The sequence below is a fragment of the Thalassophryne amazonica genome, chromosome 4, assembly GCF_902500255.1.
Source record: "Thalassophryne amazonica chromosome 4, fThaAma1.1, whole genome shotgun sequence".
In the NCBI taxonomy this organism is placed as follows: Eukaryota; Metazoa; Chordata; class Actinopteri; order Batrachoidiformes; family Batrachoididae; genus Thalassophryne; species Thalassophryne amazonica.
This window is the reverse complement of record NC_047106.1, coordinates 51,438,327-51,696,855: the sequence shown is the minus strand read 5'-3', so window position 1 is coordinate 51,696,855 and position 258,529 is coordinate 51,438,327. Positions and strand designations below refer to the sequence as shown.

The window sequence follows — 258,529 nt, the reverse complement described above, 5'->3', positions numbered from 1 at the left end:
CCACAGCCGGCTATTTTGGGGGTAATTTTCAGTTCAACTTTTTAAAAAATGGTACAAATTTGTTCCGCATGTCATGAGGATTCAGAATATATATAGTTCTTAGGGCTACATATTATAGTTTGGGAGTTTATCCGGACAGACAGACAGATGTAGCCCTTTATGTGTGTGTGTATATATATATATATATATATATATAAATATATAAATATATATATATATATATATATATACATATATATATATATATATATATGTGTGTGTGTGTGTGTGTGTGTGTTCGTTCTCAAGGAATGGTTGTTTTTTTGTTCTCATGTGGCTTTGCAATGGAGCGTTGATGAAGGGTTCCAGCCTGAGGGGCTTCAAAGCCGGCTTTTTTCTCATCAAACCGACCCACATAAGTTGGTCAATAGACTAGTACATACACACATTAATCACCCTACTAATCACAGCTTTCAGGACCACAGGCACAAATGTATCCTGTGTTATTGGCTGTCTCTCTCTGAAACAGAATTGATTTTTACGAATATTATACCTTGTGATCAATGAGGGCCTTTCTGCACATTGTGACCTTAGAGGAGGGCAATCCTGCAGAGCATGTGATTGATGTTATTATTTTCCAAACAATGCAAAACCTATACAGTATTTGATAATGTTAAATCAAAGTGCACTGCAGCAGTCTAGATTTGTTCAGTCAAATCCATGAACATTATGTCACATTTACACTGAATTTGAAAATATTTGCACAACAGACATTATTCAGGAAAAGTATAATAAGCATTTGAATGTACAAATGTGTGAAGTTTAAAATAAATTTGTGTGCAATAAAAATGAAAAAATTTACTTCTGATATTAAGTGCGTCATTAAGTGGGTCATACTGAGCAAATTCCTGTTTTCTGCACTGCCTTTATTGCTTAATACAGTCAGAGTTTCATGTTCATCCTCCAAATCCCACAATTTTATAATGCATGCAGAAATGATAAAATAAGAATATATTATTTTTTATGATTATGTTTAAATTTCATTTCTAACATATTTAAAAATTTAGAAAACAATATTGTTCACATATACTTGTGTGTCTGTGTGCTTTGAAAAAAAAAGTATAAAAAACTATTTACTAGTCAGAGACAAAGACGTACAGACAGTCTGATGTTTATTGAGCTGTATTCTGTTCAAGCACATTTCTCATCAGACAAGCATCATTACACAGAGGTTCACTTGTGAATATTCACGTACAATTCCTGCCCAAAATGCAACCAGCTGGTCATCATATGTAAAGTGTAAATCAAGTGTATGAACATGTTTACGTCTGTGTACAAACTTGAGCACTGGGTACAAACACGGTTCGAGAAAGACAAAAGAGATGGACAGCGAGTGAAAGAGGCACATTTCCTGTCATGCTATCATGAAGAAGTGCGACGGTTAGTAATTTGTTTCATGTGGGGAGGCGGTTTGTGTGTGCGCTTGAAGGGAGGAGTGGAGAGAAGGTTGGACTTCATAGAGGAGAAACAGGAAGGTGAAGTTAGTTAGATGAACACGGTGGAGACGGTTTATTGCTGCTGTAAGCCTTCACTGAGGGCCAAGCAGGAAGAAGCCAGCCATTTCTTCGCTGCTTCCGGATCCACGGCACCCTGTGAATTGGTGAAGGCATCCTTCATGTCCTGGATGTAGTCCTGAGCGGCAGTCTTCATCTGCTCCTTGAAATTCTTTATGTCTTCAGTGAGCTCGGTTTGGATTATTGACATAATAGGCTCAAGGGCAGACTTCGTCTCCTCCAAATTGGCGGATACCTTCTTCATCATCTCCTCCTGCTTAGCAGCCAGTGTGGTTTTCATATCTTCCATGTTAGCTTTGCACGCGGTAGCGTAACTTTCGTAGATTGGAGCCAAATCGCTCTTGTACTGTTCGAAGTGTTTCTCCAGGACACCATGAAGTTTAGCACGATGGGGTTCCATTTTGGTCTTGAAGCTGTTGATTTCAGCGCTAGCTTTTTCAATCACTGGATTGAGGAAATCCTCAGCCTTCTTGAAGGCTTCATCAGTGTGAGGTGAAACCTTAGCCTGCCAAGCCTTAAAGTCTGCGAATGTCTTGTTGAGTTTGTCAGCCACACTAACCCTGTGGGGGGAAAACAAACAGTAAGAAAGGGTGGGGGGCGGCAGGGTTTCATCACAAATTGGTGAGTTTAATTTGGGGAAGGACTGTATGAAGGATCACATGATCTAGAGGCACTTTAGAGGCACCTTTACCCGTCACTGTCGTCTTTAAAGGTGTCCTCAATTTGTTTGATTCCTTGTATTCTGTGTTTCACAAAGGTGTCTACAAAATCCCGTAGGAGTTGCAGGATGGTTGGATCCGCCGACCTCTTCTGCTTCATTGAAGCAGCCTGAGAGCCTGATGAGGTAAAACAAAACCTTAAGAGGCAAGATCAACAAACATAAAGGAGCTAAGAGTGAAGAAGGAAGAATACAACATTCAGCACCTTGGGATACATTCCAGATTTCTTTTGAAAATATATCTAAAACAATTTCTTGTAATTAGAAATTGGGGAAAAGTCATAATCAGTACTCACCAACGGCCAGCAGGAGGGCAAGAGCCAGCACCAAAAACTTCATGATGGTAGTCTGAGGGACAAACATGAGGTACACGTTGTTGATTACGAATCACACTGTCACCCATCATGCATTCCATAAACACCCCAGTCCTTCCAGAATCTGACATGAAGTCCCGTCCTTCTCTGCATAAATAACTCCACAAAGCATCTGCCTGTCTTTTAAAATCACCTATAATCTGGCGAGTAAGAAACTGGGTTTCAAATTAAATTAACTGCTGCTTCATCTCAGATTAAGATTAACAGCAAACACACAAAATTCACAAAACCGTTATGCTGAACTCAGAGCTCCCTGGAATGAAGGTACAAATTGTCCCTTTGAGGTTTTGTCTCTGTGCCTGAGAATTGACAGAGTTCCAGTTAACTTCTGCACTTTGTCTTACCTGGTGGTGTTGGAGGAGAGACTGAACAACTTCAGCACAAACTGACCTTTTATAGTGCCGGGCTCAAACCTGCTGGTGTGGAAAGGAAGGGGGAGGTAGACCTCACCCCCAAACTGTGTCCCTTAGCAGGGGATCGGGTTCAGGGTTCAATGATCTTTAAGTTGTGTCAGCACTCAAATCAACAGAGACAGAGTTGATTCACCCTGGACATTTATTTAACATTGAGCACATATATAATCGTTGTGTTTCAGAAATAATTCTCAGTCAGAATTTTTCTTTTTACTTGTTTTTGGTGAGGGTGGGGGCACAGCACTGCTGCGTGCTTGTTTTGGAGCTGCTTTGGAGCTTTTCTGTGTCACAGAAAGAGATGAGTTTTTGTTTTTAATAATTAATATTATATAGGCACAAATGTGTGGAATGAAATAGTTCAAGTTTGATGGTGGATCTCAAGACAGCTCACAAGAAACCAATCCTGCCTTTGGAATATTGTCATTTCATTTAGGGGTTTATCAAATCAAATCAATTTTCAAATCAATTTTATTTATATAGCACCAAATCACAACAAACAGTTGCCCCAAGGCACTTTATATTGTAAGGCAAGGCCATACAATAATTACGGAAAAACCCCAACGGTCAAAACGACCCCCTGTGAGCAAGCACTTGGCAACAGTGGGAAGGAAAAACTCCCTTTTAACAGGAAGAAACCTCCAGCAGAACCAGGCTCAGGGAGGGGCAGTCTTCTGCTGGGACTGGTTGGGGCTGAGGGAGAGAACCAGGAAAAAGACATGGTGTGGAGGGGAGCAGAGATCAATCACTAATGATTAAATGCAGAGTGGTGCATACAGAGCAAAAAGAGAAAGAAACACTCAGTGCATCATGGGAACCCCCCCAGCACTCTAAGTCTATAGCAGCATAACTAAGGGATGGTTCAGGGTCACCTGATCCAGCCCTAACTATAAGCTTTAGCAAAAAGGAAAGTTTTAAGCCTAATCTTAAAAGTAGAGAGGGTGTCTGTCTCCCTGATCTGAATTGGGAGCTGGTTCCACAGGAGAGGAGCCTGAAAGCTGAAGGCTCTGCCTCCCATTCTACTCTTACAAACCCTAGGAACTACAAGTAAGCCTGCAGTCTGAGAGCAAAGCGCTCTATTGGGGTGATATGGTACTATGAGGTCCCTAAGATAAGATGGGACCTGATTATTCAAAACCTTATAAGTAAGAAGAAGAATTTTAAATTCTATTCTAGAATTTATTTGGTCAAATTTTGACTTAAGATTGAGCTCCTGCAGTTTGCTTGTATACCATTTGCTTTAAGAGCACAGGGCACTAATTCCATGTCTAATACTTCTAAAAGGCTACAAAAAAAAACAAATAAATAAAATCATCATGGTGAAGAAGGAGCTGAGTCAGGAAGCGAAGCTCTCAATTTACGCTCCTATCCTCACCTACGGTGATGAACTTTGGCTAATAACAGAAAGAATAACATCACAAATACATGTGGCAGAAATAAGATTCCTCCATTGGTTATCTGGGCTCACACTCCTGGGAGAGACTCCCAGACTTTGCATCGAAAGGAGCCAGTTGAGGTGGCTCAGGCATCTGGTGAGGATGCCCCCTGGTCATCTCCCTAGGGAGGTCTTCCAGGCACGTCCAACTGGGAGGAGGCTCCACGGAAGACTGAGGACACGCTGGAGGGATTACATTTCCCAGCTATCTAGTGAAGGCCTCAGGATCGTCCTGGAAGTGTTACAGGATTTGGCCAAAGATAGGGAAGCGTGGAATGAGCTGCTTAGTCTGCTGCAGCTGTGACCCGAACCTGGATATGTGGCTGAAAAAAATGAATGAATGAATGGAAAAAAGGAGGAAAAATTAGCAAAATATTTGTTGTAATTTGATGCAAGCAACTTTGGTCTCTTTCTGTCCCCTTTAACTGTGTTGTGACTGATAAAATGACATGCATATGCACTCAGTGACACGACTGCATGTCCAAATAAGTCTTTTAACACAGAATGTAATCTAGTGAGAGGTAAGAGAGCCACGACAGACTTTGGATTTCAGTTTTCAGATAACAAAACTGATGGCATGTGCGCATGCTTTTTTAATCATTCAAGGAGCAGTATGTGTTCTGCTCTTGTTTGTTGTCCCTTCACCTCTGGACTTTGTCAATCTGATGCTGTGTTATTTGAGAAATAGAATCATCACTGTAAAAAGGCTCTTCTCGAATTATACAGGACATATGTATAATACAATTACCACAATGTACACTGTAAAACCCAACAAGTTAATTTCACTAAAAAAATGTTGAAAATGATTACATAACCAATTTTAAGTGGCACCAATTAACTGTTTTAAGTGAAATACTAACATGTTGCCTGTGGGGATCCATGGGCTCAAGATTGGGTAGTGTTTATAAAATAGGCAGCTGACATTTTCAAGGGTGGTAATAAATTATGCAAAGTTTCAATGATTTGGAATGGTGTGTGAGTCCAGAATGTAATTATCAATGTCCATTGTTCACTGTCGTTAGCTAATATCACTAATTACTCCATAAAAATTAGTCTTATCAACTTTCCATTTTGGCGGCGTTCATCCTTGACCCAAAATACATAAGCACACCAAACGGCAAACGTCAGCTCTCCCCAGTTCCTCAGTGATCGAAGCCACACACGCACGCATACACGTACACAGAGGCCACTTGGCTTTTAATAGATTCCTTTCACTTAAAACAGTTAGTTAGTGCCACTCCACTTTTTTTGTTTAATTATGTTATCAGGCTTCAAGGTGTATTTTCTTGCACAACCATTTTATGACTTAGTTCTTAATAAAAAAAAACAACGTGATCAATTATTATTAGGAAAGCAAATGGTAATATTTACAAGCCTTTAAAGGTAAATATACACATATAAACCAATACTACCACACTTTAAGAAATTAATGCTCAATTTACATCAATCGTTCTACAGAACTTGTAATAAATGCAACAATTTCTTCTACTTAACTGTACAACTGTATTCTGTTTCCAATATAAACAACCAGGCTTTGTTGCCCCAGCTGACATACAGTGACAAGATTAAATAAACATGTATTTTTGTTTTCTGCAAGACCATAACTATATATTGTACTTGAAATATTTGAAATGTGAAACTGAAGAGATACTTAAAGGAACATATTCATTCATTTTTACATAATGAAAGTGATACGTCTAAGTGTTTATAAGATCTTTTACTGAGCTCTATAGTGCATATTTGGATTTTAAATAGCTCCACAGCAACACCCAAGAAATGTTAGCAGTGTATTTAAATAAAAGTTTGAGGGGATTATAACTCAAGAATCCTGAAACCGGAAATCCTGAAAACACACAGCTTCTAGTTTATGTTGTGTGGGTCGCCAGAAGAGGAGGTACTGCTGGCCCACCACCAGAGGGCGCCCTGCCTGAAGTGCGGGCTTCAGGCACGAGAGGGCGCTGCCGCCTACAGGAACAGCCGAGGTGACAGCTGTCACTCATCAACTATGACAGCTGTCACCGATCATCTGCATCTCACCCAGGATAAAAGCAGGATGACACCTCCACCACATCGCCGAGATATCGACTTCTGTGAGAGGTAACTTTCTCTGCCAGCATTCAGTGATTTCAAGAGCTATTGTGTTGCAGCTGTCAACCAGAGGACCGGCGTAGGTCACGACTGTTTCGTCCTACGTCCCGTCAGATAAGTGGTTAAACAGACGCTGCACGAGTGTGTGTTAAAGGTGGAGGTGGAATTCCCACCATTATTGTTACGGGGTGTACACACACCCACACTTGACTGTCCTTGTTCTCCGCCAGCAGTACCAGATCCGACACGCTGAGACGGTGGCCACCTGGGGACTTCGGGACTTGGCGGCTCCAGTATCCTTCGGGTTCGGTGGCGGTGGAAATCGTGTGGTTCCGGTTCATCTCCAGACGGGCGTCTCCTATCGTCGAGCCTGCCCACACGACACCTTCATTAATTGACTTGTATTTATTCTGTAATCTGCTGTGTGTGGTTGTGACATTCACAACAGTAAAGTGTTCAAATTTAACTCCCTCTATTGTCCGTTCATTTACGCCCCCTGTTGTGGGTCCGTGTCACTACACTTTCCCAACAGTTTACTCACAGTGCTTTCTGGTATTTTCATTACCAATGGCAAACTACTTAATTGAATCACAAACTAACCAGCTCATCCTACCTGATTACCACACAGCAGCAGAGTACATTATGTGGAAATGAGTTTAACAGGCTATTTTATGAGATGATTACATGATAACAATACAAGGAAAGACACTGTTGCAGCTGGATGTTTTTTTAAAGCCAGCCAGCCAGCATAGCCACTCTGATATTAAAAAACAAAACAAAACAAGACCCGTTAGAGACCATGCTTGCTAATCAACCAGAGCCTAACATGACCAACAGCTAATAATTAAATAACAATCACATAAATCAGTTTGTTCTGTTGGGTGGCCCAGTGTTTTAGTGGTTCACACTCACCTCACAGCAAGAAGGTGGTGGGATTGCTTCTCGCCTGGGCCTCTCTGAGTGGAGTGTTCTACCTCTGTTAGCCTGGGTTCCCGCCGATGCTACGGCTTCTTCCCACTGCCAAAGGCACGCAGGTTAGGTGAAATGGTGACTTTAAATTGGTCGTAGGTGTGTGTGAGAGTAAATGTGTCTGTCTATATGTAGCCCTGTGACAGACTCGCGTCCTGACCAGGGTTTCGCCATATGTCTGCTGGAATATGCTCCAGGCCCCCCATGACCCTTGATTGGAGCAAACAGGTATAGAAAATGAATGAATTTGGTCTATCAAGTATTGTCTTGTCACTGTAAACTATATATCAGTGTTATTTTTTGGAACGGTGTGTACTCATTGACTCCATGGTATGGCTATGTCATATGTTAACCTCCATTTTTGATGTGGTATAATTTCATAGTGATGAGGAAGATAGTCTCTTGATCAACTCCAGGACAGGATGGTGGATGCGTAGATGATTCAGAAAGCCCCGTCTTGATGCACACTGTTTCTTACAGGCACATGATTGCTGTGGGAAGCTTCTGCCAGTCAGGATATTGCTCTCTTTGTCTCTCTCCTTCCTCTTCTCTCTCTCCTCTCTTCTCCTCTATGTTGTTCAACTACATTTTTTCAAAGACTTCTGCTCCCGTGGGAATGATTGTTCACCAGCTGGATCAGTCCCTCACTTGGTCTTCCCAAGTCTTCATTTCAGTGGAGACATTCTTGAGGTTGTGCTTCAGGAGGTCCTTGTAGCATTTCTTCTGCCCTGCTCTGGCTCATTCTCCTTCGCTCAGCTTGGAGTAGAACATCTACTTGGGAAGACGCATGTCATCCATCCTAACGAAATGACCAACCCATCGAAGCTGGTTCTTGATGATGACACACTTCATGCTCTGGTTCTTGTCTTCAGACAAGATGCTGATACGGGTATGTAGTCTTCCCACTTGATGATGTTCTTCAGGCAGCATTGGTGGAATCACTCAAGGGTCTTCAGGTGTTGGTGATAGGTGGTCCAGGTCTCAGATCCATAGATCCATATGGTATGGTTGGCATGACAGCATCTTTCTAGATGAGGATTAAAACCTTAAAACCTTGCTTGAAGGAAAAAAAGACTTAAAACAATGTTTGCTATGATACTCAAAATATGCCCTAGTGCCAAATAATCTCTTTGTGGCACAATAATGTTGTGGTCAGAAAATTTAGGTTTTCATGAAACCTTTGCCAGTTATCCAGCAATGTTTCACTATTTCACAACATTTCCTCTTAGAAAAAGGCACAACAAAAACTCTAATTTACATGAAATTAATATTTCTTCCACTGCAGTTCTATTTTAGTTCAGAGCTTCCAGTGTTTGTCTTCAGCATCTTCACTGTCACATTTTATTCTGCCTTGTCTTTTGCCCCTTTCATTGCCCTTGTTATTTATTATTTGACACCATGGCATCTGTCTTTTTTCTCACCAACTGACTGCATGCTTGTTCATTTTATGTTTCTCTGGACAGGATGCAAGCTGAGTTTTTTGGGGCCACAAAGAGGGGTGACAGAGCGGACACCTCGATAAGACTCCTGCTGGCTTCATGCCGGTGTTATTAACTACAGCCACTTATCAGACACCAACTATGAAACTATAGCGACAGCAGCAAGTCTGAGTCTGAGTCTCTGAGTCTGACTCTCTACAGTCAAATTGATCAAAGGGAATAATGTGATTATTAACCATCAGATGACAAAGTCAGTTTAAAGCAGAAACAAGGTCGTTTTAAACAGAAACGAGGCGATAATCAGTGAATCACTGCTGACGCTCCAAAATGACATAGGCGCAGCAGCAGCACGTCAGACTCAGACGTGCTGCTGTGGCGCTGTGATCGCTCCCCCGTCTTTTATGATGAAATAATTCTGAATTAATGTGGAAATGATTGTTATACAAAAGCTTCAGATATCTGTCGCTGAAATAGATGATGACTGAAGTGCAGTTTGAAACAGAAAGGAGGCGATAATTGGTGAACTGCTGATGCAATGATGCATGCGCAGTGAAGGTGGGGGGGAGCACTGTTCGGTCGGTGACACCAGCTCTGGCTCGAGTGGCCAGAGAATACGTTAGCTACCGGAGGAGTGAGAGGCCTATTGACTACCACATGCACAGCGACTCCTGCTGGTCTCCCTCACACATACATGCAGACAGTACATATGTTGTGAAATGTAATATGTATCTGAATAATGCCCAGTATATACTGAACTTGGCAGCATGGTGACTTAGTGGTTAGCACTGTTGCCTCATAGCAAGAAAGTCATGGGATCGATTCCCACCTGTGCCCTTTCTGTGTGGAGTTTGCATGTTCTGTTTGCGTGGGTTCCCTCCAGGTGCTCCGGCTTCCTTCCACATCCAAAGACAAGCAGGTTAGGTGGATTGGAAACTTTAAATTTTCCATAGGTGGTGTGCATGTGGGTGTGACTGTGTTTGTTTGCCTTATATGTGGCCCTGCGACAGACTGGCGTCCTGTCTAGGGTGTACCCCACCTCACACCCTGACCCTATGACTGCTGGGATAGGCTCCAGCTTCCCTTGTGACCCTTATTTGGAGTAAGTGGTTGAAAATGAGTGATGAATGATACTTGGGTGCCATGTGATAGGATGTGGCCCATATAGTTAAATCAGCTCTTGGCCCTATCATAATAATATACATTTCTGGTCAAGGAGTCTTATTGTGTTTAAGTTAGTCAAACAAGCAGATAAACAGAAACAATGTCCATATGCTTGACAAAGCACCAAGCATCCATGAGATAAGCAACATATTGGCTGCTGTAAACACAGAGGTGCTGACCAGGAGTGAAAGAGGTCAGAAGTATGACTTTTTTTTATCAGGAACAGCAACCTTTGACACAGCTTGCAAGTCACAAGGAGTCTGCATTCCTCTTAACCATCTTTATAGATTAGTGTTATCATCATGGTTTGTAGTTGTGGAGAACCCCAACAAGACCTGGTCCACATAAAAGAACATTGCCCCATAAGCATACATGTCACTGATAACGACCTAAAAAATACCACACCATCGGCAAAATCATGGCTCCCAGTCTGGTCTGATAAGATGTGATGATGATCATGGTTATCAATAAGACCTCTGTACTCCTGTCTTCTACGGCTGTTTCTAAGGTTGCATGTTCCAAAATATTTTTTGAGCAGCCGAACTTTTGACAGTAGCAAGTAAGTAAAAGACCCAAACAGGCCCTGAGACTCATTGGGGTTGGTGCTTATCCCAGGATTCTGTAGAGTGAAGCGCATTAGAGTCTACGATTCTAACTGGAGGGGACACCAGTGTGATGCAGGTTATTTCTCCAGTCAAGACCCATTTACAGCTGGGTGGACTGGGATAATGCAGATGCATTTCCACAGGACACAAGTAGTGTGTGACCAGGAATCGAATCCAAGCCCTCCAATGTGTGAAATAAAAACTGTTACCTCCTCCACATGGATAACATGTAAGCAAAATGTAAGTTAATATAATTTCTAAATAGTTAAAACTATTTATTTGAATGTAAAGATTATTGGACCCTAACTCGTGATTTGACCTGACTGGTGTTCAACAACTGAGAAAATGCGTAATGATGAACAAACACTTACAGAGTGATCAACCATTGTTCACGCAGATGTGAGCTAAATACCTTGAACCAATAAATACTTCATCTGCAAATGCACCATTTGATGAAGCGCTGGCTGAGGGTCAAAGGTCGCATCATTGTTCCAGCTGCCTCCGTGATGGAGCACAGTTCCCAAACCCACAGGGGAGGTTATCTCAGCTGCAAGCAACAATGTGGAACTCTGGCTTTCATTCCCTTTACAGATTGTTATAATGAAACCTATTTAACTCCAGTGATGTGATTTTGCAATATAACATCTGCTGAGGGCACATCTGCCTTAATACTGATATTTGGATGAAATCCAAGCTTGCAGGGTGTCGCTGTAGGTTGCATTGTCATGTGTGTTTTCAGCTTGAACTCAGATAATCGAAATGTTTAGAGGGAAAACAACAATCTTGAGCAAAATGTAATGTAGCCCCTGTCATACACTATTATTATATGTGCAATAGCAAATGCCTGCACGACATACTCGTCTTTTGTTAAAATTTAAAACACGTGTACAGCATATTAATGGAGTAACAGCACTTTCAGGACAAATAATTTCATGAATTATGATTTAGTTTTACAGCTGTGGTCAAACGATTACATACCCTGGCAGAATTTTTGCTTTTTTGGCCATTTTTAGGAGAATATGAATGAATGTATCACCAGTTATCCATCTTCATGATGAAGTGGTATAGAGGAGAATTTTCTTAAAAAGAAGACCTGAAAGTTTAGCTACAAATTGCCAGAAGGTACATCTGAGATGCAAGCCTGGATTTGATCTGTTTTGGTGAAAGAAAATCCTTCTCTGCTCTACTCCACTATGAAGCTAAGAGTAGTGATGCAAAATGCAAAGCTTGCACTGTGCATAATTACTCCAATCACAGCCACATAAGCCTGTAACTTCTCCTGGGTTGTCTGGGTATCTTGGTGGCTTTCCTCACTCTTCAACTTCTTGCACAGTTTTTGAGAACTGTCTACTCCATGCAGATTTACCATAAAGTGCCATACTGTTTGTATTTCTTTGTAATTGATGTACAATAAAGTCCGAAACATATTCAGTGGCAGCTTTACCATCAGAGAGCTTCGTCCACAACAACCACAAAAGACTCCAAGGTGTCATTGATGTTAAAGGGGGCAACACACAGTGTTAAGAACAGTATGTAAACTTTGGATCAGGGTCATTTGGGTAGTTCTCTTGTCATTTTGATTTAAAAAGAGGAAACACAGTTATTTGCCAATAAATGGCTTCACCCAACCACTAACCATGAGTGAAAAAAAAGGTTTTGTGTTGTCATTCATATTCTCTTAAAAATGGCCAAAAAAGCAAAAATTCTGTTAGGGTATGTAAACTTTTGAGCACAACTGTACATTATTATTTGACAAACCAAAGACTCAAACTATTGTTAAAAAAACAAAACGTCAGTGTCTCTGTAAAAGGAGTAAATTAGAAAAGACACGCACATCCCAGTATAAAAAGGCGTGTTGGATCAAAAAAGACAGATCAAAACCAAAAAAATCTGCACAACCTGAACGCTCCCGTGCAAAAAGCTTTATTAGGTACACAGATAGTAGTGATGTTTCGGCGCCCTACTAAGCTGTGTTTGTTTTATGTAAACATGCGAGAAGCTCAGCTTGTTCCTCCGTTATTTTTAATGGGAATCGCTGTGATCACTTCCTGTTCATGTCATTAAATGAAATGGTAAATGGACTGCATTCATATAGCGCTTTTCCATCTGCTTCAGATGCTCAAAGCACTTTACAAATAATGCCTCACATTCCCCCGATGTGAGGGTGCTACCATACAAGGCGCTCACTACACACCGGGAGCAATAGGGAATTAAAGACCTTGCCCAAGGGCCCTTAGTCAGGCTAAGTCCAGTCAGGCTGGGATTTGAACCGGGGATCTTCTGGTCTCAAGCCCAACGCCTTAACTACTAGACCATCACCTCTCCGACTACACCATCACCTCCCCCATTCTGGGGGAAAGTGACGTTTGCTCTTTAATGTCCTGCTTATTGTCCAACACTGTTTGTCCTGTTTGTTCCTGAGTTATATATAAGATGTCTGAAATTTAGTTTATGAAGATACACACAGATTAAACGTAACAGACAGATTATTTGTAATGTTTGTTTTAGCAAGTTTTCAGGGTCTCATGCAGCAGTCTCTTATTAACATGATGAAAAGCATAACAAAATTAAATTTTGGTAGTATAATGTTCATTTGCAATTGTCATGTGGTTTCTCCATGTTATTTAGACTGCAGCAACTCTATGGCGCCCAAGGGATTATGGGATATGTCAATAGGGCGATTAGCCGGTTATAATGTGAGTGTCCCCTTGGTCTTCAAAGTAGGACCATTTTATTAAACAATTTGTATGAAGCCAAATTTTTGGATTTTATTTCTATAAAAAGTTTCTTTAATAACCATAATAGTCACAAGAGAGTTAAAACACAAAATGCCAGGTTTTGATTGAGTCAGTAGTTTCACTCACTACGTTTGCTGCTTCTTACAGAAACTCAAATAAGCTTCATTTTGGAAAGACAAGAAAATTTCACAGAAAAAAAAACAACAAAACAAAAAACAAGAGGTCAATGAGCATCGCTGCCTAGTGGTTTAATGACACCAAAGTGTTTTCATGCGTTCACACAGTGAGGTCCTAAATCTAAGTACCAAGTTTGGTTTTGATGCAGTAAAGCTTCACTGAGGTAGGAGCTCACTTCCAGTTTGGCAGCTTCAATACAAATTCAGCTCGCTGACAGACGAATGCTTTCAAAAATCAGCCACATTGAATTAAAGTCTCTGCCACAGATGCCATATTGTTTCCAGTCTGACTGCTGCCACCTTTTGGACATCAGCCATCATTACAACACTGGCTTTGAGGTTTTCAAATCTAACAACTCTAAATTAATAAATAAGGACGCTGTGACAGATCAGGTTCTTCCCTTGTGAGCTGCAGTTTTTCATCATTTCTGTTTGGAGTGCACAAATACTTTTTTAAAAAAAGTCTGGCATTTGTATGGCAGAATTTAGTCTTTCAAAAACCAATCCCCATCGAGCAGATAATGACTGACATGATCCCAGAGTCCTGCTCTACTGTAAAGACAGCAGCACTTTTTATTGCGGAGCCTATCGCAACAGTCATAGGGCGTGAGGCAAGGTACACCCTGGACAGGACGCCAGTCTGTCGCAGGGCCACATACAGACAAACACACACACACCTGCACACACACCTACAGACACTTTAAAGTTTCCAATCCACCTAACCTGCGTGTCTTTGGATGTGGGAGGAAGCTGGAGCACCCAGAGGGAACCCACGCAAACACGGGGAGAACATGCAAACTCCACACAGAAAGGCCACCGGTGGGAAACGATCCCATGACCTTCTTGCTGTGAGGCAAGAGTGCCAACTGATTATTTGACAAAGCTGTTTATCCACATCAACAGGTATTGTTTGGTTACCAACACAGTTTAAAGCCGTGATAATTAAGCATCGTAGCTTAGTTAGTTTGCAAAGCTTTGATTCAATGCTTTGAAGCCCACTGAAGATTTCAAATAGTGCTTCGCAGTACAATATTTGCTTTGAATTATGTGAACTTGTGGGATGTTTGCAAAAGTGCATAGACAAAATAAGGCAAAAGTAGCTGGAACACAGGCATACAATAATTTTTCACGGCAATACGGTCAAAGAGGGGCAAAGGTGGCCATGAAATTCCTACACTGGAGCGCAGTCACAGAGATTCTGCTCTGCAGACACACAGGACAAAGTCACAGCAAAAATTGTTTGGCTGACATCATAGGACGCAGATTCACATGTCATAAATGGGGACTCCACTGGCCGCTGTTGTTAACCCTCTGGGGTCCGAGGGCATTTTTTGGGCAGTTCACTCGCCTGGCATAAATATTTTATTATTGCTATTCAAAGCTCATTGTTGTGTGAAAGTGTAATGACACGGACCCACAACAGGGGCGTAAATGAACAGTCAATGGAAATAAAGAGTAACACTTTTAATGTTGTGAAATGTGCACAACGAATACAGATACAATTCAATACTACAGTCAGTTTGTACAGTTGGTGTCGTGTGGGCAGGCTCGAGGATAAGAGTCGGGACCCACACGATCTCCACCGCCAACGGATCTGGAACACACCGGAGCCGCCAAGTCCCGAGTCACCAGGTGGCCACCGTCTCCAGCTGTCAGATCGGGTACTGCTGGCAGGGAGCAGAAACAGTCAAGGGTGGGTGTGTGCACACACCCAGCAAACAGTCAGCAGAGTTCTGATAATGAAGGGAGAAAAACACCACCTCCCACTTCTCACAATGTCACAGTCGTGCAGATCCTACTCTCACTTAACAGCTGAGGAGCGGAAACGCCAACTCCTCCTGACCAGCTGCAAGTGTACTGAAATGTCTGCAAACTCAGAATGCAAAGTACAGCTTCTCGAGCTTAGTAGCAAAATACGTTGCAACAACAAGCTTAGCTGAAACAGAACAAAGACGGCTGAGAGTTTACCTGAGAACGTCAGATGATTTCTCGGCAGGGGTGTGGTGTCTTCTCCAGGCTTTTATGGATGGCTAGATGAGATGATGAAGGACAGCTGTCAGGGTCCCTGGCGGCGAACTGCGTCCTCTGGTGCCTGAAGCCCGTCTACAGGCAGAGCGCCCTCTGGTGTTGGCCAGCAGTACCTCCTCTTCGGGCGGCCCACACAACAGGACCCCCCCCTCAAAGCCAAGACCGGGCTTGTCGGGGTGTCGGGCGTAGAAGTCGGTCAGGAGGGCCAGGTCCAGAATGAAGCTCCGTTTCACCCAGGAGCGTTCTTCAGGTCTGTACCCCTCCCAGTCCACCAGATACTTGAACCCCCGGCCCCATCGACGGACGTCCAGAAGCCTGCGGACAGTCCACGCAGGCTCACCATCGATGATCCGGGCAGGAGGCGGCGCTGGTCCGGGAGTGCAGAGGGTGGAGGTGTGATACGGTTTGATCCGGGACACGTGAAAGACTGGATGAATCCGCAGTGAAGCTGGCAACCGCAGCTTCACTGCGGCTGGACTGAGGACTTTGATGATAGAAAAAGGTCAGATGTATCTGTCCTTTAGTTTATGGGAGTCCACCTGCAGAGGGATGTCCTTAGTTGACAGCCAAACCTCCTGCCCGGGCTGGTATGCAGGGGCCGGGGAACGCCGGCGGGCTGCATGGTCCTTAGCCCCTCGTCCAGGCAGTCAGAAGGGCAGAGCGGACAGTGCGCCATACCCGACGGCATCTCCTGAGGTGGGCCTGGACTGAGGGGACTTCAACGCTCCCCCCACGGCTGGAAACAATGGGGGCTGGTACCCCAAACACGCCTCAAAGGGGGAGAGGCCGAAGAACAGTGACCAGCGGGCTTGCCTGGGATTCAGCCGCTTGGCGGTGCTGATATACTCCAGGTTCCGGTGGTCAGTGAAAACCGTGAATGGCACGGACGTTCCCTCCAACAGATGTCTCCACTCTTCAAGAGCCTCTTTCACCGCAAGGAGTTCTCGATTGCCGACGTCATAATTCCGTTCGGCCGGGGTCAACCTGCGGGAAAAATAGGCACACGGGTGAAGGACCTTATCGGTCTTCCTGCTCTGGGAAAGCACAGCTCCTATCCCTGAGTCCGAGGCGTCCACTTCAACCACTAACTGGCGACTAGGATCGGGCTGCACCAGAACGGGTGCAGACGAGAAGCGCCGTTTCAACTCCTTGAACGCGGCATCGCAATGATCCGACCAGGTGAAGGGGACTTTTGGGGAGGTCAGGGCTGTCAGGGGGCTAACTACCTGACTGTAGCCCTTAATGAACCTCCTGTAGAAATTAGCAAAGCTGAGGAACTGTTGCAGCTTCCTACGACTAGTGGGTTGGGGCCAGTCTCTCACCGCCGCAACCTTGGCCGGATCAGGAGCGACGGAGTTGGGGGAGATGATAAACCCCAGGAAGGACAAAGAAGTGCGGTGGAACTCACACTTCTCGCCCTTCACAAACAGCCGGTTCTCCAACAACCGCTGCAGGACCTGACGTACATTCCGGACATGAGTCTCAGGATCCGGAGAAAAGATGAGTATATCGTCTAGATATACGAAGAGGAATCGGTGCAGGAAATCCCGCAAGACATCATTAACCAAAGCTTGGAACGTCGCGGGGGCGTTTGTGAGGCCGAACGGCATGACCAGGTACTCAAAGTGACCTAAGGGGGTGTTAAATGCCGTCCTCCACTCGTCTCCCTTCCGGATCCGAACCAGGTGATACGCATTTCTAAGATCCAATTTAGTGAATATTCGGGCTCCATGCAGGGGCGTGAACACTGAATCCAACAGGGGCAACGGGTATCGATTGCGAACCGTGATTTCGTTCAGTCCCCTGTAATCAATGCATGGACGAAGTCCGCCGTCTTTTTTACCCACAAAAAAGAAACCTGCACCCATCGGGGAGGTGGAATTCCGGATCAACCCGGCGGCCAAAGAGTCCCGGATGTAGGTCTCCATTGATTCGCGCTCAGGGCGGGAGAGGTTGTACAGCCTGCTGGACGGGAACTCAACGCCTGGAACCAAATCAATGGCACAATCGTACGGACGGTGGGGGGGGAAGGGTGAGCGCCAGATCCTTACTGAACACATCTACAAGGTCGTGGTACTCCACCGGCACCGTCCCTAGATTGGGCGGGACTCTGACCTCCTCCTTAGCCTGGGAACCGGGAGGAACCGAGGAACCTAAACATACCCGATGGCAGGTCTCGCTCCACTGAACCACTACCCCGGACAGCCAATCGATCCGGGGATTGTGTTTCAACATCCAGGGGAACCCTAAAATCACACGGGAGGTAGCAGGTGTCACAAAAAACTCGATCACCTCCCGGTGATTTCCTGACACCACCAGAGTTACAGGTGGTGTCTTATGCGTGATTGGAGGGAGTAGGGAGCCATCTAGTTCCCGCACCTGCACAGGCGAGGTAAGCGCCACCAGAGGGAACCCTATCTCCCTGGCCCATCTGCTGTCTAACAGATTCCCTTCAGAGCCCGTGTCCACCAGTGCTGGGGCCTTCAGGGTTAAATCCTCATAAAGGATTGTAACTGGGAGTCGTGTGGCAATGTGGGTGTGTCCCACGTGAATGTCTCGGCCCACCCCTAGCCCAGTTTCTATGGGCGGGCGTTGGCGTTTAACCGCTCGGTGCAGTCTCTTACCTGATGCTCTATCGAGCCACAAACAAAACACGCTCCGCGGGCCAGCATCCTCTGTCTATCTGGTGCCCTAAATGTGGCCCTGCTCGTGTCCATAGCTTCGTCAGCAGGGGGAGCTGTAACCACACAGAGCGCAGGGGCCGTGGAGCGTGGGGAGGGCGGAACGCGGTCGGAACCGGAAGGGAGAGGGACGGCGCGTGCCCGGCCACGCCCTTCGTCTCGTTCCCGACGGCGTTCTTCTAACCGATTGTCTAATCGTATGACGAGATCAATAAGCCCATCTAAATCCCGCGGTTCGTCCTTAGCCACCAGGTGCTCCTTTAGAACCAACGACAGTCCGTTTACAAAGGCGACGCGGAGGGCAGTGCTATTCCAGCCGGACCTCGCAGCCGCGATGCGGAAGTCGACTGCATAAGCAGTTGCGCTCCGGCGTCCCTGTCTCATTGACAGCAGCACGGCTGAAGCGGTCTCTCCTCTATTTGGGTGATCGAACACTGTTCTGAACTCCCTCACAAACCCATCATATGTCTGAAGGAGCCGTGAATTCTGCTCCCAGAGCGCTGTAGCCCAAGCGCGTGCCTCACCGCGAAGCAGGTTTATTACATAAGCTATCTTGCTTGAATCAGTCGCGTACATGACGGGACGTTGTGCGAAGATGAGCGAACACTGCATAAGGAAATCCGCGCACGTCTCCACACAACCTCCGTACGGCTCTGGAGGGCTTATGTATGCTTCCGGGGAAGGTGGGAGGGGTCGTTGAACGACCAGTGGAACGTCACTGTTACGCACAGGGTCGACAGGAGGGGGAGCCGCAGCAGCGCCCTGAGGGCGCGCCTCCACCTGCGCGGCGAGAGCCTCCACCCTGCAGTTAAGGAGGACGTTCTGCTCGGTCATTAAATCCAACCGAGCCGTGAAAACGGTGAGGATCCGCTGCAACTCACCGATCATTCCTCCTGCGGGCGCCTGTGCGCCCTGTTCTTCCATTGGCCGTTCAACAGCCGGTTGACGCCCCTCGGGATCCATGACGTTGGCCGAGATATCCTGTTGGGAAAGTGTAAGTACATGGACCCACAACAGGGGGCGCAAATGAACGGACAATGGAGGAAGTCAAATAACAATGCTTTACTGTTGTGAAACACGCACAACAAACACAACTGATTACAATAATGGACAAAGTCAATTCACAAGGGTGTCGTGTGGGCAGGCTCAAAGATAGGAGACGCCTCTCCAAAGTAGAACCGGAACCACACGGTTTCCTCCGCCACAGGACCCCGGGAATACTGGAGCCGCCAAGTCCCGAACTCCCAGGTGGCCACTGCCTCCGCGTGTCGGACCTGGTACTGCTGGCGAGGAACAAAGAACAGTTAACGGAGGGCGCGTTCGCACCCAGCAATCCATACGGCAGGTAAACTGCCTCCACCTCTCGTTGGAAAAGGAGTCTGTTTATACAACGCACAAAATCACAAAAGATGACTGTTTACACAGTGAGCTGAGGATATTACCTTCCAGGTAGAACGATATCTCGGCAAAGAGGTGGAGACGTCGTCCTGCTGATATACTCTTGCCGATCAGATGATTGGTAACAGCTGTTGCAGGTGATGCGTGACAGCTGTCACCCTGGCTGCTCCTGTGAGGCGGCTGCGCCCTCTGGTGCCTGGAGCCCGCACTCCAGACAGGGCGCCCTCTGGTGGTGGGCCAGCAGTACCTCCTCTTCTGGCGGCCCACACAACATGAGGAGCGGAAACGCCAACTCCTCCTGACCAGCTGCAAGTGTACTGAAATGTCTGCAAACTAAGAATGCAAAGTACAGCTTCTTGAGCTTAGTAGCAAAATACGTTGCAACAACAAGCTTAGCTGAAACAGAACAAAGATGGCTGAGAGTTTACCTGAGAACATCAGATGATTTCTTGGCAGGGGTGTGGTGTCTTCTCCAGGCTTTTATGGATGGCTAGATGAGATGATGAAGGACAGCTGTCAGGGTCCCTGGCGGCGAACTGCGCCCTCTGGTACCTGAAGCCCGTCTACAGGCAGAGCGCTGTCTGGTGTTGGCCAGCAGTACCTCCTCTTCGAGCGGCCCACACAACACTCATCCTGCATCCCACAATCAAGTGGTATGTCTGTTGTTGTTGTTTTTTTGTTTTTTTTTTCAGGATAACCTGTACTTTCAGAATATGTATGGTATAGTGGTGTTTTATAAGTGTAGTAAAGGTTTACAATCATAAATAAGAAAGGAAACAATAAAGCGGAAAATAATTTTCACACACATTTATTCAAAACACACAGCAAACTATAATAAACATCTATTTTGACACTTTATAAAGGTAGTTTGGGAACTTGTACAAAAGAATGTACAAAGTAAAGGTTCTAACAATAAACACAAATGCACATTTTGAACAATATATACAAAATGATCTATGCATTTTGTTTGTCTTTATGCCACATCTCAAAGCATTTTCTGTCTACTATTACACAAAGGCTTACAACACAAACTTTTTAATTCCATGGAGTTTGACTACCTCTTGGAATGTTTTCCTGCACTGTAAACAACCTATCTTTACAGTTTGAAGCCCTGTTAACACCCCACCTGATGGTGAACCAATTCCGATTGGACACTCAAATTGTGCACGTCATCACACAGCTTCTATGAGGAGTACAAACATGGTGGACAGCTGGCTCGAAAGTCCGTGGAGTTCACTTTTCAACCAAAAAAAGAATACGTTTCTATCTCATATCATTAAAAAGTTATTTATAGTTTTGTAAAACTTGTACTCAGCCGTCGTATACGATGGTGTTGGCCCCAGAGGGTTAAGGATGACACTAACGGTGGTGTCATTTTATTCAAATACACAAATTGGACTTACGCTTTCCCTCACACCCTTTTCTTTGTGTTTTCCCCCTTTATGAATTTATTTGCTTCCCATTATTGCATTCATCATTGTATGCTTCTCTGTTCAAAGAAGAATCCAGCACAAAAACATATGCTGAACATTGTCTTCAGAAGTTTAAAATAAATAAATAAATAAATAGAACGTGTTGTACGCCTCCACTGCTGCATACAAATTTTAGCTGCAGTTTTTCATTTTCTTTCCCAGACATGTTGAAACTAATTGCACAGAATTTGCTGATGAATTGGTTACTCCGTGTATGTTCTGTAAGCATCCAGTCACTTAGTGGTGTCAGATAGATAACCACCTCTTTTTGCCACTGTTTTGCTTTATAGTCCAACATGTACTTGCATGCTTTTATATTTTATCCTTTCTCCTGTCACACACATTTCTGGTGGTTTGTTCATACAGTAACAATGCCAGGACCCTAAAGACTTGAACCTTCACAGAGCCTGCATAGAGATCAACATGGCATTAAACAACTCTGTCCAGTAATTTAACCCACTGAATCTGATTCAGAGCATAACAAAAACCTTTCCCCGCCTTTTTAAGCATTTTTCTTTATTTGCCTCTCACATGCCTGGAAAAGCTCCTCACCATCTAACCATGTCATTTAGGCCCTTCAGACTTTTTTCAGTAAAATTGTTCTTTGGGAGATGAGCATGACTGAAACCTTTCAGCTTCTGGAGGGGCTCTGCCCCCCATACTCCCCACCTTTTTAAGCATTTTTCTTTTTTGCGTTTCAGCTGGCCCCCCTAATTACAGCCCTCTTAACCCCCTGCCACTTTAAGCATTTTTTTTAATGTAGATGTAAATTAATATTCAAAGTTTTCAGCTAGTTGACAGTAGGGCTGCACAATATGGCCAAATGATCGTATCTCAATATTGTCATATAAATTGTCATGTAAATGTCACTTATATACATGCTGTCCATATTCTTGAGCCGCTTAGGTGGGAAGGGAGAGTTCCCATGGGATAAAAAAGCTTTTCAAGCTACCATCCCTGGTTCTCAAGACCAGGCACCTAAGTGGCTCGACTCTCTTTTTTTTTCTTTAAACATATCTAGGTGTACCTTAGTAAACACTAGTCAAGTTCTACCTTAGATTTGTAATGTATAATAGACGATATATCAATCAATTCAATCAATTTTATTTATATAGCGCCAAATCACAACAAACAGTTGCCCCAAGGCACTTTATATTGTAAGGCAAGGCCATACAATAATTACGTAAAAACCCCAACGGTCAAAACGACCCCCTGTGAGCAAGCACTTGGCGACAGTGGGAAGGAAAAACTCCCTTTTAACAGGAAGAAACCTCCAGCAGAACCAGGCTCAGGGAGGGGCAGTCTTCTGCTGGGACTGGTTGGGGCTGAGGGAGAGAACCAGGAAAAAGACATGCTGTGGAGGGGAGCAGAGATCAATCACTATTGATTAAATGCAGAGTGGTGCATACAGAGCAAAAAGAGAAAGAAACACTCAGTGCATCATGGGAACCCCCCAGCAGTCTAAGTCTATAGCAGCATAACTAAGGGATGGTTCAGGGTCACCTGATCCAGCCCTAACTATAAGCTTTAGCAAAAAGGAAAGTTTTAAGCCTAATCTTAAAAGTAGAGAGGGTGTCTGTCTCCCTGATCTGAATTGGGAGCTCTCTCCTTCTAGTCCCCGTTAGTACTCTAGCTGCAGCATTTTGAATTAACTGAAGGCTTTTCAGGGAACTTTTAGGACAACCTGATAATAATGAATTACAATAGTCCAGCCTAGAGGAAATACATGCATGAATTAGTTTTTCAGCATCACTCTGAGACAAGACCTTTCTAATTTTAGAGATATTGCACAAATGCAAAAAAGCAGTCCTACATATTTGTTTAATATGTGCATTGAATGACATATCCTGATCAAAAATGACTCCAAGATTTCTCACAGTATTACTAGAGGTCAGGGTAATGCCATCCAGAGTAAGGATCTGGTTAGACACCATGTTTCTAAGATTTGTGGGGCCAAGTACAATAACTTCAGTTTTATCTGAGTTTAAAAGCAGGAAATTAGAGGTCATCCATGTCTTTATGTCTGTAAGACAATCCTGCAGTTTAGCTAATTGGTGTGTGTCCTCTGGCTTCATGGATAGATAAAGCTGGGTATCATCTGCGTAACAATGAAAATTTAAGCAATGCCATCTAATAATACTGCCTAAGGGAAGCATGTATAAAGTGAATAAAATTGGTCCTAGCACAGAACCTTGTGGAACTCCATAATTAACCTTAGTCTGTGAAGAAGATTCCCCATTTACATGAACAAATTGTAATCTATTAGATAAATATGATTCAAACCACCGCAGCGCAGTGCCTTTAATACCTATGGCATGCTCTAATCTCTGTAATAAAATTTTATGGTCAACAGTATCAAAAGCAGCACTGAGGTCTAACAGAACAAGCACAGAGATGAGTCCACTGTCTGAAGCCATAAGAAGATAATTTGTACCCTTCACTAATGCTGTTTCTGTACTATGATGAATTCTAAAACCTGACTGAAACTCTTCAAATAGACCATTCCTCTGCAGATGATCAGTTAGCTGTTTTACAACTACCCTTTCAAGAATTTTTGAGAGAAAAGGAAGGTTGGAGATTGGCCTATAATTAGCTAAGATAGCTGGGTCAAGTGATGGCTTTTTAAGTAATGGTTTAATTACTGCCACCTTAAAAGCCTGTGGTACATAGCCAACTAACAAAGATAGATTGATCATATTTAAGATCGAAGCATTAAATAATGGTAGGGCTTCCTTGAGTAGCCTGGTAGGAATTAAGTTTGTCCAACTTTGTTAAGTTACAAGTTACTTGTTAATTTGGATCAACTTCAATCATTTGCATGTTACCAACTGAAGCACTTTATTAGGTTGATCTAAGAATTCATTGTGTGTGTGTGTGTGTGTGTGTGTGTGACGATAGTCAAGGCAATCAACTGCTTGAGGCTAGTAATGGTCAAATGAGGCCTCGTGAAGTATTTGAGCACTTCTCCTTTCCTGAGATAATCCATCCCACCTCAGGTGTGGCAAATCAAGATGCTGATTAAACAGCATGATTATTGCACAGGTGTGCCTTAGGCTGGCCACAATAAAAGGCCACTCTGAAATGTTCATTTTTATCACACAGCACAATGACACAGATATCTCACGTTTTGGGGGAGCGTGCAATTGACATGCTGACTGCAAGAATGTCCACCAGAGCTGTTGTCCGTGCATTGAATGTTCACTTTTCTATCATAAGCTGTCTTCAAAGGCGTTTCAGAGAATTTGGCAGTACATCCAACTGGCGTCACATGTTCACCCCCCACCCCCAAATAAAGCAAAACTGTAGATTTCAGAGTGGACTATTATTGTGGCCAGCCTAAGGCACACCTGTGCAATAATCATGATGTCTAATCAGCATCTTGATATGGCACACCTGTGAGGTGGGATGGATTATCTCAGCAAAGGAGAAGTGCTCACTAACACAGATTTAGGCAGATTTGAGAGAAATAGGTATTTTGTGTATATGGAAAATGTTTTAGATCTTTGTTTCAACTCATGAAAAATGGGAGCAAATACATGTGTTGCATTTAGATTTTTGTTCAGTGTATATTTTGGTTTTATGGTTCATTTTCTACACTGCATGTACACACACACACACACCCACACCCACATATATATATATATATATATATATATATACTTTTTTAAGACACATTGTGAGATTTCTGTGCAACATCAGCAGTGAAGAAAATCCACAGGACTATGCTATATTGTTAGAATGAAGCAGTTTAAAAATCAATGTATTCAAGAAGCTTCAGCTGTCATTTTATCACTAATGTGTCAATGATTACAAAGTAGTTTGCAAGCATTTTGCATACATTATTTTGAGCATACACTAGATTTTTATAGCACACAAGAAAGCTGCTCACTCACACTCATACATTCATTCCTCAACTAATTAATAAAAAAAAGTAAAAAAGTGAACTCATTTTCTAATGAAGATTATTCAGGGGAAAATGGACCCTGTGCATTTGCCTCCCCAAACCCATGAGAGCCATCCTGGTAAAAATGGGACAGAGGCTACTGCTGAAATATCTTGCAAATAAAATATTTTTTTATTAATATACAGAATATCTGTCACACAAGATGACAAAAATAAATTGTTAAAATGTGATGCTCTTTTTCACTTTCAGTGTTTTACGCACTAATCAACAAAAAATAATATACAGGGTGGGCCAATAAAATGTTACCACTTTTTGATTGTACACAAGTTTTTGAAATGAGAACTTATTCAAAAATTTTATTTACAGACTTGTAACAGAAGCATCAAATTAACATTTGATACCAAAGGTTTCCCACTTTGTCTCTTGTTTTCCGCACAGTTCAGTAATTGACATGTTCAATTCACGCTCCTCTTTTTTGGATCACAACTGCAACACACACATTGAGGTTTGTGATGACATTGCCACACATCTCAAGAGGGATTCTCCGAATTTCTTTGTCATTTTGGAAATTGTACGAATTTAAAAAGTGGTAACATTTTATTGGCCCACCCTGTATGTGCATATATCTAAATGCATACAAGGACACAAACCTCAAATCGTGCCACAACATCTGCACAAACAGAGGAGAGCAGGGAAAAAAGAGCAGACAAAGTTACCACGATCTGCATTGTGGTTAACCAATATTTGGTGTGTACCCCCCAAACAATAGAAAATAATACATTTTGTTATAAACAGCAATGTGAACATGTTCTATATGTGCTATAAATATACAGCTGAAGGCTGTAAATGGAGAAAAATTGTGTTTTGAAACTTCCAGATGTGTGTGTGTGTGTGTGTGTGTGTTAACATTCACCTGCTGTTGCATCCGTGCCACAGTCTGCTCTCAGCAGATTACAGCCTTTATGTACGACTTCTCGTCACCTTTCACCTCACTGGCCCTTTTCTTCTATCTGCTCCATAGCTGACATGATATTTGCATAGGAAGGACTAGTGTAGGAAGTGAAGGACCAGAATTCAGGTCCGTCCTCAGATACAGAGCTGACAGATAATGAGGGTCATGGGAGTTTCCCCGTCTAATCCAAAAGTCCTGCTTTTTGGACTTGGAGAAGACGTGATCAGACCTAACATGACTGTGGTGAAAGGTGTTTAGGTATTGTGGACGTGACATCTACCATGTTCTCCAGAGGTGTTGGACTCCATCAGGTCCCTATTCTGTTTGTGATCTTCAGAATGTCATGGTGATGATTGTGGGACTGAATTCCTGCTCTTCACAGTTACTGTTGACAGAGAGTTAGTACCCCCAAATCTGAGAACATCCGACTCTGCCATAAGGTTTTGGAGTGAGTTTCTGCCTCAAGTGCCAGCGTTCAGCTACTGTATCTTGGACCTCATTCATGAGTGAGGTACAGGTTGCATGTGAGACTGGCAGTTGGACTGGAGCTGCTTCTACAATAATTCATCTGTTGGAAGTCAGGAGGTGGGAAATATGTAGTTTAGGTGGTAGTTGAGGACCAGGTTTAACAACCACTGTGCTTGATCAATCCAAAACACATCTTGGTTTTGCTTATGTAATGTTCCATAGACATGTTTGCCACCATCTACTTGCTTAGTGGATGCTGGATTGATGGTGGATCAGGAGCAGGCGTGGTTGTCAGTAGGCAAGACTTTCAGGGAATTAAACTGTTACTTCTTGATTGTTTCACTGTTATTATATCGTAAAACTAAAATAACACAGTCAACCTTACATGTTTGACTGTAATATATATATATATATATATATATATATATATGGAGACGGTTGTGTGAGTTATGCAGTGAGTGGGATCTCAAGAGACAATCACAAGAATAAATCCTAATTTGTTTGGATTGTTTAACAGCAATTACATTTCTAAAAGTCAAATAACAATCATAAGTCCACACAACCCTGCAGAAAAGATTTTACATTAATCAGGAAGAAACAGACACTTCTTCCTGTGTAAGTTACATATAACTTGTTATGATCTTGTTATTTTCTTTCCAAAATCTAGTAGGCCACCTCTGTTTGTACTTGCCTGTTATCTATCATAAAACTACTTGCAAACAACATTATTATTTTATTATTATTATTATTTACTTATATTATTTGAAATTATACAGGGAATTTGAATGTTATGGAGTTTGTGGATTATTTGACTAATTAGTTAATGAAGCGTGATCACAAGTTGTATTATTGCAGTGCCAAAATATTCAGTATTCTGTGAAAACCAAAAGACACACATGCAAAGTGGTCACATACTGTACATGTATCTCTTGGTTAGGTAACAGCGTGATATGCATTCATGTGTTATTATTCCCATGATCACAGATGAGCTTGTGAGTTCACCTGACAGCAGTGAAAACCTCCAGCTTTTTTCTTTAAAGTGACATAAAAAATACATTATTTCGACTATGAAAAGCTATTGAAGACATTCTCCCTTAATTTGCTGTGTGTGTGTGTGTGTGTGTGTGTGTGTGTGTGTGTGTGTGTGCGCGCGTGCACCCCTGGTTGGGAGAAACTATGGTATTTTATTTTTCTACAGTTGACATAGGTTAATAGTATAGTGCCACTGGGTTTTTGGAAGATTTGTGTCATAAAATTAATTTTTTTTGGCACCACTATAATTTTATTCCTTAGCATATAGATAAGGGATTCATAATATGATATTGACAATATGATCAAAATTCATGCTGTCTAGAAACAATTTAGAATTTCAACCCCTGAGGGAAGGAAATTCAAGGGATGAGATACTATGACCAACATTTGGTAGATTTGAAAGTGATTTGCAAGAAATCTTGTGGATGTTAACGTAAGATGGGTCAGATGTCTTCTGCATTAAAATGAGCTATAATTTTGCAACAAGCTACAAAAATAAACCTACATTATAATGTTTGGATTTCGGTAGAAAGTAAATTTTGCTCAGTTTTGTGGAATTTGAAAGGCCCTATAGCGTTAAGGTTTACAATCTAAAAAGTTTATCCTGATGGTTGAATAACACTGAAGTGGACAGGTCATGTGGCTGAAGGACTCTAGAGAAATCAGAACGTAAATATAAGATTAAAAAAAAGAGCGAGTTTGTTTAATCAGCTTTGTATTTTCTCATTACTCTGCCAGCAGTTATTTTTAACATTAACCATTCAGGGTAATTCTCACAGTACATTACTGCAAGACATGATAGTACACGAAGGACAGCAAGTACAGTAGTTAATATAAATTTTTTTTAATTTGAAGAATTCATTATCATGGCGAGTCGGGTACTGATGTAAAGGCACACAAAAAATTTGAATATGCACTAATACCGATACTGGCATCAAGGATCAGCATGATACTGATGATATCTGGCGTATCAGGAATCAGGTTAAAATTCCCAATGGCAATCAACAGAACTGAAGGGTAAGGTTGTTTTCAGCCGCAACAGAGTTGAATAAAAATACTGCACATATCCTTACATTTCCTGAATCTGAGAGAAAATAAAAGCATTGTAATGTAGAGTGCATGTAGGCCGCCAGGGGAGTTAATCACAACAGACAGGTGACTAACATAGCTTTTGTGACGCCAGAGTGTGCTGCAGTCTGTTGAAAACAGAGCCTGAGTTGCACAGTGATTCTCTCTCTTCTTTAGTTACCTCTTTGTTAATTGCAAGCATTATTTGGACTTGTAAGGTATTTTTTTTCCAACAATATATTTATTTGTTATTTTAAATTTATTTAAATTGCAAAGAAAAAAAACAACATCGACAAAAAAAAGCAAACATGTAAGAGAACATCCTCTCAGACACAGAAATCACAGCATTAAAAAAAACAAAAACAAAAAACATATCCATAAAGATAAAAAAGGATCAATCCAAATTTATTACAAGGACTGCAGGGACTGTCTGAAGGGTTCCATTGCTATCGTGAATAACAAAGGTGATAATGGACAGCCTTGCCTACATCCACGTTTAACTAAAATGGGTTTAGATACATTCTTATTTGTTAAGATCTCTGCTGTTGGATTTTGGTACAATAGTCATATCCATTTACAGAACACAGGTCCAAAACTGAAGCATAATAACAAGTTGAAAAGGTATACCCACTCGACCCTATCGAATGCCTTTTCAGCATCTACGGAGAGCAGGCCTTTATCTGTGTTTTTATCGTCCAATCCTTGAATGATATTGAGGACCCTCCTTACATTGTGTAGGCCTTGTCCTCCTAAGATAAAGCCATTTTGATCCCTGTGCATAATTGAAGGAAGAATTTCCTGTAAATGCACTTCTAAAAGTTTACAATGTATGGTATTTTGTGATATTGCTGCTTTTTCTGAGGCAAAATGGATCTTCTGCCACACTTGTGGGATGACTCGGTCATAATGATCTAGGCGCTCTTCATTGCCAGTCGGTGTGCGATGTTCATATTTAGACATCCAGGGCCTACTCATAGTCGAAAACGTGTTTGGTTCCAGACCCTCTGTTCAGTTGTAACTCAATGTAGGAACTGAATGACTCACACTGATCTGAATAATTCAGGGTCATTATTCACATCAGTGTGTGTTAGTATGAAACACGGCATACTATGTACCTTAAATGCTCATCTCCTTACCTTTGTCAGTGCTTGATGGACATTTTAACATGTGAAGAGAAATAATGTTGGAAATCATTAGCGAGCTCTAACCTAGCATGTTAACTGGATCATTAGCGATAGACTGTTAAAAAAAAATAAAGCCTCTATCATTACAAATTTTTGTCAATGTCCAAAAGATACATATTGTTATGTCATAAAGCCTTACATGGAACATTATTAACTGGGATTTCATTTGGTTCTAACTAGTTTTGGATCATTTTAAGATGGAACCTGTTGTGTGGGCCGCTGAAGAGGAGGTACTGCTGGCCCACCACCAGATGGCGCTCTGCTTGAAGTGCGGGCTTCAAGCACGAGAGGGCGTCGGAGCGACCGGGAGTGACAGCTGTCACTCATCATCCGTACCAGCTGTCACTCATCCACTACTCATCACCACCACCATAAAGGCCGGACTGCAACTCCACCTCCCCGCTGAGAAATCAGCTACTGTTCAGGTAATTCTCTGCTGAACCTTAATTCGAGTATTAGCCTGATCTCTTTTTGCAGCCGTTTTCCTGGGACGGATACCCTGTCTGCTGAGTTGGCGTTTGGTGTGGACTGCGACGGCTTCGCCTCCCACCCCACCCAGATAAGTGGTTATCTCAGGAGCTGCACGAGTGTGTGATTGGAGGTGGAGGTTTTCCCTCCTAACTGTATACAGACTGTGGGATTACTGAGTGTGCGAACTCACACTCATCAGGACTGTCTCTGTTCTCTGCCAGCAGTACCGGGTCTGACTGCTGAAGACAGCGGCCACCTGGGGCGCAGGGCTTGGCGGCTCCGGTGTTCTGTGGAAGCTGTGTGGGATCCGGCTCTTCTCTCGCCAGGCGTCTTCTATCGTCGAGCCTGCCCACACGTCACCTGGTGTATAATTGACATTCCACCATATTGTTATTGTCTGTACGTCGTTGTGCGATTCACAACATTAAATTGTTACTTTTGGCTTATCCATTGTCCGTTCATTAACGCCCCCTGTTGTGGGTCCGTGTCACGACACTTTCACAACAGAACCCAAAAGATGGGAACATTCTGCTCAGAATAAGCCAACTGGACAAAAATTCTTGCTTGAAGCCCCGTTCAGAATTACTGCAGCGTGCTTCACAGCGGTAGTGTGACAAAACTTAAAAAGAAGAGTATAAAATTAAACTTGTTCAACAAATATGTAAATAGTATACTAAATATGTATTTTAAGCACAAACTATAAATGTTAGCTACAAATGTAAGTTCAACCCAGTACCAGTCTCACAACTACCATCATGGGTACTTCGTAAAACACAGATAAATATAAGTCAAAGACAATAGATCTTCTCATTCAAGATAGAATCAGTTGATTCCATAAATAAGGAGCATGACAAGGAAACGTACTGTCAGTCACAGGACGGCAGTATTCAGACTCTGTGTCAGTGAATACTCACATGTATTCATACTTCTTATGGAAAAATCATGGAATAAATACATCAACCTTATATTTACTTCTTTACATATCACTGCACACAAAAAACAAACACACTAACAAACAAATAACATCTGTAATAGAATGTAAAATTAAAATAATGAAGAAAAACCATCACATTGTCCCTTACCAAAAAGTAGTATATGCAAGTATGTTTCAAGTATACTTCCAGTTTACTTTTTATATACTTATCAGTACGATTTTTTGGTAAGGGGTAGCCAACAATCATTATGCACTTTCACAATTATTTGGTTCTCCTGTTATTTACCTTTTATTGTAAATATGAAAATTGTCATGGTTATGTGTAAATATGTCATTAAAAAATATTGAAATTTTGAATCAGTTATTGGTTGTATGTGTTTTAATTGATTACACTCATTTGGACCAAGTACTTTAGCAGGTGGACTGATGCTGTTGCAAAAGACTACCTTTAGGTTGCAGTGTTGCATAATGTTTCCAATTTCACATTATTGTATTCCAGGTCACACAAGTTGTTGGTCTACCTTGAAAATAGTCATAGCATGCTGATGATTCAACTATTAATATAGACCATGTTATCAACACATTACAAGTTTGTATTAAACGGGAGACCTTCAATGTCATAACATGCATTCAAAGGACAGAGGGTGACAGATAACACTATGTAACAAATTTTTATTTTTGTTTTGTTCCTGGGTACACAGTGTGTTTTCCTAACCTGTTATGCCTTAAATAAATAGAAAATAGCTGTTATTCCACAGAAACTTTGCTTCTGAGATCAGGACAATGATATTTTGAAATTTGTCTGTTTTCAAGAATATTCTCGATTTGCCTTCACTACTACTGAGTAGTCTTCTAGAATATTCTTTAACTGCTAGAACTGTCCAGAATTTTCTAGAAGTTTCCAGAATTCTTTAGAAATTTCAAGAAATTTTTGATAAAACACAGTAGACCAATACCAGCAGATGCCATGCAACCCAAATCACCACTGACTGTGGTAATTTTACAATGGACTTCAAGTAACTTTAATTCTATGCCTATGCTTCATGCTTCCTCCAGACTCAGGAAATGGAAAATTTGCTCATCTGAAAACAAGACTTTGGTCCAACTTTTTCTCCTTTAGCCCACGTAAGACACGTCTGACGTCTCTGGTTTACGAGTGGCTTGACACTAAGGAATGCAACACTTGTAGCCCATTTCTGGACATCTACAGTAGTGTTCAGAATAATAGTAGTGCTATGTGACTAAAAAATTAATCCAGGTTTTGAGTATATTTCTTATTGTTACATGGGAAACAAGGTACCAGCAGATTCAGTAGATCCTCACAAATCCAACAAGACCAAGCATTCATGATATGCACACTCTTAAGGCTATGAAATTGGGCTATTAGTAAAAAAAAAGTAGAAAAGGGGGTGTTCACAATAATAGTAGTGTGGCATTCAGTCAGTGAGTTCGTCAATTCTGTGGAACAAACAGGTGTGAATCAGGTGTCCCCTATTTAAGGATGAAGCCAGCACCTGTTGAACATGCTTTTCTCTTTGAAAGCCTGAGGAAAATGGGACGTTCAAGACATTGTTCAGAAGAACAGCGTAGTTTGATTAAAAACTTGATTGGAGAGGGGAAAACATATACGCAGGTGCAAAACATTATAGGCTGTTCATCTACAATGATCTCCAATGCTTTAAAATGGACAAAAAAAAAAAAAAAAAAAACAGAGACGCGTGGAAGAAAACAGAAAACAACTATCAAAATGGATAGAAGAATAACCAGAATGGCAAAGGCTCACCCATTGATCAGCTCCAGGATGATCAAAGACAGTCTGGAGTTACCTGTAAGTGCTGTGACAGTTAGAAGACGCCTGTGTGAAGCTAATTTATTTGCAAGAATCCCCGCAAAGTCCCTCTGTTAAATAAAACACATGTGCAGAAGAGGTTACAATCTGCCAAAGAACACATCAACTGGCCTAAAGAGAAATGGAGGAATATTTTGTGGACTGATGAGAGTAAAATTGTTCTTTTTTGGGTCCAAGGGCCACAGACAGTTTGTGAGACAACCCCCAAACTCTGAATTCAAGCCACAGTTCACAGTGAAGACAGTGAAGCATGGTGGTGCAAGCATCATGATATGGGCATGTTTCTCCTACTATGGTGTTGGGCCTATATATTGCATACCAGGTATAATGGATCAGTTTGGATATGTCAAAATACTTGAAGAGGTCATGTTGCCTTATGCTGAAGAGGACATGCCCTTGAAATGGGTCTTTCAACAAGACAATGGCCCCAAGCACACTCGTAAACGAGCAAAATCTTGGTTCCAAACCAACAAAACTAATGCCTCGCAGACGTGAAGAAATCGTGAAAAACTGTGGTTATACAACTAAATCCTAGTTTAGTGATTCACAGGATTGCTTAAAAAGCAGTTTGAACATAATAGTTTTGAGTTTGCAGCGTCATCAGCAGATGCTACTATTATTGTGAACAACCCCTTTTCACCTTTTTTTTTACTAATAGCCCAATTTCATAGCCTTAAGAGTGTGCATATCACGAATGCTTTGTCTTGTTGGATTTGTGAGAATCTACTGAATCTACTGGTACCTTGTTTCCCATGTAACAATAAGAAATATACTCAAAACCTGCATTAATCTTTTTAGTCACATAGCACTACTATTATTCTGAACACTACTGTATGTGTGGTGGCTCTTGATACACTGACTCCAACCTCAGTCCACTCCTTGTGAAGGTTCTTGAATTGGTTTTGCTTGGCAGTCCTCTCAAGGCTGCAATCATCCCTGTTGCTTGTGCATCTTTTTCTACCACACTTTTCCCTTCCAGTCAACCTTACAGGAATATGCTTTGAGACACCACTCTGTGAACAGCCAGCCAGCCCTTTGACCTTATGTGGCTTACCCTCCTTATGCAGAATGTCACTGCATGTCTTCTGGACAAGTGTCAAGGCAACAGTTTCCCCATGATTGTGGTTGTGCGTACTGAACCAGACTGGGAGAGTCATGGTATTTATATTGCATAATCTATTCATCGATTTTCTGAACCCACTTATTCCAGTTAAGGTCACTGGGTGAGATGTCAGGGGGCCAAAACAGAGACAGACAAACACATTCACACCTACATTCAGTTTACAATAACCAATTTCTCTAACCTGTAAGAAAAGTCTCACAGCTGATCCTTGATGTAATCCCACCTCCACTTTGAATGCATTTGTCATTCTTACAGTGCAACTCGCCGCTGTCACGCTGTCCTTGTACATATCCTGCACCACCCTCACATACTTCTCTACCACTCCAGTATTCCTGACCCAATACCACAACTCTTCTCTTTGTACCTTGTCAGAAGCTTTGTCTAATTCCACAAAACACACAATGTAACTTCTGCCCTTCTCTATACTTCTTCATCAGCGTTTGGAGTAAACATTGCATCTGTACTGCTCTTTCTTGGCATGAAACTATATTGCTGCTTCCAGATCTTCTTTTCTAAGCCTAGCTTCCACTACTCTTTCCAATAACTTCATGTTGTAGCTGATCAGCTTCATGCCTCTGTAGATATTCCAGCTCTGCACATCACCCTTATCTAAAAATCAGAACCAGTACACTTTTTCCTCTACTCCTCAGGCATCCCCCCCTCACTTTCCAAAATTTTATTAACCCTTTGCACTCTTAAAGGGTTAAACAGTTTGGTTAGGAACTCCACTGCCATCTCTCCTAAACATTTCCATGCCTCCACGAGTATGTCATCGGGAACAACTGTCTTTCCACTCTTTATAGCGGTCCTCACTGATTTATTCTCTTCACATCATCAAGCTTTCTCTCTTTCTCTCTCATTTTTTCATTTCTCAACTCCTCAAAATATTCCCTCCACCTTCTCAACACACTCCTCATTTGTCAGCACATTGCCATCTGCATTCTTTCTCGCCCCAACTTGTTGTACATCCTTTCAAGCTTGATTCTTCTGTTTGGCTGATTGGTACATTCCTTTTCTCCTTCCTTCATTTTCTACTTCATGTGCAGCTCAATATGCCCTTTCCTTCGCCTTTGCCACTTCTCTTTCAGCCTACACTACATCTCCTGGTATGCCTGTATGTTTTTTATCATCTTACCAACGATCCCAATTCTTTTTCATCAAACTCTTTCTCTTTCTAATTTCCTGAACATGATAATTTCAGCACAAAGTTTCCTTGTCTTCATTTGTCTGTCCAGATGTCACACATAGTACATGCTTAGCTGTTTCCTTCTCCAAATCTGCAGTAGTTTTCCTTATTCATCTTTTGGTTGATCCCATTAGGGGTCGCTACAGCAGATCAATCATTTCCATCTCACCCTGTCCTCTGTATCTTCCTCTGTCACACCAACCACCTGCATGTCCTCCCTCCCCACATCCATAAACCTACTCTTTGGCCTCCCTGTTCTCCTCCTGCCTAGTGGCTCCATCCTCAACATCCTTCTCCCTATATACCCTGAGTCCCTCCTCTGCACATGTCCAAATCATCTCAATCTCGCTTCTCTGACTTTGTCTCCAAACATCCCACCTGAGCTGTCCCTCTCATATGTTCATTCCTAATCTTGTCCATTCTCGTCACTCCCAAAGAGAATTGCAACATCTTCAACTCTGCCACCTCCAGCTCTGCCTCCTGTCTTTTTGTTAGTGCCACCGTCTCTAAGCCATACAACATAGCTGGTCTCACTGCTTTCTTGTAAACTTTCCTCTTCACTCTTGCCTACATTTTTCAGTCACAAATCACTCCTGACACCTTTCTCCACCCACTCCACCCTGCCTGCACTCTCGTCTTCACCTCTCTACCACACTCTCCAGTACTTTGGAGAGTTGACCCAACGTATTTAAACTCATCTACGTTCACCACCTCTTCTCCTTGTAACTGCACTTTTCCACCAGGCTCAGTTTTATTCACACACATGTACTGAGTCTTGCTCCTAATGACTTTCATTCCTCTGCTCTCCAGAGCATATCTCCACATTTCCAAACTAAACAACTTGCTTGAATGAATCTGTCATTTCTACTGCACATCTCAACACTGTCACACTGTCCTTGTACATGTCCTACACTGCCCTCACATACTTCTTTGCCACTCCACACTTCCTCATACAATACCACAACTCTTCTCTTGGCACCCTGTCATAAGCTTTCTCTAAATCCACAAACAACACAATGTAACTCCTTCTGGCCTTTTCTATACTTCTCCATCAGTACCCTCAGAACAAACATTGCATCTGTAGTACTCTTTCTCGGCATGAAATATTGCTGCTCACAGATCTTCAACTAGCTTCTAATACTTGTTCCCATAACTTCATACTGTGGCTGATAAGCTTCATTCCTCTGTAGTTACTGCAGCTCTGCACATCACCCTTGTTCTTAAAAATAGGAATCAGCACACTTTGTCTCCACTGCCATCTCTCCTAAACATTTCCATGCCTCCACTGGAATGTCTTCTGGAGACTGCCTTTCCACTTTTCATCCTCTTCATAGCTGCCCTCACTTTATCCTTAGTCAACTCTTGTACTTCCTGATTTACTCTCTTCACATTATCCAGCCTTTTTTCTCTCACCTTTTCTTCATTCATCAGCTCCTCAAAATAAGCCCTCCACCATCTCAACACACTCTCCTCACTTGTCAGCACTTTACCATCGGTATCCTTTATTACCCTAGCCTGCTGTACATCCTTTCCATCTCAGTCGCTTTGTCTGGCCAATTGGTACTAGTCCTTTTCTCCTTCCTTACTGTTCAACGTCTTGTACAGCTCGCTATATGCTTTTTCCTTAGCTTTTGCCACTTCTCTTTTCGCTTTACTCTGCATCTCCTTGTAGTCCTGTGTACTTTCTTCATCTCTCTGAATATCCTAATTCTGTTTTACCAACTTAATTCTGCTTATACTTTCCTGAACATCTTTGTTCCACAAATCTTCTGGTCTTCCTTCCACTGTCCAGAGGTCACACCCGGTACCTTCCTAGCTGTCTCCCTCACCACATCTGCAGTACTTTTCCAGTTGTCCAAAATTGCTTCTCCTCCATCCAGTGTCTGTCTCACCTGTTCACTGAATTTCACACAACAGTCTTCCTCCTTCAGCTTCCACCATCTGATCCATTGTTGAGCTCTGACTCTTCTTCACCTCTAAAGTCATCCTACAAACCACCATTCAATGCTGTCTAGCTACACTCTCCCCTGCCACCACCTTACAGTCTCCAATTTCTTTTAGCTTGCATCTCCTGCAAAGAATGCAGTCTACCTGTGTTCACCTTCCGCCACTCTTATATGTCACCCTGTGCTTCTCCCTTTTCTTAAAGTAGGTATTCACCACAGCCATTTCCATAATTTTTGCAAAATAAACAACCATCTGCACTTCCACATTCCTGTCCTTGATACCATATCTACCCATTACTTCCTTATGACCTAAGTCCCCTTCACCAACATGCCCATTGAAGTTCACTCCTATCACCACTCTTTCATGCTTGGGCACACTCTCCACGACCACATCTAACTCATTCCAGAAATCTTCTTTCTCCTTCATCTCACAAACTACCTGTGGGGCATATGCACTGATGATATTCATCATCACCCCTTCAATTTGCAACTTCATAGTCATCACCCTGTCAGACACTCGCTCAGCCTCCAACAGACTCTTCATATGCTTCCTTTAAAATGACCCCACCATTTCGCTTCCTATCCACACCATGATACAACAACTTGAACCCACCCGTCTGTGCTCCTGCTCTTACTTCCCTTCCACTTGGTCTTTTGCACACACAATATGTCTACCTTTCTCCTCTCCATCATATCAACTTGCTCTTTCCCTTTACCAGTCATACTGCCAACATTCAAAGTTCCCACTCTCACTTCCACCATTCTAGTTTCCTCTTCTTCCGCTGTCTCTGGACATGTTATCCTTCTCTTCTTCTTCCTCTTCTTCTTTGCCCAGCAGTAGCCCAATTTCCGCTGGCACCCTGTTGGACAATGGCACCAGAGGCATCTTTGGTAACCCAGGCCTCAACTAATCCAGTGTGGTAATTTGATTTACTCTGCATCTTTATTTTGGCTTGTTTTATGCCGGATGCACTTCCTGACACAGCCCTACCCTCCAAAAAAGAAACTTCTGTCTCAACAAGAAAAACTGATGTAGCAATTTGCATAGATTTTTTAAAAGATTTTTAGTTAGTTAATTATTTAGTTATTTCAATTTTCAACTGAGTTAATACTACAAGACTTCTCTAGTTAAATTGAGATAACTTTAGTTAAGTTGAAATAACTTAAAAATCTATGCAAAATTGTTAGATCACTTTTTCTCATTGAGACAGCAGTTCATTTTTTAGAGTGTGCTCATTTATCCAGGCTTGGGACCAGCACTCAGAATGCACTGGCTGCACATCTGCAGTAGTTTTCCAGTTGTCCAAAATTACTTCACACCTTCCATGCCAAAGATCGTGAGTTGGTGTCACAAGTGGAGTGAGTGGGAGGAGTCATCCATCAAACGCACAATGCAGAAGCAGAGTGAGTACTAACCGCTACATTGTTGCTGTGGCCTGGATGAGAGTGAGGGTGAGTGTGACGGAGGCCAACAGGAGTCGCTGTGCATGTAGTAGTTAATAGGCCTCACTCCCCCGACAGCCAAAGGAAACTCTGACCGCTCAGGCCAGACCCTTGGTTTTAGTCGACTGGTCACAGGGTCTGCCTCCCATGCCAGAGATCATGAGTTTGTGTCCCAAGTGGAGCGAGTGGGAGGAGTAATCAATCAAACACAGTGCAGACGCAGGGAGAGAGAGTACTTGCTGTTGCTGAGATTTGACAAAATTCTCAGTGTACTTCCCTCCTCATTTACCCTGTGTTCAGACCTTCACTCAGAACGTACAGGCTCTACACCCCATGCAGCTGAGCTTCCCAAATAGGATTATTTCTAATACCCCCTCCCCCGACTCACTGCATAATTTACACTTTGGGGGTGGGTACGGTCTAGACACTCTTGTGTATAGCGCTTTGATATGACTATAAATAATTTTCATTAAATTTAAACATTACAAGAACATAACCATAAAAGTAACATTTCAGAAGCATCACAGCAACACAGTTCAACTTTCAAAAACAACATTAGGGCAAATGAAAATAATTCAATACAGACCAATAAGATTATCTACAGGAGCTATGAAGACCCACATGTCTGAATACTGAAAGCAGAAGAAGTCATATGAAATGAAAGCTATGTTAGATTGTCCATTTATTGGGTCAGATTGCAAGAGAATGTAAATACTTATTCCAACAAAGTCAGTTATGTACGTGTTGGAAGTACTCCAAGAAGGTAAAAGCGTTTTGGTAGAACATATGTCGACAGATCAGGAGATCAATTTAGGAGTATAATCCTGTAGGACCTATAGTCCTACTGGATATCTCCAGCACCCCCCCCCCCCCCCTCCCTGTCCTGAAGTCACTCCTTTGATATCTTGGCTGTGTGCTTAGGGTCATTGTACTGCTGAAAGATGAACCATCACCCCAGTTTGAGGCCAAGCGCGCTCTGGAGCAAGTTTTCATCCAGGATGTCTCTGTGCATTGCTGCATTCATCTTTCCCTCCCAGTTCCTGCTACTGAAAACATGATGCTGCCACCACCATGCTTCACTGGAGGGATGGTGCATGGTTTCCTCCAAACATGATGTATTCATGCCAAAGCATTCAATCTCACCAGACCATAGAATTTTGTTTCTTATAGTCTCAGAGTCCTTCGGGTGCCTTTTAGCAAACTCCAGGCAGGCTGCCATGTGCCTTTTACTAAGGAGTATCCTTCATCTGGCCAGGGGTCACCAACCCTGTCCCTGAAGAGCACCTGCCCTGCATGTTTCCTACTTATAACTTATGTTATACTTCCAGGCAATTGACTCCATCAGGTGTTCTCAGCAAATCAAGAGCTGGAAAACACCAATTTTAAAAGATCAGGTATGATTTGTATTGAATTGTGGATGTGCTCTCCAGAGACAGGGTTGGTGACCCCTGTTCTGGCTAGTTTACCATACAAGACATGCTGTCTCAGTGGTCTACAAACAATTCATTTGACTTCATGCTTGGTTAGTGCTCTGACATGCACTGTCAGCTGTGGGACCTTATATGTAGACAAGTGTGTGCCTTTCCAAATCATGTCCAATCAATTGAATTTACCGTAGGTGGTTTCAATTAAGCTGTAGAAACATCCCAAGGATCATCAGGATGCACCTGAGCTCAAGTTTGAGCTTCATGGCAAAGGCTGTGAATACTTATGTAGATGTGATTTTTTTTTTTTTTTTAGGTTTTTAAAAATTTGCAAAAACCTCAAAAACAAAAAAAAAAACTTTTTCACATTTTCATTATGGGGTATTGTGTGGAGAATTTTGTTTTTTTTGGGGGGGGGGGGGGGATTTCATCCATTTTGGAAGAAAGCTGCAACATAAAATGTGCAAAAAGTGAAGCACTGTGAATACAATCCAGATGTATTGTATAATACAAAGAACATGAAATTCCTGAAGCTAGTTTATGATTGTCAGTCAAGAAGATTATCACAAAAGGGATGACATCGCTTACTGTCATTCACCATGTAACAGCAAACTCTTTAAAATGAATCCAATATGTAAGTGTTAAAGCCTGCAGAGTGGCTCCAAGAGCAACTCAATGCCCACAGACCCCCATGTTAATATATCTAAGGCTATGGCAAAAAGAAACATGCTGACAGCCTGGTATGAAATAAGTTTTGGCCTCTAGTTTCCTCAGTCATGATAACTGCACAGGAGTGAAGTTTTCTTTTCTTTTTTTAATTACTAAAGTAAGTCTCTTTGGCTTCCCTCTTGTTTTACTCGGGATCGCCACAGCAGATACGAGGCAGGTCTGCAGTTCTCAATTTAACTTTTATCAAGCCATAAAATTATGCAAAACAAGGGGCATGGTTGATTTGAGTGACAGCTGCTGTCGACACTGACTAAAGAACCAACTGAAATGAATTGTTTCAATTGGTAACACCTGAATGAATGAAGTTGTTTGAACTTAATTTAGTAAGTTAGTTCAACTCTAACTTACAAACTTAAGTTCAAACAACTTCATTCATTTAGATGTTACCAATTGAAACAATTAATTTTGAGTTGGTTCAACGATTCTTTTTTCAGTGTAAGAGGCCATTGGTTCTTTTCTGAGCATTTTAGCATAAGACCATCTGAAAAGTATTCACAGCGCTTCACGTTTTCCACTTTTTTCACTTTTTACCGAAAAAAATGGTTTTCATGTTGTCATCATGGGGTCTTGTGAGTTGAATTTTGAGGAAAAAATTAATTTACTCCATTTTGAAATAAGACATACAATGTGGAAGCATTGAAGCTCTGTAAATACTTTCTGGATGCACTGCAAATCATAATCATATACAACATTTAAAAAGTTTGTGCTCAAGTATTTTCAGTGAGTGAAATTTAAGCCTTCTTTTTTTTATGAGATCACCAGTAGGTAGCACTATTTAGCAGGTATTGACAGCTAAGTAATGTTAGCTGCATCGATAGCGCTGTGGTTATTGAGGCTATACGCCAGTCGTAGTTTTTTAAAACCTGCACTCAAGTCATCCATTAATAAAGCCACAATCCAGTCCACAAAAATTACCTGAGTCCTAGTTACCTAGTGTTATTTTTTCCCCCCAGTTCTTTCTGTAACACTGCCCCTCACAAAATACAAACTCGAACTATTCGGCACTTTTAAATTTAATCAAAGTCACAGCAAAAATAATCAGGCCTGGGCCCTGTAGGAACTTCTCTCTAGGACGAGAGCCGCTCTTACAGAACCCTGAAAAATGGACACAAACAGTTTTTATACAGGATTACATATGCGTGACAAAGGTGGACCTTAGTTCGCAAAATCCTTCTCTTATTGGCCACTGTGAGCATTCGAGGGAGGTCCATCCCCCTGCCCGACACCCGCGCAGTAACGGGAGACATATGATTTATAATTATATCATAACTCTCTGTCTTAAATGGTACAAACTGGTTAAATCCAGTTCAACATGCACATACCGAAAGAACAAAGGTAAGTGAGAATAAGAATGAAAACTAAAAATATAATCCCAAGTAAAATAACTACTTAATGCCAAAACAAGTACAGAAAACAAATATAGAAAAACCACAATTTTACACACACATATATATCTAACGCTAGTGTTAGATACTATCTGTGCTAATTCTTTATTTTATGTTAGCTATCAACTATTTGTGTTATTTGTTTGGAAGTTCTGAGAAATATAAGTTAAGTTTTACTTTATCATGTGTCCAAGTCTCAGACACAGGGAGACCTCCCCCTGTTAGTGAGAGCCAGTAACATTAGAAATGTGAGACTAAACCACACCCATGTTAACACCCGCAAGGTATAAAATGTGGTGTATGACTCATTTTAGGGGCCTTTTCACAAGATGGACTCTGTCTGTGAGGGTCCCAGGCTTGGTTTCTAAAGTGACCTTGAATAAACTCAAAATGAGGAATACAGTGGTTTGGTTTTTGCTAAGGGGCACAATTTTACATAAAAGAACCAGGTAAATAACACTAGCTTATTAGCCTTAGCTTGCCTGGTAATACAGAAGTAGGCGGGGGTGTTCTGGCCTCAGTCGTCCTGCCCAGCTCACACTGGTCTTACCCATACTTCAGCTCTTTACTCATTTATGGATTCGTGGAGTCAGACACTGTCAAGATGGCGGCATGTCGAGCCACACCACTTGAGCTTCAAAATCGCTCTTCAGAAATGTTCTATGTGTGAAGTCACGGAAGGTTTGCTCATTATTTTTTAGTCTATGGTCCCAAACTGTGATATTTTCACACGGCACACTGTTGAAGTTGGTGTCCATGTGGCGTGCTGAACCTTCTTGGCCTTCATGATTTGGAGTTTGATTTACAGCAGGTTCTTGCATTTGGAAATACTAAATGTGACTGCCGAGCTGCTCAGGAGGGGGAAAAGGTGAGGCTACATCCTTCCTCACATTTACCTCTGTCTGCTCCAAGGACAGATGGCCAGACACACATCTGAGAACAGACAGAAGACAGACGGAGTGGAATTCAGTCACACTCTCCCCTCCCAAAAAAAAAAAAAAAAACCCTTACATTCCCAATATCTTCTCTCTCCCTCTGCTCCACCCCCACTCTCCCTTTGCCATTTTCTCTCATTTTTTTCATCTTTTTTAAGTCGCTTCTTTTCAGATGCATTCATACATTTCCAATATCTTTATGTATGAGTCTCTCTCTCTCTCTCTCTCTCTCTCCATCCCTCCTCCCCATCTCTTCTTCCCATGTCTCCCTACCTTCCTTCATGCCTTCCCTCCATGTCTTCCTCCCTTCCTCTATTCCATTACTGTAATCCATCACTCTTCCATCAGCCACCATGCAAACAGGCCTCCTGGTTACCATAGCAACCACCTCCAGCCCGGCAATGCGGAGCCACTCCGTGATTGGCTGGCAGGGCACAGGCAGTCTCACTATGTCTGGTAGATGTGGTAATTGGCTGGGAACACATAGTACAGTAGTCACAATGATGTACAGTATAGAAACCCTCACGCAGATATAAATACCAGCTTATTCTGGGTCTAAACAAAAATAAATGTACTTATTGCATTGGGCGGCCAACAGAAGCCCTGCACGAGCATCCTCAGAGGGAGACAGGTCAGAGTAATGAAGCTCATAAGAGCATGTGAGCTCGAGGCTGTGCACTGTACGAGTGTTTGTGTGTGGAAACATGTTTGCATGCACAGATTTCTTTGGGGTGGGGCTGGGGGGGTGGCATGCAGGATTTTTGGCTAAGAGTGGAGGTCTGCCAAAAGCATGGATGGAGGATTTTTTTTTTTTTCTTTCAGCAAATGGTTAAAAAATTCCTATATGCCCCTAAGGACCCAAGTGTACTCAGGTTTTCAGTTTCAGCAAAGATGGGGGGCAGGGTGGTGGACAAATACTTGATCAGTCTGATTTCACCCCTCTGCTGTTGCTCAGCCAGGTCTGGCTAACACAGCAGCTATGATGAATGTCTCATCTTCAGGAATACATCACAAATAGCAAACCTGTACCTGCCCTGAATAGCAAAGTATATTCTGGTCTGCAGCACCGGCAGAAAACAATCACAGCTCTTTTGTCCTCTGTTCTTCATTTTCAGGCCAGATGCAGAAGCGCGATAATGCTGTCCAGAGGAGAGAAGTTGTGCATTTGAGGCTGGGAATGAAATGTACTTACTTTTTTTTTTATTGCCCATTTCATCATGAGCTCTTTTCTAATTTTACTCTTAAAAGGCCCATCCTGTTCTACATGAGCATTATTCAGTACATTCTTACCATCCAGTTGTTTCAGAAAGCTCAGTTTGTTTTATGCATGGTTCTAATTACAGGGATTATGGGTTTTGTTTTTGTTGTTTGTTTGTTTTTTTTTTTCTTTTTAGGTATAATTAGCTTGGTATATTTTTTATTTTATTTTTATTTCAAATCAAGGACAAACAAACCCTTAACTCATAAGAATAAGTCAAGAATGTGTCAACAATGTTTTGGTTGTCATCAAATCAAAAGTTTAAAAAGTACAAGTTTTGCACATTTGTTTACTGATATAACTGATGCAAATCCTTAAAAAAAATACTTAAAAAAATCTTCAAAACTACTTTTCTATTTCTGCCTATTTATTGACAATTATATCACAAAATATCTGTGCTATAATAATAATAATAATAATAATAAATGGACTGCATTTATATAGTGCTTTTCCATCTTCCATCAGACACCCAGAGCGCTTTATAATAATGCACTCACTACACATGGGGAGAGCCTCTGGTCTCAAGCCCAATGCTTAACCACTAGACCATCACCTCCCCAAATAATAATAATAATAATAATAATAATAATAATGGCAAGCCGATTGCCATCCCTCCATGCGCACAGACAAAAACAAATAGACAAAGCGATTTAAACTGCAGGAACAAGAGCAAATTAATTCAAAAAACATACATACAAGCAAAATGACAACACGGATGTAGGGGTCATTTTTCAATCTCATCTTTTTAATGGAAAAAAAATGACTAGAGGGAGGGAAGAGAAAAAAAACAGGCAGATTGAGAAAGCCAGATGAATTCACAGAGAATGAGTGACAGCAGTGCGGTCACAGTCCACATTTCAAAGCTTTCTCAGGTATCAGACACACACACACACACACACACACACACACACACACACACACACACACACACACACACACACACACACACACACACACACACACACACACACACAGAGAGAGAGAGAGAGAGAGAGAGAGAGAGAGAGAGAGAGAGAGAGAGGGTGCGGTTAAAAAATGTCCGAGAAGATTTCATCTTCCTCCAAAGGTAAAAATACAAACTCATGGTTATCCAGTGTCGCTTACAACAGACAATCACATTGGAAAAATAAATAAATAAAATGCAAAGATAAAATTTAAAAAGTGCACTCACACTCAGGCACACACACGTACTTACAATTACTTTCTTCTTTTTGGGAAATGGGGGGAAAAAAAGTGCAAGCAAGATCACAGAACACTTTACAATGAGGGCCGGGGTGAGGCCCGAAGTCTCAAACCCTCAAAACGTGTCACCCTGACGCGACATAAACAATGGACGAAGCCTCCTCCGCACGTTTGTCCATTTGTACAAAAAGGGAAGGCTCGCGGGTCATTAAATGATCACACTGGTGCCCCCCCCAATAGTACAATCAACATGAGTTTGACTCCACCACTGTACTAATAAGTGCCAGCAAAGCCCCCCCAAAATAAAATAAAAAGGCGTTTTTGGGTCACCATTGACATCATCATCATTTTCATCGTATTCAAACTTATGACCAACATCTGTATCATCATCCAACTAAGTGTGGTCAAAACACGCCTCCAGTGCAGACGACAGAGCACAAATTCTGTACGGTGAATGGAAATAGAGTTTTGATGGGCTGTTACTGGTTTTGTTTCCCCACAGCAGTGCATGGTGATGCACATAGTACATGTCTGTGGTTTACGCTCGTGCTCTGCAGATTACTCCAGTGAGGAGGGGATGTCTGCACATTAATAATAACTCTTTTTTTTTTTTTTTTGGTTAAGTTTCCATTCCTCTGACCTTCTAGTAAATCATAAACACACACGGAGCGAGAAACACTGTTAGAGAGCAAACACAGCCACACTGTGCAAAATGTGAAAAGTACAGACTACAAAACCCAAAGATGGGGGAAAAAAAATACAAAGTAAATTTAAGTTAAAAATCATTTCTATTAAAAAAAAATAGACTGACAATATCAAAATATGAAATCACAAACATTTCAGGCTGTGGATTTGATTTCAGTAGGGGTGTAACGATACATTGTGAATCATGATAATCTTATCATGAAGCCTGTATCGAATTATGTTTTTTTTTTTTTTTAATTAGTATAAAAGAATCAACTACTGGACTGAAGAAATAATGACCTTTATAAATCATTTATAAACTATACAGGAAATAGATTCTTTAAAGTTAAAACATTTATCCACAATTAATTTGTATATAATTAGTGGGAACAGTGATGCAATTATATATTATATATTATGGTGTGTATTGAATTGTGATAGATGCATTGTGGATCTAGTGTATTGTTACACCCCTACAGTTTAAGGATTAACACTGTATTTGTCCTCAATGGCCTTTTGTTATTAGATGACAAACACAGCTACAGTTCATTTAAACGCCTTAAAAGACCTGTTCTCATGTTCCTGGATATCCATCCCGGAAGATCATGGATTTGAAACCTTCCACATTTTCGAAAACCTTCTGGGAGAGTGTCTGTGAGGAATTGGGATATTCAACGTGCAAATGTCATTAATCTACTGAGATTAAGATTTGACATTGAATCAGCATAAAAATATGTTGGACCATCCTTCAGGCATATCTGTGAAAGTGAGAACAGGACTTTACAAACCTTCTGACCACACAAGTTCCTTTTAGAAACATGGTGCAGCATTGTATGAGGTGGTCCTTCAAACCAAAGGGAATCTGAGCAAATTCATACTTTGATATGTACACAAGAAGAATACTGCAAGAAATGGCAATTTGTTGCCCTTAATTTATTTACAGCTATTGTCTCCCAGCTTAAAGCTCACAGAATATTGGATGGATCTACCTTCATTATATTAAAAAATATTTTAGAAATGCAGTTTAAAAACATCGCCCCTTCAAATCAACACGTGTACTTCAGCTGTCCTGTAACTTGACCATCAAGGTTGTCTTGAGTAAAGCAGTTAAACTGGCTGAAGATATTATAGCGCAGTGGGCCTTTAGGTTGGGAAAACGTACAAACACATGAATAGAAACTCACAAAGACTTTAAACATTTCTTTAAAGGGGTCATATTGTGCAAAATCACTTTTTAAATATGGTTAAGCATCCTTAAAGTCCCACTTTTGTACAACTGTGTGTATAAAGTCCTCTCGTATGAGCACATTTTAGGCTTGAATAGGCTCAGTTTGACTTCTGTGAGGTGCACTGAGCAGCAGATCATTTCCATTTAAAGCGTGATGCATGATGTTTTATTATGGTTCTCTTGTGCGACAAAAATGTTGCAATAGTTGTTGATTGCAATGTTGCCAAAATGTTGCTAGTAATAACCACTGACAGTGCAAGGACTTACAAATGCAATATTGTATTTTTGCTGTGTGTTTTGTCTACCTGTCTGTTTCTTTTCTGTATTTCCTGCCAACAGACATGTACGTGCACTGATAGTATGCAGCAGCTGGCAACAGCCTTGCAGTTAACATGCAAATAATTTGCAGTTTAACAACATTTTTTCGAACATTTCCAAAACTCAGTGATAATCCTACACGTGCAGCAACTTCACTGCAGCGTTGATGATAAGTACCTGCGACAAGCAACTTTCACAGATGGATTTTGGAATGTCCAAATATATGCAAAGACGTCACATTTTGAGCATAACATGAATCAGTGTCATCTGTCATCACCTTTAACCCAGAGTCCACCAGGCACACAGTGCACTATAATCGAAAAAGAAGTGAGGTTTTGTAACGTGTTAACACAGCTGTACAAACTTTTTAGGGTGCACCAGTGAACATTGGGCACCAAAGCTCCCTGAGGTGAAGCAGAAAGTTGACATTTTGTATTTTTTTAAAGAGTGTTTAATTTCTTTCAGTGGTGGTTATCAATTGTGTTCTGTTACATTTACAAACACGTATGTGCATCATGAATACTGAGTCCTGTGAACAGCAGAAAAGGCTAGACATTAGACCAGGTTCTGCTGCCAGACAACACCAACACACAGGCCCTGCGCGTGACCAAACCTCATTTTAAGGCCAACACACCTACAGTGCCCTCCAAAACGGGAGGATTTTCTTAAAAAAAAAAAAGACCTGAAAGTTCAGCTACAATTTGCCAGAAGGTGCATCTGAGATGCAAACCTAGATTTGATGTTTCGCTGAAAGAAAATCCTTCTCTGCTGCACCTCATCATGAAGCTGTATAACTGCTGGTACCAAATGTGAAACAAAAGCATGCACTATGCACAATTTCTCCAGTCACAGCCTGTAGCTATAGCTTCTTCTTGGTTGTCTGGGTGTCTTGGTGACTTTCCTCACTCTTCTCCTTCTTGCACAGTCACTCAGTTTTTTGAGAACTGTCTACTCCATACAAGTTTAGCATAGAGTGCCTTACTGTTTGTATTTCATCATAATGACGTAAATAAAGTCTAAGACATATTCAGTGACATGGAAATGTTCATGTATCCATCCCCTGACTTGTCTGAAGAAAACTGACAATAAAACTGATTATTTACAGGTATTATACCAAAGGGGCTGATTACTTATGCAACTCATCATCTTGCCTTTTATATTTGAAATTAATTTATATCAAGTTGAAGAGATTTGCTTTGAGCTTGAGTTTAAGAAAGATAATTTTAGAAATTTTTATACTGAGAAGCCTGATTTACATTTGTATTTGAAATGGCATAAACAAATTAAAATGTCTGAAATACCAAGTGGCCGAATACTTTTGGAGGACACTGTATGTGTGTAAGAATGAGCGCAATCCCACTTGAGATTTTCACGATGTGACAACCACAGCTACTTAAGGTGGAAACTACAAATGACACTTGTGTACCAGGTGGAAGATAGGGCCCTTAAGGTTTAACTATTAAAAAAATTACTATGTGATTTTCAGCTTGTTGATACCAAGCTCAGATATTTAAAATGGCAACATAAAGAATTATTTAACCTTCATACGACCGAGTGAGGTCACTTATTACCCCGGCATATATTTTTGTGCACCATTTTTCTAATTTTAATCTAACAAAGTTTCCTACCATGAATCTGTCAATCTATTTGTCCTGCATTTGTTCACAGAATTTTGTAAGGATCAAAGTAGCAATCCAAGTAGCAATTATAATCCAAACATCTGCACGGTCACTTATGACCCCGGGAAGATCTATGATATTTTCAACATTATAGCTTCAGGTAGTATTACAATTTGCCAACTCTAATCATTATATTTTACTGTTTAGCAGGGAAGCACGGCCAACAGACCAAGAATAGCAAGATTTACAGCTGCTCAAGCACTGAGACTGATTCTTGGTGCCGAGAGTGAGTATGAAAAGGATGACGGACAAATATATTAGAGAGTGAATCAATCATTTATATACAACCCCAATTCCAATGAAGTTGGAACGTTGTGTAAAATGTGAATAAAAACAGAATACAATGATTTGCAAATCCTCCTCAACCTATATTCAATTGAATACACCACAAAGACAAGGTATTTAATGTTCAAACTAATAAACTTTATTGTTTTTGTGCAAATATTTGCTCATTTTGAAATGGATGCCTTTAACATGTTTCAATTGGGGTTGTAGACGTATTCCAATATAAAGTCAATGAGGTCATAAACGACCCCACTCGGTCATATTAGTCACTAAAACAGCTTTTTGAGGGTTAAATTCAAGCTTTATTGCTTGAGCAAACAGAGGAAATTATATTATGGCTGAACTAAGCCTGTATGTAATGTGCCAGGCACACAGTTGTACACCATCAAAGTGGATTTTGTTGTGCAAATGATTTGATATCTGCTAAGAGAATTCTTTCAAATTTGCAGATGTGAGTATTTGATAGGGTATATCTTTGAATGAAGAATCACTTTAGACTCACTAAGGGCTCATAACCTTCAATCACTGAGTCCTCCGCAGCATCACTGTGATCTTTAACCAAGATAAATGCTGTCCTGCAAAATCTGAGGAAAACTTGAGATGAAAGGGGCTGAAACAAAATGCACTCACCTACATACCACAGACTAAACAAAAAGGTGACTGTGTATTTTTCATTCCTTAATAAAAGTTGGAGCTGGCTCATTGCCCTGGATGGAACTGCTGTTATCCATCACATTTGACTTTGTAGGCTTTGAGACTTGAGGTTAAAACTTCGGCTTGGGCTTGCTTTGGTGCTTCATTGCCAAACTTAACCTTTGACACATTGGCTGTGTTCACATTACCTACTGAAGTCACCTGAATCTGATTTTTTTTTTTTGCCAGATCTGATCATGTTTTCAGTACCATGTATGGCCAATATGGATTAAACATGTTAGAAGGGTTGTGCCATAGTCAAGGATAACGGGGTTCAATTTTGGACAGAATTAAACCTAATTAAACCTTACGTACCGGCCTGGGCTTTGGGTTCTCAGGGTGCAGGACTACTTTGTGTCCCTTGGGTGAATAAGAAGTCTGTGGGTCATAGAGCTTTCTCTTATTGTGCCCCTGTTCTGTGGAATGATCTCGGCCACGGCCTCAACTTTACCTAAATTCTGGGTCTTTTAGTGAAGCTTAGGGCTAGTGGCCGGCGATCACCTTCGTATTTCCTGTTTTTCTTGTTGTTTAATGCTGGCAAATTATACTGTATTTCTTGTCTATCTGATGCCTGATTCTGTTTTTTCTCTGTTTAAGGTGCAGCTCCATCCAGAGATGGGAGTTGTATTTGTGCTGGAGACCCTCCTGTTCTGTGCACCAACAGCATTTCCTGTATATTCATTTTGTGAATTGTTCTGTAATTTGTGTCTGTAGTATGGCCCAAGTAGAGGGTCACCCCTTTGAGTCTGGTCTGCTTGAGGTTTCTTCCTCAGAGGGAGTTTTTCCTTACCACTGCTGCTCTGGGGGTTAGTAAGGTTAGACCTTACCTGTGTGAAGCACCTTGAGGCAACTCTGTTGTGATTTGGTGCTATATAAATGAAAATAAATTGAAATTGAATTGAAAATTGATCAAATCTTCAGGTGACACACAACCGTACGTTACTGTATGATGTCATTGAATTACAAAGAAATCATTTTCATGAATTGGTGTCAATGTTGTGTTCTTTTAGTGCCCATTCTAGGACATTTGAGCAAGAGGTGTGAGGTTCAGGTGTTAAAGCAACTTACACCATGTCTCATTGTAAGTTTATGGGCTCAGATAATCTTCAAAAAAAAAAGGTCACCTGCAAAGGGGGGGGGGGGGGGGGGGGTAGATTCAGTTTACTTCAGATGAGAATGTAAATGTAGCCTTTGTGTGACTTCTGTCATTGTCAGATCCTAAATGTTTCTGAGGTGCATGTGAGCCTTTCTATCATTCACCTAGCCTCACACATCCTACATGGCGTGGAGCTGCCCCCCCCCCTGCCCACACACACACACACACACACACACACACACACACACACACACACACACACACACACACACACACACACACACACACACACACACACACACACATACACACACAAAGTTTAGAACACCCCAGTTTTGCCAAAACATTTCACATCACAAACACATTATTGCGAATTAAGTGTGCTTTTTTCTCAATTTGAATTCAAATTGTTTAAAAACAATTAAAATCACTACATGCAAATGAACAAAATGTTTAAAAAGAACCATAAAAAAGATGGTTTGGGGCCTTTGCATACAGGCCTGAAGAAAGATCTGCATTGTCCACACAGCAACAGTACATTCTCAACACACAGATGATAGAAACAGGGCACCAGGAGCATTTGTCTCACGTTGGCTTCACAGTCATTGTTTCATTGAAAGAAAAGACAAATAAATGACTTGTGAGAAGGGCGGGAAGCTGTAACTGTCATTTCTAAATACAGTGTTTAATAGTTTTTTGAGAAAATCCACCTTTCCTTTTGCTCGAGGGTGAGATCCAATCACTGAAACATCTCTTGTCAATTCCAAAATGCATCGTTAATTTGTGGAAATCTCATGCAAGGAGAAACGGTGGTCAGAATTCCTGACTAGATGCTCGATGTGTTCCAGTGCGGGAAGCTTTAAAGTCAGCCTGACTGCTGTACAATTCACTCCCCTTTGACACAGGGCAATAAGCCCTGTAGATAAATGAAAGAGTGGAGTGCCACGTCTCGGCTCTGCCGTACACGATAAAGGACAGAAGGAGTGAATGGAATTTTGGTTCGGTGTGTATTTCACAGTTGGCTAACACTGAATCATACCACTCCACGTTACTCAGGGTCTTCTGCACCCTGTCCTCTACCTAACACCTATCCATCTTATTAATTCTCACTCACTACTTGACTGAGTTGCAGCTGAAGATCATTAGGGCTCTTCCGAGGGCACTTAAGAGGGTTCCTGTGGAGTGGTGCATGCCTCTGAAGTGCCCTTGGTAGGCTGGAGTGTGTGTCTTGCTAGCGACCTTATTGCCAGCTGATGAATTCCTCTGTTCAGGCTGAGGAGTAGATGGGGGATTCAGGCGGAAGCACAGCGGGGAATCTGAGTGACACAAAAGGATGGAGATTCTCCAATATCTCCACAACAGTGAGGTTCAAGAATGGGCATCATATGTGCCAGGACGGTGTCAGGGGCCATGGGGGGACAGGTTGTAGAGAAGACCAAAGGAAAAGAGAGGGCAGCTGGACCACGTGTTGGAGGTTTGGGAGTGGATGAAGGGCTGACAGGATGAGGCACGGCTCCATGGATTAAGTGAGGGTGATGTAGGCTGAGGCCTTCTCCTTCAGTTGTCTCAGACACAGATGACAGCTCCAGCTCCCTGGCAGATGGAGACATAAAGAGAAAATCAGATGTCCATTTACTTGTTTCATACACAACTCAAGGTAACTCTTCAAACTAAAGCTCTGTATTAAAACTCTACACGTTCGTTGTGGTTTTAGTTGTTAAAATACACATCTCAACCTATACCTTTTTGTGTTGTGCAAGGCCTAGAGCTCTTCAGAGGTGCGAACTAGGTAGCCCAGGAGCCATAGAAAGAATATATATACATACGTACACTAGCATGTTGCCCGTCGGGATCCACAGGCTCTAGATTGGGTAAATGGTAAACAGATGGACTGCATTTATTTAGCGCTTTTCCATCTGCATCAGATGCTCAACGCGCTTTACAATAATGCCTCACATTCACCCTGATGTCAGAGTGCTGCTATACAAGGTGCTCACTACACACCGGGTGCAACTAGGGGATTAAGGACCTTAGTGATTTTCCGGTCAGGCTGGTATTTGAACCAAGGATCCTCTGGTTTCTGCTTCTTTCGCCCAACTTTGTGTTATGTGTGAAGGGGCCCTTATTGTTGTGCTCACAGCATTACAAATGTTGACACAGTAACGACTACCGCAATGCATTTGGACCCAAACCCTGCGCTGCATTTAGGGAATCTGACGTCACCGCCGACAAAGGGATGCATGACCAAACATCAGAACAACAAAGATTCAAATGTTCTTATTATTTCACTTCGTGTGAATCACAGTAATGTCGGTACTTTCCTTCTTGCCGCACTGATGGTTATGTAACTCTGAAGAAAATCGTGTCTCATAGATGCTTGTCACGGGTCATGGTTCGCATGCTTTTCTAAAGGGTTGACTGGATGCACATATGATGCATGTAAAATAACCAGCCAATTAACAGCTGCCGTTTTCTGACCTGTCCATAGCCTATTCTGAGCTTTTGGAGAGCTGGTTATCAGGTAGAGCTCGAGTGAGTTAGGAAGGACAAAACTGAGCTGAAAATAGACAGTCATCAAACACAGAGCCTGCAGGAGAAAGACATTCCCATTCCAGAACTGATGAGTGAGCTTATACAGTAACTTCTATTTGTTTCCTCTGCTGATGTTATTATTGATCCCTGTTTGACTGTGAGTCTGCCTATCTGTTCAATAGCATCATATCTCAAAATCAAGAATGTATTTGAATGAATTGTGTTGTACAGGTAGGCCTTGAGTCCAGGAAAAGTCAGATAAAACAGCATCCAGAAAGGGGTCATACTTATTACAAATTTTTTGGCCAAACATTCTTATGTCATCTTCTCCTTCTTTCGGCTGCTCCTGTTAGGGGTCACCACAGAACATCAATTGTTTCAGTCTCACCCTGTCCTCTGTATCTTCCTCTGTCACACCAACCACCTGCATGTCCTCCCTCAGCACATCCATAAACCTCCTCTTTGGCCTCTCTCTCCTCCCTGGTGGCTCCATCCTCAGCATCCTTCTCCCTATATACCCTGGGTTCCACCTCTGCACATGACTGACTTTGTCTCCAAACCATCCCACCTCTAATAAATTCATTCCTAATCCTCTCCATTCTCGTCACTCCCAAAGAGAATTGCAACTTTCAACTCTGCCACCTCCAGCTCGGCCTCCTGTCTTTTTGTTAGTGCCACCATCTCTAAACCGTACAACATACACACCGCAGGACTATGACAATATGACAAGCCAACAGTGCCACTATACACCACTTTCAGTCACGTATCACCAAAAATACACCGTAACAAACACAGTTTTGTCAGTTATTACGGCGCTTTTTTTGTCATTATTAAAAAAATATGTTTATCTCCTTGTTGATTTTAGGCATTTTATGCTCCTGATTGTAGCAGAGTGGTAAAGTTTCCCTCTGTTAATCTGAGTTTTTGTAAATTACAGGTTTGAATCCCATGAGTGGCATTTGTTTTTATTTAACCAGGGTTATTTAACCGCAGGGTTTTGTATTGCATCCCCTTTTATTCATTATTTATATCAACCCAGTGATTTTCACTAATTATACAGCTGTTTTTTATTTTATTTTTCTCCACATCAGCGGTGTGATGTGGTGCAACACATTCCAGCTGCTCACATTGTGTTTGTGCATGCTCATGGGCGTGCACGAAACCATCGCCGGTGTGTCGTGCACGCCTGAGCGAACGTGCGTCCCTCACGACAGCAGGTGGATGGTTCATGGATCCCCATTTCGTGTTTGGCTTGCAGATTTTCTTCCGGTTTCCGCGTCTTTCATGTTATGTGTGCAGAGGCCCTAAATCTTGCTGTTCAAGGTCTGCTGGCTGTGCTTCCCTGCTAAACAGTAAAATATAATGATTAGAGTTGGCAAATTACAATACCATTTGAAGCTATAATGGCAAAAATCTCATAGATCTTCCCGGGGAGTCATAAGAGACCCTGCACAAGTTTGGATTATACTTGCCACAAAGATTGGCTGATCCTGGCAAAATTCTGTGAATAAATGGAGGAAAAATAGACTGACAAATTCATGGTAGGAAACTTTTTTCTGATTAAAGTTAGAAAAATGGTACACAAAAATACATGCCCGGGGTCATAAATGACCCCACTCAGTGTTTCTACTTGTATCTGTTTGTTTTCTTTTTGGAAAGGCACTTAGCATGAGTCCAAGACAAATTTCCCTGAGGGGATAATAAAGTGTATTGTATTGTATCGTATCGTATCGTATCGTACTCCATTGAGGGTTAATGGACATCAACACAGAGTTGTTTCAAGACTCAATTGTATTTATTGCAAGAGAATTTATACCTGCATGCATGTAGAATTTTAGGACTTTGGGGATGTACGAGGTCTGTCCGTAAAGTATAGGTCCTTTTTATTTTTTTCAAAAACTATATGGATTTCATTCATATGTTTTTACGTCAGACATGCTTGAACCCTCGTGCGCATGCGTGAGTTTTTCCACGCCTGTCGGTGACGTCATTCGCCTGTGAGCACTCCTTGTGGGAGGAGTCGTCCAGCCCCTCGTCGGAATTCCTTTGTCTGAGAAGTTGCTGAGAGACTGGCGCTTTGTTTGATCAAAATTTTTTCTAAACCTGTGAGACACATCGAAGTGGACATGGTTCGAAAAATTAAGCTGGTCTTCAGTGAAAATTTTAACAGCTGATGAGAGATTTTGAGGTGATTCTGTCGCTTTAAGGACTTTTCACGGTGCGAGACGTCGCGCAGCGCTCTCAGGCAGCGTCATCAGCCTGTTTCAAGCTTAAAACCTCCACATTTCAGGCTCTGTTGTTCCAGGACGTCGTGAGAGAACAGAGAAGTTTCAGAAGAAGTCGGTTTCAGCATTTTATCCGGATATTCCACTGTTGAAGGAGATTTTTTTTAATGAAAGACGTGCGGGCGGATTGCAGCATCGGCTCACAGCCGCCGCGACGCTCCGTCACAGGAAAAACACCTCTGTTGGAAGCCTTGAGGACAAGTTGGAACATCTCCAGCTGATAAACAATTTCTCATATACTCACTCCACTGAAAGCCATCAAAAGCCAACTGGATTTTAACAAATGGTTATCAACACGGAGGTGTTTTTCCTGTGCCGCCGCGCCGCGTCGGCTGCGTCCCGACGCGCGGACCCGTCCGCACGTCTTTCATTAAAAAAATCTCCTTTAATCAATCAATCAATCAATCAATTTTTTTATATAGCGCCAAATCACAACAAACAGTTGCCCCAAGGCGCTTTATATTGTAAGGCAAGGCCATACAATAATTATGTAAAACCCCAACGGTCAAAACGACCCCCTGTGAGCAAGCACTTGGCTACAGTGGGAAGGAAAAACTCCCTTTTAACAGGAAGAAACCTCCAGCAGAACCAGGCTCAGGGAGGGGCAGTCTTCTGCTGGGACTGGTTGGGGCTGAGGGAGAGAACCAGGAAAAAGACATGCTGTGGAGGGGAGCAGAGATCGATCACTAATGATTAAATGCAGAATGGTGCATACAGAGCAAAAAGAGAAAGAAACAGTGCATCATGGGAACCCCCCAGCAGTCTACGTCTATAGCAGCATAACTAAGGGATGGTTCAGGGTCACCTGATCCAGCCCTAACTATAAGCTTTAGCAAAAAGGAAAGTTTTAAGCCTAATCTTAAAAGTAGAGAGGGTGTCTGTCTCCCTCATCTGAATTGGGAGCTGGTTCCACAGGAGAGGAGCCTGAAAGCTGAAGGCTCTGCCTCCCATTCTACTCTTACAAACCCTAGGAACTACAAGTAAGCCTGCAGTCTGAGAGCGAAGCGCTCTATTGGGGTGATATGGTACTACGAGGTCCCTAAGATAAGATTGGACCTGATTATTCAAAACCTTATAAGTAAGAAGAATAATTTTAAATTCTATTCTAGAATTAACAGGAAGCCAATGAAGAGAGGCCAATATGGGTGAGATATGCTCTCTCCTTCTAGTCCCCGTCAGTACTCTAGCTGCAGCATTTTGAATTAACTGAAGGCTTTTTAGGGAACTTTTAGGACAACCTGATAATAATGAATTACAATAGTCCAGCCTAGAGGAAATAAATGCATGAATTAGTTTTTCAGCATCACTCTGAGACAAGACCTTTCTGATTTTAGAGATATTGCGTAAATGCAAAAAAGCAGTCCTACATATTTGTTTAATATGCGCTTTGAATGACATATCCTGATCAAAAATGACTCCAAGATTTCTCACAGTATTACTAGAGGTCAGGGTAATGCCATCCAGAGTAAGGATCTGGTTAGACACCATGTTTCTAAGATTTGTGGGGCCAAGTACAATAACTTCAGTTTTATCTGAGTTTAAAAGCAGGAAATTAGAGGTCATCCATGTCTTTATGTCTGTAAGACAATCCTGCAGTTTAGCTAATTGGTGTGTGTCCTCTGGCTTCATGGATAGATAAAGCTGGGTATCATCTGCGTAACAATGAAAATTTAAGCAATACCGTCTAATAATACTGCCTAAGGGAAGCATGTATAAAGTGAATAAAATTGGTCCTAGCACAGAACCTTGTGGAACTCCATAATTAACTTTAGTCTGTGAAGAAGATTCCCCATTTACATGAACAAATTGTAATCTATTAGACAAATATGATTCAAACCACCGCAGCGCAGTGCCTTTAATACCTATGGCATGCTCTAATCTCTGTAATAAAATTTTATGGTCAACAGTATCAAAAGCAGCACTGAGGTCTAACAGAACAAGCACAGAGATGAGTCCACTGTCCGAGGCCATAAGAAGATCATTTGTAACCTTTACTAATGCTGTTTCTGTACTATGATGAATTCTAAAACCTGACTGAAACTCTTCAAATAGACCATTCCTCTGCAGATGATCAGTTAGCTGTTTTACAACTACCCTTTCAAGAATTTTTGAGAGAAAAGGAAGGTTGGAGATTGGCCTATAATTAGCTAAGATAGCTGGGTCAAGTGATGGCTTTTTAAGTAATGGTTTAATTACTGCCACCTTAAAAGCCTGTGGTACATAGCCAACTAACAAAGATAGATTGATCATATTTAAGATCAAAGCATTAAATAATGGTAGGGCTTCCTTGAGCAGCCTGGTAGGAATGGGGTCTAATAAACATGTTGATGGTTTGGATGAAGTAACTAATGAAAATAACTCAGACAGAACAATCGGACAGAAAGAGTCTAACCAAAAACCGGCATCACTGAAAGCAGCCAAAGATAACGATACGTCTTTGGGATGGTTATGAGTAATTTTTTCTCTAATAGTTAAAATTTTGTTAGCAAAGAAAGTCATGAAGTCATTACTAGTTAAAGTTAATGGAATACTCAGCTCAATAGAGCTCTGACTCTTTGTCAGCCTGGCTACAGTGCTGAAAAGAAACCTGGGGTTGTTCTTATTTTCTTCAATTAGTGATGAGTAGAAAGATGTCCTAGCTTTACGGAGGGCTTTTTTATAGAGCAACAGACTCTTTTTCCAGGCTAAGTGAAGATCTTCTAAATTAGTGAGACGCCATTTCCTCTCCAACTTACGGGTTATCTGCTTTAAGCTACGAGTTTGTGAGTTATACCACGGAGTCAGGCACTTCTGATTTAAAGCTCTCTTTTTTAGAGGAGCTACAGCATCCAAAGTTGTCTTCAATGAGGATGTAAAACTATTGACGAGATACTCTATCTCACTTACAGAGTTTAGGTAGCTACTCTGCACTGTGTTGGTATATGGCATTAGAGAACATAAAGAAGGAATCATATCCTTAAACCTAGTTACAGCGCTTTCTGAAAGACTTCTAGTGTAATGAAACTTATTCCCCACTGCTGGGTAGTCCATCAGAGTAAATGTAAATGTTATTAAGAAATGATCAGACAGAAGGGAGTTTTCAGGGAATACTGTTAAGTCTTCTATTTCCATACCATAAGTCAGAACAAGATCTAAGATATGATTAAAGTGGTGGGTGGACTCATTTATTTTTTGAGCAAAGCCAATAGAGTCTAATAATAGATTAAATGCAGTGTTGAGGCTGTCATTCTCAGCATCTGTGTGGATGTTAAAATCGCCCACTATAATTATCTTATCTGAGCTAAGCACTAAGTCAGACAAAAGGTCTGAAAATTCACAGAGAAACTCACAGTAACGACCAGGTGGATGATAGATAATAACAAATAAAACTGGTTTTTGGGACTTCCAATTTGGATGGACAAGACTAAGAGTCAAGCTTTCAAATGAATTAAAGCTCTGTCTGGGTTTTTGATTAATTAATAAGCTGGAATGGAAGATTGCTGCTAATCCTCCGCCCCGGCCCGTGCTACGAGCATTCTGACAGTTAGTGTGACTCGGGGGTGTTGACTCATTTAAACTAACATATTCATCCTGCTGTAACCAGGTTTCTGTAAGGCAGAATAAATCAATATGTTGATCAATTATTATATCATTTACCAAAAGGGACTTAGAAGAGAGAGACCTAATGTTTAATAGACCACATTTAACTGTTTTAGTCTGTGGTGCAGTTGAAGGTGCTATATTATTTTTTCTTTTTTAATTTTTATGCTTAAATAGATTTTTGCTGGTTATTGGTAGTCTGGGAGCAGGCACCGTCTCTACGGGGATGGGGTAATGAGGGGATGGCAGGGGGAGAGAAGCTGCAGAGAGGTGTGTAAGACTACAACTCTGCTTCCTGGTCCCAACCCTGGATAGTCACGGTTTGGAGGATTTAAGAAAATTGGCCAGATTTCTAGAAATGAGAGCTGCTCTCTCTCCCCAGAAGCTTTGCAATTATCTATGAAGCCCACCTCATTTTTTGGACACCACTCAGACAGCCAGCAATTCAAGGAGAACATGCGGCTAAACATGTCACTCCCGGTCTGATTGGGGAGGGGCCCAGAGAAAACTACAGAGTCCGACATTGTTTTTGCAAAGTTACACACCGATTTAATGTTAATTTTAGTGACCTCCGATTGGCGTAACCGGGTGTCATTACTGCCGACGTGAATTACAATCTTACCAAATTTACGCTTAGCCTTAGCCAGCAGTTTCAAATTTCCTTCAATGTCGCCTGCTCTGGCCCCCGGAAGACAATTGACTATGGTTGCTGGTGTCGCTAACTTCACATTTCGCAAAACAGAGTCACCAATAACCAGAGTTTGATCCTCGGCGGGTGTGTCGCCGAGTGGGGAAAAACGGTTAGAGATGTGAATGGGTTGGCGGTGTACACGGGGCTTCTGTTTAGGGCTACGCTTCCTCCTCACAGTCACCCAGTCAGCCTGCTTTCCCGGCTGCTCGGGATCTGCCAGGGGGTAACTAACGGCGGCTAAGCTACCTTGGTCCGCACCGACTACAGGGGCCTGGCTAGCTGTAGAATTTTCCACGGTGCGGAGCCGAGTCTCCAATTCGCCCAGCCTGGCCTCCAAAGCTACGAATAAGCTACACTTATTACAAGTACCGTTACTGCTAAAGGAGGCCGAGGAATAACTAAACATTTCACACCCAGAGCAGAAAAGTGCGGGAGAGACAGGAGAAGCCGCCATGCTAAATCGGCTAAGAGCTAGTAGCTACGCTAAGCTAGCGGATTCCTAAAAACACGCAAAGTGAATAATGTGTAAATAATTTAGAGGTGATTCAGCAGAAGGAGTGCTTTAGTTAAGGCACGTAAAGATTACACTGGGAAACAAATCGTAATCTAGATAACTAGATCAATCTAACTGCGCAGATTAAACAGTGGAATATCCAGATAAAATGCTGAAACCGACTTCTTCTGAAACGTCTCTGTTCTCTCACGACGTCCTGGATCAATAGAGCCTGAAATGTGGAGGTTTTAAGATTGAAACAGGCTGATGACGCTGCCTGAGAGCGCTGCACGACGTCTCGCACTGTGAAAAGTCCTTAAAGCGACAGTATCACCTCAAAATCTCTCATCAGCTGTTAAAATTTTCACTGAAAACCAGCTTAATTTTTCGAACCGTGTCCACTTCGATGTGTCTCACAGGTTTAGAAAAAATTTTGATCAAACAAAGCGCCAGTCTCTCAGCAACTTCTCAGACAAAGGAATTCCGACGAGGGGCTGGACGACTCCTCCCACAAGGAGTGCTCACAGGCGAATGACGTCACCGACAGGCGTGGAAAAACTCACGCATGCGCACGAGGGTTCAAGCATGTCTGACGTAAAAACATATGAATGGAATCCATATAGTTTTTAAAAAAAATAAAAAGGACCGTTACTTTACGGACAGCCCTCGTATATGATGAAATTCTGGCCAAATTTAAAAAGAAAAATGTGTCTGAAAGACAATTTTGCACAATAAGTGACCTGTTTAAGGACAGGAAAACAGATGACTTTTGGGTGTTGCTCTTTGAATGTCATCAATATTCATGTTCACAATCTAATGTCGTGACTGCACCCCCCCACACACCCCTTTTTTTTCTCTTATCACTTTTGAAAAATGGATTAGAGTTCTGCCTGGATGGATATGTTTGTGTGTTCAGGTGCACTGTTGTTTTGGTGTATGATCACTCCTAATAACCTAGCATTGATAGGGGCTCATATAGGTCATTTTTTTTAATACCTCCCTTGCTAACAAGTGTGTTTATGCATAATTGAGTTGCCTTTTGGTGGTTGGAATAATACCCCACATTCACACATTCAATATCATGTTTGTATGCTTCAGACATGTAAAAGAAAAAGTTTTAGAACAGCACAAACATAAACCTAGCCACTATGATTCAATTCACTTGCTCATTTATTTCTGTTGTGTTTATAATTGAGGCCCTTATGGGGGAATTGTGCAGATTTGTTTGCAAGTGTGATATTTGTCATAGATGTAGACAAGGACATACGTATAAAGTTCACTTTTGGAGTTTACCAAAATCAGTTATCTTTGGAATAATCCAAGATGGCCAGCAGTTGCCATTTGTTATTCGCCATAACTTCAAAACCCAAGTGTTTTTGCCCCAATTTAGTGGCCACAGTTTTCCCAGGGAGTTATTTAAGCATAGGTGCAGAAGTCTAACTTGAGTATGTGGTGTATATTTTATTGTCAAGTGGTTATTCAAGGTTCAGTAATCCTGAAATATGCATTTTGGCAAAATAAACCAGGACTGTCTGAAACACTGATGGAACAATCAATGAACCAATATTATTCTGCCTTGGCTCTATCCACACGTGGAAACAGGAACGATTTGTAGCTCTCATGTGACGTTATGAGAAAATCAAATGGGAACGGTAGCTAACTTGGATGTTTTCCAATGTGGCAACTATAACAATCATCCCCCAAAATTAACTTGGTATATTCTGGACTACATGTGTGGCAAAATTCATGCTTGTAGACAAATCAATGTAATACTCCATTCACGGTTCCTAAAGTCCTGGACCATGATTGTGCTGTGTGGTACATACCCTCCGGTGGTTCAGACATGGGAGGGCTCAGGCAGTACATGTGGTAGCCTCTGTCACAATCATCACAAAACAACAGCTGATCCTGCAACAAGAAGAATACATTACACTAGTAGTAATCTTTTCGTGGAGAGCATATTGCAAAGTTTAAGCAGCATTTAACACAATGAAACTATAAATATCATTCAAGAGGTTGTGCTGAAATGTAGTTTGCTTGTATGTTGTTTCTAAATGCAAATTATTTTACATAATGATGTTAGTCATGTTGATATTTGGAGGACTTTAGATGGAAAAACCTATCAATTACACAATAATTACCGGTACCGTGGGCTCTGCAGTAAATATAAGCAACCGTCTTTCTAATCTGATAATTGCATATTTTTGCAATACTCTTATGGGTTTTACATATACATGACCATATACCTTAACACGATAAGCTATTCTTCAAAGGAGCCATACTTTACAGAAGTTCAACAAGTCAATGGACATCACCAAGGGTCTCATTTATAAAGTATGTGCACACACAACAACCATGCGTATGCCTTTTCACATACATAAACTGGATGAAACTGGATGTCTTATATTAGAATTTGCAGTGATAATATGCATACTAAGGGTGCAACAATACACCATTCACACAGTGGTACGAATCACGGTTTCATGGTCAAATCAAAGTATACTCCTGTCAGGTTTCCTCACACAGATGTACATTAAAATACTTCTTTAATATTAAAAATATGGATTAAATTAACTTTTCAAGTTATTTTAATCCATATTTTCATGTTCAACAACTGAAGATCTACAGTTTCTTCATCCTGAATACTCTGCCAGAGGTTTTATTATTTTTCCATTGCATTTTGTAGAATCACATTAAAAACAAGTATCTAATGGGCCTTTCAGACTGAACGCGTTATCGGCTTCAGTTAATGCTTCTGGTGTGAAAGGCCCTTAAGAGAATATGATACATACATTTTCAGTTATGATTCCAAACATGCATAGTTTCATAAATGAGGCCCCTGGTGTTTTAAAAACAGATATTACAAGTTTTAATCAAAAATAATAATGATGTGATGTGATGGAAAATCAGAGCCATAAAAAAGTACATTTAAACCATTTTGCACAAAATGACCCCTTTCCAGTCAGACTCAAACCTTGCATATAAGCCTTGGACCACCTGCCCTGCTTAAAATCTCTTAATAAGTCAAAGAAACAATTCCTGCTCCTGGGCTCCAAGTTTTATTAGTAAATTTCTACACACACCCTCTTCAAGTAATTGCTCTATCTAAAATAGAGATTTGAAAAGGATAACCCAAACAAGAAGGTTTACCACAATCTACAGTGTGTGCATGCATGTGTGTGTGTGTGTGTGTGTGTGCGTGTGCAGCCACTTGTGTTCAGAATTAAAGTGTAGACACTTTGTCGCAGAGAGAGAAAGAGAGAGATCCTACGTCGTTTTCAGAGGTGCCACACAGGCTGCAGGACTTGCACTCGATGCACTGCCAGCGATAAGTCCTCACCGCAGCCGTCATGTTCACTGTGAACTGCAGACAGGACGGGTGGCCTGGGTGCACGCACACACACACACACATGCACGTACACGCACGCACGTACACGCGCACACACACACACACACACACACACACACACACACACACACACACACACACACACACACACACACACACACACACACACACACACACACACACACACACACACACACACACAACAATTTTCACCAGTGCTTTCTGAATTTTGAAACCACTCATCCATCATCTATAATGGTGTTTTCTAAATTGCTGGAGCTACTTGATGGAACATATTGGCACTGCCCCCCCCCCACCCTATACTTACAAGAAGGGCGCTCATTAAAGCACAAACATATACAGCAACTCATGATATCGTGTGCAGTGATGTTTTTCTACTTTGGCTGGAGGTGACCCAAAATTTGTTGGAAACTGATCCCAGTCAAATACATTTGTTTCATCAGCTTTTGTAGAAATAGTTTCTTTAGATCTTGAGAAATTCTATGAAAAACCCATCTACTTATCCAAACAGCATGCATGGAGAAAAGAGAAGCTCTTTGCCAAGGCACACGGTAACACAGAATCTCCACAAAATGGTTTATTTCAGTCGGATCAGCATTAATGCTTATTTATATATCTGTCATACTAATGTAGATATTGTGGTGCTCCTAATGGACGGAAGGAAGGAAGGAAGGAAGGCTCTAAAATAATGAAGTGATCAGAAGAGGTGAGAGCCTGAAGCCTTTGATGGCTGTTGTTTTTTTTAAAAAAAAAAAGAACTCACAGAAAAGCAACTGATGTTGGTTTCCTCAGCATTATTAAATTGTTATAACAACTCCAGAAAAAAAACTACTTAAAGCAACATTATTGTGTCCATAGTGCTGAAACTGCTGTACATTCTTACATTCAGTAATTAAAATATTTTGACTGGATCTGAAAATAAATGATTGCAATATTGTGAAATGAGGATAACATGCTAAGAAAGGCACTCTAATGTAATCTTTAATCATGACAGTGGAGCTTTGATGCTGACTGCTGAACTATCATCCTAATTACTGACCTTTGATATACCAGTTACATAAATTTTGATACTAGCCACTGATATTTGATCTCATTTACTGAACTTTTATTCCAATATTTGACCTTGTATCCTGATTGCTGTCCTTTGATCACATTTCTGACTTGTGAGCCTTGTCTCTGAATCTTTGATCCTCGTTCCGGCCATCGATCATGTTCAGTTACATTTGATCCTGAACGCTGAATTTCAGTCATGCTAACCTTTAATTCTGACTGCTTACCTTTGATCCCAATCCTGAACTTTAATCCTAATCACAGATCTTGTATCCATATTGAAAGCCTTTGATCAGGCTTATTGTCCTTTGATCTGCACCTTGATCCATATCTGCACCACATAATGAGTTCTTCTTCACCCAATGCTCCACCACTCCACCAAGTTTCATAAAAATTGTTTCAGTACTTTTTGCTAACAATCACACAAACAAAGAAATAGCTGCAGAGGAAAAATGACCTCATTGACAGAGGAAATTATGAGCATTTGCTTTCAGGTTTATGCTTGGATTCTTAAATGTCTTTCATCTACAGGCTCCATAGTGCAGCAGATAACTGAAACAATCCTGCAAATGGTGATACAAGCACCAAATTCAGCACAAATACCCCTTACACATTACTCTTTTGAAGAAAAAAAAAATCAATTGACCACTTCAACTTTCAATAGGCAACCAGGTAGGGGTCAATTGAATATTTACACAGGGGTCAAAATTAAAAGATGCTCCAATCATATTGAAAACTACACCACATTACTTGTCTCATGGGGACAAAGGTCAATTTCAGTTTATACAAGGGTCAAAAGTTAAAGTTGCTCCAATTTTAGTAAAACGTGGTGCAAATTATTGGTTGAGCTAATAGGATTAGTAAATAAAATAGTTTTGAATGTGTTGAGTGATTGGTCTCCAAGGTAAAGGTCAAACAATGTTGACGTGTTTGATACTGTGGATCATCATATTTTACTCGATAGGCTGGAGAATTATTTTGAGATTACTGGAAGTGCCCTTGTGTGGTTGACATCATACCTGTCCAGTCATTCTCACTGTGTTTTGTACAATAACACTACTTCTAATCTTAGTGATATGAAGTTTGGGGTTCCACAGGGATCTGTTCTGGGCCCTCTGCTTTTTCCTTGTATGTAGCACCCCTTGGGCGTGTACTGTGGCGTTTTAGGATTGCCTGTCATTGCTATGCTGATGATACTCAATTGTACATGCCGGTAACTGCTGGTAATCTCAGTCAAATAAAAACTTTAGAATATTGCCTTGCATCAGTGAGAAGTTGGATGTCTAGTAACTTCCTACTTTTAAACTCTGATAAGACTGAAATGATAGTTCTTGGTCCAGTGAGACATCTGCATCAATTTGACCGGCTATTGCTTAGCTTGGGTTCGTGTGTTATACATCATATGGACAAAGTGAGGAATCAGGGTAATTTTTGATCCTACATTGTGTTTTGACCTCCACATTAGGGACATCACGAGGACTGCTGTCTTCCATCTGCAAAATATAGTGAAGATTCATCCCATGCTGTCTATGGCTGATGCTGAGACCCTGATTCATGCTTTTGTTTCTTCTAGACTGGATTAGATTGCAATGTCCTATTTTCAGGGGTTACCGCAGTCCAGCATTAGGGGTCTCCAACTGGTTCAGAATGCTGCTGCCAGACTTTTGACACGAAGCAGAAAATTTGACCATATTACATCCATTCTGGCATCTCTTCACTGGCTGCCTGTCTCTGTGAGAGCGGACGTTCTCCTACTAGTCTATAAAATTGTTCACGGACTGGCACCTTCCTACCTGGCTGACTTACAGTAGTAAAACCCTACGTTCTGGTCCAGGCCTTGCGCTCACTGGGTGCAGGACTATTTTGTGTTCCTAGGGTGAATAAAAAGTCTGCGGGGCAAAGAGCTTTCTCCTATCGTGCCCCCTTTCTGTGGAAGAGTCTTCCAGCATCAATAAAACAGTCAGATTCTGTGGACACTTTTAAAGCCAGATTGAAAACGCATCTGTTCTCCCTCTCATTTAGTTAGCATATTTGTCACAGTGATGCCGGTAACGCGTTACTCTAATCTGACCACTTTTTTTTAGTAACGAGTTAATCTTTCCAAATCAGTAATCAGATTAAAGTTACTTCTCCAAGTCACTGTGCATTACTATTATTTTTGCATTATGGGTCGATAGCAGCATTAAACTTGGTCTGTGGGCAGGGGGTTGGGGTTCGACTGAACTACACACTTTAAGCGAGCTGTGAGCTTTTCATCCACGTTTTTCTGCAACAGCTACGACTCGTCCTCACCTCTTAAAGCACAGTGACAACAGCACATCTGCATTGAGCTATACAAAGACATTTTTATGCTTTTTTTTCTCCGAGCCGCTCCGTATCTGCTCGCTAAAAACAGCTGATCCTCCGCGACGCGTCAACAACTAACACTATTTTCCACTCAAATGCACCTAAACTCTCTTTCTGAGGACCACATGATGTGAAAACGCAATAAAACTTTCTTACCTGTAAATCTGGTCATGTTTTCTGCATAAATAAATGTTATCCATTCTTTGTGCTTAAACGCCAAAGCAGGGGCGAATCCAGATGGAATGGGGGCGTGGGGCAAGGATGTACCCCCCCCCCACAAAACCCCTAGATTAAAGGTCCAGTTTTGAAGCCTTTTTTTACTACAACTACTAATACTACTTAAAATAATAATAATTTCGACAAGTAAAATGTTTAGAGAGAATTTAAATGTTTTATTTATTTATTTATGTTATGTTTATTTGTTTATTTTATATTTTTTATTTATAAACAATATAGGTTCGAAATTGCAATTTTTACTGTTACAGTGCTGTCAACAGTTAAATATGAGGTCAAGAAAGACGTCTTTATTTTACTTTTTATTTTCATTGAAGCCAAGAAAGGGTGACTATAAAGTGAGTTTTGGCAAAACAAGTATCATTGTCATGTTGAGGTGGCAGAGGGTTGTTATCGGCAGCTGGGGAAAGTAACTAATAAAGTAACTAGTAATCTAACTTAGTTACTTTTCCAATTGAGTAATCAGTAAAGTAACTAAGTTACTTTTTCAAGGAGTAATCAGTAATCAGTAACTGGATTACTTTTTCAAAGTAACTGTGGCAACACTGTTTGTCACTATGCTTTTTATTGTTGTTATTATGCCTTTTATTTCTTTAATATTTAATATTTCTTTTACTTTTTTATTGTGTCTTTTAATTGTGTTTTTTTTCATCTTTTAATTCATTTTCATTTGTTTTCGGGTTGTTTTGTGTGAAGCGCCTTGGGGCGACGCTGTCGTGAGTTGGCACTCTACAGATTGAATAAATTGACACTGACGTACATTGGATGCTATGACATGTGAAAAATGTTACCCTGTAACGTGATAACTAAGCATGACACATGGTGTGAACTATTCCTTTTTAAAATCCTATGAACTCAATTAACTTTTTTTTTTCAAAAGAGTAACATAAGGAGTATTTGTGCTGAATCTGCTGCTTCTAGCGCCATTGCGCAAAAGTGCTCTGTAAATATTCTGTTATTTGCTGCACTACCACCATAGAAGACCAGTGGTTGATGTGAACGTATGTGGAGAAAACCATGGGCTGAATTACATGGAGAACTCTCTAATTAAGGATTGAAACTCCCAAAAGAGGTAAAAACAGCAGTTTTGGGTTATGTAGCAACTATATAATCCTTCTTGCCTATAATTGTAAATATTACAATATGCTGCCCATATTCATGTTTGGAAAAATCTAATATTATGATTTCAGATGCCCCTAATGTAGACCATTTGCCCTATTGACGTTTCAAATCCCGCAAAACTTCGGCGAGGTCACCCCGCTGTGAGATCTCAGTAACACTGAGAACTGCATTGAGACGCTCTGATCACACTGCACTTTAACCGCTGCACACGGACAACACCATTACGATCGCAACATAAAACAATTTTTATATTGTGCCTAAAACGCTCATGAATATATTCTCTGGGTTTATAGACGTTGTTATTGTGTTTGTTTTATGTAAACATGTGAGAATCACAGGCTGTCTCTCCGTTATTTTCAATGGGAGCTGCTGTGAGCTACAGTCGCTTCCTGATCATGTCGTTCTGGGGGAAAGTGAAGTTTGCTCTTTAACGTCTTGATTACTGTTCTTTATAGCACTGTTTGTCGTCTTTGTTCCAGACTAATATATATAATATGTCTGAAATTCGGTTTGCATTTATTAAATTCCACGCAGATTAAACGTAACAGACACGGATTATTTGTTATAATTGTTTTAGCAAGTTTTCAGGGTTTTCAGGGTTTTCATGCAGCAGTGTCTTATTAACGTGATGAAAAGCATAAAAAAATGACATTTTAGTAGTATAACATTCATTTACAATTGTCATCATGTGGATTCTCTATACGTTGTTTGACTGCAGCGACTCTCTGGCACGCAAGGGATTATGGGATACGTCAATAGGGCGAATACCATTTCTTAACCTAAGATGAATGTCTTGTCCTGCCCGTCTGACTACCATGATTGCAAGGACTCATTTAAATCTATTGTCTAGGACGTGGCACAAGCCAAAGGATACTGTAGTAAGTTAATGTAAGCCATTAACTAGCTTGTTTTAATACATTTTACTTTCTTCCCTTCAGAGGTTCTGGCTTAGACTGTGTCAAGTTCTAAAGACGAATGCTAACATTAGCTAGTTTCTCACTGTTGCTTTAACTTACAGTGTAGCTAACCATAGTAGCTAAATTTCCTGACCTGACATTAGCTAAGTGTTATTTGGTAAGGGGTCGTTAGCATAATATGAAGTGGAAGTGATTTGAATGAATGAATTCTTTTTAATGCTTCATATGTAACAGTAGGCTCAGCCCACTTGGGTTTAGAACACAGCTGTATGTTTTAGTTAAACTGGGTTCATGAACATGCTGGTGCCAAATGTCATCACCAAACAAGACCAATAGACCTTCTCACTGGAGTCCGGCCACCAAATCTGCAAGACAACAGAATCTGCTGATATGAGCTCCCAAATGAGCTGAAAAAAAAAAAAAAAAAAAAAAAAAAATCACCAGTATGATCTTGTTTGGCGGCACAGTGGATGAGTGGTTAGCACTGTTCCATGGCTTCGTCACAAGTAGACTAGATTATTGTAACTCTCTGTACATTGGCTTGGATCAGACCTCTCTAAACCGCCACCAGCTTATTAAGAATGCTGCTGCTCGTCTTCTTTTGGGAAAGAAAAAGTCCAACCACATTACGCCGGTTTTGGCTGCCCTCAGGCTCTCGAACAGTCTCCCCTTCAGTGTTAGATCATCCCTGTCCCTAGAGACTTTTAAATCCTCTTTAAAAACCTATTCCGTTTTTTTCCTGGCATTTCCTAAATAAACAATTGCATTTCTATTTTTTACTACTTCCTACTCTTTATTTATTTTGTCTTTTATTTGTTTTACTGCCTGTTGCAATTGTATTGTTATTTTTCATTTATTTAAATAAACTGGTGAAAGTGTGAATGTGTTTGTCCGTCTATATGTGGCCCTGTGATAGACTGGCATCCTCACACCCTGTGACTGCTGGGTGAGGCTCCAGTCAGGTATAGAAAATGAATGAATGAATGAATAAGCTTGTTCACTATAAAAACATTTTTGTCCTGCCAGTCATCCTCTCTGGCCGTGAACTACCTGAGCGTCCACAGTCGGCACAGGAGATAAGGTCTTCAGGACAGCCGGTCTTCTTTGAGCCTCCTAGGCAGAAGTCGCAGTAGCCGTTGGCAATCACTGAACCATCAGGTGCTTTCTTAGCTGGAAAAAGAAAAATAAGAGAAGCAAGTAAATAAAACTGGGACTTCGACTGGCTGCCACCTGACTTCCTTTTGTGTGGAGTGGGGGGGGGGGGGGGTAAACTCATAAGTCATCGTTATGAAATGTTGCCCTGGAGTGAAGGAGCTGCATCAATCTCCAGACAGCAAAAACAGACTAGAAAGACTATAAAAGTCATAATAGATCAACACAGCAGCCGTCACCAAGATGTGCTGAAAACGAGGAAGCACCATCGTTGTTATGGTGTCCTGATAGGAAGTGATGAGACATGAAATATAAAAAAGATGAGATGTAAAATAAAAAAAAAAGACAAGATCCCACTCGCCACTGCAGACCGTCCCAGGTGGGCTTTGTCATTTCTCTGCTTCCATCTGTTTGTTTTGGTGAATATAAACACCGGTGGAAGCTGACAGTGGAAACCAGGGACTCACTGAACCCCTCTCACTGGGTGTGAGAGAGAGAGAGACATAGAGAGAGAGAGAGAGAGAGAGAGAGAGAGAGAGAGAGACATAGAGAGAGAGAGAGACAGAGAGAGAGAGAGAGAGAGAGAGAGAGAGAGAGAGAGAGAGAGAGAGAGAGAGCGAACAAGATAGCGATGGGGAAGCAGAGAGAGGAACTCTGCTAGGAACGCTTGGGATTTTTTAAAATAAAGGAAAAGAGGAAGGAAAAGGAGGAACTGAAAAAGTATGGGAAAAATGCATACATGGCGTGACTTCATCCTGCACACGGCGAGGCGAGCACTCCACTTGAAGCTGTGTCACAATAATTCTTAACAGTGTGATACAGTAGTGTTCAGAATAATAATAGTGCTATGTGACTAAAAAGATTAATCCAGGTTTTGAGTATATTTCTTATTGTTACATGGGAAACAAGGTACCAGTAGATTCAGTAGATTCTCACAAATCCAACAAGACCAAGCATTCATGATATGCACACTCTTAAGGCTATGAAATTGGGCTATTAGTAAGAGAAAGTAGAAAAGGGGGTGTTCACAATAATAGTAGTGTGGCATTCAGTCAGTGAGTTCGTCAATTTTGTGGAACAAACAGGTGTGAATCAGGTGTCCCCTATTTAAGGATGAAGCCAGCACCTGTTGAACATGCTTTTCTCTTTGAAAGCCTGAGGAAAATGGGACGTTCAAGACATTGTTCAGAAGAACAGCGTAGTTTGATTAAAAAGTTGATTGGAGAGGGGAAAACTTATACGCAGGTGCAAAAAATGATAGGCTGTTCATCTACAATGATCTCCAATGCTTTAAAATGGACACACACACACAAAAAAAACAGAGACACGTGAAAGAAAATGGGAAACAACCATCAAAATGGATAGAAGAAAAACCAGAATCAAGCTCCAGGATGATTAAAGACAGTCTGGAGTTACCTGTAAGTGCTGTGACAGTTAGAAGACGCCTGTCTGAAGCTAATTTATTTGCAAGAATCCCCCACAAAGTCCCTCTGTTAAATAAAAGACGTGCAGAAGAGGTTACAATTTGCCAAAGAACACATAAACTGGCCTAAAGAGAAATGGAGGAATATTTTGTGGACTGATGAGAGTAAAATTGTTCTTTTTGGGTCCAAGGGCCACAGACAGTTTGTGAGACAACCCCCAAACTCTGAATTCAAGCCACAGTTCACAGTGAAGACAGTGAAGCATGGTGGTGCAAGCATCATGATATGGGCATGTTTCTCCTACTATGGTGTTGGGCCTATATATCGCATACCAGGTATCATGGATCAGTTTGGATATGTCAAAATACTTGAAGACGTCATGTTGCCTTATGCTGAAGAGGACATGCCCTTGAAATGAGCGTTTCAACAAGACAATGACCCCAAGCACACTAGTAAACGAGCAAAATCTTGGTTCCAAACCAGCAACATTAATGCCTCACAGATGTGAAGAAATCATGAAAAACTGTGGTTATACAACTAAATACTAGTTTAGTGATTCACAGGATTGCTACAAAAGCAGTTTGAACATAGTTTTGAGTTTGTAGCATCAACAGCAGATGCTACTATTATTGTGAACACCCCCTTTCTACTTTTTTTTACTAATAGCCCAATTTCATAGCCTTAAGAGTGTGCATATCATGAAAGCTTGGTCTTGTTGGATTTATGCGAATCTATTGAATCTGCTGGTACCTTGTTTCCCATGTAACAATAAGAAATATACTCAAAACCTGGATTAATCTTTTTAGTCAAATAGCACTGCTATTATTCTGATCACTACTGTATGTGCGTCTGTAATTCCTCCCTGTTCATTTGGCTCGTCTGCCTGTCGTCGATTACATAATCAATTTAATGGATACACCACATAAGCACTGCAGACCGTGTATGTGCACATTCTCCCATAATGCACTGGAAGCGGCTCTTCAAAACCACTCATCAGACAGGGCAGAGCAATAGTCGTCAGTAAATACAATGACGTTTTTTCTTTTTTTACAGAGATGCAAGGGCACACATATGCCAAGCACAAACAATCCAGATATGAACCTCTACATTCTTTGACATGTGTCACATGCGCACTCTGATTACCTCCAACAAAGAGCTCATGTTTTCACCTGCAGGTATGTAATTGTCTGTGTGATTGCCAACTGGATTGGTCAAAAATATATGGACCAATTTTTATGAAAGATGGCATTGAGGTGGGGCAGGCGACAAAGAAGACAGTAAGTCGATGGCCAGCTAGCCAGACAGACAGACAGACAGACAGATAGATACGGCCATCCCCTCCTATTTATTAACACAATAACTCAAAAACATTACAGGTAAATGCTGTTATCTTGCAACTGACCAAATTAAAAGGCCATATAATGGGATAAATTTAAAATTTGGTGAACTTTGATGCAAGATTTAACCTTGTCATTCCAATACTTTTGGACAGAACTGTAGATTGCTGTGATGCTATGACCCAGAATTTATGTATATTACACAGCTTGTTGTTAGTGCACAGGTTAGCAACTAGTAGTCAGATCATGGTGCAGTGCACTCACGCTATATTATAGTCTGAGCAACAGTTGTCTGTCTGTCTGTCTGTTCCCCTGCTCACCTCCCCAGCTCCTTTTTTGCAAATTCCACTAAACTTGACGTGTTGATGTTGGTCAACCCCAGAACTGTCCTTAAAGGGTTTGTTTTCAGAGAGGTCGAGGTGATTAGGATTAAAGGTTTAAAAAAAAATTCAATGTGGTGTACTCCAAGCTATTATAAGTGTGGAGGTGGGTTCCAGAACTGCCCAGGCAAGATCAAATTTACCAAAGGTCAATCACTGAGATCAAAGTTATTGGGGTCGGTTGTTAAAATTATGGTTTTTCCACTCTGACTTGCACCAAACTTGGCATACATAATGAGATGGGTGTTGAAAGTGACCAACACGGTTAACTTTACCAAAGGTCAGTCAATGGGATCAAGGTCATGTCTGCCTGTCTGTTGGGTGACTCCTCCCAGGCCCTTTTGCTGATGATGGTTGACCCGAATTTTACCCTTAAAGAGTTCATTGTGGCACTGGTCAGCATAAAGGAATTAGATTTTCAACCCAGTTTGGACAAATGTGGCACACAAGTGGAGCCCAGAATTACTCTGGCAGGGTCGCCCTGAGGTCAGTCACTTAGCTGAAAGATAAGACCATTGGGGTCAAATGACAATTTCTCCAATCACAGCCACAGAAGCCTATAACTTCTTCTGGGTTGTCTGGGTGTCTTGGTGGCTTTCCTCACTCTTCTTCTTGCACAGTCACTCAGTTTTTGAGAACTGTCTACTCCAGTACTACAGATTTACCATAGAGTGTCATGGTTTCTAATGATGTGATCAGACACATTGGGCAGGATAAAAGTCAGTTCATAGTGCACAGGTGGCACACATGCATCCATCTACCATGGACAGAAACATATAGAGAGACAGAGGAGGAAGAGTTGATGTGAGAGGTGTTGGGTGAGGAGGAGGAAGGAGATGAGGAAGACCAAGAACAGTCATTATACTGATGATATTCTGCAGCACTGCATCCTGTATATGTCATAGTTTGGGCATGTTGTCCTGATACTTGAGCGGTTCACCAACAACCAGCACTTCAGAAAGGTTTTCTTTCCACCTAACAGCCCTTTTCTGGAGCCACCAGAGGAGGGGTTTTTTTCTGTGTGGCGGTGGAAGGTCTGTGCCCGACAGCACTACATCAGGACAACTTTATTGGAGGCAGTGGAACCGGACTGTGATGATGTGACTGGAGTGTTGTCCAGACCAGGTTCGGCACACCAGAGGGGTTTCTCCCCTTTTGCCTGCCAAGGGAACATATTGCCTGTAATGTGGATGAAGTCCTCTGTCCGGACCACACACAAAGACATGATGTTGGAGAATGAATCTCTGTGACTTTGTGCAGTGATGTGCTCGATGTGCTTTTTATTTCAGTTTACCGTTTTTCACAATCGCTAAAATACTCTTTACCTTTTTCTCAAAACTGTGAACACAAACCCATTATTCAAACTACATACCTGAAACCCCAGACTCTTGTTACAAAACTGAACATTCACCTCAAAACACTTTTAACTGTGCTCAAAACCAACTAATGCTCTCAGAATCATTCGCAGTCAAAATTAAAATCTTGCTGAGCAGTGATTACACAATACATCACAGGCCCGGATCCAGACCAGTTTGGACCGATGCAGATGTTTTTACGCATCATTCGTCATCGGTAAAAAAAAATAAAAAAATCTTGAATAATCCCGAATAGTGCCGAACCTGTCCCCGCGATGAACACAGCTTTTGATTTGATCCCACAATGCACCACGCAGGTGTACACAGGAAAATTCAAACCGGATCAAAAAAACATAGCGTCAGTCCAGTCGAGTCGATGATTATGGCATCCAGGAAAAAAGTTGTGCAAGGAAAATTGGGTGCTTATTTCAGAAAGAAACGGTGAGTGGTTTATAAATAGTTTTCAGACAATAGTGTGTTTGAAAGGCATTCTATGATGACTGAAATTACATTTTCGGTGGTTTTCCGACCATAAATGTCAACCTGTACAGATAGTCTGTAAATTATACGGATCTTTCTGAGTTTCAGAGTCATACAGATGTACAAATAAAGCCGGATATTCAGGGTTTGGTCTGCAGCGGCTCTGTAATCAACTGTTTCTGCAGCGCAACTCCACCTTGAAGTGTGAACCATTGAAACAATGCTTCGATCCACTAGCTCATTGATTCTTTGATTCACTGCTCTTCAGAAACGGCAAGTCCACTTCTTAACCCCTCTCAAAGCCATTAAAATACTGTGAGTCACTTTTGTGTGGATTAAAGTCACTAACTGGGACTCTTGTCTTGTTGCAGTCAAGACACGAGAATAGTCCTCCGTTCCATTGTCACAGCTCCAAACGCTGTGTGGCTCTCTGCCAAGACAGAGTCCGGTCGGAATTAATAACTTCAAAATGAATTGCAGCTTTACATAAAATGACACCTCTTACAAACGTTGTATTACAGACAAGAAACTACAATCGACTAAAATGTTTTTTTCCTCCCAAAATGAGACGTACTGTATTTCTTTATAAATTACATCCTGACGTGCAGCACAGCAGCTGTAAGAGCTCAGCTCAGATATACGAGGTCTGTTAGAAAAGTATCTGACCTTTTTATTTTTTGCAAAAACCTGATGGATTTGAATCACGTGTGCTTGCATGAGCAAACCTTGAACCTTCATGCGCATGCATGAATTTTTTTACGCCTGTCAATTGTGTCAGTTGCTGGCAAGCAGCATTTGTGTGAGGACATGTGTTGTGCACTGGTTGGATTTTCATTGCAAGGAAAATGGCGGAACGACTGGAGCAGCGCTACTGCATCAAATTTTGCCAGAAACTGGGCGACAGCCAGGTGGAAACCATTCGGAAGATTCAGACGGCTTTCGGTGACGATGCTATGGGCATCACACAGATTAAGGAGCGGTACAACCAGTTTAAAGACGTCCGCACAACGGTGGAGACCAAGCCACGCTCCGGTCGGCCATCAACATGCCGAAATGACCAGATCATTTCCAAAGTGAAGGCTGTGGTGATGCGGGACCATCGTGTGACTATCCAAGAAATTGCGGAAGAGGTGGACATCAGCACTTTTTCGGCACATTCCACTGTGACAGAAGATCTGGCCATGAAAAGAGTTGCGGTGAAATTCGTGCCGAAGCTGCTAGCGGCGGAGCAAAAGCACGTTCGTGTTGAAGTCTCACAGGACATGCTGGACTCCAAAAAATGATGCCCACCTCTTCCACAATTTCTCGAATAGTCAGACGACTGAAAAGCCACCGAAAGCCATGTCCAGAGATCAAGGCTCAACCATGTCAATTTTTGTTATACAAGTAGTGTTGTTTTTTTAGGACATCATATTTATACAAATAAGAAGTGTTCACTATGGTCCATGAAGTATAATAAATATATTAAAAGAAGTTTGACAGTGTATGTTGCACACGAATAAAAGAATGAAGATTATTGAATAACAAAACGCATACGATTTTTATTTTACCATTGGGCAAAACTACATCTGTCAGATTTTCACTCTGGATCCAGCCCTGCATCAAACAATGGAAGACAGTGTTCAGGGCAAATAGCTCCTGAAGGATTTTTTTTTTATTATTATTATTATTCATTGTAATACAGAACTGTAAATGAAATAGGGGAAATGTGCAATCAAAAATAAAAATAAATAAGGAATCAAAAATAAATAAATAAAAAAGAAGCTCACTGAGCTTCATCACGCCAGGACTTCATCGACATCACAAGCGATATTCTCCCTTGGCACGAGTCTTCACGTATGTCGCCACAAGCCAGCTCTATGGCCCGCAGGAGGTCAAACCTGATATCGGGTTGCCTGTCATATACCTTCCACCTCCAACTTGAGAAAAACGTCTATGGGGTTTAGGAAAGGGGAGTATGGTGGGAATTGGGCAGTGATGTTAAACCATTCCCTTATTTGAGCAGAGCGATGGAAGCTTTCATTGTCCCAAATAATGCAATAAGTATATTGGTCATTTATTTCATTCTGCCTCTCCATCAAAACATCCCGAAGACCTGCAAGAAAAGTTAGAAGGTGCTGAGTGTTATATGGCCCCAGTGTGACATGTTGATGGAGAACCCCACTGTTGCTTATAGCAGCACAAATGGTCACACTGCCACCACGCTGACCAGGGATGTCAACAATGGCTCACTGACCAATTATGTTCCGGCCCCTCCATCTCCTCTTCGCAAGATCAAAACCTGCTTCATTCACAAATATATATTCATGGGGTCTTTCACTGGCACCCAATTCAAATATTCTCTATATGAAGAAATAGATAGATTGTTTTGTAAGTGAACAAGATAGGCAGATACTGTACAAAATATGATTTGTACTGAAAAGCCACTGAGTCTGATCGTAGTATGTATGCAGTAATATTGTACTGTGTCTGAATGTACACTTCCTCATATCTGAGCTCTTTCACTCTCTCAGAGTTGCGTCAAAGGGTACTCTATACACTTACTTCATGCGCTTGAGGACATGGTCAATGGTGGAAAGGCTGATGGTGTTTATTCCTTCAAAATTGACATTGTCTTCAATCACCTGATGTTGGATTTCTCTGAGTCTAATTGTGTTATTTTGTAAGACCATATCAACTATCAGGGTCCCCTGCGGCTGAGAGAACATAGGGGTCCTTCCACCTCCGCCCAGTAGTCTTGCAATTCTACACAAGTGAATATACAGTCAAAGAAAAGCCAACAGGACAGTGACACAGTAACCTTGTCCCAGTGAATTCTTACATGTAAACATCTGCTGTAACTGTGGACTTTGTACTGTGTAGCCTACTGTACGAGGTCTGTGAGAAAAGTATCGGACCTTTTTATTTTTTTCAAAAACCATATGGATTTGAATCACGTGTGATTGCATCAGCCAAGCTTGAACCTTCGTGTGCATGCGTGAGTTTTTTCACGCCTGTCGGTTGCGTCATTCACCTGTGAGCAGGCTTTGTGTGAGCACTGGTCCACCCCTCTCGTCGGATTTTTATTGCGAATAAATGTCTGAATGATTTGGAGCTTTGCTGCATCAATTTTTTTTCCAGAAACTGTGAGAGACCTCCAGGTAGACACCGTTCGGAAAATTAATATGGCTTTCAGGGACGATTTTATGGGGATTATACAGATTAAGCAGTGTTACTGCCACTTTAAGGACGGCCAACAACTACTGAGAGCGCGGCGCGCTCCCAGCGCTGATCGACATGCTCAGACCCCGCTGAAACAACCAGATCATTTCCAACGTGAAGGCTTTGTTGATCCGGGACCTCGTCTGACTTTCACAAAAAGGCAGGAGATGTGGACATCAGCACTTTTTCGGCACATTCTACTGTTACAGGAGTTTTTTTTCATGGAAAGAAAACCGGAGGGATGCGCCACGGAGCCATTCATTACGCGAGACAAAACCACCTCGGTGTTGGTCTCACGGGACGGCTTTCAGGTGGATTTCAGATGAATTCCGGTTGCTTTTCAGTCGTGTGATTATCCGATTGTGATTGATCATGAGCTGGACATGCCCCAACATGTCCTGGAAGGCTTCATCACGGTGTTACTTTGCGCCATGCGGCTCCACCGCACGTCCTCTTTCCATGACAAAAACTCCTGTAACAGTGGAATGTGCTGTTCATTTCTAAACTGGACGCTGTCTTGATCCGGTATGTCGTCTGACTAGCACAGGAATTGTGAAAAGACGTGGACATCAGCACTTTTTCAGCAGATTAAAACAGACGTGCGGAGGAGTTCCGCACGTCACGGTGGAGCCGCATGGCGCAAAGCAACGCCGTGATGAAGCCTTCCAGGACATGTTGGGGCATGTCCAGCTCATGCACAATCACAATCACATAATCACACGACTGAAAAGCAACCGGAATCCATCTGAAATCCACCTGAAAGCCGTCCTGTGAGACCAACACCGAGGTGGTTTTGTCCCACGTAATGAACGGCTCCATGGCGCGTCCCTCCGCTTTTCTTTCCATGAAAAAAACTCCTGTAACAGTGGAATGTGCCGAAAAAGTGCTGATGTCCACATCTCCTCCCTTTTTGTGAAAGTCAGACGAGGTGCCGGATCAACAAAGCCTTCACGATGGAAATGATCTGGTTGTTTCAGCGGGGTCTGAGCATGTCGATTGGCGCTAGGAGCGCGCCACGCTCTCAGCAGTTGTGGGCCGTCCTTAAAGCGGCAGTAACACTCCTTAATCTGTATAATCCCCATAAAATCGTCCCTGAAAGCCATATTAATTTTCTGAACGGTGTCCACCTGGAGGTCTCTCACAGTTTCTGGAAAAACATTGATGCAGCAAACCTCCAAATTGTTCAGACATTTATTCGCAATAAAAATCCGACGAGAGGGGTGGACCACTGCTCACACAAAGCCTGCTCACAGGTGAATGATGCAACTGACAGGCATGAAAAAACTCACGCATGCGCACGAAGGTTCATGCTTGGCTGATGCAATCACATGTGATTCAAATCCATATGGTTTTTGAAAAAAATAAAAAGGTCCGATACTTTTCTCACAGACCTCGTATACAGTATGGACATTTTACACTGTACCTGTTCTCTTGAGTCTCTGGATTATTGAAGTCACTGAGAAACGGCTGACGTTAGGTTGTACTCGAAGTCCTGCTTCTCGCATTGACATCCCATGAACTAGAATATGGTAAATGATTGTTGCCCGAATTTCATCATTGACAATAACTCTTTGTCTTCCTTTTCCACCTCTTCCTCCTCCTTCCTCTTCCTCCTACCCCACCTCTAACACGCACTCCTCCCCTGTGCCTCTGTTTTTTTCTCCATTGTTGAAATAAAACTCCAACCAGCCTGTTTCAACTCTGAGCTGGCTTATATTGGTTGTCACATCATTAGATACGTGTTATCAATTTTGAGTTGATATGTTTACCTGGTGTCAATTGTGCTTTAATTGTGTTTATCTTCCTCCTGGTTTGGTTGACAATATACAAGGTCTGTTAGAAAAGTATCGGACATTTTTATTTTTTTCAAAAACCATATGGATTTGAATCACGTGTGATTGCATCAGCCAAGCTTGAACCTTCGTGCACATGCGTGAGTTTTTTCACGCCTGTCGGTTGCATCATTCGCCTGTGAGCAGGCTTTGTGTGAGCAGTGGTCCACCCCTCTCATCGGATTTTTATTGCAAATAAATGTCTGAACGATTTGGAGCTTTGTTGCATCAATTTTTTCCAGAAACTGTGAGAGACCTCCAGGTGGACACCATTCGGAAAATTCTGTTGGCTTTCAGGGACGATTTTATGGGGATTACACAGATTAAGGAGTGCTCCAGCTGGTTTAAAGACCATCCACAGCTGCTGAGAGCGTGCCGAGCTCCTAGCACCAATCGACAGGCTGAATCAACCAGATCATTTCCAACGTGAAGGCTTTGTTGATCCGGTACGTCGTCTGACTTACATAAAAATGGCAGGAGACGTCACATCACGGAGTTGCTTTGCGCCATGCGGCACCGCCGCAACGCGTGGAATTCCTCCGCACGTCTGTCTCAATGTGCCGAAAAAGTGCTGATGTCCATGCCTTCCGCAATTCCTGTGCTAGTCAGAGGACATCCCGGATAAAACACAGCGTCCAGTTTGGAAATGAACGGCACATTCCAGTTTTTGTCATGGAAAGAGGAGCAGAGGAATTCCGCGTGTCGTGGCGGTGCCGCATGGCGCAAAGCAACGCCGTGATGAAGCCTCACAGGACATGTTCTGGCATGTCCAGCTCATCCACAATTTCTCAGTTAGTCACACAACTGAAAACCCACCGACAGCCATCTGAAAGCCATCTCAAAGCCGTCCTGTGAGACCAACACAGATGTGGTTTTGTGCCGCGTAATGAACGGCTCCGTGGCGCATCACTCCGCTTCTCTTTCCATGAAAAAAACTCCTGTAACAGTGGAATGTGCCGAAAAAGCACTGATGTCCGCGTCTCCTGCCATTTTTCTGTAAGTCAGACGACGTCCCTGATCAACAAAGCCTTCACTGTTATGTGTCGGATGCGGTCGGAGCACCGACCCAGTGTTTGACAGGACCCAGCATAAAATAAGCAGAGCACGGTTCAAAAGATAACAGAATTTAATAATCAGTGAGTTTAGTGATAAACAACCAAAAATGTCTGCGGTCTGGTAAGGTGAAAACACGGCGCGCTCTCAGCAGCGCAAATGGTCCGGAGCCACAGCAGTTCGGACCCAGGGACCCTGCCGACACCCCCCAGGTGGCCGTGACAAACAGAGTCTGTGAAGAAAGAAAACATGAGGTGAGTCCAACACTCTCCACCCAGAGAGACACAGCTCAAAAGGTGCACACAATCAGCAAACACTTCCTGGCTTAAATATATATATCAGCTTCTCACCCTGCAGGCACAGAACAACTCAGTTCAAATATCCACTGCAGCAGAAGCTGATTAGACAATTAGCATAACGTGACAGCTCAATAACACAAGGTGTGAGGGACACCAAATCCACTGTCATTACTTCATAAAAGTCACCAAAACCAAATTACCTCAGGAAGTGTGCTGAAGAGCGTGAGACCTCACCCAATCCTCCTTCACAGACTGTGGCGTCAAACCTGGAGTGGTCTCTGCGTCCGTAATGGTGAGATTGTTCTCCCGACGCCGATCTCACACGTCTGCTCACAAGGTCGAGTCTCTGGCAATCACACACTGTGCATTCAAGGTTTAAGTGCAGCAATCTCTGATCAAGACAGAATACACCACAGCTGTGAGCCCTGATGACCTGCAAGTGAAAACAAGCCTCAGGTGTTCAGGGTGAGGTCCTAATACTCAGCCACTCAGTCCTGAATGCATACCACCTGGTGGGAGAAACAGAAAAAACAAAAACCAAGCCAGCCAAACACCCCAGCACACAACAGTACCCCACCCACACGGGAAGCCTCCTGGTGACCACACGAACCTGGGCCAGAAAAACACCCCCCTCCAGGGACCATAGCTGGAATGTTGGCTGGGAGCAAAAAACACCTCCTGCAGCTTCAGTCTCAGCTCCGTGTGCTGATGATCCAGCTAGGAAAGCCTGTCTCCAAGAGCCGAGCGTTACTGCGCTCTGAAGACAACTCCGTCGTCAGCTGCTCAACCTACAATGTTAATCTCTCTTCATGTGGTCATTGATCATCTCAATGTTGAGCTTCTCTAGTTCTTCCTTCAGCTGGATAATGCAAGCTTCCAGCCGCCTCCTCTCCTCTGCCAACAGAGAACTTCGTGTTGAGACTATCAATCCCATCTTGGAGCTTATCTTTTCTCACCCTGAGCCTGTCTGCAGTAGACTGCTCCTCCTGGGTGTGTAGCATGTCTCCCTCCAAGGCTTTAAGCTTCTTATCACTGTCTCTAGCATCATTAACTGCTTCATCCCTGGACATTTGCAGCTCTTCCAGTCCTCTTATCTGATCTTTCAGTCGGGCCTGCAGTTTCTTCAGCTGCTATAAGACATTATCGCGATTTTCATTAGCATCTTCAAGAAGGCCTTCAAGCCCTCCCAGATCCAGCTCCCATGTCTTCTTGGCAGAGTGGGCCTGGGAAACATTGCCTGCATTCATCCTCCAGCTCAATCTTCATCTCCTCCAGTTGCTGCTCCATGGCACGCTTGGACCTCTCCAAACTGAACTCTTTCCAAAATCATCCATCTCCGTCTTGAGCACTTTGTTAAACCGGTCAAGTTCACCTTTCAGGTCTATAAGCGACTTCAACTCCCCTGCCAGGGTCAAGACTTTTGTCTCCTCCTCCCTGGCCTCCGCTTCGGCATGATAATATTCCTCTGCATATCGAATAGTGATGCATTTCTCTTTGGCCTGCATCTGGTCAAACTTCCTTTGCTTCCTCTTCAGACTGGAGACGATCTGCCGAAGGTGGTCCTGGTCCACCATGAGGTCATCCGACTCTTGCTGCAAACAGATTTCTGTCTTATCCAGTTTGTCCATAGGCTGAACTTTTCTACTCCAGCTGCCGCTGAACACCGTCCAAACTCCCATTGGACTCACTTGAGGCCCTCTTCAGCCCCCTCTACTGACAAGGCGTCCTATCCTGCCTTTGTCTTCCTTTCAGCCAGCTGAGTCTAGAGAGTAGAAACTGGCTTCTCCACAGTCTTCTTGCTCTCTTCCTCGTCGTTCAGCATCTCCTGCAAAATATTCCCCTCATCCTCCATCTGCCCTAGGCGGATGGAGAAGGAAGGTGTTCCATGGATTTCCTCTTGGAGCAGCTCCTGAGTATCCTGCAACTGAGACTCCAGTGCAGAGATATCTTTTGTTGAATTTGATGGTCTTGCCTTCTGCTTCAGTTGGCAGACCTGTTAGAGTCTTCACCTCTGCCTGCATCTTTGCATTCGTTTCTGTCAACTCTTGCTTCTGTCATTCACTTTGCTCAATTTTGGCCAGGAGTTCTTGAACCTGTGCATTCAGCCATCTTTCGACTATGTTTTAGAGTCTGCTTAGTCATAAAACAAAAAGAAAAAACCCCAATAACCCCCCCAGGGAACACCACAACCAAACCCCAGGGGTGCAAACTGGGAGAAAAGAAAAAAGAAAAACACAAACAACCATACCAACACCCCCCCCCCCCTCCCCAGAGGGCCGTCCCATCAAACCCTGGGAAGAGGAGAAAAGAAAAAACAAACACGACCCAAACTTAAGCTTGCAAAAAAAAAAAAAATCTAACCCCCCCTCCCCCGGACGACATGTAGGGACCAACACCCCCCAGAGGACATCCCGCCAGCTCCAGGAGTAATAACCACAGCCGAGGTCCCTCTGGGATCCAAAGTCACCCACGGGGGCTCCCAGTGCCTCCCAGAGGACCGGTCCATCAAACCCCAGGAGACACCCCCCCCATGACTAACAGACCCAGCCCCGGCCGTCTACGGCTAGATGGTCCCACAGTCATTTCCCCCCCAGAGGACACCACAGTCACACCCTGAGGGTGGAAACTGGGGGAAAAAACATACAAACAAACAAAACAACAACCCCAACCCCACCCCCTCAGCACAGGGGAAACTGGAAGTACGTCCAGTGTCACCAACCATGACTATACCCCAAAAGTCAACCGGGAGGAGTGGAACAGCGGTAATGGTGTATGGCACAAAACGGCGCCACCCCTCCGACTTTAAACCAGCCACGAGCTGCGGGTATATTCCACTGCCCCAAACCTCAGCTACGCCGATGGCGTACGGCTCAAAGGCGCGCTGAAGCCGGAGGTGGAACAGGGAATTAACAAAAAACACCCCTAAACCCCCCCACCCGGGTGCAGAGGTTACCTGGGAAACACCCAGCATAACCGAACTGCACCACCCCAGCAACGCCAATGGCAAACGGCACAGAGGCGCGCCAAGGCTGGAGGTTGTAAAGGGAATTAAAAAAATATAATACCCCAAACCCCCCCCGCTCCCGGGTGCAGAGGTTACCTGGGAAATGCCCAGCATAACCAAACTGCATCACTCCAGCAACACCGACAACGTACGGCTCAAACGGCCGGAGCCAGAGGAGAAGAGAGGGAACAACAAAACCAAAAAAGAGAAAAAGAAAAAAACAACCCAATTACCCCCCCCCCCCATCACCCCCCAGAGGACCGTCCCATCAAACCCTGGGAGGTGAAACCAAAAGAAATAAAAAAGAAAGACCAACAGACAAACATAAGGTCACCTGGGTCAAACTATGCTCCAGACAGCCTGCATTTTCAACTCCAGACCACAGACAGTGCTTTAAACCCACAAAAACAACAAATTAACCCCTGATAAAAACACCTCATACTAAAACAAGAAACAGATAATAGACCAATAAAAAAACTAACATTGGCCTACATCGTCAAGTGCAAAGAATAGAAAAACATTGTTTTCCATCCTTTGAACCTGGACGGTAATGTGACTCTGTCACCAACAGAGGGAGGCAAAGTGCCAAATAAGAAAATCCCCGTGGTAACAGAGTAAAAACCAATTCACACTGCTGTAAACAGCAGGTTATAACAAACAGCTTAAAGTGCAAACTAAATACCACCGGGGCTGCTACAACAGGCGTCGGAGCCAGCTGCACGGGAGGAGATGGGGCTACAGCCGTAACAGCGGGGTGCGACGCGACCCAAGCTGTGAACTCCGCCATGCGCGCACCAACGTGCACAACCCGGGCGGAGAGCACCCGCAACTGATCCCGGATCAACTCCAACATCTGCTGCAGCCTTCCCGGCAAAAATACCGTCTCTGCTTCCACTGGTCCATTGTTAAATGGCCAGAGACTACTGTTATGTGTCGGACGCGGTCAGAGCACCGACCCAGCGTTTGACAGGACCCAGCATAAAATAAGCAGAGCACGGTTCAAAAGATAACAGAATTTAATAATCAGTGAGTTTAGTGATAAACAACCAAAAATGTCCGCGGTCTGGTGAGGTGAAAACACGGCGCGCTCTCAGCAGCGCAAACGGTCCGGAGCCACAGCAGTTTGCACCCAGGGACCCCGCCGACACCCCCCAGGTGGCCGCGACAAACAGAGTCTGTGAAGAAAGAAAACATGAGGTGAGTCCAACACTCTACACCCAGAGAGACACAGCTCAAAAGGTGCACACAATCAGCAAACACTTCCTGGCTTAAATATATATATCAGCTTCTCACCCTGCAGGCACGGAACAACTCAGTTCAAATATCCACTGCAGCAGAAGCTGATTAGACAATTAGCATAACGTGACAGCTCAATAACACAAGGTGTGAGGGACACCAAATCCACTGTCATTACTTCATAAAAGTCACCAAAACCAAATTACCTCAGGAAGTGTGCTGAAGAGCGTGAGACCTCACCCAATCCTCCTTCACAGACTGTGGCGTCAAACCTGGAGTGGTCTCTGCGTCCGTAATGGTGAGATTGTTCTCCCGACGCCGATCTCACACGTCTGCTCACAAGGTCGAGTCTCTGGCAATCACACACTGTGCATTCAAGGTTTAAGTGCAGCAATCTCTGATCAAGACAGAATACACCACAGCTGTGAGCCCTGATGACCTGCAAGTGAAAACAAGCCTCAGGTGTTCAGGGTGAGGTCCTAATACTCAGCCACTCAGTCCTGAATGCATACCACCTGGTGGGAGAAACAGAAAAAAACAAAAACCAAGCCAGCCAAACACCCCAGCACACAACAGTACCCCACCCACACGGGAAGCCTCCTGGTGACCACACGAACCTGGGCCAGAAAAACACCCCCCTCCAGGGACCATAGCTGGAATGTTGGCTGGGAGCAAAAAACACCTCCTGCAGCTTCAGTCTCAGCTCCGTGTGCTGATGATCCAGCTGGGAAAGCCTGTCTCCAAGAGCCGAGCGTTACTGCACTCTGAAGACAACTCCATCGTCAGCTGCTCAACCTACAATGTTAATCTCTCTTCATGTGGTCATTGATCATCTCAATGTTGAGCTTCTCTAGTTCTTCCTTCAGCTGGATAATGCAAGCTTCCAGCCGCCTCCTCTCCTCTGCCAACAGAGAACTTCGTGTTGAGACTATCAATCCCATCTTGGAGCTTATCTTTTCTCACCCTGAGCCTGTCTGCAGTAGACTGCTCCTCCTGGGTGTGTAGCATGTCTCCCTCCAAGGCTTTAAGCTTCTTATCACTGTCTCTAGCATCATTAACTGCTTCATCCCTGGACATTTGCAGCTCTTCCAGTCCTCTTATCTGATCTTTCAGTCGGGCCTGCAGTTTCTTCAGCTGCTATAAGACATTATCGCGATTTCATTAGCATCTTCAAGAAGGCCTTCAAGCCCTCCCAGATCCAGCTCCCATGTCTTCTTGGCAGAGTGGGCCTGGGAACATTGCCTGCATTCATCCTCCAGCTCAATCTTCATCTCCTCCAGTTGCTGCTCCATGGCACGCTTGGACCTCTCCAAACTGAACTCTTTCCAAAATCATCCATCTCCGTCTTGAGCACTTTGTTAAACCGGTCAAGTTCACCTTTCAGGTCTATAAGCGACTTCAACTCCCCTGCCAGGGTCAAGACTTTTGTCTCCTCCTCCCTGGCCTCCGCTTCGGCATGATAATATTCCTCTGCATATCGAATAGTGATGCATTTCTCTTTGGCCTGCATCTGGTCAAACTTCCTTTGCTTCCTCTTCAGACTGGAGACGATCTGCCGAAGGTGGTCCTGGTCCACCATGAGGTCATCCGACTCTTGCTGCAAACAGATTTCTGTCTTATCCAGTTTGTCCATAGGCTGAACTTTTCTACTCCAGCTGCCGCTGAACACCGTCCAAACTCCCATTGGACTCACTTGAGGCCCTCTTCAGCCCCCTCTACTGACAAGGCGTCCTATCCTGCCTTTGTCTTCCTTTCAGCCAGCTGAGTCTAGAGAGTAGAAACTGGCTTCTCCACAGTCTTCTTGCTCTCTTCCTCGTCGTTCAGCATCTCCTGCAAAATATTCCCCTCATCCTCCATCTGCCCTAGGCGGATGGAGAAGGAAGGTGTTCCATGGATTTCCTCTTGGAGCAGCTCCTGAGTATCCTGCAACTGAGACTCCAGTGCAGAGATATCTTTTGTTGAATTTGATGGTCTTGCCTTCTGCTTCAGTTGGCAGACCTGTTAGAGTCTTCACCTCTGCCTGCATCTTTGCATTCGTTTCTGTCAACTCTTGCTTCTGTCATTCACTTTGCTCAATTTTGGCCAGGAGTTCTTGAACCTGTGCATTCAGCCATCTTTCGACTATGTTTTAGAGTCTGCTTAGTCATAAAACAAAAAGAAAAAACCCCAATAACCCCCCCAGGGAACACCACAACCAAACCCCAGGGGTGCAAACTGGGAGAAAAGAAAAACACAAACAACCATACCAACACCCCCCCCCCCTCCCCAGAGGGCCGTCCCATCAAACCCTGGGAAGAGGAGAAAAGAAAAAACAAACACGACCCAAACTTAAGCTTGCAAAAAAAAAAAAAAATCTAACCCCCCCTCCCCCGGACGACATGTAGGGACCAACACCCCCCAGAGGACATCCCGCCAGCTCCAGGAGTAATAACCACAGCCGAGGTCCCTCTGGGATCCAAAGTCACCCACGGGGGCTCCCAGTGCCTCCCAGAGGACCGGTCCATCAAACCCCAGGAGACACCCCCCCCATGACTAACAGACCCAGCCCCGGCCGTCTACGGCTAGATGGTCCCACAGTCATTTCCCCCCCAGAGGACACCACAGTCACACCCTGAGGGTGGAAACTGGGGGAAAAAACATACAAACAAACAAAACAACAACCCCAACCCCACCCCCTCAGCACAGGGGAAACTGGAAGTACGTCCAGTGTCACCAACCATGACTATACCCCAAAAGTCAACCGGGAGGAGTGGAACAGCGGTAATGGTGTATGGCACAAAACGGCGCCACCCCTCCGACTTTTAAACCAGCCACGAGCTGCGGGTATATTCCACTGCCCCAAACCTCAGCTACGCCGATGGCGTACGGCTCAAAGGCGCGCTGAAGCCGGAGGTGGAACAGGGAATTAACAAAAAACACCCCTAAACCCCCCCACCCGGGTGCAGAGGTTACCTGGGAAACACCCAGCATAACCGAACTGCACCACCCCAGCAACGCCAATGGCAAACGGCACAGAGGCGCGCCAAGGCTGGAGGTTGTAAAGGGAATTAAAAAAATATAATACCCCAAACCCCCCCCCGCTCCCGGGTGCAGAGGTTACCTGGGAAATGCCCAGCATAACCAAACTGCATCACTCCAGCAACACCGACAACGTACGGCTCAAACGGCCGGAGCCAGAGGAGAAGAGAGGGAACAACAAAACCAAAAAAGAGAAAAAGAAAAAACAACCCAATTACCCCCCCCCCCCCCATCACCCCCCAGAGGACCGTCCCATCAAACCCTGGGAGGTGAAACCAAAAGAAATAAAAAAGAAAGACCAACAGACAAACATAAGGTCACCTGGGTCAAACTATGCTCCAGACAGCCTGCATTTTCAACTCCAGACCACAGACAGTGCTTTAAACCCACAAAAACAACAAATTAACCCCTGATAAAAACACCTCATACTAAAACAAGAAACAGATAATAGACCAATAAAAAAAACTAACATTGGCCTACATCGTCAAGTGCAAAGAATAGAAAAACATTGTTTTCCATCCTTTGAACCTGGACGGTAATGTGACTCTGTCACCAACAGAGGGAGGCAAAGTGCCAAATAAGAAAATCCCCGTGGTAACAGAGTAAAAACCAATTCACACTGCTGTAAACAGCAGGTTATAACAAACAGCTTAAAGTGCAAACTAAATACCACCGGGGCTGCTACAACAGGCGTCGGAGCCAGCTGCACGGGAGGAGATGGGGCTACAGCCGTAACAGCGGGGTGCGACGCGACCCAAGCTGTGAACTCCGCCATGCGCGCACCAACGTGCACAACCCGGGCGGAGAGCACCCGCAACTGATCCCGGATCAACTCCAACATCTGCTGCAGCCTTCCCGGCAAAAATACCGTCTCTGCTTCCACTGGTCCATTGTTAAATGGCCAGAGACTACTGTTATGTGTCGGACGCGGTCAGAGCACCGACCCAGCGTTTGACAGGACCCAGCATAAAATAAGCAGAGCACGGTTCAAAAGATAACAGAATTTAATAATCAGTGAGTTTAGTGATAAACAACCAAAAATGTCCGCGGTCTGGTGAGGTGAAAACACGGCGCGCTCTCAGCAGCGCAAACGGTCCGGAGCCACAGCAGTTTGGACCCAGGGACCCCGCCGACACCCCCCAGGTGGCCGCGACAAACAGAGTCTGTGAAGAAAGAAAACATGAGGTGAGTCCAACACTCTCCACCCAGAGAGACACAGCTCAAAAGGTGCACACAATCAGCAAACACTTCCTGGCTTAAATATATATATCAGCTTCTCACCCTGCAGGCACGGAACAACTCAGTTCAAATATCCACTGCAGCAGAAGCTGATTAGACAATTAGCATAACGTGACAGCTCAATAACACAAGGTGTGAGGGACACCAAATCCACTGTCATTACTTCATAAAAGTCACCAAAACCAAATTACCTCAGGAAGTGTGCTGAAGAGCGTGAGACCTCACCCAATCCTCCTTCACAGACTGTGGCGTCAAACCTGGAGCGGTCTCTGCGTCCGTAATGGTGAGATTGTTCTCCCGACGCCAATCTCACACGTCTGCTCACAAGGTCGAGTCTCTGGCAATCACACACTGTGCATTCAAGATTTAAGTGCAACAATCTCTGATCAAGACAGAATACACCACAGCTGTGAGCCCTGATGACCTGCACGTGAAAACAAGCCTCAGGTGTTCAGGGTGAGGTCCTAATACTCAGCCACTCAGTCCTGAATGCATACCACCTGGTGGGAGAAACAGAAAAAACAAAAACCAAGCCAGCCAAACACCCCAGCACACAACATTCACGTGGGAAATGATCTGGTTGATTCAGCCTGTCGATCGGCGCTCGCAGCCGCTGCGACGCTCCACCACAGGAAAAACATCTCCGTTGGAAGCCTTAAGGACAAGTTGGAACATGTCCAGCTGTTAAACAGTTTCTCATATACTCACTCCACTGAAAGCCATCAAAAGCCGCCTGGATTTTACAAATGGTTATCAACACGGAGGTGTTTTTCCTGTGCCGCCACACCGCGCCGGCTGCGTCCCGACGCGCGGACCCGTCCGCACGTCTTTCATTAAAAAAATCTCCTTTAACAGTGGAATATCCAGATAAAATGCTGAAACCAACTTCTTCTGAAACTTCTCTGTTCTCTCACGACGTCCTGGATCAATAGAGCCTGAAATGTGGAGGTTTTCAGCTTGAAACAGGCTGACGATGGCACCTGAGAGCGCTGCGCGACGTCTCGCACCGTGGGAAGTCCTTAAAGCGACAGTATCACCTCAAAATCTCTCATCAGCTGTTAAAATTTTCACTGAAAACCAGCTTAATTTTTCGAACCGTGTCCACTTCGATGTGCCTCACAGGTTTAGAAAAAATTTTGATCAAACAAAGCGCCAGTCTCTCAGCAACTTCTCAGACAAAGGAATTCCGACGAGGGGCTGGACGACTCCTCCCACAAGGAGTGCTCACAGGCGAATGACGTCACCGACAGGCGTGGAAAAACTCACGCATAAAAAATAAAATAAAAAGGACCTATACTTTATTGACAGACCTCGTAGTCTATTGTTTTGCCAAAAGAGAGATTAATTCAATAAATGTGTTCAGGCATTTGAGAATTTAATTCAGGAAATGGCGTTTAGTGTTTTAACAACTGTGAAAAACTATTATTTTTTGTTGTGACATTGCTAAATGTAGATATCACATTGACTACGATAACTTTTTGCTAAATACATTTACAGTCAGCATTTCCAGTTCCCTACATACCCTGCATGCTGTGTCCTAAGTTATTTTATGTCGTGTCTAACGAATATGCTCTTTGGTGAATATATTTTTTCTTGCTGTGTGTGTGTGTCCGCTCTGAACACATTGTTTGGTTTTGATCACAGGATAACTCATTTTGAGGTGATAGTTTGATTTTGATAGAAGAGTTTGGGGTTTTGTGAATGGAGTTTGAATTTTTGGATTTGTGTTTAAGGTTTGGAGAAAATGGGTGGAGGTTTCAAGAAATGTGTTTTAGCAATTTGGAAAAACTAATTGCCATTATAAACAGTGAAAACTGGATGGACACCAACATTCAATGCATTGTTTCTCCATATTTGCACCAAGTTGAATGAAAATCACTATTAGAGGTTATTCTGTAAAACGGCACAGGCAACAAAAGAAGACCACACAGACGACGCATTAGCTCTGTGTGTGTGTGTGTGTGTGTGTGTGTGTGTGTGTGTGTGTGTGTGTGTGTGTGTGTGTGTGTGTGTGTGTGTGTGTGTGTGTGTGTGTGTGAAAGAGAGAGGGACGAAAAAAAGGAGCAATGGCCATAAACCGCCCTACACCCAAAACAGGAGATTAAACTGCTATGTCACTTTCTCCATGTAATATAACACATTTTATAGGACAGTATGTTTTTACACCGAAAGCACATTTTTTACTATTATTTCATACCCACACCTCCTGTTTACACATTTATTTACTGAAGAATATTAACTGTATGTACATGTTCTTAATTTTTATTTTTTGCTCTATGTAATAACACTTGCTTTGACAATGTTTTGCATGTTTCCCAAGTCAATAAAGCTCCATTGAGATTGAAATTGAGAGAGAAAGAGAAGGGGGGGGAGTCATTAAATTCAACCATTCCAGGGTGGAGTCTTGTTAGGACAAAAGGGGGAAAGAGAGAGAAAAGGAGGGAGAGAGAGAGCGAGAGAAAGAGAGAGATTTCTCATCTGCTGAGAAAAAAAAACTGATCAGGATGACAGACAGAGCGAAGGAGAGGACAGGAAGGAGAAAAGATAAGCTCTATCTGCTACTGCAGAATTCATAGTGGTTAAAGGTGAAAAAGAAAACCCCAAAACCCTTATGCATGTGAGAAAATAAACAGATTGGACTTTAGTTCTGGGCTGTGTTTAGTGAAAAAAAAAAAAAAAAATGATTTCCCTCCTTAAATAATCATATTCCAACATCTGAATCAAAAATCACTCAAAAAAGTCATATCACAAATGTAGTCAAAGAAAAAATAAATGCAATGCTGATTTTACAGATACAGATACTTTATTGTCATTGTAACCAGTACAATGAAAGGTAAGGTGCAAGCCTTTCAATGCAAATGTAGACCTGAGTAAACCACGCACAGACTTTAAGAAAAGAAAAATAAACATCAAATTTAACCAAATGAAAGAGGTATGAACAGAGTGCAAATTAAAAAAGAAAAAAAATTATAAGAATGTAGACGCAAAAAAAGAGATTGCATTTAAAACACACACACACACACACACACACACACATATATATATATACGAGGGCTGTCAATAAAGTTACGGTCCTTTTTATTTTTTTCAAAAACTATATGGATTTCATTCATATGTTTTTACGTCAGACATGCTTGAACCCTCGTGCGCGTGCGTGAGTTTTTCCACGCCTGTCGGTGACGTCATTCGCCTGTGAGCACTCCTTGTGGGAGGAGTCGTCCAGCCCCTCGTCGGAATTCCTTTGTCTGAGAAGTTGCTGAGAGACTGGCGCGTTGTTTGATCAAAATTTTTTCTAAACCTGTGAGACACATCGAAGTGGACACGGTTCGAAAAATTAAGCTGGTTTTCAGTGAAAATTTTAACGGCTGATGAGAGATTTTGAGGTGATTCTGTCGCTTTAAGGACTTTTCACGGTGCGAGACGTCGCTCAGTGCTCTCAGGCGGCGTCGTCAGCCTGTTCAAGCTGAAAACATCCACATTTCAGGCTCTGTTGATCCAGGACGTCGTGAGAGAACAGAGAAGTTTCAGAAGAAGTCGGTTTCAGCATTTTATCCGGATATTCCACTGTTAAAGGAGATTTTTTTAATGAAAGACGTGCGGACGGGTCCGCGCGTCGGGACGCAGCCGCCGCGACGCTCCGCCACAGGAAAAACACCTCTGTTGAAAGCCTTAAGGACAAGTTGGAACATGTCCTGCCTGTTAAACAATTTCTCATATACTCACTCCACTGAAAGCCATCAAAAGCCGCCTGGATTTTACAAATGGTTATCAACACGGAGGTGTTTTTCCTGTGCCGCCGCACCGCGTCGGCTGCGTCCCGACGCGCGGACCCGTCCGCACGTCTTTCATTAAAAAAATCTCCTTAACAGTGGAATATCCGGATAAAATGCTGAAACCGACTTCTTCTGAAACTTCTCTGTTCTCTCACGACGTCCTGGATCAATAGAGCCTGAAATGTGGAGGTTTTCAGCTTGAACAGGCTGATGACGCCGCCTGAGAGCGCAGCGCGACGTCTCACACCGTGAAAAGTCCTTAAAGCGACAGAATCACCTCAAAATCTCTCATCAGCTGTTAAAATTTTCATTGAAAACCAGCTTAATTTTTCGAACCGTGTCCACTTCGATGTGTCTCACAGGTTTAGAAAAAATTCTGATCAAACAACGCGCCAGTCTCTCAGCAACTTCTCAGACAAAGGAATTCCGACGAGGGACTGGACGACTCCTCCCACAAGGAGTGCTCACAGGCGAATGACGTCACCGACAGGCGTGGAAAAACTCACGCATGCGCACGAGGGTTCAAGCATGTCTGACGTAAAAACATATGAATGAAATCCATATAGTTTTTGAAAAAAATAAAAAGGACCGTAACTTTATTGACAGCCCTCGTATATATATATATATATATATATATATATATATATATATATATATATATATATATATATATATATATATATATACGTGTATATGCATTGAAGTATATAAAGCTGTGGATATTGCACAAAAACAAAACAAAATTCAGGGTAAATAAGCCTATTATGTGCAAGGATGAACAATTTTTATTTAACTCATGAGAAATAGGAGCTACAAAAATTTTGTTTTGTTCTCAATATCTAGTTTCCCCGTTCATGACAACTATATGAGGAGAGGGGGTTTATATAACATCAATTTAAGGTATTTAACCCATAAAATCATGAACAATTAGGGGAGTGGTCACTTTGAGTTACAGCCAATATGCGCCGGGTACAGGGCCCCTGCCCTGGACTGTATTTATCCTTTCTAAGCATTTTATTGAAAATATTTGAGATAATATGGGGGCAGCATGGTGGCTTACTGGCTTAGTTAGCATGGTTGCCTCACAGCAACAAGGCTGTGAGATCACTTCCCACTTGGAGTCTTTATGTGTGGAGTTTGCATGTTCTCCCCATGTTTGCTCCGCCTTCCTCCCACATCCAAAGACATGCAGGTTAGGTGAATTGGAAACTTTAAATTGACTGTTGGTATGTGTGTGGGTGTGCATGTGTTTGTCCATCTATGTGTGGCCCAGCAATAGACTGCTGGGATAGGCTCCAGCACCCCCGTGACCCTTAAATGGAGTAAATGGGTATAGAAAGTAGATGGATTGATATGAAAATAGAAAATTCATGAATATTTGAGATAATACAGCTCACTGTGCCGTTGGCTGTACTAACAAACCATCAAAGAAGTCTGTGCTCCAGTATTTCTGTTGAGTAAAATGTTAGTATTATTTAATTTATATGTTTGCACTTTTAGCACTAATTTACAGGTACCAATGTCTTGGTGATGTAATCTCCATTGTTACTCCACAGTTACTGAGGCAATGTTATGGTCATAATAATTTAATACCCTGACTCAAGCCACCAGTTATGAAAACAACCACAGTCTGAAAAAATTGCATTAATCAAACATTTGTCTGTGAGCTTAAACTTGTTTAGTAAATCAAAGGTAGGCCGTGATCAGGCTTCATTCGTTCTGCCCTGGTCTTGTCCACGCTCGAACTCTTGACCCGTGCATGGGTTGGCTGTGAGTTAAGCAGAGTCAGGCACTGCCTAGATGGCGACATTTTGAACCGCTCTGTTGGAGCTTCACCCTCACTCTTCAGAAACCATGGGTGATGTCACAGGGGGTTTGTCTAATAGATATATAGTGTATGATTGAAAGGAGCTTGTTAATTTCCATGACGGGCCAAAACACAGGGTGTGTGGGCCAAATGTGGCCTATGAGCCCAGATTTGGACAGCCCTGCTCTATAACTCAAATGTAAGAAATATAAGTAGGATCATGAATATGAAGTCATCTGCCTGACTGTGGGCTGAGTTGATGCTGCTGGTAAAAATAAATAAGAATAAGTGGGGGAAAAAACAACTGAAGGAGTGCACTGTATAGGCATATTTATTTTCTTCAGAAACCACCATAGATGTTTACTGAGACCAGCAGAAGGACACGTAAAGCTGCACAGACATATGCGGCGTACTGGCCTTGAGCAAATGCAAACACATTTTTTTGCCTTCTTATTCTGGTCAAATAAATTCCTTTTATCTCCACCGCTTTTATTTTGGCTCCGTGCTGCTGACTGGGCCTCACAATCCCTGTGGGACAAACTAGGCAGGCGCACCCGTGCAACATGCACACACATGAACCATGTGCAAGGTGCACTCTGTGTGTGTCTGTTTGCCTTTGTATTCATTTATGAGTTTGTGCGTGTCACAGGAGTGAATCAGCAGGTCCTGATTCATGTGCGTCAGGGCTGCCCGCTGGCCTGCCTGAACTAACCGGAAAAAAACAACCCTCCCATCAATGATTAAACGCCCGCGGTCATGTTTCAGAACCCGCCTGCAAACACAGACACACCATCACCAGCACACGACGTGAGGGTGGAGGGTATGCTAACAAGCAGAATCAAAAGAGGCACAAACCCGTCAGCGGGAGAGAACGGGAGAGTGATGAAGGACGCGACAGTCAGGTGCTTCAAACAGACAGGCTGCCCTTCCTTTTTATGTTCTTTGCTTATAGACCTCCTCTGCACTTGCACCTCTGCTCCTGTCCCTCCTTTTCCTCCCCTTGCTGATCTCCCTCTCACCTATTTCAGCCGAATCTCTCTCTCTCTCTACCTGTCCCTCCCTCCCTCCTCCCACTCCTCTTCCAATTACCAGGAGGAGTATGAGCAGAACCGCACACTTCACAGCTTTCAAGTGTTGGAGAGAGAGCCTCCTGGGAATCATCCAGCAAGAGATGAATCCTCAAATACCCCCCCACCACATCCCCCAAACACCACCTACCCTTACCCATATTTCCTCTCTCAGAACCTGGCTCTCATTTCTCTCTGCATGTGTCTCATTTTCTCTCCTCCAGCTCCTTCGTTACCCTGCGTCGTTAGTTTGCTCTCCATGGCACCTTTTGTCGCTCTTTTTTCAACCGAAGCCTCTTAGTCTGAGGAGAATGATTTAACCCCCCACCCCACCCCACCCCTTATATGTTCCATTTATTAATGCATTTAGGGTTTTAATGAAGCAAGTCTCAAAAATACATCGCAAATATTAAGTTTTCTTGGTCAACTGGAGAAGACTGAAAGAAAGGGAAATGCAGAGGGGAGGGCACAGTGAGACATTATCACCCCCTACCGCCCCCTAAAAAAAGATAATGCTGCATGCTGCAGACTTTAACATAAATAAGTAAAATAAATACTGAAATGATGAGCATTTACTAAAAACAAGTGGCTTCATAGCTGATTTCTTTAAAGCTACAGTGTGTAGGATTTAGTGTCATCTACTGGTAAGGTTGCAGATTGCATTATGTTGTTGTTGGTCACATTTGTGTTTCCCCTCACGTTTCTTTGGGGATGGGGTTTCTTGCTCCCTTGCCTTCTCTTGTGATAAGTAACATGTATGAAATGAGTGTTAGCCACACAAGCTAACAGTGGACAGGAGAGGAACCACTGACTCCTCTTCTTATTTCTTCAGTCTTTTGGCTGTGTTGCAAAATGCAAAAGACAGAGTAAATCTGTCCCTGTTGGGCTACTTTATCAACATGGTCCTGCAACATGGCAGCCTCCATGAGGGGGCATACTCCCCATATTTATATGAAGGGCTCTTTCGAAGCTGAAGAAAACACATCAATTCATTATTGCAGGAAATTATACACTAATGAACATTATGATTATGAACACTATATGACACATATTATATACTTCAACATGCCTAAATCATACACACTATAGCTTAAGAAAAACAGCTTCTTAAAAAAACAAGTTGTGATTTGGTGAGATGTCAGGACGTTTGTATATATGCTGAGATAAGAAGACAGACCCTGCCCCGCCCCCCCACCCCCACCCCACTCCACCCCTTCTCCATCCTGGCAAAACTGGTACTTCAGGCATTCTTCCTCAATTTCTTCTTCCAATATCTGCGTTTCTCTTTGAACCTCAAACTTCTCTCTTTTCTACTCCTCCTCCTCTTTCATCTTCCCCCTCCCCCAGACTCTGACCTGCACCTGCTTCGCCTGACTCCTGAGCCGGTCGATAATCCTGCCCTCTGGCTGGCTGAGATGGAGACCAGACAAACCCACACGTACATCTTATACGTTTGACTTGAACCAGCAAACAATGCACTTATAAGGATTCAAAAATTGAAAGACGGGCTTGCTTGACACCGAAGTGTCACTTGACATTGCGTTTGATTGTCCTTCACTCTTTGCGGAGAACACAAGGCAGAAGACCTTTGTGGAGTTTGCGCCATTACAGTTGCAGTTCTCTGTTTTTTTCTGAGTCTGTCATTATCATTGGTGGCACAGCGGAGGTCATTGTTGTAAATTGCACAGTTAGCTGTTGCACCCACAGCAGACGTACGGGCTAAGTGGCACTTAAACATTTGGCTTAAGGGTACAAATAACCCCATCTGTGCCAACAGCTGTTACAACTCAGACTTTGAGACCACTTTGCAACCTGTTTACTTTTGTCAAACAGATTGATTGATTTTGGTCAAAGAGATCTACCTGTTGTCTTTTTTCAGTTTGTTGACTTTGGTCAAACAGATCTACCTGTTGTCTTTTTTCAGGTTATTGACTTTGGTCAAACAGATCTACCTGTTGTCTTTTTTTCAGGTTATTGACTTTGGTCAAACAGATCTACCTGTTATCTTTTTTTCAGGTTATTGACTTTGGTCAAACAGATCTACCTGTTGTCTTTTTTTCAGGTTATTGACTTTGGTCAAACAGATCTACCTGTTGTCTTTTTTCAGGTTATTGACTTTGGTCAAACAGATCTACCTGTTATCTTTTTTCAGGTTATTGACTTTGGTCAAACAGATCTACCTGTTGTCTTTTTTTCAGGTTATTGACTTTGGTCAAACAGATCTACCTATTATCTTTTTTTTTCATGTTATTGACTTTGGTCAAACAGATCTACCTGTTGTCTTTTTTTCAGGTTATTGACTTTGGTCAAACAGATCTACCTGTTGTCTTTTTCAGGTTGTTGACTTTGGTCATACAAATCTAGCTGTTGTCTTTTTTTTCAGTTTGTTGACTTTGGTCAAACAGGTCTACCTCTTGTCTTTTTTTCAGTTTGTTGACTTTGGTCAAACAGGTCTACCTCTTGTCTTTTTTTCAGTTTGTTGACTTTGGTCAAACAGATCTACCTGTTGTCTTTTTCAGGTTGTTGACTTTGGTCATACAAATCTAGCTGTTGTCTTTTTTTTCAGTTTGTTGACTTTGGTCAAACAGGTCTACCTCTTGTCTTTTTTTCAGTTTGTTGACCTTGGCCAAACAGATCTACCTGTTGTCATTTTTTGGGTTATTGACTTTGGTCAAACAGATCTTACCTGTTGTATTTTTTCAGTTTGTTGACTTTGGTCAAACAGGTCTACCTGTTGTCTTTTTTCAGTTTGTTGATTTTGGTCAAAGAGATCTACCTGTGGTCTTTTTCAGGTTACTGACCTTGGTCAAACAGATCTACCTGTTGTCTTTTTTTCAGTTTCTTGACTTTGGTCAAACAGATCTACCTGTTGTCTTTTTTCAGGTTATTGACTTTAGTCAAACAGATCTACCTATTATCTTTTTTTCAGATTATTGACATTGGTCAAACAGATCTGCCTGTTGTCTTTTTTTCAGTTTGTTGACTTTGGTCAAACAGGTCAACCTGTGGTCTTTTTTCAGTTTGTTGACTTTGGTCAAAGAGATCTACCTGTGGTCTTTTTCAGGTTACTGACCTTGGTCAAACAGATCTACCTGTTGTCTTTTTTTCAGTTTCTTGACTTTGGTCAAACAGATCTACTTGTTGTCTTTTTTCAGGTTATTGACTTTGGTCAAACAGGTCTACCTGTTGTCTTTTTTCAGTTTGTTGATTTTGGTCAAAGAGATCTACCTGTGGTCTTTTTCAGGTTACTGACCTTGGTCAAACAGATCTACCTGTTGTCTTTTTTCAGGTTATTGACTTTGGTCAAACAGATCTACCTGTTGTCTTTTTTTCAGGTTATTGACTTTGGTCAAACAGATCTACCTATTATCTTTTTTTCATGTTATTGACTTTGGTCAAACAGATCTACCTGTTGTCTTTTTTTCAGGTTATTGACTTTGGTCAAACAGATCTACCTGTTGTCTTTTTTCAGGTTGTTGACTTTGGTCATACAAATCTAGCTGTTGTCTTTTTTTTCAGTTTGTTGACTTTGGTCAAACAGGTCTACCTCTTGTCTTTTTTTCAGTTTGTTGACTTTGGTCAAACAGGTCTACCTGTGGTCTTTTTCAGGTTACTGACCTTGGCCAAACAGATCTACCTGTTGTCATTTTTTGGGTTATTGACTTTGGTCAAACAGATCTACCTGTTGTATTTTTTCAGTTTGTTGACTTTGGTCAAACAGGTCTACCTGTTGTCTTTTTTCAGTTTGTTGATTTTGGTCAAAGAGATCTACCTGTGGTCTTTTTCAGGTTACTGACCTTGGTCAAACAGATCTACCTGTTGTCTTTTTTTCAGTTTCTTGACTTTGGTCAAACAGATCTACCTGTTGTCTTTTTTCAGGTTATTGACTTTAGTCAAACAGATCTACCTATTATCTTTTTTTTCAGATTATTGACATTGGTCAAACAGATCTGCCTGTTGTCTTTTTTTCAGTTTGTTGACTTTGGTCAAACAGGTCAACCTGTGGTCTTTTTTCAGTTTGTTGACTTTGGTCAAAGAGATCTACCTGTGGTCTTTTTCAGGTTACTGACCTTGGTCAAACAGATCTACCTGTTGTCTTTTTTTCAGTTTCTTGACTTTGGTCAAACAGATCTACTTGTTGTCTTTTTTCAGGTTATTGACTTTGGTCAAACAGGTCTACCTGTTGTCTTTTTTCAGTTTGTTGATTTTGGTCAAAGAGATCTACCTGTGGTCTTTTTCAGGTTACTGACCTTGGTCAAACAGATCTACCTGTTGTCGTTTTTCAGGTTATTGACTTTGGTCAAACAGATCTACCTGTTATCTTTTTTTCAGGTTATTGACTTTGGTCAAACAGATCTACCTGTTGTCTTTTTTCAGGTTATTGACTTTGGTCAAACAGATCTACCTGTTATCTTTTTTTCAGGTTATTGACTTTGGTCAAACAGATCTACCTGTTGTCTTTTTTTCAGGTTATTGACTTTGGTCAAACAGATCTACCTATTATCTTTTTTTTCATGTTATTGACTTTGGTCAAACAGATCTACCTGTTGTCTTTTTTTCAGGTTATTGACTTTGGTCAAACAGATCTACCTGTTGTCTTTTTTCAGGTTGTTGACTTTGGTCATACAAATCTAGCTGTTGTCTTTTTTTTCAGTTTGTTGACTTTGGTCAAACAGGTCTACCTCTTGTCTTTTTTTCAGTTTGTTGACTTTGGTCAAACAGATCTACCTGTTGTCTTTTTTTCAGTTTGTTGACTTTGGTCAAACAGATCTACCTGTTGTCTTTTTTTCAGTTTGTTGATTTTGGTCAAACAGGTCTACCTGTGGTCTTTTTCAGGTTACTGACCTTGGCCAAACAGATCTACCTGTTGTCATTTTTTGGGTTATTGACTTTGGTCAAACAGATCTACCTGTTGTATTTTTTCAGTTTGTTGACTTTGGTCAAACAGGTCTACCTGTTGTCTTTTTTCAGTTTGTTGATTTTGGTCAAAGAGATCTACCTGTGGTCTTTTTCAGGTTACTGACCTTGGTCAAACAGATCTACCTGTTGTCTTTTTTTCAGTTTCTTGACTTTGGTCAAACAGATCTACCTGTTGTCTTTTTTCAGGTTATTGACTTTAGTCAAACAGATCTACCTATTATCTTTTTTTCAGATTATTGACATTGGTCAAACAGATCTGCCTGTTGTCTTTTTTTCAGTTTGTTGACTTTGGTCAAACAGGTCAACCTGTGGTCTTTTTTCAGTTTGTTGACTTTGGTCAAAGAGATCTACCTGTGGTCTTTTTCAGGTTACTGACCTTGGTCAAACAGATCTACCTGTTGTCTTTTTTTCAGTTTCTTGACTTTGGTCAAACAGATCTACTTGTTGTATTTTTTCAGTTTGTTGACTTTGGTCAAACAGGTCTACCTGTTGTCTTTTTTTCAGGTTATTGACTTTGGTCAAACAGATCTACCTGTTATCTTTTTTTCAGGTTATTGACTTTGGTCAAACAGATCTACCTGTTGTCTTTTTTTCAGGTTATTGACTTTGGTCAAACAGATCTACCTGTTATCTTTTTTTCAGGTTATTGACTTTGGTCAAACAGATCTACCTGTTGTCTTTTTTTCAGGTTATTGACTTTGGTCAAACAGATCTACCTATTATCTTTTTTTTCATGTTATTGACTTTGGTCAAACAGATCTACCTGTTGTCTTTTTTTCAGGTTATTGACTTTGGTCAAACAGATCTACCTGTTGTCTTTTTTCAGGTTGTTGACTTTGGTCATACAAATCTAGCTGTTGTCTTTTTTTCAGTTTGTTGACTTTGGTCAAACAGGTCTACCTCTTGTCTTTTTTTCAGTTTGTTGACTTTGGTCAAACAGGTCTACCTGTGGTCTTTTTCAGGTTACTGACCTTGGCCAAACAGATCTACCTGTTGTCATTTTTTGGGTTATTGACTTTGGTCAAACAGATCTACCTGTTGTATTTTTTCAGTTTGTTGACTTTGGTCAAACAGGTCTACCTGTTGTCTTTTTTCAGTTTGTTGATTTTGGTCAAAGAGATCTACCTGTGGTCTTTTTCAGGTTACTGACCTTGGTCAAACAGATCTACCTGTTGTCTTTTTTTCAGTTTCTTGACTTTGGTCAAACAGATCTACCTGTTGTCTTTTTTCAGGTTATTGACTTTAGTCAAACAGATCTACCTATTATCTTTTTTTCAGATTATTGACATTGGTCAAACAGATCTGCCTGTTGTCTTTTTTTCAGTTTGTTGACTTTGGTCAAACAGGTCAACCTGTGGTCTTTTTTCAGTTTGTTGACTTTGGTCAAAGAGATCTACCTGTGGTCTTTTTCAGGTTACTGACCTTGGTCAAACAGATCTACCTGTTGTCTTTTTTTTCAGTTTCTTGACTTTGGTCAAACAGATCTACTTGTTGTCTTTTTTCAGGTTATTGACTTTGGTCAAACAGGTCTACCTGTTGTCTTTTTTCAGTTTGTTGATTTTGGTCAAAGAGATCTACCTGTGGTCTTTTTCAGGTTACTGACCTTGGTCAAACAGATCTACCTGTTGTCTTTTTTCAGGTTATTGACTTTGGTCAAACAGATCTACCTGTTATCTTTTTTTCAGGTTATTGACTTTGGTCAAACAGATCTACCTGTTGTCTTTTTTTCAGGTTATTGACTTTGGTCAAACAGATCTACCTATTATCTTTTTTTTCATGTTATTGACTTTGGTCAAACAGATCTACCTGTTGTCTTTTTTTCAGGTTATTGACTTTGGTCAAACAGATCTACCTGTTGTCTTTTTTCAGGTTGTTGACTTTGGTCATACAAATCTAGCTGTTGTCTTTTTTTTCAGTTTGTTGACTTTGGTCAAACAGGTCTACCTCTTGTCTTTTTTTCAGTTTGTTGACTTTGGTCAAACAGGTCTACCTGTGGTCTTTTTCAGGTTACTGACCTTGGCCAAACAGATCTACCTGTTGTCATTTTTTGGGTTATTGACTTTGGTCAAACAGATCTACCTGTTGTATTTTTTCAGTTTGTTGACTTTGGTCAAACAGGTCTACCTGTTGTCTTTTTTCAGTTTGTTGATTTTGGTCAAAGAGATCTACCTGTGGTCTTTTTCAGGTTACTGACCTTGGTCAAACAGATCTACCTGTTGTCTTTTTTTCAGTTTCTTGACTTTGGTCAAACAGATCTACCTGTTGTCTTTTTTCAGGTTATTGACTTTAGTCAAACAGATCTACCTATTATCTTTTTTTCAGATTATTGACATTGGTCAAACAGATCTGCCTGTTGTCTTTTTTCAGTTTGTTGACTTTGGTCAAACAGGTCAACCTGTGGTCTTTTTTCAGTTTGTTGACTTTGGTCAAAGAGATCTACCTGTGGTCTTTTTCAGGTTACTGACCTTGGTCAAACAGATCTACCTGTTGTCTTTTTTTCAGTTTCTTGACTTTGGTCAAACAGATCTACTTGTTGTCTTTTTTCAGGTTATTGACTTTGGTCAAACAGGTCTACCTGTTGTCTTTTTTCAGTTTGTTGATTTTGGTCAAAGAGATCTACCTGTGGTCTTTTTCAGGTTACTGACCTTGGTCAAACAGATCTACCTGTTGTCGTTTTTCAGGTTATTGACTTTGGTCAAACAGATCTACCTGTTGTCTTTTTTCAGGTTATTGACTTTGGTCAAACAGATCTACCTGTTATCTTTTTTTCAGGTTATTGACTTTGGTCAAACAGATCTACCTGTTGTCTTTTTTTCAGGTTATTGACTTTGGTCAAACAGATCTACCTATTATCTTTTTTTTCATGTTATTGACTTTGGTCAAACAGATCTACCTGTTGTCTTTTTTCAGGTTATTGACTTTGGTCAAACAGATCTACCTGTTGTCTTTTTTCAGGTTGTTGACTTTGGTCATACAAATCTAGCTGTTGTCTTTTTTTTTCAGTTTGTTGACTTTGGTCAAACAGGTCTACCTCTTGTCTTTTTTTCAGTTTGTTGACTTTGGTCAAACAGATCTACCTGTTGTCTTTTTTTTTCAGTTTGTTGACTTTGGTCAAACAGATCTACCTGTTGTCTTTTTTTCAGTTTGTTGATTTTGGTCAAACAGGTCTACCTGTGGTCTTTTTCAGGTTACTGACCTTGGCCAAACAGATCTACCTGTTGTCATTTTTTGGGTTATTGACTTTGGTCAAACAGATCTACCTGTTGTATTTTTTCAGTTTGTTGACTTTGGTCAAACAGGTCTACCTGTTGTCTTTTTTCAGTTTGTTGATTTTGGTCAAAGAGATCTACCTGTGGTCTTTTTCAGGTTACTGACCTTGGTCAAACAGATCTACCTGTTGTCTTTTTTTCAGTTTCTTGACTTTGGTCAAACAGATCTACCTGTTGTCTTTTTTCAGGTTATTGACTTTAGTCAAACAGATCTACCTATTATCTTTTTTTCAGATTATTGACATTGGTCAAACAGATCTGCCTGTTGTCTTTTTTTCAGTTTGTTGACTTTGGTCAAACAGGTCAACCTGTGGTCTTTTTTCAGTTTGTTGACTTTGGTCAAAGAGATCTACCTGTGGTCTTTTTCAGGTTACTGACCTTGGTCAAACAGATCTACCTGTTGTCTTTTTTTTTCAGTTTCTTGACTTTGGTCAAACAGATCTGCCTGTTGTCTTTTTTTCAGTTTGTTGACTTTGGTCAAACAGGTCAACCTGTGGTCTTTTTTCAGTTTGTTGATTTTGGTCAAAGAGATCTACCTGTGGTCTTTTTCAGGTTACTGACCTTGGTCAAACAGATCTACCTGTTGTCTTTTTTCAGGTTATTGACTTTGGTCAAACAGATCTACCTGTTGTCTTTTTTTTTCAGTTTGTTGACTTTGGTCAAACAGATCTACCTGTTGTCTTTTTTTCAGTTTGTTGATTTTGGTCAAACAGGTCTACCTGTGGTCTTTTTCAGGTTACTGACCTTGGCCAAACAGATCTACCTGTTGTCATTTTTTGGGTTATTGACTTTGGTCAAACAGATCTACCTGTTGTATTTTTTCAGTTTGTTGACTTTGGTCAAACAGGTCTACCTGTTGTCTTTTTTCAGTTTGTTGATTTGGTCAAAGAGATCTACCTGTGGTCTTTTTCAGGTTACTGACCTTGGTCAAACAGATCTACCTGTTGTCTTTTTTTCAGTTTCTTGACTTTGGTCAAACAGATCTACCTGTTGTCTTTTTTCAGGTTATTGACTTTAGTCAAACAGATCTACCTATTATCTTTTTTTCAGATTATTGACATTGGTCAAACAGATCTGCCTGTTGTCTTTTTTTCAGTTTGTTGACTTTGGTCAAACAGGTCAACCTGTGGTCTTTTTTCAGTATGTTGACTTTGGTCAAAGAGATCTACCTGTGGTCTTTTTCAGGTTACTGACCTTGGTCAAACAGATCTACCTGTTGTCTTTTTTTTCAGTTTCTTGACTTTGGTCAAACAGATCTACTTGTTGTATTTTTTCAGTTTGTTGACTTTGGTCAAACAGGTCTACCTGTTGTCTTTTTTCAGTTTGTTGATTTTGGTCAAAGAGATCTACCTGTGGTCTTTTTCAGGTTACTGACCTTGGTCAAACAGATCTACCTGTTGTCTTTTTTCAGGTTATTGACTTTGGTCAAACAGATCTACCTGTTATCTTTTTTTCAGGTTATTGACTTTGGTCAAACAGATCTACCTGTTATCTTTTTTCAGGTTGTTGACTTTGGTCAAACAGATCTACCTGTTGTCTTTTTTTCAGGTTATTGACTTTGGTCAAACAGATCTACCTATTATCTTTTTTTCAGGTTATTGACTTTGGTCAAACAGATCTACCTGTTGTCTTTTTTTCAGGTTATTGACTTTGGTCAAACAGATCTACCTATTATCTTTTTTTCATGTTATTGACTTTGGTCAAACAGATCTACCTGTTGTCTTTTTTTCAGGTTATTGACTTTGGTCATACAAATCTAGCTGTTGTCTTTTTTTCAGTTAGTTGACTTTGGTCAAACAGGTCTACCTGTGGTCTTTTTCAGGTTATTGACTTTGGTCAAACAGATCTACCTGTTGTCTTTTTTTCAGTTTGTTGATTTTGGTCAAACAGGTCTACCTGTGGTCTTTTTCAGGTTATTGACCTTGGCCAAACAGATCTACCTGTTGTCAATTTTCGGGTTATTGATTTTGGTCAAACAGGTCTACCTCTTGTCTTTTTTTCAGTTTGTTGACTTTGGTCAAACAGGTCTACCTGTGGTCTTTTTTCAGTTTGTTGACTTTGGTCAAACAGGTCTACCTGTGGTCTTTTTCAGGTTATTGACTTTGGTCAAACAGATCTACCTGTTGTATTTTTTCAGTTTGTTGACTTTGGTCAAACAGGTCTACCTGTTGTCTTTTTTTCAGTTTGTTGATTTTGGTCAAAGAGATCTACCTGTGGTCTTTTTCAGGTTACTGACCTTGGTCAAACAGATCTACCTATTATCTTTTCTTCAGGTTATTGACTTTGGTCAAACAGATCTACCTGTTGTCTTTTTTCAGGTTATTGACTTTGGTCAAACAGATCTACCTGTTATCTTTTTTTCAGGTTATTGACTTTGGTCAAACAGATCTACCTGTTATCTTTTTTTCAGATTATTGACATTGGTCAAACAGATCTGCCTGTTGTCTTTTTTCAGTTTGTTGACTTTGGTCAAACAGGTCAACCTGTGGTCTTTTTTCAGTTTGTTGACTTTGGTCAAAGAGATCTACCTGTGGTCTTTTTCAGGTTACTGACCTTGGTCAAACAGATCTACCTGTTGTCTTTTTTTCAGTTTCTTGACTTTGGTCAAACAGATCTACCTGTTGTCTTTTTTTTTCAGGTTATTGACTTTGGTCAACCAGATCTACCTATTATCTTTTTTTCAGGTTATTGACATTGGTCAAACAGATCTGCCTGTTGTCTTTTTTTCAGTTTGTTGACTTTGGTCAAACAGATCTACCTGTGGTCTTTTTTTCAGGTTATTGACTTTGGTCAAACAGGTCTAGCTGTTGTCTTTTATCAGGTTATTGACTTTGGTCAAACAGGTCTACCTGTTGTCTTTTTTTTAGGTTATCTACCATTTTACATTTTAATAGTTATGCTCACTTCTCAGATCAAATTAACTGTATTTATGCAGCACTAAATTATAAAAAGCATTATCTCATGACACATTTCATGTGGAGCAGGTAGACACTGTGCTGTAATTATTTAATTTACAGAGACCCAACATTATCACCAGAGGAAAAACATGGCAGCAGTGGTGGGCACAGCTAACCTAAAAGTTAGCTTCGATAACAGTTATTCCGCTGAATGAAAAGTTATGTTTTGTAAAGCTAAACCGATAAACCCCCTAAAAAAATGTTTGCGTAAGTTACAGATAAAAGCTAAACCGATAACTTTCAGTATTGACTTCAGTACACTGGCAGCTACTGATACAACAATGACCCAGCACTTCTGTGTCAGATCAGCCTTCTCTCAGCAAAAGAGACCTCTTGACCAGAGAGAAAGAGGAGAGAAAGAAAAAGAAAAAGAGGCCGAGGGAGAGGGAGAGGGAGAGGGAGAATAAAGACAATTTCTCTTCACACCATACAGACTCGCTGGCATATCACCCAAGTAATGCACAAGCACACAGTTTTGACTTATGGTTAAAATTTTTAACAAACTAATTCCAGACATGTTACTTAAATTAACATCAAGTCTGTCATTTTATAAAGTGAAAATATCAGCTATATGTTTTGGTTTTAAAGTAATGCATTAATTTAGAAGGTTTTAACATTTAGACACACATGCCACATTGCATTATGGGTAAATTAGTTTCCTGACAAACATGAGTGGTTGGTTGGTCAGAATAACACACACAACGTACTGAAACATGTGGTGAGTTTTTACAAATAAATCTGTATTTGTAATTTTTTTCATTTGTAAATAAAAAGGCAATTTCAAAAACTGAAAATTCTGTTTGTTAAGTGGATTCAGCACTTTTAGCGAATTCGCCCTATTGCGATATCTCATAATCCTTTGCACGCCAAAGAGTTGGTGTGGTCTACACAGCATAGAGAATCCACATGACAACAACTGTAAATGAACATTATACTACCAAAATACACATTTGTATGCTTTGCATCATGTTAATAAGAGGCTGCATGCATAAGACCCTGAAAACTTGCTAAAACAAATATTCCAATTAATCCGTGTCTCCTACGTTTAATCTGTGTGGAATTTAATAAACGCAAACCGAATTTCAAACATCTTATATATATTACTCTGGAACAAAGAGGACACACAGTGTTGTAAAGGACAATAAGCAGGATGTTAAAGAGCAAAATTCAATTTCCCCTAGAATGACATGAACAAGAAGCAATTGCAGCTCACAGCAACTCCCATTGAAAATAACGGAGAAACAACCTGAGCTTCTGGCATGTTTACATAAAACAAACACAATAACAATGTCTACGAGAGACATTCATCACGAAATGCCCTGCACGCAGTATTACTTTCCATGCAAAGTGCAGTAATATGTACTTGTATGGGGTGGGTATTTGGTTGAAACCTTATGTGTTTGATGTAAACTGGGATATACAATGACAAAATTGGAGATTTGCATAATATTTATTTAGAGGATGTGACAAACAGTGACCATAAAAAGTCAGTCACGGTCGCCAGTCTTCAAAACAAATGCAACCACTGGTGACCTTGAAATGGCAGTCAAGGTCACCGGCCTTTGAACCCATGTGAAGTACTCCTCCAAGGCATGTACCCACCAAGTATGAAGTTTATGCGAGCAATAGGTGCCGGGCTACTTTGCGGCAAAGGATTTGACAGTTGTGACCATTGGTGACCTTGAAAAGTAGGTCAAGGTCACCAGCCTTCGAACACATGCGAAATACTCCTCTAAAGCATGTACCCACCAAATATGAAGTTTCTGCAAGCAATAGGTGCCAAGCTACGTTGTGGCGAACATCCTTCTCCCTATATACCCTGGGTCCCTCCTCTGCACATGTCCACACCATCTCAATCTCGCCTCTCTGACTTTGTCTCAAAACCGTCCCACCTCAGCTGTCCCTCTGATATGTTCATTCCTAATCTTGTCCATTCTCGTCACTCCCAAAGAGAATCTCAGCATCTTCAGCTCTGCCACCTCCAGCTCTGCATCCTGTCTTGTAAACTTTTCCCTTCACTCTTGCTGATATTCTTCAGTCACAAATCACTCCTGACACCTTTCTCCACCCACTCCACCCTGCCTACACTCTCTTCTTCACCTCTCCACCACACTCTCCATTACTTTGAACAGTTGACCCCAAATATTTAAACTCATCTACTTTCACCACTTCTACTCCTTGTAACTGCACTATTCCACTGGGCTCCCTCCCATTCACACACATGTACTCAGTCTTGCTTCTACTGACTTTCATTCCCCTTCTCATCCCTTAGTTATGCTGCTATAGACTTAGACTGCTGGGGGGTTCCCATGATGACTGAGTGTTTCTTTCTCTTTTTGCTCTGTATGCACCACTCTGCATTTAATCATTAGTGACTGATCTCTGCTCCCCTCCACAGCATGTCTTTTTCCTGGTTCTCTCCCTCAGCCCCAACCAGTCCCAGCAGAAGACTGCCCCTCCCTGAGCCTGGTTCTGCTGGAGGTTTCTTCCTGTTAAAAGGGAGTTTTTCCTTCCCACTGTCGCCAAGTGCTTGCTCACAGGGGGTCATTTTGACTGTTGGGGTTTTTCCGTAATTATTGTATGGCTTTGCCTTACAATATAAAGCACCTTGGGGCAACTGTTTGTTGTGATTTGGCGCTATATAAATAAAATTGCCCGGTTGTGGCACCCCGATCACACTTGCCAGTGCGAACTGTGAATCGGTTCTCCCCCTTGGATTTGCCAGATGTGAATTCTCTGAGTCCACGCGTGACTTCCACTCCTGTCTCCAGGCCGAAACACCGGACTTTAGTGATAGGGGATTCTATCACCCGCAAAGTCAGGTTACAGATGCCGGCTGACGTTAAATGTATTCCTGGGTCCAGAGCTCCCGACATTGCATCTCATCTTAGGGTGCTGACGCTACAGAAGGGAAGACAGACGAAGGAACATGACATGAGATATAGTCACATAGTTATTCACATTGGCACCAATGATATCAGGATGAAGCACTCAGAGGTCACAAAAATGGACATAGAGAGGACTTGTGACCTTGCCAGAAAGATGTGTCGGCATCGATTAATAGTCTCTGGTCCCCTCCCCTCCCGGGGTACTGATGAGGCGTTTAGCAGGCTGACATCATTAAATAGGTGGCTGGCGAAGTTTTGTAGACAGCAAGGCTTTAGCTTTATTGATAACTGGCCTTCGTTCTGGGGCCGCCGTGGCCTGCTGATGCCGGACGGCCTCCACCCTACTGGGGAAGGCGCCGCCATCTTGTCTGCGAACATAGACAGAGCTCTACAGGGAGGGTAACATTAGGAATCTACAGCAGGCCACGGAGCAGGTGATTAGAGACCCTGCAAGGCTTATGACAAATGTGGGTGTGGAATCCATTAGCTTAGCGGGGAAATTAGTGCAGAAAATCCACTATGGTGATAGTGCAGTTTATCTGCCAGGGAGGGAATTCAACAAGTTGAGACTGTGGCCTGCTCCTGTAGACGTGTCCATAAAAATCATAGAGGGATATGCTTTGCAAACTTAATACCCATTACTATATTGGATCATGTTGAAATTGAGGCTGGCCCAATGGTTGTTCCAGCAATATCAAAGATTTCATGTCTGCTACCTACAATGCATGTGGAATGTCTCAAACCTAAACCTACTTCTAGGCATCTTATATATGCTACTCTGGAACCACTCCTAAACTCAAACAGCTCAACTGTCAACCCCACTGAGGTCCTTAGACTGGGTCTCATTAACATAAGATCACTGTCCTCAAAATCATTGTTGATTAATGATTTAATTATTGATCATCACTTAGATATGATTGGGTTATGTGAAACCTGGCTTAAACCTACAGCTGTCCTCCCCTTAAATGAGGCCTGCCCACCAGCATATACATTTAGTCACGTCCCTTGTGATGCGAAGCAAGGCGGGGGTGTAGCTCTTATTTATAAATCTAGGTTTAGCTTATTAGCGGTTGGGGGTCACAAATATAACTTGTTTGAGCATCTGATTCTCCGCTCCACTCAGGATATTATGCATTGCCAAGGTCAGAAGAATAAAAATCAGCCGTATTACTTTGTCACTGTATATAGGCCACCCGGCCCATATTCTGAATTCTTAGATGAATTTGGTGCGTTCATTTCTAACTTGTCAACGAGAGCAGATAACATTCTGATCATTGGTGACTTTAACGTTCATATAAATAAGCCTTCTGATCCCCTCTGCAAATCATTTATGGAAATTGTGGATGCATTAGGATTTCGGCAATGCATTCAGGATTCGACGCACATTAGTGGAAATACCCTGCATCTGGTTCTCGCACGTGGTATTGCTGTCACCAATATTGACATCATGCCTCTTACATCAGTGGTCTCTGATCACTCACTTATTAAGTTTACAGTTTCACTGCCGTGTTTAGTGGAACAACAACCTTATTTATCATTACGGCGATGCATCAACTCCTCAACTAAGACTGAACTAGAAGCTAGATTGCCTGATGTCTTAGCCTCACTTTTGACAAATACCCAGTCAGTAGACAGATTTGTGGATAGTTTAAACTCACATGATTGCACCACCTGTGTTGAAAGCGCGCTCCCCAAATCGCAGTGACCTTGGTTCAATGATTACCTGCGTGACCTCAAGCATAAAGCAAGAGGTCTAGAGCGGAAATGGCGTTGTTCAAAATTAGAAGTATTCCACCTTGCATGGCGTGATGCTATCTTAGACTATAAGCATGCACTTTTGGCTAAAAAGCGGACCTATTACTCTGATTTGATCAACAAAAACAAGCAGAACTCAAAGTTCTTGTTCAACACGGTGGCAACACTTAATCATGGACAACCACTTGTAGTTCGCTGTCCTTTTACAGCACAAGATTTCCTGGATTACTTTGAGAAGAAAATAGATAACATTAGGTTGAACATATCCCAGCATGCCTTAACCCAGCCACTACACCCTGCTATTGAGGTGGGCGCCACTACTGAGGTATTACCTAGATTTACAGAATTTGATGGTATCTCTCTAGACATGCTGACGAAACTTGTAACGTCAACAAAAAGCACAACCCGTTTAGTTGATCCTATACCAACAAAACTGTTTAAGGACCTTGGGCCGACTGTGCTGGAAATTATTAATCTTTCTTTAACTTCTGGATCTGTTCCTAAACGTTTCAAATATGCAGTGATTAAACCATTACTTAAGAAACCTAATCTTGACCCTAGTGTATTGAAAAACTATCGGCCGATATCAAATCTATCATTTTGCTCTAAAATTCTGGAAAAAGTGGTGTCACTGCAGCTTGTAGACTTTCTTACTGAGAATAATCTCTTTGAGCCGCTGCAGTCTGCTTTTCGAAAATATCATTCCACAGAAACGGCTCTCACTAAAGTGGTGAATGATCTTCTGCTTACAATGGATTCGGACACCACTACGGTTCTGTTGCTGTTAGATCTCAGTGCTGAATTTGATACAGTGGATCATCATATTCTACTTGATAGGCTGGAAAATCATTTTGGGATTACTGGGAGTGCCCTTGCATGGCTGACGTCATACTTGACCAGTCGTTCTCACTGTGTTTTGTACAGTAACACTACCTCTAACCTTAGTGACATGAAATTTGGGGTTCCTTAGGGGTCTGTCTTAGGCCCCCTGCTTTTCTCCCTTTATATAGCACCCCTTGGGCACATATTGCGGCATTTTGGGATTACCTTTCACTGCTATGCAGATGATACTCAGTTATATATGCCAATAACTGCTGGTAATCTCGTTCACATAAAATCCTTAGAAGATTGCCTTGCATCAGTGAGAAGTTGGACGTCTAGAAACTTCCTACTTTTAAACTCTGAAAAGACTGAAATGATGGTTCTTGGTCCAGTGAGACATCGGCATCAATTTGACCAGCCTAGGCTCATGTGTCATTACCTTGGGGTAATTTTTGATCCTTCATTGTCCTTTGGTCTCCATATTAGAAATATTACTAGGACTGCTTTCTTCCACCTGCGAAATATAGCGAAGATTTGTCCAATCCTGTCTATGGCTGATGCTGAGACCCTGATCCATGCGTTCATCTCTTCTCGATTGGACTACTGCAATGTTCCATTTTCTGGTTTACCGCAGTCTAGCATTAGGGGTCTCCAATTGGTTCAGAATGCTGCTGCCAGACTTTTGACACGAAACAGAAAGTTTGACCACATTACACCCATTTTGGCATCTCTTCACTGGCTTCCTGTCCCAGTGAGATCAGATTTTAAGGTTCTGCTGCTAACCTATAAAATTATTCATGGACTGGCACCTCCCTACCTAGCTGACCTAATTAAACCTTACGTACCGGCCCGGGCTTTACGTTCTCAGGGTGCAGGACTACTTTGTGTCCCTAAGGTGAATAAGAAGTCTGCGGGTCACAGAGCTTTTTCTTATCGTGCCCCTGTTCTGTGGAATGATCTCCCTGCGTCAATAAAACAATCAGATTCTGTGGAGACTTTCAAGTCCAGACTTAAGACACACTTATTTTCCCTTTCATATGGCTAGCATACTGGTGCAGTTTTGTTTTACACGTTTTACTCTTTTAATTCATGTTATTAGTAATTGAAGTGGGCCATGGCCTCAACTTCACCTAAATTCTGGGTCTTTTAGTGCAGCTTAGGGCTAGCGGCCGGCGATCACCTTAGTATTTCTTCTGTTTTTCTTGTTGATTAATGCTGGCAAATTATACAGTATTTTTTGTCTTTCTGATGCCTGATTCTGTTTTTTCTCTGTTTAAGGTGCAGCTCCATCCAGAGATGGGAGTTGTGTTTGTGTTGGCGATCCTCCTGTCCTGTGCACCAACAGCAATTCTTGTATATTCGTCCGTGAATTGTTCTGTGAATTATTTCTGTAAGTTATGTTTGTAGCATGGCCCAAGCAGAGGGCTGGGGGTTGGTAAGGTTAGACCTTACCTGTGTGAAGCGCCTTGAGGCAACTCTGTTGTGATTTGGCGCTATATAAAGGAAATAAATTGAATTGAAATTCTCTTGGCACCCTATCATAAGCTTTTTCTAAGTCCACAAACACACAATGTAACTCTTTCTGGCCTTCTCTGTACTTCTCCAACAATATTCTCAGAGCAAACATTGCATCTGTAGTGCTCTTTCTCAGCATGAAACCATATTGCTGCTCACAGATCTTCACCTGTTTTCTAAGCCTAGCTTCTACTACTCTTTCCCATAACTTCATGCTGTGGCTGATCAACTTTATGCCTCTGTAGTTACTGCAGCTCTGCACATCACCCTTGTTCTTGAAAATAGGAACCAGCACACTTTGTCTCCACTCCTCAGGCATCCTCTCACTTTCCAAGATTTTATTAAACAATCTGGTTAGAAACTCTACTGCCATCTCTCCTAGATATTTCCATGCCTCCACTGGAATGTCATCTGGACCAACTGCCTTTCCACTCTTCATCCTCTTCATAGCAGCCCTCACTTCTTCCTTACTAATCTCTTGTACTTCCTGATTTACTCTCACCACATCATCCAGCCTTTTCTCTCGCTCATTATCTTTATTCATCAGCCCTTCAAAATATTCCCTCCACCTTCTCAGTACACACTCCTCATTTGTCAGCACATTACAATGTGCATCTTTTACCACCCTAACCTGCTGCACATCCTTTCCAGCTCTGTCTCTTTGTCTGGCCAATCGGTACAAGTCCTTTTCTCCTTCCTTACTATTCATCTTCTTGTACAGCTCACAATATGCCTTTTCCTTCGCTTTTGCCACTTCTCTTTTTGCCTTACGCTGCATCTCCTTGTATTCCTGTCTACTTTCTTCATCCCTCCGACTATCCCAAAACTTTTTCGCCAACCTCTTCCTCCTTATGCTTTCCTGGACCTCTTCATTCCACCACCAAGTCTCCTTGTCTTCCTTCCACTGTCCAGATGTCATACCCAGTACTGTCCTAGCTGTCTCCCTCACCACATCTGCAGTACTTTTCCAGTTGTCCAAAATTGCTTCCCCTCCAACCAGTGCTTCTCTCACCTGCTCTCTAAATTTCACACAACAGTCATCCTCCTTCAGCTTCCACCATCTGATCCTTTGTTGAGCTCTCACCCTCTTCTTCTTCTTTACCTCTAAAGTCATCCTACTAACAACCATCCTATGCTGTCTAACAACACTCTCTCCTGCCACCACCTTACAGTCTCTGATTTCTTTTAGCTTGCATCTCCTATAAAGAATGTAGTCCACCTGTGTGCACGTTCCTCCACTCTTACATGTTACCCTGTGCTCCTCCCTTTTCTTAAAGTAGGTATTCACCACAGCCATTTCCAGCCTTTTTGCAAAATCAACTACCATCTGTCCTTTCCCATTCCTATCCTTGATACCATATCTACTCATTACTTCCTCATCACCTCTGTTCCCTTCACCAACATGCCCATTGAAGTCCGCTCCTATCACCACTCTTTCATGCTTGGGCACACTCTCCACTACCTCATCTAACACACTCCAGAAATCTTCTTTCGCCTTCATCTCACAACCTACCTGTGAGGCATATGCACTGATGATATTCATCATCACCCCTTCAATTTCCAACTTCACACTCATCACCCTGTCAGACACTCGCTTAACCTCCAAAACACTTTTAAGATACTCCTCCTTTTTTAAATTACTCCTCCTTTTTTAATTTAAATTTAAATTAAAAATTTTAAATTACCCCAAAACCATTTCTCTTCCTGTCCTCACCATGGTACAACTTGTACCCACCGCCGATGCTCCTGCTCTTACTTCCCTTCCACTTGGTCTCTTGCACACACAATATGTCTACCTTTCTCCTCTCCATCATATCAGCCAGCTCTCTCCCTTTACCAGTCATATTACCAACATTCAAAGTCCCCACTCTCATTTCCACCTTTCTAGTTTTCTTCTTCTCCTGCTGTTTGTGGAAATGTTCTCTTCCTCTTCTTCGCCATCTTCGCCCAGCAGTAGCCCAATTTCCACCAGCACCCTGTTGGGCAACAGCACCAGTGGCGGACGTTGGGCCACAACCAATCTGTTATGGATCTGTTATGGCACTATGGATTGGGATATGTTTGAGGCTTCAACAGACAGTCTAGATGACTACACGGACACTGTGACATCATATATTCATTTCTGTGAAGACAGCATCATCCCACAGCGCACCAGGGTGAGATATAACAATGACAAGCCCTGGTTCACACCTAAACTCCGGAAGCTCTGTCAGCAGAAAGAGGTGGCTTTCAGAGAAGGAGACAGAGACAGCTACAGCGGTGCAAAGTATAGATTTAGCAAGGAGGTGGCAAAGGCTAAATCCATGTACAGTTCACGTCTGCAGCAAAGGTTCTCTGCCAACGACTCGGCCTCTGTGTGGAGGGGGTTGAAAGAGATTACCAACTACAAGCCCAAAGCACCTCGTTCTATTGATGACCTGAAGCTGGCCAACGACCTGAACGTCTTCTACTCACGCTTTGAAGACAAGGACTCACACCTCCCCACCCCCCACACAACTGGATATTCACACACAATGGACCTCCCCCCTCTCACCGCTGCCCTCTCCCCGTTGCCCTCTCCGTCCAAGAGGAGGACATGAGAAGACACTTCAAAAGGCTGAATCCACGTAAGGCCCCGGGCCCAGACTGTGTCTCTCCTGCCACCCTGAGACACTGTGCTGATGAGCTGGCCCCAGTCTTCACAGGGATCTTCAACACCTCCCTGGAGTCATGCCATGTTCCAGTCTGCTTCAAGTCCTCCATTATCAATCAATCAATCAATTTTTTTATATAGCGCCAAATCACAACAAACAGTTGCCCCAAGGCGCTTTATATTGTAAGGCAAGGCCATACAATATATATGGAATTATAGTTCCAGTCCCCAAGAAACCACGCATCACTGGACTTAATGACTACAGGCCTGTGGCTCTCACGTCTGTAGTCATGAAGACCTTCGAATGCCTGGTTTCATCCCACCTGAAATCCATCACGGACCCCCTCCTGGAAACCCTGCAGTTTGCCTACAGAGCCAACAGGTCTGTAGACGATGCCATAAACCTGGCCCTGCACTCCATCCTGCAGCACCTGGACTCCCCAGGAACCTACGCTAGGCTCCTGTTTGTGGACTTCAGCTCTGCATTCAGCACCATCTTTCCGGCTTTGCTCCAGGACAAGCTTTCTCTGCTCCAAGTGCCCGACTCCACTTGCAGGTGGATCACAGACTTCCTGACGGACCGGAGTCAGCATGTGAGGCTGGGAAAGAATGTCTCGAACACTCGGGCTCTCAGCACAGGATCTCCACAGGGCTGTGTCTTTTCCCCTCTGCTCTTCTCCCTGTACACTAACTGCTGCACCTCCAGCCACGACTCCGTAAAGCTCATCAAGTTTGCGGACGACACCACCCTCATCGGACTCATTTTGGATGGGGATGAGTCTGCCTACAGGAGGGAGGTGGACCGGCTGGTGACCTGGTGTAGCAGCAACAACTTGGAGCTCAACACCCAGAAAACAGTGGAGATGATCGTGGACTTCAGGAAAGCCACATCTCCCCCGCCCTCCCTCGCCCTCACCAACAGCCCCATCACCACTGTGGACTGTCACCGCTTCCTTGGCACCACCATCACCCAGGACCTCAAGTGGGAGTCAACCATCAGCTCCCTCATCAAGAAGGCCCAGCAGAGGATGTACTTCCTGTGGCAGCTGAAGAAGGCCAAGCTGCCTGTCCAGCTGATGGTGCAGTTCTACATGGCCATCATCGAGTCCATCCTCTGCTCCTCCATCACGGTGTGGTACGCCGGGGCCACAGTCAGGGACAGACACAGACTGCAGCGCATTGTGGCCTCTGCTGAGAAGGTGATCGGCTGTAGCCTTCCATCTCTCCATGACCTGCACGTCTCCAGGACTCTGGGCCGAGCAGGTCGGATCACAGCCGACCCTTCTCACCCTGCACACAGTCTATTCAAACCACTCCCCTCGGGCAGGAGGCTACGGTCCATCCGGACCAGAACCTCCCGTCATAAGAACAGTTTCTTCCCCTCTGCCGTTAGACTCATGAACTCCTCATAACTCAGTCACCTTAACCTTAACTCTGTCACTTTATCATTTTATCACGGGTCACTTTAGACAATGTACTTTGGTTTTAATTGCACTCCTCCCACTGCACTGTTTTTTTCTGTTCCTCTTTCTTTCTGTTTTTCTGTTGCACACAGCCTTTCATATTTCATATGTCATTTTTTATCTTATATTTTGTCTTATTTTGGCACATATTGTATATTTTATCTTAGCATTTTATATTGCTCTCTGTTTAATGTTGCTCCATTATATCGAAGCAAATTCCTAGTCTGTGAATCCTGTTCATTGGCAATGGCAATAAACTTCTTCTGATTCTGATTCTGAAATTTGATTCTTAGTCTGCATAGTTGGGTTGGCTTGTTTTACGCCAGATGCCCTTCTTGACGCAACCCTCCTCACTTATCCGGGCTTGGGACTGGCATTCAGAATGTACTGGCTGCACACCCCATGTGGCTGAGCTAATGAAAACATTAGTTTCGATAATTAGCAGCTAGCGGTTAGCGGATTAGCGAAACTGTGCCTACCACTGCATGGCAGTAATGGAAAGGAACAACCCCCATTTAACAGGAAGGAACCCCAAGCAGAATCAGAATCTACTGAGAGGCCATCTGCTGAGACCAAGTGGGTTGAGAAAGGAATAAGGAAGATCTGATGGTCCCACACCTCACTGCATCCACCACATTATTTAATCACCCTGGATCCTGGTTGGCATCACTCAGATAGACTAACAATGTATCCTAACCTCCCAAAAGTAGCTATTTATTTACCATAGCCAGGTGCTATGTGGGAATCAGCTTGGCCTTTTTTCAGTTGCTGGGCTCCTCAGCAATGAGGCATCTGCATGCTAAGGGACATGTGCCGCATGACCATAGTATCGGAGCTGGCGTTCTTTCATGATGTAAGTTGTATGCTTTGTTTCAGGTGATACTTGCACCGCATGCAGATGCAACACTGATCACAAAGTCCAGGAAGTCATTGAAAGCCTCGATCCTAGTCTTGATCCATCACAATCAAAAACCTAGATACTCCATCTCCTCACTCAGCTTCTCAAGTGCTGTAATAAGGGCATCCATTAGTTCCACAAAGATCACAACATCATCTGTGAAATCAACATCAGTGAACATTTCCTCACTAGCAAAGGCACCCAAGTTACTGGACTCCACAACCCTACCCAGCACCCAGTCCATACAAGCATAGATCAGTGTTGGGGCCAGAACATATCTTTGATGATCACCAAACGTCACTGAGAAGAAATCTGAAAAGCAGCCTGCAGTCATTTGTTGTACTTTTCAACAAGTCTCAGACATGTCTCCTGAGGAATCCCAGCCCATTCTTTAACAAATCTCTCACGTTTCTCCAGATTTGATGGTCTTCTGGCATGAATCTTGGTTTTCTGTTCACCCCAAAGATTTTTAATGGGATTCAAGTCAACAATGTTCACTTTGGTCTTCTGGAGGTTGTTCTTCACCGGGGGGACATATATTTTGGGTTGTTGTTGTGTTGGAAGACAAAGTGACGTCCCAGACTCAGTTTTGCTACTGACTGCTTGAGGTTTTCTTTCAAAATCTTCAAATACCCTTCTTTTTTCATGATTCCTCCCACCTTGAGGAACCTTGCAATCCAATCCTGTCCAGGGCTCTCACAATAGTCTTCTTTGAGACTACAATGGCCTGTGACTGTTTGAAAACAGTTGGAGATGCAAATTAGTGACCAAGCACATGAATGAGCAACAAATTTGCAGTTGGTATCTCACTGAAGAGGTACAAATGACACATTAGCACAAGTCGTCCAAATGTCACCTGAATATCACATGGACTCGTGGTGAAGATGTCTGCATACATACAGTTGTATGCAAAAGTTTGGGCACTCCTGATAATTTTCATGATTTTCCTTTATAAATCATTGGCTGTCTGGATCAGAGATTTCAGTTAAATATATCATATAGCAGACAAACACACTGATATTTGAGAAGTGAAATGAAGTTTCTAGTATTTACAGAAAATGTGCAATAATTATTTAAACAAAATTGGACAGGTGCTTAAATTTGGGCACCCTTGTCATTTTATTAATTTGAATAACCATGGAATTGATCAGCTGGTCTCTCAACGCTACTCACTACGCTTTTCAACAAGGAAATCAGGCCTGGGGCACCCTGCGTGCCCACAAGGAACCTATCCCTCGGGCTACGTTCTCGATGCCTGGGAGGAGTGGCGCGTAGCATGCTTGGCACCACTCTCTGTGGAAGACGTTGAGGATTTATTCTTATTTGTCTTTATGGTAGTTGGGCTTGTGCTGTCAGGATTATGTGCTGCCCTGATCTACTGGAAAATTGGCAAGACCGCTGCTACCAAAACCATAACCCCATGTCTGTCCGTCATGGTTATCGAAGTTGGCAATGCTGTACAGTCTCAGACTGCATTGACTCTTGAACTGAAATGCAAGTTGGAATGCATCTCAGAGCAGTTGTCTGCCCTGCAAAGGCATTGATGTTGGAGACCAGTGAATTTTCATATACACAATTGGATCTGGACAGTTAAGAGAAGCCGCATTTAGCTCTGTGCTTTTCTCCCTAACCCAAACATGGCAGCTTTATCAGCTACCAAACATCAAAATGCCCCACTTGTTTTTCCTCCAGAAGATTTCAACGGCCCTGGTGACGCACACGGCTCCCTTTCTCATCTGCCCTCCCCCACAGACTCTACGCACACACGGACAGGGACTGATATGAACCACTCACACACAAGGACGCCTGCTCCAGCCCCCATCCCTCCTTGTGTTTCTGCACTCACCATTCCCTTCTCCCTCCGGGAGGTCATGCCTCACGACTACAGCAACCCCCCCCCCCCCCCGCCCCAAGCTCAGTTGCACGGCATGAAGCTGCTGCAGCCCACACTCACATTGCCTCAATTTGGATGACGGACCGTTTCAAAGTTTAGCGTACAAAACATTTTTGTCTCCCATCGCTCACAATGTAGTTACATCTGTTGTCAACCCTGTACAAAGTTCCCTCACAATTCTCTCACGTTATGAGAGAACTATTAGAGAAAAAATTACTCATAACCATCCCAAAGACATATCGTTATCTTTGGCTGCTTTCAGTGATGCCGGTATTTGGTTAGACTCTTTCTCTCCGATTGTTCTGTCTGAGTTATTTTCATTAGTTACTTCATCCAAACCATCAACATGTTTATTAGACCCCATTCCTACCAGGCTGCTCAAGGAAGCCCTACCATTATTTAATGCTTCGATCTTAAATATGATCAATCTATCTTTGTTAGTTGGCTATGTACCACAGGCTTTTAAGGTGGCAGTAATTAAACCATTACTTAAAAAGCCATCACTTGACCCAGCTATCTTAGCTAATTATAGGCCAATCTCCAACCTTCCTTTTCTCTCAAAAATTCTTGAAAGGGTAGTTGTAAAACAGCTAACTGATCATCTGCAGAGGAATGGTCTATTTGAAGTGTTTCAGTCAGGTTTTAGAATTCATCATAGTACAGAAACAGCATTAGTGAAGGTTACAAATGATCTTCTTATGGTCTCGGACAGTGGACTCATCTCTGTGCTTGTTCTGTTAGACCTCAGTGCTGCTTTTGATACTGTTGACCATAAAATTTTATTACAGAGATTAGAGCATGCCATAGGTATTAAAGGCACCGCGCTGCGGTGGTTTGAATCATATTTGTCTAATAGATTACAATTTGTTCATGTAAATGGGGAATCTTCTTCACAGACTAAAGTTAATTATGGAGTTCCACAAGGTTCTGTGCTAGGACCAATTTTATTTACTTTATACATGCTTCCCTTAGGCAGTATTATTAGACGGTATTGCTTAAATTTTCATTGTTACGCAGATGATACCCAGCTTTATCTATCCATGAAGCCAGAGGACACACACCAATTGGCTAAACTGCAGGATTGTCTTACAGACATAAAGACATGGATGACCTCTAATTTCCTGCTTTTAAACTCAGATAAAACTGAAGTTATTGTACTTGGCCCCACAAATCTTAGAAACATGGTGTCTAACCAGATCCTTACTCTGGATGGCATTACCCTGACCTCTAGTAATACTGTGAGAAATCTTGGAGTCATTTTTGATCAGGATATGTCATTCAAAGCGCATATTAAACAAATAACAAGAAGGTTCTGACAGCGGAGGAAGGTGACGATATTAAAAAATCTCTGGACTTTCTATCAGAGGAGATTTCTGTTGTGAAGCAGCAACAGAAATCAATCATGGATCTGGTGGAGGAGGTGAAGGCATTACGGCTCCAGAATGCCGAGAAAGACCGGCATCTGGTGCAGCTGGAAAATAGAGTGGCTGAATTGGAGCAGTACACCAGAATTAACGACGTCATCATCACAGGTCTTCACATCAAACCACGGTCCTACGCACGGGCGGTAACAGATGAGAGCGGAGGGGAGCCCAGTGAACAGGAGGTCAGCTCTGTGGAAAAACAGGTTGCTGATTTCCTCCTATCTAAAGGTATAGAAATGGATTTAAATAACATTGAAGTGTGCCACCCTCTGCCCCGGAGAAATGACGGTGATAAACGAACCGTCATCATGAGATTCATCAACAGAAAACACAAAACAGCACTGTTAAAACAAGGAAGAAAACTGAAAGGGACAAACGTATTCATCAATGAACATCTCACCAAACGGAATGCCGACATCGCCAGGAAAGCACGCTTCTTGAAGAAACAGGGAAAAATCCAGCACACATGGACTTCAAACTGTAAAATATTCATCAAACTGAACGGATCACCAGAACAAGCAAAAGTCATGGCAATAAGGAACATCGAGGAGCTGGACAAATATGAACAATAGTGTTTCTTAAAGCGAGGATCTGGACAAATATGACCAATAAGGTATGAGGACACAAACACATCACAACACCATGACACAGACCAGAGGAACCTATTCATCTACTACCTATTCATCTACATCTGGAGACAAGAAGGATATAACTCAAAGGATTGCTGATCATGGAAAAGTAGAACTGAGAACATTTAAATACACAGACCACAATGTACTGGACTTGGAGCACGATATAGACCCGGACAATAATTTCTTCTCAAATATCAATGACAGTTGTTGCTATTATACAGATGAACAGTTTAATCAGATCATTAAAACGGATAACAAATTATCAATAATCCATTTCAACAGCAGAAGTCTATATGCAAACTTTAACAACATTAAAGAATATTTAAGTCAGTTTAAAAAAATATTTAACATAATTGCTATATCAGAAACATGGATCAATGAAGATAAAGGAATGGATTTTGAACTGGATGGATATGAATTTAATTGTGTAAACAGAAAGAATAAGAGTGGAGGAGGAGTGGCTGTGTATGTGGATAAGAACATGGATTATAAAATAGTAGACGATATGACAACTGTGATTGATAACTTATTAGAATGTATAACTATTGAAATATGTGAAGAAAAAAGCAAAAATGTATTAGTCAGCTGTATATATAGAGCACCAGGATCTTGTATTGAAACATTCACTGACTGTATGGGAAAAATGTTCTCAAAAACTAATCAAAAAACTGTGTTCATTTGTGGTGACTTAAATATTGATCTGATCAATCCAAATAAGCATAAAATAACAGATGAATTTATCAGTATAATGTACAGTATGAGTTTATATCCAAAAATCACCAGGCCAAGCAGAATTACATCCCATAGTGCTACCTTAATTGATAATATATTCAGCAATGATATTGAGAATAACACTGTGAGTGGATTATTAATCAATGACATTAGTGATCATCTACCAGTTTTCATCGTTTATAATAGAAACCATCGGCGGAATCAGCCAGAGGAGAAAATAAAATACAGGCGAGTGCGGACAGAGGAAAACATGAACACACTAAAGAAGGATTTACAGGAGCAAAACTGGGAAAAGGTATACAGTGAAAGTGATGTTGATAGTGCATATGAAACTTTTTTACAAATATTTACATCATTATATGATAAAAATTGTCCAATTAAACAAGACTACAGAAAACAAAAAATCCAAGCTCGACCATGGATGACGAAAGGGTTACGAAATGCATGTAATAAGAAAAATACACTGTATAGAGAATTCATAAAACTAAAGACTAAAGAGGCAGAAAATAGATATAAGAAATACAAAAATAGATTAACTAATATTATACGGGTATGTAGGAAGGAATATTATAGTAACATATTATATAATAACAAAAACAATATTAAAGGAATATGGGATATATTAAATAGCATTATCAAAAATGGTAATAAAAAACAGAGTTACCCTCAGTATTTCATTGATAATAATGTCAAGAAGGAAAATAAGGATGAGGTAGTCAACGGTTTTAATAATTTTTTTGTAAATATTGGACCAAGCTTGGCAGAAAAAATTCCCGATTCCCAACCTGAGGATTGGGATAATAATCTCATAGAAAGAAATCCCTGTTCAATGTTCCTCACAGCAGTGGATGGAAATGAAATTATAGACATTGTGAATAATTGTAAATATAAAACATCTACCGATTTAAATGAAATTGATATGGTGGTGGTAAAACAGGTCATTGAATGGATTGTAGAACCATTAACATACATCTGTAACTTATCATTTCAAACCGGTAAATTTCCCAATCAAATGAAAATAGCTAAGGTTGTGCCGCTGTATAAGACTGGGGATAGACACCACTTCACAAATTATAGACCTGTTTCTTTGCTTCCACAATTTTCCAAATTATTAGAAAAGTTATTCAATAATAGATTAGACAAATTCATAAATAAACATAAATTACTTACTGATAGTCAATATGGATTCAGAGCACATAGTTCAACATCACTTGCATTAATAGAATCAGTTGAGGAGATTACAAACGCCATAGACCACAAATTACATTCAGTTGGAATATTTATAGACCTTAAAAAGGCTTTTGATACAATCAATCATGACATATTAATCAGTAAACTTGAACAGTATGGGATTAGGGGGTTGGTGTTGCACTGGGTGAGAAGCTACTTAAGTAACAGAAAACAGTTTGTGAAGTTGGGGGAATATACATCATCATGCTTGGACAATGCTTGTGGCGTCCCACAGGGGTCAGTATTGGGTCCAAAACTGTTTCTAATTTATATAAATGATATTGTCAATGTTTCCAAAATATTAAAATTAGTATTATTTGCAGATGACACAAGCATTTTTTGTTCAGGGGGGGATTTGCAGGAGTTACTGAGGAGGATCAGTATAGAAATGGGAAAATTGAAAATATGGTTTGACAGAAACAAATTATCATTAAACTTAAGTAAAACAAAATACATGTTATTTGGCTATTGTAATACAGACATACAGGTTCAGTTACAAGTCGAGGGGGTAGATATTGAAAGGGTACATGAAAATAAGTTTCTGGGGGTGATAATAGATGATAAGATAAACTGGAAGACTCATATAAAACATATACAAAGTAAACTGTCAAGAAGCATTTCAGTTCTAAACAAAGCGAAACATATTCTGGACCACAACTCACTCCGCATTCTTTACTGCTCACTGGTTTTACCATATTTACAGTACTGTGCAGAGGTATGGGGTAATACTTATAAAGGTACAACACAATCACTATCAGTAATGCAGAAAAGAGCTATAAGAATTATTCATAATACTGGCTATAGAGATCATACAAATCCACTATTTTTACAATCCAAATTCTTAAAATTCACAGACTTGGTTCATTTTCAAACAGTACAAATTGTGTATAAAGCAATAAACAATTTACTTCCAGCAAATATTAAAAATATGTTTTTTAACAGATCAGGGGATTACAGTCTGAGGGGGAAATTTAATTTAAAGCATCAGTGGGCACGAACAACATTAAAAGGTTTCTGTATTTCTGTCTGTGGGGTGAGGATGTGGAACAGATTGGGAGTGGGGCTCAAGCAATGTCCAAGCATGAACCAGTTCAAACAGCGGTACAAAAATATGGTTTTTTCTGGGTATAGGGAGGAGGAAGGGTAATGAGGGTTAGGGTGTTTTTGTTGTTTGCTTCGGCTTGTAAATATATAGTATTTTGTATGTAAGTAGGTATGTGTAGGTGTATATTTATGTTTGTGTATATATACGTGTATATATGTATATGTGTATATATGTGTATGTTGATGTGTATATGTATGTGTGTGTATATATATGTATATATATATATATTGATATCGGTTTAGGTGTGTAGGAATTTATGTGTATATGTGGCAAAGGGTATTACTGGTTGTGGGGAAGAAGGGGTAGGGATAAATAAGCTGATGCTTCACCCTACCCCTTTTCGGACATGTTGGGTACACAGTAGGAACTTTTTTGTTGTTGTCTTTACTGATCTATCTTGTAATTGTTGTTGTATCAAATGTTCGAAATAAACAGTTTTCATTCATTCATTCATTCATTCATTCATTCATTCATTCATTCATTCATTCATTCAATATGTAGGACTGCTTTTTTGCATTTACGCAATATCTCTAAAATCAGAAAGGTCTTGTCTCAGAGTGATGCTGAAAAACTAATTCATGCATTTATTTCCTCTAGGCTGGACTATTGTAATTCATTATTATCAGGTTGTCCTAAAAGTTCCCTAAAAAGCCTTCAGTTAATTCAAAATGCTGCAGCTAGAGTACTGACGGGGACTAGAAGGAGAGAGCATATCTCACCCATATTGGCCTCTCTTCATTGGCTTCCTGTTAATTCTAGAATAGAATTTAAAATTCTTCTTCTTACTTATAAGGTTTTGAATAATCAGGTCCCATCTTATCTTAGGGACCTCGTAGTACCATATCACCCCAATAGAGCGCTTCGCTCTCAGACTGCAGGCTTACTTGTAGTTCCTAGGGTTTGTAAGAGTAGAATGGGAGGCAGAGCCTTCAGCTTTCAGGCTCCTCTCCTGTGGAACCAGCTCCCAATTCAGATCAGGGAGACAGACACCCTCTCTACTTTTAAGATTAGGCTTAAAACTTTCCTTTTTGCTAAAGCTTATAGTTAGGGCTGGATCAGGTGACCCTGAACCATCCCTTAGTTATGCTGCTATAGACGTAGACTGCTGGGGGGTTCCCATGATGCACTGTTTCTTTCTCTTTTTGCTCTGTATGCACCACTCTACATTTAATCATTAGTGATCGATCTCTGCTCCCCTCCACAGCATGTCTTTTTCCTGGTTCTCTCCCTCAGCCCCAACCAGTCCCAGCAGAAGACTGCCCCTCCCTGAGCCTGGTTCTGCTGGAGGTTTCTTCCTGTTAAAAGGGAGTTTTTCCTTCCCACTGTAGCCAAGTGCTTGCTCACAGGGGGTCGTTTTGACCGTTGGGGTTTTACATAATTATTGTATGGCCTTGCCTTACAATATAAAGCGCCTTGGGGCAACTGTTTGTTGTGATTTGGCGCTATATAAAAAAATTGATTGATTGATGAGTTGCAGGGACTACATTCAGAGGGCTTCCCAACACCCACGCTGGCTCTGGAAGTGTGTGGGACTATGTCGTGAGGACCTTGTCGCCTCGGCAAGTTTGAAATGTTTGAAATCCAGGCATGACATGTGCAATGTCATGCCACGCCCTGCAAGTCAAGTGAGGGAAGAGTGACACACAGCAAACATCGCGTGAAATCAAGTGATTTCCTTCGCAATTGCCATTTGCAGGATAGCACAGTGAGATATGACCTTAAGTCATTCGCTAGTGTCTTGGCACTTGTTCTGGGGACTTTAAACCCATCTCTCACTCGTTTTCTTTGCAGAGCTTTTGAAATCTTTCACTTCTTACCACTGTCAGGCTTCTTCTGTACTGTGTGGCTTTGAATTTGTTGATGATACTTCTCAATCCAGTTCTTGACACTTGGAAACTCTGTAATAACTTTGTATATCCTTCTCTTGCTTTGTGAGCATCAAGTTATTTTTCTCAAGTCTAAACTGATTTTTTTATGCTTTCTCAAGTGACAACTCAAACCCTTACTGAAGTTTTTGTACTCTGTGTACATTAGAAGATAACCCTCAGTTTTAACTTGATTTTACAAGCTTTGAGCATTACAAAGTTAAAGCACAGCATTGCACAACAGTATTTGTGCTGTGGCTCAACAAAAATGTCAGTTTTTAAGGGTGTGGGGTAGAGTATGGTGTGGTTCTCCATCTTTTGCATTCTGAGAAACCAACATTTCTCAAGAATGTGTGATGTTTTGACTCACTGGGTGCAATTTTGAGAAATGTTGGTTTCTCAGAATGCAAAAGATGGAGAACCACACCCTACTTTTTCTGGGTCAGGCTCAAAAGTTCTCAATTACAACCACGTACCATACAGACATTCTGTCCACATTCCTTATTTATGTTTGCGGCATCACTATTAACATGGATTTATTTATCACCAACAGAACCTGTGAAAATGTGCTTTTCGCTGTTATCAACTGCAAATAATGGAGGATCTATTTATAGGACAATTCAATTTTGAAGAGAAGTTCTCAATGTGGGGAAAGCCCGATGAATATGGATTGTAGTCCTGCTACGTTCTTCGTCAATGGCATTTTTAGCCTCTAATTGCCATTTTTGGCCATATTTCTATTCAACAGCTATATGGTCAGTAGTGCTTACTGCTGTCTCTTCACATCACATCACATGCACTAACTGCGTGCTCAAACTGAATGTAAAAATAGGGATGAAAAGCTCAGTGCACAGAGGGAGCGTTGCTTCACTCTGCACGACACCATTAAGCCACCAAACCTTTATGTGGAAAATTGTTGTTGGTTGCAATATTAATGTGCAAAAGGTAATTTAGGGCATTTATACAGACTCTTGAATTTGGTAGAAGTTGCATTTTTTTCATGTTTTGTCATATTCCAACAGGACTGGAGCAGGGAAGAGGGCTTGGGACTTGAGGATCCCCATCTAGCACTCTATAGCACTCTACATTTAGCACCTGGCTTGGCACCTCCCTGGTGATAGTATGTGAATGGGTAAATGTGAAGCATCATCTTCATTGGCTCCCTGTTAATTCCAGAATAGAATTTAAAATTCTTCTTCTTACTTATAAGGTTTTGAATAATCAGGTCCCATCTTATCTTAGGGACCTCATAGTACCATATCACCCCAATAGAGCGCTTCGCTCTCAGACTGCAGGCTTACTTGTAGTTCCTAGGGTTTGTAAGAGTAGAATGGGAGGCAGAGCCTTCAGCTTTCAGGCTCCTCTCCTCTGGAACCAGCTCCAAATTCAGATTAGGGAGACAGACACCCTCTCTACTTTTAAGATTAATCTTAAAACTTTCCTTTTTGAAAAAGCTTATAGTTAGGGCTGGATCAGGTGACCCTGAACCATCCCTTAATTATGCTGCTATAGACTTAGACTGCTGGGGGGTTTCCCATGATGCACCCAGTGTTTCTTTTTATTCACCTCTTTTTGCTCTGTATGCACCACTCTGCATTTAATCATTAGTGATGGATCTCTGCTCTCTTCCACAGCATGTCTTTTTCCTGATTCTCTCCCCTCAGCCCCAACCAATCCGAGCAGAAGACTGCCCCTCCCTGAGCCTGGTTCTGCTGGAGGTTTCTTCCTGTTAAAAGGGAGTTTTCCTTCCCACTGTCGCCAAGTGCTTGCTCATAGGGGGTCGTTTTGACCATTGGGGTTTTTCTGTAATTATTGTATAGCTTTTGCCTTACAACATAAAGCGCCTTGGGGCGACTGTTTGTTGTGATTTGGCGCTATATAAATAAAATTGATTTTTTTTTTTTTAAGTGTTTTGAGCATCTGCATCAGAGAATGCCTGGGGCCCACTTCAAACATCTATCTCTCCATCTATCTATCTATAGTACAAAACTGAAGATAAAAGATGCTCATTTTTAAGAACATCTCCTGGCCCACCTGCACTACTTCTGCGGCCCACCAGGGGGCTCTCTACTGGATGTCCTGCAGTGCCCATATATATATTTTTTTTTCTATTCGGCTCAAAGTTTAATGGTTCTATTTCAGATTATGCTCACCATTTTTACTGAGATATATGAAAATGGGTTCATTAGTTCTGAGTGATTCTGCACACCATTAGGTTCATATATTTGCACAATAGCAAAGTCTTTATTTTAGAATATTAAAGTTGAATGCAATCTTCGTGCAGTTTGTCCACTGTAATTTCACAAAAGTTACATCTCCCTGTGTGCCTTTGAGCAAACTGGAGCCTGGATTTCATACTGTAAAAAAGTAGAGGAAGAGGAGAAAATCGGAGGATGGAGGACAGGATTTGGAGAACAAAGAAAAGGTGAAAACAGAGGAAGAGGCAGACGAGAAAGCACAAAAGGGTAAAAAGGAGGGAGCCAAAAAAGTGGCTCTGTTGTATCAGAGCAGCGGTGTGTGAAAACACACACTCGGCACTCCTGTCGCTGCACTGCTTAATGAGGAGAGCGTCTCAGGAGTAACACACACACACACACACACACACACAAAGATTTACAACCAAGCCTTTGCATAATAACTTTTTGTCGTCCACTCTCATCCCCTTCCCCCACTCGCTCTTTTTAATGTGATGAATGAGAGTCCTTGTGTCCAGCCACACACACGTACCTACAGTCATGATCTATTGCTTTATGATGAAACAAAGGCACATCACCAACCAAAAGCACATACGTGCATATACACATATTTGAAAACCCAAATGCTCAAGGAGACATGATCTTTTTTTTCTTTTCTTGCAGAAATGCAGACAGATGGAAACTGTCAGTCACAGATGAAAAGTCACTGGCTTCCTTTTTGTCCCCTTCATTTTCTTTCTGTCTCTCCCATCCTCTTCCTCGCTCTTCCTCTTTGCACTTTCATGCATTCTCATTACTGCTGCTGTTCCCTCCATCTCCAATTCGATCGTTTCTCTGCGCTTCATTGTGCTTCTTTTTTTTTTTTTTTGGCTTCCATTTCCTTATTCAGTCTCACTATCTTTTTTCAATTTTTTTGCACTTTACTCTCAAAGAGGAAATTGGAAGCCTTTCCTGCAATCCATCTGTTGTCACACTGATGCCTGCACCAGTAACAACCTCTGGTCTCACTTTTTTCCTTCTTCCCCAATTCTGCTCATTCTCCTTTCTGGAAGCTGATCTACCCCACCCATCATATACAGATGGGTACTACTTTAAGCCATGTCCAGTCAGCAGGTTGCGTAACTCCCAATGCATTGTGGGTCTGGATATACGTGTGTGCGTTGTGAGCCTGGGCGCAGAGATGACATTGCAAAGTAAAGCAGACAGCTGCAGTTTTGGTGCATAATAAAACTTGATCTATGGCTGCTTTGTAATCACACTGACCCGCAGAGACACACGTGCATGCACAATCCATCAGGCTCTGCAGGCTGCTGATATGTGCACGTTCGGTGAACAAACACAAAGGCAAATAAATCACACGTGCATTCAGACACTGTAGCACATCATAAATCACGTGTATAGAAATTACATATCAATACATACACTCAAAAAACAAATTCACTTGCTGTCAAGGTACAAACACAGTAGCCATGTGCTAATACAAATTTGTGAAGGGTTTAAATGTAGTTTGTTCATCTGCTTTTGTTCCATGAAAACTTGATAGAAATGTTCAAGTTCTGGTGTTTAATATTAATAGACAGCCAGTTTTTTGACTCTGCAGTGAGTATATATGTTCTGATTGAAAATAGTGTTACATCAGCAACATGATTACATCATCAGCTACATGATTTAATAAGACAGAATAGAATAGAATAGAATAGAATAGAATAGAGCCTTTATTGTCGTACATATACATATATACAATGAAATGCCGAATGGTTCCCCCTAAAAATTGGTCTGCCGTCACTGTACATGCTTCATTTGGACCACAGCAGCACATCTGAGACTGAGACTCTTCACCCAAAGCGATCAAAGGGAATAATGTGATTATTAACCATCAGATGACAAAGTAAAAGGTCTTAAATCATTCTAAAGTCAGTTTTAAGCAGAAACGAGCCCATTTTAAGGAGAACGAGGCCATAATTGGTGAATTGTTACTGACGCTCTGAAATGACGACGGCGCATTGAAGGCAGGGGGGGCAGATTTTTAGGGGGAACCATTCGGTCGGCAACACCGGGTCTCTATAGAAAACCTATGGGTGACTTCATGCAGGCTTTGTCCAGTATATGTACAGCCTATAAGATTTTCGTTTCTCAAAATTTTGAGGGGGCAGCACCCTAACGCCCTCTAGTGACAGCTAACTCTGAAAATAGGAAACAGATAACATCAAGGATTACATTTTATACTTCAGAATAATTTGTTTCTTGAAAGTTCAACATTCACCGCACATTACTTTCTACATCATTAGTGTGGACAGCAAAGCAATCATGTATCACAATATGTAACGTATCGCGATGTGATTCGTGATACGTATGGAATCGTGGAGTTATGAGGTCATCCCACCCCTTGTCACTGTTAGATACTGTTTTTGTAAATGTACTGTTATATGAACGTGACATTGTAGTCCTGTGACAGTGTGATGTAACCTTTTCTTGAGTTATATTTGGAACAAAAAGTCAATCTGCAAGTGCCTTGTTTCGGGAACATGTGACAAAACACTGAGATACTTGTACTGCTGACTGTACAGCCTGGGCTGGAATTATCCAGTGGACACCTGCTGCTGTTCCAGACAAAATAACGTGCATTCAGTAAAGGTCTTCAGAGATCCACTTGGTTCTGAGGAGGAACCGAGACGTGCTGAGCTATGCTCGCGGACACACTCTCACTATTTGCTCTCTCTCTCTCTTTGTTATGTCTCTCACTCGTTTATAACAGCCATTTGTTATCTCCTGGATATGCAGCAAGGTGTCACATAGGAAAATGCACAAAGTGTGGACCAGTAAGTTTAGACTACATGAAAATTGTCATTTTAGATGGCAAAAATAGGAATGTAGAGCAAGAGATTCATTTGTATTAGTCAAATAAAAAGTATGTTTGCTGTTCCAATCAAATTAATTTCTTCTACATTGCTGCTCTTGTTGTTTTAGTGGAACATCCCACTCTGGGCAGAGGATGAGTCTCTCTATTTCCATTTGTTCTGGTCTAATTAATTTTGGAATGGATATAATTATCACCGGGTAGGTTTCCAATTTATGCACATCAGGTTAAAATAGGAATTCCACCTGTCTGAAGAGCTTTAATTTTCAGTCTCACATCACTTTATACCTCCCATAGAACTTCACAGACCACATCTACACTAAGAGAGAGAGAGAGAGAGAGAGAGAGAGAGAGAGAGAGAGAGAGAGAGAGAGAGAGAGAGAATTTCGGACCAACATAAGTGCTTAAATAATGGCTTAAGCTGAACCATATTAACTTAGGAGGTGGCTATACGCCCAACCGTTGGTTCAACATGCCCAACCACAACCGACCAATGAGCGCACTTGTAAGCTCACTTCTGGGACGGAAAAAAGCCGGATATTTTTTCGCCGGCTGCAGGAGGGTTCACACCCCGCGGAGGGGCTGTGATCTAAAGCGGTTCTGTCTGGCTCATCACACCCACGAAACTGTGTCAAACTAACACCATCTTACAGCCAACAATCAGCATTTTGTTCAAAAACTGTTTGGTCGTTGTTAACAGGCTTCCGTTCAAAATGCTTATGAAGTTTGTCTGTTTTCATCCACTGCGGTGTTTTCGCAGTAATTAAAGACGGCGCCATTAAATGTGTCAAACATAGGCCACAATACAGCCTTAAAAAGTGGTGTAAAAACGTAGTTTAGATGCACAAAATGTGTCAAATACACGATAATGGTTGAGTGATGAGACACTGTATTTATCTGCCCAACGGTTGTAAATGGTAAATGGACTGCATTTATATAGCGCTTTTCCATCTGCATCAGACGGTCAAAGCACTTTACAATTATGCCTCACATTCACCCCGATGTCAGGGTGCTGCCATACAAGGCACTCACTACACATTGGGAGCAATAGGGGAGGCCATGTAACATTCAGTGTATGACTTATCTGCCCAACGGTTGGGCGTATAGCCTTTGCCATTACCTTAAGTAATATTTGCGCCAGCTTGTTAACATAATTGAGACAGACTTCATTAATATGAATATCACCAGTCAAAGATATTAGAATTTAATTTTTCTTCAGTGTAAAACATGTTGGAATAGAACTACAGAAATCCTCTATGAAGAAATTTCTGGTGCTAACTTGAATGCTTGAAGACAGCAACACAACTCAAAAAGCAAAAGAAAAAAGTTCTTTTTTAACAGTGTGCGTGACGTCAGAATGGAAGTTGATTGTTAAAAATCAGAGGTCTGTCTCTTGGCTCAGAAAACTCTTCACCATGAAACCCTCATATCATAATATCCAAAATACTGCTGCAGCGGAAATGATCAAAAAGAACAAAACAAAAATGTTGTAGCACGTGAATTTCTGGTCATTTCTCCCAATCAAACCAAGCAGGGCACCGAATGAAAGAGAAAAGAATATTAGATTGTTGTCAGAGAATCAGGCAATAAGTAGAATGAAAGCAAAAGGTGGGTATGTGCACGCATGTGTGTAGGGGAAATGGGGGGCAATCTAAACACAGCCAAGAAAACTGAGGAACCACAAACCAAGCAGGCAGAAAGCCACAGCACCACGTCTTAAGACAGAATACCAAATGAAGCAGACTCCGGTCTCACCCTGCCTTCTGTCTGGGGGAATCTATATGATGAATCACAAGGAGAATTTTTTTTCTTTCCACTTTTGTGTTAATGCTCTGCTTCTTGCTCTGGTTCTCTCTTTGTCTGTTGTCTCGCTCTCCCTCTGTCCTCCCATTCTTTATGTTATTTTTAATGAACTCCTCTGCACACACACCCCCCCCCCCACCTCTGCTCCCCTCTGTCTCTTACTCCGATACTCCAACTTCTTCCGCTCTTCTCTCCGATTCCCTCTTCTTCCATGTCACGCTTCTCTTCCTCTTCACTCTCTTTCTCTCTCCTCTTTCACCTCTCTCCATATCTCTCCCAGCTCCTTCCCCTGCCATCTCTTTTCAATGTACATAACAGAGTACTCTTTAGGAGGGAGCCCTGGCTGTATCTATGGCAACCAGATTGCTAGGCAACAGTCATTTCCTTTCCTTTCCTGCGCTGTGTAAAGGAGGCAACAACCAACCAATTAAAAGCTCAGGAAGATTTGCATGGACATAAAAAGTTCAGAACACATTCAGAAAAATAATTCAGCTCATAGTTGTTTCCATATTTGCTGTCCTTATATGCAGAAATGTGAATTATATGAGCATATTGTCCGTCAGCAGCACTGTTCAGTACATGCCAAAAGGGTTGAGGTGACTTTAAAGATGATAAAAGCCATTTAAAAAATTTACATTACAATGGATTTCTTTCTGAAAGTGAGGACTAGAAGTTTTTTTTTTTTGTTTTTTTTTTTTGGTTCAGTATTTTTTTAATTGCTCTGCATGTGCACAAAGATTTTGGCACACATATGATCATGATAATGCAAAAAAAAAAAAATGCATTTCCCTGTTGCATCCCAAATAACTTCACACAGAATTATTTTTTTTTATTTTAAAGAATACATGAAATTTCACCTACAGTTTGCTAGAAGGCATACAAAAGTGATGATTTGTATGAAAAATAATCCTTATGTTTATTTTGTCCAACTTTGAGCTTTAAAAATGGAGGGACTCTGACTAAAAATGTCTGAAATTCCTCACTCACTGGATAATGTGATAATTTTGTTAAACTCCTTGAACTAAACCTGAAATTCTGCACTACAACCACATCTTGATTGTTTCATTTCAACTTCACTGCCGTGGTGTACAGAGAGAAAATTACAAAAATTGTCCAGTTAATTATGGATGTGACTCAAATGAACATATTTATACAGTGCATCGCGAAAGTATTCGCAGCGCTTCACTTTTTCCACATTTTGTTATGTTACAGCTTTATTCCAAACGGATTAAATAGATTTTCCCCCTTAAAATTCTACACACAAGACCACATAATGACAATGCAAGAAGTTTTTCTTTCCAGATTTTTGTTAAAACACTAAGAAATCACATGGATGTGCACCAACATTTCCCATCCAACCTGATGGAGCTTGAGAGGTGTTGCAAAGAGTAATGGACAAAACTGCCCAAAGATAGGTGCACCAAGCTTGTGACATCATATTCAAGAAGATTTGAGGCTGTAATTGCTGCCAACTGAGCATCAACAAAGTATTGAGCAAAGGGTGTGAATACTTATATACAAGTGATTTCTTAGCTTTTTTATGTTGTCATTATGGGGTGTTGTGAGTAGAATTTTGATGAAAAAAATGAATTTACTTCACTTTGGAATAAGGCTGTCACATAACAAAATGTGGCATTTGCATCCAATGGTACTTCTTACTGCAATCCCAATGGACTTTCTTTACAGGAATTCCTATAGACTCCTCCAAAAGGTCCTACAGGAATTCACATAGGACCTCTCTAAAAGGTCCTATTGAAATCCTATAAGATTGTTTCTTAAAGAAGTTTGTATAGGAATTCTACAGGATTTTTAATTATAGAAATTCCTGAAGGAAAATGAAATCCTACAGGAATCCTATCGTATTCTTTTTGACTCAAGAACACTGTTCACAATCATGTCAGAATTAAAGACTTAATGTGTAGTTTGTGCTAAAGGAAAGGTAAGAAAAAGAAAGTGGGCTTTCAGATGTGCTCCTGGTATTCTGGGGAAGGTCTACTAGGGTCCACTGGTCCTAGCATCCAATGGTCCTAACCTCTTTATATTATTTTATGGTGTACGTTACAACCCCAAACTGATTTTAAAATTCACAAATAAATGTAATACTTTCAAATAGCTAAAAAAACAGAACCAGTTTTGCTCAATTTATAAAAACAAAACATATGCTTCTGTTGACATACACAATTAATCACCTTTAATTGTATTGTAGTCTATAAATCTGTTGAATTGAAAATCAACAAATAATGGTAATTCACCATAATTAAATGGGTTTTTCTTAATTTTCAAACTTTTGTAACATTATTTAACCAACTTTAGAGCAACATATAGCCTACTATAAATATAAAAACAACATCAGTATGTTCTCCTTAATATAGGACTAGGACTAGTGGACCCAAGGACTAGTGGGAAGTTCCCAGTGTTGCCAACTGAACGGTCTCATCTAAAAATTGGTCCACCCTGCCTTCACCGCCCATGCATCTGAGACTGACTCTGAGTCTGACTTTCTACACCCAAAGCGATCAAAGGGAATAATGTGATTATTAACCATCAGATGACAAATTAAAATCTCTTAAACTATTCTAAAGTCAGTTTTAAGCAGAAATAAGGCAATAATCATTGAATTGCTACCAACACTCCGAAATGACGTAGGCGCAGCAGCACGTCAGACTCAGACGTACTTTATTATGAAATAATGCTAAATTTATGTGGAAATGATTGTTGTACAAAAGCTTCAGATATATGTCGCTGAGATAGATGATGAAGGAGGTTCCCTCATCATCTGGAGTGCAGTTTTAATCAGAAACGAAGTGATAATCGGTGAATCGCTGCTGATGCTCCAAATGATGCATGTGCAGTGAAGGCAGGGTGGATCTATTTTTAGGGGGGACCTTCGGTGAGTGTCAGCATTCCAACAGTCAATGACATGTATGTGCTAATACATGTACAGACCCTGCACTGGCTGCAGCCTTTAAATATGAAATTCAGGTGATATCTAACTTTTGAAATCATTCCCAGCCTCATGTTCCGTTCATTATCTAATTAGAGTTTGCCGTTCCTGTTCTACTTTATATCCCCACATTACATTTTCACAATTTCACACATTTTACAGTCAAAAATAAGACAAAAGTGGATGATACTCATGCATTCTTTTCACCTAAGTGCTGGCAATTAAAGTAGCATGCTAAATAGCAAGCCAGCTATCCTAGCCTCATCAGTACAAGGCCACTAAACTAGATGGCTAACTAGCATGTAACTAGTTTGTTTGGCTTGTTTGGAAGAAAACAGTATGTCTAGTTTATATGTGTTAACCAGGAGCTTGTCATTCAGTTAGTGGTTTTACAAAAAAAAAAGAGTATATTTGTACAAAGGAGGCACAATTCACTATTAGCAAGCTTGCAAACACAATGTAGTTATATTTGTAAAGTCTGAATGAAATTTGCGAGACAACTATTTTTGTCTTTTCAGGCTCTAAAAACAAACTAAAATGTAAAACCACAGAGCTGAATCCTGCCACACCTTTTTCCATATGCTCTTACTTAGGCAGAGAAAGACAGATGGATCGTGGGGGGGTGAATGACAAATGCAGAGAGAACAGAGGCAGTGGTGCAAATATTGTAGTGACAATAGACGGTGAGTGGGCGGTGGCCATTTTTGCTTTCAGCATTGTCTCATACGCAAGTCGTTTGATCAAAATTCATCCTTCATTCATTTATCTGCAGACAGCGGGAAAAAGACGAGGGAGGCCATTTTGAAGCATGAGGTAAAAAGTGGAACGAAAAAAGGGGCGAAAAACAACAATGGCTTGTGCAGGAACAGAGGGATTCTGACCTTCAAAGGACTCAATTACACCACACGCACACGAGCACAAAGTTTGGCATGGCTGGCCATACAGCGCGTTCACGCCACACAGCCGCACGTGTGAATACTGACGCACACCAAAAGAAACATACAGTAGGAGCGCGTGTTTCGCGCTCACACACACACAGCATCCGTGCTGCTTGGCGGCACAGAACCGTCTGTCTGTTCAGACAAAGTGGCCTCCGAATCTCTTTATTGAGAGGAATTTAATGACAAAGATCCTCTTGCTCGCTTTCCCGATTCTCACTTTGTCGTTCTTCCAATCTATCTATCAACCGTTTCACAAATTCACTTTTCACTCTGTTTTAATTTCTCTCTTATCAAATACCCACACATTGCTCCCCCCCCCCCCCCCCCAAACCAATTTTCAGGTGTAGACTGCAGGGCCGACCTCTAAAGTCAACACCCCCCCCCCCCCCCATTTCATCCCTGTCCGCTCCTCCTCTCCTCATCCTCCTCATCCTCCCATAACTCCCCACCCCAATGCACCATCATGTCAATACCCCCACCCCACTCACCTCAAACCTCTTCCACTCCCATTTGAAGGAAAATAAGTCAAAAAAGAAAAAAAAAAGTCATGAATTTTAATGGTGATTTTGGGTAAACAGAGTATCGGCTGGGATCCACACATACTGGGAGGTTTGAGGTGCTCGTGGCTGCTGGTTATTGGGACTGATGATGGCGGGAAAACAAAAGAAACAAAAAATAAATAAATAAATAAAAAGCAAGAGGATGGATGAAGAGAAAAACACAAAGGATGGAAAACAGCAGCAAGTGGCAGAGGAGGGTTCAGATGAGGATGGAAGAGAAGAGGTAAACAGTGAAAAATGGACAGAGAGAGCAGAGAAAGAAAATCTCATCTCCTGGTGGAATAATCTGTCATTTATCACACTGATGGGAAAACAAGGAGAGGTGCAGAGAGCTGGAGGTGGCTGTGAGAGTTTTATAGTTGCAGTGATAAGTTTGTGTGTTTTCTGCGCACACTTGTGCCATGGCGGTGGCAGCAGTGGTGCGCATATATTGCGTCTAGACAGTTTTGGGAGCCGGAATATAGCATGAATTATGCATGCAGGCTTGCTTTCATACTGGGGAGCCGTATTAACATTATTACATATGGGGTGGCAAACTCACACATTTCTGTGCACGTGTGCGTGTGCCATGGCGCTCACAGACCGACCAATAAGGCTCAGCTTCAGCAGAGGAGATTGCTTTTTGTGAATTTGCAGTGTGTGCGCGCACGCATGCGTACACGTGATTACTGACTTGTTGGGTGGGAGTGGAGGGGGATAATAAACGATTCAAACCGCTCGTCTCTAACACCCCTCACCCCCCCACCAACCCCAATAAGACACGGCCACAAACACACAAATATATACTCGACCAGACCGTTCTGTCAGACAACCCAATTTTTTAAAAACGCCAGCATAGTTTCACTGTGGACGCTGCTGTTCTGAGCTTGTGTAAAGTAAATAATGTAGATACATGTGTTTATCTGTGTTCTATTTCAAGGAAATTACTTGTTTTAAGACTGAGCAGAACAAAGGAAACAGTTGAATTGTCTGTTCTCCATTTTCCAATGTCCAGTGTTGTTTCTCTTGGGGTTTCTCAGTGCAAACAACTGCAGCCATTTAACTGCCGACTGCTGACTAAAACATAATCTCCCGCAGGATAAATGCATGCTATTGTTCTTAAAAGAAGTGTTCAAAAACAAACAAAGCATGTAGACAGAACACAACACCAAACATAAACCGCACGCTGATAGAAAACAGGCCCGTTGGGGTGAAAATAAATTGCCACAGAGAAACAAAGAGAACAAGCGATTTGCTTACTGTGGATGTTGCAGCTGACAGGACTGGAGGTTTGGGGTCTGATTCATGACCCCTTCATAGAAACCGCAGCAAAATGGAATATGTTCTCCACAGAGGCTTACTGCCATCCAGCAGCACCTGTGTTGCATTAGCAGAACCTTTGTAGCAACGTGTTAACTGCAGTCATAGGGATGAGTTCAAACCACTGAGCTTTATGCAGAAACAATCTACACTGCAGCTTCACCAAATCTAAGCAACAAACTGATAAAGTCCAGGAGTTAAACATAAGGGAACAGTCCCACAAGGAATGATGCAATCTATATCCACATTTACAACATTGTACCGTGCCGTATTGGAAATATGGTCACTGGCTGCATGATAAAACCTAATTGTACAGGAATGACTAAAAACACTGACAGTAATCCTACGGTCAAAATAGCTACAAATGTCATCTGTGCTGATGACTGTCAATGGATGGACGTTTCCAGATGCACCCAGCATCCAGTATCTGAAAACACGGTTACTTGGCGTTACAGTGCGCAATGTTTAATGATACATCAGCAGAGAGCAGAGCAATCCAAAACTGTCCCTATCAGCTTTCCCTTCAATCTTGAACGCTTGACAGAGCCAAAGATCAACTGATTTATTTTAGTAAAACGTGTGTCACGGTGATGCTCCTGTATCAATAATTAGCTTGTTGATTTAACCTCTGTGTTGTGCACTTTCACTCTCCATTGCTCCACCTTCAGGATGCAAACTTAAGATCTCCGGTGTGGGAGGTGGGCGCTCTGATCAGCAGGCTCTGGCGGCTGGAGAGTGAGGTCTACTGACTATATAAACAGTAACTCCTGCTAGCCTCCATCACAGTAATGTCTGGTTAGCGATACAATGATAGTTTCACAGTGGCAGCAGACCAAGCAGCTCATCCCACATTTCCCTATCCTCGGTCAAGTCCTGTAACTCTTCACAGCGGATCCTGTGGTGTTCCCAAACCAACCTGGAAGACCTCCCTCGGGAGATGATTGGGGGGCATCCTCACCAGACACTCAAATCACCTCAGCTGGCTCGTTTTCATTTGAAGAACCAGTGGCTCTACTCCAAGTCCCTCCTGGAGAATCGAGTTTCTGACCCTGTCCAGGACTGTAAGTCCAGATACCCGGCAGAGGAATCTTATTTCTGCTACTAATATTCATGACCTTATTCCTTTGGTCATTACTCAAATTCCAGAACAATAAGTGAGGATAGGAGTGTAAATCGACTGGTAAATTGAGAACCTCACCTTCTGGCTCAGGCCCTCCTTCCCAACAAGGCTCCAGTACAGCGTCCGTAAAACATCAGACACCACCCCAATCCATCTATCAATTTCACACTCCAACTTACATGACTCCGAGATACTTAAACTCTTCCACCTGGGGGAATAACTCCCCTCGATGAAGAGGGGACAATCCTCCCTTTTCCAACAGAGGATCATGGTCTCAGATTTGAAGGTGCTGATTCTCATCCCAATCTCTTCACACTCGGCCTCAAACCTGCTCAGTGAGCATCAGAGCTCCCTGCTCGATGAAGCCAACAGAATCACATCATATGCAAAAAGCAGAGATGCAACACGCACACAGTGGTGGGCACAGTTGCGCTACTCCGCTAACCGCTAATTTTGTTAGCGGATTAGCTTTTCAGCTAACATTGAAAATCATCAGCGGATCAATTAGCTTCCTCTAAACTTAGTTACGCTAACTTTTAGTCTGCTAACATTTTTTGCTGGCATAGGTAGTAAAACATTTGTAAACCCTAAAATCGTACATGTTAGTTCCTGTCTGTTATGTGTTTTGCAGCATTCAGGCAGCTGTGAGGAGCTGAGTTCAACCTTACCCCAGCAGAAAGGGCCTGACTGCCAGGCTAGTACAAACAAAATAGTAATTTACATTCAACATACAGTGCTTCAGACGTGGCAGAAGGCATCAAAAGTAATGCAGTTTTGACTTATGGTTTGATTTAAAACCAAACTAATTCCAAACACTTTATCGATATTAACGCCAACTCATTTCATACAAAGTGAAAATATCATACATATCATTTAGTTTTAAAGTAATGCGCCAATTCTGAAGGTTTGAGCATTAACACTCACAGCTGCCAAAAGGCATTATGGGAAAATGAGGCCATCACTGGTTGGTTGGTTTATTTATTTGTAAAAAAAACCCCCAAAACAACAAGTTAGAGTAACGTGTGTGTTGGTTTTTACAAATAAATGTGTATTTGTAAATATGTCATGTTTTCATTTTTTTTTAAAGGCATTTGCAAAACTGAAAATTCTGTTTAAGAGTGATTCAGCACAAGGAATAGTGACCGTGTGATAGTTGGATGCTATTCACACTCCCATCTAGTAGATGACAGTGTTCTATGGATTTTGACCCAAAATGCATTTACAATACAGTGCCACATGTTTGGGTCAGTGTATGTTGAATGTAAATGACTCTTCCTTACAGCAGTGGGCAGGGTGCACAAAGACAGAAGCGCTGACTCGTTGTTTGTGTTGGGCTTGTGATCGCCTTTGATTCTACTCAGAAGCGTCGGCAGTGCTTAAAACTCAAAACTGGCTTCTCAGTATAGCTAACTTTGTACCAGAGTCAATACTAAAAGTTAACGGTTAGCTGCGGCTTCCGCTAAATTTTTTAGCGGTTTATCGGTTTCGCGATATAAAAATAAACTTTTCAGTTAGCGGATTAGCAGTTATCGAAGCTAACTTTTTGGTTAGCTGTGTCCACCACTGAACACACACCAGTCCAACACACACCAGGAACAAGTCAGACGTAATGCCGAGAATGTGGACACAACTCCTACTTTGGTCATATAGAGACTGGATCGCAGCTTCTGTACCCTATAGTCCCACCTCTGCCCCCCCCCCCCCCCCCCCCCCCACAGGATACATCAACGGACTGCATCATACACTTTTCCAGATCCACAAAACACATGGTTGGTCATACCCCCAAGACCCTTCTAATATCCTTGTGAAGGTAATGAGCTGATCCACATATTTGATATTTTTACAAAATATCATAGAAAAAAAAAACAACAACCACCAACGTATATCCTGCTGCCGTTGTGTTACCGTCACTCAGAGTGGCAGTCGCAGTGTTGCATCACTCAGCATTTGCATAACATGGACTTCTCTTCTATTTTGACCTTGCCTAGCTAGCAGCAGAGCAACCACATGTCTCTTGTTGCTGTTACCTGTGACTGAATATGAATGGCAGCCGGTCACTTTGTCTTTGTCTTTGTTATAGCTAATGTGACCGATTAAACTGCTGATTCTCAAACATGAACCCATAACATCTAAAAATCGAGTCCAGTATGAACAAAACTAGCATTCCCCTTTAACATACATAGTTGTTAGAAATTAGACAGCGGTCAAGTTAGGAAATTCTTGGTGAACATGATAACTTGAGAACAAATAACAGTTTCACCAAACTGGGTATAGTCATGGCTCATGTGATGACCTCACGTTTCTATATGGCTAAACTTGAGTAACTTTACAAAATCAGAGGTCAGCTAAGCAAATTCTTGATAAACCTTGCTGACTTTAGCCATTATTTCATTTATGAATGCAGCACTATATGAGCCTACTAAAGTCAGCCTGATTTACTGCCTAATGATCAGTCACAACAGGTCAAACAGTCAATGAAATGTTTATGTTATCACGAGTCATATTTCTCAAGGAGGAGGGCATACCTCATGTGCCACTTTAAATAATAGTTTGCACACCCTGAGGTAACGAGACAAATGATTAGAGCTCTGTGAGAACTCTCATTCATTCAATACCATGTTATCTGAGTGACTTTCTCACTGGATAATTACCTACCATGTAGACACAAATTAAGGACAAATCATATAGTACTGTATAGTATAAGGCGAGTGATGTGGGTCCATCCATTGTTTTTCAACTGCTTATTCAAGCTCATACATCTTTCTCCCCATGCTTGTCCTCCAGTTCCTCCAGGGAGATCTCACTGCATTCCCGTATTTTCTAGGCATAGACCATGAACTTGTCACACCTGGACTTGCCCTTAAAACCTCTCCAACAAGATGCATACAGGAGGCATCCTAATTGGATCCCCACACTGCTTTAATTGGATACATTCACTGGGAAGAAGAAACAGTTCTACTCGTCCCTTTGGGATGTCAGAGCTCACACTGTCCCAAAGGGTGATTCTAATCCTGCAAAGCAAACTCATTTAGGATGCTTTCAGCCGCTACCTAAATATCATGACCATGGAGGCATGGAATGTAAAGTGGGAGATTGAGAGTTTCTTTGCCTTACATGGTAGTTCCTTCTTTACTACCACAATCCAAACCAACACCAGCATTAATTCTAAAGCCGCCCCAACCCACTTGTCAGTCACTTAATCCACTTTACCCTCAGTGAGGAATAAGACCCCAAGATACTTAAACTCCTTCACTCTGAGTAGTAAGTCACTGGCAACCTGGGTGGAGCAATCAACTGGTTTCTTACACAGTGGCATGCCTTCAATTGTTGATCCTCACCCCAACTGATTGACTCACAAGAAGAATTTTAGATTGAGCCTAGTTATAAATGGATTTACCTTAATCAAAAAATGCAAGATAAATTCCAGGAAGAACAATATGTTTCGACTGTCTTCTGATTATTAAGGACTGTGGGTATGACACCAATAACCCTTAATGACATAATTTTTGTGTGAAGGTACCAGATAACTCAACTACAAACAAGTGGAAAAGTGATAATTTTGATAAACCATTTAGAAATGATATGACTGTTTAACTTGAATGGACTTACGCTTGTGGTTGTTCTTGCGCTGGAAGGGTAGCGTGTGCCGCTCTGAGTCTTCTTCACCCTCCTCGTCTGCCAGGTGCGTGTGAGTGTAATGATAACTCAGACCTGGGCGGTTCTTATAGCGCTTTCCACAGACTGGACACACACCGAATGCAGTGTTAGTATGTGCAAGTTTGACAAACAAAACAGCAGCATGAGACGAAAGAAATGTTGAGGGGCTCACTGTCACAGACGTATGGCTTGTCTCTATCTTCAATGGTGGGCGGTTCTTGTCTCTTCCTCATGCCGCCAACACCATAGGCCTGCGGTGAACACACACACACAAGTAAATGCATGTAAATGTCTGTAATAGTGTTTTTGACAGTGTATAACTTTATCACATGACTTCTGTGTGACTTCATTATGAAGCCATTCATATCAATCCATCCACTTTCTCTACCCACTTACTTCAATTAATGGTCACGGGGTGGCTGAAGCCTATCCCAGCAGCCATAGGGCGTGAGGCAGGGTACACCCTGGACAAGACACCAGTCTGTCGCAGGGCCACATATGCACAAACAAACACATTCACACCCACACACACATCTACAATTAATTTTTAAAGTTTCCAGTCCACCTAACCTGGATATCTTTGTGTGTGGGAGGAAGCCGGAGCACCCGGAGGCAACCCACGTAAACACAGAGAGAACATGCAAACTCCACACAGAAAGGGCGGGAAGCGATCCCACAACCTTCTTGCTGTGAGGCATCAGTGCTAACTGCTAAGCCACCGTGCCAACCTTCATATCAATCAATCACAAATATTTTGTTGATCAATATACCCCGGGTGCTCATCCATCTCTTGGCTGTTGATATATATATATATATATATATATATATATATATATTTCCTTGGTCTTTGATCAAACTACTTCAATCTAATAACCTCTAGGTATCTACTCAAGCAATAATCCCACCAGGTTTGAAGGAATTTGTCATTTTTTAGTTATCTTGTCCACAGTCACACACAAAACACAGGGTTAATATAAATAAAACATTCAACTATGTTCAAATGTTCAAAAAGAGTTTGATTTCATCCATCGATTTTTATTTGGGGCCAAACTTCCCTTTGCCCAGTGACATTATCCAGCTCCTGCTGGTGGGGGAGCACAAGGCGTTCCAGGACAGATGGGATGTGTAATCCCTCCAGCATGTTCTGCTTCTTCCCTGGTGTTTCTTCCCAGCCGGATGTGCAGTGAAAGCCTCCAAAGGGAGGAACCAAGAAGACATCTCTATCAGACACCTGAACCAATCACATGTTAAAAACTGGAAATAACTGAAACTGATTCAATACACTGTTATGGATTGATTTGTTGCTGGTTTGTTGATACAAATCAGCCTCTTGTAATAACAGAAACTCCCTGAACCCACCTTGTGAATTCAAACACAAACACATTAATATGACCGCCGTCTGCCACACGCATACTGTTCAGCAGACTGAGAATTCCGGAACAATGTCCACTAGCTCTTCTGCAGTTCGGTAGTTGTTAGATGTAAGTATGTAGTAAATGTGCTGCATTTCTACAACACTTTTTTTTTATTGTGATACAGATACTCAAAGCGATTTCACAATGATGCCTCACATTTGCCTCTGGTAATACATGACGAAGAAATCAATCAGGTCAGCTTTTACAGGTATCTAGGCATTTACTTAGGATAACCAGTTTAGCTGGGAAACATGTCAATAATTTATGCTTCCGTTTACAGCAGAGGTTATATTGTCTGTGCAGTCTCAGGGTGTCTGGGGTTGATCGGAACATCTTGTTTCTGTTTTATCAGGCTGTTTTGGAAAGGATTATCTGGTATGGGATGTCATCTTGGTACGGTAATCTCTCTGTCCAGTTAAAATCTAAGCTTGCTCATCTGGTGAAGTTGTAAGGAGGACTGAAAACTCTTCCCTGCAGTCCATGTATGAACAGTCTGTTCTCAAACAAGCACAGTGAGCTTTGTCGGATCCTTCCCATATCCTCTACCCTGAGTATGAACTCCTACCATCTGGTAGGTGATACGGAGTCCCTCAATGTAGACTGAATTGCTTTAAAAACTCATTCGTGCCCACATTAATTAGAGTTTTAAATAATGGTTCTTGGGATAGGTAGTAGGATTGTGCATTAATGTCATTGTGGCATTACTATTCAGTATTATTTATTCATTGTCTTTTATTATACTGTCAGTATTTTCCTTTTAACCATATGTGGGAGACGGCTGTGCAATAGGGGTATGTGCAATATTGGTATGTGTATTAGGGATATGTGCAATATGAATGAGCTATCTGTGCAAGACTGTTGTGCAAAAGGGGTACATGCAGTATTGGTGTGTGTATTAAGTCATGTGTAATATACATGAGGTATGTAATGATGCACAATATAGGTGTGTGTATTAAGCTTTATTATATGGTATGGGATTTTGCCAACTCCTGATTGGCCCATTTGCCACTTTCTGAACTGTACCACAAGCCGAATTGACCGCTGGTGGAGCCGAGTACACCTCGTGTGCAGTGTAGCGCTAGCTAATCGAGCGATGCCTTCTATTGATAACAACCAATCAGATAACGCGATGCAACACCTACTTTGGCTGTCAGTTTGTTGACAAGATGGCAGAAGACAGGTTTGCATCTGTTAGCGACGCTGACTTAAAATTTATTTTACACGAAAAAGATGCGACGAACACCGGCAGAAATACACAGTCAGCAGCCAACCTGTTTCGCAAGTACGTCACTGAAAAGGGACACGTGCTCAACTTTGAAACTTATGAGAGACGGATGCTTGACAGAGTACTCTGTCGATTTTACGCAGAAGCTAGACAGGCGAATGGGAACTCTATAAGAAAACAAGGCTGATGACTCTTCATCACAGACTTAACAGGCATCTTCAGTCGATCGATGGGATGATAGTTGGTGCAGTATGACAGTAATAATAAAGAGTTGAAACGTGAGATTGATTTTTCAGTTTTAGTATGCTTGACAAACTCCCAATTTTCTTGTTTACCATATAATAAAGCAGTTATAGACTTTTGATTTCGGTGTACCTGTGATTATCCGGACCTGGTCAGGGTGGGGTTCACTGAGGCCTCGGTGAACCCCATCCTGACCAGGTCTGGATAATCACGGGTACACCGAAATCAAAAGTCTATAAGTGTATAATGTGCAATATGCATGAGTTATATAACTATGCCATGGCAGTTTTATTTGTGCAGCTCTTGGAGTCCATGACAAATTACCCGGAAGGGACAATAAAGTGTATCGTATCATATCGTATTTACCCATTCACACATGCACTCAAAAAGCGTCCAACTGCACAATGGCAGCAACCTGGGGAGACCTATACAGGCCCTGACATCTACCAGACTGGTGTTTTATCCACAGATACCACAGCATGAAGCAAGTAAACATCTACAACTCACCCAGAGGGGATGTCAGTTAGTTAGCTAGTTAGTTTAGTTTAGATTATTGACCCTGCGGGAAAATTCTATTCCAAATCACTGTACATTCAAATTCTCGTACAATGTGACAAAACATCATATGGTAAGCCATGCACCAAAACTGACACAACTACACAACAAAAATATGGAGAATTCTTTCTCACCACTGTCTGGATTATCGGTGGGTTACCTTAATAACAATGCAACAGCTGCGGGCGTTAAGCTTTTAGAAAAGGCTACACTGTTGCACCTCAGGGTCCTGTGACTGCTTGTGGAGGGCATTACGGCAAAGTAACAATTGAGTGTGTGTGTGTGTGTGTGTGTGTGTGTGTGTGTGTGTGTGTGTGTGTGTGTGTGTGTGTGTGTGTGTGTGTGTGTGTGTGTGTGTGTGTGTGTGTGTGTGTGTGTGTGTGTGTGTGAGATGTCCTGTACTCTTATCTTTGCATTACATGTGATGGCTTCACATTTCCGTAGCTCTCAGACATTGGGAGTGGGGAGACCTATAATCTTGACAGCTATTTGAGTTATATGTGTTAATGTTGTGACGGAGAGCATGAAATGACAGAATCCTTCGGGTTTCTGGATGACTCATAGTCTTTGATGACTCCTTTTTTGTGTGTCCTTCATGTATTGATCAAAGCAGAGTTTATTATCTAGGTATTTGAAGTCGTCCACAGCCTCTGCTGTTTCATTGTTGATCAGGGCGGGCTGCTTCTCCAGCCATGACTGCTGCCCATTTACAGCTGGGTGGACTGAGACAATGCAGCTGAAGTGTGTTTTCCAAGAACACAGACAGGTAGCATGAAACATATGCCTGGAATCAAATCCTGATCTCTATATTGATAATCCAATGCCTATCCCACACAGCCTCTATGTACTATACAGTGTATAGTTGTAGTCTTACACACCTCTCTGCAGCTTCTCTCCCCCTGCCATCCCCTCATTACCCCATCCCCGTAGAGACGGTGCCTGCTCCCAGACTACCAATAACCAGCAAAAATCTATTTAAGCATAAAAATTCAAAAAGAAAAAATAATATAGCACCTTCAACTGCACCACAGACTAAAACAGTTAAATGTGGTCTATTAAACATTAGGTCTCTCTCTTCTAAGTCCCTGTTAGTAAATGATATAATAATTGATCAACATATTGATTTATTCTGCCTTACAGAAACCTGGTTACAGCAGGATGAATATGTTAGTTTAAATGAGTCAACACCCCCCGAGTCACACTAACTGCCAGAACGCTCGTAGCACGGGCCGAGGCGGAGGATTAGCAGCAATCTTCCATTCCAGCTTATTAATTAATCAAAAACCCAGACAGAGCTTTAATTCATTTGAAAGCTTGACTCTTAGTCTTGTCCATCCAAATTGGAAGTCCCAAAAACCAGTTTTATTTGTTGTTATCTATCGTCCTCCTGGTCGTTACTGTGAGTTTCTCTGTGAATTTTCAGACCTTTTGTCTGACTTAGTGCTTAGCTCAGATAAGATAATTATAGTGGGCGATTTTAACATCCACACAGATGCTGAGAATGACAGCCTCAACACTGCATTTAATCTATTATTAGACTCAATTGGCTTTGCTCAAAATGTAAATGAGTCCACCCACCACTTTAATCATATCTTAGATCTTGTTCTGACTTATGGTATGGAAATTGAAGACTTAACAGTATTCCCTGAAAACTCCCTTCTGTCTGATCATTTCTTAATAACATTTACATTTACTCTGATGGACTACCCAGCAGTGGGGAATAAGTTTAATTACACTAGAAGTCTTTCAGAAAGCGCTGTAACTAGGTTTAAGGATATGTTTCCTTCTTTATGTTCCCTAATGCCATATACCAACACAGTGCAGAGTAGCTACCTAACTCTGTAAGTGAGATAGAGTATCTCGTCAATAGTTTTACATCCTCATTGAAGACAACTTTGGATGCTGTAGCTCCTCTGAAAAAGAGAGCTTTAAATCAGAAGTGCCTGACTCCGTGGTATAACTCACAAACTCGCAGCTTAAAACAGATAATCCGTAGGTTGGAGAGGAAATGGCGTCTCACTAATTTAGAAGATCTTCACTTAGCCTGGAAAAAGAGTCTGTTGCTCTATAAAAAAAAGCCCTCCGTAAAGCTAGGACATCTTACTACTCATCACTAATTGAAGAAAATAAGAACAACCCCAGGTTTCTTTTCAGCACTGTAGCCAGGCTGACAAAGAGTCAGAGCTCTATTGAGCCGAGTATTCCTTTAACTTTAACTAGTAATGACTTCATGACTTTCTTTGCTAATAAAATTTTAACTATTAGAGAAAAAATTACTCATAACCATCCCAAAGACGTATCGTTATCTTTGGCTGCTTTCAGTGATGCTGGTATTTGGTTAGACTCTTTCTCTCAGATTGTTCTGTCTGAGTTATTTTCATTAGTTACTTCATCCAAACCATCAACATGTCTATTAGACCCCATTCCTACCAGGCTGCTCAAGGAAGCCCTACCATTATTTAATGCTTCGATCTTAAATATGATCAGTCTATCTTTATTAGTTGGCTATGTACCACAGGCTTTTAAGGTGGCAGTAATTAAACCATTACTTAAAAAGCCATCACTTGACCCAGCTAGCTTAGCTAATTATAGGCCAATCTCCAACCTTCCTTTTCTCTCAAAAATTCTTGAAAGGGTAGTTGTAAAACAGCTAACTGATCATCTGCAGAGGAATGGTCTATTTGAAGAGTTTCAGTCAGGTTTTAGAATTCATCATAGTACAGAAACAGCATTACTGAAGGTTACAAATGATCTTCTTATGGCCTCAGACAGTGGACTCATCTCTGTGCTTGTTCTGTTAGACCTCAGTGCTGCTTTTGATACTGTTGACCATAAAATTTTATTACAGAGATTAGAGCATGCCATAGGTATTAAAGGCACTGCGCTGCGGTGGTTTGAATCATATTTATCTAATAGATTACAATTTGTTCATGTAAATGGGGAATCTTCTTCACAGACTAAGGTTAATTATGGAGTTCCACAAGGTTCTGTGCTAGGACCAATTTTATTCACTTTATACATGCTTCCCTTAGGCAGTATTATTAGACGGCATTGCTTAAATTTTCATTGTTACGCAGATGATACCCAGCTTTATCTATCCATGAAGCCAGAGGACACACACCAATTAGCTAAACTGCAGGATTGTCTTACAGACATAAAGACATGGATGACCTCTAATTTCCTGCTTTTAAACTCAGATAAACTGAAGTTATTGTACTTGGCCCCACAAATCTTAGAAACATGGTGTCTAACCAGATCCTTACTCTGGATGGCATTACCCTGACCTCTAGTAATACTGTGAGAAATCTTGGAGTCATTTTTGATCAGGATATGTCATTCAAAGCGCATATTAAACAAATATGTAAGACTGCTTTTTGCATTTACGCAATATCTCTAAAATTAGAAAGGTCTTGTCTCAGAGTGATGCTGAAAAACTAATTCATGCATTTATTTCCTCTAGGCTGGACTATTGTAATTCATTATTATCAGGTTGTCCTAAAAGTTCCCTGAAAAGCCTTCAGTTAATTCAAAATGCTGCAGCTAGAGTACTGAAGGGGACTAGAAGGAGAGAGCATATCTCACCCATATTGGCCTCTCTTCATTGGCTTCCTGTTAATTCTAGAATATAATTTAAAATTCTTCTTCTTACTTATAAGGTTTTGAATAATCAGGTCCCTTCTTATCTTAGGGACCTCATAGTACCATATCACCCCAATAGAGCGCTTCGCTCTCAGACTGCAGGCTTACTTGTAGTTCCTAGGGTTTGTAAGAGTAGAATGGGAGGCAGAGCCTTCAGCTTTCAGGCTCCTCTCCTGTGGAACCAGCTCCCAATTCGGATCAGGGAGACAGACACCCTCTCTACATTTAAGATTAGGCTTAAAACTTTCCTTTTTGCTAAAGCTTATAGTTAGGGCTGGATCAGGTGACCCTGAACCATCCCTTAGTTATGCTGCTATAGACTTAGACTGCTGGGGGGTTCCCATAATGCACTGAGTGTTTCTTTCTCTTTTTGGTCTGTATGCACCACTCTGCATTTAATCATTAGTGATTGATCTCTGCTCCCCTCCACAGTATGTCTTTTTCGTGGTTCTCTCCCTCAGCCCCAACCAGTCCCAGCAGAAGACTGCCCCTCCCTGAGCCTGGTTCTGCTGGAGGTTTCTTCCTGTTAAAAGGGAGTTTTTCCTTCCCACTGTCGCCAAGTGCTTGCTCACAGGGGGTCGTTTTGACCATTGGGGTTTTTACGTAATTATTGTATGGCCTTGCCTTACAATATAAAGCACCTTGGGGCAACTGTTTGTTGTGATTTGGCGCTATATAAATAAAATTGAATTGAATTGAATTATAGAGCAGGGGTGGCCAAGTTCGTTCCTCGAGAGCCACATTCCTGACACTCTTAGTTGTCTCCCTGCTCCAACACACCTGAATCCAATGATTCAGGTGTGCTGGAGCAGGGAGACAACTAAGAGTGTCAGGAAGGTGGCTCTCGAGGACCGAACTTGGCCACCCCTGGTATAGAGTATACAGTTAAATCTTTTCTCTGCAATATAACTAATCCATGGTGACTTATGTAGTACTCAGCACTGTTGCCTCATAGCGAGAAGGACCTGGTTTAGAATCTGACACGGTCTTTTCGGTGTGAAGTTTGCATGTGTTCTCTCCATGTGATCCTGCTTCCTCCTACTTCCAAAGACATGCAGGAAGTGGGACAATTGGAAACCCTGGAACTAACCAAAGCTGTAAGTGTGTGAATGCGTTTGTGTTGGGAAAGTGTAGGAACACGGACCCACAACAGGGGGCGCAAATGAACGGACAATGGAGTAAGTCAAAATAACAAGCTTTACTGTTGTGAATGTGCACAACGAATACAACCAATCACAGCAATGGACAACAGTCAATTCACAAAAGTGTCGTGTGGGCAGGCTCGAAGATAGGAGACACCTCTCCAAGGTAAGACCGGAACCACACGGCTTCCTCCGCCACAGGACCCCGGGAATACTGGAGCCGCCAAGTCCCGAACTCCCAGGTGGCCACTGCCTCCGCGTGTCGGACCTGGTACTGCTGGCGAGGAACAAAGGACAGTTAGATGGGGGCGCGTTTGCACCCAGGACTCCGAACAGCAGGGAAGTTACCTCCACCTCTCGTTGGAACAGTAATCCACAAACTAAGCACAAATCCAAAAAGATACACTCCGTAGCTTTGATACGTTACCTCTCTGGTAGAAACGATATCTCGGCGATGAGGTGGAGATGCCGTCCTGCTGATATACCCCAGTGATACTTGCCGTCAGCTGTCTCAGGTGATGGGTGACAGCTGTTACCGAGGCTGCTCCTGTGGGGCGGCGGCGCCCTCTGGTGCCTGGAGCCCGCACTCCAGGCAGGGCGCCCTCTGGTGGTGGTGGGCCAGCAGTACCTCCTCTTCAGCGGCCCACACAACAGTTTGTCTGTTTATATGTTTTGGCTTTGATAGACTGGCATCCTGTCCAGGATGTACCCCTCCTTTCGCCCAGTGACCACTGGACTAGGCTCCAGCTTCCCGTGAGCCTTACATGGAATAAATGGGCTCAGAAAATGAATAAGTGAATAGTCCAACCAGTATGACCAGTGGGAAGGTAACTTCCAGACCCAGCCAGCCACAGACCCAGAGGCCACCTCTACATCTGGAGACATTGCTTGGTCAAGGGCAGTGACAGGAACCCTGAATCTAATGTGCACGTTTTGATGGCAGGAGAAAATCGGTCTGCCTGGACTAAAACCATGAAGACACAGGAGGAACATTGAAATTCTACTCAGAAAGGAACTGAGCAGTGGTGGAACTGAACTGTGGACCTTCTTGTGATGAAGCAAGAGTGGTAAAAACTGTTCGATCATGTCGTGTAAACAAACTGCTTTAAGTGGCCATCGTTTTTTAATGTCATCCATAGCTGCTTGATCAAAACTGGTAAAAAACAGTCATTTATCTTCAGAACTGCTCATTACAAACATACATTACACAAACCTGCAGCAGGTTTTTAAAAATCAATGAATTAGATTTAATAGTTGTGTAGTGTTCGTCCATTAATTAACATTATTTTCAATTATTATCTTCCACCTGCCCAAAAGAAATGTTGATGAGGGATACAGTTTTGAGCACCATCTATCTGAACTTTTGCCACTATATCTCAAATGCCCTTGGGCCCAAACTAACCAAACTTGGCACATGATTAGTCCCAGGGGGAATACCAGTCACCATAGCAACAGTGGCCTGATTTGCATATTAATTAGGTCACAGAGTCAATGAGTGCCAAATCCTATTTTGGCTGATAGAGACTATATTAATGGAAGCAGATTGTTAAAATACTACTACTACCACTACTACTACTATTACTAATAATAATAACAATGAATAAATAAATAAATAAATAAATAAATACACAAATAGAAATCTGTTGTATTTATAGAAAAAAGTGGCACCTGTAGTTGCCAGAATAGTTCTTTAAAAAAATACATTAAAACAATGTAAATTCCTTTTTTGACCAAACACGTACATTTTACAGTGTCAAGCTGTTGTAATTTGCAAAATATTACAATTTAAACCAGGATAACCAACAGTCTTCATATTTAATTAATTAATTTAATTTAATTAGCTTATAATGTGCCACATCACAGCAAAGGCCGTCTCAAGGCGCCTTACATAAAACAATTCAACATAAAATTTAATAAATAGTTAAAAATGAATAAAAAAAAATTTCAAATACATAAATAAAAACTGAAGTAAAAGAATAAAACAGATAAAAAAAATAAAAAGTCCTTGTCTGTTGAATTAATATGATGGCACTGCTTTTAAACTAATTATTTCTGTGATGTTTTCATGGCGTTTTCATGCAATTGCTTATTGTGCACTGAATTTCTTTCAGTGAGATTTCATCAGTCTTCTATGTAGCACTGTGTCACCACAGGAGGTTTGGGATCCCCATACTGATTTGGCTTTTCTTGGGAGAGGCCTTGAACCAGGGATATTCTGTTTGGGTGGCCAGCACAAGAACTACTTGCACTGACATGCACACTGGAAATGCCTGAAAATGTAATGAATTACATATCATACTGCTATGGTCTTTTGGCCTCTTTATTCTAATGGAAATGTAATTACTATACTATACTATACTATACTGATCAATTTATCTAGTCTGTTTTAGCGTACTCATACAGCTTTCTCAATAAGGGAAGTCACTAATCATAAGTCAGTGTGCGCAGTGAATCATGGGTACGCTCAAAGGACATTCATGATAAATTTGACCCGGAAATGATAAGCTGCCAATGTTTTGAGTGCTTCACTTTTTCCACATTTTGTTATGATACAGCCTTATTCCAAATTAGTGTAAATTCAGTTTTTCCCTCAAAATTCTATTCACAACACCCCATAATGACAACATGGAAAAAGTTTTTTTTTTTGGCAAATTTATTAAAAATAAAAAAACTAAGAAATCACATGTACATAAGTATTCACATCCTTTGCTCAGTTCTTTATTGATGCACTTTTTGCAGCAATTACAGAATCAAGTCTTCTTGAATATGAAGCCACAAGCCTGGTATCTTTGGGCAGTTTTGCTCATTCCTCTTTGCACCACCTCTCAAGCTCCATCAGGTTGGATGGAGAGCATAGGTGCACAGCCATTTTCAGATTTCTCCAGTGATGGTCAATAGGATTCAGGTCTGGGCTCTGGCTGGACCACTCAAGGACATTCACAGAGTTGTCCTGAAGCCACTCCTTTGATATCTTGGCTTCATGCTTAGGGTCACTGTCCTGCTGAAAGTTGAACCATCGCTCCAGTCAGAGGTCAAGAGCGCTCTGGAGTAGGTTTTCGTCAAATTGTAAAAATTTTGTCAATCTCAAAAAGAAAGAAAGAAACTTTTCCACATTGTCATTATGGGGTGTGTAGAATTTCATCCATTTTGGAATAAAGCAGTAACATAACAAAATGTCGAAATAGTACACAGCTTTGAATACTTTCTGGATGCATTGTAGAAATGGTCATTGCAAAAATAGTTGGAAAAGTTGATTTAGGACACAGTTTTGAACAGAAAGGCGAAATTCATGGAAACTGATTATACAGGGATAAGTCTGGCTGATTTGCGACGATGAACAGTGGTGAATTTAAAAGCATTTTTGAAGAAACAAGGAAAAGAAAAGAGGAGCTGGTGGCATGATCGTTCAACAAATGAACATGGCATCTTGCCAGACTCGGAACAAGTTGTACAACAAAACCAGGCAGATTATGAATCACTACGTAGGACCAAAGATGGGAAAAGGATACGAGACCCCATGAAGATTAACAAAGAAAAGTGGACCAGGAGAAGGGCGGACTCTGGCATTAAACATCTAAATGTCAACAATATATTCTTAATTTATTTGACTGAATAAGAAGCTGTTTGTTATAAAATCTTGCTAAAGCAACTGTTATGATCTGTGTAAACAACCATGGGCGTTCATGTTTCCGGTAAACAGCTGTATCACAGCTCATTAAAATGTCACGTTTACGTCAATCAACAGCAGCAACTTCAAGCAAACAGTTCTAATAAGCTTCTCTAATGTATTACTGGTTAATTTCATGAAACAATGCATGAAATTCCTTGAAAAACAGTGATATAACAGATGGTTTTGATTGTCGTCACAAACATAAACAAATGTCTGCGTCCGTCTTTCCCAGAAACAGCGATCACTATATGCGCTAATATGCTCCACTTTCAGTAATTCTGCAACTAATTCACACTAAGTTTTCTAAGAATGGAAGCACAGACACCCAACCTTTCATGATTTTCACAATGATATTTTAATATGCCACAGATATGAAGCCTGTTAAGCATTGTCAACACGTTACACTAGCACTGTTCTATTCCCGACTGACCTTTTAACTGGAAGACGTAGCGGGACCTTTAGCCACACCGCACGTTCCTACCATCAATTTCTATTTACTCACTAGATGGAGGACCGGGGCGATCTGCTCATACGTTGGCTATTGCCAGAGCGCCGCCATGTTGGTTAGCATCTAATAACCAGACATAAATAGAAATCAGTGTGGGCATGATCAATGTTTTCAACAGAGTTTCACCATAAATCTGCATTTTCCGTGCTATTACTGTGCTGTTACATTTATTCAAAGTCAGTACCATAGTTGTACAGCCACTATTTGTCAAAACAAAAACAGAAGAGGATCAGACAATTGATATAATTCAATGAATTTAACTTCAGACATCAGACTTCAGACAACTTTATTGATCCCAAAAAGGGCAATTATGTTTACACTCCAATTACCTCAGACAAGATACAGCAATTAATCCACAATTACTACTTGTTTACCGTAATAATGGCACACATCAAAATTAAAGACAACACATTTGACATTGTTTATGTGCACTAAACTTGAAGCAGTCTGTCACCCGAATTGAGGTAAAGTGGGTGAAGGCCGCTGCAACTGTAAGTCGCGCCGCCAAGACCACCCTGAGAGAGGACGAGGCCTGCCGCAGGGAGGGAGGGGCAGAGAGTGGTCCAGTGTCCAGACAGACAGCCCGGAAGGCCGAGTGAGGCGCCATCGACAGGCCTTATCTGTTCATCCTGGGGGGGATCCCAGTCCTGAATCAGTCCACCAGAGTTTCAAGGTCCCACAGTCAACATCTCAGGACTGGGAAGGGAGGGAGGGGGGGGGGAGACGAGGAGCAAGGCTATCAGGAGTGTTCCTCGGGGGGAGGATTTTATCCCAGCGGCCTTGAAGGACAGCCGGTGTTTGGAAACCAAATACATATCCAGATTAACAGACGCCTGGCAGATTCCACAGTCTGAAACTTCAGAGTGGCTCCCAATACATCTGACTAGAGGAGAGATGTAGTCTTACAGACGATCAAAGCGGTTTTCCAGTGAAGCCATTCTCCCCCAGATGGATTCCAACGTGCGGTTGACACCCACCGACTGAGCTGACACTGCCCTTTCAATCGAATCAATCATGTGGGGCAGCCTGGACGGGCCGATTAATGCCGCCTCCACCTTCTTAATTTTCCTGTAGACCAGTGCTGTGGCCGCTCCACACAGCAGAAACCCAGTCACCACAGCTCCAAATAAGTAAACATCTTCAACGTCCTCCACAGACAACGTGTACAGGCACATGACTTGCCACCTCCAGCTGTCCATCACATAATCCGCCACATGTGTCCCGGCAGGACAGGTCGGGTCCTCTGCTCCCGAGTGTCTTGTGGAAAAAATAGTATCAATTGCGTTCAGAGACCACTAGATCAGATCCATTTTGCCGTTATCCAGAGGAGCAGGGCTGGCAGCCTAACAGACAAAACATGCTAAGGGAGCGTGGAGGAGATGCGACCGCCCTCGTCGGAGTCCCAAGCTCCTAGTTGTTACTCCCAGTCCAGATATAAATGAATACCATCAAACACATTATGTCTGTCACGACACGAGATACTAGTCTGATCCTTAATTAATTTTATTATAAAGTTAAGTTAAAGATGGGAAATAATCAGGGGTGAAAGTAAAGCTGTGCTGACACTTGCATGACTTTGATCGACGCACTTGCACGCACATCATTGTGACGATCCCACCTGCTGTGTTCCCAGCTGGACAACGTCCTTTGTTCCACCAGCTGCCATGCGCTCTATGTTGGACGCTGCGTATATAAAATAATTATTTTGTAGCGGATTAATCATTTTCTCTGCAAGTTGTCTGCTGAAAACAGTTGTAATCGCTTCATGAATCACAGAGGACTGCTCAAGCAGTGCCGTTCATGCAAGCGCGCTGAATAAGCTGGAGAAAACATTTGAGCTGTCTAAAAAGGTCATTATTTGTCATGTTTATATTGTCATGGCTTGGTAAAATAGTTGAATTTTCTTTCCTTCTTGTCTGCAGCTGTTAAAGTGTGTTTTTGATAGATTTAACATTTATCCGTGAAGGATTTTTTTTTAACATTTCAAAATACTCTTTGCACAATTGCACGCCCCTCACATTCAGTCTACACCTGTTCAAAATGAGTTTATTCTCCTGCACGACACACGTCATGCAAGTGTCAGTGCATCTTAAAAGCTTCGCCTGCTCACATTATATTAAAGATATGAATATTAAAGACCGTTCTTAACCCACCTGTGGCACCACTTTTACAGAGCGCTTCGCCGTGAAAATTTCAAATAATATAAATAAAATGAAACGGCCACACCAGCCAGGGTGAACTTAAGAATATTCAATAATATCTGGACCAAGTTGACCCACCAAATTGAGAGGAAAAGCATTTCCATTGTATGAACTTGCTCTTACAGAATATCACAGGATGGAAAACCTGATGTGAAGAAAAAAACAAAGCTAATTAAAAATGGATAAATTGAGCCTTATGAAAGTGAGACTTCTAATTGAATTGCTAAATGAATGGTGCGATATTTATCACGACAAAGCATTCAGGCAGTAAACTGAAGTCCCTGCAGATCAAGACAAAAAAATAAATCATTTTCTAACCTTATGTTGTGTGGGCCGCCAGAAGAGGAGGTACTGCTGGCCCACCACCAGTGGGCGCCCTCCCTGAAGTGTGGGCTTCAGGCACGAGAGGGCGCTGCCGCCACGGACATAGCCGGGGGTGACAGCTGTCACTCATTATCTCTTGACAGCTGTCACCCATCTACTCTACATCATCTCACTCCATAAAGACCAGACGTAATCTCCACCTCGTTGCCGAGATATCGTACTTCTTTGGAGGTAATATCCTCAGCCGTTTGTGTTACAATATAATCTGTATATTGTGAGTGTTTGCAGGAGTACCGGTACCTCTGTCGATGGAAGCTGAGTGAGTGCTGGACGGCACTCTTTTCCCCTGAGGAATCACTGCGGTACTCTGCAGAATATTGAGTGAGAGGTGGAGGTGGCATTCCCACCGTTGTTGTTACTGGGTGTACACACACCCCACACTTGACTGTCTTTGTTCTTCGCCAGCAGTACCAGATCCGACAGTCGGGGACGGTGATCACCTGGGAATTCGGGACTTGGCGGCTCCAGGTATTCATCAGGTTCGAGTGCGGCGGAAATCGTGTGGTTCCGGCTCTTCTCAGGACAGACTCTTCTATCCTCGAGCCTGCCCACACGTCACCTTTTTGGATTGACTGTTATCAGATTTCTGAGATTGTCTGTATGTTCGTTGTGCACCTTCACAACATTAAATTGTTATTTTTTTGGCTCATCTATTGACCGTTAATTTGCGCCCCCTGTTGTGGGTCCGTGTCACTACACTTTCACAACACTTTATTCAGCAATTTTAGTCATTTTCCCCACATCACTTATATTACATATAATACACGCTTATGAAAGCTTACTACACAATTCATTATTATTATTTTTTTTTTACTTATTCAACCTTTATTTAACCAGCTGATACTCCTTTGACAGCTTGTCACAGCACCTGAAAACTACACAAAACAGCATTTTCAAATCACTTTAACCCAAGTTTAAGTCAGCACATCATTGATTTCTATTTAATCTAATGACTTCCTTACATATTGAGTTATTATTTTAATAATAATTTATTAATGTTTTGAAAACGGCTGCAAATAAATAATTTTGCATTAATAATGGCACAGAACATGACATGAAATAAATATAAAATTTAAAATAAATAAATACAACCACCATTATTTGAAAATGTAATTAATAACTACAGTCTAACTACACTCAACAAAAATATAAACGCAACACTTTTGGTTTGCTCCCATTTTGTATCAGATGAACTTCTCCTTTGCTGAGATAATCCATCCCACCTCACAGGTGTGCCATATCAAGATGCTGATTAGACACCATGATTAGTGCACAGGTGTGCCTTAGACTGCCCACAATAAAAGGCCACTCTGAAAGGTGCAGTTTTATCACACAGCACAATGCCACAGATGTCGTAAGATTTGAGGGAGCGTGCAATTGGCATGCTGACAGCAGGAATGTCAACCAAAGCTGTTGCTCATGTATTGAATGTTCATTTCTCTAACATAAGCCGTCTCCAAAGACGTTTCAGAGAATTTGGCAGTACATCCAACCAGCCTCACAACCGCAGACCACGTGTAACCACACCAGCCCAGGACCTCCACATCCAGCATGTTCACCTCCAAGATCGTCTGAGACCAGCCACTCGGACAGCTGCTGAAACAATCGGTTTGCATAACCAAAGAATTTCTGCACAAACTGTCAGAAACCGTCTCAGGGAAGCTCATCTGCATGCTCGTCGTCCTCATCGGGGTCTCGACCTGACTCCAGTTCGTCGTTGTAACCAACTTAAGTGGGCAAATGCTCACATTCGCTGGCGTTTGGCACGTTGGAGAGGTGTTCTCTTCACGGATGAATCCCGGTTCACACTGTTCAGGGCAGATGGCAGACAGCGTGTGTGGCGTCGTGTGGGTGAGCGGTTTTCTGATGTCAATGTTGTTGATCGAGTGGCCCATGGTGGTGGTGGGGTTATGGTATGGGTAGGCGTCTGTTATGGACGAAGAACACAGGTGCATTTTATTGATGGCATTTTGAATGCACAGAGATACCGTGACGAGATCCTGAGGCCCATTGTTGTGCCATACATCCAAGAACATCACCTCATGTTGCAGCAGGATAATGCACGGCCCCATGTTGCAAGGATCTGTACACAATTCTTGGAAGCTGAAAATGTCCCAGCTCTTGCATGGCCGGCATACTCACCGGACATGTCACCCATTGAGCATGTTTGGGATGCTCTGGACCGGCGTATACGACAGCGTGTACCAGTTCCTGCCAATATCCAGCAACTTCACACAGCCATTGAAGAGGAGTGGACCAACATTCCACAGGCCACAACTGACAACCTGATCAACTCTATGCGAAGGAGATGTGTTGCACTGCATGAGGCAAATGGTGGTCACACCAGATACTGACTGGTATCCCCCCCCAATAAAACAAAACTGAACCTTTCAGAGTGGCCTTTTATTGTGGACAGTCTAAGGCACACCTGTGCACTAATCATGGTGTCTAATCAGCATCTTGATATGGCACACCTGTGAGGTGGGATGGATTATCTCAGCAAAGGAGAAGTGCTCACTATCACAGATTTAGACTGGTTTGTGAACAATATTTGAGGGAAATGGTGATATTGTGTATGTGGAAAAAGTTTTAGATCTTTGAGTTCATCTCATACAAAATGGGAGCAAAACCAAAAGTGTTGCGTTTATATTTTTGTTGAGTGTACAATAACTACATTAATTAATTAAACTCCTCTCAGAAAAACAAATGTTAAAATTTTTTCATGTTTCAGCTTTTAATAGGATTTTGTGCTTTTCTCCCAGTTACATCATTGTCAATTCAATTCTCTTTATATTTTTGGACCATTTCATGGACGAAACATCATAATGTCAATGTAAATTTTCACAAATATTTGACATTTTACATACTAAATTAATTCTGAAAAAATCAGAGTAATAATGAAAAGAATCAGCAGCTGCAGCATTACACGTGGCGTACAGAAATAAAACATTTAGCAGGATCTAAATCCTGATTTTGAAATAAAATGTTCAATTACACAGCAGTTAAGGCTTATGTAACATCAGTGTGCATGAGTGGGAATTTAATTGCATGTGGAATTTTAAGCATCAAGTGTTTCAGAGCCCTGGCTGTAAACAAAGGATCTCTGTAGCCTAATTCCAGAAAACATGATTCCAAAAATGATCACTAGACACTATTAAAGTGATGCAGTGGCTTAAAAAAAAAACATACAATCTGGATCTGGAAGATTCAAGGTCTTACATGAAAAACAGCAGAAAAAACACTTATTAATCTTCCAAGTCATTATACTTTCGCTGTCCTGAAATGTTAAAGAACAGCGTGGTTTTCTTCTTAAAAAAAAAAAAAAAAACTGGCAACATTCCGATGTGGCAACAATGATTCCAGTGCACAGTCCGGATCGTTACCTGCACGATCAATCAGTCCATGCATGTGGTTCTCCCAGGCTGGGAAAAGAAAAGAGCTTGGAGAGCCCCGCACTGTCGACAGTGTAGGGCTCTCCAAGCTCTTGTCTGTAGCGCATCGCCAAGACGCACGGGCCGCAGCACCCTTTATCATCAGGGGAAAACTGTCTGCTGTGACGCAGGCGGTGACACACGCACAGAGGCTGCCCATGCCTCTTCCTGACTGCGTGCCTCCTCCTCCGATTACGTTTGCTTATTTATACCTATTAACAAGGTTGGGTAGGATTACTTTGAAATGTAATCCAAAAGTAATCAGATTACAAGTAATCCAAATGTATGTACATACATACATGTAATCCACATGTATTCTTTCAAAGTAATCCTATCCAACCTGTGAGGATGATTTTTCACAAGCTTGGTTTTTGTGGTGCCCCCAGACAGCATGGGGGCACCACATTGCATGTGCAGAACGACGGCACTGCTGGTGACTCTGAGCAAACTAGGAGAAGTCCAAAGACATCTGACTGACTGCAATTCAATATAAATCAACAACTGCCTTTAATTTTTGTACAAAACTAATTAGTTTAAAAGCAGGACAATCAAGTCAGTTCAACAGGAAAAAGATATTGAGTTTACTAGTTAAAAACAATTTATTTATTTATAGTTTAGGCACACAAGTTCACAAACACAGAAAAATCGCTCACACACTCCTCATGGAGTTAGAAAATGACTCTGCGTGGGGTAAAATGTAACACGTGATGAAGTGGCTGATTAGAGAGAGAAGGGGTTTCTCAGTCATCTCTGCAGGGACAGGTAAACCACACAGCCATTTTGACCCCGCATGAGTAAAGCCAATTAGCGAATTAAGAGAGAGTGAGACAAGGTGTTTCAGTTATTTCTACATGGACAGTTCACAATCAGTGAGCATTGCAGTTTGGAGTGAATAGTTGTGTCCTTATGGTGGAAATGAGAGCTTTATTTTTGTTTTGAATAAGAAGCCTTTACAGTGTCAAATCTCGCGCGTAATCACGTTCTCACTGGGGAGGCCGAGATTTCGTTGTCAGTGTAAACAAGCGTTTGTGGCAACTTGTTTGCAACATTGCGTCGTTATGGAGGTGAGTTCAACAAAAATATGTACTTAGGTGTTTAACTAAGATAATTGTGAGTTTTTAATGTGAGTTTTATTTTTTTTTAAAAAAGCGTGTTGCTGTTAGGGTTGTGTGTCGGGAACCGGTTGTTTTCGGGTATCCTTAAGAAATGATTCAATCCATCGACATCAATAGCCTTTTGGCTTAACAATTCCCTTATCGGTCCTTCAGAGTGGCCGTTGTTTTTAGGGTGTTTGTCAGGAAAATGATCATTTCTCTACATTGATTACAGACCCTGCAGCAGGTCTGTAATCAAGCGTTTCTGCACTGCAGCTTTGCTTTGAACCTTGAACCAATGCAGCAGTGCTTCGATGTGCTGCTTTTTGGTTCTTTGTTTTATTTCACTTTATCTTAATTTTTCAACATTAAAACCCTAAAGAGCATATGTCTGTGAGTAATATTTACCTTTTTATGTTAAACCAACCTGTTACGGTCTCCTGAAACAGTTGATAGATGTATTTTATAACTTCAAAATGGGACTGATGCTAATGCGTTAGCATGTTTATGGCATTTTCAATGTTAAAGTTAGCATTAAGCTGAGCCATTATCAAGCCTCTAAAACCTTCAATACTGTATCAGTAATACAGTTGTATATTGTTTAGTTTAAAATAAACCCTTTCAGAGATGGTTTGTTTTGATTTATTATACTCCACTGTTGTTGTGGGTCACAATTTTTAAGCATTTAGAAATCAGTATTGGTATTGATACTGATTTGGTGTAGCCTTACTGGTGAATGGAAAGCATTTCCCTAAGTTTTGAAAACTTCCAATAGTGCAGCAGATGAGTGTAAGAATCTTTCAGTTGATGATACAAGCACAAAATTTGGTAGAAAGTACTTATGCGAAATCCTTTACTTCAAAAAGGGCATTAGCCACATGAAATATTAAAATGGTGGCCATTTTTTAATATGGTCAAAAATACAGCCTATTTAGGCAAATAAAACACATTGGCAAGCAAATCTAGGTATATGGAAGTACATAAATCTGTGCCATCAGAGTTTGAAGTTGAATGTTTAAGGTTGAATGTTTTTTGCATCAAAATCAGTTTGAAATTGAATTTATCACACTGAATTGTTTAGCATCAAAATATTCAGCCTCAAAAGTGTCAACCTAAAAAAAATTCAACCTAAAAAAAAATTTAAACCTCAAAAAAATTCAACTTCAAAAAATTCAGCCTGAAAAAAGCCCAACCTCAAAAAAGTAAACCTAAAAAAACTGTACCTCAAAAAATTTATTCCATCATCATCATCCAACGTTTATGGAAGTAAAACTGTGGATGACTGAGACAGGGATTGATTGCTTCTCCCTGCTTTTCTATTTTTTGAGATTGAACTTTTTTAAGGTAGAATTTTTTTTTTTAGGTTGATTTTTTTTTTTTTTTTTTAGGTTGAATGTTTCGAGGTTTAATTTTTTTTCGGTTGAAGTTTTTTTAGTTAAACAAATTTAAGCTCAGAAATTCAACTTCAAACTCTGATTTTGATGCTAAAAACATTCAACCTTAAAAATTCAAATTCAAACTCTGATGACATAGATTTACTTCCATATTTATTGTATTAAACCATTAAATGTGATGCTATTAAACACAAACTCAACATTTTAACATATAATTTTACTCATCTTCATTTTTAAAAGCAATGTTTTTTGCACGGTGGACCTATTTTATTGACAGCAATGTCAGAACAGATTAGCTGACACTGAACCCCATGATGAGTTACACAGCAGTGATTGCCACCAGTGTGCCCTGGTTCTGCTCCACACTAACAGTTTTGGGGGGTTATAATCTTAAAGTCATTGTTTCATCTATTCAACAGTCAATTCTGGAAGTTTCTAGTCTTTGTGCACTGATATGGGAGCAAAGCAAACTCCATCACAGAAAATCTCTCTGTGTGCTACCCTTACCTAGTTGAGCCCACAGTCTAATGCGGTTTACTGGGGTGTGGCTGCTGCTGTGTACAAGCAACTATTTGGACCCAAAGGTGAGAGTTAGGTAAGAAGTGAGGACTAGTGTTCATCCAAGGACATGACTGATTTGCAAGCAAAAATACTACCACTATTATTAAACCTTTATTAAACCCAAACACTATTGCACGGTCTGGAGAGTACACGGTCTACAGCATGCATGTACACTTATTAAAAACATATGCAAAGCATGAAAATATTGCCTGAAGTTAATTTCAAATCCCACCTACTCCACAGTACAGTATTTACCAGGTACAATGTGAAAATAAACCAAGATTGTGCAAATATATGAAGAAAATATATTATATATTTATATATTATGGGAGTGTCAGACATTCAGGAATACAGTGTTGAAGACTTGAAAAATATGATGTCTGATGTGATGAAAAGACATCAAAATTGACAGAAACTGAAATAACAAAATTATGTGAAAAATACACTTTTTGATGTCATAAGAAAACACTAAATGTTAGAAATTAACACTTCCAGTGAAGGGGAATAACACAATTTTTTTTCTTATAGAATACACTAGTGTTAGAAATGTCACACAATTAAAATGCTAAAATACTATCACTAATGAAAATGATCTGGCGCAGCACCAGCCCCCATAATAAAGACATCTGTGATATGACAATGATCCACAAACAGCATGTTGATATGACACAGCAATATGCAGATCATCACAAATTAAAAGAAAATACATTTGTGGGTTTTTAACGATATCTTAACCACACTAAAATGTTGCATCAATATTTCTGTTCAGTGCACAAGAGATTGAACGACACATTTGTCATGTAAGCATACATACAGTTAGGGTGCATAAAAACCTCATCCCCACTACGTTTAAGTACACGTGCACGCACACGCACACACACACACACACACACACACACACACACACACACACACACACACACACACACACACACACACACACACACACACACACACCATAATCATCTGCTGTCAGAATAAAGCTCAACTTGCAGCAGGAGACTGATGACAACTAGCAGGGGAGCAACAGCTCCAATTAGCAACTCTAGTGTGTGTGTGTGTGAGAGAGAGAGAGAAAGAGATTGAGAGAGAGAGCGTTTTCAGAGTACTTTGTTAGCACTTGATTATCTTCCAAAAAGATGCCCCAAAAAAGTAAGTACACACAAAAAAAAAAGAAGCAGATCAAGTCAAAGTTGTTCAAAGGTTTAATCTGCATGATTTAAATATATTGTATGTTAAAATTTACCTTCTGTAAAATTAGTTCACCACAACAATCCTTGACAATTCAAAAAAATAAATAAATGTCTCTCTCTCTCTCTCTCTCTCTCACACACACACACACACACACACACACACACACACAATAAAATAGAGTGTAGCTATTCCGAGTTCTCCAATAACAAAAAGTGACATTTCTTAGGTATTTAGGTGTTTAACTAAGATAATAGTGAGTCTTTAATGTGAGTTTTATTTTTTTTAAAATAAATAAATAAAAAGCGTGTTGCTGTTAGGGCTGTGTGCCAGGAACCGGTTCTTTTCGAGTATCCTTAAGAAATGATTCGATCCATTGACATTAATAGCCTTTTTGCTTAACAATTCCCTTATCGGGGACTCCTGGTCCCTGTGAGTGCTCGTTTTTTCTCTGCTTTTTTTCTCTACTTTGATTTCTTAGGATGTGCCTACCAGAGATTCTCACAGATGTAACTAAAACTGTGTACTCGGGGAGAGGACAGAAGGTGTCCTGCAAATGTCTTCTGCTTTTGGGGAAAAATGTGTGTGTGTGTGTGGGGGGGGGGGGGGGGGGGGGGTCAAATGGTTGGAGTTTGAAAATTCCAAGACTTTTTGACAAAAGTCACTATCAGCAGGTTCTTGAGAACAATGTTCATGAATCAGTGACAAAGTTGAAGTTGCGCCGGGGCTGGAGCTTTCAAAAAGACAACAACCCTAAACACTGCTCAAAATCTACTAAGGCATTCATGCAGAGGAACAAGTACAACGTTCTTGAATGGCCATCTCAGTCCCTTGACCTGAATATTATTGAAAATCTGTGGTGTGATTTTAAGCAGGCTGTCCATGCTCAGAAACCAACAAACCTGAGATGTTTTGTCAATAAGAATGGTCCAAAATACCTTCAACCAGAGTCCAGACTCTCATTGGAAGCTATAGGAAGCATTTATTTCTGCAAAAGGAGGATCTACTAAATATTGATTAACTTTTTCTGTTGGGGTTCCCAAATTTATGTACCTGCCTAATTTTGTTTAAAGAATTATTGCACACTTTCTGTAAATCCTATAAGCTTCATTTCACTTCTCAAATATCAGTGTGTTTGTCTGCTATATGATATATTTAACTGAAATTGCTGATCCAAACAACCAATGATTTATAAAGGAAAATCATGGAAATCATCAGGGCTGCCCAAACTTTTACATACCACTGTATGTTGGACAAAGTAAAGTGTGAGAATATTTTAGGGTATCATCTGTACCCTAACTATCCATTTGGTGCAACTTCAAGATAACACCCACCACACACACTTAGGATTCTTCATCACAGGTTGTGTTTATGTATCATGAAATTTCAATCTAAGTGCTTGTACATATAGTTAAGGGTCACAGGGGAGCTGGACCCTATCCCAGCACTCACTAAGCGAGAGGCAGGGTCCAAACCCTGAACAGGCCGCCAGTCTATCGCAGGTCGGACACAAAGAGACAGGCATACTCTTTGGTCTACCTTTGGTCAATTTAGAGTCGTCAATCCACCTAACCTGCGCGTCTTTGGTCATGAGAGGAAGTTGGAGCCCCTGAAGGGAACCCACACAAACATGAGGGGAACGTGCAAAGTCCACACAGAAAGGACCAGAGTGAAAGCGAACCTGGGACCTTTCTGCTGTGTTTGACAGTTTGTAGGCAATAACTCAAAAATAATAAATCTTGTAACTCACCAAAATAAAACAGCACATAACAAAGATGAATTAATTAGTTGGTGCTTAACTCTGATGTACCAGATCAACTGAAAACAAATGTTTGCTCTGTTTATGTAATATCTGGTAGATGTATCTGCCCCCTGCTGGATGGTTAGTGGGTGCTGGATGGATTATGGAAAATTAGAGAAATCTGTGGTTTAAACTTACAAATAGTTTATCTGCCACCTGAACACCCGTGTGCTCCTCTGTGTGCTAAACCCTTCACGTGAGCGTCAACTGACAAGTTAAGCTAGCGACGACAATATATAACAGAACAGGAAAGTAAAACCGGAATTAAAAAACAGATAAAGGGTGTGGCTGGGTATAATACCAAAGGTTTTCATCAATACTGCATATTAGTGATGACAAACTCAAAATGTTTTGAAACCTTTGTAACACCTGTGTTTTGGAGTATTGTCCCTTTCAAAAAGATGATATGATGTGCTACATTGGGCATCATTACGTCACCAAAAGTAATGAACAAAATGTTTTGAATCTTTCAAGGTTACACTGAGAGCAGCATGTGTACGTGCACAAGCATGAACTTGTCTTGTATTTACAGCCTGTCTGAAATGAAACATACAATTAATTGGTGCATTCAGCACAATACTGTGTATCTCTGAGGTTGATCTTCATATTCTCTTTTCAGTGATCGTTCTTCAGTTCATCATAATGCACTGATACCAAAAACACTTTCCTCTCTGGATACGAGCTCACCAGGAAGTCTTCTTGGAAAAACACAATCTCTGAGAGGAAAAAAACAATAATTGTAGCTGCTGAATGTGCAGAGAGAAGTTTTGTTGTCTTACTCGTGCTTTGGTACGGTTTTTGCGCTTTGGGACGTCTTCCTCCATCTCATCCACTTCCAGCTCATGAGGAAAATCTCCAACCAGCAACTTCTATGAATGAGAAATGGAGAGTGAAGTGACATAAAACATAACTCCAAAAGCAAGCGAGTGCCGGAATGACCCACTGCACACTTTTTTAATAAATCATTCTGAAAAACATAGTGGAAATTTGGCCTAGTTGGAGTTCTTTTCTTTTCCTTCAGCCATTTTAGCCTCTACCTTAACTCTGTACAGAAACATGGACGACCAGGGAGCTGTGATTGTCCATGTGGGTTATGAGGATCTTTTTAAACAAAATACAGGGGGGGAAAAACAGAGCAAGGTTGGAATTATCTTTAAATATGTCACCATTTCATTATATTTAATAATGTATAGTAACACACATTTCCTCATTGCATTCAGCACGACACAAAAGAGGGTGTGATTTGTTTTCTTCTTCAGGTTAGAGAAAGAAAGGCATCACTTGTTCCTGGCTGAAATATAAAGACAAGAATGTAGCTGTGTGTCATACACACACAACTAGGGCTGGGTATTGATTCCAATTCTTAAGATTCAGAATAGATTATTTTGATTTGATTCAATTTGATCAGATCCGATATAGATTTGAGTTAGTGTTATTAAAACTGTTTTTTGAGCTGTTACCTGATTGTCTAGTCATGCAACATATTAATACTACTTAACAAAATTTGGCCCTCAAAATGCAGGCAATAATGTTTCAGAGAGCTAGGAATTTAAAAATTTTCAGGGGGAAAATGGCCACAGTCTCCTCTACAAAACCTGCGTTTGCAGCTATCTCTGCGCGGCACACAGCAAGCCAGTGGTGAGCACAGTTCAGCTAATCCAATAGCAGATAATTATTGAAGCTAATGTTTTTGCTATCGGATTAGCTTTTCAGATAAGTTTTAAAACCATCATCGGACCAATTATCTTCCGATAAATTTAGTTCCGATAACTTTCAGTCCGATAACATTTTTTGCTGGTAAAGTTTAACAGTCAAAAATGTTTGTAAACCCTAAAATCAAATATTTTAGTCCGTTTGTTGTGTTTTTAGGAGACTGGCTGCCTGTCGCTTGCCAATGATGTCATCATTAAGCGCAAAATGTGACTGGCCACTCGACGCAGGGAGCATTGTGGGTAGTGTAGTTCAGGTTCACTTTGGATGCTAGAGTGACTCATCCACTCGACACAAAAACAAAACAGACTAATTTTATCTGTGGCTGTAATTTAATCGCCAATACTCGGTGTGGGAGAGGAGCTCTCACTCTGTGTACAGAGGGAAGGACTTTTCTTCACGTTTAGACACTGTTTTGGATTTTTAACAAAAGGACGTTTTATGTGGATTTTTTATTCAGATGAATCCCACTGAAACTAACAAGTAAGAATTTATATTTACTACATGTATTTTTTCTGCCAATCAATGCATTAATGGATGTATTTAGGTTGTTTAAGTCACGGGGTTCAAAGCGTGTGAAAAAAGCGGTAGCTTTTAGTTCGTAAATGATGGTGTAGCTAATACCGAGATAAACTGTGACTTCTAATAGTGTGTTTTACTGCTTTTGAAAGATGATGACAGTGTTTCGGGTTTTATTTTTTTATTCATTCATTTTTCATGTGTTCTTTGTGTTTGTGATCCTTGAATTTACCCAGCAGCCCCTGCGGCGCTTAAAGTGAAACTGGTTTATCAGATGCCGACAGTGTAATCTGATGTGGCTGCGTCCAAATCAATACTAATAGTTATCGGTTATCTGTAATAAAGATAAATTTTTTAGCAGTTTATCGGTTTATCGTCATAAAAGATAACTTTCAGTTATCTGATTAATGGTTATTGAATGTTTTTTGGTTAGCTGTGCCGACCACTGCAGCAAGCGCAGGAGAAGGGGGGGGTTCTCCTAAGTTCTTCTGCAGCAGGAGAACGCGGCTATGGGAAAAGTTCTCCCACAGACAATCCATACCAATGAATCTTATGCACAGTTCCACGGAAATGGCACATTATGAGGAACGGGAAAAAACCTTCTGCGTGAATTAAACGGTGGAGATTCTCCTTTTCTTTTTTTCCCCCGTCTGCATATATAGTAATGGTAAATGCCACATTGGCAGAACCATTTATGAACATTAATACACATATACGCAATTTATTCTTGCAGGACAGAAGGTATGTAGTGCGTGAGTGAATGTGGTGTGCGTGTGTGACCCCCATCAGCCCTTCCCGATCACCCTACAAGATCCTACTCAAAGCCGACTGACAACTTCTATCAGGAGGGACCGACCATCAAAACAACACGAAGACAGACAAAAATGAAAGACAAGTGGTGAAAGCAATAATTGTGAAGTGAGACACCGAGGAGACGGTGCCCCAACATAAAACATGCCAGAACAAACCACCACACATGAACAAGCAGTGATAGCAACAGTCTGTTGTCTAGTTAGTGATTATTTATTCCCTAATCTAGGACACCAGAGTCTTGATCCCCTTGAGAGCACCCAAAACTGAATTGTGGTGTCGGCCACGAACAAGTGACCAGCCCACGATTCTCTTTTCTTGCCCGCAACAACAGACAATTAGAGTCCTGTTAGTCATGAATGACACCTTTAAATGGATTTGACAAAGGTTGATGAATAAATCGTGGATGCACTGCTTCTAAATCAGAACCAGCACGTCCATAATCAATGTAGAGAAATGATCATTTTCCATTACACACCCTCAGAAACAGCATAACGGCCCAATTGCAGCATCATTTTTTTCAGGCATGCTGTTATAACGCTGGCGAGAAGTGCATATATATATGTGCATGCATATGCACTCATGGATGTGGCAGATCATGTTGAACTGCCACACAAACGTGATCAGATTGGTTCGAATGCCATTTTCATTCTGTATGAACATGTGCAAAACATTCAAGGCAGCCACATTAAGTTAGCCGACTGTTTAGACTGCTCTCAGACTGCTGCCGAAGTCCTTAAATGCACCACGACACCTCCAGAATGTGGGTCAAATTTTCATTCGGATGGCATTTGGCCTCTAGTCTAACAGAGGTATTTATATTCAGTGCCCCACCTGAATCATAAAAATCTGTTCATCCTTTTTTTTTCAAACAATAAACCGAAAAATAAACCTCAGACTATCAAACTAGAAATAACCTTAGAAGAGTTCTCCAATGCCATATACCAACACAGTGCAGAGTAGCTACCTAAACTCTGTGAGTGAGATAGATTATCTCGTCAGTAGTTTTACATCCTCATTGAGCACAACTTTGGATGCTGTAGCTCCTCTGAAAAAGAGAGCCTGAAATCAGAAGTGCCTGACTCCGTGGTATAACTCACAAACTCGCAGCTTAAAGCAGATAACCCGTAAGTTGGAGAGGAAATGGCGTCTCATTAATTTAGAAGATCTTCACTTAGCCTGGAAAAAGAGTCTGTTGCTCTATAAAAAAAAGCCCTCCGTAAAGCTAGGACATCTTACTACTCATCATTAATTGAAGAAAATAAGAGTTCCCCAAGGTTCTGTGCTAGGACCAATTTTATTCACTTTATACATGCTTCCCTTGGGCAGTATTATTAGTAAGCATTGCTTAAATTTTCATTGTTACGCAGATGATACCCAGCTTTATCTATCCATGAAGCCAGAGGACACACACCAATTAGTTAAACTACAGGAATGTCTTACAGACATAAAGACATGGATGTCCTCTAATTTCCTGCTTTTAAATTCAGATAAAACTGAAGTTATTGTACTTGACCCCACAAATCTTAGAAACATGGTGTCTAACCAGATCCTTACTCTGGATGGCATTACCCTGACCTCTAGTAATACTGTGAGAAATCTTGGAGTCATTTTTGATCAGGATATGTCCTTCAATGCGCATATTAAGCAAATATGTAGGACTGCTTTTTTACATTTGTGCAATATCTCTAAAATTAGAAAGGTCTTGTCTCAGAGTGATGCTGAAAAAACTAATTTGTGCATTTATTTCCTCTAGGCTGGATTATTGTAATTCATTATTATCAGGTTGTCCTAAAAGTTCCCTGAAAAGCCTTCAGTTAATTCAAAATGCTGCAGCTAGAGTACTGACGGGGACTAGAAAGAGAGAGCATATTTCTCCCATATTGGCCTCTCTTCATTGGCTTCCTGTTAATTCTAGAATAGAATTTAAAATTCTTCTTCTTACTTATAAGGTTTTGAATAATCAGGTCCCATCTTATCTTAGGGACCTCATAGTACCATATCACCCCAATAGAGCGCTTCACTCTCAGACTGCAGGCTTACTTGTAGTTCCTAGGGTTTTTAAGAGTAGAATGGGAGGCAGAGCCTTCAGCTTTCAGGCTCCTCTCCTGTGGAACCAGCTCCCAATTCGGATCAGGGAGACAGACACCCTTTCTACTTTTAAGATTAGGCTTAAAACATTTCTTTTTGCTAAAGCTTATAGTTAGGGCTGGATCGGGTGACCCTGAACCATCCCTTAGTTATGCTGCTATAGACTTAGACTGCTGGGGGGTTCCTGGAGTGTTTCTTTCTCTTTTTGCTCTGTATGCACCACTCTGCATTTAATCATTAGTGATTGATCTCTGCTGTCTTCCACAGCATGTCTTTTTCCTGATTCTCTCCCCTCAGCCCCAACCAGTCCCAGCAGAAGACTGCCCCTCCCTGAGCCTGGTTCTGCTGGAGGTTTCTTCCTGTTAAAAGGGAGTTTTTCCTTCCCACTGTCGCCAAGTGTTTGCTCATAGGGGGTCGTTTTGACCGTTGGGGTTTTTCTGTAATTATTGTATGGCCTTGCCTTACAATATAAAGCGCCTTGGGGCAACTGTTTGTTGTGATTTGGCGCTATATAAATAAAATTGATTTGATTTGATTTTGATTTAGAGTGCAGACCAATAGTTGCATAATTTTGGAAAACAAAAATTCTCTGAAAATAAAGCCCCCCCAAGTAAATTTGTAATCTGATCCACTGACTCCAGATCATTATCAAATCTGCACCAAACAGAAGACAGTCACAGATAATAACACATTAAACATGCCTGATTCTCTTCATTGAAATCTACACATTATTCCTTGAGAAAATTATATAATGTCAAAAAAGTCTCATCACTCAATGTTCACCAGGGAAAAAATATGAAAACCTCCTGAAACCACTCCAAAATTCATTGGGCTCCAGGCCCTCACCCACCCCTCTGCTGTTTCATGAAAAATCAGTTCAACAGTGTTTTTATTTTTTTTTTTTTCAATAATCTTGCAAACAAATCAACAAGCCAAAAGATGTGGATGAAAATGCAAACCCCTTGGTGAGGCTCATAAATAAATCACAGTGCACTTGAGAACAGGGTTTTTACTACGTGTCAGCAGAAAGAGATTAAAAAATATTCATTAAAAAGTGGACATAAGATGCAGACAGACTAAATTAAAGGGTAAGAAACCTTCAGGGGTTTCTGAACTTTGAACGGTCACTGTTTGATGGCTCCAGGCTGAATGCTGATTGATTGATTAGTTGCCGATCTGAACCTTCCAGGCGCACTGCGTTTTGGTGCACAAGATGACAAAAGTGACAAAGAGATGGATGCTAGCGTCGCGACGCATCAGATTCTCTCTGCTGCCACTGGGGGGGAAAAAACATGTGAAGACGGCGTGTATCAAAGTGGGCTCTGGCTGCATTGCAAGCACACGCATGCACGGCACCAGGAGGGAGATGTCAGAGCCGCAGGAGCCTGTGCCAATAGCAAAACACACAGAGAGAGACAAAGGCAGAGACGCACAAAGAAACACAAACGTAAAAAAGAGGATAGACAGTCTGACATGGAAGCAAACAAAAAAATGGAGGCACATCACAACAAAGAACTGAGGAGAAGTTGCAGTGAAAGAAAGAGAGAGAGAAAATGAAGGTCTGCCTCACCTGACACTCGCTCATTGGCTCTTCTTCCTTGGTTTCTACCTTCTTGTCCAGGGTTTCCCCGGCAAGCAGTGACTCCAGCACGGGGCCGTCCGGGATCCCCCCCTCCTTCTTCAGAGAGGCCTCGTAGTCTGGAGAAATAAAACACTCAAAATAACACACCAGCAGCGGGCTCGTGTTCATGCTGGGATTCACAGTGGCGCCGACGGTGCCGCGAGCAGATCAAATTCAGCTGCTTCACTCAGAATTGAGAGCTGAGCCTCTGCAGAGTTTACGGTAAAATATCACCTGATTCACTGATTCATCTACATATTAGACCATAGGTGTCAAACTGATTCCAGAAAGGGCCTAGAGGGTGCAGGTTTTCTTTGTAACCACCAACTCCAGCAGGTGATTTCACTGATGAACATCACTTTGAGCAGATGGGAAGAGTTCATAGTATTAGACAGAGTGTAAAACCGATTCCACAGTATAGCCAGTAGTTAAACTCTTAAACGGACCGTCCCATTTCGTCTTACCAATCTTGAACTCAATTGGTACAAGGCGTGGGTCTTCGAGGATGTTTAGCCGTCTCTTCTTGCGCCAGCAGCGGGCAGGATATGTGTACAGCTGACCTGGTGCATGACCTGAAACCAAGAAAGAGACACACACACATAGATCAGTGGTGTCAAACCTGCATGGTGCAGGCCAAGAAGGGGCCTTGTGTTCAACACAGACTAATTTTGTTGACTAATATAAGATAGGAAATCCCCTGATGATGTCATCAGTGTGAGTGAAAACCATCCTGATTTAAAGAATGATTTGAGACTAATGGCTATCGTATAGCCATGATTTGTAGAGCATTTATTTTTAGCATTTACACACACACTCATCTTCAACCGCTTATCCAAGGTTGGGTGGTGGGGGGCTGGAGCTATCTCAGCAGTCATATGTACACCCTGGGCAGTGGTGGGCACAGTTCCACTAATCTGCTAACCGCTAATTATCAAAGCTAATGTTTTCATTATCGGATTAGCTCAGATAACTTTGAAAAGCATCATCGGACCAATTATCTTCTGATAAATTTTGGGCCGATAGTTTTTAGATCGGTAATATGTTTTTGCAGGTGAAGTGAATAAAGCATTAACAGCTAAAAACCTTCATTAAGTCTGATATCAAAGATTTCAGCACTTATTTGTTAAAGGTTTTGTAGCAGGAAAACTGCTCTATCCGGTTGTTAAGCTCTGACGTAACGCATCACGTGATAAATCTGTTTCCGGGTCCAAAGACCTGCAAGTTTACAATTAAAGTTACGTCTGTATGATCCTTTTAAGGATCTACAGTTTAAGTTTAGTTTATGTTTACAGTGTGTGCAAACCTCCATCCCTCTGTTCTCCACCTTCACCTCCGTTAACCGCATTCGTCTGTTTCTAAGGTAAGAACACTTAATAAAACTTTTTTCTTTTAATTTATATATTTTATTATGCACAGATAAAATATACGTCTGTTTGTTAATAAAAAATATTTATTACAATAAACAGGGCGTTAAAGTGCAAACTCTTTCTATATTGTGCCTGAAACTCTCATGAATATATTCTCTTGGTTTATAGACGTTACTTGTTATTGTGTTTGTTTTAAATGTCAGAAGAAGCTCAGGTTGCTTCTCCAATATTTTCCTGTTTGCTCTACAGTCTCTACTGCCATCTACTGGCCAGTAGTGTTCATGGCAGTATTCGCCCTAATGCCGCATTCACACCGGGTGTGACCAGACGCCACAAATTTGCTTCGGTCGCGTGGTGACGGACGCGCCACCATTGCCCGGTGTGTCGCTCTGCTTTGGCTGCGAAAATTCGCCCCAATGCGTCACTAAATAGGAGGAGCTTCCATTCCGCTCGCCGGCTCCGGTTGTCAGTCAAGTTAACATGACGGACCTTGATCACATGAAGTGAGTTCTTGTGGAAAGCTGACAAACGTCATGAGACGTTAACGATTCGGGGAGTATCATCATTTGTTGCAGGAGCTGCGTCTGGATGACGGCCGCTTTCAGCGGTCCTTCCGCCTCTGCAGGACCCAGTTTGAGGACCTCCTGTCCCGTTCACGCACGTACATGTAAACAATTAAAAAAAAAAAAACCTCTGCTCCCCCTGCTGTGGGGCTGCTGCTCGCTCCAAAACTCTGTCATAATTGTGTTTAGAAAGCAGTCACCATTTGTTCTCCAAGTATTATACATCTGTGTAGTTACTTAATAAAATAATCTTCAGGGACGATTCGCTCGTGCATGCACGTAAGAGAAAAAAGAAAGAAACTCCGCTCCCCCTCCTGCGGGGCTGCTGCTCGCTCTTCCCCAAAAAACTCTGTCATAATTGTGTTTAGAAACCAGTCACCATTTGTTTTATTATACATCTGTGTAGTTAATAAGTAAAACAATCTCCACAGATGATTCGCTTGCACGCACATGTTAAAGAAAAAAAAAAAAACCTCCGCTCCTCCTGCTATGAGGCTGCTGCTCGCTCCAAAAACTTTGTCATAATTGTGACATAAAGGACAAAAGAGACATAGGTCCTGCTCACAGGCTGGCTACCAGAGACAGGACATGTTCACATCTTCAGTCAAACTCCAGACATCTCCACGTCACTACATATTCAGTCCCTGATTGGTCATCTCGGCGCGACAAGATGAAAAAGTTCAGATTTTTCAACTTGGGGAGGAGGGCAACGCAACGTGACGCAATATCACGCCACAAATACGCCAATCGCTTCACTCGCGTCGCTTCACGCTGCGTGACTTGGCGCTAAAACACGTCCTTCCATTGGAATTACATGGCAACCTGTCGCTGCTGTCGCTCGTGTCGCGCCCGGTGTGAACGCAGCATAAGTATTGAGATATCCCATAAATTATCATTCTTTGCGCGCCTGATAGTTGTTGCAGCCTCTTGCTGCAGCTAAAGAAAAAATATACATTTTGGTTGTATAATGTTCATTTACAAATGTCGTCGTGGATTCTGTTGTTTAAACTGCAGAACTCTCTGGGAGTAATAAAAAAAACCCTGTACTCAAAGGATTATGGGTAAGGTCTGAGCGTCTGGGCACCAGTAGATGGCAGTGTTCTATGCATTTTGACCCCAGTTACATCAGACCGTTGTCAAACCACAACTTGACTTAGTTACGGCTTTTACAAATTGCTTTTTGTAACATATAATTAAAATGGAATATTTTATAAAAACACATTTAAATACCAACACACACGTCATGTCACATTAACATGTTGGTTTTTAAATAGAATGAGTCAACCAATCAGTGTTAGTGGAGGCTCATTTACCCATAATCCCTTTGGCAACTGTCTGTGTTTGTTACAAAACTTCAGAATTAGTACATTATTTAAAACTAAAATGTATGTGTTATATTTTAACTTTGTACAAATGACAGAATTGACATTAATGGAGTTATTCTATCCATATTAATTTTATTCATAAATCAAACCATAAGTCAGCACTGTTTTATTTTCCAAGACCTCCGCCTCAGCGACACTGCTATTCAGTAGAGAGTTGAGCTTTGTGGCTCCTCTCAACTGCTTTGTTGCTACAAGCTATGTAGTAAACAGGAGCTTCCAGCAGTGGGCAGGATGCAGAGATACAAGTGCTGACTCATTGTTTGGGTCTGTGGTTGCCTTTGACGCTAACAGAAGTGATCATGGTGTTAAAAATCAAAATCAGCTTGTTAGTAGTTGCATGTGTACGGGAAACAATACTGAGAGTTATCGGTTAGCTGTAACTTCTGATATATTTTTGGGTGGTTTATCAGTTTAGCTTTATAAAAGATAACTTTTCAGTTAGCTAATTATCTGTTATCGAAGCTAACTTTTTTAGCTGTGCCCATCACTGACCCTGGGCAGGACGCCAGCCTGTCACAGGGCCACATAGAAACACATTCACACCCGCACACACACCTACGGGTAATTTTATGTTTCCAGTCCATCTAACCTGCATGTCTTTGGATATGGGAGGAAGCCAGAGCACCTGGAGGGAACACAGGAAGAACATGCAAACTCCATACAGAAAGGTGGGAATTGAACCTATGACCTCTTTCCTGTGAGGTAATAGTGCTAACCACTAAGTCACTGTGCTGTATAGCATTTATTGCATGACAATTTCAAAAGTCAGTTTTGTGCACAATTTGTTAAATACAATTTTCAATAGAAACCATTAAGTAATTAGAGTTTCACTGATCTAATATTCTGGATTGTATTATTCCAATATTGACCAAAATTACTCTGCATCAGATAGAAGAAATTAAATCAAATCAAATCAAATCAATTTTATTTGTATAGCGCCAAATCACAACAAACAGTTGCCCCAAGGCGCTTTATATTGTAAGGCAAAAGCCATACAATAATTACAGAAAAACCCCAACAGTCAAAAGGACCCCCTATGAGCTAGCACTTGGCGACAGTGGGAAGGAAAAACTCCCTTTTAACAGGAAGAAACCTCCAGCAGAACCAGGCTCAGGGAGGGGCAGTCTTCTGCTGGGACTGGTTGGGGCTGAGGGGAGAGAGTCAGGAAAAAGACATGCTGTGGAAGACAGCAGAGATCAATCACTAATGATTAAAAGCAGAGTGGTGCATACAGAGCAAAAAGAGAAAGAAACACTCAGTGCATCATGGGAACCCCCCAGCAGTCTAAGTCTATAGCAGCATAACTAAAGGATGGTTCAGGATCACCTGATCCAACCCTAACTATAAGCTTTAGCAAAAAGGAAAGTTTTAAGCTTAATCTTAAAAGTAGAGAGGGTGTCTGTCTCCCTAATCCGAATTGGGAGCTGGTTCCAGAGGAGAGGAGCCTGAAAGCTGAAGGCTCTGCCTCCCATTCTACTCTTACAAACCCTAGGAACTACAAGTAAGCCTGCAGTCTGAGAGCGAAGTGCTCTATTGGGGTGATATGGTACTATGAGGTCCCTAAGATAAGATGGGACCTGATTATTCAAAACCTTATAAGTAAGAAGAAGAATTTTAAATTCTATTCTGGAATTAACAGGGAGCCAATGTAGAGAGGCCAATATGGGTGAAATATGCTCTCTCCTTCTAGTCCCTGTCAGTACTCTAGCTGCAGCATTTTGAATTAACTGAGGGCTTTTCAGAGAACTTTTTGGACAACCTGATAATAATGAATTACAATAGTCCAGCCTAGAGGAAATAAATGCATGAATTAGCTTTTCAGCATCACTCTGAGACAAGACCTTTCTTGTCTCAGAGTGACAACTGAGACAACAGTTAAACACACACACACACAAAGCCCGATCCTACATAAATATTTTTCCTATGGGAGTAGAATATTTGTTCCACAGTTTGAGTTGATGTTTTGGTCAATGGCTGTGCTAGCAAAATACATCCAGACAAATGTATTTATTAAGAGAGTAAATGTTTTAAAATGGCGAACTTGTATCAGACTGGTAATATACATCAGTATCAGCAGATAATGAAGGTTCCAGTATCGATTTCATATCGAACATGACAAAAAATAGTATGGTACATTCCTAAAAGCAATGCTCCCATATTTTAGGAATCAGACCAATGGCATTTATTTTTGAATTACTTCCACCTACAAACTCAGGAGGACAGAGGTCACCTCCCTCTGTCTGTCCCTCTCTCTGTGTACATCTCAAAAAGTAATGGACAGTTGAAAAAGCATTGAGACAGGTGGACCTTGAGTCAGTGAAGAATATGACAATGAAATCCATGTGAAAACTTTTATCTCTTTCTTTTCATTTTCTGTCCTTTTATGAATAATGAATGAATGATGAATGAATGATGATTTATTCAGACCAACAAAGAAAAGAAAAGACAACATTATGTACTCAACTTAAAAAAGAAGATGCCATAAGCCTGCAGTATTCAAACAATAACTCTTGACCATACATCCAGTTTATCCAGTCCGAAAAGGAGTGGGGGAAAGTAAGAAACGTATTTATTCCCACTTCCTATTTCAACCACCACTACTGCAACTTAAAGGACGCAATCCTAATGTTACTGAACAATTTACATTCACAATATCGCAACACATAGAGTACAAACTCATATTTCTTCACCAGACACATATCGAGAGAACATCACCTCTTTACATTGATATTTAAACTGATTAATACCTGGACATCACTTGAGTTCCTCCGTCAGGTTATTCCATATTTTGATGCCACAAATGGAGACACAGAAACCTTTCCTGGTCGTCCGAGCGCCAGCAATTTTAAAATAATACACGCCCCTTAGATTATATTTTCCCTCTCTCTCTCTGAAAATTTCTTGAATTCTAAAGGGCAGTTGCTTATTTTTCACTTTATACATTAATTGAACAGTCTTAAATGCAATCATATTGTAGAGTTTTAATATTTTAGATTTAATGAACAATGGATAACCTGCATTATGAATTGTTCTTAATGCTCTTTTTTGGAGAATGAATAATGGTTGCAATGTAGTTTTATAATTGTTGCCCCAAACTTCAGCACAGTAAGTCAGGTAGGGTGCAACCAATGAACAATACAGAGTATGTAGTGCTTTCCTTGTATACTTATGTCTTTTTTTTAAATTTCCAAATAACCTTATTTTAGTTTTAGACAAATTTAGTGATAATTTATTAATATCTAACCATCTCTTTAACTTTATAATTTCAGTTTCTTAATCAGATAATAATTGTTGCAAATTTTCTTCTGAACAAAACAAGTTTGTATCATCTGCAAAGAGAAGTGCTTTAAACAGATCCAAAACTTTGCATAAATCATTGATGTACAAAATAAATAGTTTTGGTCCAAACATGGAACCCTGAGGAAGCCCACAAACAATGTCCAGATATGAAGAACAGTAGTCCCCGAGTTTAACAAACTGTTTCCGGTGTAACAGTTTATCTTCACCCCTGGATAACTTCCCCCCCAGGGGGAAGATATCCTAGGATATCTCACGCCCTGGGGTGAAGTTGTCCTAGGATATCTTACCCCCTACCCCACCCAATACCCCCCCAATATCTTGCCAAAACGAAGTTTTGCAACATATGTTTGTCAGTATGTATGTTTGTTTTTTTTTGTTGTTGTTTTTTTTCTGTAATCATTGCATTTTTCACATTTAGCTCAGTGTGCAGCACACAGTTTACATCACAGACTCTTGCAACTTCACAGATAGCACCTCTAGCAATGTACCTTTCAGTACACAAAAGGATCAAGCTCAACGTCAAAGGTCAAGCTCACAGGAAGGTCAAAAACTAAATTCAACTAAACAAATTTCTTGGTCACAATTTTTGAAATTTTGCCTCCAAATTTGGCATGCACATAGTGATAGGCCTTGTTTATAAGCCATTACCTTGGATGAGTGATTGACATTGACCCTCAGTGTTTCACTTGAGGTCAAATGTCACCTAAATTCAGTTAAATTTCAGATTATAGCCCGAGCGGATAAAAATGATTTATTGATATCTTTATGATATCTTTATTAATTCTTTCCCCTGCTGAGCTCCTCGTCCAGTGAAAATCACACTTTCAAATAATCATATTTTTCAATTTCATGCTACATTTATAACATGCATATGTCGTGGACATGAATGAGCAAAGCTCATCAGCATCTCACCATGTCATTTAGGTCCTTCAGACTTTATTTTGAGTAAATGCTTCAAGGGAGCATTAGCATGGCAAAAACCTTTCAGATGCTTCTTTATTTGCCTCTCACATGCCTGGAAAAGCGCCTCGCCATCTAACCATGTCCTTTAGGTCCTTCAGACATTTTCAGTAAAATTGTTCTTGAGAGCATGACCTTTCAATTTGTGGGGGGGCTCTACCCCCTATATTCCCCACCTTTTTAAGCATTTTTCTTTTTTGCTTTTCAGCTGACCCCCCTAATTACAGCCCTCTTAACCCCCTGCCATTTTAAGCATTTTTTTTAATGTAGATGTAAATTAATATTCAAAGTTTTCAGCTAGTTGACAGTAGGGCTGCACAATATGGCCAAATTATCGTATCTCAATATTGTCATATAAATTGTCATGTAAATGTCACTTATATACATGCTGTCCATATTCTTGAGCTGCTTAGGTGGGTAGGGAGAGTTCTCATGGGATAAAAAAGCTTTTCAACCTGCCATCTCTGGTTCTCAAGATCAGGCACCTAAGTGGCTCTACTCTCTTTTTTTTTTTTTTTAAGATATTTATGTGTATCTTAGTAAACAATAGTACAGTTCCACTTTAGATTTGGAATGTATAATAGAAGATATAACTTACTGATTGTCATATCAATATGATAAACGTTATGACTATGATTTGACACAAAGTGCAGCAATGGTGAAAATTAAACATTCTTAAACAGAACAGTAATAATACCACACTCATTTTACACTCATCATAATGTTAGGATACTGTGCCCTCCAAAAGTATTGGAACACTTGGAATTTCGCACATTTTAATTTGTTTATGCCATTTTAAATACTAGAAATACAAAAAAAAAAACAAAAAAAAAGAATTAAAATTTCTAAAATTATCTTCCTCAAACTCAAACTGAAAGCAAATCTCTAAAACTTGATAAAACCTGTAAATAATAATCAGTTTTATTGCCAGTTTTCTTCAGACAAGTCAGGGGATGGAAACATGAACGATATGTCTTGGACTTTATTTACATCAATTATGAAGAAATACAAAAGTTTCTTTCACCAAAACATCAAATCTCAGCTTTCATCTGAAATGTACTTTCTGTCAAATTGTAGCTGAACTTTCAGGTCTTCTTTTTAAGAAAATCCTCCTCTACACCACTTCATCAGGAAGCTGGATTTTATATTTTTATTTCATTTATATCAAGTTGTAGAGATTTGCTTTCAGTTTGAGTTAAGGAAGATCATTTTAGAAAAAAAAAATGTATTTGAAATGGAATAAACAAATTAAAATGTGTGAAATACCAAGTGTTCCAATACTTTTGAGGGCAACTGAGAAACACTGAGGAGCAGCATCTTACTTAGAGTGGAATCCTGCAAATGGTGATACAAGCATCAAATTTGGCACAAATAATCCATAGACATGAATGCTTTAAAAAATAAATAAATAAAATTGATTGGCCACTTGAATTTTCAGTAGGCAGCCAGGTAGGGTTCAATTGAAGAATTACACAGGGGTCAAAATCAGGGGTGGGCAACTTGTTCCAGAAAGGGCCAAGAGGGTGCAGGTTTTCTTTGCAACCACTGACTCCACCAGGTGATTTCACTGATTAACTAATTCCATCTGATCAAAGTGATATTAATCAGTGAAATCACCAGAAAACCTGCACCCTCTTGGCCCTTTCTGGAACAAGTTTCCCACCACTGGTCTAAATTAAAAGATGCTCCAATTATATAGAAAACTACACCACATTATTTGCCTGATCATAAAGATTGCAAAAAAAAAGGTATAGTTTGGCCAATCTGTGACTGAATGTTATGGAGTTATGAGGTAAAAGTAGCAAGAATGGTGACAAAGGTCAGTTTCAGTTTGTACAGGGGTCAAAGGTTAAAGTTGCTCCATTAATTTTTCTCCAGCTGTATTTGTGCTGAATTTGATGCTTGTATCATTATTTGAAGGATTGTTTCAGTTATCTGCTGCACTAATAAGCCAACATGAACAAGCTGCTGTCTTAGCTTTAAAATGTGTACAAAAGGCAACCCGAATTAAAGGAGAAATGCTGCTTTTAACAACCTGGACCTCATTTCTCAATCATCTGTGTCCAATCAGATTTCAGGAGAGTCCAGTGAAACCCCGGCCTCCTCTCTACCTCCACCCGTGCCAGGAAGTGTTTGACATTTGAACATTTCCTGTTTCACTGTGAGTGAGAATTTGGCACTTCCTGTTTGAGTGTGAGTTTGCCACTGAGTTCCCGCGAGATTCCATGAGATCTCGTCTGTCAATCCAGGAAGTGTTTGACATTTGAACATTTCCTGTTTTACTGTGGATTTGAAAATCGGCACTTCCTGTTTAGGACGCCCTGTACCGTGAGTGTGGCGCTTCACTCATATTATTCTGTTAATTTTTATCTGCCACTCTTTATATTTATCACCTAGTTTGCACAAAAGAGATCTGAGAAAGGTGGCAGACAGGCCTCTCATTTTCATTGTTTCTTAAACATATGTTTGTTTGCATACTATTGTGTCTGTGTGTATGTGTGTGTGTGTGTGTGTGTGTGTGCTATATTTATTTAAATGGTAAATGGTAAATGGACTGCATTTATATAGTGCTTTTCCATCTGCATCAGACGCTCAAAGCGCTTTACAATTATGCCTCACATTCACCCCAATGTCAGGGTGCTGCCATACACACTGGGTCAGCTTTGGTTGTAGTTAAGTGCTTTATAAATAAACATGGTATGGTACTGTGTGTTCTATACATACCCTGTGGATATTTTATGCAAAACTAAATTGGAGTATTTTCCATCACATCACATATTTCAGGTTGTCAATCAGGTCCATATATTTGTAGAGTATATTTGGAAGGGGGATTTAAAGATACTTCAGAATAGGAACTATTACTATTGTAGATAGCTACAGATACGTACAGAAACAATACCAATATAATTTACCATCAATCAAACTGCTTCATCTGGGGGCCATAAAACATCCATGAAATATAGAGTTTACAGGTTGTTCTATCCTGACTGGGCCTTATTAAGGTTTGGGTTAATCAGTGCTGCCCTGTAGGAATGTTGTTTGGGGGAGCATTGGGGAGGTATACTGTTACACTGGTTTTGTAAGTAACTTTTAAACCAGTTCATAGCCACCCCTCTGATCCCATACAGTTCCAACTTTTGAAATAATATGTTGTGCTCTATTGTGTCAAAAGTCTTTCTTAAGCCCCTGTCACAGTGGCATATTCATAGAGCTGCTCATTGTGGCGTTGTGTTTCATTTAAATACGCGCATACTCAGCCTTTTTCAGTGTTCATTCATACTTGCAGCCGCGTGTGTTCGCATTTTAATGTGTGCACACATTCGCGTGTGCCATGCCGCACCAGTACAGTGCTATTTTCTGCCTCTGTGGAAGTGCGCTCTGTTCTCTACTGCATCGTGTGGTGCGGCTCAAAAACACAGTCATTTAACATTATTATTATTATTTTTTTGTCTTGGTGGATCACTTTCATTGTGTCCAGATGCTGCTGAGTCTGGCTGTGGCAAAGGCTGCCCTGAACGAAACACTGTGACTCGTTAAACTGGTAGAGAGCGCTTTTATTGATAACGCGCAGTCTCACTCTCTCTAGAGAGAGAGAGAGAGAGAGAGAGACCGCGCGCCCTGTCAGACTCCTTAAAATAAAAAGCATGTGCGCTCTCTCTCTGTGTCACAGAGAGAGAGAGAGACCGCGCGCGAGAGAGCGCTTTTTTGAAATGATATCATGAGTCTAGTATGATAAAGTGAAGCAATGATCTTGCAGTATTTATAGCTCCAGAAGAACAACAGGGAGATGTGAAATGGCGCATAGTACCGTGTTGAAGCGTGGGCGGGCTCACAATAGCGGACAGTAGTACGGCGCTGTGTGTACTCGCGTGAAGGCTCCATGCTGTGCTGTACGCCGAAGAAAATTAAACATGTTTAATTTCTTCTGTCCTACACGTGTAGCCCTCAACATACTGCTGTGTATTGAGAAAAAACTCCTCGTGAAGTGGGCGTAGAGCTGCTCATTACAGCGTAGACGATACGCTGTAATGAGCAGCTCTACGAATATGCCACTGTGACAGGGGCTTTAGGTCAATAACTAAATCTACTATTTCCCTTTGATCCATACATTTATTGATCTCTTCTGTTGAATCGAGCAGTGCCAGTGCAGTGAATCTTTTCACTCTAAAACCATACTGACTTTCATCAAGAAAGTTGTGTTGTTCTATAAATTTTTCCAATCTGGTATTATAAAGTTTTTCCAGTATCTTTGAAAATTGTGACAATATAGACATAGGCCTGTAATTAGTAAAAAGATGCTTGCTACCAGATTTAAATAAAGGTATCAGTTTTCCCACTTTCATACAATCTGGAACAATTCCAGTTTGAAATGATTTATTGAAAATATGTGAATGGTTTTGAGATTGCAATAATTATTTGCTTTACTAAAGACATATGTACATTATTATAGTCTGTTGACTTTTTACTTTTACATTTAGTAACTACATTAATAATTTCCCTTTCATCTACTGGGCCAAGAAACATTATGTGCGGGTTTCTGTCAGTTAATTGAGAATTTTCCCATGGGCTGTGTGGAATGTCATCTGCCAGATCTGGCCCAACATTAGCTAAAAATGTATTGAAACTATTCAATACTTGGCTCATGTTATATTCATCTTTGTTGTTATAAGTAAAGTATTTAGGAAAGTTATTCGATTTGGGTTTATTTGATATAATACTATTCAGTATTTTCCATGTGTCTTTTATGTTGTTTTTATTATCGTTTAGTATTTTTTCAAAATATGATTTTTTACAGTTTTGCATAATAGGTGTTAATTTGTTTTTATAGTTCTTATATTTAATCTCTGCCTCTCTTGATTTACTTTTAATGAATTCTCTATATAGCATATTTTTCTTCTTATAAGCCTTTTGAAGACCTTTTGGCAGGGCTCGAAATAGTACGTGCATGTGCTAGTTTGTGCACGTATTATTCGAGCGGTGCACGTAATTTTATAATGCACTAGCACTTGTGCAAGTAACTTTATCCAAGTTTTATCAACTACACTCAACAAAAATATAAACGCAACACTTTTGGTTTTGCTCCCATTTTGTATGAGATGAACTCAAAGATCTAAAACTTTTTCCACATACACAATATCACCATTTCCCTCAAATATTGTTCACAAACCAGTCTAAATCTGTGATAGTGAGCACTTCTCCTTTGTTGAGATAATCCATCCCACCTCACAGGTGTGCCATATCAAGACGCTGATTAGACACCATGATTAGTGCACAGGTGTGCCTTAGACTGTCCACAATAAAAGGCCACTCTGAAAGGTGCAGTTTTGTTTTATGGGGGGGGATACCAGTCAGTATCTGGTGTGACCACCATTTGCCTCATGCAGTGCAACACATCTCCTTCGCATAGAGTTGATCAGGTTGTCAATTGTGGCCTGTGGAATGTTGGTCCACTCCTCTTCAATGGCTGTGCAAAGTTGCTGGATATTGGCAGGAACTGGTACACGCTGTCGTATACGCCGGTCCAGAGCATCCCAAACATGCTCAATGGGTGACATGTCCAGTGAGTATGCCGGCCATGCAAGAACTGGGACATTTTCAGCTTCCAAGAATTGTGTACAGATCCTTGCAACATGGGGCCGTGCATTATCCTGCTGCAACATGAGGTGATGTTCTTGGATGTATGGCACAACAATGGGCCTCAGGATCTCGTCACGGTATCTCTGTGCATTCAAAATGCCATCAATAAAATGCACCTGTGTTCTTCGTCCATAACAGATGCCTGCCCATACCATAACCCCACTGCCACCATGGGCCACTCGATCCACAACATTGACATCAGAAAACCGCTCACCCACACAACGCCACACACACTGTCTGCCATCTGCCCTGGACAGTGTGAACCGGGATTCATCCGTGAAGAGAACACCTCTCCAACGTGCCAAACGCCAGCGAATGTGAGCATTTGCCCACTCAAGTCGGTTACGACAATGAACTGGAGTCAGGTCGAGACCCCGATGAGAACGACGAGCTGGTTTGTGAACAATATTTGAGGGAAATGGTGATATTGTGTATGTGGAAAAAGTTTTAGATCTTTGAGTTCATCTCATACAAAATGGGAGCAAAACCAAAAGTGTTGCGTTTATATTTTTGTTGAGTATATAAGCACCAATAGAATGAACCAATAAAGGAATAAATAAGGAAAAAAACAATTTCCAGTGTGTTGTCTTCGTCTTCCCTGCGTTTTATGACTCTCACACATGGAGCAAGTTGCTGTGCTCTATTTGTTGTTTTCACGCACGCACATGTAAACAAAGAAAAGAAAAAAAACTGGCTGGCTGCAGTTCCTCTCTCTGTCTGCCCTCAAACTCTGTCATCATTGTGTTATAAACCAGTCACCATTTGTTTTATTATACATCTGTGTAGTTAATAAAATTATCTTCACGGACGATTAGTTCGCGTGCTCACGTGAAAAAAAAAAAACTGTCTGCCGCTGCAGTTCCTTACAGAACCCGGGAGAGGTCACTTAAAGTGATTTTTTTTTTCTGGCCATAATAATTTGTGCGCACGTTTTCCTTTAATTAAGCCCACAAATTAATAAAACGTGCTCTCAAATTAATAAAACGTGTGCACGTTTTCCTGACCGTGATAATTCGTGCACACATTTTCCTTTAATTGAGCCCTCGAATTAATAAAACGTGCTCTTAAATTAATAAAACGTGCGCACGTTTTCCTGGCTGTGATAATTTGTGTGCACGTTTTCCTTTAATTGAGCCCTTGAATTAATAAAACGTGCGCACGTTTTCCTTTTGTTCAAAATGAAATCCATAATATAAGCTAAACTGTCATACTCATGAGGGGGAGACGCTTCACCTTCAGCATCCTTTTTAATGTGCTTAAACTCCAGATGATGCCATGCTGGGCAGCTGGAGTTCTCTGTATGTCCTTGTGCACCCAAATCATGATGATATACCCTGACCAGATCCATTTCTAATGGGGAAATTTATTACACTGTCTGCTGGTTTGTTGGCTAATAGCCAACATTTATGTGTCAAGACAATATTGAGTGCACATTTTATAAATTGTGGTCACGTTTAAGTAGATCGTGCCCTTGTTTTACTCAAATGATGCTTAAAAGGTGCGCACAATATCATAAAACGAGCGCAAAATATAATAAAACGAGCGCACAATATCATAAAACGTGTGCACATTCTCTCCACATGCAAAACATTTTGAGATGACACTTCCAGGGCTCCGTAGTTCCTCGCTCTATCTCCCCTCAAACTCTATCATAACTGTGTTATAAACCAGTCACCATTTGTTTTATTATGCATCTGTGTAGTTAATAAATAAAATAATCTTCACGGACGATTCGTTCCCGTGCGCACCTGAAAAAAAAAATATCTGCTGCTGCTGCTGCTCTCCCCTCAAACTCTCCCCAGAGAGGAAGAGCTTTACACATCAGAGGAGGTGTTTTAAGGTTGATATAAGACTGATTTTGGTTGTGCAAGTAACTTTTTTTGGTGCAAGTAATTTTTTTTATTACTAGCACCAGTGCAAGTAGGTTAAAAAATGTATTTCGACCCCTGCATGGGTTAGCTTTATATTTATTATTTTTACTATACAGTATATCTGGACAATTTTTATTGTATATATTTGATAAATATGTTTACAAATTTGAAATATGCTAGATTAGCATCTTGCTTCTCATATATAGGATTCCAAATATGTAAAAGTAAATCATTTTTAAGGGCAGTGATAGCTTCTTCTGATTGCATTTGCTTATAGTATTGTATTTTATCAGTACTTTTTTTTTTATTTAAATTAAAAGATGAGTTACTATAAAGATTGGCAAATGGTCACTAATTTCATTGATTATTAGGCCACTTAATGTTATTTCAAGGACATCACAAAACTCGAAACATAATCTCATGCCACTTAGAATGCCATTTGTTTTTGTTTTTTTTTATCTATTTTTTTCTGTTTTGTAAACATAACACTGGGGGCTTGAGACAACTTTTTTATTTCAGTACTGCACAGGGTCAAAATTTCCTATCATGAGACTAATAAAGGATTATCTTATCTTAAATAATTTCAAAATTTTAATTAAATGTGGGTTCAAACAAATCTAGTGGAGAGTGAACCAGCTGACACACACAATATTAACACATTTGTGCAATTCCTACCCCCCCCCACACACACACACACACAGACACACACAGACACAAACACATATGCATTCTCTCTGGAATACTCGGTGCCAGCGGCGTACCATTGCCTACAGGGGTGTCTGACTCCCTGCCAAAATACAATGATGTTGCAGTGAAAAAGAGCCAAACCCACAGGGAGGAGAAGTTAAAAAAACTGAGGCATGAAAGGTGGGAAGTCTGAGAAAGAATGGGAAAGACAGAAACATGAAGATCACAGGCAAGAATGACTGCAGAGAGAGAACGATTTCTAAAATGCAATAACTTGCAAAAACACACCTGGTCCACGGTGGTTCTTCTCCATCCAGATGTAACAGTTGTTCTGGGCCACGCCGGTCTGGGAGTCCAGGAAGGGGAGGCGCATGGAGCGCTCAGCACACAGACGGGCATTATAGCTGCGACAGTGTTCAATGGCCTCCTTATAGAACTCCTCACCAAGGCTGGGACAGAGGGAGGACAAGCAGGAAGGAGAGACACACACAGTGTGAAGGTCAAATGTAAAGGACAACATCCTTAACAAGTCAGTAGGTAGGATATCTGTCAGAATGTAATCAGAGATACTGTATTCTCTGGACTATAAGTCATGCTCTTTTTAACTTGTTTGCCTGGTGCTGTGACTTAGATTTTGAAGTGAAGTATGTCAAAAATATAATGCATTATTTTCTACAGCCACAAGATGGCATGGTCTACACATGTGACAAGCTGCTCCTGTATACTGATTCAATTTATTTAGTTTATATAGCCCCAAATCACAACAAAGCTGCCTCAAGGTGCTTCACACAAGTAAGGTCTGACCTTACCAACTCCTACAGCAAGCACACAGGCGACAGTGGTAAGGAAAAACTCCCTCTGATGATACTGAGGAAGAAACCTCAAGCAGACCAGACTCAACTGCTTAGGCCATTCTCCCAAAAAGGTTAACAATACAGAACACCACAAAACAACAATTGAAGAGAGTCCATGCAGGCGTCCAGTCCACCGGCGGTGGGGGTCATCGAGTCACTTGTTGGATCTGTTCCTACAGCAGAGTCCGTCCTGCGTTTGCCACAGAAATCATCCAGTCCAGCAAGTGGATCCAGCCACATCTCGGACAGAGGGAAACAGAAAACAGAATCAGTCTGCCAGAAAAACTACACTTAAGGTATAATTCATCAGCATTAAGCAACAGAAAAACAGAAGAAATACTAAGGTGATCACCGGCCACTAGCCCTAAGCTTTACTTAACAGACCCAGACTTTAGAAAAAGTTGAGGCACAGACCTGCTCTGTTTACTAATAAAATTAATTTAAAATGGTAGGAAGCATAGTACCATACTATGCCAGTATGCTAACCATACGAAAGGGAGAATAAGTGCGTCTTAAGTCTGCACTTGAAAGTCTCTACCGAATCTGACTGTTTTATCTCCGTAGGGAGATCATTCCACAAAACAGGTCCACAACAAGAGAAGGCTGATCCAAATGAGGAATTGTCTGAGCCACTGTCTGAAGCAGAAGGTGGCAGTAATCTACCATTAACCTGGATACCAACCACTGTAAAATATGAGGAACAAGATGTGAATAAGGAGGGCGTGCTGGGTCTTAGTGAATAAGTGAAATTAATAAATCATGCACCCAAACTGAAATAATAATAAATAATAAATTTCATAGTACTTGGCACTCAACTTGTTTGCACTTTCTGGGACAACTGGAACCACAACAGAAGAGCATGGCTAGGCTAAGGTAAGGCTAAATATAAGGATTTCAAAAAATGTACAGTCATTTTAAAAAGCTTAAATGTGCACACATTTCACTCTGCAGTGACATTTTCATGTGTTCACTGGCAACAAGAAGCCCCATACTAATTACCCTGTTAGTTTCTGATTGGTAACAGTATTTGTGCTATGAGTAAATAATGCATAGATTAAATTAAGGTTTTTGATGGCTGAAGCAGTAGCACAGGGTTTCAAAAATAAACCACACTTATCGACCGATGCAACTTATATATGTTTTTTACTCTTCGTGATGCATTTTGACCAGATGTGAGTCATACTCTGGTGAGAAATACAGTATAGGCTGGAAAATACAGGCTCTTATATGTGAATTCTCTCTATTCCCACTTCCAGTCTTATCCTAATTGAAATTGGGATATGTGAATCCTTATTCTGTCTGCATCATAAGTGTTAAAACCACTACCCGTACTTTCTGCAGCACATTTTTTGCACAATGTATGGACTGTGTTTTCTCACATGTACAAGCGTGACTTTGATTAACATTCAGGTAATACTCCTCCTGTCTTTGTTCCTCCGCTGCCCCACCACCACCCGTCTCCCTGCTCCTTCTTACCTGTTCTTGATGACTGCGCCTCCAGATTGCCTGTAGGGAGAAGAAAAAAGTGAGTCATTCCTTCCCCGTACCCTACTCTCTCCACTCCTTCCACATCTCCTTGTTTTACTTGTAGATTCTTTGCTCTCTTTCTCCTTTTGCACATCTCTGCATTGTCTTGCTTCACCTTTTTTGTGGTTGATGTGAAATGTTTTTCTCCATTATTGCATTCTTTTTAAAATTCTCCTCTTTTTCACACTTCTCTGCTGTTAATCACTCCTCTCTGCTGTTTTCCTGCTGAATGCAGATATCAAGGTCATGCTGTTTTACAGACGGCAGATACGGTACACACAAAATGAAAAAAATGTTTGCAGCTACATCACTGAGTCTACAGCTACAAACACAATGCAGTGCAATTGCAAATAAAGATGTTTTTTCATGTTTTTGCACCACCATCTGTAGATGACAAATCATTAGCATTTGGATGACAAAACACGGCGTGTTAAAATCTCAGAATCAAATGTTTCAGAGTTGATTTTACCCATTATAAACACTATTAAATGCTTTTTGTGTTGAATCTTGCAATAATAATGCAAGAGTGTTGGAGTGGTTCCTCAGAACTGATCACATCAGTGTTGTTTCAGCTCTCCCTGTAAGTGTTATTTTTGAAGGTGAAATTTAGTGGGCTTTCCGGGCTTTCACTTGCAATGGTGCAACCACCCTATCACCTCATAACCAGAAGGTTCTGGGTTCAAACCCAAACTGAGGAATCTGTCTGTGTTATTTCACTAAACAATGCCCAAAGAGTGTTGAAGTACTATTTATAGCATTGAAAATACTCTTTCATATGTCATAAAGTAGCACTGCGAGTGTCAGGAAGTTGATATTATTCATGACTTAATGTATGAACAGAACTGACAAGGACAATTTTAACTCTCGAGTGGAGTATTTCAAGTATTCAGGTCTTGGTCATGGATGGGGGTAAGATGGACTGTGAGGTTGGCAGACAGATTGGGCTGATGTTTTGCTGATGCTGGACCGGAGAAGAGGCACCAGGGAACACCCAGGATAAATTGGAGGGATTATAGTTCTCATCTGATTTTGGAACGCCCTGGGAAGCATAAGTTTAAGGGGCTGACAGTGGACATGGAAATGTGGGATGAGCTGCTTTTTTTGTTGCCACTGTGACGTGAACGCGGATAAGCAACAGAAAATTAATTAATTAATTAAATTTAGCTCCAAACATTTGAGATAGTCTAAATTTTAGCAGTATGCGAGCTAACAGTGAGGATATTGCTATTTCATAATCTACACCTCTTGTCAAAATTGACAGTATATCATGTCACATGACTGTGGCCTCAACATGATAATTCATTCAGTCATTCATTTTCTATACCCGCTTAATCAAATTAAGGGTCACGGTGGAGCTGGAGTCCATCCCAGAAGTCACGGGGCGAGAGGGATGGTACACCCTGAACAGGCCACCAGTCTATCATAGGGCCACATGTAGACAGACAAACACATTCACCCTCTCACGCAGTCAATTTAGAGGCACCAATGGACCTAACCTGCACATCTTTGTAAGTGGGAGGAAGCCAGAGCACCTGGAGGGAACCCATGTAACTACGAGGAGAACCTGGGACCTTCTAGCTGTAAGGCAAAGTGTGTGTGAAAATGAAAAATGAAATTAAAATGAGTGTGTGCGCAAAAGAGCGAGAGAAGTTTGACGTGTGCCTGAAATACTGTTTTTCCAGGGATGCAAACTAGAACACAATCTATCCAATACTGAAAAAAAAGAGAAAACCCACAGTAACTCCTTCAGTTAGTGACAATTTAATTCAAGGTATTAACTAAATTAGGTTAACAAGTTAGTATAAATGTTAATTCTTCAGTTAATTTGGATCCTTTTAATTCCTTTGAGTGTTAGCAATTAAAGGCCTTTTTTAAGTTGTTCCAACCATTCTCTTTTTTCAGTAAAAGTTGAAGAGTGGAATTAATTCATCTGAGATCAAATTATACAGGGAAAAAATGAAGTAATTCTTCGGGAGTTATAAAAAAAAAAGTCTTGAAAACCATTCAGGATTTACTGAACCATGGCCTAAGGTAAATCAGTTTCTGTAAATATGTTTTCGAGATTTCAATTTGTCCAGCTAACAATCAAACAAGGTAGAAACACTCTTTGCAAATATCGATATCTGCCTCAGTAAAATACTACATTCAATATCCTCAACAATGAGGAAAATAGACAAATCAGTGACATTGTGAACACCTGTTGAATATTTTGTAGAGTCCCGACCCACTGAGGCATGGACTCTACTAGACCTACCTATCAGAACCAACATTAACGTCATCAGCAATTACAGCTTATGTTGGGTCGGACCACACAGGCCAGACTTAGCTCACAAATCGCATTAACAATCCTTGGCAACCTATGACCTTGTCGTTTGTCACCAGTTTTCCTTCCTTCGACCACTATTGGTAGGTACTGACCATTACAGACCAAGAACATCCCACAAGAGTTGTAGTTGTGCAGGTGTCCTGGCCTAGTTGTCTAGCCATAGCAATTTGGCCGTTGTCAGTCACTCAAACCTTTCTGCCTTCTTTTTTTTGTGTTTCCAACACATCAACTTTGAGGACAAAAAGCTGACTTGCTGCCTAACATACCCCCACACACTGACAGGTGTCACTGTAATGAGATAATCAATGTTACTCACTTCACCTGTCAGTGATCACAATGTTATGACTAATTGGTGTAAAAGCTAATTTCACATTGTTCATTCAGCAGGTGGTTCTGGATTAACGTTGAGATTTCTGCACGAAGACTGATGGGCCACAGGTTTTGATGGTTTTGTCAGATAAGGTACATTCTACAGTCCTGGATGAAAATGATTAAATTTAGCAGTGTCAAACAAATGGTTGTGAGGTCTGACAGCTTGTGTCTGCCATCTTTAAAATCTCCTAAACCAGCCCTGAAACCTTGCAGGTCATCTGCGGATGTGTGACATTTAAAGGATGTGATCAAGCCATCGATATGTGAGGCACGCTGTGCTCGATGGTGGGAATGCTGCTGAATAGAATGCAGTTTTTAATGGTCATCTGCCCACAGCTGGGAGTGCCTGCAACCATTATCGGATTTTACAACTACACTGGTTGCATGTCACTGGAGTATTTGTCAGTTAGCTTTAAAGAAGTGAACAATAATCAAAGAAAAGAGCAGCATAAAGCTGTTTCCAAAATAGACTACGGCACTCAAGAGCTTCTGTTACACACTTGGGAAACCGCCTGCTCATCGTCAATAAGACGCACTGAGTATAAGTTAAGGCATGAATTTAAAAAATCAAAAATATACAATGATGCTCAAATGTTCATGAAGCCTTGAGCTTTTACATGTCTAAATTTTGTTTAAAAAAAATATAATTCAGGTTTCTTAAATCTTAACAATGACATAAATTATATATATTCATTCATTTTCTATACCAGTCAAGGGTCACAAGGGGTGGGGACAGGGGAGAGGTTACGCCCTGGACATGACGTCATATCTGTCGCAGGGCCACATATAAACAAACATATTCACACACACACACACACACACACACACACACACACACACACACACACACACACACACACACACACACACACACATACGGCCAATTTAGAGTCACCAATTTGCCTAACCTGCATGTCTTTGGAAGTGGGAGGAAGCCGGAGCACCCAGAGCTAACCCACGCGAATACTGGGAGAACATGCAAACTCCACACAGAAAGGATGAGGTGGGAAACAATCCCACAATCTTGTTGCTGTGAGGCTACACACACTTTGCTTTCATGGCAAAATCTGCCGGACACACTGAAGTAGATCCTGAAATTAGCAGTTCTATGTACTGCATATTTAGAATTGAAAATCAATGTTCAAACTGATAAACTTTGTTGTTATGTGTAAATATTTGCTCATTTTGAAATGGATGCCTGCAACACATTTCAAAAAAGTTGGGACGGGGCAACAAAAGACTGGGAAAGTTGATGAATGCTCAAAGAACAACTAATTGGAAACAGGTGTGTGTCATGATTGGGTATAAAAGGAGCATCCACCAAAGGCTCAGCCATTCACAAGCAAAGATGGTGCGAGGATCACCACTTTGTGAACAACTGTGTGAAAAAACAGTTCAACAGATTAAGAAGAGTGTTTCTCAACGATCAATTGCAAGGAATTTAGGGAGTCCATCATCTACAGTCCATAATATAATCAGAAGATTCAGAGAATCTGGAGGACTTTCTACACGTAAGCAGCAAGGCCGAAAACCAACACTGAATGCCCGTGACCTTCAGTCCCTCAGGTGGCACTGCATTAAAAACAGACATCATTGTGTAAAGGATCTTACCGCGTGGGCTCAGGAACACTTCAGAAAACGATTGTGAGTTAACACAGTTCGTCACTACATCTACAAGTGCAAGTTAAAACTCTACCATGCAAAGTGAAAGCCATACATCAACAACATCCAGAAACGCCGCTGCCTTCTCTGGGCCCGAGCTCATTTGAAATGGACAGACGCAAAGTGGAAAAGTGTTTTTTGGTCTGATGAGTCTTCATTTCAAATTGTTTTTGGAAATCATGGACGTCGTGTCCTCCGGACAAAAGAGGATAAAGACCATCCAGATTGTTACCAGCGCAAAGTTCAAAAGCCAGCATCTGTGATAGTATGGGGGTGTGTTAGTGCCCATGACATGGGCAACTTACACATCTGTGATGGCACCATCAATGCTGAAAGGTACATCCAGGTAAAGAGTGGTAAACATACCACTGTCCCAGCTTTTTTTAAACGTGTTGCAGGTATCCATTTCAAAATGAGCAAATATTTGCTAAAAACAATAAAGTTTATTAGTTTGAACATTAAATATCTTGTCTTTGTGGTGTATTCAATTGAATATAGGTTGAAGACGATTTGCAAATCATTGTATTCTGTTGTTATTTACATTTTACACAACGTCCCAACTTGATTGGAATTGGGGTTGTAATATACATATAGCCCCAACCCGACACACAGACGGATATAATACATGTGCGTGTGTTGTTTAAAGAAATTTACAGTTTTGACATTATCTACATGAAAATTTATGTACTGATAGTTTGTGTCACTGGGCTTTTTCTCAGCATGTTTAAAGTATGTTTTACTGCACATTTAACAGAATAATCACATTTTTTTTATTTCTGTACTGCTTAATCTATGGCCAGGCATGCCATATCATATATGGGCAAAGAGGTGGAGCCTGGACAAGACGACCTGATTGGGACATACAATACCTGAGCTGTCACTCAAAGCAACCATGCCCCTGATTATGTATACCTTTATGGCTTAAATTATTTTAAACTAACAATTTATGCTCCCCCCAACCGCCCCCATCCAGTTGTCACAGAGGGGTAAACTATGTCATCAGACCGAAATCATTATTTGTATCAGGCTGTGAATATGTCTATTTCTGCTCTCAAGTCAGACATCGAACAACATGGAGCCAGCTTCAATGTGGCGGTTTTATTCTGTTAATTATGCTACAGCACTCAGAGTGCACACTGTCGCCAAGGAAACACACTAATAACTCAGGTAGCACAGAGTGGAGAAAAACATTTCCGCTGGAATCAGCACGTCAACACGGTCAATTTAGACTATAAATAAACTACAGCACTCAGAGAGTGCATGGCTCCACCAAAGAAAAACACTTAAAACTCAGTAACTACGGGCATACAAAGAAAATATCTAACCCCACATTGATCTACAGCTGTAAAAAACAAGAATGTTCTCTTCTTTAAAATTAGCCAGTGAAATATTTAATGCCAATTAATTATTGACTTATTTATTTTTGGGTGAAGCCAGGTACGTCTGCCAGCAAAAAATATAAAAGTCAAAACAATGATGTGCATAAATATGCATACCTTTAGGTGGAACACAACTAAATCATCACTTTTATCATTTGTTTTCTCGAGACAAGTCAGAGGATGGATACAGTGCACGAACATTTCCTAAGTCACTGCAGAAACTGTGCATTGTGTAACTTTTGGCTGTTGCATCACCATTCAAAGCTTCATGGTGGAGTGAAGCAGAGAAGAATAGTCATACAACATAAAACAGATCAAGTCTATCTTAGTATCTCCCATGTGCCTTCTAGCAAATTGTAGCTGAAATTTCACATCATCTTTTTTAAGAAAATCTTTCTGTGTGCCACTCCATCACAAAGCTGTAAAACTGGTGATGCAACAGTTAAAAGTTGCACTATGCACAGTTTCCTTAGTGTCAGTTATAAAAAGTAAGAAAAATCAATACAAATAACTCCACAAAGTAAATCTCTCCAAACTGGAGGATCCACCAGTCTGCATCAAAAACACTTGCAAGAGACTTTTTACCATCTAATCTGAAGGAGACATTTTTATATTCTCAGAATATCATTAGTATGTCAAACTATGAGCCCTATATGGTGTTTGTTACTGTACTGTTTGTTGGTGGTTCTAGTTAAAGTACCTTTTAACTAGATAGTAACTAAAAAAAAAAAATTAAAAAAAAATGCAAAAAAGACTAAGTTCATGAAGGGTTTTTTTCAGAGACGTGGTGACCTGAAAGTAAGAGCGGCTGGCTTATGCTCAGAGGATCCTCGATTCGATTCCCTGCCCAACTCCCTAAAGTGGACTTGAGCAAGGTCCTTAATCCCCAATTTTTTCCCTGTATGCAGGTGTGCGCCTTATGTGACAGCACCCTGACAGCTGTGTGTGTGTGTGTGTGTGTGTGTGTGTGTGTGTGTGTGTGTGTGTGTGTGTGTGTGTGTGTGTGTGTGTGTGTGTGTGTGTGTGTGTGTGTGTGTGAATGGATGAATATGAGGCATCACTCTAAGGTGTTTTGACGGACTGCATCAGATGGAAAAAGCACTATATAAATGCAGTCTATTACAAAATGCAGTCCATTTTCAAATGCTAAGAAAACACGGAACTCATTAAAGCACATTCCTCTTCAACACACCCTACAGCCGTATTAACGCCCCCGACTCATTTCTCAACTCTTCAATGATAAACTACCTCACCTGACTTCAACTCAACGGGTCTACGACGTACATGTAATAGTCCAGTCAATCAAAAATGATGTGGATTAATACATGGTAAAGTTAGATATATGGTAAATGGACTGCATTTATATAGCGCTTTTCCATCTGCATCAGACACTTAAAGCGCTTACATCAATGCCTCACATTCACCCCGATGTCAGGGCCCTTAGTGATTTTCTGGTCAGGCTGGGATTTAAACCAAGGATCCTCTGGTCTGAAGCCCAACACTTAACCACTAGCCTATCACCTAGCCCAACACAAGCCTGTGGGGATCCATGGGTTTTAGACTGGGTAGAATTTTTAAAATAGGTAGCTGACATTTCTCAAGGGTGGAAACAGAGCCGGCCCAAAGGAGAGTAAAAATATGTGGTCGCTTAGAGCCTCCATGCCACCAGGGGGCCCCCAAGAGCACAGACAAATCATGATAAGAAATATATATAATTTTGAATCATTAATAAATATATCATATATTGATTGGTTCACGGTTTTTATTGTGGATGAACGATACAATTTAAAAAATTAAAAAGTCAAGGTTTTTCTCTTCTTGCACACCTTTTGTCCCAAGGAGCTTCCGTAGCTCCCCCCCCCCCCCCCCGCCCCCCCCCATCCTACTTACTTCACACAACAACAACAACATGGCTAACGTGACCGTAGAACATGTGTTTGGTCAGTGGTGTGGGGTTGCTGTGATAGATGGGGAACAAGTGATTGCATGCTGCAAAGTTTGTCTAAAGCCTCCTGCAACAAAAGGATATGAGGATTATTCCACAAAAATAAGGCATGGGAAGCAAAGGCTCTACCCCTTTCTGATTTCTTTCTTCTCAACCCCAGAAACACACAACAAACTGCACTCAGGGTGCACAGCACACATCGGCACGTAAGGCTCTGACGACTCTGGGAGATAAATGGCTGCACAACCATTCTGTGTTTGAAATCAAAGCAGCAAAGCCTTGAAAACTGTCCTAAAACCAATACAGACCATATCTGTTTGTTTCTCACTAGGATTATTCAAAAACCTACAAGTTGATTTTCATGAAACTGTGTGAAGAGGTGAAGCATGAACCAAAAAAGAACCCAAAAACCATAACCTCCTCAGCAGAAGTGATAAAGCGCTGCAGCTTTAAGCAGCGCTGGTGACCAAAATGAAGAGTGAGAGAAGCAATCGGTGCTTGAATGAACTGAGAATGAGGGGAAAAGGAAAACATTCAAAATGTAAAGCAGCTCACCCTTGAGCTCCCTGTCCGCCTCCTCCCTCAAAACCTTCTCACTTCAAACCCTTCTGTCCCTCCGTATCACTGCCATCCCTCTCTGCAGCACTACCTTCAGAGGCACAAGAATAAGTCACACACACACACACACACACACACACACACACACACACACACACACACACACACACACACACACACACCGATAATAAGCTGACAGCTGTGGAAAATGGCTTCTTTCAATTTGGGTGCTCCCAATCTCATTAGATTGCAATAGCTGAGCCACATGACTGTTTGGAGGCTCGTAAAGAAGAGCAGCTGATGCAGGAGAGTTGAGGCAGAAAGTTGGGAAAAGGTACACGAAGAAAGAAATGGAGAGAGGAGACGGTACAGTAGGTGGCATCTACATGCAGAGAGAGTTGGAGGAAATGCATAATGACAGACAGTGAGCAGAGAGAGAGAGGAGATAAAAAGTAACAGCGAGAGGAGGAAAAAGGCAGAGATCTGCAGTGAAAGAACAGGATGACCTGTGAAAAGTTCTTTACAAGAACTTTTACCAACGTGCGACTCTCTCACTCCAAATGTGACTGACTGCGTGATTTTGTGGCTCCACATTCTGCCTCAAATCTCCATCAGTTTTGCAGTGCTGGCTTGAAAAACAATCCGTTTCTGCTGGTTGATTAAGTTAAAGTTAATATATGGCAGGGTGGTAATAGAGGGGAAAGAATAATCAGTAACAGTTCTCTCAAATGATATCTGTCACTATACTAATTACAGCTGTAGATGAAAGAAAAAGTGTGCGGCTGAAAGAAAAAGTGTGCGTTGTGCGAACCCATCACACCCTCTCGCGGCGGGTGTCAGCCAAATTCCAGGTGACACACACGAACATCTAACACCGCTTGCATGGCACTTACAAAATGTGGCCAGTCGCACTCTTCACACAACAGCAGACCGCAGATGACCACTGTCGTACTGGCAGAGAAATTTGTCTAAGTTCCACACGACTGTGGCTTTGGTATGCACGCTGAGAACTGACCGGAGGTGTGGCTATGACAGAAGCAGCTGTGGTGATCTGTCATTCTGGACATCCCAGCTAGACAACACCTACTGTGTTTGGACAGACATGGACTACCAACTGTCCACTGTGAGGCGCGTGTGTCTGATTGCTGTATTTACATGGATATAAATAAAAACATATATCGCGGTGGCAATAAGCTGCAGCCAGCAAGCGCGCGCACGGAGCGGACATTGACAGCCTGCCAGGTTGAAACGGACCAACAGATCAGAACACGCAGCGGCGATCTGACTGTTACGTCACCCACATGAGCTCTGTTACACATGATGCAGTGTCTGTGCTGTGGCACGCCGTCCACAAGACACTCGTGTCAGGCAGAACACACGCACGGCTGACTGGATGCACCTGACCAGTAGATGTGGACATGATCAGAGCACACTGCTTCTCATTCATGTCATTTCATAACGGTATGTCTGTGACCATGGGTCATCACCAGAGGAATGGACGGATCATATTTGTATTGCTCGCTTATTAAATGGGTGTTTTTATATGGTGTGGGATTTTAATTTTTTTTGTAATACTTCCATGTCCTTCCTGATATGAGACAGATTCCCACAGCTTTCAAAGAACAGCTCCATAGCTCAGTGGTAAAGTTGCTGGCTGGCATTCTGAGCTTTTGAAAGGCGCGAGTTCACATCCCGGGTGGTGTTTTTTTTTTTATTATTCCACATATGCGGTGCAATGTGGTTCCACACATACAAGCTGGTTTTTATTTCTTCCACATAAGTGCCGCCATGTGTACTGTTCCTGCTCAAAGGACACTGGCGCGTGCACAAATTCTTGCACCGGGTTTGTGGAAGCCTGCCCATTGGCGCAATGTTTCGTGGTGCACTAATTTTGAACTGTTTCACGCTGTTTCGCCGTAATCAACCAGACGTCGACCAATGTGTGAAGGGGCCCTAACAGTGGCTGGTGGAGCCACAACACTTCCAACTTAAGACAATGCCAGCAAAAAACACAAAATACAAATGTAAAAGAACAAAAAAAACAAACACCTGCATCAATTCAACAACAGATAGTTGCATTAAAAAAGTCTGCAAGCTGAAATAAGATTCTGTTGTCTTATAGTTTGTACATGTTCAATAAAGCCCCTCTATCAATGAATCAATCATAAACAGTATTTACGTTTATGAGCTTTTGACAAGAGTGGAAGTTAGGTTTGAGTTAGTGGAAGTTAGCTTGCACGCTGACGTCGGCGAAATCTATATACATAAAGGGCTACGTCTGTCTGTCTGTTTGTCTGTCCAGGATAAACTCCCAAACTATAACATGTACCCCTAAAAACTATATATATTCTGAATCCTCATGACATGGGAACAAACTTTTTTAAAAGTTGAACTGAAAACTACCTCCAAAATAGTCATTTATGTAAGACCCTACAGTGTTGTACCATGTGCGATAAACTCCCAAACTATAATATGTAGCCCTAAAAAGTATATATATTCTGAATCATGACATGGGGAACAAACTGGTACCATTTTTTAAAAAGTTGAACTGAAAATTATCCCCAAAATAGCCATTTATGTAAGACCATACAGTGTTGTACCATGTGCTTTTCATGCTGCCACTTCTGTCTGTCTGTCCTTGATAAACTCCCAAACTATAATATGTAGCCCTAAAAACGATATATATTCTGAATCCTCATGACATGGGGAACAAATTGGTACCATTTTTTTAAAAGTTGAACTGAAAATGACCCCCAAAATAGCCGAGTGTAGGCATGACCAGGCAGATTCAAATTTCCAGCCCTGTATATGTGTTGGCCATCTCTGTTTATTTAATCCCTTTCTACAGCACACTCAGCACAGCCACAGCACACTCAACAAAACAACAACATGCTTAGGCTGAGTCTGTGGGTATGAACAGGCAGATTCAAATTTCCAGCCCTGTATATGTGATGGTCATCTCTGTTTATTTAATCCCTTTCTACAGTTACTTTATGTTCTCAACTGTTAAGCACCTGACTGTCCTGTACAAACCAGTTTGCCTTCCTGTCTGAATACATTCATTTTATGTTTGTAAAATTGCAATGTACAAACAGTGAAATACACCACTACCTCACTTTGATTCATTGATATTTACATTTACTGTTACCCACCTTTTGTGTGTAATTTTGTTATAAATATGATTGCAAAACAAAGTCTGTGTGAAGGACTTCAAATGTGTTTGTCTTTTAACCAAGTATTTCCACTTAGTTTGGGGAGTCCACCTCTTATAGTTCTGCTGGACAAACTTTAGCCCATTAGCTATTATATTTATAAGACATCAGCATTACACAAACAAATGTTGGGCAATTATTTTGATTAAAATGATTGGCATTTGGCTTATGTCTAAAACAGGTTAACTCGGGCAGCGCCGGGTACCCCAGCTAGTGTCTTCTAAATCAGTCTAGAGGTGTTATCAGGTTACAAAAACAGCATTTTCAGTTTGAGAAGTGTTTATTTGTGCTAGCTTTTACATAATATATAACAAAGACGTTATATTTACACACAAATGAAACAGAGTTTGCAGCTAGCAGCCTGTGACGTCATCACGCTAACGTCCACTAAATGTCTTGTAAATCACTTCAGGTGTGTTTTCAGGTTGCAAAAACAGCATTTTCAGTTTTAAAAGTGTTTAATTCTCCCTAGCTTTTACAGAATATGTGAGAAACATGTTATAAACATGATGTTATGTTATAAAACATATAAAACATGTTACAAAAATGTTGTAAACACCTAAAAAAACATTTTTAGAGAGGCCTGCCACTGACCTCATGGTGCCACTCTAATCTGACTGGCTGTCACCTCAGCCACTGAAAACAAAAAAAAAGGACAGATTGAAACAAAATGTGACTTTTTAACCTCATATAGGTCAAGGTTAACCATCTTTGAACTTGTCCAAGGTCTACGACCCAAGAATGTTCCCAGTGAATTAAAAGACTCTGGCAGTAATAAGACTGGACTTATACTAAGCACACTTAAAAACAAACATGGCGGGGTTTGTTTTGGTGACAGACGATTTGAACAAGCTTGATACTGCTCATTCTTCTAACACACACAAAAAACAAAACAAATTCAGTATGTCGTAAGCCCTCTGGAGGCATTTGCAGTATTTACTGGGACGTTTCTAGTTGAAGTAGAAGATGTTCCATTCAACAAGTCTCATTGAATGAAACATTTCATCTTTCACCTCATGAAATATTCTCACCATTGCACGAATGAAAAAACATTCATTATTTGTATAATGTTTCTTCACCCCAGCACAGAAACGCTTTTCAAATCTTTGGAACACAGCAGAAGTAAAACCAGTCAGTGTTTCAAAGTGCTTCACTCTTTATCTCTGCCTGGTCAGCAAGATGAGGAAGTTTACTTATTTACTTTAATCGTCAGTTTTCTCTTATGCTCACACTATTCAATTCCGTTCAATTAGGCCTTTATTGTCATTGTATACTGGATACAACAAAATCACACGTGTCCCTTGGTACTACTAAAATGAATGTGAAGGGTGTAAGGCACTAGATACAAATATTTAAATAAAAGAACACAATAAAATGTCAGTATTGTATGTATGTGCATACATTCAGCCGGTAATACACAGTCATAGTGGATACTGTACGCAGAGTCAAGTTTATGCAGCATTGAGGGCTATTATTACTTTGGGATAAAAAGTATCTTTTAATCAACAGTATTTGTCCAGGTTTTTATTGTTCTGAACCATTTGCCAGAGGACGGCGGTTCAAACGGTGAGTGTCCAGGATGAGTTGGATCCTGTAAAATGTTGTGGGCTCTTCTGAGGCAGCAGAAACTGTATAGATCTTCCAGAGAGGGGAGAGGGCAACTGATGGGCGGTGTTAATGATCCTCTGGAGCACCTTCCTCTCAGCAACTGTCCAGCTGGCAAACCATACACACATGCAGTACGCCAGGGTGCTCTCTATAGAGCAACGGTAAAAGGACAAGAGCAGTTTGTTTGTCTAGTTTTTTTTATTGGTGAGCTGGTTCTTTCTGAGTATTCTCAGGATGTGCACTCTCTTCTCTGTCTTTTTAATGAAATCGGTGCTGTTGGCACTCCAGGTCAAGTAGTCCTTGATGTGGATGCCCAGAAACATCATTTTACTGTTTTATTTGCAATACACTGAAGAGTATAAGTCAGTTAAAGTCCAGTTAAAGATCTGTTTGTGTTGCTGGTATCACCGTTGTGGTGTGAAACTTTGCATTTCTGTTTGTGTCTGAATTTTCAGGAGACACAAGTTATCAAATTAAACCGTTGCATGTGCTGTAGCTTATGTTTCTATTCTCTGTTTGCAAGCATTTTTCAATTTGCAAGATTTTTTTTTTTTTAGTGCCGCTACCTGTTGTTGAATTGATGCAAGTCTTTTATGTATTTATAAATGTTTTTTGCATTTGCTAGCATTGTCTTAATTTGGAAATGTTGTGACTCCTGTCGGCCACCATAGAGACAACACCTATTAAGCCCTTGGAGATATACCGGTGTTAAACAGATAATAGAAAAGCTTTTCGATTCACTTCCAATTTAACCAAATGCTTGCTGGGAGTTTGGGTGAAAGGCTACTGTAAAACATTTATTAAACATTCGTTAGTATAATTTGAATTAGGATTGCATAGTTTCCTGTGCAGAACATCTGCTCCTCCCCTGCATCTCCCAGTGTCACCAGATTTGTCATTAGTTGCCAGATTTTTAGTTACTAGGGAAAGTCGAAAAGTTGCTAAATCTAGCCACGAAGCAACACTGAGACAGATTTTATTGGATTTTATTGGCACCACATTGTTCTTTGCACAGCAAATATGTAAAGTAACATAGACCTAATGGATATTTTACAAATTACATTTTTATTATGTCCATTATTCCTTTGTAATAACTAGTAAGTGTAAGTTAATTACATATTTTTTTCTCAGGAGGTACAACAGATTACACTTACATTTATTTTGTCATTTGTAACTAGCTACTCGCCCAACATCGCCCATCCCGCCATGCATTCAGTAAGAGTCCATGATAAAGCTGATGCAAACAGAGATAGACAAACAGACTCAACAAGCTCATCAGGAGAGCTGGCTCTGTCCTGGGGGTTGAGCTGGAGTCTGTGGTGGAGGTGTCAGAGAGGAGGATGCTGAGGAAACTGCTCAGCATTGTGGACAACACCTCCCAGCCCTGCATGCCACACTGACATCCTGTCAGAGCACCTTCAGCCATGGACTGGGACAACCAGGGTGCACCGCAGAATGCCACAGGAAGTCTTTCCAACCTGTGGTGATCAGACGGTATAATTCCTCCTCCTTCTGCAGGATGAATACATAACGAACAGAGTTATTCAGAGTTATTCAATTCTTCAGAGTTATGTGCAGTATTGTCAAACGTCTTGTGCACATGTCTTCATTTCACATAAAGTTGTTGTACTAATTGTAAAAACAAACAAAAAAAACTGTTTACTGTTTCTGTACTCTCGCAAAATAATTTCCTTTGGGATAAATAAAGTTGATCTTATCAACCAACCACTGTCACAATGACTGTCAGGTTTCATGTCATCTACATATTTTTGGACTGTACAGGCAAACCAGAGGAAACCCATGATTCCATGATGAAATCAAACCTTCTTGCAGTGAGGAAACAGCACTAACCACTGTTCCACCATGCACTCCACAACAGAACAATGGATCAATATGTTGGTCGGTGTAAAACCAGTCTGGCCTGTGGTCACCGAGGTCCTGGCGGCCAAGCAGGTTATTGAAGACACAAACCACAGAGAGAGGAAGGAAGAAACCAAACTGTCCATCATCCAACCGCACAGCCGACTAACAGCACACACGGTGTGCACAGGGTTAACAGCCTTATTAAAGATTTCTCAGCATTCATTTCTCATGCACTGTCAGTCTGTGTGCACACAGAGAAATATTAGCAAATCCTGTATAAAAATTAACTGGTGTAGCTGCAGCTGACTGCTAAAAATGTCCAGACAGACATACTGAAATGACAGTCGCACTGTGCAAAAGCACAACAAAGCACACACATGCATGGACGTGTACATACATGCATGTACACACACATGCACACACACAGAGAATCCACATCCACACTTCACTGTGCGCTTCAGACTGCACTAAACAAACAGCAGGGAGAGAGAGGCCTACACCGAACCGCTGAGGAAAACTGCCATCACTGCTGACAGACAGCAGATCTTCTCCTGAAACAACAAATCCACCACACCGGGCTGGATCAGCACCTGTCTGAAATTCTGTGTGATCCCTCAAGTCACATCCAGCAGACAAAGCCCACTTCTGCATCAGTGTGTCATGCACAATCTGCCAAAACACACAGAGCCTGCTCCCATTTCTACTTTACAATTAAACACACCAATTAGCTGGCTTCCCCAACCAATAGAGAAACAGAGAGCTCCCCCTGGAGGTGAAGTTGCATCATTGAAGAAGTCAATGAAATGTGAGGGAGTCATCCAAAATAGCCCACGATTATAAAACTGAATTAAAAAAAAAAAGAGAAAGAAACATCTATAACGAGTGAGGACTGAATTCAGTGTTGGTTTCCAGTATAAATGAGGTAATTAAAACGAGAAAGAAATGAAGGAGCCTCTACGTGTGAACAGCTCTGTGAGGGCTGAGGGCAGATATTACGGTTGGACTTTTTCATTTTTCAGTTCAGATTTGTCAGCAAATGCTGCAGAGACTGTGACTCTCAGCTCTGTGTGTGTGTGTGTGTGTGTGTGTGTGTGTGTGTGTGTGTGTGTGTGTGTGTGTGTGTGTGTGTGTGTGTGTGTGTGTGTGTGTGTGTGTGTGTGTGTGTGTGTGTGTGTGTGTGTGCTGGTGGGGTTTTAATTTTAAGCCTCCAAAAAACACTTTTCTCCACATACTTAAGTCTGCACACCTGTCTAATCCACTATTGTCCATCTGTGCAATTGCTCTCTTTCTCACACTCACACACATACACACATGCAAATATCAGCACACACACACACGCTGTCTGGCCTGCTGAGATTTGTGTGTGTGTGTGTGTGTGTGTGTGTGTGTGTGTGTGTGTGTGTGTGTGTGTGTGTGTGTGTGTGTGTGTGTGTGTGTGTGTGTGCGCACGCAGCGGAGAACTAATATCAGGCAGCCTACTGTACTGTCGCTCCCCTCCCCCTAAGCCAGCCCTTCCACTTCCATGGCTGAACTCAACAGATTAAACTATGCGATATCACCCAGCCTCCTCCTCCTCCTCCTCCTCCTCCTCTCCCATCTTTTCCTCAACCTCCCCCCGCTCCTCCCCACCCTCAATTCAATTTCTTCTATTCCACTGTCTTTGCCTTTGCTCTTTCTGTGAAATGATTTCTTCTTTTCTGACTTCTTCCATTCTCTGTGCACGTACACACACACACACGCGCGCGCGCATACACGTATGCAGTTATATATGTAGTACTTATTTACAGATTATAGTAGTACAATAGACAGAAGTTTATGCACACCTTCTAATGCACATTTTCCATTTTATAAAAAATGAAAAAAAGTCAAAATATCTATTTTATTTCTATATACAATTATTTTAAAAATAATACTTACATGAAAGGTTTGAGTTTTTATTCAGTGTCGTATTTTCAGTCAGTCAGCAGTTTGCATACACCAACACGACTGTGTCTTTAAACAGCCTGGAAGATTCCACAAGATGCTCATCTTCTGAATCCAAAGAATTAAGGAAACGCTTCCACGGCATCGTTTTGGATCTCCACAAGTCGGCTTCATCCTTTGGTGCAATAATAATAATAATAATAATAATAATAATAATAATAATAATTTATACTCCAAGAAGCAAGTGTGCCATCAAGTCAGGTATGGGAGCATGTACCAGTGCCACACACACTACAGAACCACCTGGATGGCAACCACCCTGGCAGACTACTTATCCATCCCCACCTCTCTGAAGTAGTTAATTATTTGCAGCAGCCAGGTGAAATGTGGGTGTTTTCTTGGCCTTCTCAGCTCTGAGGCACCTGTGTTCTGAGTCACACTGAGAGAAATGGCCAAAATGTCACAGCTGACATTCCCTGACAATACAAGTGCACGTCTTCACCTGAGCCTCCCTCAGTAACAGTCCTCTTAAGAGACCCAGGTGCTCAGTTGTCAACCAGATTGATGGCCTGAACAATCATCTGTACAAAACGTCTGTGACCCTACACACTTTACATCACTGGGGAAACAACACCAAATTAACACGAAGGAATTAACAAACCTAAAAACTAGAAGGGCACGCAGCCAGTTCATACCCCTGATGAGGCTCCACAGCCTTTAAGTTAAGCACCAAACCAAATTCCAATCTTCGGTTCACTAATATTCAAAAATGTATTCTCACTCATCCTTGTTCCTGATCATGAGCATGATATCGATTACTCACCTTTGAGTCTAGTAGATGAACTTTCATCCTGATCTTTAGTTGTGCCCACTCCTCTTTGATCTTGAATTTACAGTCTGTTAGCTGAACTTAGATCCTGAATGCTAATCATCGATCCTCATCACACTGGCCTTTGATCCTAAACACCGAGTTTTCATCCTGATTCCTGAAGTTTAATCCTGATCTCTCGATCACCCATCTTTAATCCTGATCACTAAGCTTTAGTCCTAATTGATTAATTTAGATCATTATCACTCACCTTTGATCCAAATGAAAGTCTTGATGGTTTCCTTTGCAACCCACCTTCTTGGACAGTCACTCAGTATTTGAGGACAACCTACTCTGGATGGATTTACCACACAGCACCACAGTGTGTGTATTTCTTAATGGTTGACATATAAATGAAGTCCAAGACGTATTAATTCGCTTAGAGGTGTTCACGAATCCCTCCCCTTATATGTCAAATGAAAACCTGATGCAATAATGATTATTTGTATTCACAAAAATCCTTAGATTTACTTTGTCCAGTTTGCTTATGAGCTCGGACTATGTATAAAAATGTCTGCAATTTCTAAATGGTGAAAGTGATGTTTTTGTTAAACCCCTTGAACAGTGGCGGCACCAAGGGGAGACTTGGGGGGGCTTAAGCTCACCCAATAATGAGCCAAGCCCCCCTCAACCCCCCAATAATTCTGCCAATAATGTGAATAGCGACTGACATATTTGTGGATCTCAACTGCAGTTTTGCACTGAGAATGTCTCAATATTGCGTAACTGAGCAAAGTGATGAATGTGTGTGTTCGGTGATCCACCAATGCTGAATCCTCTTCACAAACAGAATTTTCAGTTTTGCAAATAAACATTTAATTGTAAAAACTCACACACACATTACAAATCAGAAATTTGTGTTTGTGGATCACAAAGCACGTGTAAAATCAAAGGATATTTGTAAATCACCCTCTGTGCATTTGCAAGTATTGAGACAAATTTAACTCCATACTCCAAAAATTTAGGTTTCCTAAATATTTATCACAGCCACTCTTAATACTTCACTTATCTTTATTTGTACCTATGTGCAAGTTTACTGAACTTGCAATCATTTTAAGTGATGTGTGTGTGCATTGATACCACATTTTAGAGGAGCACGGGTGACTAAAACATATATCTTGGTATTTATAAAGCAATTTACTATATATTGTTCATTTCGACGACATTTTGTGGAGCCCCTCCAACTTTTACCCCAGCCCACCCTCAGCCCCCCCAACAAACATTTCCTGGCGCCGCCACTGCCCTTGAATAAAAGCTGATAGTCAACAATATAAGCTCATCTTGATTGTTTCATTTCAGCTCCACGCTGTGGTGATGTGCAGAGGCAAAATTACAAAAAATGTCTCGCTGTCCCAATAATTATGCTGCTGACTGTGAAAGGCGAACTTTGTATCATAAAAATAATGAACTGATGATTACTCGTAAAACATGCATAGAGAAGAGGAGCTCCTGCCTACAGTAAAAACCTGCAGACATACATGGGCACGTGCTGGAGTACAGATGCAATAGATTTCCTATGTGAATTAGTTAGGAAAGAAAAACAGGAGCTGCTTTGTCACACACAGAACTCTGCAGATTTTGTGTGAGTGCAGTGACAGAGCGCACATCAGTCAGGAGGACAAAGCGGCCACACACTCAGTTTGACAGTGGCAGTCAGACAGATGAACAACACGGAGTGCACAAGCCTGTATGTGTGTGTGCGTGTGTGTGTGTGAGAGAGAGAGAGAGACAGTGCTTAGGAAGCAGACATCTGCCACACTACCTGCTGGAAAACCTTACTTTGCTGGAGCGCTGTCACAGCACTGCTCCTGCATATTTGAGCATGAGGAGAGCTCTGAGAGAGGAAGGTAAAGGGAGGCTGCAACATGTCACGTCTGTCAGTGCTCTCTGTCTCCTGCAACCCCACGTATGTGATTCAGGGGGAGAGATGCGTGTCATAATGTTCATCATTTCCTAGGTGTGGCTGCCCTCATCTGAGAGTCATCTGTGCATGTACGAGTGCATGCATTTGGTCAATGTGCTCGTTTTCCTCATTTTCCTCATTTTCACTTGCTCATGTCTGCTGGGATTCATTGTCTGTAAATGTGAATACATGCATTTTGATTTGTGTGTGCATGCGTGCGTGCATATGTGGGTGGGTGGGTGTATATAGCCCATAGCTGGCTGCAGTGTGCACTGAGGGCCGTACATCAGGCTGAGGCAATCTGCCTCTGAACAGCTCCTTCAGGTGAGATTTATCACCGCTGCACTTGGCCTCTTATTATGGCGATGGATTCTCTACCTCTGTGTCTGGGTGTGCACATTCAAGTGCATGTGTGTGCATGTGTCTGTGTTTTCTTTTACACATTTACCCCCCCATACTTCCCAACCCAGTCTGCCTCCTTATTAAAGTGGTGCAGAAGGAAGCAGCTATTGGCTTGCACTGGCTCCGCCCTCAACAACTCCTGATATGAATGCACTGGACACACGTGCATGTTGGGAACAATGTGAAATGGGAATGATGAGAAAATAAATAATAATGAAGAGAGAAATGAAGAATACAGGAAATTTGGGTGAATCCCCCCCCGTCCTCCTTCCACACATTTCCATTTGAATGACTCATCTGTGGCCCCGCCCTCACCGGTATCACCTCAAGCAGCAAAACAACACTCGCAATCCAGTTTCAGTATACTGAGGCCTTGACCAAAATATATGAAAACCTTCAGAGACTGACAGCCTCCGACAGGTATAGGGGTCAATTAAAGTTTACACAGGGATCAAAATCTAAAATACTCAGTCACGTTGAAAATTATATTATCTGTCTGATCATAAATATTCCATAAAGGTACAGTGCAGCCGGAAATATGTACAGTGCTTCACTTTTTCCACATTTTGTTATGTTACAGCCTTATTCCAAAATGGATGAAATGTGTTTTTTCCCTCAAAATTCTCCACACAGTACCCCATAATTACCATGTGAAAAGTTTTTTTTTTTTGCAAATTTATACACACACACGCACACACACACACACACACATATATATATATATATATATATATATATATATATATATATATATATATATATATATATATAAACAAACTAAGACATCACATGTACATAAATATTCACAGCCTTTGCCATGAAGCTCAAAATTGAGTTCAGGTCCACCTGTTTCCACTGATCATCCTTGAGATGTTTCTACAGTTTAATTGGAGTCCACCTGGGATAAATTAAACTCGGCATGATTTGGAAAGACACACACCTGTCTACATATAGACAGGTGTGTTGACAGTGCATGTGAGAGAACAAACCAAACATGAAGTTAAAGGAATTGTCTGTAGACCTCTAAGACAGGATTGTCTCGAGGCACAAATCTGGGGAAGGGTACAGAAACATTTCTGCTGCTTTGAAGGTCCCAATGAGCGCAGTGGCCTCTATCATCTGTAAATGGAAGAAGTTCAGATCCACCAGGATTCTTCCTAGAGCTGGCTGCCCGTCTAAACTGATCGACTGGGGGAGAAGGGCCTTAGTCAGGGAGGTGACCAAGAACCTGTTGGTCACTCTGTCAGAGCTCTATCATTCCTCTGTGGAGAGAGGAGAACCTTCCACAAGGACAACCATCTCTGCAGCAAGCCATCAATCAGACCCATATGGCAGCGTGGCCAGACGGAAGACACTCCTTGTTAAAATGCACATAAAATGCACATGGCAGCCCACCTGGAGTTTGCCAAAAGGCACGTGAAGGACTCTCAGACCATGAGAAGCAAAATTCTCTGGTCTGATGAGACAGTGAATGCCAGATGTCATGTTTGGAGGAAACCAGCCACTATTCCTACAGTGAAGCATGGTGGTGGCAGCATCATACTGTGTGGATGTTTTTCAGTGGCAAGAACTGGGAAACTAGTCAGGATTGAGGGAAAGATGAATGCAGTGACAGAGACCAGCAGGAGTCGCCATGCATGTGGTAGTCAAGAGGTCTCACTCCCCCTGACAGCCAAAGTTTACTCTCGTCACACAGGCAGTCCAGAGCCCGGGTTTTGACCAACTGGACAGAGTGTCTGTGTCCCATGCTGGTGCCGCAGACCGAACGGTCCGCCCCTAAAAATCGGTCTGCTTTTTGCATCTGCGCATCCATCATTTTGGACCACAGCAGCACATCTGAGAAGGAATGTCTTCATCCAAAGCAATCAAATGGATTAATGTGATTATTAACCATCAGATGATAAAGGTAAAACCTCTTAAATCATTCTAAAGTCAGTTTTCAGCAGAAACGAGGCCATTTTAAGGAGAAACTCTGTGAAATTCCGTGACACTTTGAACTGTCCGATGCGCAGTGAATGCATCAGCTAACAGCTCATTTAGCCGCGGCACTCTGATCGCTTCCGCCGCCTTTTATTATGAAATAATGCTGAATTTATGTGGAAATGATTGTCGTAAAAAAGCTTCAGATATCTGTCGCTGAGACAGATGATGAATGGAGTGTAGTTTGAAGCAGAAACGAGGTTTTAATCCGTGAACCGCGGCTAATGACGCATGCGCAGATGCAAAAGGCGGACCGATTTTTAGAGGAGACCGTTCAGTCCGCGACACCAATCATGAGTTTGTGTCCCAAGAGGAGCAAGTGGGAGGAGTCAGAAACACAACGTAGAGGTGAGAGAGTACACCCGCTACATTTAAAACACTACATTAACCGCTTGTGTCTGACACATTAGAAACTGGCTTTAAATACTCAAAACATTTCCTTTTTAAAACACTCCAAACAGCAAATAAATTATCTCAGAAATGTATAATTTATTTTTTATCTTAGAAATTCATTGGGGCAGGTGTGGCGGTCACAATGGTAGCACATTTGCTTCCACAATAGAAGGTTCCCGGTTGAAGGTCACCACTGAGGTGGAGCTGCATGTTGAAGGGCATCTGGCAATGAAAGCTGCACCCCAAGTGAGGAAGAAAGTTGTTAACTTATTCAAAAAACTTGGAAAAACGAAATTATTTCAGTTTTTTTATGTAACACTGAAACATGCTTCAGAAAAGGATTCAATGTTACAAAACATGAAACACTAAATGAAACAACTGTTTCAGACAATGATTGACTGATTTTTTTTTTTTTTTAACACTACTATATACCAGGCTGGATGGTCAGGAATGGCAGGACACAAATGCACGGCTCAAGCAGACAGCTCTGGTTTTCAGAAGACTTTATGATTGCGGTTAGCAGAGGTCAGTACACAAGTAAGCAGTCCAGGAAAAACAACAGTACAAAAATCATCAGGCAAGCAAGCGTGGTCAAAGCAACAGGCAGGAGGTCAGGTACACACAAGGAGGCAGGCAAGACTATGGAACACGGATACAGAGCTGGAGTGAAGGCACAGGGCACGACAAACTGGCAAGTGACAAACAACCTCACTGAGCTTATATCACCCCAGGTGGCAATCAGCAAATCAGAAACAGGTGTGCAAGGAAAGCACCAGAACCAGGGCGTGGCCAGAGAGAGAGAGACAGAGACAGACAACCCCAAGCAGAAAAACCCAGCAAGAGAATAAACAAACCAGGCCCAATGAAATACACAAAATAACAGAACAAAATAAAACACAACAAAAAACTCAACTCCTGACACTGAAACACTGAGCACAGGCCTTCAAAAAATGTATTCACAATTTCAAAACAGGAATACTTGGGGTTGTGGTGGCCCCAAGGTTAGATAAGTGAGCATGTAAGCAGGACATCAGGGGTTCAATTCCCTTATCAGATGTGTGTGTGTGTGTGTGTGTGTGTGTGTGTGTGTGTGTGTGTGTGTGTGTGTGTGTGTGTGTGTGTGTGTGTGTGTGTGTGTGTGTGTGTGTGTGTGTGTGTGTGAGAGAGAGAAATACAGTCCATTTATCAGTTAATTGCCACAGTTCAACAGACAGCTTTGAAATGCATCAAACAGTTGCTTCACAAATGAATCCTTTGAAACACTTGACACAACTGCTTCAAAAAATGACTGTTTGAAACGCAACCAGAAACTGTACAGCTTCAGAATATGATAAACTATGTTACTTAAAACATATGAAATACTAAATAAAATTTAAAAAAAAAACCTGCTTCAGGACTGTTTGAAGCACGACAATGGTGACATCTAGTGAATTACTGACTTCGGCCCTGGACTACAAATTCCAAATTTCCGGGCTGGGAATCACGCAGAGTCCCAAGAAGCACAAGAACTGACTGACAAGTTAGGTAGCACCAGAGAAATAGGTCATAGAGCTAAAAATACTTATCTATGTCTCTCTCTCTGTCTTTTTATCTCTCCATCCTGTCTTCTCAAGACAAAGTAAAACAGATCATCTAAATAAGAGGATGATGAAAGGAATAACTGGGGGAAAAAAGAAAAGAAATGGAGCTAAAAACATCAGACCTCAGGCTTCAACCCATACGAATAAAGAACAACAAGAATGGAACCGGGAGCAAGAATGCAACTGTGTGCACATCTGCATTCACAAATGAGCGAGTAAGAGATGGCAAAAAAAAAAAGACTGACAGAGAAAGAAAAATTTAGAAACGGGTGCTGAGGCTTTGCTGAGGCCATCATGCAGCGCTGTTTGTGCACAGAGCCGGTTATTACGTGAAACTCATTTAGCTGGGTTCAGTCAGGCAGGGCAGAAATAATATTATATATGCTCTGCCAGCGCCGCTGCCAACGCCACGGCACACTTATCTACATCTTCCAGCACAAAGAAGTAATATTGCACCACAGCAACGCTTCCATTTTGAAAAACTCTGAGTTCTGGGCCTGAAGTCAGCGGCGGCTCTACAGCGGTGCTGGATGGGGCCGGAGCCCCACCGAGACTTTCATCAACTCCACCATAACCTGACAAAAAACCTGGTATTTTAACATCCAAAATTTTCAGCCTCTGTTGCTGACATTCTCTGACTGATCCAGTCCTGGTTTCCATGGCACCATGTGATGTTATACGCTGCACTGGGATCAGTTGAGGGAGTTCACCTTACACTCATAATACATGATGTTTTTGTTTTTAGTCATCCATCCATCCATTCATTTTTTTTAAAAATGGCTTAGCCCAGTTAAGAGTCACAGAGTTGCTGGCGCTTGTTAGATAATATCTGTGCTAATTCCTTATTTTATTATTTTATGTTAGTTATCAAGTATTTGCTTTTGTTATCTGTTTAGAAGTGCCTGGAGTTAAGTTTCACTGCCATTATGCATGCGTAAAGTTTCAGATATAGGGAGGACTTCACTCTGTCAGTGGGGAGCCAGTAAGATTAGGTTTGTGAGACTAAAACCCGCCCACTGTACCGCCTACATTGTCTTGTATAAAAGCCATGTTTTGTGTCTCTGGGGACCCGGGCCTGGTTTTCAGCGTGACTTTCAATAAATTCAAATTGAGGAATAGATCGAGTTTGTTCTTTGTAAGGGACAGTATTACAATAAGAACCGGAGGATTTAACATGCTTATTCCAGTAGTCACCAGCTGAGAGACGGGGTCCACCCTGGACAGGCCGCTGGTCTAGTGCAGGGCTGATAAATGTTTGACTTTACAGCTCTATGCCACTGCTGGGACAGTGGTATACGTATGTCAGCACAAAGCTGTTATTTTTCACAGGAGGACATTGGAAAAGAAACACTTGGTCTTCCTGGGTGCAGAAAATTGTGAATACCGTGTTTTCCAGAGTATAAGTCGCACCGGAGTACAAGTCGCACCTTTTTTGTATTATCAGCTCTTTAATTTGGCATTTTTCTGCATTGTTGTAGTGTATGTTTTATTACTGAGATTTATTCTTTTATTATTGGCATTCATTTCATTTATTGCTTTGAAAGCCTGACATCTATATATAAAAAGCCAAGTGGCCTCTGTGTGTGTGTGTGTGTGTGTGTGTGTGTGTGTGTGTGTGTGTGTGTGTGTGTGTGTGTGTGTGTGTGTGTGTGTGTGTGTGTGTGTGTGTGTGTGTGTGTGTGTGTACTTTTGATCACAGACAAACCGGGGAGAGCGGACATTTTCCATTTGGTATGTTTATGTATGTTGGATTTTGGGTCAAGGATGAACACCACAAAAATAGAAAGTTGATAGAACTAATATTTTTTGAGAAATTGGGGATATCAGGAACAGTGAACAATGAACGTTGATATCGCCATTAATCAGTCTCTGGTATCCACACAAGCTCTGAACAAAGGCAATATCTCAACCTTGCCAGTTATAAAACATGACATCAACTAAATGTACCAAATAATAAATACAATTATTCACAAAACTTTCATTTAAAACTTTCACTGAAATTATTATAGAAACTTTGCATAATTTATTACCACCCTTTGGAAAATGGCAGCAAACTATTTTATGAATGCTACCCAATCTAGAGCCTATAGATCCCCACAGGCAATGAACTAGTAAATAGTATTATTAGCAGTAAACATGAATGTGTGATTTTTGAGAATATAAGACAGACCAGAGTAAAAAAGAACTTCAAATTATACTCCAGAAAATCCAGTAAACATCACACTCCTCAATCTGCTGAGTTGGTTTGTTGGGTCCCGTCACCTGACCACAGTCTCAAATTCAACCAATCAGCATCTTTATGTGTGCAACAGAGACGACGCGTTATTGAGAGTTGGGAGAGAGGCGGCATGTCAGTCTGTCAAAAGGTCTTTGTGTACATTTGACTACCCATAGTTCTTTTCGGTCTTTGCACAAGTTTGACTACCCATAGTTCTTTTCGGTCTTTACACAAGTTTGACTACCCATAGTTCTTTTCAGTCTTTGCGCAAATTTGACTACCAACAGTTCTTTTCAGTCTTTGCACAATTTTGACAACCCATAGTTCTTTTCGGTCTTTGCGTAGGTTTGACTACCCATAGTTCTTTTCAGTCTTTGCACAATTTTGACTACCCATAGTTCTTTTCAGTCTTTGCACAAATTTGACTACCCATAGTTCTTTTCGGTGCACTGGCCAGAAGCACCACAGACATACATCAGCATAGAAATAATAATCAACCTTCTAATGTCTTGAAAATGAGTTAGGGAAGGGTAACAGCCCTGCACTGAGAGTGAGTCAGTGAGCGCATTGCTTGTAATACAATTTTTACTTTTTTTTACCACAACACAGTCAGTGAGCAAGATGTTACTATCTGTGGGGAGTCACCCAATCAGTCAGTCATTCACCCAGTCAGTTTGTTGGTCAGTTACTCAGTTGGTCAATTGTGTGATATTTCACTTGTGAATGAGACTTCTTTGGTTTGTACTGGCCTGAATGTCACCAAACTTAGTACATGGGGAGGTGATGGTCTAGTGGTTAAGCACTGGGCTTCAGACCAGAGGATCCTTGGTTCAAACACCAGCCTGACTGGAAAAATCACTTGGGCAAGGTCCTTAATTCTCAAGTTGCTCCCGGTGTGTAGTGAGCGCTTTGCATGGCAGCACCCTGACATCAGTGTGTGAGTGTGTGAATGTGAGGCATCATTGTAAAGCACTTTGAGCATCTGTTGCAGAAGGGAAAGTGCTATATAAATGCAGTTCATTTACCATGAGTGCAATAACGTCTTTAACTGCCCGGCATCACCAAACTTGCTATGAGTGCTCAGTATACTGACTCCAAGAAGGCTGTTATCTTTGGAGCCAAAAGGTCAACGGTCAAAGTCACCAGAGCATACTTTGTAAAAAATATTTTGGGCACAATAACATTTTTCCTAATTGCCTGATTATCACCAAACTTGGTATGTGCATTAGCTACGGTGACCCCTAAGAAGCGGTCAAAGGTCAAAATCAATAAACTGTACTTTCTAAAAGCCTTCTGCAGAAACGCGCCCCTTCATCAATGGTCATCTTATCAGCGTTTGCCCAGGGCACCGTGGTTTAGTGCACAATATGTGTTTGTTTGTTATTCTGGCTGTAATCTTTCCAGATTTAAAGAACAGTGAGGGAGTAACTTGACAGTAAGTGTAGCTGAGAGACTGAGAGTAACTAGGGGGCTTGAGGTAATACAAACTGAGTAACTGTAATCAAAGAGTACACACCATAACATGTTACTTGTAAATGATGAATTAGAAAGACTTCTGTGATGTTGATCAAGAGCAAGATCTTTGTCCTTTGATCTTTGATGGTGCCTCTCTGTCAGTTATTGCATAGTAGATAATTCTAACTAAAGAACTCTAACTGAATAACTGTGGTGTTAACTGTGTCTGAGGAACACAGTAATTTACAGTAGCTGGTTAACCTGAGAGTAACTAGCAGTATGTAGGTGCCTGTAACTGATTAACTTAGTAGCATCAGTACTTCAGTGGCTTACCTCAGCACACCCATGATGAAGTAGGTGGCATAAGGCCTCATCTGAATGACTTACAGCAACAATAACAGTAAGAGTAACAAAATGTCATAATTTATTTAAGTAACTGATGAGGTTTGGGGTAAATAAAAGAGTAACTGTGAGACTTGAAAATAACTGAGCGACTTCAGTTTGGTAAGGAACTTAAAGCTACAGTAACTTCAAAATAGTACATAATTATTTCTAACTGACAGTAACCAGGTACCTATGATGGAATGACATTAAAGGCTCCTGTGATCCTGATGATGAGGATGATCCTGCCCATCATTCTTGATCTTTTGATACTGATCCCAGGATCAAAGACAGACAGACAGACAGACAGATAGCAATGAAAGCATAATCTCCTTGGTGAGATTCACAGAAACAACCTCAGCAATCACGATTAAAGTCGAGTGCTCAAGGTCAAAGATAAGGACCGATGCACAGGGTTCAGGATTAAAGGTCACCTAACTGGTATCACAGTGCAGGATGATAAATGCGACCATAGGTGATTGATGAGGAACAAAGAACAATATCATGATCACAAACCAGCAATCAGGATCAAAGATTAGATCACAAACCGGTGTCCCGGCGAGATGAGGTGCGTGGTGCTACTGCGCATGCATGCACACATCGCTCTACCCCGGACTTGAAGACGTCACCCGTTGAAATGAGGTGCCTTGCGCAACTGTACATGTGGAGATGATGTAACTCGCTCGACGTGCAACTGCGCATGTGCATTTTGTTTGTTGTTTTTTCTGTCAAAGTTTTTTTTTTTATTAATTGTATTCAGTGTATTCATAGCCTAGTAAGTAAAACATTTTCTGTATTTTACGTTAGCAGCATAAATGTATGTATATGTATATTTTGCCTGTCGAAATAAGCGAACTCCAGGTTACAAATACTTATCGTTTTATAGTGAGTAGATTTTATACATTACTACTTTATACATACTACTACTATGAACAATTTATACATTTACTTGCCCATCAAAATAAGCGAACTTCGTCAAGTAATTTTTTCAGTGCACACATATGCAGTTACGCGAGGCACCTCATCTCGACAGAACACCGGCAATCAGGATGAAAGATCAGGATTGCAACCCAGCAATCAGGATCACTAACCAGCAATCATGGTCAACGATGAGGATCATGAATCAGCAACTAGGATCAATGATGAGGATCATAAACCACCAATCAGGATCAAACAATGTAAGCGAAAATATCAATAGAATAATTCTCCTACAATTCATGAACAAAGCACTGTTGGACGTTGGTGGATGTGTACGCTCACTGAGTGCTCTCCTACAGATTGGATGTAATAAGTGAATTAATTTTTATAAGAAATCCATATATTTAAAGTGGCCTCTGTGTACGTGTGCGTGTGTGTAACTTTCATCACGGAGAAACTGGGGAGAGCTGACATTTTCCATTTGGTATGTTTATGTATTTTGGGTCAAGGATGAACACCACGAAAATGGAAAGCTGATAGCACAAATATTTTGGGAGAAATTAGGGACATTAGGTAACAACAGTGAACAATGGATGCTGATATCACCATTAATCAGTTCCTGGTAACCAGAAAAGCTTTGAACAAAGGAAATATCTCAACCTTGCCAGTTGTAAAACATGACATCAACTAAATGTGCCAAATAATAAATACACAAATATATAATACAATATAATAATATAATACAAAATTCACAAAACTTTCTCATTTTAATTTCCTGCACTTTCAGTTAAAATCATTATAGAAACTTTGCATAATTTACTGCCACCCTTGAAAAATGTCAGCAACCTATTTTATAAACACTACCCAGTCTAGAGCCTGTGGATCCCCACGAGCAACGCACTAGTAATATTTTATGTTTGCACTGAACAGGAAACATTCAGACGTTTTCAGCCTTTAAAACACTGTGTGATTTAGCAAATGCTCAATTACAAACTTTTGCCTGTAAAATCTTTAGATAGCTCAAATTTACAGCAAATCCCTGAAGAGGAACTCTTCAAAGTGAGCTATCTGACTAGATTTAAAAGCCTCCGACAAGAAGACTGCACATCAGATTCTCTCCACTGATTTTTGCTGAATATTAAAACGGCGGCCCGCCTCGGTTCGGGTGCAAAGTAAAGGCCTATGGTGAGCTTTGGGAAAATAGAAGCACCGCCAAACAGTGAGGAAAAACGCTAGAGCAAAAAAAAAAAAAAACATGAAAATGGTCAGGTAGTGATGGATGGAGAAAGTGATGAAGAAGGAGGGAGGGAACAAGGAAGATGGGCAGCAGAGGTGAAGGGACGACAGTGAGAGAGAGAGGAACCCGATCCCCCAAGCGAGGGCGAACGAGAGATTAAACTAGTCTCTAATCCAGCGGCGAGGCAGACAGGGAGAAGGCTGGTAGGGAAATGCCCAGTCAACTGGATCTGGAGCTGCTCGCTCCTCTACACACACACACACACACACACACACACACACACACACACACACACACACACACACACACACACACATCTACTGGTTATCACACTGCATTGTACTCGCTGAGACTCCTGCTCACACTCGGCTAGGCGGCGGCTAACAACTCCAAATGCTTCCCTCGTAATTTGCATCTGCTGAATTAATTAGAATTTATTGCAGAGTTTCAACAAGGTTCGAGAAGGTTTAAGGACAGAAACGCAGGCTCGCATCCCACCACTGTGAGTGCAAACATTGAACTACATGTTGTTAGGTATTTACAAGATGGACCTCTCTAATTTGTAAGCATGTAACAGCGAGCGTGTTTGTCGGCGGACCACCGGAGCTTGTACTATAAAAGCTGATGCGGTAACATAGTTAAAGCCGTACTGTGTAATGACGGCACTCAGTTGTTGAGATTTTAAAGCGAGCATTGATTGCGGTGGCCTTGTCTAATGAACACAGCACACTGAGCTTTATTTCAGCACCACTCCAACTTCACTGCACATATGCGTCCTCTTATGGTTTCATCTTCTGAGCTTTTAAAACCTTATTTTTTCTCATAATGAAGGATAATGTCAGAAAAACACAAGCCTAAGCTCACATCCACTGAAAACGTCTGTGCTACGGCTGTGTCTCGTTTCTTATATTCTCTGTACAGCTGCCCAGACAAGGTGCACTTAAGGGTTTTTGAGAGCAGCATGGCCACATGTTTGATGTGATTAGATGAGCATCCCATTGAGGAGGAGAGAGTAGCGGGAGTAAAATAGAATCAAATTATCAGAATATTCCAATAAGTAAAATGCAGATGCACATGATGCATCCAGATGCAGAGCACTGATCTGTGTAGCCTTTGAATATAAAATTCATCATTTGATAGGGATACACATTCCTGATCAGTCCAGCAGGTGGCGGCATAGTATGTAATGTGTTCCTTTTTGTGCAGACTCTGGAACAAGGTTCAAAACACAGATGTTGCAAGGGTTTCAGAACAGTGTTTCGAGTTTGTTGTGAATAGTTTTCAGTACCAACAAACAGTTCTGTTTTTATCCCTTGCACACATACCCGTTTAATTACAGGTTTAGTTTCCCCTTCTGTTGTATATTTTTTCCCATATTTTGGAGTGTAGTAGGCATCATATCTTTTTATGCTGTGCCAAGTTGTGAGATCATCTGAATTCAGTTGCCGGTCCAGCAGGTGGCAATCGCATCTATGAGATATTACATATGACTAGCCGGATACCTGTGGGGATCCATGGGCTCTAGATTGGGTAGTGTATATAAAATAGGTAGCTGACATTTTTCAAGGGTGGTAAAAAATTATGCAAAGTTTCAATAATGAGTTGGAATGGCGTGTGAGTCCAGAATGTTTTCAGAACCTTAGACCTTAGACCTCAACAGTTTTTAGAGGAAGAACTCAACCCTTTTATTTTCTGTTAATTACATAATTTTTTAATGTTAATTTACTGTCTAAATGTATTTTAAATTGTTTAGGTTCTTGTTGTCATATACACACTATTATAATTTTTATTTTTATTATTAATTTCGATTGAATTTAATTCAATTCAATTTCAATTCATTTCATTTATATTTTGCCAAATCACCACAAAGTTGCCTCAAGGTTCTTTACGCAAGTAAGGTCTAACCTTACCAACCCATAGAGCAAGCTCACAGGTGACAGTGGTAAGTGGTAAAAACTCCCTCTGATGATTTGAGGAAGAAACCTCAAGCAGACCAGACTCAAAGGGGTGACCCTCTGCTTGGGCCATGCTACCGACACAATTGACAAAACAATTTACAAAACAAATATACAGGAAATTTTGGGAGTCCTTGCTGGTGCACAGGACGGGAGGCCTGCAGACACCCACTCCCATCTCCGGATGGAGCCGCACCTCAAGCAGAGAGAAAAAAACAGAATCAGGCAGCAGAAAGACAACAAATACATTGTAATTTGTCAGCATTAAGCAACAAGAAAAACAAAAGAAATACTAAGGTAATTGCTGGCACACTATCATTATTATCAGTATTGTTATTATAATTATTATTATTTTATTATTACTTCTATTATGTCCTTTGATTTTTAAATAGACCACATTGGAAAAATTAGTGTTTTCACTTTCTTGCGTTATCCATATATTTGTAGTTATATTATGTACTTACATTGAACTTACTAAATAAAATCATGCACACACATACACTGATGTCACTTCACTTTTAATATACATATAGATGATTTACCAGCACCTGCTGGAATGGCGTGTGAGTCCAGAATGTAATTATCAATGTCCATTGTTCCGTGCTGTTAGCTAATATCCATGGTTTGTCCAAAAATATTTGTCCTATCAATGTTCCGTTTTGGTGGCGTTCATCCTTGACCCAAAACACATAAGCACACCAAACGGCAAATTTCGGCTCTCCCCAGTTTGTTCATGATCAAACTTATATGAACACATGCATGCATACATGTACACAGAGGCCACTTGGCTTTAATATATAGATAATTTACTGCCCCCCTGCTGGAATGACGTGTGAGTCCAGAATTTAATTATCAACGTCCATTGTTCACTGTTGTTAGCTAATATCCCTAATTTCTCCAAAAACATTAGTCCTATCAACTTTCTGTTCATCCTTGACCCAAAATACATAAACATACCAAACAGCAAATGTCAGCTCTCCCCAGTTTCTCCGTGATCAAAGCCACACACACACATACACGCACACAGAGGCCACTTGGCTATTAATATATGGATAAACAAATATGCTTTTTTAACTGATCTGCTGCAGCAAAGTTTTTAATCAGTTTACCCTCATTATATGACCTTTTTAGTCCTAGATTTACAAGATGAAGGCATTCTGTGTTTTCAGAATGGCTTTGAAGCATTTTGAAGAACTAAACAAAAAATCAAAAACATATGATACATCACTAGGAACAAAAACAAAACCAGAAACTTTATACATTTTAATGTCCTAGAAAAGAAACATCTATTTGACACAATGACAACCACTTAGTAATTTTTTCATTCTTTTATTTCACAAAAATAAATTCAGTTTGCAATAGCTTGGTGCTAAATTCACGTCCCGTCTTCCGCTGAACATCGCGCATGCCTTTGAATGGTGTAGAGAAATGTACTACCAGCAGGTGATTAAAGTGAAATACCTCATCAGCTAGCATGCTCTCTTAATGGAAGTTTACATATTAACAGTCAGAAAAGACCAGCTCTGAACATATTTGTGGTCGCTAATGGGCGGCCATAGCGGAAGTTTTCCATAGTAACAATGTACAATGGTAGCATGCTAAGCTACAACATGCATATATCATCCCATAACAGAAAAAGCATAGCCACATTTAGCTTTTATATTTCTAAGGAGGGTAGGGTTGATTATATTTTTGTTTTTTGGAAAGAGAACAAAATGTGGCTGCACACAAAATAAGTGGTGTTTGGCATCCACCTCTATAGAAAATGGTCAACAATTAGTTAACAGAGAAGACTGTAATATCCACCACTGACTGATAACAAAAACGTTCAGCAAGTTGCATAGTTACGATCAACTGCCAGCAGCATTGCACCATGCTACTATCATCCGCCATTACCAGCTAGCTAATTTTCTTCAGTGTTGCCAAAAAAAAAAACAAAAAAAAAAAAACCTCACCAGAAGTCGCTATTGGCTCTCTACTGAAGCAGATAACAGAATATTTACAGAGGAATCTTTTAAATAGTGAAACAAGCACCAAATTTGGCACAAATACTCCTTAGACATTAGTACTGTTTTATAAAAGAACATTAGCCACTTGAATTTTCAATAGGCAGCCAGATAGGGGTCAATTGAAGAATTACACAGGGGTTAAAATTTTAAAATGCTCCAATCATATTGAAAACTATACCACATTATTTCTCTGATCACAAAGATTCCAAAAAGGTATAGTTTGGACTATCTATGACTACATATCTACATCTATCTATATCTACTACATCTATGACTACAAGGTCAATTTCAGTTTGTACAGGGTTCAAAAGTTAAAGTTTCTCCAGTTTTGGTAAAAAAAAAAAAAGTGGTGCAAATTATTGGTGATGCTAATAGGATTAATAAATGGAATAGTAGTTTTGCGTTGAATGCTTGGTCTCCAAAGTAAAGGTCAAACAAGATCAATGTCCATTGGATTCTATGACATGTGACATATGTTAACCTGTAACATGATAACTAAGCATGACACACTATTCCTTCTGTTGGCCACTGACTGCTCAGTTCAGTGTTGACTTCACATTAACCCCAACTCTAACCTCCCATGAGCTTGCTTCTGAAGCTCCAAGGGAATAAAACACATAAATATTCTTTAAAATTCTTTAAAATTAAATTATCAGAACAAAAAGTACTCTGCAGCCAGAGTAGCCTTGATAGCCTAGATTTTTACTTGATTATTAATTCACTCATCTTCAAAGGGTCATGGGGGGCTGGAGCCTATCCCAGCAGTTACAGGGGCATGAGGCAGTATACACCCTGGATAGGACGCCAGTCTGTCACACAGCCATGTTTACTTGATTTTTTAAAATTTATTTACTTATTTATTTCAACTTTAACTTTTGCAGATATTTATACAACTCAACCAGATTGTATAAACAGTAAGTCGAAAACAACAAATACTACCGTCTTATAACTCAATAGGTAAATATAAAGAGCACATAATGAGGACGAAGTAATTTTACTGTGATCAACTTTTATGCACCGCATCCATCTAACAAGCAACTTGGGTTTTTTTGTCGGTGTAATATCCCATAGATATGTCTGCCACCTGCTGGATGCTTCAGGTATATGCACCTGTATCAATTTATGAGTTGCACATTTAAAGGCTCCAGTCAGTGCAGGGTGTCTACATGCAAGTTGTATCAGTTTTATCAAAGTTGCATTTTGAAGGTACACAACTTGAATATTTGATTTGGGGTGGGGGAGCACTTTTTCCTTATGTACAACAAAGTCTGAACTCAAAGGTCCACAGTCTCACAATAAACTTGTCCATTCTTGCTTTATCTAATACTTTAAGCTTCATGAAGCTCAGGTTTCCTTTTACAATCAGTGAGGTGCACGTTGCGTTAAGGGTTACGCGCTGTTTGAGGGGAGGAGGGAAGCATTTGGCCCGCGAGGCTCCGAAACACCATCACAGTCAATCAGGGCAGCGCAGCCTTGTCCAATCACTTTCCTCTTCCCCGTGAAGTGCTCTTCAGAGCGAGCACGCACGGGGCAGCGTGCATGAAACTGCACGAAATGTCGCCTCTGTGTGCGTCTCAGACAGACACACACACAGACACACACATCCCTGTGCAGGTGGAACCCGCGCAGCATCCTCTGCGCGCGCCCGGCTTTACGCACAGCTCTGTGACTTTTCTTTGTTTCAAACTGCCTCAGATGGATCTTTTGTGTGCTCAAAACAGTCTTCGGTTGTGTGTGAATGTTGCATCTTTTTTGTGTTTTCCGGCTGCATCTCTCTAACTAGCCGCTGACAGACGCACATATCAGACAACCACCTATTTGGCCGGTAGCCCAGGCGAGCAGCAGGCGTCTGCATTCCGCACAAACCAGTGAAAGACTGACAAAAAGACACACACCACACACACACACACACACACACACACACACACACACACACAAAGGGATCTGCCACGTGAGAAACTTAATGGAAAATCCACCAACCTTTAAATAAACCAGAAAGATCGCGTTAAGCGCCAATGGTTGGGTTGCAGTCGTTTAAAAGATGAGATCAAAGCAAATAATCTCATCGGTCATGTCACCAAATTATCCGACAATATCGGTCAAAACATTTCAGAACAGGTTATCTTCTTCCTACCTGTGTAACCCCCTGTGTGCAAACCGTGCGCACGGGTTCTGCACAGGCAGCTAATACGCGCCCTGAGCCTAGTTTGGATTTGACCGTGATCTTGGCTGCCGATACTGGCAAGGGGACACACCGGGTCACCAAAATACCTCCAGCATTCCTCCATATCCCCGCTCACGCTGCTGCTGGCTCAGGAAAACCGTTAGACGGATTCCATCCGAGCGCGCAACCATCCCATCGTGCCAAAAAGCAGAAGTTTCCTCAGAGCTGCTTCGCGGCCCCTCTGACATTATCTCTGCATTTATGTTTTTTGCTGTATATGCAATTGCGCGTATAGATGTGGAAGCAATCATGCTGACAATTGCGAGGGGCTCCTAAATCGCACTGACAGCATGCACACATGCACAAAACCGCAGATGCTCCGAGAGGTGCCGTACTTACGATTTGAGGGGGTTCTGTACCGCTGTGGCCATTTTGATATAGTATGATAGAATGCAACACTGCAGACCCCGGTATTGTACATGGAATGTGGCAGCTATTTCAATTTCATTCATTCTCTGGGGCTGCGGCTGCAGCCAGCGGCCAATGGGAGGCAGGAGCGCGCTGTGACAGCTTTGGGGAAGTGTAGTTTTTTACGCATGTAAACATGGAACATGCGGAGGAGGAGCGCACTACAAGTACCAGCGCGGATAGCGGCGCCAGTGCGCCACAGTCCCGCCTTACTGGACCTGAAAGGGCAAAGCCAACCCCACAGAGCTGATCTTCGCTCTTTTTTTTCCTCTCTCTTTTTTTTTAAGGTCCACTATTATGTGAAGGTTTAGTTATAGGACTGTTATTTTGAAATATTTTATTTTGAAATTAGATTTTCCAGCACATTCTTTTTAAAGATGCTGCAGAATAATAAAAACTTTCTGAGTATTAATTATTAAATGATGAAAAATCTTAAGTATTAAAAACTAAAGAAAATAGATATTTCCCATGACTGCACTTTATCTTTAAACCGGAATTGTTTGTGATGTTTTGTTTTTTTTCAAAAGCATCATTGTTCTTTCCAAATACTAAATATTTTGTGCAGAAAAATATTAAGCATTAAAAACAAAAAAGAATAAATATTTCCCATGACTGTGCTTTATCTTTAAAATGAAATTATTTTGATGGTTGGACAAAAATATCTTTTCTTCATTTTCAAAAACATTATGTTGATCAATTCATTATTCATTGATTATCATCCCTTTTGTCATCTATGTGGAGTCACACACTGAGCTGTTATCTCACAAAGTAAATAAAGTTTTCATTATTACCTCTGCCAACAAAGTCGGGCGCCCCTGTTTGTTTGTTTGATTGTGAACAGTCTATAACCCACAATTTTTCATATATCATGAATTTTTTTTTTTTACAGAGGATTCATATCCTGATAGGCAAGAACTGATTCAGTGTCATAGGTCATAGGTCAAAGGTCAAAGTCACAAAAGATCTTGGAAAACTAGAAAAATCCCTATCCTTTATAACACTGAATTAATCTTCCAAAAAATCATAACTCTGTCAAAAAAGATCCAATTTCTTTCATATTTGAGAGTGATATGTAGGATGGTATCCTTTATCAACTGACAAAGTTTGAGCCAGACCAGATTACAGATTTTGTGGCCATTTAAATTAAACATTTAAAACCCCATTTAATGTATATTTTACATTATATCTTAATCAAACATGTCCCAATCACTCTCATATTTCAAAGTGAGGTGCAGACTGGCACTGACTATCACCTGACAAAGTTTGATCCGGTTCCAATCCAGGTTACAGATTTTGTGGCCATTTAAGTTTAACACTGAAAACCCCTTTTAATGTTTATGTTACATTATATCTTAATCAAACTTGCCCAAATCATTCTTATATTTGAAAGTGAGGTGCAGACTGGCACTGACTATCACCTGACAAATTTTGATCCAGATCTGATCCAGATTGTGGATTTTGTGGACATTTGAATTTAATATAGAAAAGCTCATTTGGTGCACATTTTGCATTATATCTCAATCAAAAGTGCCTCAGTCACTCATTTTTCTGATATGGATATACCTACACCACCAAAATTGGATGGAGGTTCCAGTTTTATGCCGGTTTGTCTGTCTTCCAGTTATCAGTCGGAAACCAAGTGCCAAAAAGCAATGACAAATTGTGCATAGCAGCGATGAGCAATGTTCTGTGAAAATTATCTGAAAAAGAATTCAAAAACCAAAAAACATTGGAAAAAACCTGACAACACCACAAAAAACTTCGATTTAAGTGCATGAACTGTTGTGGCCAGCCTTTTGGCTGCCTCTCTGCCCTTCCTTTTCTCTCCTCTTGTGTGTTGTTTGTCTATTTTTCACCCAGATGGCGCACTCAGAGCCAAGGAACACCGCTGTTCATCACTGACACATACCTGACATTCATGAGTGGCTCATCAGCAGCTGGTTACTTAAATCCAGGCTTTCAGATAATTCTCTGCCAGATTCTTCCATGATACAAGAGCCAAGCCAGATTCTTGCATTGCACCCTGATTGTGAAGCTTCCATGACCTTGACCTCGTCTTTCCTGCCGCTTCCATGCGCTCTGACCTCTGAGTTCTCCACAGCTCGTTCCAAGGTAACCTGGCCAACTCTAATTTCCGTATTAGAGCTCGTTGGTTTTTCTGGTGTTTCCAGACATTCTCCTGCATGGCTTCCATTTCACTTATGCTCCTGGCTCCACGACTATCTGCACAATGTCATGTTGGAACTCTCCAGCTCTCAGCTACAGAGCACATAGCTCTGCCACACTTCAGTTAAGTTCCTTCATGTTCTGTAAGATCCCTCTCTCACACTATTCCTGTCTGTAACTGTGCTTGACGAAGAACTGTTTCCAATAACTGTTTTCCTAGAACTGTATGAACTCTGATATCAAACCACTAAGAACTTTCCAAATTGTTTCTAAAGTGAAGTCCAGCTTAATTGGAACTGCATCACAAGAAGCACCTGACTTCTGAAGAAAACTCATGAACTGTGTATGATTCCTGAACAGCAAACCTTATTTCGTAGACTGTGAACATTCCTGTTTTAAGGCTTCAGTGAACTGTCTGTTGTTAAGGGCTTCAGGGTTACGAGTGCAATCACTCACCTCCTCTCTCCTCCGTTCTCCTAGTTCCTGTTCTCGGCTCTGTGTGTCCCACCTGGCCGTAGTTCTAGTACCATATACTCCATGATTTCAGTTCTCTTACAAGACTGGCTCAGGAACCTGCAGCTCCCTAATTTCCACCACTATGAGCAGGCTGACTGTTGGCTCTGCAGGCACCCCCAGCGTGGCATTATTATTTTTCCAGTTATTGTAAATAAATATCTTTTTCACAACCAGTTCTGTTCCTTGCTCCCAGCATTTGAGTTCATCGTCTGTACCGTCCCGTCCGGACCTCTAACCATAACATGAACTAAATACATACTCCTGACATTTGATCACATCTAATTTAGCTTATGAAAAGCCACTTCTAACAGCACTTTGACCTTGAAAATTTTTTCCAAGGTAAAAATTTGGAAACTGGAAATTGGAAACTAGTGCGGTGCTCTAGTTTGAGAATGCTTCACTTTCATTAAAGAGATTGTAATCTGAAATCTTTCTTTGAGGCAAAAATTACAAAAACTGTCACTCTTCAACTACATACAGACCTGACTGCACCCCTACAAAAAAGCAATAAATAAATAAATGAGCTTTTATACTTTTTCACAGTGCTGTAGATTTGTTTTGTGTAGAATCATGGAATTACGGTGCATCCGTAAAGTATTCACAGCGCTTCAATTTTTTTCACATTTTCTTATGTTACAGCCTTCTTTCAAAATGGATTAATTTTTTTTTTTTCTACATAATGACAATGAGAAAAAAGGTTTAGTTTTATTTTTGCAATAATAATAATAATAATAATAAAACAAAGAAATCACATGTACATAAGCCTCCATCATCCGTAAATGAAAGAAGTTTGGATCCACCAGGACTCTTCCTAGAGCTGGCTGCCTGTTTAAACTGAGTGATCGGGGAGAAGGGCCTTAGTCAGGGAGGTGACCAAGAACCCAATGGTCACTCTGTCAGAGCTCCAGCATTCCTCTGTGGAGAGAGGAGAACCTTCCAGAAGGACAACCATTTCTACAGCAATCCACTAATCAGGCCTGTATGGTAGAGTGGCCAGACGGAAGCCACTCCTTAGTAAAAAGCACATGGCAGCCCACCTGGAATTTGCCAGAAGGCACCTGAAGGACTCCATGAGAAACAAAATTCTCTGGTCTGATGAGATAAAGATTGAACTCTTTGGTATGAATGTCAGGCATCATGTTTGGTGGAAACCAGGTACCATCCCTACAGTGAAGCATGGTGGACAGTGAAGCATGGTGGTGGCAGCATCATACTGTGGGGATGTTTTAAGCAGCAGGAACTGGGAGACTAGTCAGGATTGAGGGAAAGATGAATGCACCAACGTACAGAGACATTGTAGATGAAAACCTGCTCCAGAGCGCCCTTGACCTCAGACTGGGGTGACTGTTCATCTTTCATCAGGACATAGTAGAGAAGTTTGAATCTTCGACTGGATTGGGTTCCTTTCAATTTTGGTCCCTTTGATTTTGGCTCCTCTAGTGGGTAACTCAGACCACCTTGTGGAGAACACACAAGATTTTGTGAACAAGATCAAGGACCTGCAGCTGGAGGCAGATGAAACAATCGTGTCATTTGATGTGACTTCGTTGTTCACCTGCATCTCCACCGCTGAGGCCGTCTCAGCTGTGAGGCAGAGACTGCTGGAGGATATGTCTCTACTTGAAAGGACCAAACTTACACCAGACCACATCTGCCAACTCTTGGAGATCTGTCTTAACACCACATATTTCCTGTTTAGGGGGAATTACTACAGGCAGATTCATGGTTGTGCAATGGGGTCGCCGGTATCCCCCATTGTGGCCAGTCTGTACATGGAGCAAGTGGAAAAGACAGCCTTGACATCTTTCACGGGCATCTCTCCCAGTCACTGGTTCAGATATGTTGATGACACATGGGTTTAAATCAAGCAACAGGAAGTTGAGGACTTTACAGAACACATCAACTCGGTGGACGCCAATATCAAGTTCACACGTGAGGATGCCAGAAACAACCATTTAGCCTTCTTGGACTGTGATGTTACGATTGGAGAGAACAGGCAGCTCCAGACAGGGGTTTACAGAAAACCAGATCACACTGACCAATATCTGCTCTTTGGCTCAAACCACCCCCTTGAACACAAGCTCGGGTTGATCAGGACGCTTCAACACAGAGCCCTACAGGTGCCCACAACTGCAGAGGGAAGGGCTAAAGAACAACAACTTGTCCGGAAAGCCCTCACAGTATGTGGGTACCCACAATGGTCCCTGGACAAAGTGCAGAAGTCCCAGAGAACAAAGAGACCAGATAGACAGGAGACGGAGACAAGAAGAAGAGGAGTGTCTCTCCCTTATTTAGCAGGAGTAGGGGAAAAACTACAGAGGATCTTCAGACAGCACAAAATCCCAGTTTACTTTAAACCGGTTAACACCTTGAGATAGAAATTACTTCACCCTAAGGACAGGATCCCTAGTTACAAACAGAGCAATGTAGTGTATTCTATCAGATGTCAGGAAAACTGTAACAAACACTACATAGGTGAGACTAAGCAACCTTTACACAAAAGGCTATACCAGCACCGCAGAGAGGGCGCCAGTGGACTTCACTCTGCAGTTCATCTCCACCTTAAAGATGCTAACCACACGTTTGAGGACAAGGAAGTTAAAATATTAGCCAGAGAGAAGAAATGGTTTGAGAGAGGGGTCAAGGAGGCATTCTTTGTGAAATGTTTGAAATCCAGCCTTAACCGGGGAGGGGGTCTGAGACACGCTTTATCTCCTGTTTACAATGGGGTACTCAGGTCAAAGCAGTTTCAGTCTTTTGTTCATAGTAATGAGTCATTCACGTCATCAACAGAGTCGTCAAGGGAGCCATCAAGAGAGGGTCCGTCCCATCATTAGGAGGGACAGCTGCCCTGTCATTAGGAGGGTGCTAACTAGAGCACAATAGGTGCTAATTAGAGCTATTGTTTAGTCACTGACCTATAGCAGTCTGCCTCTCGGTAGGAGGGGTCTGGTTAGGTTTAAAACTCCAGGTTTTGTGACTTCTTGATTATTCTTCTCTACAACAGTCAAGACAGAAGTCAGACCACCAGAGCAAGAATTTTAGCTGAGGAAGCTTCTGCGATTTGAAGCGAAACGTCCTCGCATCAAGCAACCCAGTCCAGTCGAAGATTCAAGCTTCTCTACTATGGAAACCAGCTGGACAACTGAGAGCCTACACAGAAACAATTCATCAGGACAGTGACCCTAAGCACACAGCCAAGATATCAAAGGAGTGGCTTCAGGACAACTCTGTGAACATCCATGAGTGGCCCAAACAGAGCCCAGAGCTGAATCTGATTGAACATCTCTGGAGAGATCTGAAAATGACTGTGTACTGACGCTCTCCATTCAACCTGATGGAGCTTGAGAGGTGCTGCAAAGAGGAATGGACAAAACTGCCCAAAGGTAGGTGTACCAAGCTTGTGGCATCATATTGAAGACTTGAGGTTGTAATTGCTGCCAAAGGTGTATCGACAAAGTATTGAGCAAAGGGTGTGAATACTTATGTACGCGTCGTACGTGTCGTGTACGTGTCGTTTTGTTTTTGTTTTTAAATAAATACATTTGGAAAAATTTCAAAAGCAGTTTTTTCATGTTCTCATTATGGGGTGTTATGAGTAAAATTTTGAGCAAAAAAATGAATTTACTCCATTTTAGAATAAGGCTGTAAAATAAAATGTGGAAAAAGGGAAGTACCGTGAATACTTTCCAGATGCACTGCAGATGAAGAGAACTGATGTCTGTATTTAACCCCTTAATACCTATTGTCGCATATATGCTACAATATCTGACTCAAATATGCAACATACCAAACTGACCAGTATGCCTGTTGTCGCAAATTTGCAACATACCATTATTGTTATTATAACATTATAACGTAAATTATTACCAAAATACCAAAATTAGTATTTATTTTTTGTGCAAAAGTGTAATTAATAATCTCAACATTATTTACCATCTACTTAAAGGCAAAAACACACACAAAACATTTTTTATATACAGCTATATAAATTCAGGCGTTAAGGGGTTAATGGACTCAACGGAATCAAGCTGTTTTGTCAGTTTTCTCCATAAGCAGGTTATTCATTAATTTGTCTATACCGGCTTACTGCAATTAAGGGTCATGGTGGCGGTGGGGCAGGGGGTGGTGTGTGAGGCATGTTACACCCTGGGCAGGACATCAGTCTATTGCAGGACCACATATTGACAGACTAACAAACACATTCACACCTTCGGTCAATTTAAAGTTCCCAGTTCACCTAATCTGCATGTCTTTAGAAGTGGGAGAAAGCCGGAGTATCCGGAGTGAACCCACACGAACATGGGGAGAACATGCAAACTCCACACACAAAGGTCCAGGCGGGAAGAGATCCCAGGACCTTCTTTCTGTGAGTTTCTAATTAACAATGATTTTGACAGTGTTTGGTGGTGACATTCTCCTTGTGTCATACAACAGTTTATTAAATTTTGATGATGGTTAAAATTTGGTGGTGATGTGAAAGAATTCATTTTCTTTCTTCAGCCTCTATGTTTTTCCCTTTGTCACTCTTTAACATCCTTTTACTTTATAACTGTTACTTGGTGGATCTTTGTGCTCTCTGAGCGTCCTGTTTTTGTGATTTTTATCACTCATGATGAAACTATGTTGTTTAGACTTCAGCCATTTGATGTTGCTCTAACCCTTAAATAAGCCATTACAAAAGCCTGTTTCTGTTTAGCAGTGAGACTAATAATGCCTTGTGTTGTCTTTTGGTACAGTTTGTGTGCCAAGTGCTCAGAATCCATCTCTGTACGGCTCTTACTTCTCTTTTTCTAAAACTCATGCATGCGCACGAAGGTTCAAGCTTGGCTGATGCAAGTGCACATGATTCAAATCCATATAGTTTTTGCAAAAAATAAAAAGGTCGGATAGTTTTCTAACAGACCTCGTATTTAGCGGTATTAATATTCACGTTTACATTATGAATATGTACGTATATGTACGTTATGTATTAAAATAGCGGTATTTAATTTGGCGACCTTGTCTAACTCGCGAAATTCGCATAATAAATCCCCCGCAAATATTTGTACCTTTACAGTATTTGCAACAGGAAGGAGAAGCTCCCTTGATTTCTCAGCTTATACATACAAACATGTTTTTACAAACCAGACAAGTGTAATTGTGTGTCTACATGGGTATTTACAAGCCTACTAATCTGTTTGATATCAGAGGAGGATAGGGACCAGGGAGCAAAAATTCTCAACCCCCATGGGAAAAGTTTATCTAGCAGTTTCCCCTTTCATCACTTAAGGGATTACTCTGGGAGAGGAAATTGAAACTTGAGGGTGTGTGATAATAGCTGTGTAACAGTTAGTGCTTGTTGCTTATTATCAATGAAAAGAAAATACATAACGTTGATATCCTGATCAGAAAAAAATCAGCAGAAAAAAATCAGCAGAATTCTCGGGGGGGGGGGGGTGGTTGAACCCCTGAACCTCCTCTATATACGGGCATGTATGTCCACATACATATGTGCATGCATTCATATGTGACGTTATAAATTGTATATGTCGATAGATTTTTGAATAACTTGACACATAATTACAATAAAGATTTCACAATTGTTTGATTTAAATAATTATTTTGAGATTGACTTACTAGGTGAGTATCCACATTTATTTCCACATTGTTTTAAATGTCAGTTAATTATCTTTTTTTTCCACATAGGTGGTCTGTGGGGTGGACAGCACCGAGGCTGAGACGCCGTGTCTTTTTCTTCTTTTGCGGATTTTACTGCCTGTCCTATTGGTGCATTACCGCCACCAACGTGACTGGAGTGTGAAGCAGCAGACTGACAAAACAACAAAAAAACTACTGTGGCCCTGGGGCTCTTGCTGAGCAGGCGTCCACTCGCACAGTGCACCCTTCATCGCTTCCCGACTCACACCAGTACCCAGATATTTCTCTGCTGACTTCACAATCAGTGCCAACTCTACAGGTGCAGCACTTCAGCGATGCATCTTCTGCACATAATCATTCTTTCTTCCACAGCTGCCAAAGCGGCGTCTGCTCCCGCATGCAGCCGCAACATGACCAAACTGTTGATAGTTGTAACACCTGAGTGGTGGTGGCACATAAAGCCTGACAGCAAAACATAAATACTCTACGCAGCAACATGCCTCCATCAAAGCCAACTCACCGTCTACTCAACAGAGAGCACCTCCTGACGTCTCTCACCTTAGACACTCTCTCAGCTCATCTCATGAGAAAAAGAGTGAGACATCAGCCATCACTTCTCCCACCATCATCATCAGGACATGACAAACAACTTTATAATGGCCAGGACCTCGTCTCACTGCAGCCTGACCTTACATATGATCAAGAGAGATCCACCTTGGATTATTTGCTTGTGCTTCATCTGTCATTATAATAATAATGACTATAACAATATATAGTGGGAGAGATATGTGAATGAATGAATTTGTCACACAGACTCAACAAGAACAAAAAAAAAAACCTCATAAATAGGACAATTTAACAGTGAACCTGTGTGACCTAAAGGGTATGGGTAGAAGCAAAAGCTTATAAACGCCCACGCCGTTTCCATACAATATGTGAAACCAGTGCGCATTTTTTTCAATCAGGATGTCAGTTGTACAAGTTTGATTTAATATCTCATTTTGTATAGAACTGATTAAGAATTTGTAAATTCCTTGTTTTGTTTTGTTTTTTTAGCTATTATTACCTCTAGAAGCTGTCAGCAGAGGGGTGAAGCTGGCGTCTGTCTCTTCACAGACAGTGGTCTTTGGATCGAGATCTGCCTCAAAAATGTTCCTTTAAATTCTTTCTTTGAGAGATTGCTTTGTTGCATACTTGATTTCTATTGGCTGCTCTTGTTTTGTTTAGGGGCGCTACAGCAGTTCTTCGCCGATAGCTCTTCCAGATGTTTGTTAGGAATGGAGGGGGCACAGGTGGCCATGAACCAAGCACCTTCTGTTTGTGAATCAAGCATGCTAATTAGAGTTGGCACAACACCACTTTTTCATGTCCAACACTGGAACCTTCAGTATCGTCCGATACTAATACCAGTCTGATACCTTTTCCCTGTCTTAAAACAACTAATTTGTTCTTCTTCTTCTTTCGGTTGTTCCCGTTAGGGGTCGCCACAGCAGATCAATCGTTTCCATTTCACCCTGTCCTCTGTATCTTCCTCAGTCACTCCAACCACCTGCATGTCTTCCCTCAGCACATCCATCAACCTCCTCTTTGGCCTCCCTCTTCTCCTCCTGCCTGGTGGCATCATCTTCAACATCCTTCTCCCTATATACCCTGGGGCATCCGGTGCAAAAAAAAAAAAAAAAAAAAAGCCAACCCAAACATGCAGAACACAAAACAACAAAATTTAGCTTGGATGCAGGTTGCTAACCGAGCCATCTTACAAAACATCAACTCACACAGTGAAACAAATATTCCACTCCCCAAAAGGAAAACTATATGCGACCCGAAACGTGGCTCAGATGTGGAATTGAAGACAAATCATCCGATTTGCCAACACCACACCACCCCCCACTCTCCAATCTGATCCAGTAATTTTGACCAATATTGGACTGATACTAATCCAAAATACTGAATCAGCTCACCCACAGTGCTGGTAGACTTAACAAAAGTTATAACTCTGATGAAGGCAGGTATGAACTGAGGACACTTGTAGTTTTGGTTTTCCTTAATGTACTTCCGTACTATGGTGTAGAACACAAATTTTTTTTGAGTGTCTTAAAGTTTAGCAATACATTGTAAACTTCATGAGTTTATCTTTCAGTGGAAGTTTAAACGCGTCACTGTACAGTGCAGTGGCATGTTGAGGGAGCCACGTTTAATCTTGTGTTATCTACGCTGGGCGGCCCTGCACTGAGCAGTTTTAATTATTCATTAATCAGGGGCGATGGGTATGTAGCGGGCCCACAATTGATTCTTTCAGACATTTTTCTCTTCTGGTTGAGTGTGGAGAAAAACTAAGACCCTCTCAAAAATTCTTCTTCCATTCTATCCTTCCTATCTTTGTTCCTCTGCATGTCCTTATCTGCTTTCTTACTCTTTGCCTCTTTCTAATATCATCACCTCTGCTCATATCTGCTATTTCATATGGAGGAAAATGTGATCAATTTGGACTTTTCTATGAAATATTACAAATATGCTAAGGCATTATTTTCAAGTCATGAAGGAAGGAAGGAAGGAAGGAAGGAAGGAAGGAAGGAAGGAAGGAAGGAAGGAAGGAAGGAAGGAAGGAAGGAAGGAAGCCAAGTGGCAGGTGAATGTCAGACAGCACTGCACAGCAGTAATGGTGGAATTTCTGTCTGTGTGTCATGTTAGCAGCAGTGGCGCCTCTAGAAAGCCATTCAGTGACATGTGATATTTACAGATCTGTGCTAACAAATATTTAATGAACATTAGCTAGCAGCTCCAACATGGCAGCACTGCTGAAAAAAAGAAAAAAAAACTTAAATAATGGCTTTGATTTTGTGAACTGGCTACTTTGGTTATCTGAAAGCAATTACAACAGATGATTTTGCAAACTCTTTTTTTTTTAAACTGAACAAAATTATGGAAATGCATTTAATTTTACAATAACTATTGGGTGTAAAAGAAATATCCTTCCTGTGAGATCAGATATTTAATTTAATTTGCAAAAGTTATACAGAAAGTCAAAATCTTACAAAACCATGGAACTGGCCTGGGTCCTGGATGGCAACCACCCAGGCAGGATGTCCTTGGTCTTCTCCAGCCACTGTGGTTCTCAACACTGAGGACCACAGTGTTGAGGTGGGGATGTTGCTCTTATTTATAAACCTAGGTTTAGTCTATTAGCTGTTGGGGGTCACAAATATAATTCAGTTGAACATCTGATTCTCCGCTCTGCCCATGATGCTATGTATTACCAAGGTCAGAAGAATAAAAATCAGCTGTATTACTTTATCACTGTATATAGGCCCCCTGGCCCATACTCTGAATTCTTAGATGAATTTGGTGAGTTCATCTCTAACTTGTCAACTAGTGCAGATTGTGATGTATTAGACCAGGGGTAGGCAACCTGTTCCAGAAAGAGCCATGAGGGTGCAGGTTTTCTTTGCAGCCACTGACTCCACCAGGTGATTTCACTGATTAACTGATTCCATCTGCTCAAAGTGATATTAATCAGTAAAATCACCTGGTGGAGTCAGTGGCTGCAAAGAAAACCTGCACCCTCATGGCTCTTTCTGGAACAGGTTGCCTACCCCTGTATTAGACTATAAAAGGGCCATTACTCCTGTGGCTACTGTGTGGTGCTGTAAACATGTCACTGGCCATCCAAGGTGTGACAAATAAACCAGTTGCAATGTACCTCTGCTCGTCTGTCTGGCTTGTTCAACTGTGTGCATGTCGATGCCATGTATGTGAGTAATTCTTCTGCTGCAAGACTAATGAGTCGCAACACAGATAACATGCTGATTATCGTGACTTCAACATTCATATAAATAAGGCTTCTGATCCACTCTGCAAATCATTTGTGGAAATTATGGATGCATTAGGATTCCAGCAATGCATTCAGGATTCGATGCACATTAGTGGAAATACCCTGGATTTGATTGTCACACGTGGTATTGCTGTCACAGATATTGACATCATGCCTCTTGCATCAGTCTCTGATCACTCACTTATTAGGTTTACAATTTTGCTGCCGTGTTTAGTGGAACAACAACCTTATTTATCACTGCAACAACGCATCAACTCCTCAACTACAACTGAACTCAAAGTTAGACTGCCTGATATATTAGCTTCACATTTGGAAAATGACCAATCAGTAGATAGTCTTGTGGACAGTTTAAACTCAACGCTCAAAAGTACACTCAACATGATTGTGCCACCTTTATTAAAACCACACCCCCACAAAACACAGTTACCTTGATTCAATGATCACTTGTGTGACCTCAAGCATAAAGCTAGAGGTTTAGAACAGAAATGGCGTAGTTCAAAATTAGAAGTATTCCACCTTGCATGGTGTGATGCTAGCTTAGACTATAAGCATGCACTACTGGCTACAAAGCGGACCTATTACTCTGATTTGATCATCAAAAACAAACATAACTCAAAGTTGTTGTTCGACACGGTGGCAACACTAATGCATGGACAACCACCTGTAAGTCGCTCTCCTATTACAGCACAAGGTTTCTTGGATTACTTCGAGAAGAAAATAGATGACATTAGGTTAAACATATCCCAGCATGCCTTAACCCAGCCACTACACCCTGCTATTGAGGTGGGCGCCATTACTGATGTTTTACCTACATTTACGGAATTTGATAGTATCTCACCAAGCGTGCTGATGAACCTCGTAATGTCTACAAAAAACACAACCTGCTTATTTGATCTTATACCAACAAAACTGTTTAAGGACCTGTGGCCCACTCTTGGGCCGACTGTGCTGGAAATGATTAATCTGTCATTATCCTCTGGATCTGTTCCTAAATGTTTCAAATCTGCAGTGATTAAACCATTACTTAAGAAATCTAATCTTGACCCTAGTATATTGAAAAACTTTAGGCCCATATGAAATCTATCATTTTGCTCTAAAATTCTGGAAAAGGTGGTTTCACAGCAGCTCGTGGATCACCTTACTGAGAATAAGGTCTTTGAGCCACTGCAGTCTGCTTTTAGGAAAGATCACTCCACAGAGACAGCTCTCACTAAAGTAGTGAATGATCTTCTGCTTGCAATGGATTCAGACACCACTACGGTTCTGGTGTTGTTAGAGCTTAGTTCTGCGTTTGATACCGTGAATCATCATATTTTACTTGATAGGCTGGAGAATCATTTTGGGATTACTGGGAGTGCCCTTGCATGGTTGACATCATACCTGACCAGTCGTTCTCACTGAGTTTTGTACAATAACACTACCTCTAACCTTAGTGACATGAAATTTGGGGTTCCACAGGGGTTCATCTTAGGCCCCCTGCTTTTCTCCTTTTATATAGCACCCCTTGGGCACATAATGCGGTGTTTTGGGATTACCTTTCATTGCTATGCTGATGATGCTCAGTTATACATGCCAATAACTGCTGGTAATCTCATCCACATAAAATCCTTAGAAGATTGCCTTGCATCAGTGAAAAGTTGGTTTTCTAGTAATTTGCTATTTTAAAACTCTGGTAAGACTGAAATGATGGTTCTTGGTCCAGTGAGACATCTGCATCAATTTGACCAGCTAACGCTTAGCCTAGGCTTGTGTGTCATACATCACACTGATAAAGTGAGGAACCTTGGGGTAATTTTTGATCCTACATTGTCCTTTGACTTCCACATTAGAAATACTATAAGGACTGCTTTCTTCCACCAGCAAAAGATTCATCCCGTCCTTTCTATGGCTGATGCTGAGACCCTGATTCATGCATTTGTTTCCTCTAGATTGGACTACTGCAGTGTTCTATTTTCTGATTTACTGCAGTCCAGCATTAGGGGTTTCCAATTGTGGGACGACATCGCGCCACTTATGTGGAAAAAAAAAAGTCATACAACCCACTGGATGCGAACCCGCACCATCCAAAAGCTCTGATTTCCAGTTAGAGACTTTACCACTGAGCTACAGAGCTGTTCTTTGAAAGCTGCAGGAATCTGCCTCATATCAGGAAGGATATGGAAGTATTACAAAAAAATTTAAATCACACTATACAAAAACACATTTATTGTTTGTCCATGTCCATCCAAACACAGTATGTGGTGTCCAGCTGGAATGTCCAGATCCACAGATTTCCACACCCGCTTCAGAGGGATGGACACACCTCCTGTCAGTTCAGTGCACACACCAAAGGTACACTTGTGTGGGACTTAGACAAATTTCTCTGCGAGTACAAAAGTGATTGTCTGCAGTCTGTTGTCATGCCAAGAGTGCGACTGGCCACACATTTTCTAAGTGCCATGCAAGCAGTGTTAGATGTTTGTGTATGTCACCTGGAATTTGGCCGGCACCTACCTCGAGAGGGTGTGATGGGTTTGCAGAGTGCACACTAGGTCTTTCAAGCGCTGGGTGCGAAAATAGTTGTAGCAACAGGTGCACAAGGTGCTGGAGACAGGGGCGACATTATATGGTTTGCACACAAGTCCTGCATCATGCGCACTAAGTGTGCACTTCATCCAAACTTTGCGTGTGAAGGGGCCCTTAGTAAAGAGACTGGGCCACGGCCTCAACTTTATCTAAATTCTGGGTCTTTTAGTGAAGCATAGGGCTAGTGGCCACCGATCACCTTAGTATTTCTTCTGGTTTTTTTATTGCTTAATGCTGACAAATTATACTGTATTTGTTGTCTTTCTGATGCCTGATTCTGTTTTTTCTCTCTGTTTGAGGTGTAGCTCCATCCAGAAATGGCAGTGGTGTCTTCTTCTGCAAGCCTCCCGTCCTGGACACCAACACGGAGTTCCAAAATTTCATGTATATTCGTTTTGTCAATTGTGTCGATAGCATGGCCCAAGCAGAGGGTCACCCCTTTGAATCTGGTCTACTTGAGGTTCCTTCTGTTGGGAAAGTGTAGTGACACGGACCCACAACAGGGGGCGTAAATGAACGGACAATGAATGAGCCAAAAAGATAACAATTTACTGTTGTGAATGTGCACAACGAAATACAGACAATCACAGACTTTGAATTCAGTCAATATATAAAGGTGACGTGTGGGCAGGCTCAAGGATAGAAGACGTCTGTCCAGAGAAGAGCCGGGTCCCACACAATTTCCACCGCCAACGGATCTGGAGCACACTGGAGCCGCCAAGTCCCGAATCCCCAGGTGGCCACCATCTCCAGCTGTCAGACCTGGTACTGCTGGCAGGAGGCAGAAACAGTTAATGGTGGGTGTGTGTGTACACACCCAGTAAAACAGTCAGCAACAGTCTCTCCGTTATCGGGTGGGGAAAAAACACCTCCACCTCCGAAACAAGTACACAGTTTATGCAGAGTCTGTATTCCTACTTATTGAAGTTCGGAGTGAGGAGTGAAGTGCGTCACTCCTCCACCATCTGCGAACCCAGCCTCCAGCTACAAGTAGCGTGAATACGGAAACCTGCAAACAGTTCAAGAGAGATTACGTGCATCTGGCACAACAATGCCTGAGAATTTTACCTGAAGGTAAGACGATATCTCGGCAGCGAGGTGGAGATGCTGTCCGGTTTTTATTGGGTTGATGATGATGAGTGGCACCTGCCACTCCCGGCTGCTCCCTGGAGGCGGCTGCGCCCTCTCGTGCCTGAAGCCCGCACTTCAGGCAGGGCGCCTTCTGGTGGTGGGCCAGCAGTACCTCCTCTTCAGCAGCCCACACAACACCTTCCTCAAATCATTAGAGGGAGTTTTTCCTTACCACCTGTGTGCTTGCTTGGTAAGGTTAGACCTTATTTGTGTGAAGCGCCTTGAGGCAACTTTGTTGTGATTTGGCGCTATATAAATGAAAATAAATTAAATTAAAATTAATTAAACCTCTGTGCTGGATCACACCAAGCATCAACCTGACACCATGTGAAATGAAGCCTACACAGAAGTGCAGTACCTTGACTGGCCTCTTGAGGGTGGCTCCAAAACAGAGCACTTTCCCATGTTAAAATGTCCAACTTTAGAGCAGAAATAAACATGTTTACAGGTTGGTACAAAAAAAACGGATTTGGTCTCTATATAGTGAATCCAGAAAGTATTCACAGTGCTTCACTTTTTCCACATTTTGTTATGTTACAACCTTATTCCAAAATTGAATAAATTAACTTTTTCCCTGAATATTCTACTCACAACACCCCACAATGACAACATGAAAAAGTTAATTTTTTATTTTTTCAAGTTTATTAAAAATAAGAAATCACGTGTACATAAACTGAACACTTTTGTTTTTGCTCCCATTTTTCACGAGCTGAACTCAAAGATCTTAAGCATTTTCTACATACACAAAAGACCTATTTCTCTCAAATACTGTTCACAAATCCGTCTAAATCTGTGAGTGAGAGCTTTTCCTATGCTGAGATAGTCCATCCTACCTCACAGGTGTGGCATATCAAGATGCTGATTAGACAGCATGATTTTTGCGCAGGTGTGCCTTAGGCTGGCCACAATAAAAGGCCACTCTAATGTTCAGTTTTATCACACAACACAATGCCACAGATATGACAGGTTTTGGGGGAGAATGCAATTGGCATGCTGCAGGAATGTCCACCAGAGCTGTTGCTCGTGAACTGAATGTTCAGTTCTCTACCATAAGCCGTCTCCAAAGGCATTTCAGAGAATTTAGCAGTACATCCAACTGGCCTCACAACCACAGACCACATGTAACCACACCAGCCCAGGACCTCCACATCCAGCATGTTTACATCCAAGATCATCTGAGACCAGCCACCTGGACAGCTGCTGCAACAATCAGTTTGTAGAACCAAAGAATTTCTGCATGTGCTTGTCATCCTCATCATGGTCTTGACCTGAGTGCAGTTTGTCATCTTAACTGACTTGAGTGGGCAAATGCTCGCACCTGGTTGCTGATCAACTCTATGCGAAGGTGATGTGTTGCACTGTGTGAGGTAAATGGTGATCACACCAGATACTGGCTGGTTTTCTGACCCCCCCATAAAGCAAAACTGCACATTCCAAAGTGACCTTTTATTGTGGCCAGCCTCAGGCACACCTGTACAATAATCATGCTGTCTAATCACCATCTTGATATGCCACACCTGTGAGGTGGGATGGATTATCTCAGCAAAGGAGAAGTGCTCACTTACACAGATTTGAGAGAAATAGGTATTTTGTGTATACTGTATAGAAAATGTTTTAGATCTTTGACTTCAGCTCATGAAAAATGGAAGTAAAACCAAAAATGTTGCATTTGTATTTTTGTTTAGTGTATATATTCACACCCTTTGCTCAATACTTTGTTGATACACCTTTGGCAGCAATTACAGCCTCAAGTCTTCTTGAATATGAAGCCACAAGCTTGGTACACCTATCTTTGGGCAGTTTCGTCCATTCCTCTTTGCAACACCTCTCAAGCTCCATCAGCTTGAATGGAAGTGTTGGTGCACAGCCATCTTCAGATCTCTCCAGAGATCTTCAATCAGATTCAGGTCTGGGCTCTGGCTGGGCCACTCAAGGACATTCACAGAGTTGTCCTGAAGCCACTCCTTTGATATCTTGGCTGTGTCCTTGGGGTCATTGTCCTGCTGAAAGATGAATCGTCACTCCAGTCTGAGGTCAAGAGCGCTCTGGAGCAGGTTTTCATCCAGGATGTCTCTGTACATTGCTGCATTCATCGTTCCCTCAATCCTGACTAGTCTCCCAGTTCCTGCTGATGAAAAACATCCCCACAGCATGATGCTGCCACCACCATGCTTCACTGTACGGATGGTGCCTGGTTTCCAAACATGATGCCTGGCATTCACACCAAAGAGTTCAGTCTTTGTCTCATCAGATCAGAGAATTTTGTTTCTCACAGTCTGAGAGTCCTTCAGGTGCCTTTTGGCAAACTCCAGGTGGGCTGCCATGTGCCTTTTACTAAGGAGTGGCTTCTGTCTGGTCACTCTATCATACAGGCCTGATTGATGGATTACTGCAGAGACGGTTGTCTTTCTGAGAGGTTCTCGTGTCTCCACAGAGGAATGATGGCGCTCTGACAGAGTGACCATCGGATTCTTAGTCACCTCCCTGACTAAGGCCCTTCTTATGTACATCACATGTACATGTGATCTGAATGAATGAATTATCAAAACGTTTAATTACGTGACTGGGTTGTCTGACCATAATGCCATCTTCTTCTCAAGAAAACTTACACAAAAACATTTTGATGATTCATATAGGCCAAATGCAAAAGTCTTACCTAAAACAATAATTCCCAAAAAAAATACTACCAAATCTTGTGGCAGCTCTGCAAAGTTGTGATTGGAATGAAATCACTCAAAGTAAAGATGTTGAAAATAGCAGCTGCCTGTTTCACAAGAAAATTAACAAAGTAATGTTAAATTTTACCAAAAGGGGAAGCCACAACAAAAGAAAGAGAAATCTATTACCATGGATAAATGATGAATGTAAGAAATGGATGAGAGACAGAGATGAGCAACTAAAAAAATATATTAAATCCCATCTCATCACAGACAGGAATACATTTACCTCACTAAGAAATAAGGTTACTCACATTATGCGAAAGGTTAAAGCAACTTTTTTCATGAATATAATTTCTGAAGCAAATGGAAATTCCAAAAAGATCTGGCAAAGTTTAAATAAATTAATGGGGAAGGATAAAAAAAAACAAAACAAGAAATTGAGTTAAAAATGAACAATATTGCTGTGACTGATCCAGATCTATTGACAAATGAATTTAATAATTATTTCCTCAATTCTGTGAGGGAAATAATTATTTCCATCTCCTGATCTCAAACCAAAGTCCATTGATCTCACACAGCCTGTTTTTAATTTACGTGAAATAACAGGGCTGGAAGTGTCCAAAATTAATGGTTCACTAAAAAATTTGAAAGCTGAAGACATTCATGGACTAGATACTCATCTCCTAAAATTATGCAAAGAGTCCCTTATTGCACCAATAACACACATAGTTAATTTATCACTTAAACAGAGAGTTGTCCCATCGTCCTGGAAACTGGCCACAGTCACCCCAATCTTTAAATCTGGTGACAGTTCAAATATATCCAATTATCGACCAATCTGTATACTTCCAGTCATTTCCAAGGTTGTTGAGAGATGGGTAGCAAATATTATAAATGAACATTTAAATTATAGTCCCTTTAATCTACATGCTATGGGTTCAGAGCAAACCACTCCACTGAATCAGCAAACAGCTTCTTTATAGAAAAGGTGAAAAGTAAATTGGATATATATCCTTGTGTTGGTGCAGTGTTCCTTGACCTTAAAAAGGCTTTCGACACTGTTAACCATGAAATTCTAACAAAATTAACAGACTTCAATTTTTTGCCAGAGGCAATTCAGTGGCTTAAATCATATTTATCCTCAAGAAAACAATGTGTACAAATTAACAGTGTAAAATCATCGGTCTTGGATGTCTCTGTTGGTGTGCCGCAAGGATCAATACTTGGTCCTCTGTTATTCTCCCTGTACATAAATTATCTTCCCAAAATATGTAATAACGTGAATTTCCAAATGTATGCAGATGATGCTGTAATTTATACTCATGCAAGGAGCATTAAAGAGGCAGCTTCTATTCTGACCTCAGCCATGGAGCAAGTAAATGACTGGCTTTTTAAATCATGTTTGCTTCTCAATTCCAAAAAAACGGTCTGTTTGATGTTCTCAAAGCAATCAAAAGAAATAAAAGGTTCCGGAGTATTCTTGAGAGGAGAAGAATTACAACTTGTCACAGAATTCAAGTACCTCGGCGTGATACTTGATTCCACTTTGTCCTTCAAAAATCATATTAAAAAACTTGCCAATACTGTCAAATTTAACCTTAAAAATTTTAAACAAATCAGGTCTTTTCTAACACTTGGTGCTGCCAGAATGCTTCTCCATTCAATGATTTTATCTCATATTGAATATTGCATCACAAGTTGGTCTCTCACCACAGTTACCAATTTGAAATTAATTGAATCACTGTACAAAAAAATCTCTTAAAGTTTTTGACTGAAAACCTAATTCTTTTCATGTATGTAATATTTTAAATAAGTACAATCTTTTCAATTTTGAAAATTTTATACATTTTAAGTATGTATGCTTCATTTATAAAGCGCTACATGGACTAGCCCCACCTCCAGTGTCCCTTGTTTAAACCTAAGATTTCAAGTGGCCTGAGAACCAGGGCCTCCTCCAGAGGAGACTGTGAGGTCCCCCACAGGAGAACAACTTTTGGACAGAACACTCTCTCTGTGAGGGCCACTAACATCTGGAACAGTCTTCCTCTGCACATACGGGAGAGCCCTACATTGATCAGGTTTAGAGCTCAACTCAAACTATGGCTGAAAACAAACCAGTCATGTGACCACTAGACTTTTAACATTCCCTTGTGTTGTTTATTTCATATATTATATTTTCTTTCTTATGTATTTGCCTGCCTAGGGACTACGGATGAAAACTAGCTTTGTAGCTATAATCCGGCATATTTACATTTGTTTTTATACTGATGTTCATTAATGTGCATTGTCCCTATTCAAATAAATAAATAAAATAAAAAAATAAATCTCTTTTTTCACATTGTCAATATGGTGCATTGTGTATAGAATTGTGAAGAAAAGAAAAAGAATTTCATCCATTTTGGAATAAGACTGCAACATAACAAAATGTGGAAAAGGTGGAGCGCTGTGAATACTTTCCGGATACACCGTAGATAGTTTCCTTCTCATTGGCTACGTTTACATGCCATTAATATTCGGGTTAAGGTCAATATTCCGGTTTCTGAATCATTAGGAATAACCCGTTTACATGCTTAAGCAGACAGAGTTACTCCTGTATACATGGTCATTGGTATCATTTGGAATATCCCCATCTAAACAGCGACGCACGTCTTCCACCGGTGCTTGATTTGGTCTGGCGTTCGTGCAAATCCTGCTTCGCGTAACTTTTCAGCCACCTTCTTGTGAATGTCACTATCTCGGTACTTTCTACTGTCAATAAAAAACATTATATTCATGTCTTTCACGATACTAATGAAGTACTCAGTTTCTTCCTCGCTCCAAAAGTGTGATGCTGTGCTGCCGCATCTGGATTTCCCCTTGCTTGTTTACCTCTTCTGTGGTGTCCGGTGGGTTGCGTGCGCCGCATACAAGTAGTTGCCGTACTCAAAAGACCAAGATTCCTTGCGGATAGGACATGCGCAGAACACAAAATAATGTTCCTTTCTATGGGGATATCCCAATACGCATTTATATGACCTGATATTCAGGTTAGAAAAGGAGTAACCCAGGGGTCATATTCGGGTTTTTAAAAGCTGGAATATGAGCATATTCAGGTTTTTGCGGGTGTTTACATGGCCGTGCGCAACCGGGTTATTGCTAATATTCCGGTTATGAAAGGGTTATGAAAGGGTTATTGGCTGCATGTAAACATAGTCAATGACAGCTGTACGGGGGGATTTTTTCTAACTTCTCAGTTTAAGACATTTTAATCCATTCGCTGTTTCGCAGTTGTGAATCTCGTGCCGTCTCGCGGTCCATGACTCACGCAAGAGGTCGGTTTCAGCAGAGTTCCGTGTGACAGACCGAATGGTCCCCTTTAAAAATCAGTCCCCCCTGCCTTCACTGCGTATGCATCATTAGCCATGGTTCACTGATTATCGCCTCCTTTCTGCTTCAAACTACACTCCAGTCATCATCTATCTCAGTGACAGATATCTGAAGCTTTTGTACAACAATCATTTCCACATAAATTCAGCATTATTTCATAATAAAAGACGGAGGAAGCGATCAGAGCACCACAGCTACACAGGCTGCTAGCTGTTGCGTTCACTGTGTGTCTGTCATTTCAAAGCGTCACCAAGTATCACCTCGTTTCTGCTTAAAACTGACTTTAGAATGATTTAAGAGGTTTTACCTTTATCATCTGATGGTTAATAATCCCATTAATCCATTTGATCGCTTTGGGTTAAGAGAATCTGTCTCAGACGAGCTGCTGAGGTCAGAAATGACGCATGCACAGTGGAGCGGACCAATTTTTAGGGGCAGACCGTTCAGTCTGCAACACCTTTTGAGTGCACAATGTAAACACACCTCGTGAAGTATGGACAACAAGACAACATCAGGGCACGGTAGAAGTCCATCACAGGTGCTCCACCTTTTCGAGATAACCCTCTAAACATGAGAGAATGTGTCATCATCATAATTGCTCATGAACTCGCTGAATTGACACCATCCACATTCTCACTACCCATTGTTTACATTGCTGTTAAATGCCATAACTCTGCTGGTGCCACAGTGCATTCGAGAAGTGCAGGAGGATTATGGGAAACATTAAAGTTTCGAATAAAGTTCTGTAAATGTGTGGGCGTGGTCACGTTGAGTGACAGCAGCTGAGGCCAGTAGTTCCTCCTCCCATCTTTAGCTCACTGTTTGTGTGATGGAAGTCAGCAGGAGTCACTGTGCATATGGTATTCAATAGGCCTCACTCCCCTGACAGCTAAAGGATTTTCTGGCCACTCAGAATGGTCAGAAAATCTGGATTTTAGGCAATTGGACAGAGCATCTGCCTTCCATGCTGGAAACCGTGAGTTTGCTTCCCGAGCACAACGCAGAGTAAGCTGGTACATCTGCTCGATGCAGCTGTTGTGGAGACTGTGGGTGTCGTTTTTGAGTATCATACTACAAACACCTGGAATAATACAGCTTGTTGTCTTGTGAAAGTCCTAATGTATCATCAAAGACATCTCTGTTGCAGTATTTGCAGTGAGTCAAATTCTCATTGGATTTAATGTTGTATGCTAACAGTGTTAGCACTTTTTAGCAGCTGTCCGTAGGTTCACCCATTCGGTCCACTTAATGTATGACTACTGAGAAAATACACAGCTTACAACTTTTAAGGTCCTCAACAAAGTAAACCATTTGGAGAAATATGATTTAAACAACACCCAAACCCAGGTTAGGTGGCTTGAACTCTAAGGGAGGGGTGTGTTCAGGCATCTTTTGTCACACACATAAAGCCACCCACGCTCCACCCCTTTATGCATTAATGAGTTCATCATTCAGCTGCTGTGAACTTGGTACCACCCACAACATAGCCCAGACATTTTGGCTGTTCCAGTTCTCTACAGAAAACCTACGACTGACATCACAAAGGCTTTGTTCAGTATATATAGTCTATGGATCATACGCAAAGAAACGTGCCACTTGACCAAAATGTTGTAGCTGAACTTCCCTCACACTACAAGTAACACTTCCCTTCTGAGCCTCCCTAAGTAACCACTTGTTTGACACAAACCCATTGTAGTGGTACACAAGGATCCTCTGAAGAGACCTGGAGCCAAACTTGTCCCGAACCAAACTTGTCCCGTTATCATCTTAGGTGACTGATTACCATCCACAAGCACAGAGTAAGAGAGGAAGCAAAGGGACCCTATAGTCTTGGACCTTCATTCTCCTGCAAAGACATCAGCATCACCAAACATCTTTGTTCACTGACCTCATGACTACATGAGCTCTTCTCAGGTATCTCTCGATCTCAAAGGCTGAGGACCCAGAAGCATGAACGTCACTGCCGAGATAACTGAATGTCTCCACAAGTTCTCTCCCTGTACACCCTAGGGAGTTTCTCCTTACCGTTGTTGTCTATGTGCTTGCTAAGGGGGAGGGTAAGGTCTAATCTTACCCTTGTGAGGCACCTTGAGGCCACTTACGTTGTGATTTGGCACTATACAAATAAACTAAACTTGAAGTTTGACTTCATCACAGCATACAGATACTCTTCTGATGGCCAAATCCAGCAAGTCGACGGCCTGCATCTCAGTTTTAATCCAGGACCATTGCGAACTCAGACACTCTGACTCCTCACTCAGCTTCCTATGTGCTGTACTCAGTGTCCAGTGATTCCACAAAGGTCACGGCTTTGTCTGCACAGTCAAGGTCAGTAAACCTTTTCTCACCAACAAAAACACCTAAGCTGTTAGTTTCCACAAACCAACCCAACATCCTGTCCCTGCAAGCTTTGAACAGTACTGCTAAGCATATAGTAAGTATAAATTTAGACAAAAATTTAATCCAATAAAGGTATGTTACTGAGTTTGTACCAAAATCACAAAACTGGAAAATACAACTGTACTCAGTGTTATAGTAAAGAAGGCATTCAAGAAATCGGATAAAATCTAGTCTCCTCTCAACCTAGTGGTTTCTCGCAAGCTGTTGTTGAAATTTCACGACTTCTTCTGAATAAAACCCTTCCTCTGTTCCACTCCACCGTGAAGCTATATAAATGGTGATGCAACAGACAAAAGTTACACTCTGCACAGTTTGTCCAGTCACAGAAGCTGATGAGTGCAGTTCCATATGGCTGTCACATTCATTACTGCTTTCAATGGTCCTGCTGGGATCTAGGTGTCCCAGAGAATTATGGCTTGTCCATTATTTTTTCACTCTATTGCAAATAAGAAGTCTCTGGGATGACAAGATCACAGCTGGACCACTGAAAACTATAATGAACGTAACAGTCTCACAGAATTGCCAATAACACCTTCAGAATTGTCAGGGGTTTGTTGGTGGCTTCCATCACTGGTCTCCTTCTTGCACAGTCACTCAGAGAATGACATAAACCCTTTTGAATTAAAGATAAAGCTCTACACTAGAAGCACATCTTGATTGTTTCATTTTGGCTCCATCCTGCAGATGCAAGAATGTATATGCTGTATCTATTTCTGGCCAGTATTAAATTTAATTTAAAGAAATTCATTACACAAGTAAATAAC

General features: G+C 41.4%; 2 protein-coding genes and 2 long non-coding RNA genes across 9 annotated transcripts; 1 reads left to right on the top strand and 3 right to left on the bottom strand.

Annotated features, from left to right (window-relative positions):
* Window positions 1–1,133: 1,133 nt before the first annotated feature.
* Window positions 1,134–3,006, bottom strand: LOC117508219 (apolipoprotein A-I-like). 2 transcript variants are annotated; one of them, XM_034167885.1, is made up of 5 exons: window positions 2,990–3,005; window positions 2,568–2,619; window positions 2,245–2,389; window positions 1,572–2,113; window positions 1,134–1,409 (listed from the first exon to the last, which is right to left on the bottom strand). In XM_034167885.1, the coding sequence occupies exons 2-5, from the start codon at window positions 2,608–2,610 to the stop codon at window positions 1,402–1,404; spliced, it is 738 nt and encodes a 245-aa protein (XP_034023776.1). In that variant the 5' UTR covers window positions 2,611–2,619; window positions 2,990–3,005; the 3' UTR covers window positions 1,134–1,401. The 2 variants fall into 2 exon arrangements, with proteins under 2 accessions (XP_034023776.1, XP_034023775.1); XM_034167884.1 differs by lacking the exon at window positions 1,134–1,409 and having other exon boundaries at window positions 1,444–2,113; window positions 2,990–3,006.
* Window positions 3,007–43,291: 40,285 nt separating this feature from the next.
* On the top strand, window positions 43,292–45,657 carry LOC117508218. Its single transcript, XR_004560016.1, has 3 exons — window positions 43,292–43,302; window positions 44,758–44,760; window positions 45,526–45,657. It is a non-coding gene; the product is annotated as an uncharacterized LOC117508218 (long non-coding RNA).
* A 6,562-nt stretch (window positions 45,658–52,219) lies between these two features.
* On the bottom strand, window positions 52,220–233,593 carry dpf1 (D4, zinc and double PHD fingers family 1). 5 transcript variants are annotated; one of them, XM_034167881.1, is made up of 12 exons: window positions 233,417–233,593; window positions 196,660–196,689; window positions 194,618–194,778; window positions 179,024–179,131; window positions 178,509–178,636; window positions 172,588–172,677; window positions 147,527–147,605; window positions 147,307–147,438; window positions 71,371–71,490; window positions 64,553–64,665; window positions 63,108–63,189; window positions 52,220–53,294 (listed from the first exon to the last, which is right to left on the bottom strand). In XM_034167881.1, the coding sequence occupies exons 1-12, from the start codon at window positions 233,500–233,502 to the stop codon at window positions 53,224–53,226; spliced, it is 1,200 nt and encodes a 399-aa protein (XP_034023772.1). In that variant the 5' UTR covers window positions 233,503–233,593; the 3' UTR covers window positions 52,220–53,223. The 5 variants fall into 5 exon arrangements, 4 of the variants coding, with proteins under 4 accessions (XP_034023772.1, XP_034023771.1, XP_034023774.1 ...); XM_034167880.1 differs by having other exon boundaries at window positions 233,421–233,592; XM_034167883.1 differs by lacking the exon at window positions 233,417–233,593 and adding an exon at window positions 232,992–233,140.
* A 3,049-nt stretch (window positions 233,594–236,642) lies between these two features.
* On the bottom strand, window positions 236,643–254,315 carry LOC117508216. Its single transcript, XR_004560014.1, has 3 exons — window positions 254,127–254,315; window positions 252,669–252,674; window positions 236,643–236,653 (listed from the first exon to the last, which is right to left on the bottom strand). It is a non-coding gene; the product is annotated as an uncharacterized LOC117508216 (long non-coding RNA).
* Between the last annotated feature and the right edge of the window lie 4,214 nt (window positions 254,316–258,529).

Excerpts from the sequence above, each read along its gene's own strand:
- LOC117508219 (XM_034167884.1), bottom strand. The coding sequence starts at position 2,610 with ATGAAGTTTTTGGTGCTGGCTCTTGCCCTCCTGCTGGCCGTTG. Across the intron at positions 2,390-2,567 it reads TGCCCTCCTGCTGGCCGTTG|GCTCTCAGGCTGCTTCAATG; the intron begins GTGAGTACTGAT and ends TTACCTCATCAG. Across the intron at positions 2,114-2,244 it reads TTTAAAGACGACAGTGACGG|GGTTAGTGTGGCTGACAAAC; the intron begins GTAAAGGTGCCT and ends TTCCCCCCACAG.
- dpf1 (XM_034167880.1), bottom strand. The coding sequence starts at position 233,533 with ATGAATGAAATTGAAATAGCTGCCACATTCCATGTACAATACCGGGGT. Across the intron at positions 172,678-178,508 it reads AGCCAATGAGCGAGTGTCAG|AAGTTGCTGGTTGGAGATTT; the intron begins GTGAGGCAGACC and ends TCTCATTCATAG. Across the intron at positions 147,606-172,587 it reads AAAACCGTACCAAAGCACGA|GCCTATGGTGTTGGCGGCAT; the intron begins GTAAGACAACAA and ends TGTTCACCGCAG.